This window comes from Hevea brasiliensis, chromosome 10 (assembly GCF_030052815.1).
Source record: "Hevea brasiliensis isolate MT/VB/25A 57/8 chromosome 10, ASM3005281v1, whole genome shotgun sequence".
Lineage (NCBI taxonomy): Eukaryota > Viridiplantae > Streptophyta > Magnoliopsida > Malpighiales > Euphorbiaceae > Hevea > Hevea brasiliensis.
This window is the reverse complement of record NC_079502.1, coordinates 93,544,956-93,830,385: the sequence shown is the minus strand read 5'-3', so window position 1 is coordinate 93,830,385 and position 285,430 is coordinate 93,544,956. Positions and strand designations below refer to the sequence as shown.

Below are 285,430 nucleotides of genomic sequence, written 5' to 3'. Positions count from 1 at the left end.
TAGTAATTTAATATATATTTTTAATTATATTAATAATGAAAAATTATATTTATGTATTTTTTAAATAATACTATTATCTCATTAATTTAATATATTTTTTGTAGTATAGATATATAAATTATGAGATAAAATATAAAAATTTTATAAAATTTAAATTATTTTTGAATAAAGTAATTTTATTACATTTTAATCGAAGTAATCATAGAATCTACTATTAATATATGCATAAAAAGAATTAAATAAGTATTTTAATAAATTACACTTAAATTAATTAAAATTTTATTATTGTAATAGATAATTTTTTTTTCAAAATAAATTAAATAAGGGAGAAATTTTAGTTAATAATTAATTTAATAATAATAATTTATCTATTTAGAATGTAATTAAAATTAAATTAAAAAATAAAAATTATAAATTAAGTATGGGCATTATGCTAAGAATATAATTAAAATGATACTTCTCATGTATTAAAATTAATTATTTTTAGGTACATAATAGCAGTGTATAAATAGATTGGTTTATAATTTAAAAATAATTTAACATGCAAGGAAATGTAATTATTAATATACTATCATTTTTATACATTTATTAATATATACATTTATTAATAAATAGATTAGTTTATAAAATTTAAATATTTATTTTAAAAACTTTTCTTATATTTAAAATTTAAGAATTTTAATAATAATAATTTAAAAAATTGTCATGTGATATATATATATATATTATTAGTATAGGTCAATTAATTTTAAAAAATAATAAAAAATAATCTATTAATCAATTTATTTAAAAATAATATATTAAGTGTTATACATTTTTTTATCAAATATAAAATTGCACTGTTTATTTTAAAAAATTTATATAATAACACTTGATCTAAAATTATAATTAATTAAAAATTTATTATTAATAAAATTTTATATAATGATTATAAAATATAAAATGTAAAAATATATATTAAATTATAATATTAAAATAAATAATAAAAAACCATATAATAATTGTAAATAATCAACCTAGGTTGGGTGTTTGCCAGCTTTTCGATTTGATATTTTAGTACGCTTAGGAATCTCTGATATCTGTGCTCGGTTCTTGAATATATTAAAAGAAAGATGGGGGCAAAATATGACTTCCACACCAATGGGGGAGAGGGGTAAGAGACATTCCCTATGAGAATAATGCAGGTGTTCATCTCTGCACCACATACAAGATGTAGACTGATTTGTGAGAACAAAAATGGTGACTGCAGATCTAAATATGAGATTTCCATATTAAAATCCTCCATTTCTTGCTTGCCATATCTGTAAATACTCTACCCATCAACTGTTATCATTTCAAAAAGGAGGGAAAAAAAAAAAAGAAATAATTCACAGCAATCTCTTACTAACTACAAGTTAAATAATTGATAGATTTCATCATTTCAGTGAAGTTTTCAAGTGCGGAGGCTGTATATTTATAGCTAGTTGACAATATCAGGCATTGAAAATGACATGTAATGTCCATTATGAGGGAGGTTGGGACCAAATGATCCCATCTTTTTAGCAGCAACAGAGAGATTGCAGTATAAGCACTGTTATGAACAGTTGCAGATGGGACCATAGAAGTAAATAAGCTTTGATAAGGTAAATATTTCTATATAAGAACAAACAAAAGCTCAAAATCATCATGAAATATAGGCAAAATCTCTGAGATTCCGATTTGTGGGGTCGTCTAAGAAGGCAATTTGGATTAGCTTGAAGGTTTATCTTCAGCCCAGAATTAATGGTGTTTCTTAGCAGTCCAGGCCAATTGCTTGGTGAAAACACAATATTGATTTTTAATTAATCAGAAAGGAATCTTTAGTACAAAAAATTTATTATAGGACTACAGGACGATTACATCAAGAAATTGTACCATTATGAATCAAATCAAGACAGCACTTGAAAAATTGTGAACTTTGGAGATAAGATCAAAAGTTTCACCACCAAGAACAAGTACAGGTATTGTTCTACGATGAGCGGCTAACTTTTGTTATCACCAAACCATAAGCATTTTTCCACTGTCTTTTCTTCTTGAAAAGCATAGCCTACAGGATTTACAATGGCAAAAATTTTATTAATGTAATTATTAGTTGATTAACCCTTCAGTCCCTGTTGTTTTCCTTGCCTCTGATAGACATCCAAGAATGTGTCAAAAACTTCAAATCAGCTTTTTTTAAGAGTGGTCCATCCACTAAGAGAAGGGAGGAAAAATCAAGAACTTCTACTATGGTGCCAAAATCATGCTTGTCAATGATCTAGCAACTGAAAGTGAAGGTTGGATTAAGATAACGAGTTCGATTCTGGTACCCAATAACCGTGCCACAGTTGCAATCAGCACTACTTCAGCTAGTACAAGTATACTTTTCCTTCTTCACATACCTAACTTTCTTTGTAATTTCAAGATTCACACTTTGGCTACAGCTTTATGGCTAAATATGGTGCAAGACTGGTCTTTCCTATAGATGTGAAGAAGAAGCCATGGGAGCAAAAACTCCCCCTTCACAACCGGTGGCATCCGGACATACCCCCGGTCGCGGAGGTCACGACTGGAGAGCTTTTTAGGATTGAGATGGTGGACTTCAGTGGGGGTAGAATTACACAAGAAAACTCTGCAGAGGACATCAAACATGCTGATCCTTCTATTGTGAGTTATAGCTTTTTTTTATTATTATTTTTAAGTCTGTGTAATTGTGTTCCAGCCTTCTGTTTCTCCTTCTCTGCTGCCCATAAACTATAATTTCTTGCATTTATCAATTTCCTAGTAGTCGTGGGATTTGATTTCTCTCTAGAAATTTGCTGGGAGGGAGTTCTATGAATTGTTTGGATGGCAGGAAAAAACATTTAGAATTTTCAGCTTAATAGTACTTTTTTTTTCCAAAGCATAGGTTAGTCATCCTTATTATTTATAAGACCTTGACTGTTGATATTTTTGTCCTTTAGTGGATGGAAATTTAAGGAATCATAGGAAAATTTCATTTGGTTTACCTAGAAATTTTAGGACAAAAATAACCACTCTCTGCATCTCCACTAGCTACTTCATTCATGCCTCCTTCAACCCCAAGACTGGTAGTACCTATAGACTTGGAAAAGAATCCATGGGAGCAAACACTACCTCTTCACAACCGTTGGCACCCTGAGATTCCCCCTGTTGCAGAGGTTAAAGATGGTGAATTTTTCAGGGTAGAGATGGTAGATTGGACTGGAGGTAGTATTAAAGATGATGATTCTGCAGTGGATGTAAAAACCGCAGACCTCTCAACTGTAAGTATGAGTATTGGTCCATAAACTAGTTCTAAAACTCTAGATGACAGATATAAAGTCAATCCTGCTAATTTTCTAGTCACCACGGGTAGATAGGAAAAATGTTTAACCAGATTAGAAGAATTTGAATATTTAGACTAAGCAATTGCTTTGTCATATAAGATTTGGATGAGTGTTAATTGTGGTTTGGTCTGTTTGGAAATTCCTCCAGGTCCATTATCTCAGTGGACCAATCAAAATTCTGGACAAGGAAGGAACTCCAGCCAAGCCAGGTGATCTCCTTGTGGTTGAAATTTGCAACTTGGGTCCTCTTCCTGGAGATGAATGGGGTTTTACTGCAACATTTGATAGAGAAAATGGAGGAAGTTTTTTGACTGATCATTTCCCTTGTGCAACCAAAGCTATTTGGTATTTTGAAGGAATATATGCCTACTCTCCTCACATACCAGGTAACAGAGATTGAAATACTATATTCACGCCCATGAGATTGAAATTGAACCTTGTAGTATACAATAGGCACTAATCACATGATTCTGCATGCTTATCAGGGGTACGATTTCCAGGTTTGACTCACCCTGGAGTAGTTGGAACTGCACCATCAATGGAACTCCTCAATATATGGAACGAAAGGGAAAGAGATGTTGAAGAGAATGGGCTAAAATCTTTCAAACTATGCGAGGTTTTGCATTCTAGACCACTAGCAAATCTGCCATCGACAAAAGGATGCCATCTTGGGAAGGTATGACATTAAATAGGGATTTTGACGAAAAAATATGCTAATTTTAACAGTTAAATATATTCATGTGCAGATCCAGAAGGGGACTCCTGAATGGGAAAAGATTGCCAAGGAGGCGGCAAGAACAATCCCAGGAAGAGAGAACGGAGGAAACTGTGACATAAAAAATCTCAGTAGAGGTTCAAAAGTATACCTTCCGGTATTTGTAGAAGGAGCAAATCTTAGTACTGGTGACATGCACTTCTCTCAAGGCGATGGTGAAGTCGCATTCTGCGGCGCAATCGAGATGAGTGGTTTTCTAGAGCTCAAGTAGATATTCATTTTCCATATCTTAACATTTTCTACATATATATATAACTGTCGCACTCATAGTTTGGAAAGAACAATGAAGATCATCTAAAGAATAGTAAACTTCCCAAGTTGATTCTTGTTATTGTGGCATCAGGTGTGAAATTATAAGGGGTGGAATGAAGGAGTACCTTACACCAATGGGACCAACTCCTCTTCATGTGAGCCCAATCTTTGAGATAGGCCCAGTGGAGCCAAGATTCTCAGAGTGGTTGGTATTTGAGGGAATCAGTGTTGATGAGGGTGGGAGGCAGCATTACCTTGATGCAAGTGTTGCTTACAAGCGTGCAGTGCTAAATGCCATTGATTACCTCTCTAAATTTGGTTACTCCAAGGAACAGGTTTAATATCTCCCAACCTATATGATATATTTCTCCCAAAATCCATGCAACCTAATGCATCATCCCCACTAATAAGAGCATAAAATGGTGATTTTCAGATGTATCTTCTGCTATCATGCTGCCCATGCGAAGGTAGGATTTCTGGAATAGTTGATGCTCCTAATGCTCTTGCAACCCTGGCAATCCCAACAGCTATCTTTGACCAGGTAGTTTAAGTTCCACTTTATCTTCAGAAATTGAACAATTACACTGCTAACCTTATTGCCTCTTCATTTTGTTATTCCTTCTTCTGGGTTCTGAGATACTTGGATTTTGCAGGACATTCGTCCCAAACCCAGCAAGGTGCCTGTTGGACCCCGGGTGGTGAGGACACCAGATGTCCTAAAATGCACTTATGATGGAAACTTGCCCATCACAAAGAACCCCAGCGCCATGTCATAACTACAACCAAGGTACTTCATGGAAGCAGCTGATGAATCTGGCCAAATCCTCCATGCTACATTTCACTTATCTACAGATTCATCACATGGACGCACAATTGTAATTTTTATGCACTTTTCATCTGTCCATTTAACTTGGGTTATGCTTTTGTTATGTAGACAAAGAGCATGTAAAAAAAAAAAATGCTCAACCAACAATGTTCACTAGCCTAAACATAATTATGCTCAATGAAAATGGACACATTCCTTATGATATAACTCTCTAGTTCATTGCAAAGTTCATGGACCTCACGAGCATTCTTGCACACACAAAATAGCACGAAAATTATTGCCTAGACCCGATTTATTATAGATTTCAGATACAAATATGTGATACCCGTATATTTAATAAGTGAGTCTCATTATGCATGTTATGTTTTAAGTACATGGTGATCAGATTTAGAATAGAAAAATCCTAGCAAGAAATACTATGCAAACATAATTTAAGATAGGACTTAACCTATAATACCTGAAGTCCAGAAGATATGGAAAGGTCATGTTTATTATCTGATTACTGTGGCTTGACTTCTAGCACTCCTTCTGGCACTTACAATAGAAGAAGAGGAATTGTAAACAAAACCAATCCAGCAAATTATATTGCAGTAAGACTAAGACATCATACTGTAGTGCATTGCAAGTGCAATTAACAAGTTCACTGCATGTCTCTGTGTGTGATTGTGTCTTTTAAATTCAATCCTTGAGCCTTCAAAGGCATAGAATGAATTTTTTTGAAAGTGTACATCTAAGCCAATTGCTGGCATATTGAAGATCAATTTAATCAGGGATTTCTTATGATATGTTACTGACAGGCTGAGGTTCAAGCAATCAAAAAAATTCATATTTAGGCTCCGTTTATTTTGTGCAAAAATATATTTTTATATTTTTTAGCATACTTAGAAAAATAAATAAAAAAAAAATATTTTTCTAATTAAAGAGAAAACTAAGTAAATTTTTAAGAAAAATAACTTTAATAATTTTACTAAAATGTGAAAATACTTATACATATATGATATAAATATGTACTATTAATTAATATTGTAATCAATCAATAAAAAATATTTTATTAAAAAATAATTTCTATCGAAAACATTTTTCATATATGTAAGTTATTTTCACTAAAATATACGAAGTCTTAATATTTGAATTTCAACATATATTATGAATCCCATCAGGATTATTCATAAAAACCCATAAAAGTAATTCACATTTGGATTATACATATATGTTAGTTTCGAGAATATATTATTCCTTTTACAGATTTAAATTCGAGTCTCATCTCCCTTAATTTTTTTTAAATAATTTATAAAAAATTAATACCATAAAAAGTTATAAGATAAAAATGAAAAACATTTGAAGAAATTATATATAAGATAAAGCAAAATTTTGGATATTAATTCAGGTATTAAACTATTAGCAAGGTAATTAATTCATTATTATAAGAATATAAATATTAGATAAATAGCTGAGTGATCAGTGTTAATAGAAGAATTTATGAGAACTCCAATTCTTTAAAAAATAAAATAAAATAAAATAAAATAAATTCCCTTGGATTTAAATTTTAAATTCGCAAAATGGTGCCGTGTAAAGGCCAAAATGCGATGAAACGGTAACGTTCTAGTTGCTTTAAAAATTATAAATCAGGAAAAGAAAGATAAAAAAAGAAAATAAAAAAAATGTTAAATTACAAATTGCCTTTTAAGTTTGTCCTCAGATTTTATTTTGTCAATAAAATAATCATTCCGCCCAAATTTATCATAGTTGAAGAATTATCCGTAGCAATAAACACTATTATTAATAATTTTTAATTTTTATATATATTTTTTTTAATTTTAATATATAAAATAATATAAAATTTTAAATTTTTATTAATTATTATATATTTTATTTTTATTATTTGTATCTATAAACTTTTTAATAAAAATTTTATAATAGGAATAATTAATATATATATATAATAAATATAAATATATAAATATATGTAATTAATATACATTAATATATTGTAATTTTATTATAACTTACCTTATAATAATAATTATTTATTATAATATTAAGAAAGTAACTATTAAACAACTTATAACATACATATATAATTGAGAATTAATAATTTAATTATAATTACAGTAATTAATTAATTAAAAATTAATAAATTTAATAAAAAAATCACATAACAATATAATAGATAATATTTTATAATAATATAATAAAATAAAATATCACATATTAATTATTAAAAATATATTTTTATTATATATATATATATATATATTAATTTACTGTTAATTATCAGTAAAATGATCAGACTTTTTCTCTCCCTCAACCTCCCCTTTCCAATTCTCTCTTTCTATTTCTTCCCTCTTTCTATTTCACATAACCTAAATTACAAAAGTTCTTTTTTAATGGATATAATTATTAAATTCTATTTAATTAAATTAAATATATCATATGCATGATTGGAATTAAATTAAAATTATGTTTAAGTTGAATATAATTACTTTTCATTATAATTTATTGAAATAATAAATTTACAATGGAGGGATTTTGTTGATAAAATAAAATCTAAAATTATTTTAATTAAAAATAAGTAGACTGATAAATAAATTTTGATAAACCTAAGGAGCAACTTGTAATTTTACCAAAAGATACAAATGAAGAGAGAAAGCGATCCCGGTTCCGGCTAAAGTTAAAACAAACGCCTTTTTTATTTCGCCTAAATTAAGATTTGATGGCCATTAGGCCTCCGAGTCTGAGTCTGAGTCTGAGACAGCAATTCGCAATCTTCCATCACCATAATAGGACTCTCTTCTCTCTCTTCTTTCCCTCCTCACCTAAGCCTCTCTCCCCATTCCAGCAATCCTCCATCACCTTTCTCCGTCGATTGGCTTCCAGCGCTACTTTCTCTCGCCAAAAGCAACAGCAAGACCGCCAACCGTCGTTAATCCCCCATCGGTTGAAGTCGTTAGCTCCCTTGCCGGACACACTGGCGCAGAAGATCGGGAAATCGATTCGCCGCCCTGGCGCCCCATCCAAGGCTAGGGTTTACACCGACGTCAATGTCATCCGTCCTAAGGAGTATTGGGATTACGAGTCCCTCACCGTCCAATGGGGGTAATTGTCTTCTTTGTTTCGTTGATTTGCTCTTCGTCTTGCCTGTTTGCTTGCTTTCAATTGACCCCCAATTTAGTAGATGGGTTAATTATTGCTGGTAAATGGTGGAGTAATTTTTTAAAATATCGTGGAAATTCATACATATATTATAAAACACTTAAGCATAGGATATTTATGATTAGAATTTATTTTGTTGGTTTTATGCTTTGCATTAATTTCATGTTAACTGGATGAATCTGTGGATTTGGAGAATTTGGTAATGAATTGTACCTACATCATTTTCAAGTGCGCATAAATTTCATGGTTTTGTCTATGTTCTCTGTGGCTTGTTACAGTGTCGTTTCTGTTTATCTTCTTACCATTATATTGTAGTAGTGTATCGCCATTAAGATTTTCATCTCCTAGTCTGTGAGCGTCTCTCTCTCCTTTTGTATTTTGGTTACTTTGTATTATAAGTTGTTTTGATTTTGTTTCCAGGGAGCAGGATGATTATGAGGTGGTGAGGAAGGTTGGGAGGGGGAAATACAGTGAGGTTTTTGAGGGTGTTCACTGCACGGATAATGAGAAATGCGTCATTAAGATTCTTAAACCTGTGAAGAAGAAAAAGGTGAGTCTTAGTCAACGCATAACAAACCCACCCCCGCTTGCATTTTTTTTAAAGCAAAGATTGCACAAGATGGGAAGTGACCTCAGGTCTCTGCCATTGCAGGGTACTATTTACCAGTATACTGCAAGTTCTATGATTTACATAGATAATTATTGTAGTAATAAATATAATATTGTAAATCAAGAACTAAGCGATCGCAATTTTCTTCCTCATATTTTAGTTCTTGTTTGCATCATGTATGCATGAATGCCGGTTAAATTTTTTGAAGAATAAATAGTAGTTTGCGTACAGTGAATCATGATATATCTTATATTAACAAGGGGTTATTCGGCCTTTTATATATATATATATATATATATATATATATATATATATATATATATATATATTTACTAATTTTTTTTTATGCCAATTATATGTTATGTTTGAATGTAAAAATTTCAAATGGGATTTGGTTATAATTTTAGTTAAAAGTTGTTTGAATGAAAGGTTTATATTCATTAATGCGGATGAGAACATATTTGAGGTGAATTTGAAATTACACGTTTTTATCATACTTCAAAATACACACTCAAATGAACTTTGTATCTTATTCATGAACTTTAACTTACATTTTAAGATTCTTCTGTGGAAATTTGAAAGATATATTTATATTTTCTGTGTTGTTTTAAAGTTTATCTGTGCCATCATTATTGAATATTTTGCCCGAACTATGCTATCGGATATGCTAGATGTAGCTTTGAGATTGCTTTGGTTATGATATGAGCATAGCCTTTATGTGTCTTTCATGGTTATTAAAATAAAGGCCCGTCTAAGGCTCCAGGCTCACCAGGCTCCAACCCTAATACCTTATGCGCCTAGAAGTATACCTTTAGTAGTTTATTTTTATTTTATTTTTAAACTTTTAGTAGTTTATTTTTATTTTATTTGAATTGCAAAATTATTATTACTTGAATATTTATTAGTTATTATTATTATTATTTTTATGTTTTTTGAATTTGATGGAATTTTCATATTTATTGGACTTTTATGGATTTATTTTTATTTTTGTGCCTTACCTTGCTTGCCATGTGCCTAGGCTCTGCTCCAAGACCCCTTGGTGCATTACTGTTTAATAGTTTATTTTAATTTTATTTGAATTGCAAAATTATTATTACTTGAATATTTATTAGTTATTATTATTATTATTATTATTTTTATTTTTATTTTTTTTTTTTTTTTTTTTTTTTTATTTTTTTTTTTTTTTTATTTTTATTTTTGTGCATTACCTTGCTTGCCATGTGCCTAGGCTCCAAGACCCCTTGGTGCATTACTGTGCGTTGTGCCTTTAATGATATATGACATTTTTGGTAGAGATGGATTATATCATTGCTGTGTTTTGAAAGGATAGATAGCATTTGTGCTTGTGACTTCAGAAAGTAAACCTCTATTTGTTTTTTTTTTTTATAATTCTTTTTATATAGTGTGGCTCAGTTTGTAGGATGAATTTGTGGAGACTAAGCAACTATTTTTTTTTTATTATACTAAATGCAGATTAAGAGGGAGATTAAAATACTGCAGAATCTTTGTGGAGGGCCAAATATTGTGAAGCTGCTTGATATAGTTAGAGATCAGCAATCAAAGACCCCAAGTCTTATTTTTGAGTATGTGAATAATACTGATTTTAAAGTGCTTTATCCCGCACTTTCGGACTACGACATTCGATTTTACATCTATGAACTTCTGAAGGTAAGCACAAAATTTTCCCCTTCTTTTTTCTTAAATTGACAAAATGAGTGTTTGCAGATTATATTGATATTGGAAAAATGTTGTTTAAAATGATAAAATGAAGTAGATTTGCACTGGCTTGCCTAATGCCTCAACTTTTTTAAATTTCAAAATTTAAGCAATGATATTATATGCTTAAATAATCAAATTTAGATTCTAAAATTTTCCAAATGTTCTCTGGGGTAACTAAAAGAGAAGACTGGAATGATTTTGAAATTTTGCTTTGTCAACTATAATTAAATCTCCATAGATTTGTTGACAAGAGTTTTATGTGTAGATGTAGGGCATATTTGCAAAAAAAAAAAAAAAACTTGGTGGTTATTAAATGGGATTGACTGCAGTATTTTCCAAGACATTGAAGACTTATGTGTTTTTTGCAGGTTGTTTTGTTTTCTTTGAATTTCTTTTAAAATGAATGTCTGAAAGTGAAATACTGCTGCGATAGTAAGTGTAATATCAGGTTGGTTAGTAGTTGTGTTGATGCTCCCTGCAATGTAATAACTATTGGCATATTGTTATTGCTTGTAGCCAAAATGGCCTCATTTGGAGTATATTAGATAAAGGTTCCGCTTCTCCAAAAATTGGTTTTTACTGTTTAGCTGAAAAGTTGGTGCACGTTTAAAGTTGGTCTTAATAAAAAGTAAATTTAGCAGGGTGAACCTGAAGCCAACAGGACACTATACCAACTTTAGCAACTAAACAATAAAAACCAAATTCCATCATCACACAATGCAAAATTAAGATCAACTTCATATTTTTTGCATTTGAGTGATAGTCTGCTAGATGGTGATGTGTTGAAATCAGAGGATTGAAAATTTCTGTGTATATTTCACATTAATCAATTGATTTATAATGATTCTAATTTATACACAAAGGCTAGAACCTAAATAGGAAAATAATAAAAGCTAATAAATACAAATATCCCTAATTTACAATCTAACTTACAGGTGATGCACTAATTAAGGGATTCTAACGCTCCTCCTCAAGTTAGTTCAAGTATGCTGCACATACCCAACTTGCAAACTAGGGTATGAAACACCTTACAACTTAATCCCTTAGTGAACACATCAGCTAACTGGTCTTTTGAACCTACATAAGAGACACTTAACAAACCATCCACAATTTTTTCTTTTAGGAAGTATCGGTCAATCTCTATATACTTGGTCCGATCTTGCTGAACTGGATTGTGAACTTTATTGATGGCAGCTTTGTTATCACAAAACAAGGACAAACCACTAGCTTCCAGCAGTTTTAATTCCTCCATCAACTTCCGTAATCACAATAACTCACAGATGCTTTGAGCCATTGCTTTGAATTCAGCCTCTGCATTGGATCTAGCAGTCACATTTTGCTTCTTGCTTTTCCAAATGACTAAATTACTACCAAAAAACGTACAATAACCTGATGTTGATCTTCTATCATCAAGAGATTCAGCCCAATTGCATATGTAAAAGCCTTAATCTAAAGGTAACCATGCTTTAAGAGAAGAAGTCCCTTCCCAGGTGCAGATTTTAAGTATCGCAAAATGCGAAAAACAGCCTCCAAATGAGATTCACGAGGATCATGCATATACTAACTCACTAAACCCGACTGCATATGCTATGTCTGGTCTAGTATGCGAAAGATAAATCAATTTGTCAACCAACCTCTTATATCTCCTTAAATTCACTGATTTTTCAACTCCAGCTTGCAATTTATGATTTGTCTTAATGGGAGACTCTGTTGGTTTACCGCCTAACATTCCTGCTTCTTTTAACAAATCTAGAATGTATTTTCTTTGAGAAATAAAGATTCCTTTACCTGATATGGCAACCTCTATTTCAAAAAAGTATTTTAGCCTTCCCAGATCTTTGATTTCAAACTCCTGTGCTAGACGCTCTTTTAGATGAGTCATTTCTTCCTTATCATCACCCGTTATCACAATATTATCCATATAGACAATAAGTAGTGTGATTTTGCCCCTATAGTGTCTCATAAACAAGGTATGATCAACATTGTTTTGGCAGTATCCAAAGGAAATCATCGCCTTATTGAACCTGTCAAACCATGCCCTAAGTGACTGTTTTAAGCCATATAAAGCCTTCTTTTTAAACTCTGGAGGAATTTTCATATACACTTCTTCTTCCAAGTTACTATGTAGAAAGGCATTTTTTATATCAAACTGTTGCAAGTCCCACTCAAGATTTGTTGCACATGATAGCGAAATTCTGATGGTGTTTATTTTAGCAACAGGAGCAAAGGTTTCTTGGTAAGCAAAGATTTCTACCCCATATGTCTGTGTGAAGCCTTTTATTACCAGCCTGGCCTTATACCTCTCAATTGAACCATCTATTCTATGCTTTACAATGAACATCCATTTGTATCCAACCGGCTTCTTTTCTAGTGGGAGAGTAATAAATTCTCATTTTTCATTCTTTGTCAAAGTTTTCATCTCCTCCATCATGGCTGCCTTCCATTTTAGATCAAGATATGCTTTCTTTCAATCCTGTGAGATAAAAACAGAGGAAACAGACAATAGAAAGGCTTCGTAGGATGGAGACAGAGAATTATAGGAAATGAAATTGGAGATGGGCTATTTAGTACAGGTTCTAACACCTTTTTTGAGAGCAATAGGAATATCAAGATCATTATCAGAAGGAGAAAGAACAAACTGAGAATCAAAATTAGACTCATCAGGAACCAAAGAAGACTCATCACATATCTCAGGATGTCCAGGAGTTGAATCCAGGGATTCCATTTGATCAACAGTCTCTTGCTTGATGGCTATATCTGTCTTGCTCCGCCGAGTATATATTCTCAAATCTGGCCTATTCAGTCTCCCTCAAGAGTTAGGTGACTCCCCCTGAGTATCATTGTTAGGTATAGGGTCTAAACCCAGATTCTCCCCCTGAAGTTGAAGATTGGGAGAGGACGAAGATGAAAGGAAAGACACCTCTTCCTTCCTATACTCCCCCTGAAGAGGTGAATGGAAATAAGATTTAGATTCTCTGAAGGTAACACTTGTGCTCACAAAATATTTCCATGTAAGAGGGTGATAACACCTATATCTCTTCTGAGTACTGGAATAACCACAAAGATACATTTGAAAGCACGAGGTTCTAATTTCCTAGTATTAAGTTTATGAACAAAGCAAACACATCCAAAGATTTTTGGAGAGACAATATATGAAATTTTTACCCTACAAAACCTCTAAAGGTCTCTTAAACCCAAATGTCCGAAGTGGCATCCTATTTATAAGATATGCAGTAGAAAGAATAGCATCCCCCCAGTAAGGTTTAGGAATATTCATGGTAAACATAAGAGACATGGCAACCTTAAGTAAGTGTCTATTTTTCTTCTCAGATACCCCATTTTGTGAACTAGTGTTAATACAACTAGTTTGATGTAAAATCACATGTGACTTCAAATACTCCTGAAAGACTCCATTCATATATTTTGTATCATTATCAGTTCTCAGTATTTTAACATGAGCATCAAACTGGGTACTAATCATTTTGTGGAACTGCTGAAAACAAGAAAAACCTTCATTTTTCCCTTTCATCATATCTAAGTTAACCTACTGCGACAATTAATAAAGGTCACAAACCATCTATAATCCGATAAAGACACAGTTTGAGTAGGCCTCCACACATCAGAATGGATAGTCATAAAAGGAACTGAAGCCTTATTATTTATTACAGGATAAGATTGTCTAGTATGTTTAGCAAACTCACAGGCATCACATGCTAACAATTTAGTTTTGCATTGCTTAAACATAAAAGGATAAAGTTTCTTTAAATGAAGGATGTTTTAGTCTCCTATGCCACTGGATAATTTCTTCCTCAGCACCCATAGATTGTCCCAACATGGCCTGACCAACATGATCATTCAATAGATATAGCCCATCTTGCAGTCTATCACTATTAATCGTTCTCCCTGTTGTCAATTCCTAAAATACACAGTAAGTAGAGAAAAATTCAATTTTACAGTTAAGAGTTTTTATGATAGAACTAACAGACAGAAGGTTAATAGGAAAGTTAGACACATGTAAAACATCACTGAGATTTATATTAGGAGTGCATTTAACAAAACCTGTTCCAGAAACACTAGATAAGGATCCATCCGCAGTGCAAACTTTTTTTTTGCCTGAACATGGAGAATAGAATATAAATTTATTCAAAGAGTCTGTCATATACTTGTTTATTCCAGAATCTATAACCCAAAAAGAATTATTAAGATTGGCAAGAAAAGCAATACCTGAGTTGACGAAGATAGAAGAGGCAACTATAGTGGATTGCGATTCAAGTTGTGCTAGCAAATGCCTTAAAGTCTTTACCTATTCATTGGAAAATATCCCAGTAGTAGCAGTATCATCAGAAAGATCCATAGCCTTGGATACATTAGCTTGTAGTTTAGCAAAGCCCATCTTTTTTCCTCTACGCCCTTTTGTTGGACGACCATGCAGTTTTCAATAGTATTCCTTAGTATACCGGGTTTTTTCACAATAGTCACAATGTAGCTGATACTTATCTGATGGACCATGCGATTGTTCACGTGAGGAATTAGCAACTAGCCTCGCCTTATCAACAGACATAGATTGAATCATGACACTCTTTCTGCTATCCTCTTGTTGAACATAAGAGTATGTCGGTCTTAAGGTAGGTAAAGGATCCTTATCGAGTGCTTGGACTCAAATATGATCATATTCCGTAATAAACCCAGCAAGAAAATCATAGATCTGCTCTTTCTTAACCAACTTCTAGAACTTAACTGCATCATTTGGACATGAGGCCGAAAAGTCCTAATAGGAATCCAGTTCCTGCCATAGACCACTCAGCTTTGCATAATACTGAGCAATAGTTAGCTCACCCTGTTTCATACCATGAGCCTTGTTTCTAAGCTCATACACTTGTTTATCGTTCCCAACTTGAGAATAAGTCTGAGAAATTACACTCTAAATGGTAGCTGCACTATCCAACAGCAAATACTCACGAGCTAGATGAGGTCGCATGGAATTGATGAGCCATGACATAATAAGAGAGTTCTCTAACTCCTACTGACTGTAGGTAGAACTTGCTGTTTTCGGCTTTTTCTTATTTCTAGTCGTATACCCGTGGAGCCTTCTAGCTTGAATGAACAACAGACATGATCTAGACCACGCCAAAAAATTAGTTCCATCCAACTTTACGGGACTAATCTGTAAAGAAGGATTATCATTGACAAAACCGGCTTTTGTTTATGAGATTTCCTTCTTTCCATTAGCTATTTTAGTTAAAAAAAATAATAATAATAAAAAACAGGTACTGTAAAAACAGATACTGTATTGAAGAGAGACCCAAAAGTGAAAGTGCAAACCAGGTGAGAGGAATAGGTGGGTCAGAAGCACAAAAGCCAGGAGAGAAGGCGGCAAGAAGTAACGGCCAGAAAAAATGGCCAGAAAGATGTTCATGCGCTGGCACGTGGAAGATTCGACGAAGCTTGTGACGATGCGTGAGCTCACGCGCTAGGCTGGATGGTGACGAGACTTTGGCAAAAGACCGCTTTCGGACTGGACTCCCCACGGGTATGGGCGGTGTTAGCCACCTCCCTCCACAACGTTGCCTAAAAGCTTACCTTCAAAAAATCCAAACCTTAGGTTTGTGTTCCTAAGAATGAAATGCCAAAAAGGTTGGCAAGGCTCTGATACCATGTTGAAATCAGAGGATTGAAAATTTCTTTGTATATTTCACATTAATCAATTGATTTATAATGATTCTAATTTATACACAAAGGCTAGAACCTAAATAGGAAAATAATAAAAGTTAATAAATGCAAATATCCCTAATTTACAATCTAATTTACGGCTAATGCGTTAATTAAGGGATTCTAACATACTGTCTACCTTTTGACCTTTTCTTTTTATTCTTGATAATGTCTACTTTCTTTTGATCCTTTCACTTGTGTATTTGCTACCTTTTTATCCAAATTAGTGAGCATTCTTGGACATTAGATCCATAATTGTTTTTGAATTTGGAGGGTTTTTTGTGGGGTGTTGTTCTTGCCAGGTATGAAATTTCTAAACATGCCACCCTTTTGAGGGGACAGAAGTACTTTTCAGATTGTTGTGGGCATGAACACGAACAGATCAGTTTGGAATAATAGCCCCTTCTTTGCAGTTCCTTGATAAATGATAATCAACAGCAGTTAAAAGCGTAATGGTTTTTTTCGTTGCAATTTTCTTTACACACTGTAAGGTAGGATTGTATTACGGGATAAACTTTTGATGCGTCTCCTTCAGTTTGTTAGCCTTTTGGTGCTTTGGGTCAGTGTAAGACCATTTTGAAGTGCTTTTATGTGTTGGTGCTAATGCTTTAGGGCATGTAATTTTGTGCTGCTTATTTTTTTTGGTTTCTCACACTTAAGTAGCATTGGTGTATCGTCTCTCCCTGTTTCAGATTAAATGTGCAATTGTCATCTTCAAGTGTTATTTGTTACTCGCTATGTCCATATCTTGAACCATTATCTTTTCAATACTGGTATAATCTTCAGTTATTAAAGATCCTTTGTGTAGGCATTGGATTACTGCCACTCACAAGGTATTATGCATCGAGATGTGAAGCCCCATAATGTCATGATTGATCATGAGCAGAGGAAGCTTCGTCTTATAGACTGGGGACTAGCGGAGTTTTATCATCCTGGGAAAGAATACAACGTTCGTGTTGCTTCAAGGTTTGTTTCCTTTTAATAGTTTTGTTTATTCCACTTCCTATGTATGTTTATTTGTTTATTTTTCCCCATCTTTGGTCAGTCTCACTAATTCTTCCTTTGGTTCACAAAGTTATCTCCCCTTGAAAAATTTGTGGCTGCAGCATATTACCTGATGTTAATTGTATCACCTTGTGGGACCCAGTAGACATTTTTGTTACTGAATATTGGTTACTTGGTTAGAGGGTTTTTTGATGGCTTTGATTTTGAGTACTTCTTGTTATACATAATGTATAGATATTTCACAATTTTGACCTAAAGAGATCGGAATTGAAGGTTTATGCTGTGCAGGCCATGCATAATTGCAAGTGCTTGTATTTACAACTGGCACTGAAGGATAAGCTTATGCTTTTTTGAAGTGTATTTTTTCATTTTTTTTATTTAATGTGCAGATACTTCAAAGGCCCTGAACTTCTTGTTGATTTGCAAGATTATGATTATTCTTTAGACTTGTGGAGCCTTGGCTGTATGTTTGCTGGAATGGTGAGCTTTTTTCCTTTTAACTTTCTACCTCCTCAGCGTCACCCTACCCCTTTCTTTCTTTTTTTAGCATGGAGATTGTTATCTGCATATTAGGGTTTTATTGTTTAAATTATGTCATTTCATATTAAATTCTTCCAATGCACTTTTATGGTACATATGGAAGCGGACCTTGAATTGTTCTGCCATCAAGTCTTGGCCTCAGTCCAAATGGTATGATTTTTCGCCAATAATGGACTTTGTAGTTGGCTCCCTTGGATGGCTTGCAATAGATTATGCCTTTGTTTCGTTTTCCAGGTCTATGTTCTTGGTGATACCATAGACAAGTGAATCTTGCTCTGCTTGCATACTTACCCATGTCTGGCAGATGGCATGGAGGATTGAAATATGATTTAATGCTGCTGAGCTATGTGATGCTCTCTTGTTGTACAGATATTCCGAAAGGAGCCATTCTTCTATGGGCATGATAATTATGATCAGCTAGTCAAAATTGCCAAGGTATGTGGAATGCTTGGACAAAAGATTCAGCAACAAAGAGACATCTATTTTTCATCCTATATGTGATTATTCCATTTTAAGCGAAGTCTTTCTTGATGGCTGCATGTTATGAGAAAATCTTTTCAACATGCTTTTTTTCATAAGCTATTTGATTGATTTTTTTTTTTTTTTTATGGGAAACGTTATTCTGCTATCCTGCTTGTTGGAGCCTGATGGAACCAACTTATAGCATGATTGCCATTTATCACGTTACTTTGATAAACACGCCTTTGTTAGACATTGGAACTCAATAATTATATGCCAAGAACTATTTTTATGAATATGTTGTATAAAAGATGGGACTATAATTAGTTTTCCTTCTATAACAGGTACTCGGAACAGATGAATTAAATGCATATTTGAATAAGTACCGCATAGAATTGGATCCTCATCTTGCAGCCCTAGTTGGCAGGTATATTATACGTGTAGAATCACATTAAGCAATTTTTATTATCTTCAGCCATTCAGTTCTCGCAATTGAGTAAATAATTTTTTTGATGCAGGCATAACCGGAAACCATGGACGAAGTTTATTAATGTTGAGAATCAGCATTTGGCAGTTCCTGAGGTAGAAAGTCACTTATAAGTAAATTATTATTATTTTTTTAAAAAAATTATTTAGTGTTGAATTTGTTTTAAATGCATGCAATATTTCTTTCTTGAAGGCTGTTGACTTCCTTGACATGTTGCTGCGATATGATCACCAAGATAGGCCAACTGCAAAAGAAGCAATGGTAAATCCCTAGTACATGTACACTTATTAATTAAAAAAAAAAAGAAAGAAGAAAAGAGAAACACTCGACTGCTTGGTCCATCCTTGAAGTTATTATATGTGGTGATTTCATTTCTGTTGTTCTTAGTCATTGCTTAACTTGAAATATAACACGGTGCCTTGGTAATTGTTGACTTCCTGGACATGAAATATCGAGATAAGATCCTGTTTGGCTCTGTGCAAAAACTGCAGGACCAAACAGGACTTGAATAATCTGACCTTTGAAGTGAACTGCATCTGTATATGACTCTGTGGGCCTTCCCCAATGTTTTTTTCCCAGGCTAGCAGATGCTGCCCACAATTTTTAGTTGACTGTCTAATCGTTTCACTTTTCTGTTGTAAGTAAATGATCCTAATGCGATGCAGGCCCATCCATACTTCTATCCAATTAGAAACGCAGAAAGCAGCAGGGTTCGTACGTAGTTTCAAATCTGAGGATGCTGTCAAGTTGCAGCATCTGTCTGTGCTTGTTAAGGACCTTTCCCTTGTATCTGACGTAATTTAAAATTATGGTGGTGAGCATGCATCTGATGAACTCGTTAATGTTTCTTTGTTACGAAGTGATTCGATTTTTCAATGCTTAATTTAGATATTTTCTTATTATTGTGAGTTTACTGCGTGTGCTTTTTTATTGGGAATGGAAAATTAGTCTTGGTTTTTATGTTTTTTTTTTTTTATTTTTTAATCGAAAGATGGAGATATTCAATTATTAGAAAAAAAAATCCACAGCCCAAATTCAAACAAGTATGGAGAAATAGGCAATGTAACGGCAGCACGAGCCCATTATAAAACCCCACCCAATGATCTAAGAAAGAAAATAAAGACCCATATTGCAATAGGATCAGCTCATCAATAACTTTAATTAGGGCCAAATAGGGAGAAAACATCTCTTCTGTGCCGCTGCTGCTAGCGCAACTCCATTAGGCTATCATTGGAAAACTTGAGTAATAAGGGGAGAATAGAGCTCTACAAATTGAAATCGACTGAAGAGATCCAAACAAACATCCATGGTGATAAACAAAGGCAAACTGGAACCCAAAACAACCAATAGAACATAGGGCATAAAGATGGAGAGCAAGAGGTTGCGGAATTCAGGAGAAACAACCTGCATTATTAGTACTTAAGGGGTGATGATATTCCGCTTGATAAGTGTCCCATTCGCGCTATACCCTTATAGTCACTAACGAGCGGAGGAGAAGACACTCACACCTCTGGCTCAACGAAGGCAACCACTGTTTAACAAGAATAACTTCTTTCTGCAACATAACTAGTAAGCCGATTATAGTAGGTATCTCCCTCTTAAGGTGCTCAACTTGCATCGAACACCAAATCAACCCAAACAACAATCCGCCAATGGATCACAAATAGCCCTCTCAAATTTGCACGAATCCACCACAAAAGAACATGGATTTATTTATGCACACAAACCCCGCCTAGAAGTAAGGAGGGTACACTCCTTTCTTGGACAAAGGAGAAGGAAGGTCTTCCTTGCCTAATGAAGCAGAGGAGACTATAGAATAGCAAATGCAAAGGTCGGTTACCTTAACAAAGGACCTAGGTGAGAGAAAAGCCTGCACCCAACTGCACCAAACCCAGAAAACTAGAGAAAACATACCACAAAGTCAGAATTCCTCTAGATCTGCAATACCAAGATCAAAAAATCAAAAGAAATATCCACATCCATCCCAAAGGGTGGAAAGGGAAATAAACTCATGCTCTAGGTAAAAGAAGGATTCCCCTGTCCAGATGGGCACGGGAGCCCACCAAGAACAAAAACTTTAGCTTGACTGAACGAAAAACTGAAACTTGAAAATGAGAGAAAATCTCACTCCAAACAATTAGAGATAGAATGGGTGCCATCTTTTATCAATATGTTCAATTTTCACTGATAAGGATCCACTAGTTGTAGTTCACTTGGTTGGGAAGTTTCTCCCTACAATTTAATTTTGTAATATTAATAGTTTCTTTTCAGAGGAAGCTCTGATATGTCTTGTTATTCTTTAATTTCTTTCTTTTTGCAGCCATTTTCGTTTTTTTTTAAATAAAATCATCGTGTATCTTTTTTTAATTATACAACAAGCGCTTAATTAGAAAAATAATTGAACACAAATTTTTTTTTTTTTGAGGTGGGGGTGGGGGGAATCGGTTACATTGTCAAGTTCATTACATTTTAAGCTAACCAGACATTACAAACAATTTCCCATCTGAAATATATGTTGTAATATGCTTATATTAATTCCTAGAGAAAAAGGATAACCTTATTAATTGTATATTCAAATAAAAAAAGACAATGGAAAATGGAAATTTTTTGGAATTTGCAGCAAGTCAATAGTGTCATCTCATGCATGATGCTGGAAATCATGCAATTCTGTTAATGGGGTATGACATGTGGTTCAAACTTCAAAAGTCTCCAATTCTCCATACCAAGAGTATACGTTTGGAGCTACTATCTCAATGCTTGCTTCACTCCCAATAAATCACCCTGGTCCTTAAAAAAAAGGGGTTAAATAAAGAAGATGTAACTGAAGATTTATGAATGAGAGAGTGCATTTATTAGTTCAAATGATGGGCATAACTGTTATGGACGTCCTTTCCTGAAACAAAGACGATGGATTTCCTTAAATATTATTATTTGGACTTTGTTTGAGGCACACAGGCCGAAGGTATCCTTAAATTTTGGCCTACCACTCCATTGGTTCATCATATACATCACCAACTTACCCAATTCCGTTTCCAACATTCAATGCAATTAGTTTCTTCTTAATGAATTGGGTGTCCTTCCATTTGGAGTATTGCCCTTATCCATTCGGCTCATTTGCCTTGCACATGCCAGATTTTAATGGCTTTGTTTCTTCTTCCTCAAGATATTCCAATGGCCATTTCTTTCTCTGTGCATTACCAAGTCAAGTTTTTTTTAGTAAGAATACATATTATAAATTCATGAACCCACTTTCATCCATAAATTAGAACTTTTAAATTGATATGTAAATATGACAGAATTGCTTACATTGTAACCCTTTCTTTGTTCATTTTTATATAAATTCTATAAACCTTTTTTTAGAATAGAATATTTCTTAACAAATTAGAGACTTTAAGGTAGTCAAATGAGATAGGTAAGAGGTTGAGTCTCACAAGGCAAAGATGAAATATCTTATCTCCATCATGTCATGGAAAGATGATGAAATGATAATCCAAAGAGATTTATAATTTGATCCTTGAGTTTTGCCTATATTATACACTAGTCTTTGAATTTTGAGAATTTAATTATTTAGTTTTAAATTTTACACTATATTATAATTAGTCCATGAATTTTGAGAAATAAATTATTTAATTTTTTTACTTTAAATATATAAAATAATTTAATTTTTATGATTTTATGTTTACAATAATCTTATTCATTAATAAAAGAGTTAGATTATTCGATATAATAAAATTATAATTATTAGAGTGTGATATAATATAAAATTTAGAGACTAAATAATTAATTTTTTAAAAAATTAAAAATTAAAGTATAATAGTGTAAAATTCAGGACTAAATTGCCATACAAAGATGATGAAATGATGATCCAAATTTTAGTTGAGGGACAAGTGCCCTTAGCCTTCTTAGTTTGATGGGGTAGAAAAAAAACACCCACTTTCCCCAAGAATTGTCATCTTTTTTAACTATTTAAGCCAATTACTAGGTTATTAACAAATGTACAAAGGAAAATGCAGAGAGCCTAATACAAAGTTCAATTGTTAATAGAATTCAATCTTCAAAAAAAAAAATAAAAAATACAAAGGAAAATGCAAAGCACCAAAACTATTTAGGGACGCTCATATTAATCCAGAATAGGATATCCCCAGTAAGTGGATCTTTTATTAGTCTTAATCAATCCATATGACCCTCCAACTGGCATAATTCTAGTACTTAAAATTGGAATTTTTGTTAGTAGGAGAGCCCTTAAAAGTGGAGGGTACATAGAAGAAAGAGGAAGATATAAATTGGAGACAAGATTAGGACATAAGAATCCCAACCTCATATTGGTTATGAGACATTTGGCATATAATCAGATACTTGGGACCGCTCCTCCAGGGACCATTCACATCTCATTTGCACACTGTTTATCATCTGTTCTTTTCATTCTGTCTTAGTCTCCTTTCATATGATTGCAATTACACAACTAAAAAGGGTGACACTTAAATATAAGAAATAAAAAGGAATAATTTAATTGATTGTACCAATCAGATAATTTAATTAATTTTTTTTATAGAGAAATTTTGAGACCCAATTTTTTAATTTTTTTTTAATTAATATTATTTTTTATTGTATAATTTATTAATTATAATAAATTTATTGTATTTTTATTAATTAAAAAAATTTGATTGGTTGTTTTTTTGCTTTCTGATAATATAAAAAAAATAATAGTTGAATTCTTAAAAGTGAGTTTAGGGTTGATTTATTATTATTTTATTATAAAATAAGAAAAATTATTGTAAAAAAAAAAAAAGAAAAGTTGAATTTTATTTCAGTCTTTTTCAGAGTTTTTGCTTATTCACCTTTTAAGATCCAACAAAAGACATGTGGGTCCCATCTGTACTGAGCAAAATGTACAGAGCAAATAAAATTGCAAGGAAGTGTGTATTTTCACATAGACAACTCCTTTCATTTCAAAGTTGAGATGCAACTAGCAATCACAATCACAGCCCCCACTCAAACCCATTTGATGATGGTCATCATAATGATCATCATGATGATAGTAATGGATGATGATAAAGTTTATGAGAAGATGGTAAAATACATAAACTCATCTTGAATTTTATTATAAAGATTTTTTTTTATACAATTTAATTTCTATAAAAATTTATAAAAATGAAAAATATCAAAAAATATTTATAAGATTTGAGATGTATCATTACGAGATTTTATTAATAAAATTTAAGTGTAAAATAATATATTTAGTCATAAAAAATTATTTATTTAGAATGAAAAATTAATGTGTAAATCTAATTTATTAGAAATTAAGATATAAATAAATTAGATTTATTATTCAATAAATGAGTTTACTGTACATATTATTTCTTAATATATAATGAATACCAAAAAAAAAATCTGACTCAAAATTTGCTTTTCTGTCTTCGTTTATTAATAATTTATATTTTAAAATTTTAATAATTTTATAAAATATTTAAATTCTATTTTATTTAAAATAAAAAAAATATATGTAATTAAATATTTATATATACGAGTTCGAGTAATGAATACCCAATATGTAAAATTTAAATTCAACTTAAAATATTATTTTTTAAATCTGATCCATCTCAAATTTAATTATGAACTACTCAAATTCATTATATTAGAATTCAATTGGGTTAAATAACCATGAAAACCTGACGTGTTACCATCCTTAATAAAATATGCTCTTTTGAGAGAAAAATTGCAACTAAAACATAAATTTTTACTTATATTTTAGTTATATTTTTAAACTTAAAGAGATAATATTTCTTTCACTTATATTTTAGTTAATAATATTATTAGATTTATTTACTTTAGTTTTATCAATTTTATTGATGTAGAGTTGCATAGTAACAATTAATTAGAACACAATATATAATATACACAAAATATTTTATTCTCTTTAGTGTTCTCAAAAGGATGGTTCAATTTATGTATGCTTTACTATTAGCTATTAGGCGGCTTTTTTGGTAAGCAAACAGAGATTTTATTAAGAAATCATAAAAGCAATTAGGTAGCTTTTTTATTTTTAATTATAATCATGGTATCTTCAAGTCAATTTAAACACATCAAAATTAAGATTTATTATCAATAATTTAAAAAATATATTCTCTCATATAATGAAAATTATTTTTAAATAATTATAAAAATATTATTCAACAATATCGAATCCTAAATGAGTAGTTTTTTTTTTTTTTTATCATTACTAATTAGATAAATTCTATCCTATTGAATAGCTTTTGGATAACTTATTCGCATGCCTTTACCATCACTAGTTTATATATAATTATGCAAGAAAAATCTATTTTATGGATTAAAGCTCAATTATATATTTATATTTATTGAGAAATTTTAATTTAATTTATTTTTAATTTTTTATCTAATTTAACTTAAAAGTTTCAATTTAAGCTCATTTTAGTCAAAAAATTAAGAAAAATAAGAAATTGAGCTTCTTAATTTTTTAATTTAAGAAAACATTTTCCGTTATTTGATTATAATATTAAACTAATGATATATTTTTATGTCATACATATATAAGTATTTTTATATTTTAATAAGACTATTAAAATCTAGAAAAAATAATTTTCTCTTTTAAAGAATAAGAAATCATTATGCTTCAAAAATAGTTTAGCTTTTCATTTGATTATGAATATATTTTTTATTGATCTATTTGTCTGAGTGTCTCAAATGTTAAGAAATTTAAAAAATATATATTTTAAAAAAATATTTTTCACAATATTTTGACAAAATAAATAGAGCCTTAGATTAATTGAATTTATTCAAAATTTGACTGGTATCACTCAAATAATATTTGAATTCATTTAATTTTATATATTTTAATTAATAATTTATATAAAATATACTTTTATTATTAACTTATATTTTACAAAATTTAATAATTTTATAAAATATTTTAAATTCTATTTATTTATAATATATAATATAAAAAATTATAAATATTATAATAAAATATATATTTTATATTTAATTAATTATTTATATAAAAATAAAAAATACTCAATATATAAACTCAATTATAAATATTAATTGAGTTTGATTGAATTGGATACTTGAAATCTCCGAGCTGGGGATTACAATCCATAAGCTAGAAAGGCCAATAGGTTAATTTGCCTTTTCTGCTAATAAAGTGCTTGTGCTTTTTTGAAGATACGTATATGAAATTGGAATCGAATGATGTTGCCCAGTCAACTTTTTTCACTTGGTATATATATATATATATATATATATATACACACACACATCAGATTTCTCTTTTTCAAAAGCAAATCCAATTTAATTTATAATCTCACATTTTTAAAAATGAAACGTTGATCAAGTGCAAATATTCCTCCATTTTAATTTATATATAAAGTTGTTTTCTAAGTAGATATTCATACTTACAGTTTTTATTCTCTTTTTATTTAGAAAATATTTAATAATATTAATTTTTTTAGTAGTTATTACTATTAATTGATTTAGTAAGTACCAATAAGAGAATAATTTGATTGGTCTTCCTCTATTTTTAAGGTATATAAATTAAAAACATTTCAAGTTTGAGTCTATTTAATTATCTATTTTAAGATAATTTATTTTTATGGTGAGATAGAAAATAGCTACCTCTCGTTGTGTAGTTCATCAATTATTATTCGATCAAATGAGCCTCTATTGAATCTAAAAAAAAAAAATAATCTGATAAGTATCAACTGTTTTATTAACTGTTAGTTATTAGATATTAGTTATCAGTAATTAACTGTTTATATAATATTTTTAAAATATAAATATTTAATAAAAATAATTATTAAATTAATTATTAAATATAAAAATAATATAAATAGGTAGATAAGGTTGTTCAATGGTCACATGTATACATCTTGCAATAAATAGATGCCTTTGACATAAGCATATGCTCATTTTACGTAATTCCCACTTAATCAATCTCTTATTTGCCAATTTTGGAAATTAACTTATTTATTTATTTATTTATTTATAATTCTTGAACAAGAAAATGTTGACTAATAATTTTCTTTTCCACTAGGCTAATAAATATTTCATTTCGATGCATATATATATTTAATTTTCAGCCACATGGAAAGTATTAGCATACAAATATTCTTAATATTATAAAAGCAAATATGGAAAATTAGTAAATAATTACATTTAAATTCACAATTTAATTTGAGTGATACTTGCTGACTTTATTTTTAATATCAGAATTTAATGTTTCAATTCTAATTTCATTTTAAAGCTAATTAGTTAATAATTAAATATTCATATTATAAAATAAAAAATAAAATAGAAAACTCAATTTTCTAACCATCTTTTATGTAAAAAATTGCTAATAAGCAATAATGGGATTTTAAAGAAATGTTTGAATAATTTTAAAAAGATAATTATTATTTAATTTTGTATTTTACATAAACTAATTGTCTAATTTATTTATTTTAAAAAATATATTAGTCTCTCTATTTTTAATCCGTGAACAATTTAGTCTCTCCCGTTAAATTTTCTTTTAATCAAATTAATTAAAGAAAAAAAGAATAATTATAAATAGAGAATGAATAATTCATGTATTTAAAATTATTGAGTATTATTCAAACTATAAGTATTGAATAGTTGAGTTGATTAAAGAAATTTATTTTAAAGTAATGTGAGTAATTAAACAGTTTATAGCTAAAAATTATAAGGATTAAATAGGAAAATTAAATAATTTCTCTAAAATACACATGTTAGATAGGTTTTTTTTTTTTCTTTTTAAGAATTGTGAGATTTTAAAATTAAATAAAAATAAATAAATATAAAAAAATCTAAGGATTTTGAGAATAATGAATTAGCAGTTGTTGAAATAGAACCGGAAAGGGGAAAAGGTCAGAATGAATTTTATTGGTTTAAATTGAAACAAAATCGATCAAAATCTTGATTAATTTGAATTGTGATGGAATTGAATAGAAAGTAAACTGAGATTAATGAGTTTAATTTTAAATTAAAATTAGATTAAATCGAGAGAGTGCTTAGTTTAATTTATAACTATATTAATATTTAATTTAATTTATAAAATAAAATTTTATTTAAAATAAATTAATTTATCTTACCTATTGATTATTTATTCATTTTAAAATTACTTTTTAACTTAGTAAAAAATTATATTATTTTAAAATTTTTTTAAAATATTAATATTATTCTTATTTTATTAATTATAATACTCAATTCTATATCATTTTTAATAATTTTAATTAATTAAATTACTTTTAAATATTTATTTAAAAATTATTTTCAAGTAAATTTATTAAATAATTAATTATTTTTTTAATTTGATTTAAAAATTTAAAAATATATTTTAAATAAAAAATTAGAAATAAGTAGGTAAACCAATCCATCTCAAAATTTTAGCGAAATCATATGATCTTGACACTCTATTTGCATATATTATTGAAGAGGAAGGAAATTAAAATAAGAAAATTTTTTCTTATTTTTCATTGCTTTTTTTTTTATATATGTTTGAATAAATAAAAATAAAAGATAAAAAATAAAAAATAGTAAAGGATAATCTAATTTAATTTTTTTTATTAAATTAAAAAATTAATTAAAAAATAAAAATAAATTTTCCTTTCACTTTTAATTTTTTTATCTAAATAAAAAAAAATATCTTTTTAACTTTATTTTCTTCTTATTATCTCCCATTCTCCCCTTTTTCCGTCTATCCAAACAAAGGTGTGAAAGTCGGTTGAGGTTCATACATCCAATGAAGGGAACCCATCGATTTCAAGCCGATTTGAATGAAGATATAATCGAATGTATGTTATCCAGGCGTGATGGCAAGCGTCGATAGTGATGAAAGGTCATTTCAATAACAGTATGTGTGACATTGAAAGAGAGAGAAGGGATGGGTGATGAGACATGGTGCAAAATCTTGGGGATTCGGCCGAGCCAGGGCCGCACCCTGTTGTCGGTCTCTTACCATGCAAAAAATGTTCATTTCATTACCAAAAGACAGCTCTCCTATTTCAAAATACACTTCCATTTCATCCGTATCTCTGCCCTTTGGGGATTATTATATTTTTTTTTATTAGTTTTATTGAAATTTGTAATTAAATTCTCATAATTTTGAAAATTATTTTAATAATATTACCAAGTTTTGACTGTCTTATTGGACCACAGAATATCAGGCTTTGCTGGGTCAAGTGGAAGGTCTCTAAGCCGAGAACAAATAATAAAAATTATTATTTAATATTTTTATTTTAATAAAATTAATATAAATATTAAATAATAATTTTTAAAAAAATATATATATTAGATGTAGGTGTGGAGCCGCTATTTTCTTTTATATTTTCACCATAAATTAAATAATAAATGTGAAAGCAAATTAACTAATCCCACATATATCATTCCTCGAGCCACTCCATCAACTCATATATATCTTTAATCTAGGGTGGTGGGTCAACTTGCTCAAGAAAGCTAGCTAGCTTAATAAACTAGTTTAATTAATTATAATTAAATTTCCAACTGTGATGATTATAATTAATTAATTAATAATGCAGTTCAAAAAATTAATTAATAATACTTTATCAAACCCATTAGCAAAAACCTTGTTATAATGTTATTTCCTCGTTTCCATTGGGCAAGACAAATTGCAAGATGATTGTGAACATGTTGCCTACTTGCTAATTAATCAAGTCTTTGATGTTGTCTACCAACTAGCTGCTAGCCAATTAGTTGCACTTCACCATGTTCCAAATTTATAAATAATATATACAAATTTTGTGGCATGTGATATCAAAAAAGAGATATGGCCTAATGGGAGGACTTGATGTTCCATATTGGCCCTACACCATTGGTTGTGCTTTGCAACTATTAATATTCATTAGTAAATTATGGGATAAAAAGGAGTTCGTACGGATCATAAGCTCGATTACAGAAGAAAAGGAAACAAGATCCTCAGTCATCATCATTTCGAGGCATTTGTCTTGGCATTTGTATCTTACTGTATCGGGTCTTTGGTTAATATATTATCATCCAGGTGAAACATGTTAACATGATACGTGTCGAGGACCCCGGTTCTTCCTTCCTCACTCCGATCTTATTTTTATATTTATTACAAGCTTCATGTCTCATATGTCCTAACCCTATAGTTCTTCTTGATATTAGGGTTTCTGTTCACAGGAGCTACTTTATATATATGTGTGCATGTGTGGTCCTCTCCTAGTTATAGCTAGCTCAGCATCAGCTCTCTCAAACCCTAATAATTAATATTATTTCTTGTTTTTAAGTTGATTGGTGAGTAGAGAACAAATCGTGCAGAAATGAGCATTGTTTTCATTTCTTGATACCATTATCGACATAAACAATGATTATATAGTTGTAAAAGCCTGATCAAGAGAAGCAAATGGAGCAAAAGCCAAGTTGGCAAGAATCATTCGTTTTATAATGATTATCATGCACCTTCTCCTCTTTCGCCATCAAATCAGGCTAGCTTGTTTTGATCCGATCAAGTTTTTGTACAAGTTGATTTATTGACTCTTAAATAAGTAAGATTCCGAACCATATCTTCAACAGGAGACACTATTAGCTCATTCCCAAGAATTATTCTCAGCTTATTAAGCTAGTCAATAAATCAAGAGTCTTGTGCTTTTAACCAGGTATAGAAAATTACAAGTCACCACCAAATATCTCTCTCTGGATTCCAAATCTTGCATATGGACCCTCGACAATCATCTAGACAGGGAATAATATGATCGCTAAAATGTTGATGGATTTCTTAGTATCATGTAAAGCATCTAACAATTCTTTAATCATCTTTAAGAATCTCATCATATCACTTGTTTATTTCATTGTCACTTTATTCTAATCCCAATATTTTCCATTAACTAAGTATATTTTACAAAATATGGTTCTCCAATTTTGACCCACAATCATTTGGAATATATATATATATATATATATATATATATATATATATATTTGTTATTATAGGTCACCAATTTTTCAATGATTGTTCTATTTATTTCTATCTGTCCTTGTCATCCTCATCACCTTGCAATCATCAATATTACTATTCTTGATTTACTGTCATCATCATCGATCAACTTCACATCGCTGTTAATGCACTACTCATCATTGTCATCGTCGTAATCATTTTCGTTAATTTCATTTTTCTTAGTTAAAGGACTTCGTCAATGTAATATACATATATATGGAGATTATATTTTCCCTTGTCTTTGGCGCCTAAGACGAGTTGACAGTATCTAGTTAATTTCTTATATTCGAAGTAACTTGGTCAACGATGGAAACTGCTATATATATATATATATATATATATATATATATATATATATATATATATATATATATATATATATATATATATATATATGTGTGTGTGTGTGTGTCATGAGAATTTTTTTTAAATATATTATATATTAAAAATATAAATATATAAAATTAATATAATTAAATAAATAAATTATACTATATATTTTATATTTTAAATTCATAATAGATTAGTCTAGTAAATAAAATCTTTATATCCAATAGCATACAAAGAATTAGATATTTGTGCTTTCATGGCAAAGAGAAGAAAGGTAATTCTAATTAAGGTCATAACCTAGGTCCTGTTCAGTAATAAAATAGTATTTAATATTTTAATTATGATAAAAATACTATTTCTTTTATTTTTGTTTATATTATTTGGTGTTATAATGTTTATATTAGTATTTAAAAATCGAGAAAGTGATTTATAAAAATTTATCTCTCATAATTTTTAGAGATTGAATGAGCACTTTGATTAAGGTCAATAAAATAATATTACTATTTTTATAACTAATAGATAATCTAATAACTCTTCTTATTTAATACTTTTGTTATAAATTATTATACAAATAGTTTATATATAATAACTAATAACTAATAAAATAAGTGATAAATATTAAAAGAAATAAGATTGTGCAACATGTCCTAATATCTATGGCTTAATTAAGTGTTCTAAATATTTTTCCCATTTTACATGTTAATGGGTTGCCTTTGGTCATTCAACGGCATTTCAGAATCATGGAAAAGCCAAATTTCCCTGAAAAAAGTTTGGTCTGGGCATAAAGTGAAAATTTATAATAGAAAAAAATATATATACATAGAAGTTAGATTAGATCATAAAGTTGGTGAGCTTAAATATTTTAAAGCAATAGCCAACTTGTTCACCCAGATGATATTATTATTTAATTAGTGGCAAAGAATTATATAATTTGTTTTTGTAAAGAGGACTGTAACACCCATAATTTTTAAATTTATTATTTTAAGGATAAATATTAATATATTATTTTATTTTAATTTTTAGAAAATTATTTGAAATTTTTCGAATTTTAGAAATTGAGTTCGATTTTCTAAAAATATAAAACTTTGATGATTTTTAAAAATTTATTTAAAAACCACGTGACAAAACTAAAAATATATTTGGACTTTACGAATTTTTCTGAGTTTTCTAAAATTTTTTTGAAATTTTTGGGTTTCGTTTTCGGTCCCAAGGTAAAATAAAAATTTAAAATTTTATATTTTGAATCGGACCGACCGAATCGAACCGGACCGAATCGGGCCGATCGAATTGAACCGATAATTTCTTTTTTTCTTCTTCCTCCTCTCGCGCGTGCCCAACACTTCCTCTCCCCCTCCCGTTTTCTCTCTCCTCTCACCTCCTCTCGCCACGCCGCCGCCACCTTAGCCCTTCTCACTTGTCGGGGCGCCGCCCCAGCCCCTACCCGCCTCCAGCCGGATCTCCAGGGGTTGGAAACATCGCGCGAAGTCCCCTCTGCACGCGTGCATCTTTTCACATTTCTGGCCAAAATCCGGCTGATCCGGCCACCGATCGGACCGGGTCTTATGTCAAAACTCTTCTACACCTCGAGAGCTTTCCATAGACACCAAGAACACCAAAATCCATCAAGCTGTTTGCTCAAATTTTGTCCGAAAAATTTTAGCCCATTTTGATTTTTGGGCTAGATTTCTCGCAAACCGTGAATCCCACGAGAAAACCTAGAGTACCAGAGCGCTCCACTCGTCAAGACCTTCGTGGCAATATAAATTTCAAAATTTTCCAACACCGTTTTTTTGTGGGTCTCACGAAATTTCGTAGTATTTTTCCAAGCACTAAATGAGTTTATAAAATTCCATAAAAATTATATACTAACCCCCGTATTGTAGGCTTCTTATAGGTACCTTCAATTCAAGGAAATTCAACGGTTTTCCAGGTCTGTAAATTTCGGACCGGACATACAGGCTACTGAAAAAGTCTTGGAACTGAGTCGAGATTTTGATTACCCCACCATTTTCAGACGTCCCGAGCGCTTTCCCAAGGTCGGAATCGGCATAGGTAAACCCGAACCTTATCTTTTCTTAATTATCTAGTGCTTAAATTGGATTAAAAATCCATAAAATATTCGTGGTAGCTTAGAAAATTATAATTCCTTTTGCATTAGCTTAATAATAATGCTAAGGATCGCGAGGCAAAATTTTAGAATTTTTAGAGCTCATTTTGGTAGTTTTTGCAAAAGGGTTAATTATAAGGACTAAACTATAATTTTTCATATTGTGATTGTTGACTGTTTGAATGGGCCCAGGAGGGGCTTTGTGATGTGATTGAGTTGTGGGTGTATGATTTGTGGATATAGAAGTGCGTTTTAAGCCTTTATGCAGATTGGGTAGGTCCTAGGTATAGTGGAGACTCTGTCGGATTTTCGGCACGACTTAGGACATCTTTGGTCTTTTCTTAGTTGTATTGAGTCAAATGTATTAAATAATTGTAATAAATTATCAGGTGAGCCGGGACAGCCTTCCTCCTCCGCTCAGCCGCTACAGTGACTTTCGTTAAGTCTGTGAGTAAAATATTAATTTTAATTATAATTTCGATATTACTATATGTTAAGCATGCCCATGCATCACTTATAAATATGTATCTATGTAGTTAAATACTAGGCACGATTTATGTTGCATTCATAAATGTTGAAGTGCCATGGATGTTGTTTGTGGTAATTTGGAGCAGTGTGTGTGCGTGGCGTGCGTATGGTAAGATATTGGATATAGACAGGACGAGTAGACACGGCTTGAGAGACACTCGCTAGGACCCGTCCTTCGAGGTAGACACTGTTTAAGAGACACTCGCTGGGACCCCGTATTTGATTTATTAAGCGAAAGTCCGGCTTGAGAGACACTCGCTGGCAGAGATTGGATACAGAGGGCTGTATAGGGGATCAGCTCCCATATATGTATTGTTTGACAGTATTGAGTGTGTGAGTGCTTCAAATTACCTTTTTGCTATTATGATATGAAAATGTTGACGATATTGCATTTCACTTCACAGGGTGCATTAGCTTTAGATAGCTATAGAGATTATGGTTAAAATTGATATTTTACTCTCTGAGTCGAATGCTCACTCCTGTTCATTTATTTTTCCAAGCTACAGGAGGATTATCGTTGTGGTTAACCTGTTTTTCTTCTTCTTAGGTCCATTGAAAGTATTTAATGTATTTTGAATAATTGAGTTGAAATTTAGACTCCGCATGTGTTAAAAGTACTCATTTTATTTTGGGTCTGTATTATAAAAGTTATGTTGTACTTGTAAGATTATAAACTATATGCATGATGGGATTTAATGAGGGAGCTGAGCTCCCGTTTGATATATGATATTTTTATTATGTGGAAGGTGAGCTGAGCTCCCCAATTTATCATATATTGTGTTTACAGGTCAGGCGAGTCAAAAACTCTCCTTTAAATGGTTAATTTTATGGCCGGACTTTGTTCAGTTGAATTCTTGAAATTGGGCTCAAATGGGCCTTAGAGTTGGGTTGATGAATAGTTAAGCTTACTATGGGTTTTGGGGGCTTTAGACTGGTCCAGATCCTAGTGCCGGTCCGATCCATAGGTTGGGTCATGACAAGGACTGTTTAGCATGCATGTTTATGTTATTCTTTTACGATAATTTAAAAAATATAATATATAATTTCACATTTTATCACTAAAAAAAACTTTTATTAAATAAAAATATATATTTTTTATAATTTAACATCATTCCTTTGTTCCTTATCCATTAATGAAAATCAACGTGTCAACTACGCGTTAGCTTTCATGAAGTAATAATGCTAAATTATAATAATAATAAAGTATAAAATTGTCACGACCCAACCCATGGGCCGGACCGGCACTAGGACCTGGGCCAGCCTAAAGTCCCCGAGGCCCATAGTAAGCCTAACTATTCACTTAATCCAACTCTAAGGCTCATTTGGGCCCAATTTCAAAAAATCAACCGGACAGAGTCCGGCCATAAAGTGGACCTTTCAACGGGGAGTTTTTGACTCACCCGACCTGTAAACAAAATATAACATCAATTGGGGAGCTCAGCTCACCCTCCACATACTCATCATCATAAAAATAAATGGGAGCTCAGCTCCCTCATCCAATCTATTAATCATGCATAGAATATTTTTACAGGTCCACATAACAATTATATTACAGACCCGAATCATTTAAATATTTCTAATACATGCAAAAAATCTAGGAGTAAATAAAATTACACAAATATTGAATAACAACCTGCGAAGAAGAAAAACAGGTTAACCACAATAAAATCCTCCTGTAGCCTGAAAAAAATATTGAACAGGAGTGAGCGTTTGACTCAGAGAGTAAAATATCAATTTTAACCATAATCTCTATAACTATCTAGAACTAGTGCACCCTGTAGAGTGAAATGCAGCATCAGCAATAAATTCACATCATAACATCAAAAAGGTAATTTGGAGCACTCACACACCTAGTAACATCAATCATAATATATATGGGAGCTGATCCCCTATACAGCTCTCTTAATTCCAACTGTGCCAGCGAAGAACTCAGCTCGGACTTCCACTTAATAACCAAATCGGGGTCCCAGCGAAGAACTCAAGCCGTGTCTACCCCGAAGGACCGGGTCCCAGCGAAGATCTCAAGCTGTGTCTACCCGTCTTATCCATAGTCCACACCACATCACACGCACGCCAACGCACGCACACCGCTCCAAATTACCACAACAACATACATGGCACTTTCACAGTTATGAATGCAATATAAATCATGCCTAAAGTTTATCTACATAGATATATGCATATAAGTGATGCATGGGCATGCTTGAACATATAATAATAGTGAAATTACAATTAAAATTAATATTTTACTTACAGACTTGACAACGGTCACTGTGGCGGCTGGGCGGAGGAAGAAGGCTGTCCCGGCTCACCTGACAATTACATTACAATTATTTAATTCAAATGACTCAATACAATCAAGAAAAGACCAAATACGTCCTAAGTCGTACCGAAAATCCGGCAGAGTCTCCCCTATACCTAGGACCTACCCAACCTGCAAAAGGGCTCAAAACACACTTCTATATTTACAACCCATATATCCACAACTCAATCTCATCACACAGCCCCTCCTGGGTCCATCAAATCAATCATCCATCACAATATGTAAAATTTCAATTTAGTCCTTATAATTGATCATTTTTGCAAAAACTGCCCAAATAAGCTCTAAAAATTCTAAAACTTTGCCCCGCGGTCCTTAGCAATATTACTAGGCTATTACAAAAAGAATCATAATTTTTTGAGCTACCACGAATATTTTATGGATTTTTAATCCTATTTAAGCACTAGAAAATTACGAAAAAGCAAGGTTCGGGCTTACCTTTGCCGATTCCGACTTCGGGAACGCGCTCGGGATGTCTGACAATGGGGGGGTAGCCAAAACCTCGGTCCAATTCGGAGACTTTTCCGGTAACGGGTCTGTCTAGCAAGAAATTCACAGACCCGGACAACTGTCGAATTTCAGTGAATTGAGGATACCTACATGAAGCCCACAACACGGGGATTAGTACATAAATTTTTCAGAATTTTCTAAGCTCATTTAATGCTCGAAAAGACACTGCGAAGTTCCGTGGGACCCACCGAAAAATGATATCGGAAAAATTCGAAATTTATGTCGCCGCGAAGCTCTCGACGAGTGGAGCCCTCTGGTACTCTCGGTTTTCTCTTGGGATTCACGGTTTGCGAGAAATCTAGCCCGAAAGTCAAAATGGGCTAAAACTTCCCGGGCAAAAATTGGACAAACTGCTCGATGGATTTCGGCGTTCTTGGTGTCTATGGAAAGCTCTCGCCGAGTAGATGATTTTAGACACAAGACCTGGTCCAATTGGTGGTCGGATCGGCCGGATTTTGGTCGGGAAGCCGAGAGGTCATGCGCGCGCTGCGCGTTGTTTCTGGGGCCGTTTTCCGGCGTTCCAAGCGGCGGCTGGCCGTGGGGGAGGGCTGAGGCGGCGCGCCGGCGAGGTGGGAAGGCAGGGGAGGTGGCGGCGCGGCAAGGGAAGGAGGGAGGAGAGAGAAAAGAGAGAGAAGGAGAGGAGGTCGGGACGCGCAAAAGAAAAGAAAAGAAGAAAAAGGAGCCGGTCCGATTCGATCGGTCCGATCCGATCGGGTTTGGTTCGGCCGGTTCGATTCGAAATACAAAATTTTGAATTTTTACTTTGCCTCGGGACCGAAAACGAGGTCCAAAAATTTCGAAAAATTTTCAGAAAACTCAGAAAAATATGTAGACTCCAAATATATTTTTAGTTTTACCACGTGGTCTTTAAATTAATTTTTAAAAATCATCAAAGTTTATATTTTCGGAAAATCAAACTCGATTTTTAAAATCTGAAAAATCTAAAAAAAAATTCCTAAAATTTAAATAAAATTAAAATACCAAAAATGCTCATAAAATAATAAAATTTAAAATTTTGGGGTGTTGCAAAAATTACATGATATATTTTTAAATTAGTTATTTTATTTTATGAGACAATTAATATAATTAAATCATTAATTATATAAAATTAAAAAATTCATATAAATTAATAGTAACGTAACTGAACCTACCGTTAATAAGTTGAAATTCATAGTAACAATTACTCCAACTCTGGGATTCTTTCTCCTGTGTAATATGAGAAGTGTAAGTATATGTATTGGTGTTTAGATCTCTACATTAAATAATAAATTTTTATTATTTAAAATTAATTTATTAAATAAATAAATTATATCTATATATATGTCATATATATATATATATATATATATATATATATATATATATATATATATATATATATATATATATATATATATATATATATATCAACCCAATAATAATCATATAACAACTTAGAGTCTAACCCACATAGATTTTTTAATGGGGCCCTTTCAAATGTAGGGACCCATTTGCTCTACTTGTTGTTAGCTTGCCCAAGCTATGTGTGTGTGTATATATATATATATATAAAATATTTGTTGGAGGCTCCCTTCAAATTAGAAGCTAATAAAAAATTAATAGTATGCCAAATTCAGCTGACTTCTTGCTGCTTGTCACTGCCTTCCTTTCATTTTCCTTTCTCTGTTAAATATATCACCAATAATTTTAGATCATTTTCACTAACCCTATTAATTAATTAATTATAATAATAATTCATAACAGTTGCATGCAAAGGATACCAGAATTATTTCTTAATTAACAATAATACCCATTATTGATGACGCATTCACTTCCTTAATTAAAATCTAATCATTAATTCTTTTTTAATAATCTTTTTCGAAAATAAATAAAAGAAAATAAATGCCATAACCATGTACCTACTCTCCATCAGCAACTATGTGGATCTCTGCTCATAAACCGTCCAATCAGGCAGAATTGATTTAAAAGAAAAAAGAAATGAATTGATTTGAGAAAAAAGATGATATAGACAAGGAAGGTTGTAGATTCAGCTACATCACCTATGATAGGGCTGCGTTATACGGTGAAATTTATATTCCCCTCCCCGTAGATAAGGAGGAGGAATGGAAAGATGGGCATAGAGGAAAAAATCTTGGCAGTGGATCGTGACCGTCCCATCTAGAGGGGGGTGGTGATGATGATGATGATGATGGTGAGGTTATTAAGTGGTAGTTGCCATCCTATTCTTTAAACTAAAAGGCCAAAATACGCAAAATTCACTGTTGGATTATAAAGAGAAAAGCATCTTTTGATCCCACTAAAAAATCAACGGCTGAAATTCCTGGGATTTGCCCACTTGGCACTAACCCATTCTCCTGCTCTATCTTTCTCCATTATTTTACTTTCTTACTTTAATCGAAATTAATTTAGCAAATAAAATCATATTATTCATGTAACAGAGTCTTTATTTTGGTCATCTTCTGTTAGCTGACATTCTCTAAAAGGAGAACAAAACGTACCAAAAAATGATAAATCTATGACTACATATATGTAAAATGGTATGAATGGATATGTGTATATATGGAGATGATCATGATGATGTGATGATGATCATGGAGGGGAGAAGAAGGGGGAAGTGAGAAGTGGGAGAGAGAGAAAAGGAGGGGAGTGAAAAGGTAATGATTACAAATGGGGTCATGATGGGAACGCCTCTTTCCATAGAAATAAAATGATTAAAATTAAAAGAGAGTGAGCAAACAGCTGCACCCACAAGACTGCGCAGCCATAGCCGCCATTTGCTCTCCTGCTTCTTTTCGTTTCATGATTATTATTATTTCACTACCCCATTACCCATTACTATATATTCATTTTAGATAAAATCATTTTATTATTGCTAGTACTGGACAATCACCAGAGATATTAGAAGGGACAGGGACTTCAAAAAGCCCTCCATTAATTTAATTTAATGCAAAAAAAAAAAAGCAAATGAGAGAGAACATTTTTATTTATTAAAAAAAAAGGGAGACATGAAGCAGATCAGGTATTTATAAGCACTTGTACCTCTGCAATGATGAACTACTCACTTGCCTAAAGAAAGCGAACTACTGCAGCAAGTGGAGGAAGAAGAAAGAATAAGAGGAAACAGAAGAGAAAAAGAAGCTTATTAACGTTTACAATCCCCTTCTGGGTTTTCCCCCCCTTTTCTCCAGGGTGTCTCCTATGAGTTGTTATGATACGGATAAGCAGTTCAAAAATCAAATTCCTCCATTTTTTTTCTTTCCTATTTTTCCTCTCTTCATGGTTTGACTAATTTCGAAGTCCTAGCTTAGCCCCTGTTCTTTCTATTTCCTTGCTTATTTCACGCGTTGTCGTTGTTCTTCTTCTTATTATTATTATTATAATATAGTTTCAACAAGTCTCTCAGCCCTCCCCCTCCTTGTATCTCTATATATACACAAAAACCCTGATCCTCTGCGTACCAAAGAAACGAAGAAGCTTGGCTATTGGGTTTGTTTTGATTGGTTTAGTTTGGTATTATTAGCATGGCAGAGGAGAGAATGATAGTTGTGAGAGAGTTTGATCCGAGCAGAGATCGAGTGGGTGTTGAAGAAGTGGAGAGAAGATGTGAGGTTGGTCCCAGCGGGAAGCTCTCTCTCTTCACCGACCTCTTGGGTGACCCAATTTGCAGGGTCCGCCACTCCCCTGCTTTCCTCATGCTGGTACATACATACCCACAATACTATACCTTGTCCATTTTCACTCTTTTGTCCTTTCTCATTTGCTATAAACAACCCAATACCCATTTCGTTTTTACGTATATATGTTAATGGTTAATTATAATAATCATGAAGTTTTGATTTTTAAAAATTAAAAAAAAAATGAAAGATAAAATGAAAAGGCACTAACCCATGAATTGGTATTTTTTTTTCTTTTTTATTTTGTTTTTAATAATAAATGCTATCCTCTTCTTCTTCTCTTTTCTGATGTGTCTGGTTTTTGTGTATTGAATATAGGTGGCTGAGTTGGGTGAGGAGATAGTGGGTATGATAAGAGGTTGCATCAAAACCGTTACCTGTGGCAAAAAGCTTTCTAGACACGTCAAAATCGCCGCCACCTCCACCACCGCCACCACCAATAACAATGACCCTCCAAAACCTCTCCCTGTCTACACTAAACTCGCTTACATCTTAGGCCTGCGCGTTTCTCCTTCCCATCGGTAAGTAAGACTACTACCTTTCAAATTCTATGCGACGACGTCGTCTTCTTATTTCAAATTTAATTTAAAAATCTGCGTTTCCAATTTCCCGGAAGCAAAAACGAAACGACAGCTTTATTAAACTATTATCATTAATCACAATTGCATCCAATTATTGGGCCTTAATGACGTTTACTCTTTATTTTAACATTCTACTCAAAACATCTCTTTGGTTTTTTGTGTATTATATTAATTTTTAATTTTTTTTTTAATTAATGCAGGAGAATGGGAATAGGCTTAAAACTGGTGCGCACCATGGAGGACTGGTTTCGTGAAAACGGCGCTGAATATTCCTACTTGGCAACGGAAAACGACAATCACGCTTCCGTTAAGCTGTTCACCGACAAATGCGGTTACTCAAAGTTCCGTACGCCTTCAATTCTCGTTAACCCGGTCTTTGCTCACAGACTTGCCGTTTCCAAAAGAATCACCATCTTCCAACTCGCCCCTCACGATGCGGAATTGCTCTATCGTAGCCGTTTCTCCACCATAGAATTCTTCCCCCGCGACATTGACTCGGTGCTTAATAACAAACTCAGCTTGGGCACCTTCTTGGCCGTGCCACGTGGCAAATATAAATCAGATTCCTGGCCCGGGTTTGATAAGTTTTTGTCCGACCCACCTGACTCTTGGGCCGTGCTAAGCGTGTGGAACTGTAAGGACGTGTTTACACTGGAAGTCCGTGGAGTGTCGATCGTAAAGCGCGCGTTTGCTAAAACGACGAGAATGGTTGACAAGGCGTTGCCGTTTTTAAGGTTGCCATCGGTGCCCGAGGTGTTCAGGCCGTTTGGGTTGCATTTTTTGTATGGTCTTGGAGGTGAAGGCCCACGCGCGGTGAAAATGGTAAAGGCGCTTTGTGCGCACGCGCATAACCTGGCGAAGGAGCGTGGTTGTGGTGTGGTGGCTACGGAGGTGTCGAGTCGCGAACGACTTAAGTTAGGAATTCCACACTGGAAAATGCTATCGTGCGCTGAGGACTTATGGTGCATCAAGAGGCTGGGGGAAGACTACAGTGACGGGTTCATCGGTGACTGGACCAAATCACCCCCTGGCGTGGCCATTTTTGTGGACCCTAGAGAGTTCTAGACTTGTAAAAGTCATATCAAAGAAGAAAATATAAAAAAGCTAAATTAATAGAGGTACAACACAAAGGCAAAATAAAAAAAAGCCTTTTTTTTATATTATTTCTTCTTTATTTTTGTGTTTTTATTAGGGGTTTTAATGTGGAGGATTTTGGCCTTGGGGGATTGAAAAAGAGGGAATTAGAAGCTATGGGTTTTTGTTGTAGGGAGGAATATCCCGACTTTTGTTTACTTGTCAACTTTTTGTAAATGGATTTGGCTTTTTAGATCCTCAAGAAGCCAAACGGAGCCTTAGTTTGATATGTGAATGGTTTATCTACCTTCTTTACTTAATATTCCAAAATAAGTTGAGATAGAGATGGTAAGGTGAAATTGGAATATCCTCCTCACCCCTGAACACAATTGTGTTCCATGCAGTAACTTCTCTTTTTATTTCTTCCATTCAAGAATAAGACTCCTTTTGGTCGTATCAGTTATTCCCTTTCTTTGATTATATAGGCCTTATTGATCCTTTTTTCCTCTGGTTGAATGGGTTCGTAGTACTTTTCTAATTAGGGTCAGTGGATCAAAGCAAGAAAACAAAGTCTACCCATTAAGCATGTTGGACCAGAAATTGTCCTAATGAAAGGGCAAAGGCGTCCTTCAAGTGTGCCCCAAAAATATATTCATAGATTACAAAGACATAGTTATATTGGACAACTTTTTTATGTGGATGAACTTTGGCAGTGTTGTGGGATTCTTTTTAAGGGCTTTGCCTTTATAATATATTGTTGAAATTGACGGGAGATTTCGCTTTTGCTGCTGTGGGTTTGCATTGAGAGAGAAAGATGGTACGAGTGGTTCTAAGGTATTTTTGCTTCCTCGTCTTTTCCTTTCCACAAGGACCCTTTTCCTTTTCCCTCGTTTTGGTGGCTTTAGTTTGGAACCATGGACCATTTTGGAGGTTCTTTGATTGTGACGTTGTTGGAACCAAATAACAAAATGGGTACCCAATTGTCTTCCCTTTCAACTCCCATCATTTAACACAAACAAAAATTCTACTAAAAAAATTAAACCATACCCACTCTCTTTGACACCTTTGTTTTCATCTTTTACCCTCCCCTGTTTTTGCCCTTTTCTCCTCTTTAGATTTGTTAATTTTAATAAATTATAGGGACGTTAACGCCTTTTTCGAGATATTTGAAGGTTAAAAATATATGAAGATTCAAGTAATAAATTTTATTATATTTGTCAAAGGTGGGAGAAAAAAGGAGGGTAGGTTAAGCATGCAATAAACGCCTGTGAGAGGAGAGTAGAGTGAGAAGAAAGAAGGAAGTTGACAAGTGGGGAATGGGTTTGGGACTTCACGGGATTTAGCAGAGTAGAAAGGGAAGGTGAGGGATCATGATTCATGAGATATGAAATTAATGGTTTCTGACAAGTATTACAAAAATGGGTTTGATTTTGATTTCCAGCTGTTGAGTTAAAGATTTTCCATACTAATATTACTGTAAAACTAAAGGTCAAAATCCAAGAAAAAGTAAAGGAAGCACCAATTCAAGAATTGGACGGCTGAACTGAACAACCTCTTTTGGCCTACCTGGATTGTGGTAACTGTTTTATCCATTTCTTTAATTATGAATTGACTCCAATTTTGATCTCTTCCTTGGCTTTTACTTTAACGGTTCATGAATTGGATTGCCCAATGATTTTAGCAGGGAATTCAATTCCTTATCCTAATCTTAAGCTGCCGCGAAATTACCTTCCCTTTTTCCCTCTAATGAGATTCTCTATATATTTCTGTACTTCAAGGCTTAGCTTTATATATATATATATTACTAACATATTAATTGATAGACTAATAAATAATCATCATGTAATTGTTATTTTGTTTTATAATATAACACATTATAAAATTTTTTATACATTCATGCATATCTCTCACCACCCCCCAAGAAAATGAGTTGAACTTAACTCATTTTCAAAAGTTAATTTAAATAAAAAAGATGTCTAAAATTTTATAAATGGCCGATTACTTTTATTCGAAATTAATGAGATATTAACATATCTCTCACGCTCAGAACCAAATACTTAGAGCATAAAACATTTATAAGAAATCTAATATTGGTTAAAAAGGCTCTAATATCATTTTAAAAAAAATAGATTAAATCAAACTCACCTTCAAAAAGTAACTTAAAAGATAAAAAACTGCATAAGACAATATAAAGGCACATTACCCTATCCCAAATCAACGTGGGATATTAACAGACGGTTCAGTTCTTAATCATGGTTGGGTGAAACCTAAATTGAATTGTTTGGTTTGGTAGTTTGGGTTCTTATTTGATCAATATTAGTTTAAAAAAATAGGAATCAGGGTATTTAGAAAGTAATAAATCTATGGCCAATTAATAAATCAAATTATATATAAGGGAGATTGACAGGCCCTTTTGTATTATTTAACCTTAGCAATAATACAAGAAAACAACAAAAAAAATATATAGTTTGAAGTATGGACAAGGTTTGATTACTCTTAATACTATTAAGGGCACCATAAAGCAGGAATTAGGCTAACGAGTAGGTTTGTTAAAGTGTTAGGCAAGTATTGACTGGGCTTGTCTCCATCATTGCTTGTCAAATTAACCTTATTAATATGGTTAAACATCATGTTTAGGTGTGAATTAGTCCAATTATTATGTTTCTTGGGAAAAGATATGTCCCTAAACAGAGGGCTTCCACTTTCATATGAAAATGATTAATGAAAAGCTTAGTTTTTGAATGGGTAATGAGTAATGACCCTTCTTTTTTTCTAACCCAGAAAATTATATGAGTGGTTTAGGTAAAAGGAAATAAGGAATGGTAAAGAGAAATATTATTATTATTATTATTATTATTTATTTAATAGAAGTAGAATAAGTTATATAATAATTGTGGACCACAAAGGAGAATAATTTTAAAATGGGTAGATGAGGAGATTTGAAGACGAGAGCTCTATAGTCTGATTGATGAAATATTAATTATTTGCAAATTATACACAAACATGGTTGGCTCTCTCCTCTCCCTTAGCTTTGCTAGTCTTCTTGGCAAGTCAATGAACAAAGTGGCCCATCATTTTAATGCCCCTTTTAGGACAAGTTCCTATCTTTCACTTGAGGAATTGGCAATTGGGGTTTTAATGAAGAGAAATTGGTGTTAGGTAGTGTTTGATGTCAGGTATAAGAGATTTGATTGTCTCAAGAAGGAAAAAAGAAAGTTGTCAAAAGCATCTTTTGAGGCAACCAACCCACTTGATCATATTCCGTTGCTTTTCTATCTTTGAGAATTGGAATAAAGATGAAGAAGAAGAAGAAGAAGAACAATAACAACAACCCACATTGACTAATGTTTGCTTGGACCAAGCTTCAAGGACTTTTGAGTTTTAAAATATAGTTATATTAATTTGTAGTTGCAACTTGATAGATATGAATTGGGGTTTTGATATTGCTTAATTTTGGGCAAGCACTGAAAAAAGTCAAGGTCAATTTTGCATAGATTAAATGAGTTGGGTTAGGTCTAAGCATCAACGATAAGATGCCATTGGTAAGTTAAACAATACTTAATGTGCCCTTATCCTTCCAAGATTTTAATAATGGTATTACTCTTGCTTTTATATTGTTATTAATTTCATGGTGATGTTGCTTCTTCTTCAAGATTTCTATATAGCATCACAAGAAATAAATCAAAATAGGTAGGAAATGGAATCCAATTAACCAAGAAATAGAGCAACCTGGTGTTGAACTACATTCGAGGATGAAACAAATCTATGGCCCATTAATAAGTAATACAGAACCTAATGGGCCAAATTGGACCTCAATGACAATGTCGGCTCTGAATCCAAAGAAATCGCTTATCGACCATTAGTTTTCCATCCAATCATAGGAAAATATTTGTAGATAAAAGAAAGATTCAAGAAATGTCAACCTCCATGTCCAAGATTAAGAACAAGATATGCATATAAGCTTTCATGGGCACTATGTGATATTACTTCGCTTTCAAAGTAGTTAGAGAAAAGTTTCACTTGCCCTAAAATGCCAGCACTCAGCAGGTTCGAAGACTTGACAAGAAACTCCAGAAAGAAATGTGGGGTACCGTTGCTGAACTTCATGATCTTGTGAAACTTTTATTTTTCAATCATCTTATTGTGGGTTAATTGAGAGTTGATATTATCCTGAACCAATGCAAAAGAGGAACTTGGTAGCTCCTTTCCAGTTATAGCACGTCAAAATCTGGTCATTATCAGAGTTCCATCTCTTAATCAGAAAGAACTGTGAGAATTAGGTAGTCCCATGTCTATGCAGAACCAAAAATTGATAGTAACATCACAGAGAAATCAGTTCCCATTCCCTTCAAATTTGCCTATTTTGCATGAAAAATTCCAGCAAAAAAACAACTGGACGAAGTGGGTTCTTCTAATTTCCTGATGGTCAATTAAGCGATAATTTTACAAGCCAAGAGATCCATAATCTAGTTCAGCTCATGTGCATTTGTGGCTACGATACAGAATGCCTCCTGCTTCTGGAAGGAGTGGATTTTGTTTCTTCTGCAGTAGCAGAACCAGGACTCTCTGATGTATCAGAGCTGCTAATCTCACCATTTCGTTCTTTGCTTGACCAGAGCTTTGTGAAGATCTTCGACATTACTAAACCTCTCATTTTATTGGCTGTAGCTTTTTCAACATCATTTTTAACACCATCATTCAGATTTCTATCACTCCTGCCTAATCGTAGGGTAGCAAGTTCACCTTTCAAAGCCATTATATCTTCGGCTGTCGGCACAGCATCCCATTCCTCTTCTGTGTTGGTTGTATTAGACCTTGAGCTCTCATGAGATCCGCCAGGGAGTAATGCCCTAATGGATCTAGGTAGTTCTGGTGTGCTGTTGCCAGCAGTTGATGTTGCTTGCCTAACCTGCTCAAAGAAGAGGACCTGCACAACCACCCGCAAGGGAAGCCGCTCATTTTGCACAGCATGCATGCAGGCTTCCCCCGACAACTTCCTGCAATCCATCAATCTGCATATTCTCTTTCTCTCACTCTTGCTAATCCCTTGGTGTTCCTGCACCAAATAATAACAGTCAGTTATAGCAATTACTTTGAAACCAGTTCAAGTAAGAACCAGCTGTTCTTACCTAACATGTGAATTCCAATACAAAATTTTCAGAGCTAACATAATTTAGATTAAAAAAAAGGGAGAAGAGAAAGAGAGGGGAATGAATATGTAAAAGCCTTAAATGGCCTTTGTATGCTTTTTGTGAGTTGGGCTTCATTATATACACGATTCACAAAAATTACATATACAATTCAACCTTATATATATATATATATATATATATATATATAGGTAATTTTCAAGTCAAATAGTGATTATTTCTTGATATTTAAGTGGCATATGCATAGAGAATCAAGTCAATCCAAATGATGTCTGTCTTCCTAATGTAAAATGATGCTATTTCAATGGCAAGAATTAGGCAAAAAAGATGCCTACAAATAACTTGAAGCAAACAACACTGCCAGCTTTGTCCTTTAACCCTTAAAAGAACACACTTAACACAGACCTGTTGTTGGCCCGGTTCCATGGTTAAGGGGACCAGAACCAGATAGAAGGGTCCCCCGGTTTCAGTTCCAGTCTAAAAAAAATTCTTTCCAAATTTCTCTTTTAGGGAAAAAATCGGTTTGGACCCAATAACTTCGGCTTGGTCTAACCTAAAACATGATAAAATTATGACAACAGCACATATCTAGGTATAATGACATAGTACTTTGCAAATCATATTTTTTAGAACATCAGGAATTTTAAAAAATGCAGCACAAATCTGCTTGTCAGAATAACTCAAACAAGCAAGAAAAGGAAAAAAAAAAAATTAGACAAAATGATAATTGGTTGCTTGTTATTGTAACTTGCAAGCAAAGCCAAGGATCAAGGGTAAAGATATTTGATGCTCTTCTTCTATACATGCTTGAATGTGCACTTCTTGATGCAAACAAATAGTACAATAAAAATCAATTTATTAAGTGCACTTAAAGGCCAGCATGATATAGAATGTTCAGGAACTTACCTTAAGATACATATCAATGGCACGATAAAGTCCATCATGCAATGGTCTTGGGAAACTCGAGATCATTTCTGCAAGATTGACGAACTTTGAAAGAGGTAGATTGGGATCTCGTGCAATTTCAGCAAGATAGCCATCCACCAACTTTGCTACTTGCATCTTGGAAGCATCTGATCCTAACTTTGGGCTTCTACTCTCCTGGTACTCATTTTCCATGAGAAAATCACTCTGAGCATTCTGCTTATTTGTCACAAACTCCTCTACTAAGCTTTGCACAATATCAACATTATACATTGTTGTTTCCCCTGCTGAGGCATGAATCAAAAGATCAGCCACTGTAGCATCCTCTAGCTGCTGGCCAATCCTTTTCATCAGTTCGTTTTTTTCCATCTCCCCACATTCTAACAGAAACGCTGCTCTTAACAACCTAAGCATAAAAGTGCAGGGAACACTGCCTTTCTCTGTTGGCAGTAGCCACACAATGGCTTCTGCCAGTGATCTATATTTCATGATGTCACTGCTCTGTACTATTCCCTTACTAAAACCTGGCAATCTTCTCAAGGCATATGCATTCAGGGCTTCTCCAATAACATCACCAGAGACTCTTCCTTTTGTTTTGATTGTTGTAATTACCCTTCTATATAAATCAATCTGAAGCTCACAGAGATCTTCTACCCACCAATCTTTAGGAACTGTTTGGGGTTTTCTTACACCATTCCAGATGGGATCCTTCCCATTCTCAGATGGGAGCTTTCTCCTATTATATGTGTATGACCATTCCACCTTGGAAGTATCAATGCAAGCCTTTGAAGCTATTGAATCCAGGCAATGGCTGACCAGCTTTAACTCCTCAGCCCAGGGAAGAAGGGACTTTGTGGTTTGAAGAACAATAATTGAGTCTTTCCAACTGCGGAAGATGCTAGAATTAAGGAAGACTTCAATCTTGTAGATGAGGTTTCCTTTCTCAACAGTTTCATACATTTCAAGGTACTCCGCTGCACATCGAGCTGCAACCACATTGTATGCATTAAGAGTGACTGTCATACCATAACAAAACTTTGCACATATCTCAAAAGCAGCAGGTCCACCAGGAATATCCTGGATGTGAATTTCATCGATATTCTCATCGTTTGTGTTTGCAACCAGCTTCTGCAGATGCGCACTTTTGGACAGCAGCGGAAACTACAGAAATATTTTAGAAATTAGGACAATCAAACAAAAATTCTGATCACCTAAATCCAATACAGGTAACTATATTGATATTATATAAGGCATAGCTGGTATGATTATAAAGCAGGAGCATTTTATGTATTCAAATAAATAAAAATAAACAAAAAGAACAAGTAGGAAGTTATTAAGATGGTTCGAGCTACAACTTATTGTCCATGGAACCAGTAGAGCAAAACAACCAACGTAATTTTTAGCCAAAAAGAATCCTTCATGTATTATATTCTCAACTTTTGGATCATAGTGTTCAAGGAGGAGGGAACATAACACGATATGGAATAGACCCAGTCATTAATACCAAAATGATCTACCATTTTTCATAGCACCATTAATAAGTTTGAAACACTATTGACTCGTGCATATTCCTTGTGTCTTATGCATGGTAACTGGCAAATTATTGTACAAGATAGCACCCAGTTCAAAATCAAATAGAATTCATACCTTGTGCAGATAGAATTTCACATCTCCAACACTAATAACTATATCAGTCGCCAGCTCAGTTGCTACAAGCCTGGACATATAGAAGTTCTTCCAATCAGTTGCCAACAAACTCCATAAAAATTTACTTAATCTAACAGATAACGCCAATCATTGAGTTAGGTTTCAGTGAAACATTGAAAGATACCAGTGTTGGAAATGCAATGAAATAAGATTATTGCTCATATGACAGTATTTTGTTTGAGGATAGAAGAATTGTTAACATAATAAATTGAGCGTCTTCATTGATCTTTGATACAAACCATTTGCTTATTCTGCTTTTCACTTTTTCAAGGACTCCACGCTACCAGTTAGCTGCTAGTGAAATGGGCACATCAGAGATCTCTAAGGGAACATTTTGTTCAAACCATTATGGTTCTTTCCTTACTAGTAAGATGGAATCTAAACCCAAAGAAATATTATACATTTAGTCCTTGAATAATTTATTTTGCTCTGCTAGCAAAATAACACCTAAATTGCCTGCTTAATGTGAATACATGAATGCCATTGCCAATACACTTTTTTAGATAGTTGAACAAGAAAATCATTGGCAATAAAATATCTTTCTATGACAGTGTTCTCCAAGTCATCTTAGAAGAATTTATCATGTTAAATCTCAAATGGGATTAAAATAAACAAGAATTATGAACAAAAAAGCTAGTCCTACAACAGTTTGGTCCCTCAAGAAACCAGCCAAACTATGCACTTGCACATATACACACAAAGGAGGAAGAAAAAAGAGAGCTGGAGAGAGAAGAATTCCTCATTTAAGTCTTAAGTTAGACTATGTTTTTGTACCACTAAATAGGCACAATTGAGCAGCAAGCGTTCATTATGAGCATAGTTATATATCTTTAAGCAATGATGATATACTTAAACCTATTTCCTCTTAACACAATAAGGCTAATTGAACAGCTCAAGTTAACACTCCTGAAATCAATCGAAAAACAGGGGAATACATGTATTATTTTAACTAACAGAGGGGACATCTAAAAGAGCAACAGAGAGTAAGGGGAAAAAACATTTATAGAATGACAAACCAAGCCCAAAAAGGGTATAGCTTGAAATAATTTGTCTAAACAATACAAGATGCCAAGCTTGTATCAAATTAGTTGAAATTGAAAGGACTGATTTTCAGTGAAGAAAAACTACTCTTAAATTAGCAAATTAGACTTTCTTTTTCTTTCCTAATGCAACAAAATTGAACATCCATAGAAGTAAAACAACAGTTAAACATCAACACGCAAGACACATGAAAATAACTTATTTGGAAAAAAAAAAAGGAGACAAGTTAAGGTCAAAAAGAAAATCAGTTATATACGGTAGATAATTAGGGAACAGGGAGTTTCATTGATAGATTTGAACCCTAGTGCCAGTTCCCAGATATCACAATATAAAATTAGAAGATACCAAAAGAGGGATCTACGACTCACCTAATATTGTCCCCATCCGGCTGAAACGAGTCAGGCTTCGATCCAAGTTTCATGAACTTCATTTTGCCAAATAAAGATCAGCACCTCTGTTTCCCCTTCAAGAATCTGATTTCCAACTTCTACCAAACCAACAATTAGAGAAGCAAAACCACACCGAAGACTTCAAGGAAGAAAAGAAAGAAGGGGAAAGGGGAAAAACACCCAGAAATGATATTTAACTCCTAAAATTAACCAGCTGTTTAAGTCAAAGAGAATGGATCAAAGAAAGCCTGATGATGAGTTCTTAATGTGACCGAAATCTTGCCCAAACGCCAAAGTGGGAAAGAGAGAAATGACTAAATGGAGGAGAGTGTGATCGCTGACAAAGTGAAGTGAGCTTGCTTCTTGAATTGTTAACAGAATCCGACGACCCAGGACTAAGAAGATTAACAAAGGATACGTTGCCTAAACTAAAGCATGAAAGACTCCCCCCCTTACTCTAAACTGACACCACTGTCCTTGTATCATTTGTTTATGCACCTCTTTCTTGCTTTTGCTTTTCTTTTAACAGTGGATCTCACACACTACTAAGAGACCTTTTCTTCTGGTCCACAAAGCCTTAATACCCGAACCCCAGAATGCAAATTCCTTTTACAAATCAAAATACCCTTTCGGCTCTGCAATTTAAGCTACAAACACCTGCAACCAGAAAACAGCATATCCTGGTATCAGTTCAGGGAACCACCGAAAGAGAGGACAAGAAGCATCAATTTGGGGGTTTCTAAAAAAAAGACTGTACACGAGAGCATCACTACCAACAAAGTTGTTTCAAAGTGGAGGTGAATAAGCGATATTGCTAGAATCAAAGTCAAGAATATGTAACACAGAAATCAACTTAAAAACATACTATATTCTTTAATCAAAAAAGAGGTGACAAAAAAAATAAAAAGAGCAATTAAAACCTAACCACAATAACTCATGATCAGCTTGAGAAGGCCACCCAAGAACATCACTGCCAGTCATTTTACAACAAATGCAAGAATTTGAAAACATGCCCAATAAAAAAAAATGGTTCGCACCAACAAATTGTTCTCATTGGAGTATTAACAAGTGAGAGCCAGCAGCTCTAATGCACAAAACAGAATTAATTAGAAGAAAATATAAGCACAGATGTTTGTAAAAAATATTTAATAAATAAAACCCACGTCAAATGAAGCAAAACAGTCGCAAATAATAGAAGTCTGATTGGAGAAAATCATCAACTACAGGGATAAAAAGAAATATAATTGCTAAAAGAACAGACGAAAAGGATTAGAATCAAAATTTGGTACTTTACCTTGAAGATGTGTCTCTAGAAACGGCCCAGAAATTTGTCGTAAAGAAAAGGACCTTGTGTTTCTTACCAATTAGCCAAGTATTAAAGAAGAATCAAATAAGCATCAATGGGCACACCACAGCAACACTGCAGAAGAGAAAAGCAGACGACGTTCAGTGCATGAGAGGACCTATTACCTGCAGGACAAAACTCAAAAGGAGCAACCCCACATACCACAAAATCCACCCAACAAAAACCAAAAACTTCCCATCAAAAAGATGAGCTGTTCGTCATGTAATCTTTTGACGGGCACCACAGCCTATACACCCACAAACAGCCAAATCTCAGAATGTTCCCCACCCCTATCTCTCCTATTTTCCTTTGAATCAGCACCACCGCCCCCACCACCACCACCACCAATCTCTCACTGTAGATTTGTCAAAAACCTTTGATTATATAAATCTAGCGATTGGGTTTTAACAAAGTGTCCTTATTCACTTTGGCAACAAGGAAAAAAGAAAAACAATTTTACTTTGTTGGGCTGGAGAAAGAAAAAGAGCAAGGTTTCTTTCAAAGAAGAGAGAAACCAAAAACCACTAGGCCCCCACTTCCCACCTCACCTCACCATTTTTCTTTCTTTATTTCTTTGCAAAGTTAAAGATTTTCTCTCTTTAACTTTCTGGGTCTACAGCCAACCTGACATGCATGACTTTGGTGTTTCCCTTCTCAAATACAAACTGACTTTAGTGAGTTCCCTTTGTATTCTTGGATTTTTGTGAGCCAAAGAAAGAAACTGAGGAACAGCCCCTGTATACCAGAAAACGACCCATCCGTCCCCCTCTCTCGTACTTCGATAATAATGGCATCCATCTCATTTTCTTATTATATTCATATTCATTCCTTAAAGTAAAACTCCAAGAAAGCTTGTCTCTTTTCTTCGCATCCCTTTTTTGCCAATTTCTTCATTTACCATTAACGTCAAAACCAGAGTTGGATTCTCCTTTACCTTTCATCAACTTTAGCTTTTTTTTTTTTTAACACGACAGAAAGTGATAAAGCGTTTGAAATTGCTCCTGAAAAAATTATATTTTTAAATATATTAATTAAGTTTTAACTGAAAATTAAATTTAATATATTTTAATTTTAAAAAATATTAAATAAAATGATGTGTAATAATTATTAAATAAAAATAAAATATAATCATAATTATAAAATTTAATTTATTTCGTTTGTTATCTATTATTATAAATATTTAGGACTTGATTAGCATTACTCTTTAAAATTTTTTTTTTAAATTTTTTTTAAAATATATTAATAAAAAAATATTAAAAATAATTTAAAATTAAATTTAATAAATTTTAATAATAAAAATATTAAAATAATAAAATTATTTTTTAAAATTATTTTTTTAACATGTAAAATAATATTTTTATTCAAAAAAATAATTTAAACTTTATAAATTCATTATCAGATAAGCACTTGGTCGCCAGCACCACTACTATCTACCATTCTCACGTGGAAACCATAACCTAACAACTAACACCTCCACCCCCACCCCCACCCCACCCCACCCCACCCCACCCCAGTTCCACATCCCCCATCTCCCTCCCCCTCCCCCTCCCCCCAAAACCATAATCTAACAACTACCACCTCCACCCCCAGCCCAGCCCACCCCACCCCAACCCATTACCACATCCCCCACCCCCCACTTGACCATTATTACTACCACTGTCAGTACTATCACTGTCACATTTACCTCGCTACCACTACTATCATTTCGCTATCGCAAGCATCACTATCCCATAATCATCGATACAACTCAACTCAACTCAACTAAGCCTTTATCCCAAAAATTTGGAGTCGGCTATATGGATTCGCTTTTTCCACTCTGAACGATTTTGGGTTAAATCCTCAGAAATGTGTAATGCTTCTAAGTCATACTGTACTACTCTCCTCCAAGTCAATTTAGGTCTACCCCTTTTTTTCTTTCTATCCTCTAGCCTAATGTGCTCTACTTGTCTAACTGGAGCCTCCGTATGTCTACGCTTCACATGATCAAACCACCTCAATCTCCCTTCTCTCAACTTATCTTCAATTGGCACCACTCCTACCTTTTCTCTAATACTTTCATTACGGACTTTATCTAGTCTAGTATGACCACTCATCCACCTTAACATTCTCATCTCTGTAACTCTTATCTTAGATGCATACGACTCTTTCAGTGCCCAACACTCACTACCATATAGCATAGCCATTATGGTACATGCAAAATTTTCCTTTTAATTTATTGGGAATCTTACGATCACATAAAACTCCCGTGGCACGTCTCCACTGGAGTTTTATTATTATTATTATTATTATTATTATTATTATTATTATATACATAATAAAATATTAGATTGTGATAGTTATTACATTATTTTATTTCTGCTTTCAAATAATGTATAGTTTAGTAATTTTTTAAAATTTTTTTTCAATAAAATTTTTTTTATAACTCAACTGTTATTTTAAATTTTAAAAAATAAAACAAAGAAAGAAAACAAAGAGGAACAACCTACTTTTCCAATTAAAATGAAGGGTACAAATCTTGCTCTGGTGGACAAGTTGTGGCCACAACCTTTAAATCCCTTATCCAATCCGTAATTTTTTTCCCCTTCACATCACATGCAATGCTCCAATCCAATCCCCAATGCCACTAGGAAATCAAATCCAAAATTATATACAATTGCTCATTATTCTCCTTGCATAAGCTTTTAAACCCATCCCCATGATAATGCTTAGTTTTCTTAATATTACTTTGCATCAAGAATCTCACCCAGTACTATATATATATACTTCTTTTTATTTAGCACACCTGATGCAGATGTGTAACCCCTACAAAAATTATAGAAAAAAAAATGCTGCCAATAGAATCTATGCAAAGATGAGATTGATGCTTGTACAAATTGTCAGGACTCTTAATGAAACAGGCAAAATTCTGGGTCACAATATCTTGGAAAGATCCTATCCATGAGAATTGGTCGGTTTGGGCAATTTTTGAGGATTTATTATAATATATTAATAGATATTTTTTGCAAAAAATTATTTTATTTCCGTGGTCAAAGGATTAATTATCACAAATTACATATGGGAATTCATTTTTGTGCTAATTTGGAGGTACTGTAGAATAGAAGGAAAAAAAATGGAATACCAGCACAAGCTTTATCCTTTGAGATATGGTGCCCACTTGATACTGAGGAATGCCGAGGGAAAAAAACACACTGTGGAAATGTCGCCTTGTGGTGTGGCCTGGCCTCTGTACACAGACTTTGACCCATGCCATGTGATCCTCTACCACTTGAAGGCTCTTTGCTTGCCTAATATTATCATCGCTGCAATTGAAAAAAAAAAAAAAAAAGAAAATGAATGAAAATAACATTTTCGTTAATTAATAATTATATATATTTAAATATTTTAATTTTTTAGACTACATGCTTATTTTGTTTGACATGCCTTTTAAGAAAAAAAATAATTTATAAAAAGTTATTTTATTATTTTAATATTTTTTATAATTAAAATTTATTAAATTTAATTTTAAATTATTTTTTAATATTTTTTAACTATTATATTTAAAAAGATATTTTTCTCATCAGCAGTTTCAACAACAATATCGTTACGTATTATAATATTTAAAATTGGAAGCAATTAATCCAAAAATCATAATTTTAAGTTTTATTCTTTTAATTATAATAAAATGCATTAAATATATATTTTTTTACTTTTTTTTTAATTAATCACTATTATAGGTGGATAAAACTCAAAATCACCAAATTTATTTTGAAGTTTTAGTTATAATTATTCAATCTTAAAGATTGAGTTATGTAATTTAAAATTAAAATATTTTAATATAATTATTAAATAAAAATGTTTAATATTTTCTGTCTAATAAGTTTATTTTCCAACTATAAGGACTTGATAAATGGACCATATCCTTACTATAAATTATATGGTGTTAGGGCAGCTTTAAACACATTTCAGTAAAAATAAACTACTTGTCTACCATTGTTTGATAATTTAATAATTAAATGTTTTTTTAAACAAATTTGATATAAAAAAAAAGGAGATGGGTATGCTTGTATTCACCCAATTTATATTATAATCATATACAAAATATGAGAGGGAGAAAAAGAGAGCTTTATATATGTTGCTCAAATTTAGGTAATTATAGCTGAGCACATGGCCACAGATTCTGATGTTGTGGTTAATTGCAGTGGGAATTTAAGCAAAGCTTAAATATTATGCAAGAACCATGAACCCTAATCATGATTGTCAATATAGTATTGAAATGCTAGCTTAAAAGCTATTTCTCTCTGACATGCTAAGGCAACAAAAAGAATTAAAATTAACCCATAGTTTCAGTGCATGATCTTGGTAATGTCTGGTTCAATGAAATTGTAAGAATTGTTTCCTATTAGTTTCTCATAAAACTATTACCCCTCAGCAACAATTTTCTATGAGAAGTGGGAAAACTAATAATTAAATTAATGAAAACAACTTGATAATTTGTTTTTAGTGATTCCCATTTTCTAGATAATCAATTAAAATATCCAAATGAAACCTAACATTTCCCATTTACTCCATTAATAATTTTGCTAATTTGACTTATCTGTTCTTAGGATAACCTTCTCTGCCTACCTCAACAAAAATTAGAACAGTTAGCCAATATGGGTGAGTGATTAATTAGGTTTATCCAATTAGTTCAATACACAAAACCCATAACTTAAATATGTTAATATATGATAGTTACAAGCATATCCTGATAATTAGGCTTTCTTAGAAGTGGGAAAGTACCAAAAAAATGAATCATGACCAATGGCTTTAGAGTTTTCTAACAAAGTACAATGAGAGTAATGATAGCTTCTCTTCAAGTCACATGAACCATCATCCATCTCTCTGAGGATAGCTAGATACCCTAGCTTATAGACACAGAGATATCACATAACGAATCAAGATAATGCATGATGACAAGAGACAGTGAATTGCTTTTGCTGTTTCTACTGAAATCAACCCTTGAATGAATTGCCAGCCTTTTGCTGCAGAAAAACAAACAAACACAGAGAGATAGATGGCTCTAAGTCCTCCTCACCTCACCAGCACACTCACTTTCTTTTTCCTTTCTTAAAACATCTGCCATTGCAGGTTCCTTTGCAAACTGCTTAATTCTCTACTCTACAGTGAGAGTGAGAGAGTTTCCATGGACCTGGACAATGTTTGGGATGATAAGATTGGACCATGTGATACTTTTAGCTAGGTAGGCCCAAAACAAAGTTAGGTGCTGTAATGGGTTTTACAAAAGGAAACAAATAAGATCCTTAAGAGACGTCGTGGTTAGTTGTGGGCGGGCTGGCTACCAGATGAAGGGCATGCAAACCCCATCAATGAAAAATTAGTGAATCATCTAGTCATATATGCATGATGTACCCATTCATTGACAACCAGCTACTGGCGACGGTGCTTCTTGTCTGTGTCCACCTAACGCATGCCCATTTCAGCACTAGAGAAGACCATAGCCATAAAGGTATGCCAATACACTAAAGTTGATGACAAAATTCCAAATTTCAATTGGAGATTTGGAGGGCATTTTAGTCTTTTGACTTTGATAGGAAGGGCTTTTGTGGGAGAGTACTGTCTTGTGGGAGAGATTAGTTGAGTTTTTTTTTTTTCTTTTTTATCTGCTCTTAGTCTTTTTATTAAATTGTTGTTACTATTTAGTTTCTTGTCTAATAATTTTTTAATTTAAAAAAATTAAAAATTATTCATATCTTTTATAATTAAAAAAAATAAATTATCGTAAAAATATATTTAAAATTTTATTTATTATAAATTTTTTTAATATACATTATTCAATTATTTTATAATATAATTAATTTTTTATTATTATAAATAAATATTTTTTAAATAATTAGTCAATTTTAAAAATTAAAAAAATTTTAACATAATTTTGATTATAAAAAAGTACTAGTTTTGCATTAGAATATAGTTGAAAATAGAATTTTTGTCATAAAAGAAAACAATTCCAAATCTTAGTTAAATTTTGAGAAACTGAAAATTTGATTTTTCATTTGAAAAACTGGCATATATGGGTATGAAATTCCATTTTCAGTTTTTTTAGAACATTACTGCAATTTTTCACAAGTGAATAAAATCGACTGTTTACTTTTTCTTTTTCAGAGAAGAATAGATCTCAAACACCTTCTCTCTCTCTCTCTCTCTATATATATATATTAACATTCTATTATATGTTGAATTATACTTCGAATCAGGTAAAGTGTTGATGTTCTGCACGTCTTTGATATGTTCATGTTTAACTTGCTTTATGTCTTTAATATTATTTAATATAATTAGTGATATGTTTCTAACACCACTGAGCTTAGATGCAACATGAAATTGAGGTGACTGAAGATTTTTTTTTTTTTAATTATTAAAAATGAATTATATTAATTTAAGATAAACAGGCAAATTATAGTTTAATTATTATCACCATGATCAAGCTCTGATCGCATGTAGATTCCATGCATCTTCACTGTCTCAGTAACTGTAAATGGCGGCTGCCGGATCTCAGGACTCTTCCTTCTTTTTTGCTTGCGGCCAACGTCAACCAATGGAAATTCCGATAGGGCAGGAACGTTCAAGTCAAAGTCACGTTGACTAATCAGACTAGAGTTCACACCCGTTGATCCTTTATTGTTACTGTCACTGCTATTGCCGCCGCCACTATTATTGCCACCATCATAGTGGCGCCGTTTGTGTCCGCCCAGAGCTTGTCCGGACGGAAAAGTTCTATGGCAGATGGAACACTCGTGAGCCCCGCCACTTAAACTGAAAGAAGAGGGAGTTTTCGAAGTAGTAGTTACTATAGGGGAAAGAATGGAAGAGTGGTCGTCAACTACTACTCCTACAAGTTTACGATGACTACCCTTGTGCCCACCCAGAGCTTGATAAGTTGGGAAGGCTTTGTTGCAAACTTTGCACCTATAGCAGAGTTTTAACGATGGTGGTGACGGTGGTGGTGGTGGTGGTGGTGGTGGTAGTGGGTTGTCGGTGGTGGTGCCTTTGGCAAGCATGAGAAGGCAGAGAGCTAAGTATTCTTCTTCGGTAGGGGAATTTTCCAAGCGAGAGCACTTGGTTCGTTTTCTCTTAGCCCAAGGATCAAGGAAATGGAGGTCTAAATCATTATACAACAGAGAAGATGGGGAATTCAGAGGCTCAAGAGCCATATCTGCTAGAGAAATTAGAAAGCGTGATTGTGGCTTAAGAAAAAGAGAAGGGATGGTGTTTTTATATGAGGGGGTTGAAGAAAAAGAGACGAAGGTGATTTGCATTTGTGTGACAACTGGGGAGGAAGTTGCTTGATGAGTGGAAAGAAAGGAGGTGGGAGCAAGTCTGATTGAAGTTGTTGGGAAGTAAGGGGTCTGCAAAGTATAATGGGCAATTGGGCATGTAATTAAGACTTAAGGCTCTTTCACATGGACAGGAACTTTCTAAGACCGACAAGCAGCAGAGGCAGAGGACGAGCCCAACGAAGAACAAGAAAAATTTCAGTCCACGCGATTGGACCAACAGTTAGTTATTGACCTCTATAATCATAAGTATGGCTATCAAACGCTGGTATTCTTGTATTGCTAATTAAAACTGTCATCCATACTTTGTTGGCTTTGAATAATAATCCATCCAAACATATGATATTTCCATTCCATATTCTACTCTATAGCTTATTAATTATTATCTTAAAATATTATTCTAAAAAAATTATAATCGATGTTGGTCGACCATTGAATTTGGAAGGGAGGCGGCAGCCCAACATGATGTTTGGCAGGTGGCTAGCCGCATATGGACCAATGGCAGTTGGGTTACTGGGTAGGAAGAACCATGCACACACGACTCCTTCTCAGTTCCCACTATGTTGTTGCCTGGGAAATAATCATTATGATATAATATGAATCTGTTTACACTATTATGATATTAAAGACTTGCTAAATTATATAGATATTAGAATTGCACAAGTTGTCAAATTTCTTGACGATCTGATTTAAAAAAAAAAAAAAATCTTGATAAATTGGAAACAACTGAAACTATAGGAAGGTTCAGTCGTCATATAATTTCTAAAAAGGAAAAATTCCATTAAAATTGGAGAAATTATAGAAAATACAGCAGATAAATATTAAGTATGGTTTAAAATAATAAAATAAAATACAAAAAATATATAAAATTACAACAATTCAAACAAGGTTAGAAATGGATATACTCTAAAAAAATTAAGTGTGAATAATACACAATTCTACACATAAACACATATAAGATAGAGAATACCATAAGGTTTAAATCATTAATATGTTGTGATTCACATCCCTTATTAGAAAAGTTCTCTTATTTTGTAAGCTTTTGATTTTCTTTTTGAAATAAAGACAAAGTTAACCCATAGAAAAGATAAGAGCACTCATTAAAAGTCTCAAGAAAAAGGAAAAAATAAAAAAAAAACTTAGATTTGTGTTAAAAAAAAACCCTTATTTACGTAAATTATAAGAGAAAATAAAGGAGAGGAGATGGCTAATCGCGAAAAATTAGCTCTCAAGTTAAGAAAATGATAAAATGAGAAGAAATTGTAGAGAGAGAGAGAGAGAAGGTAGGAGTTTAATTTCCAAATATTGACCCATTCTGTTTGAATCTTTTGCATCGTGAAAGCAATTGAATTGGACTAGCCAATCAGATTTAGGACCTGCTAGCAACCCAATCTGATTTTAAAAAAATATTATTGATTTTACATAACAAATTAACTTGGCAAATTGACTGAACCAAGTGAGCTTACCATTACTAAATTTTAATAATAAGGTTAATTGTAAAAAAACTCTAAAATTTGTAAATTTTTGTAATTAAACTCTAAAGTTTGTATAATAGTTAATTAAATCCTCATGTTTAATTGATGTCTCAAATTGATCTGATTATCAATAAATCATTAGTATACTTAACGAGAATTCCACGTCCAGTTACCATATTATCACAGAAAAAGTCATATCAGAAACTTCAAATCATGTTGAAGTGCTAAAAAAATCATGAATCTATCAATTTTTACAATTTAACCCTAAGTTTGCATAATTATAAATTAAACCCTCACGTTTGATTAATATTTCAAATTAATCTAATCGTCGATAAACTATTTATATGTGGTGTTTGGCAGGTAATTGTAATAGCTTTTATTTTGATTATTTTGATTGAAAACTATACTTTATAAATATATTGATAACTGATATTAATGAGTAATTCATTTAGGAGAATGATTATTTGTTCTTCCAGTAGTTTGATCCACCTTGCAATGGACGGGAGAATAAGCTACTTACTCATTTACTTCGGCAAAGAAATACTATTAAGCAGAAAGTTACAAAGTTGGATTAAATTTAAAATAAAATCACTGAAAAATGAATGCAGTTTAGTAAAAAGTGTAATCAAAATAATATACTGATTAACGATATGTAAAATAGAGTTGAAATGTTAACAAAGACAAAAAAAATAAAATAAAATAAAAGATGTACTATATTTTTATGCATACGTATAATAATAGCGAACAAACTTTGTTAATGTTGACTTTAATATGTAAGTTGATTATAAGGGAATAATGTAATTGTATCTACAAAATAGAATTTGGCTAGTAATTTCTAGTTTGTTGAAGTATACTAATAATTTATAGAAGGTCGGGTCAATTTGAAATATTAATAAAATACAATAGTTTAATCGGTAATTATACAAACTTCAGAGTTTAACTATAAAAATTAATAAATTTTATGGTTTTTTTTTGACAATTAACATAAATTTAGGATTTTTGATGTAATTTTTCCAATAATGATATAGCAGCTGACATGAAAGTTCGTTAAATATGCTATAGTTTTTTTACTGTCAGAGTTAATTTGAGATATTAATTAAACATGATAGTTTAAGTGATAATTATATAAATTTTAAGATTTAATTATAAAAATTATCAAATTTCAAAATTTTTTTTAATAATTAACCCTTAATAATATTATGTCATTTTGACCGTAACTTAAAAATTAAAAAAAAAAACTGATATAATTATTACAGTTAATAAGAATTATTTCCAATTTTATTAATCAGTTTCAATTTTGTTAAGAAATATTTTAAAATTATATAACTCTAAAATTATAATAAATTTAAAATATAATTTTGAGAACCAACAAGTGTTCGATGGATAATAAAATAACGCTCTTAAGAAAAGAAATTAAATTAGGATACTCTAATCTAAAACATATATATAATTTTGAAATATAATTATCCATTTATTTTCTTATTTTCATTTCATGATGGAAAAAAATGCTCACAAGAATTTAAGGATTGTTAGTTATTAATTTTATTTTTTATTTTTTAATTTTATCGTACAATTTTAAAAATTAATTTTGGAAAATATGTTAATAAAACTAGAAAAATCACTTTTATGGGTTTTCTATGTTATAAGTTTTATTTTAAAATATTAAAAAACAAAGATAAAATTTTATTTATATTAATTTATATAATAACTAATATTTATTTTATGTGTAAACATTTGTTATATGTATTGTGATTTAATTTTTTACATGAATTTTTTCGTTAAGTTATATTTATTAACTAATAAACTTTAAAATTAATAAAATTTTTCCATCAAAACATATTCAAGTAAAATTAACAAGAAAAGTAATACAACATCTTAATTTTACTAATAAAAAAAAATCAAAGACACCTCAAGATATTATCTTAATAAAAAAAATTGTGAAAATTAAAAGCTTTTCTTCTAACATTAAAATTCTTATTTAAACATAAATAATTAAATCGATACTTACATAGTTTACTATTTTTAAACTTAATTTTATAAAAAATGTAAATATTTATATTGTTCATTAAATAGTACATTTGCAATTTTTAATACATGAATACATAAAATATTTAAGTAAATTAGGATACTTTTAATAGGATTTCTATTTTTCTTAACATATTTCGATTAATTTAATTTTTAATTGGATAAAAAAAATCTTGATAAAATTATATTTCTAAAAAAAAGTAGGATTTAAATTTAAGTAGGAAAATTAAAGATTTGTTTAAATAATAATCCATTCTTAAATTATTTTTTAGCCAATCAAAATAAAACAAATTTATAATTTAAGGCATCAGTTTATGATTTTAAGAGTATAAAATAAATAAATATTGAAATTTTAAATTTTTATACAACCATGTTATATTAATTATTGAGTTAATAATACTCTCTTGCGTCAATTTTAATATATAAAAATTATAAACGATTAAATTAATTCTAATCAAGTTTAAATTTATAAGTCTCATTTAAATACTACTAAATCCATTGTTAGGTTTTATCCTAATGCAATAAAAATTTTAAAATTAATAATTTTTTTATTTTTATTTTATTTAAAATATATTAATTTTTAATTAAAATAATGAGTATAATATATTTAGTATCCAAAATAAATTTAGACCTAAAAATAATTTTGTTAAAATTAACTTAGAATAATTTGTATGAAAAAAATTTCAATATTATGTTTTATTTTTTTTTGCATATTTTTAAAATTTTAAAATTAATAATTTTTTTTTATATTTTTCAACCTTATATATTTCAACATAATATGAATTGTGAAAATAAGAATAAATAAATAAAAATAAATCTAAATAAAATTACTATATTATTTAATTTAGGGAGTGACATTAAGTAATTTAAGTTAGATGAAAATCCCATCTCACTTGGATCATATTGCCGATAGAACTCTTCAACATCTATAATAACTATATCAATAACACATAATACTCTTAAAACAAAGTGCATTTCTTAATTTCTTGTAAATTAAAATACATTCATTAAATTTTTTTTCATGGAAGTTTTATAAATAAAATTTTAATTTTACAATTATAAGTAAAACTCAAATCAAAGTATGAATAGGGATGTGGAAGTTAGACTAAACAAGGATATATAAATAAGTAGGCTTATATAAATAATTGTAATTAAGAATTTTATTATATAAGTAATTTAATAAATAATTAAATAGCAATAATATTATAATTATTAAACGTATTATAGAGAAAATAATTATTAATTATTGTAAATAAATTATTTAAAAAAAATATTTATGTTTATAAACTTAAAATAGAATTTTAATAGAAAAATAATTTTTTTAATGATTTAATTAACTTAATTAATTTTTTTAATATCTTTTTTTTCAACTATTTTTATAAATTTTTGTTTTATTTTTTTGATATCATTAAAAATCATACCTATTTTAAAATTACTTTTAGTTTTCAATAGTTAATTAAATTTAATTTTTTTATTAGTATAATTAATTTTAATTAACATAGCTAATTAAATTTAATCATTCATTGTCATAACGCTAAATTACTATAATATTTTGGGTAAATTTGATGTTTTCACTGTAACATTCCTAATTTTTAAATTTATTATTTTGTAGGTAAATATTAATATTTTATTTTATTTAAATTTTAGAAAATTATTTAAAATTTTTCAGATTTTAGAAATCGGGTTCGATTTTCCGAAAATATAAAACTTTGATGATTTTTAAAAATTAATTTAAAAACCACGTGGCAAAACTAAAAGTATATTTGGACTCTACGAATTTTTCTGAGTTTTCTAGAATTTCTTAGAAATTTTTTTGTCTCGTTTTCGGTCCCAAGGCAGAGTAAAAATTTAAAATTTTGTATCCTAAATCAGACATAGAGAATCGAACCGGATCGGACCGGCCAGTTCTTTTTCTTCTTCCTTCCGCCGCGCGCCCGACACTTCTCCTTGCTCTCCCGTTTTCTCTCTCCTCTCACCTCCTCTCGCCGCGCCGTCGCCACCCAGCACCTCCCCACGGCTAGCCGACGCTCCAGGCCGTCGAAAAACGCGTGCAAAACCTCCCCAACGTGCAACCCGTTGCTTTGCCTTCCCGGCCAAAATTCGACTAATCCGGCCACCGATCGAATCAGATATTATGTCAAACTTCATCTACACCTCGAGAGCTTTTTATAGACACCAAGAATACCAAAATTTATCGAGCGGTTTGCCCAATTTTTATCCGAGAAGTTTTAGCCCATTTTGACTTTTGGGCTAGATTGCTCGCAAACCGTGAATCCCATGAGAAAATCGAGAGTATCGGAGCGCTCAACTCGTCGAGAGTTTCGCGAAAATATAAATTTCAAAATTTTCTGACATCATTTTTCGATGGGTCCCGCGAAACTTCATAGTGTTTTTCCGAGCACTAAATGAGCTTAGAAAATTCTGTAAAAATTATATATTAACTCCTATGTTGTGAGCTTCGTATAAGTACCTTCAATTTGGGGAAATTCAATGGTTACTCGGGTCTATAAATTTAGTGCCGGACAGTAGGGGTGGCCACGGTTGAGGAACCGCCGGTTACGGTTCCTGAATCGCCGGTTCAGGTTCAATGAAATTATGAACCTGAACTAAATTTTCATGGGACGGTTTGGAAGACGGTTCTTGAACCGCCGATTCCGGTTCGAGCCCCGGTTTAAAACGGTTTAAAGGATAGTTCGAAAAATGACAATTCAAGACGGTTTGAAAGCGGTTTAGTAGAGGTTTAAGAGCGACTTAAAGGAAAAAATTAGAGGAAAATTTTATTGATTTAGAATTTAAGTTATATTTAAAATATTTTAATTTTTCTTAGAAATCTTTCAATCAAAATAAAATAAGAAAAATAAGAATAAAAATAACTTATTTTTAAGAAAAATTTAATAAGCAAAAACTTGAACTTATAAAAAAATTGTAGGTGAAATTAATTTTAAAAAAATTAGAAAAAGATACATGAATTTAATTTTGCCTATGTATCTCTTTAGGATTTAGAGAAATCAAAATTTTCAGTTATAAGTTGAGAGAAGGGGGATTGAGGTGGTTTGGTCATGTGAAGCATAGACATAGGAAAACTCCAATTAGACAAGTAGAGCATATTGGGTTCAGGATAGAAAGAAAATAATAGATAGACCTAAACTGACTTGGAAGAGAATAATACAACATGACCTAGAAGCATTACACATTTTCGAGAATTTAATTCAAAATCGTTTAGAGTGGAGAAAGAGAATCCATATAGCCGACTCCAATAAACTTTTGGGATAAAAGCTTAGTTAAATTGAGTTGAATTGAGTATTACTTACCCTTTTTAAAAAAATTATATGACAACTGATAATTAAAAAATATAAAAGAAAAAAAAATCAAAATTGGGGGTATTGAAAATTTTATTGAAGATATAAAATAATAACAGAGTAATTGAGATAGCATAAAAATAATAAAGTAGGGGAATTTTGAAAGTACTGAGAATTAAAAGGAATGTAGAAAATAATTATTTAGAAAATTTGAGAGAAATTAAAAGAGTATTAAGAATTAAAGAGAGTGTAGAGAATAATTGTATAGATAATTAATGATATATATATATATATATATATATAAATGAATTAGGAGTAGAGTGAAGTATTTATTGAATTTTTTTGCATTTAAATCGCTGGTGTTTTTCCGGCTCGGAATCGTCGGTTCAATCCGGTTCGGAACCGTCGGTTTGCGGTTTCTAAAAATTATGAACCTGAACCAAACCGTAGAATGACGGTTTTCGGTCCGATTCAAAGCCGGTTCCGGTTTTGACCGATTTCAGTCCGGTTTTGACCGAACTGGTTTCTGTTCGGTTCTGGTTCGAAACCGGACCGTGGCCACCCCTACCGGACAGACAAGCTACCAAAAAAGTCTTGAAATTGGGTCGAGGTTTTGGCTACCCCACCGTTGTCAGATGTCCCGAGCGTGTTTCCAAGGTCAGAATCGGCATAGGTAAACCCGAACCTTACTTTTTCTTAATTATCTAGTGCTTGAATGGGATTAAAAATCCATAAGATATTCGTGGTAGCTTAGAAAATTATAATTCCTTTTGCGTTAGCTTAGTAATAATGCTAAGGACTGCGGGGCAAAGTTTCAGAATTTTTAGAACTCATTTGGGTAGTTTTTGCAAAATGGTTAAATTATAAGGACTAAATTGTATTTTTCTATATTGTGATTGTTGACTGTTTGGATGGGCCCAGGAGGGGCTGTGTGATGTGATTGAGTTGTGAGTGTATGGTTTGTAGATATAGAAGTGCGTTGTAAGCCCTTTTGCATGTTGGGTATGTCCTATGTATAGGAAAAACTCTGCTGGATTTTCGGCACGACTTATGACATCTTTGGTATTTTTCTTAGTTTATATTGAGTCAAATGTATTAAATAATTGTAATAAAATTATCAAGTGAGCCGGAACAGCCTTCCTCCTTCGCCTAGCCGTCGTAGCGACTTCGGTTGAGTCTGTGAGTAAAATATTAATTTTAATTATAATTTCGATATTATCATATATTCAAGCATGTCCATGCATCACTTATAAATATGTATCTATGTAGTTAAACACTAGGCAAATTTTATATTGTATTCATAATTATTGAAGTGCCATGGATGTTGTTGTGGTAATTTAGAGCAGTGTGTGTGCGTGGCGTGCGTGTGATATGGTATTGGATATGGACAGGACGGGTAGACACAGCTTGAGAGACACTCGCTGGGACCTGATCTTGTGTGGTAGACATGGCTTGAGAGACACTCGTTGGAACCCCGTATTTGATTTATTAAGCGAAAGTCCGGCTTGAGAGACACTCACTGGCAGATGTTTGATTAAGAGAGATGTATAGAGGATCAGCTCCCATATATGTATTGTTTAACAGTGTTGGGTATGTAAGTACTCCAAATTACCTTTTTAATGTGTTTTGTATGAAATTTATGAAGATGTTACATTTCACTCCACAGGGTGCATTAGCTTTAGATAGCTATAGAGATTATGGTTAAAATTGATAATTTACTCTCTGAGTCGAACGCTCACTCCTGTTCACCTTATTTTTCCAGGATACAGGAGATTTCTTATTGAGTTCTAACCTGCCTCTCTCCCTCGCAGGTCGTCTATTAATGTCTGTAATGTTTGTATAATTCTGTTAACTCCTAGAATTTCGCATGTGTTAGAAATATTTATTTGATTTGGGTCTGTAATATATTTGCCATGTTGGACCTGTAAACTTATTAAATGCATGTATATTGGGCTGGATGAGGAAGCCGAGCTCCTATTTATTTTTATGGCATCATGATTATGTGGAGGGTGAGCTGAGCTCCCCAGATGATTATATATTGTGTTTACAGATAGGGTGAGTCAAAAACTCCCCGTTGTATGGTTTATTTTATGGCCGGACTTTGTCCTGTTGAATTCTTGAAATTGGGCCCAAATGGGCCTTAGCGTTGGGTTAAGGAATAGTTAGGTTTACTACGGGCCTCGGGGACTTCAGGCTAACCCAGGTCCTAGTGCCGGTCCGGCCAATAGATTGGGTCGTGACACTCACTTTCAATATTGATGTATTATATAAATTATAGATTAATTATATTTTTTTTATTTTTACTTATTAATTTTCTATTTTAATTAATTACTTATTATAAAATTTTATATTTAATTTAAGTTAAGTATAAGTAGGATTAATAATTTTAAATTTATATAAATATTAAAATTTAATTTAAATAATAAAAATATAATTATAATTAATTTAAAGAATAAATAGCATTTTCGGCAAAGCCATGTTCTCCCTTCTCACATATTTATATGTAACATAGATCAACATAAGTAAATCTATTTTTTGGGATAAAGACAATAATTTAAATCCTAAACTTTAATTAACAAATTTATTATATTATTGTGTTTTTTATTTTAATCCATTAAATTCTTTACATTTTATGTATGTGAGAGTTGTACTATTTCAAATTTATGAAAACAAAATTTCCTAAAATTTTCTCAAATGAAGCAAGCAGAAACTATTTTTATTATAGTAAAATAATAATTTTGAAATATTATTAAGCACATGAAAAAGAAAAAAAGATTTTTTTTAATGTCTAGAATAAAATTAATTATGTTTATTGATAAAATTAATTGAAATCATTAAAATTGAAATTTTAATTTAATCTATTGGATAAATCAGTCGAAATCTCCAAAATTAAAATTATTGAAATAATTTTAATATATATATTAGATCTGTTTAATTTAATGTTATTATAATGAAGTCATTAATTTTCTACAAGGAATGTTAAAGTAAAGATAATTTCTTATGACTATAGTTTTCTTTTTTTATTTTTCATTTATAATCAAATATTTTAATTAAAAGTTGTTTAATGAATTTCAGTAATTTTTTTTAAATATTACTATTAATTGGCGTATGCATTGTCGTTAGAATAATTATTGTTATTAAAAATTTATATTGCAATATTAAAAAAAAACTTTATAACATAATTTTTTATATTTGTCAAAGTGATAATTTAATTTTTTTTATTTGAGTTACTCGAAAATTTAAAATTTTATTTTGCTATTAGTTCGATTAATAATATATAAATTTTGACAAAATATAATTAAAAATTTTTAGATATGAATTATTTTTGAACTACTGTTTGCATGTTCTACTTTTTAGTCGAATTAAGTAATTATCTAATAAAAATCATTAAAATTAAAATAAAATTTATGACCTATATAATATTATTTTATTGATCAAAATGTACAATTAAAAAATAAAAAAAATTCATTTATATAAAAATTAATTAGTAACGTGTTAAAACAATTAATTGAGATTTGTTAAATATAAGCTAGGCTTATTTTTTCTCTCTCTAATTTTTGAAAAAAATTCCTTATTGAATTATTTTATCATCAATATTTATATTTTCATAATATAAAGATAGTAAGCAATAATTATGAATTATCAAAATCATAAATTTTATATTATAAATATGTAACTGACTTATCATATATATATATATATATATATATTCATTGTATTGGCTTATATATTAAAGGAAATCTATTAATTTATTAAACAAATTAATTGATAAGATATTGGATAAAATTAATTATTATCTATAATATCTGTAATATATATAAAAATGAGAAGGCAAATAATGGGATTGTCAAAAATATCTTTAATTTTTAAAATTATTTAAAATTATACTTTCATTATTTTAAAAATGTATTTTAAGTACAATAAGAATTAAAAATTATTAGTTATAAAATTTTTATTATATTAAGTTTCTAAATTAATTATCATAATTTTATTAAAAATAATTTTAAAAAAATAAAAAATTAAAGTATAAGGATATTACTTTGAAAGCTACCTAAATTATTTAGATATTTCAAAATTTAATTTTCTTAGTATTTTTTTTTCTTATTTTACTGTCATTTACATATTTATTTTTGTATAATTTTCTAAACTTATATTTTCGCAAATACTGATTTTGATTAGATTTTGTATTCTCTTACCTTGTTTTAGCATTTTATTTATATTATTTTAATTAATTAATTTAATATTTTTTACTAATTTTATTTTCCTATAATTTTTTGAACTAACATTAACTAAAAAAAATATCGTAATGGTAATTTAATATTATTATAAAAAAGATTAAATTTAATTAAATATTAAAAATAATTAAATTATGATGATATAATATTATATAAAAAAATTATTTATGGAAAACCTAATTTACGAGTATGTACAATAAAGATAAATAGCAAGCAAGAAAACAGTTATTTTAAAATTTCAAAATATAAATTAGACTTTATTTTAATATATTAAGTGATAATTTTAAAAAAATTACAAAAAAATAAAATATTAGTAAAAAATACTCAAAATTAATTAATTATTTAAAATTTTTTTGTGAAAAAATGTGTTCATCTTATCATACTTATTTTTGAAATAATTTATATTTAATTTATTATTAATTATAATACTTATAATTATGTCGTATACATTTATGATTTATAAAAGGAGATTAATCTCAAATAATAAAAGTTATGCTCTTTATTTTAAAATTGCATTAAAAATAATTATAAAAAATTATCATAATTTTGGAATAATTTTAAATTTTGCAACTGTTTATGTTATATAATAAAAAAAATCCAATAACAAACACATTTAAAACCAATTAAGCAAATATTTACTAAAAGATTTTATTATCGATATCATTTTCTGCATATATTGATAGTAATATAAATTAAATAACAAAAAGAGAAGAAAAACTCTGAATAAACTTACATTTTTTTTAAATATAAATATGTTAAATTTATTTAATTTTATTATGTAATTACAAAAAATATTAAAAAATTTAATGATATTTAAATTATAGTGTAAAATTTGAAATTTCATTAAAAATGTAAAACAGTTTGAGATAAATATTTTGCATGAGTAACATGTAATTTTTTATTTCAAACCATTTAATTGATGGGCATATTGATAAATTTGTTCATACAAAATGCATTGTTATTATCTTTAATTTGTAATTATTTTTAATTTTTGTAAATTTTTACCTAAAATATAAATATACTCAATTTATTTAATTTTATGATAATTATAAAACTATTATCATTAATTTAATAATATTTAATATATATTAAAAAAAATAAATTATATTAAAATTCATTACAAAAACTTAACTTTTTTTTTTTAAATCTAATGACGAAAATTTTAAAATTTTAAATTCACCTTAAAATTCAAAGTTAATAATTTAGGATAATCAATATGAAATTAATGTGTTTCATTTTTTTTACATATTAAAATAACATCAAAATAAAAATAAATAGGAAAAATAAGATTTTTTTTTTTTTTAGGAATTGAGGATTATTAACTCATTTTATAATTTTGTATAAATAATAAATATCAAAATTTATATATTATTATAATTAAAATAATATATTTTTTATAATATAAAATATAAAATGTTAAATTCAATAATAATTTTTAGTCTTACCCTTTTTAATAAGATTTTTTTTATAGAAGATATGTTAATTAATTTGACTTTTATTAAATTTTTAATTTTATTTAATTTTTCATTGATAATTTAATTATGTTTTATAAATACAAATAACATATTTATAATATTAAGACTTCCTATTTTATTAGTATTTCTAAATTTTATTAAATTAGGATATATATATATATATATATATATATATATATATATATATATATATATATATATATATATATATATATATATATTAGCTGTGTATAGAGAAGTAAACGGCGTCGTCAGGATTGAAAAGGGTTAATTTGGAACCTGTAGATGCACCTTCCCTCAGTCTCGCCCTTCCAAAATTTCTCCAAAATTCTCCGGAGTCCAAATTGAGTAGCGGTTATGGATCCTCGATACACCGGAGAGATATTTAAGTAAGTTGTTTGAATTTCATCTATCTTATTTATAATTCTTGTTTTTTATTTTCCTTTTTCTTTCCCACTCAATTGGACTTTTATTGTGAAAACTAAGGGTTTTTTTTTTTTTTTGGGTGGGTTTCAAGGCATTTGGAGAAGCAGAATGATTTGTTTATGGAGGCCTACAATTCAATGTCTCATGAATTACATAAGCTTCAGGTTGGTTAGTTTCGTGTGTTTTTTTTTTTATGATTTATTGTAATTAATCAAAGTGCACGTAATTATTGTGATTGAAATCATAGGATAAATTTCTGTTAAATTAAAAAAAATAAATAAATAAAAGTTGGATTGGAGCTAAAATGGTCGTGTTCTACAATGAAATCCCAAGAACAGCGCTTTTTGCAGGTGTATTTTTTCATTTTGACTACTTTTTTGTCTTGCAAAACAATTGTAGTCTAGTTCTTTGATTGTAAAGCGCTTGTTCAAATACTGTATTTGTATTTATAAATTCGTAATCAGACACCGTAATATTGGAACATATGTGGTGCATGATATTGCTGTTCATCTGGTTTTTGGTAGTCTAACTGGCTAATGTATCATTATTTGATAGTTTTTCCTAATAAATTACGGGTTGCATCTTAAAAGAAGAACAATAGGAATTGTATAAATCAACTGGGAAATGGGTCTACGAAATAGGAATCCCCATGCTTTGGTTTTTTTATTTTATATATATATATATATATTTATATATATATATATATATATATATCTGAAGTGTCTATTCGGGCACGTGGCTTTAACAAAGTGAATCAGAAGGAAATATGAAGCATGAGCTTTTGTAGAAAATAAAATTATGTATCCACTTGAGGGCATTTTCATTCACAGAACCCTAGCAACCAACCTTGTTTGTTGTTTAGTGCTGTCAATTTAAACTATCCTTGTGTAATCACTTGCAGGTAGAGGAAGAAATGCTGATGCGTAAATTTTATGAACTTATGACTGCTCAGGGTTTAACTAAAAAGGTATAACTTATCTCCCAGGTTCTGTATTGTAGGCTTTACAGCCTATCTAGTGAATTCATTGTTTTTTGTGCATGAATTTCTTAGATGAGGAGCCAGCATGATCTGCTTTTGTTTTTATCTTTGCTATTTTATCATTTGGGTTGGCTAACTGGTGTTTCTGGTTGATAAAATTGATCGCCATGAATAATTGAAGTAATTTATTGTAAAAGCCTGACCATAAGCAGAATGTGGTATCTCCATTATTGGATTGTTGCTGGCAAAAAATGAGCGAATAATTAAGAAGGCTTCATTAATTGAATCAAATTTTGATTTAACTGACAATGATGTTGTTTCTTGGTGTATGTTGTTTTTGCTATTAGCATGGTGCCATGCAAGGCATACTTAACAAGCAAATTGAATCATGTCTTCTGCTCCCTGCCCCTTTGCCATCCCAAACTGTTGCATTTTCTTCCTCTTTTTTTGTTAAACTGCAAATTGACTGTTTGGGCTTCATAAATTTTTATGATACAAGGAGTTAAAAATCATTATCTAATATCAGGGTGTTAGGATTGATTGATGGATTAAATGATTGTTTGTAAACTTTTTAATAGTTGGACGGTAGAATTTTGATATACTTGGTGCTAAAATAATTGTTATGTGCTTGGAAGTTATTTAACTTCAAAATGATTACTGCATGGTGAGAGTAAATGCATAAAATGAGATGGGGTAGATTTGGGAAGACTCAATTCAAGTATTACCTACAGAAGAGGTTACTTTTATGTTTCTTATTGATGGGTTTATTTGTTTATTGGAAGGCTTAGTTGATATTTGGACAGTTTAATTATTTAATCTTTCTTGTTGATTGCTTTGGCTTCTAAAAGTTGGCAATATTTAATTTTCCAACTTGTTCAGAATATCTTTTTATCGTCTTTGCCTTTGGCAGAATGAAGGTAATACCAATGTTTCGAATGGTGGTCAAATCAGAGATGACACTGCCTTACTTACAAATAACGCAGGCAATGATTCTTATGGTGACAAGAGTGGGCAATCAACTATAATAGTCCCTGCTACTAATAATGAACAACAATGAGCGTATCAAGTTTGCTATTCCTTTATCATGAACTTCGAAAATTTTTGTTTTGGGCTTTTTTTTAGAGATCCTCTTGTTCTTTCCAGTACAGCTACAAATTTTGTTAACTGAATGTTTGATGCAATAGTTTCATCAAGTGTAAATCTCATATGTAGCCAACTATTCAAACAATGTAAGATTCTATTCAGATTGAGTTTATGGTAGTTGATTGAATTTTATGATATGAAGTCTTGAAACTGCTAATGAAGAACAGAGTTCTTTGAATAAGATGCGCTGAATGGATTCTTGGTTTTTAACTTGTAAGAATGATTCTCCTATTATTTATTTGTGGCGACCGCCTTGGTATGATCTATGGCTTTGTAGATATGATGATCTCAATCGCATATTCTTTTTCCATTATCTTCTTAAGTGCCAAGGAACTTGTAACTTCTGCTACTCTCAATCAATGAACTTTCCAATGAGAGTAGGAAGTCCCACCAGGTTCTTTTTCAGCTTTCGAGTGTAGAATCAGAATCGTTGCTTACTATTCTTGATCATCAATTTTTCTGGGTCCTATTTTCCAGGCAGAGCTCCAGACCCATAGGGATCACGCCAATATGGTTTCTAGTGATAGGTTTTCCTGTAACTAGCATGGGATCGGAAACTGAAAACAATTTGCATATCCTGGGAATGATTGCCAGCAAGTGCAAAGCAAGCTGCCTGCTGAAAGCTCTTATGAATCGTCTCCAGGCCTATAAAAAGCACTCTATATATACATGCAGAATTGTGCATTGTTCCGCAGAATATAGGCATTGGACACGAACGGATTGTATAATTTTGCAGATATGAACTGGCCATTAATTGCATTCCCATCACACACAAGAAGCAAGCAATTCAAACAAGTGTTAATATCATTTCAAAATAGGACTGTGGTACTGAATTGTAAGCAATTAACCAATTTCCTTGTGCAGTTGGACCGTTTTACTTTTTGGTAACTTAAGCCTTGTTTGGTTCAAATGAACTATTTCCTCCAATAAGTTATCTAGTTTAGGGTAAGTAATTTACTTCTCACTTACCTCCCAATTAAATAAATCAAGTCTTTATATTTTCTGGGAACTTGAAGTTTCCTAACTCACTTACCCTCAACCAAATAAGGCCTTATAGATAGTGAAAGCCAAATAAAATAACATGATAGTCTTCAAAAAGTCTTTACTTCTTAAATCTACATCACGGCCTACATAAAAAGAACCTGACTTGGGTCAATTGGGAATTTTGCTACTTAAATGTTGCTTTATGTACTGATCTTAAAAGGGGGAAAAAAATCCAGTTGCGAAACCGAGGCAAAATTTCAACATGTAGGGCAAAGTATTTTAAAGAAATTCTCCAACCAAGCAAAGAATGAATACACGTGATTATTTTGGCACGGCATTGGTATCATCAGACAGCACCATTGCTTTATTTTTCACTAATAACCTCCTTTTACTTTATTGTTTTGGTTGGATTAGAATATCAAATTGCACCATAGAAAGCAAGCATCCATTTTTTTAACAGCAAGTAGAAAGCATCCCTTAAAGAAACAAATGCTATACTTTTTAATGTTTCTGTAGCAGCTAATCCAGTATTTATGTGTCAATAATTTCAATGCATTAACAACAAATCAGAGTGCCGCAGCAGAAGCATGGCCGCCCCATAACCCATAGGTCCAGGGGTCGAAATCTGGTTTTTCATATATCAGAGTGGCTTCAATCTGAAATCTGCTGGATGCATCACATATAACATATTTTACTAGGACTGATGGTTCAGGTTCACGTGTGACGTCTCCAATATTAGATCCTTCCAAACCATTTGATTTGAAATAAAATTACTATGACCAGCAGCTTCACGGCAAATGGCAGTTCAAAAAGCTTCATAGCAGATGAGTTGCAAGTTGTCAATTCAATAATCAGGTATACTGTGAATGGAAATTGGGCCAACATTGGGGAGATTTTTAAATGAATTAACAGGAATTCACAAACTAGGCAGGAAGCAGCAAGCACTTGCACTAGTTTATCACCATCCACAAGTGACAGGACGTAAAATAGTGGGTTACAAATGTCAAACAATGGGCAGCAAAGGATCAACATAGATAAGCGATGTCCAATAGATTGGAAGTGACAGGATTTTATCTTATCCAGTTCTAGCATACATGTCAAAAGAGCAATTCCATTTCTGTGCACCAAAAGACTCCAATGGTTAGGAAAACAAAATTTCCTCAGGAACCATTTCCTACATGCCATCTGCTAGGTTAATCACAGCATATTAGATAAATTCAGCTTGCAATTATACTCTGCCAATCCTATTCCTACTTGTGCTAAAACAAACCGATCTTCCATTGCTGCGCCTAGCTGAGAAGAAACCGACAGTGAAGAAAACCTGAAACAACCATGTATAGATTTTATCATTATTTCTTAATGGAAATTAAAGCTAATATGGACCCAGTAAAATTGAAAATTGCTAATTTGTTATTAAGAAGAGAAAGAGCTTACTTGGGTCAGAAGTGATGAGCATGGCAGTCCCTCCAAAGTTGCATGTACCTCCATTTCTCTTAGTCTTTTGAAAGTAGCTGTTGAAAGCGTAAGAAGCATGAGCAACAACAGTATCAGGATAGAAACAGCTACCATGAGGCATAATCTCTGTACAATCAGCACCACCATCACCACAAGCGTAGTCCATTGCCTCTTGCAAATACTCTGCAGGAACACTAGGTTTAGCTACACACCACAGCTCCTGCACCACCCCTGCCTCTGGTACTGGTGCTATTGTGTCAGCTGGATTACAGGGAGGTAATGAATAAACATAAGGTGCTGTGGCTGGACCCGTGAGAGGAGGCTGTTCTGGTGCAAAAGGGAAGGCCACTGGCGGCGGAGAGGCAAGAGGGAAGGATAATGGTGGCGGAAAGGCACGAGGGAGAGACAATGGTGGTGAAACAACATGGGGCAGTGGGCGATGAGGGTTTTTGGCTACATTGGAAGGGGCAGAGACAATTGAGGAGTAGATGGGGGTTTGTGACGATTCTGGTAATGGAGTTGGTCTTGCTGGGTATGAGTTCACAATCTTGGATTCAAAGGTTGAGAGTTTCCTGTTCGTGGGTACATGCTGTTTTGGGTCAGTAACCATCACATTGATATTGTCAAGTTCAACGGATCCAAGATTTTTTAGTAATTTTGAGAGAGAAGACACCAAGCTCACAGTTTCATCTGATAAAGGAGAGAAATTCGGTGGCAGGTTTATAGAGCAGGTAGAGTTTATACCATGGAGAAACCATACTAGAGGTTTAGTAACTTTCTCAGCTAAATCATGTGTAAAAAGTTCAGAATTTGGGTCAAGACAGGTAGGAGAAAAGCCAGCAGAAACTTTTATCTCTCTCTCCAAACCCCACCTAGTAAGGGAGTAATAGATTGTCTTAAGAGATGGTAGAACCATACTCCAGTTGGGATTTTGGCCATTTTGGCATTGAAGAGCGTTACCCACAACAATGGTGCTGATATTGATAGCAGAAAAATGAACTAGAACATGGTTCCTAAGCCAACTCTCAGCCACTAAAACACTGCTAGAAACTCCATTGAGATATTCAGCACTCAAAGAAACAGCTAAGGGATGAACTGCCTGAGACATTGCTTGAAGAACCCCTGGAGTTGCATCATAGAGGTTAAAAATTTGAATAGTTTCTTGACCTGCACCTACAATACAAAATGAAAGAAAACAAATTAACGGCTTTGAAGAAGAAGAGGAATAAAACAACAAAGTCATGAAAAGTGAAGATTTTTTTGCATATAAATTTGCTTACCAGTAAGACCCAGAAAACAGAGAAGGAAGAGGTTGAAGACAAGCCAGCCCATCTTCAACATTTCTGCTTTAGAGAATAAAGGATATTAAAACAGAAAGAAACAAAGAAAACCCGCTGTGCAAAAAACTGCTAAACACATCCACTGTCTTTAACAAACAAAACGAGGAGTCATTAACAAAGAAAGCACCTGAAGTAATTTATCAGCTCTTAGCAATGTCCGTAAAAATCGCCACTTTTTATTTCTTGCACCTCTAGACTAACCGGCAGAGCAACAGCTAAATAGCAAAAGAACACCTCGACCTCAAGAAAATGGAAGAGAACAGCTGCAGAGTCATACATACCAGAGGAAATTAAGCTTGAGCCCCAAGATGTGAGAAGGATAAAGGATTGTCCTCTATAACGTGCGTAAATTAATATTGGGAAGCCTGGAACAAGAAGAAGGGATGGTGTTGGAAGTGTGAGCTTTGGAGACCCAACCCAAGACCCATTCAATTACAGTACAGAAACTGTACAATCTCCCCAGGGAGACTTGACCTTCTCTCGTTTGGAATTCGAGCTCGGCCCTTTTCATTTTGTGAAGCCGAAGTCACGAGGAACCACAACCGGGCAATTCAGGGATGCCGTTTCATCTTGCAATTTCGTACGAATGGAACAGTATTGGGCCCAGGAATGTATGTACAAAATGAAAAAGTGATTCTTCACTGTCCTGAACAATGATGTCAGAAGTTAATTGACACGTGGCAATCAATCATAACCTTCAATGGTCTGATCTGGTCAAACGATCGTCTCCGAGTTCTATATACAGCTTAGACTACATATATAAGTTTTTCCACCCTTTTTTTTTTTTTTGGGCTGTGTGAGGCCCTAATAGGATTCCATGAACCACGGCTGAACATTGATCCCTCATCGTTGACTTCAATTTCAATTCATGGGCTGGAGATGGGGACTATAATCAGCCCCATAGGCATTGGTCCTGGTTTGGGCCAGGCCCGATTAAGTTGGTTATGTGGTTTTTTTTTTATATTAAAATTAAATTTTCAATTCAAATACTTTAAAAATATATTTCTTTATATCAGTCTGATCCATTCAAGATTTATGAATAATATTAAAGTATTTTCTAATAAAATTAAAACTAAAATAAAATCCTGATCGATAACTAAACTAATTTTATAGATAATAAATTATATGGATTATGAATTACACAATAATTCTCACTGTATGGGCTTGAAAATGAGACCCATCAAATAAATGTTTGATATTATATCCACATTTTCCTTGTAAAGTGGATTCTGGAAATTGCTTTACAGAATGTAGCTGGCCAGCCTTCCCTGAGCTCCACATAAAGGAAAAGGCTAATATTTGTTTATTTATTTGTATATTTGGATTGTGAAGCAGAAATGCCCTATTGTGGGCTGAGGGAGAAAAGGGTTTCGTGACATGTGTCGAGTACTCGATGAAATCCGACATATTACCAAAACTATAACAAGCTCACTGAGTTTATAATTATTGGCATCTAAATGAGAATGCATAGGCACAAAGCAAAGTTTGATACTTGACGTACGTGCTGTGTAAAATTTGATGCTCAAGCTAAAGACCAGGATCCGATCCCATCCCATTTTAGTTTTTTAGCAAAACATGAGGCATTATCGTAATCTAACTTAACTTAATTCAGTAATTAAAAGCATATCGCTTATTTTTTATGTACTAAGTTCGAATTTTTATCTTCTCAATATTTTATTTAAAAAAAAAAAACAATGGGAGTTAAACCTCATTTTAAGAAACCCATTTAAGACTAGGAAAGAGCATTCGGTCGGTTCGGTTCGAACCGAACCGAATATCAAAAATTAAAAAATTGAATCGCTTAAAAATATAAATCGAACTGATCACCTAAGGAGAACCAAATCAAATCAAATCGAGAAATATCGGTTCAGTTCGATTCTGTTCTATTGCATTAAACCGAAAATATTAGAATTTTTATTCTTTTGGGCTGGGTTATACATTTTGGGCTGAAATTTTATTTGGACCATTTTAATATTCAGTTTAATTGATTTTATCTGTTTCAATCGATAAAAAACCGAATCGAAAATCGAATATGTTCAAATTTTCAAACCAAACCGAATCGATAAAATTAAAAAATCAAACTAATTGAATCAAAATGACTCGATTCGATTCGATTTTTCGATTTATACCGAAAACTGCACAGCGCTATTTGAGACTTGAGAGAACAACTACAACAAAAGTTGGGTCTAGGATCTAAATAAACAAGAAATCGACGTCCTTATGTTAGTATATCATACGACCAATAATTTGGTTTCTTGTGATTATGTCAACAACTACAATAATCATGGTCCATGAAGCACCTTTTAATCATTACATGGGATGATGGGATTGGGAACCACTATCTGCCTATTTCTTTCAGTCCTTCAAAAACAACTACCGTTTTTTTTTCTTTGACTACACACCAAATTATGTTTTTTTTTTTTTTGTTTGTTCTCCCATTTTCTTAGTTAATATAGGGATCAAAGTTGATGTTCAATCATTATAAATATTAAAATTTTCATTTAACATAAATAAATTTAATTAATTATTTTTGAATTTTATGGAGTATAGAGATGGTAATGGTGGGCTTGGAAGAGAAGTATAAACATGGAAAATTGGATTATAATTTATGTAATGGGGAATGAGATAGTTGACAAAACATAAGCATAGATATATGAAATTCTTGGAATAAATGAGCATTTCCTTGTTCGTGTGGCATATGAAAAGGATTTTAAATGTGCCTGTTTGAAGGGATCATATTTTATCTCAATATATATATATATCATGTCAAATGTAAAAATAATTTATTATCCAAATTAAACACATTTTTATTAGTAAAAAAATTAAATAATTAAAATAAGCTTAATTTTAAATTTAAATGGAAGAATTTTTTTTTTTAAAATAAAGTGAAATTTGGGAGATGTAATTAACTTAAGTTGTAACTTTTAACAAATTTTAAGGGAAAATTGTTATTCATTTTATATTATTTTCTTTTTCTTATTATAAGTAATAGAAAATTCAATAACTTTTAGGAGAGGAGTAAAAGGATAATATTGTCTTTGCATAGTGGAGGTGGTCCAATCACAAATGTGGTCGCCTCATAAAGAGAAAAAGGTTGAGTAACAAAAGCCACAAAGCATATGCTAACGTGCGTGTGCATGTCTCCCTTCCACCCTTAAGTCGGTGGCGGGTCCATCCCCACTCCCACAAAGATCAAACCGTTAACTTGCTCCATACGTGGATATCTTTTTTCAAAATTACATTTATAGCCTCACTTTCCTAAACCCATTTCTAGCCAATCTATTTGATTCCTAGCTTAATCTACCATCACTGCACTCATTTTAACGAGCACAATATTTAATGATACATCCTTTTTATCATTTTGATGAGTTAACTTTCTTTTAAATACCTTTTAATCGGACATTTAAATTATTTAAAAATTAATTTAATTTTACTTAATAATTAATTATTTATTTTTAAATTAATTTATAAATTAAAAAAATACATTTTAAAGAAAATCTATTTAGTTTCTAAAGACAATCACTTATGATAAAGAATTCATAATTAATAATTGTAAACTATTATTAATTTAAAAATTAAAAACTATATTTACCAATGAAATAATATTAGTAACTGAAATGTATACTATTACTACTGTCCCAATCAATCAAGCAAAAGAATGTAACAAACGATTGGAGATTACCAGATGTTGACATTATATCTAACATTCACTACTCTGAGAAGCTTCCCTATATAAATTTGTTTATTTTTGTGCTGAAACAAGCAAACATATAACAAAATAGAACAAATTAACAAAATTTTTATTCATGGGTAAACAAAATGAACACCTTATTTTTGGTAATTTGGAGTTTTAAATTGATGGGGTTGGGTGGATTTATAATTATAATTAAAATGATTATGATTGATTTGGATTATGATTTTAATCATTTTTATTGATGGGAAATTGATCGTGATGGTTTTGGATAAATCATGAGAATTGGTTGTGTTGTACCACGAGTGTTGTGTTGAAATAAAATGACAACGGATTGAATTTATTATAATTATTTATTTAATGGAGCGCTTGTTGAGAAGGCAACACGTGTAGATAGATGAACGGGTGTTTATGTAGGATGGTGTGGTCGTGAATGTAGAAGATAGAGGGAACAAAAGTATGCCGTGGAAATAGAACGTAACGGCTCCAGGAGGGAAAAGAGAATTGATTGAATTATGGAATGTGCCTGAGCCTCGCTCCTCGATCCCTACAAAAAGAAGAAACAAATATTAAAGGACAAAAATACCCCACCAACGTGGCTGTTAAGAATTAACATCTTACCTTACTATGCCCATCATTGTCATTTCATTTTCAAAAGAACCAAACCAAAGTGGATTCTCTTTGCCACGTGTAATTCCCACTTCACTGTAAAAAAAAACCCAAATTCGTTTACTTAATTAGTTAAAAAAATTAAAGTTAAAAAAGAAAAAGGGGAAATGCGGCGAGTGATGACATCAGCAGTTGGAGCGAGCAGATCTTGCAGCCAAAAGAAGCTTGCTTCCCTTCCTACACGCATTCCGTGTTCTTCACTTTCTTTGTCTCTCTGTTGAGAGAGAAATTTTTTACGGCCAAAAACAAGAGCGGAGAAAGAGATGAATGTAGGAAAAGAAAAAGAAGAGAAGAAGAGAATAAGATCAACCCAGAAAAATTCACCATGAAAGCTCAGAGTCATCATCATCATCATTTCAGTTTCTTTTTGATTCTATTATTATTGACCATATCAGCATCATCGTCTCCTCCTTCTCTACCCAAAGCTGAAACTGCAACTACTGGCCCCAAAACTCAGAGAAGAATCCTCCACCAGCCTTTATTCCCAGCTAACTCAGCCCCACCACCGGAGACAGACTCATCATCACCACCGCCTCCGCCTGACAACCAGGTTTTCCCCACTCCAGACCAACCCTTCTTCCCTGAGGTCCCAACTGGACCGACCCCGGATCAAAGTCAACCCGCAACAGCGTCACCAGCCAATGGCACCATTCCAATCCCAACAGCAACTCAACCAGCCAAACCGGCTAAGAAAGTGGCGGTTGCGATCTCGGTTGCGATTGTCACTCTGGGAATGCTATCGGGTCTCGCATTCTTTTTATACCGCCACCGGGTTAAGCACCCAAGCGAGACTCAGAAACTCGTCGGAGGCAATTCTCAAAGACTCGCAAATGAATCTGTAGTACCCAACTCAAGTGTTCTTTACATGGGCACTGTGCAGCCAGGCAGGACATCGGGGGAACTAAATGGAACAACAAATGAAGCCAATGTTTCTCCTTATCGGAAGCTAAATTCTATCAAGACATCGGATCGTTATAGGCCTAGCCCTGATTTGCAGCCTCTGCCGCCATTGCCTAGGCCTCCTTCACATCATGACATTGACAACGAGAATTCTCCATCATCTTCAGTTTCATCGTCGGACGAGGAGAGCCACGGGACCGCATTTTACACCCCGCAGGGCTCTTCCATCAGCAACGATGACGGCTTTTACACGCCGGCGGCTGTTTCGGCTTCCCGGCCGGTTGGTAATAGCACCTGGGCGAAGCCTGCTAATGGTCGTTCTGTTCCTCATTCTAAAAGAACCTCTCCCAAGTCGCGACTCTCTTCGATTTCTTCGCCGGAAATGAAGCACGTCATCATACCGTCAATAAAGCAGCCATTACCGTCACAGGTACCACCTAATCCACCACCATGTCCAGCACTAACACAGGAGGATCGTGCTGAGAATATTGAGCCAAGTTCGTATTTACCCAAAAGGCCAAAATTCTCACCACCTCCACCACCACCAAACGTGGCCATTCTTCGATCATTAAACAACCAGCAATCAAGTAAAATTTCACCTCCACCTCCACCTCCACCTCCACCGCCACCACCGCCTCCTCCGCTGTTGACATTATCAACTCCAAGGAAAACAGGATCCTCAGAAAAAGCTAAAACAAGCGTTTCTTCAACGCCTGCCACCGTGTCATTGAAGCGACCGTCCTGGACACCAAGCCCCGGAACCATTTCCAAGACTGGAACTCCGAGATTTATTGAGCAAGTCGATAGAGTGATCAGTTCGTCAGAGAAAACTGATGCAGAGGAGCAGGATGGAGCAAAGCCCAAGTTGAAGCCTCTGCACTGGGACAAAGTGAGGGCAACGTCAGACCGAGCCACAGTGTGGGACCAGCTAAAATCCAGCTCGTTTCAGTACGTGAAATTTGTAGCATTCAGACATTACTAAATATAGAATAACCCATTAGAGAAATTTATCAATTTATTATCATTTGATTCATTTGACATTTATCACTTTTCTTGGCAGATTAAATGAGGACATGATGGAGAGTCTTTTTGGCTGCAATTCAACGAATTCAGTTCCAAAAGAACCCACGAGAAGATCAGTTCTGCCTCCTGTTGTGCAAGAGAACCGAGTGTTGGATCCAAAGAAATCACAGAACATTGCTATCTTGTTAAGAGCACTGAACGTGACCCGAGAAGAAGTCTCTGAAGCTCTTTTAGATGGTGAGTAATGTTTTATTTCCCGTCTTATAAAGCTCTTTTAGATGGTGAGTAATGTTTTATTTCCCGTCTTATATCAGGAATTAAGCTTTGCAGGCTGCTCCTTTTTCTCCAACTTAAATTATTTATTCATTTAAAAATAGTTAGTCTCGTAGCATGTTAAGAAGATTATAAAAATCTTGGTAAAATCTCCTATCATTAAATTTTGCGTTGAAAATATAATAATCCAAGAGAAAAGAAGTATGTAGAGCCTGGCCTAAAACATCCACTGAAAGAAAAGAGGGAGAGACTGGAGTGAAAAGGATTCAAACACTATTCAAGACTAACAGCAGATGATTTTTGCTAAAATATGGCACCACCAATTCACTAACTCATGAATCATTTCAAGCAAAAAATATATGTCTATATGCTTTCTTATATGGCAATAGGCTGTGTCACTATAGATGGGTCTAATTCTATCTCAGCATCTTCCCTTGACTGCTGATTGGCGTCTTAAAGGCAAGATATATTTCCTTAGTTTTCTTATTGATGTGTCAAAAATGTAACCAGATTTCTTGTAGTATAATGTCTATCTCTAAAGTCCAGAAGACGAAAAAGGAAGAATGAGGTTCTAAGACAGGAATTATTGTTGAAGGGCTTAAATTGGAAGTTATCATCATTACCAATTGAAGATGATAGAATAAAGTTTTAAGCAGTATTATACCGCAAGCATTATTGTCTTCCTTGAAGATAATTGCTACTAGATAGAGAGAGTACGTGAATTAAAATAGTTCTAGAAAAGAGACTCCATTCTCCTAAAACTCTTCTTGTCTTCATTTACAAGTTACCTTAATATTTTTTTAATATAATTGGATTGAAAATATCTGGCCATTTTTCTTATAGATAGTATGACAAACTTACAATTCATTCCTGGTGACTCTCAAATATTGTCTTTATAGTGTCTCCTATCATATCAAAATGCTTTATTTCAAACTTTCAACCACTTGCATTCATTTCTTCATGTTTAAGATATGTCATCAATTTCACTAAATAAGAAGTTGATTAAATAATATGTACTTTTGATACATAGCTTTAGTTGGACAATACAAAATTATCCTCTTAGAGATCATTACATTTGTCATAATCCTAGATTGACAATTCTTCTGTCCCTATAATGAATGTGATCACGATTTCTCAGTTTTGATTTCCTTAGATGCTTTTAATCATCTAATTTCATTAGTCTATTTATGAATGTTGAGAGGAAAAAAGATTGTGGACAATGTGAAAATAATAAGTAAGAATTTGTACCTTATGTATGCTTTGAAACTCTTTTCCCTCAAAATCTCACCTATGTTGAGTTTCCTTCGATTTTCTTTTCTCTTTTCTTCTCAATTGAAAATATAAGGGGGAAGTCATTTTAAATTCTTCTTGCCAAACAGAGCAATTTAAGTTCTAAGCCTCTAATATCATATTTCCAGTTGACAACTGAGATTACTTACCAAATCGTCTACATGGGCATTAAAGAAGCACATCTAAGTGGTATTCCAGAAAAACTGCGTCAGGCTTCAGCCAGTTTCATTTCATATTCCTGAAAAGAGAGCAAAATATGTTGACCAAATGTTAGAAGCCAGTCATATTGTTCCTAGATTAATATATTCCAAAAAATAATTGGTTACAGCTCTAGGAAAAAACAACAGATACATGTTTATTAAAATTTGTCAGCACATGCTGCCACTCAAACCGACCTAACATTTTCATTAATATCTTCATTTTTCATATATAACCAAATAAGTAGCATGCTGAAATTAATCATAACGAGAATAAGTATTTCACTTCAGTGATAAATTATATAAAAGTGAACAATCAATATGGTTGCTAAACTAATTCCCTAAAATTCTATAAGGCATAAATACATGTTGTAGGCATTAAATTAAGCATGCATCAGCCACATATAGTAGTAGATAACAAACATCAAGTAGGAGTGCTTCTGAGTAGTCCAACACAAGCCAAATGGTTAAGAATGAAATTAGGACGACACAAATGCAATAATGATCTTTCTTTCATCTACAATTCTTGTTTAATTGTAGTCATGGGGAAATCTTGTCTCTTCACATGATAAGAATCATCTGTTGGATTTTCCCCCTTTTCTGGATTTGGCGTGGCTTTGTGGACATTTTGGGGATATGGGGGCACGGGCCGGGGGGTCTCTCAAATGTCACATACTTTAGGAGAAGAGGGAAGAATAAGGGAGTTAATTAAGGGTGTGGGGTAGAGTGAATTTTGGAGGGAAAGTTGTTGAGAGTTGGTTAGGGAATCAGTGACCTTACTGATTGGGTGAGCAGCAGTTATGCTACTTTGTTAAATAGGAGAGAACTTACCTGTATTCTCTATTCTTTTGATGAATCAATAACAGATCTCTCTTTCTCTTTTCTCTGTTTCTATTTCTTTTCTCATCTAAGTCTAATTCTCTTCTCATCTCCTTTAATTCTCTATTTTTCTCTAAAGATTCTAGCCCAATCTCTGTGTTCAGAGATTGTTCTGAGCTGATACCTAACACTGTGTGTGTGTGTGTGTGTGTGTGTGTGATGCTAACTTCCCAGTTTGCTAATATCTCATGCAATGTGTGTGGTTGCAACAGGCAATCCAGAAAGCTTGGGTGCTGAGCTTTTGGAAACTTTGGTAAAGATGGCTCCCACCAAAGAGGAAGAAATAAAACTTCGAGAATACAGTGGTGACAGCTCCAAACTAGGGTCTGCAGAACGATTTCTCAAGGCAGTACTTGATATTCCATTTGCTTTCAGAAGAGTTGAAGCCATGCTATATAGAGCCAATTTTGATACAGAAGTAATATATTTGAGGAAATCTTTTCAAACCCTAGAGGTAACTTGGCTAAAAGTTTACTGCTGATGAGTTTAACTCCTAATTAAACGTTTATGTTATCAGTATTTTTAATCTTTCAAATTCTGCCATCACTATCTCCTTGAAACTTAATCCCCATATCTCTGTCTCTGTAGGCAGCAAGTGAGGAACTGAAAAATAGCCGGCTATTTCTAAAACTCCTTGAAGCTGTTCTCAGAACAGGGAACCGGATGAATGTTGGCACCAATCGGGGGGATGCTAAAGCATTTAAACTTGATACACTCCTAAAACTTGTAGATATAAAGGGAACTGATGGGAAGACAACATTGCTCCACTTTGTGGTCCAGGAAATCATTAGATCTGAAGGTGCAGGTACTGATTCTACAAATGAGAATCCTCAGGAAAGTACACACTCCAAGTTTAGGGAGGATGATTTCACGAAGCAAGGATTGCAAGTTGTGTCTGGACTTAGTAGAGATCTCAGCAATGTCAAAAAGGCAGCAGGGATGGACTCTGATGTTTTAAGTAGTTATGTTTCAAAGCTTGAAATGGGGCTTGAGAAAGTCAGATCGGTTTTGCAATATGAGAAACTAGATATGCAGGGTAAATTTTTCAACTCAATGAAGCTGTTTCTAAGAGAGGCCGAAGGGGAAATCACTAGAATTAAGGCTGAAGAAAGAAAGGCTTTATCACATGTGAAGGAGGTCACAGAGTACTTTCATGGGGATGCAGCAAAGGAGGAAGCCCACCCTCTCAGGATATTCATGATTGTAAGAGATTTCCTAACCATATTGGATCATGTTTGCAAGGAAGTGGGAAAGATGCAGGATAAAACAATGATAGGCTCCGCCAGATCCTTCCGAATATCTGCGACTGCTTCACTACCAGTTCTCAACAGATACAATATGAGGCAAGATAGAAGTTCAGATGAGGAAAGCTCTTCTCCATAAAACCATGTTTATATGCAACACAGGAACCTTTAGGAGGATAACCAAAATAGCTGATACTTCATAATTAAAATGGTTATAAGATTCATTTTGTATTGAAGCAGCAGCATGGAATATTTGTTTTGTTTTCATTACAGGTAAGTCAAGAGAAGCAGGATGATGAAGAAAAGGAAACTCAGAAATGGTCTTTCATTATCTAGAAGATCCTGGTTCAGACACAGGCGCAGTTATTATTTGTAACAGGAGGAGAAACACATTTTGTATGAGAATTATGTAGATATAAGCCATCCACAGACCAAATATCACTGTATGATAATAACATTATAAATTTGTTGGAAGGCTTTATCCAGTCAAGAAAGAGTCCATTGGTGTGAACCAGACAATAAAGTCTTTGCCTTTTAGGCCAAAAAGGAGAAATGGGCGTGGCAATTTTTTTTCTGAGCAGGAGAAGAAATGAAATACTTGGGTCGTTTAGTTTCTTGATTTAGACCAGATTCTAATAAATTTTCAAGATATGTGGTCTGCATTTTTTTGATATTTACTAATAAATAATAATTCTCATTTTTTGTTGGCGCTATCTGATCTTCTTCTATTGCTCCAGACAGTTACTACTTGCTAGAAGTGGACACTGTTGAGTATAAATTCTTTTGAGCCAATAAGCATGTAGTCATTGATTAGCAAAACCAATAAAGAGACTAAATGTACAAGAAATTTTCAAGTTTTTCCTAGAATATTGGAGAATGCAATCAATCAAATGCCAATGAGCACCAGGCCACCAAATGACTGTTAAAATGCCAGTATCAGTAAACTGCTCTGCTCTGATTTTCTAAGTGCCAGAAGTCAGTAGGCCAATATCAACTATCAAGTAGTCAGTTAAGAGACAAAGCGAAGAAAGATAAAAAGCTTTCATTCCCGTACCTGAAGCTGAAATTTCCGCTATCGCCCAAATGAAGAGAGCAATAGGCTGAACTAAGAGAGAGGTTAGGGTTGCACTCCTACATCAAAATTCCTGTTTCCGGCCTACCCTGAAGGCCTGCCCAGCAAAACCGACGCTACCTATTTGTGAGTCGTCCCAAAAGCAAACCCTTAGCCCCTTCGGCCTTGTGCCTTGTCCCAGCCCATCAAGAAAGCTTTTAAAATAAAATCAAATATGGGTAAATTTTAATAATTATTTCTGAACTTATATGATTATAAATTACAGTCTTTAAACTTTAAAAAGTAATATAAAACTCTCTAAACTTATAAATTTTACATTATAAAATCCTTCTAATTTTCAATTACTGATTTTTCAGTTGAAAATTAATGTAAACAACTAGGGGGTATAGCTCTTAGTCAATATTTTTCTCTTCTTTCATTTTCAAATTGTATAATTATTTTCTCTGCACCTGAAAAATCATTCTGTTTACAGTGAGAAAAATGATTCAATTTACATATAACTTGAAAGAGAAAAAAGAAATATTGATTTAAGCTCTACACTAGAACTGTTTAGGTCAATGTCTAACTGAAAAATCGACAATTAGAAGTTAGAGGGATTTAACTGTAAAATTTAAAAATTGAAGGGGTTTTATATTACATTTTTAAGTTGAGGGACTATAATATTATACAAGATAAGTTCAAGGACGATTGTCAAAATTTATCCAATCAAATATACAATCAATGATATTCACTTATTTTTTATCCTTTAGTTATATACGCAATAATTTTAAAAAAATACTAGTAATTTATTACTGGCTTAAAACTTAATCACATTTGTACTTATTGAAGAAGTTTAATTTAGTATATTTTTAATTTTTTATTTAATTTAGTTTAAAATTTTTAATTTAATCTCAATTTAGTCAAAAAATAAAGAAAATTAAGAAATTAAATTTCTTAATTTTTAGACTTAAATCAAGAAATCAAAAAATTTAGTCTTAAAATTAAGAAATTAAACTTATTAATTTTTTTATTTAAATCAAAAAATTAATAAATTTAGTCCATAAATTTTTTTTTGCTAAATTGAACTTCCCTAATAAATAAAATGATTAAATTGAACATTTTGCATTAATAAACATCACAATACAAATGCAAACATTTTTTTTCCAAATATGATACAGACATGGGAGAGTAATTTTTGGGATACTAACGGGTCTTTTTTCATTTTGGAAAACAGAAGAAACATTTTGCATCATTACCCTCTCGGAAACTTATTATCTCTGTGATTACAAAATAGTTTAAACCACTAAATTTCATGTAACACCTCAAATTTTAAATGTATTATTTTGTGAATAATATTAATATTTTTATTTTATTTAAATTTTAGAAAATTATTTGAAATTTTTCATATTTTCGAAATCGAGTTTGATTTTTCGAAAATATAAAACTTTGATGATTTTTAAAAATTAATTTAAATACCACGTGGCAAAACTAAAAATATATTTAGAGTCTACAAATTTTTTTGAGTTTTCTAGAATTTTTTTAGAATTTTTTGGCCTCGTTTTCGGTCCCAAGATTGAGTAAAAATTTAAAATTTTGTATCATAAATCGAACCGATCGAATCGAACCGGATCGAATCAGACTGATCGAATCGGACCAGCCCTTTTCTTCTTTCTTCTTTCTTCTCCCTCGCGCGCCCGACCTCTCCTCCTTCCCTTCCCATTTTCTCTCTCCTCCCTTACCCTTAGGCCGCGCCGCCGCCACCCAGCCTTTCCCACCTCGCCAGCGCACTGCCCCACCACGTCCCCATGGCTGGCTGACGCTCCAGGCGGCTGGAAAACACGCGTGAAGACCACTAGACGTGCGCGCGTCGTTTTGGCTTCCCGGCCGAAATTCGGCCGATCCGGCCACCAATTGGGGCAGTCTTGTGTTAAACACCATCTACACCTCGAGAGCTTTCCATAGACACCAAGGACACCAAAATCCATAGAGCAGTTTGTCCAATTTTTGTCCGGTAAGTTTTAGCCTATTTTGAATTTTGTGCTAGATTTCTCGCAAACCGTGAACCCCACGAGAAAACTGAGAGTACCAGAGCGCTCCACTCGTCGAGAGCTTCGCGGAAATATAAATTTCAAAATTTTTTGACACCGTTTTTGGATGGGTCCCATGGAACTTCATAATATTTTTTCGAGTATTAAATGAGCTTAGAAAATTCAGTAAAAATTATATACTAACCCCCGTGTTGTGAGCTTCGTGTAGCTACCTTCAATTCGCTGGAATTCGACAGTTGTCCGGGTCTGTGAATTTCTGGCTAGACAGACCAGCTATCAAAAAAGTCTCCAAATTGGATCGAGATTTTGGCTACCCCATATTGTCAGACGCCCCGAGCTCATTAAAGAGATCGGAATCGGCATAGGTAAACCCGAACCTTACTTTTTCGTAATTTTCTAGTGCTTAAATGGGATTAAAAATTCATAAAATATTCGTGGTAGCTCAAAAAATTATGATTCTTTTTGCAATAGCCTGGTAATATTGCTAAGGACAGCGAGACAAAGTTTTAGAATTTTTAGAGTTTATTTGGGTAGTTTTTACAAAAATGGTCAATTATAAGGAATAAACTGTAATTTTACATATTGTTATTGATGACTGTTTGGATGGGCCCAGGAGGGGCTGTGTGATATGATTGAGTTGTGGGTGTATGGTTGATAGATATAGAAGTGTGTTTTAAACCCATTTGCAGGTTGGGTAGGTCCTAGGTATAGAGGAGACTCTTCCGGATTTTCGGCATGACTTAGGACGTCTTTGGTCTTTTTCTTAGTATGTATGGAGTCAAATTTATTAAATGATTGTAATAAAATTGTCAAGTGAGTCGGGACAGCCTTCTTCCTCCGCCTAGCCGCCATAGTGACTGCTATCAATTCTGTGAGTAAAATATTAATTTTAATTGTAATTTCGATATTATATAATGTTCAAGCATGTCCATGCATCACTTATATGTATATATCTATGTAGTTAAACTCTAGGCACGTTTTATGTTGCATTCACAACTGTTAAAGTGCCATGGATGTTGTTGTGGTAATTTGGAGCAGTGTGCGTGTGATGTGGCATTGGTTATAGACAGAACGGATAGACACGGCTTGAGATATTCGTTGAGATCCGGTCCTTTGGGGTAGACACGGCTTGAGTTCTTCGCTGGGACCCCGATTTGATTTATTAAGTGGAAGTCTGAGCTGAGTTCTTCGCTGGCACAGGTTGGAATAAGAGAGCTGTATAGGGGATCAGCTCCCATATATGTATTATTTGACATTATCGGGTGTGTGAGTGCTCAAAATTACCTTTTTGTTGTTATGATGTGAAAATATTGCCGATATTGCATTTCACTCTACAGGGTGCATTAGCTTTAGATAGCTATAGAGATTATGGTTAAAATTGATATTTTACTCTCTGAGTAGAACGCTCACTCCTGTTCATTATTTTTCAGGCTACAGGAGGATTGTTGTTGTGGTTAACCTACTTTTCTCCTTCGTAGGTTGTTTATTAATGTTTGTGTAATTTTGTTAACTCCTAGAATTTCTGCATGTGTTAGAAATATTTATTTGATTTGGGTCTGTAATATAAATTGTCATGTTGGACCTGTAAACTAATTATATACGTGTTTGTTGGACTGGATGAGGGAGCTGAGCTCCCATTTATTTTTATGTTGTTATGAGTATGTGGAGGGTGAGCTGAGCTCCCCAATTGATTATATATTGTGTTTACAGGTCAGGTGAGTCAAAAACTCCCCGTTGAAAGGTCCATTTTATGGCCAGACTCTGTCCGGTTGAATCCTTGAAATTGGGCCCAAATGGGCCTTAGAGTTGGGTTGAGGAATAGTTAGGCTAACTACGGGCCTCGGGGGCTTTAGGTTGGCCCAGGTTCTAGTGCCCGTCCGGCACATAAGTTGGGTCGTAACATTTCAATGGAGGAATAGGTCACACTACTAAACTTCTATTGATAAAAGATCATTACCCGTACTTAAAGATCTGAAATATCCAATTAAAAGAAGTCAATCATCTCCACTGTAATTGTATTGTCAAAAAGACCATCAAATATTATTAAAAAAAAAAAAAATCTCGCTAAGGGGAGATAAGACCCCCAATAATGAAAGAGTTAAACTCAATATTAGAGAAAAAATTTTAAATCCATTCCTAATGGATACAAATCTAAACCTGAGAGACTTGCTTACAATCTTGAAGACCTAACAAAAACAACGATGAATATTTTACAATTTAGCAATAGAGAAAAGGGCAAATGAAGGAATAAGATAAGTAGAAAGAACTTAAAAAAGGCATTTTCCACTACGTTCCAATTTTTAAATAATTTTTTAATATGAAATTTCTAAAATTTAATATATAAATTAGATATAACGATGATAAGTTTATTCTTAAAAACAGGATATACAAAAATTATTATTTTTTTATCTATACTCATTTCATTATAATTTTAAATTAAAAATATATTAAAATTTTTATACAAAACAGGTACAAAACAGGTAAATTTCATTATATTTTTTATATATTGATACATAATAAACTGAATTTAGGAGAAAAAAAATTCCATGAACTCACAAATGCTCTAGCTTAAAATTTAACTAGGCATTTTACCCACGCTCTGTACAAATTATTTATTATTTTATTTAAAAAATATAAATTAATATTTATAATTTTTTTTTACATTTTAAAAATCATATTGCAAGATTTTTTTTAGTGGTAAAATTCTAAATTATATATATATTAAATGTAATTTAAATTTGCATTCGAGTCAATGTTAGGGAAAATTGTACAATAAAACTGATGCATATATAATAATTTCATTGTAACCGTTGATTGTAGTGGGTTCCACTTGATTTTCATTATGATTAATAATTATAATTAAACTATTATACAACGATTATACTAAATAAAAATTCTAATTTTATAGTCCAACAGTTTAAAATTTAATTAGGCATTTTACCCATGCTCTGCATAAATTATTTATTATTTTATTTTAAAAATATAAATTAATATTTATAATTTTATTTTTACATTTTAAAAATCATATTGCAAGAATTTTTTTTTGTGGTAAAATTTTAAATTATATATATATATATATATATATATATATATATATATATATATATATTAAATATAATTTAAATTTGCATGCGAGTCAATGTTAGGGAAAATTGTACAATAAAATTGATGCATATATAATAATTTCATTGTAACTGTTGATTGTAGTGAGTTTCACGTGATTTTTATTATGATTAATAATTATAATTAAACTATTATACGACGATTATATCAAAAAAAAATTCTAATTTTATAGTCCAACAGTTTATTTAGAATGAAAGTTTTTTTTCTCTAAGCTTTTCAGAGGTTTGAAAATCTTTAAAACTCTCACTTTTTCAACTCACGAATTTGACGAGTTAGAAAAGTTTTGGTACTTTGTCTCCCAGTTTCTTCTCTCATCTTATTTTATAAGACCTTTCTCACTCCATCTAAAAACACTTTAAGCTTTTGGATAAGTAGTCTAAGTTATTGAAGTCTTTTGTTTGGCTAGTGAGAAAATGAAGAAAAAGCAATGCATGGGCCATTTCTAGTTCGTTTGGTATTTGATGTAGGTCAATTTCTAACATGATTAGATGAAAGAAGCTGACATTCTTAAATATTTGCTAGCAAAAATATCATTCAGATATATTCATCAGCAAGAGGCAAGAGGTCCTCCACCCATACAATAACGTGATCCTCGATCGGATTCACATGATATGGATCTGCCAACATATTTTCCAAAAGAGGTGTCGGTGGAAGGATTCAGTGCAAAGCACTAATATATGCTAAAAAATAAAAAATTAAATAAACAAATAAAACCAAATTATTTAACAAATTGTATTTTATTATTGTTATTATTAGTGTTGAGATTCATACACTAATATATTAAATTCTTTAACATGTGTTAGACATTATTAGCATGTGGTGCAATTAGATCATTAATGTTAGTGATTAACACCATTCGATCTGTTTGAACAATTTTTCTAATATTTGAATAAATATGGATACTTAATAGATTATAAAATTGACTAAAGAGAATAATTGATTGTCAAGGTTTGAACTCCTTATATAGAAATCGAGTAGACCCAGAAACAAGATTTCATTTTAGAGAAAGTTCAATTAGAGTGGAATTTAAAATTCAGATAAATAGGATGCTTATCTCCGATAGATAATGTTAATATTTTGGAGTACTAATGCATTAATAAAGTAAAGGAATTAAGAGATAAATTAGATGTATATAAATCCTTTAGAGACATTAACATAAAATCGAATTAAAAAGCAATACAAATAAAAATAATATAATTAATTTTTCTTTGAGAAGATGATAATAATAAATAATTAATTGTAAATATTTATACAACATTAGATTATTTTTAAATGTATGATTTCATTTTTAAATAAGTTGAAAATAAATAAAATTTTAAATTTTAAACTAACTATAAAAAGTTAAAAAAGAAAATTTATATAATCATAATTATGATTTATTATGAATAATTTTTTTATAAAAATTTCAAAGAAAAATATACTAAATTGAAGTTTAAGAATTTTTGTAATGTAAATTGAAATTAAGGGATGACTATGATACACTTATCTAAGTTAAGGGACGAAGAGCAAGAATTTTAATGATATTGAAATTGAAATTTGAAGATTTTTATAATACAAATTATAGTTAAAAAGAAGGATGAAAATGATCATTTGGACCACTTTTGTATGATTTCCTTGACAACATAACACTTCATATTTCATAGCTTGGATGAATATACATAGAATCAAGATGTTGACAAGGAAGAGGATTCTCTGATCATTTTCCACCAGGCAGAAACAAGTAACAATTTTCTGGATTGCATTGTCCCTACTTTCTAAAACCAATTTACACCTGGAAGAACAATTTTTTTTTTCTTCCTTATATCAAGAAGAGCATGAAATTGCTGATGAAAAGAATGGTGAACCTCCAATTCTCTTTGTTCTAAGAATCTTTTTCACTAGGATTCGCCACTTAACCTCATCCTTCTTGCTTTGGCTCTTAATCCTCGACTTGAAATTCCTGAAAATCATAAATTTTGCTTCAGCTTTTTAGTTGGGATGTTCTCAATATGCAAGACACTCAGGATCAAATATTGAAAGGAACTTAGAGAGCATACCTGCACAGAGGAACTCTGCATACGTTGAAATCAGCGCAGAGACGAGAGTGTAGCTCTAATAGCTGCCACATTCTCTTGCAATGAATGCAACCTCCAGGTATTCTCAACTTGCAACCTGCGAAATGGCGCACCAGCAATTCCAGTCCCTTGCATGCTGAATAAGGGCAAGGTGCCTGAGTCCCTCTGAAATCTTTATCATGTGGTCCAATTGTCCTGCAACCGTCTCTGCATATATGAACAAGAGCCTCCATTGCCTCGTATAATTGCAAATAGATCTTCCTCTCATTTAGTTTCCTAATTCTCTCCTTTTGCCTCTGCAAATACATTGACGGCACATAGAATTCTAATTAACTACTTCAAACATATGTATATACGTGCTTGTGTTGCTTCAAATGGTGCACCAAGAAATTAGTAAGAAATCTTACATTTTCTACATCAACCATGGAATCAAGAAGTTCCTTTTCGAGCACAGGGTGGCTCTGCTGCATCGCTTTCCACCCTTCTGTGGTGGAAATTTCCTGGAAGTTGCTCACAATCATGCGGTGACAAATGAGGCTAAGCCTAGGAGCATCGCACAGTAACGCAAGCTGAAAGATGTCAACTACGTTTTCGGTTGTAAGAAAACTTTGCTCTAACTTGTGCGCGCATATCTTCTTCAACTCTGGAACCACAAAAACATGCGAGAGCACCAACAAGTGTAACACAAATTCCTCCATTTCTTCTTTCTCGTAACTGCCCGAACAACATAAATATATCAGATTAATAAGAAAGGAATCATCAATAATCTACTCGATAAGGATCCATGAGGAAAATAATTAATTAATACCAAGAAGAGTATAAGAATCGAATAAAAACTCGAACAGCGTCATGAGGAACGCCCCGAATTGAGATTGATCGTTGTCGAGTTCGGCTTTTTGCTTGCTTTAACAGGCCTTTTATGACAGGAGAAGCCATGCCCTGAAGGAAGATTAAATAAAAATTGGCGAACCCCATTTTCAGAGATTTAATTAATTAATTAATTAATTGATTAATTATGATATGCAAAGTGTCTTACAAGAATATTGGCATGCGCATAGATGGAGCCACCCTTGTCGGTATTAATTGTAACATCTGCTCTATAGCCTTCATCAAACAAGCGTTCCCACATGTCCTTGGTTCTGGTAGAGACACTGCTATGTCCTCTTAATGTTTTGCCATCCATCGTTAATTGCCTTCGATGGTAGCTGCTGGTGGTCGCCGGACCAGGTAATGGGGGTGGCACTGGATGCCCTTTCTTGTCACATATCTCATCCATTTTTTCCTTTCAGACTCCAAGCACCTCCTCTGCAGACAAAAAGAAGAATAAATATTGAAAAAAAAAAGGAAAGAAAGAAAACCCATGATTTTGATTCTAAATGACAAATCTGGACGATGAAATTTCAATTCCAATTCAAAACTGAAATGGTTTGCATTAGAGGCACGATGATGATTGAAAGAGAAAACAGAGATGACATGCCTGTGTTTAGAGAGGAAGAGTTGGAAAGATCACTTCCTTCCTTGGGTTCTTTATCCTTTGGAAACAAGAAATTGATAAATATATATGTTTCTCTCTGCTCTTTCAAAATGACAGAGAGAATAGAAACGATAAAGAAAAGAAAAGAAAAGAAAAAGAAAAGAGATTTCTCTCCTCACACCCTCACAAAACAAAGATACGAGGATTGTTTTGTGAGGATTATTGAAGTGAGGCTATGGAGATCTCTTTCTCTTCCTCTTTCTTTTTCTCGCAGACAGGGAAGGAAACCTGAACAGATTTGCCTTAGAAGAAATTAGTTGATATAAATATTGGAATGCATGCATGTCTCTCTCAATCTTACCTGTCAGTCACTAAATCGGAAGGTTACTAATTCATGAACACATAGCCATCGTTCATGTCCTAATCCCATTTCTTGCACGCGCCTTTTTTCTTTTTTATAATAAGGGTTGGTGACAATGAATGCTCACCGTAATATTATTTAATTTAATAGTTATTAATTATTTTATTAATTATTAATTATTAGATATTAATTATTAATAATTAATTATTTATATAATTATTAAAATTAAAATATTTAATAAAAATAATTATTATATTAGTTTTTAAATATAAAAATAGTAATATAATTTTATTGATTTTAATTAAAATATTCTTTTAATCTCTAAAAATTAAGAGGGTAACTTTTTATAAATCATTATTTTAATCTCTAAACAGTGATATAAATAATATAATATTAAATAATATAAATAAAAGAGATAATGTTTTGATCTCGATCAAAATGGTAAACGTTAAATATTACTTTAAAAATTATTACTATAAAATCTTAATAAGATTAGTGATATATTCTAACCTTAAATTAGAGAGTCTCTTATCACCTAAATTTTATATTTACCTGAAAAAATATACACTAAATATTTTTATTTTTGATAGAATTAAAGTTATGAAAATATTTTTTTTTCTAAAGTAAAGTAATAATTAAAGTTGGTATATTTTTGTTTATATTTTAAAGATATTTTTCATAATGTCATATTCTGAATAATCATCATGTAGTTGTAGTGGTAATGTAGGGTCCTAGTTTGCTTGGATATGATAAAGACATGGACATTATGTTATAGCCGTACGTAAAGAGCATGGCTGTGTAAGTGGGAATCCAGCTAAGGAAAAATCTGGCAAAATTTGTCTGGTTGCGAGAGTTGCAGAGGAGGAGGAGAGCCTGTCATTTTCTGATGACTAGTTTTAGGCAGCAGGAGGATTTGGATTTTTCTTGCCCAATTTAATAGTGGTTTCCAATATTTTTAGCTTTCTCTTTTTGTGAAATTGCCTCCGTATAGCATGCTAATAAGTTTCCTGGATTTTCATACTTTACTTGCTTAATGCATGCAGTTGGTTTCCGTAATGCTATGCTTAATACTAGAAATAGCAATCCATCGTCCCATATTTTTAGTACCAAACATATTAGATTTTTTTTATTACAATTGATTTCAGTTAAGAAGAGAGCACCCACCAACACACGATCGAGAACAATTCGTAGCTAGCTAAACCCTCTAGAATAATTAACGGTTAACAAATCATGGAACATAACATTATTTTATTCCGATGACAGCGACAGAAGGAGAAGCCAAATGAAAGAAGGTAAGGCCCATCAGGAGGATGGTAACACCTACAAATGCCAGCTCTTAAAAATCCTCGGGCAACCTCTACCGTACCCCCCCCTTCCCCCACAAGAGAAACACATCGATCCTACTAAAATCAACACCGACGGCGCACTAGAAGCACTAGAGTACAACATGTAGCTGGAGATTCAAGAGGCACTATGCATCAAAATCTCAAAGAGATAACTCAAACTTCTAACCTGAAGTTTGGACCCCCGCATGTAAAGAAAACCAACAACTAGTAGACAACAAGGCAAACTACTAGTAGATCATAAGAAACTCTCAACTATTAATATCCAATTCACCACCTGACTATAAAAATTCTTATTCATACACACAATCCTATTAGAAATAAAGGAGAGAGGAAACCCACTCTAGAACAGATGAGAAAAGTCTCCTTTGCCCCATCGAGGCAAAGAAGACCGCTACACGGCAAATGACGAAGACAATCCCAAAGAACAAATAACAGAGAAGAGTCTTTTACTCTTTTTTTTTTTTTTTCCTTTTTTAAAATTTAAATTTAGTGTGCAAAATCTAATATAAATAAATATCTTACACTGTTACTGTTAAAAATCATTTTTAAAAATAATGTCAACAAGAGTAATTATATTTATTTTCTTTAATTTTAAAAGTATTGAGAGTATTGAAATCTTTAATTTGAGATTTTTTTTTACTTATTAATTTTAATATTTATTATTTCTATAGTGTAAAAAGAACAGAGCTATCTCTCTTTATGTAGAATGTAGTTTCTTAATTATTATCCAAGCACCAAGCCTTCATTGAATAAAAAAATCATTTATATAAATAATTAATAAAAATAAAATATATATCTTTATAATAATGTTATAAATTAAAATTTTGAGAGTATTTTATAAATGAAAAAAAAAGATATAAGTAATTTTTATATAAATAATAAATTTCTGATAACATAATTAGTTATTTTAAAGTAAAAATCATATAAATTATTAGAATAATATCCATGTATTGTTAAATATATTTGAGATGAATATGTATAATAAAAATGAGCATAAATAAAATATCCATCTTAAACCTAATTAAAACAATAAAATTAATAAAACAATAAAATTAATCCTTCTCAAAAATAAAAAAAAATATAATAATAATAATAATAATAATAATAATAATAATAATAATAATAATAATAATAATAATAAAATACTAGACAGTATAGCTTAGATATGAGAGTATGAATTTTTTTTTTTTTTGAAAAAGACCCTAATTGTCGCCACTTCTACACAAGAAAGGCCTATTTGGCAATAAAATTTGTTGTCCCAAAACAGTCCAAGAGGGGGGTAAATTAGACTTTAACAATTTTTCGGCTCTTGTAACCTAATGAAAAATTGTGGTTTTGTTCAACTAGGTGCTTTTCTATATATAATGAAAGTAATATGTGTTTCAACAATGTATTCCTAAGTTGCAATTCAAGCCTTAATCAATGTATATGGCAATATCTAACAAAACATGCATCATTCAATATACAACTACTTTCTCAAGTCACTCAATATGTCCTCAAGTTTATCAATTCAATCTATTCAACCAATATTCAATATCATGTATAAAAAGTAAAATTTAAATTGCACAAAAATAAGGAGGTCAAGGTTAGAGAGATCAAATACAACAATTTTTATAGTGATTCGGCTTAACTAGTCTACATCCACTCTCTCAAAGAACCCTCTTTGAGTCTTCTCTCCACTATTTGCTCTTTTGAAGGCAAGAGACCAAAAGCCCTTTACAACTTTTCAACACCAAGCTTTTACCAAGGTAGCTTGAAACCTTCACAAGTGCTATCACAAGCACTAACTCTCTCAAGCTTCAATAGGTGCTTGTACAACCTCTCTTAAATGCAATTTAATGTTTCAACACTCACTCTTACTCAATACAAATCAAACTATAAAGAAGAGATGAGTTGATTTGCCAATGGTAGCTCAAAGACTTTAAAACTCTTGAATGAAAGCAATAAATGAAAAATCAAAGTTGGAGTTCAAATGTAAGCTTTTATCAAGTGTAAATGAAGTAAAGAAGGTATATTTATAGTCCCAAATCATTTTAGACCGTTTAAAACCCTTTTGGAACGTTATACACACTGCCCAAGACAAAATAGCCGTTATTTTGTCCTTTTGTGCGAAGTTGAGCAGCTCTGATCAATTAGTAAACTAATGAAATATTGGTAGCAGTCAGTAAACTGGTTAGTAAACTAATGTTTTTAGCAAACACATTAGCAAACTAAAAATTTTAGTAAACCAGTTAGCAAACTAAGTCAACAGCTGCATGTCTCAACTTGCAATGTAAAATGATTTAGACCTTAAAAAAAATGTTTCAATAGTAGTGTCTAAGGTCATGATAAGAAAAAGTAATCAGAAAATAAAATTTCTTTTTTGAGCTCCATTCGACTAAATTCTCATCTATTATTTTCACAAAAGACCTAAGACTCAATCTCTAATACTATGTCTTTCATACCTTTTCTTTGAGTCTTGGCTTCCATAATCTTGTTCTTTTCTCATTTTGGATTTGTCTTGAAATGCCTTTGAGTATCCTTTCTCCTTAGATGCAACTTTAAAGATACTTTAGGAATAAGACAAAGAATCTACACATCACTTTAAAGTTGGGTTAGATAGATTCTGTTTGAGTTTTGTTATCATTAAAATCAATGCTCATTTTGAGCTACACGAGGTCAACAATCTCTCCCTTTTTAATGATGACAAAACTCAATTGAATCAACAATAAAAAATAAAAGTGTGTGAAAGTTTATGTGAGTATGTAAATCCAAGTAGTATAGTATACTGAAAATGCTCCCCCTAAATATATGCACATAATTTCCAAGAAATCTATTTTCTGTACATAAGCTCCCCCTGATTTTATGTTATAAAGCATGTTCACAATATTCTCAAAAAGAATTTCCATTTGTCACAAGTATAAACACAGGTAAAAAACACATATCCATATCCATCCTATAAACACATATTCACATATCCATATCCATCAACACAAGTATAAACACTCATCCATATCCATCCTATTCTCCCCCTTTTTGTCATCAATCAAAAAGGAAATAGGAGAAAAGAACCCAAAAAGAATCATGTTAGCCCAAATGTGAACGCAGTAAAGTGAACAGTAGCAAACTAAAAACCAATATTAGCAAACAGACTAGTAAACTAAATATGCAGATAGGAAACTAAAAATCCAGATTAGATGGGAATCATTTAAGTCTTTTGCTCTTGCGAGTGGATTGGAAGACACCAACTTCTTCCTGGTTGGTTTAGCAGCAGGGGGCTGAGATCCTTGGTCAGCCACTTGATCATCCTTCGGTGGCTCATCTTCATCAGATGGTGGTTGAAGAGCAGCAGCTAGGGATTGGTAGGGATTTGACACAGTCGACTTAGTTCTTTTTCTACCTTTCTTGGCTGCAGGGACAACAGCTGCAGAGAGTTGAGATGGAGCACTAGCTTGGTGATCCTTTAGAGAAGCTTCCTTCTGCTGCGTAGGGGCAGCAGCAGTTTCAACAGGTGGTGCACTTGGAGGTTCAACAGGTAGCTCACCTTCAGGTTCTACAACCTTTTCACCATCATGCTCAGTAGGTACACCAATTGCAGGACCAATTTCAGGTTCAATGACCTGGTCACTAGCATGCTCAACAGGGGCTTCTACTGCAGGTTCAAGCTCAGGTTCAGCTACTTGGTCACTTTCATGTGCCACAGCAGCTGGAGACTCACCAACCTTATTACTTTCACCCTTATCAGCAGAGACTTGAGTAGCAGCCTCAACTTTAGTTGGGAAACCAGTTTCCCTGGCCTGCTGAAGATCCATAATTAGCCTCTTTAATTCCTCATTTTGAGTAAGCAGGTGACTCACTTTGTAGTCAACCACATCCACAAATTTTTGCAAAAGTTCAATGGACTGATGGGTTGAACTAAATTGATCATTAACAGCAGCTTTTAGCCCTTGAAGCTCACTCATAAATTCATTTGTAGAATCAAAATCTACCTTAATTGAGGAAGAACCACCCTTTTCAAACCTTTTCTTTCTTCCATCAGTGTCAGAGTGAATTTCTCTAAGCACAATCAAATCAGTCCTAGAGCTTTCCTTAGAGACATTTACATTTGTCTCTTTAAACACAACAGTCAAGAGATGTGCATAAGGCAGTTTTCCAATCCCATAAGCTTTGCACATGTTCTTGAAAATTAAATAAGCCAAATTCATCCTTACTTTGTTAACAATGTGCCACATAATACACATGTCCAGGTGACTCAAATAACCATAGCTAACAGATTTAGGACAGAAGATGTAGTTCACCATACTGTGAATGATTTTGATATGTTGAAAAGCTTTTGTGCTGGTGGTCTTTTCATTTGTGGCAGTGTTAGTAGGGAACACTTCTTTTTCAAACTCAACCAAATTAAAGCCTGCCACCCTAGCAACATCCTTATGTGTGGAAATTTTATTTCCATCATTTGGCAAGTTTAAAGCCGTAGCTCTCATTTCAACAGAGACACCATATACACTGTTATTCAAAACAACCTCAAATTTGTCCTCATCATCAACTGTTCTTAAAGTCCTATAAAACTCTTGAACAAGCCTAGGGTAATACTCATTTGTACATTCACACACATCCATCCATCCTTGAAACTCAAAAAGTTCTTTGAATTGAAAATTTACCTGATTAAAGTACTCCCATTTGATAAATTTTCAATCTAGAAGTGCTTTATCCACTGAGCCCGAAGATTTGACGGCGCCCATTTTGCGTTGGGTATCAATCCCTAGCATTTTTCGCTTCTTTTTCTTTTCTAGCGGTTTGACCTTGGATGGGTCGGAAGAGGCACTGGTTGATTTTGATTCAGGTAAGTTCTTCTTTCCCTTCAATTTCTTTCGTAATGTGGCGACAGGGATATCGCCGGAGGCTGATGAGGATGACGAAGCAGCAGCAGCAACAGAGGGCTTGCGTTTGGCGCGAGCCATAAAAAAATGATATTTAACAATGGCTTTCGGTAAGTGATGAATGAAGAAGAGGAGAGAAAGACATGAGCGGATAGAGGAACAATGGCTTTTGGTAAATGATGGGTTTGATTTGCCGGAAAGAAAATGGGTTTATTTTGGAGGTGTCGTGAACCGAAGCAGAGGAGAGAGAGAGTGACGATTTTGTGTGGCAGAGGTTTTTAAGTTCTCTTGAGTCCCGCGCTTTTCTATTCCAGTGTACTTTCTCTGAACCTGTTTTCTCCTTTTTTTTATTATTATTTCAAACAAGTCTATCTATCTTTATATGCACAAATATATATTTCTACATGTCTGACACAGCACTGAGAATGTGATATCAAATGTGAAAAGATAAATGCATTTTTGGACACGCAGAGAGTTTCAAGCACAATCACCTTTTGGTTTGAGATTTGAACAGTACATGATATAGCAAACTAATTTTAGTCATGCAATATTAGCATACAACTTAGTAAACTAATTTCTCGAGTACACAAACAAGTTAGCTAATGTTCTTTAGAGATTTCTCAGCAAACTTATATCACAGTAAATCACTCACACATTGGACAAAATGAAATTATTATGAATTAAATTTCAAGCAAGTGATTCACACATACCAATTTCCCTTCTAATTTTACAAAAGGTTTCTTCATTAAGTGGTTTTGTAAAAATGTCAGCAAGTTGTTTTTCCGAGGCAACAAACTCTATTTTGATATTTCTATTTTGAACATGATCTCTAATAAAATGATGTCTGATCTCAATATGTTTTGTTCTTGAATGTTGGACTGGATTTTTGATCAAGTTTATGTCACTTGTGTTGTCACACCTAATTGGAACAAGATTATATTTTAAACCAAAATCTTCCAATTGTTGTTTCATCCATAAGATTTGAGCAACACAACTACCAGCAGCTATATATTCCGCCTCAGCTGTAGATAAAGCTACTGAAGTTTGTTTCTTACTGTGCCAAGAAACTAGTGCAAGACCAAGAAATTGACAAGTACCTGAAGTACTTTTTCTATCCAGTCTACTTCCAGCAAAATCAGAATCACTATAACCAACAAAATTAAATAATTCATATTTTGGATACCATAAACCAATTGAGTGTGTGCCAATGAGGTATCTAAAGATCCTTTTAACTGCACTCAGATGGGATTCTTTTGGACATGATTGAAATTTTGCACACAAGCAAATACTAAAGTGTATGTCTGGTCTAGATGCAGTAAGGTACAAAAGAGAGCCAATCATACCTCTATAAAGCTTGGTATCCACTTCTTTACCTTTTTCATCATTGTCCATTTTAATTGTTGAACTCATATGAGTGCCCATGCTCTTTAAATCTTCCATTTTAAATTTCTTTAGCATATCCTTGATGTACTTTGATTGATTTATGAAGATGCCATCTTTCATTTGCTTGATTTGAAGTCCAAGAAAGAATGTGAGCTCACCCATCATGCTCATTTCAAATTCATTCTGCATAATCTTAGAAAATTTCTTGCAAAAAGATTCGTTAGTAGCACCAAAAATTATATCATCAACATAAATTTGCACAATGAGCATATCATTATGATGCTTCTTAACAAAAAGTGTTGTATCCACTTTGCCTCTTTGAAAATCATTTTGTAAAAGGAATTTACTAAGCCTTTCATACCATGCTCTAGGAGCTTATTTTAAACCATATAAGGCTTTAGTAAGTTTATAAACATGATTTGGATGCTCATGATCTTCAAAGCCTGGAGGTTGTGCAACATACACTTCCTCATCAATATAACCATTTAAAAATGCACTCTTGACATCCATTTGATAAAGCATAAAATCCTTGTAACATGCAAAGGCACACAACATTCTAATAGCTTCAATTCTAGCAACTAGAGCAAAGGTTTCATCAAAATTAATCCCTTCCTCTTGGTTGTAGCCTTGAGCCACTAGTCTAGCTTTGTTTCTAACAACATTGCCTTTTCATCCATTTTGTTTCTAAAAACCCATTTAGTACCAATAATTGAATGATCTTTTGGTTTAGGCACTAAATTCCAAACTTTATTTCTCTCAAATTGATTTAGTTCTTTTTGCATGGCAACAATCCAACTTTCATCATTTTGAGCATCTTCAAAACATTTAGGTTCAATTTGTGAAACAAAAGCAACATTACAAAAATATATTCTCAATTGTGCTATAGTCATCATCCTCTGAGATGGATCATCAACAATGTCTTCTTGGGGATGATTTCTATGGAATCTCCATTCTTTAGGTAAATCTTCATGTTGGGGCTCATTTACTTGTAATTCTTCCAAATTTGGCATTTCTTCATTGATTTGATCTTCATTGGCATCATGGACATCTATTGTGGTTTTTCCTTGAGTTTCTTCATCTTTGTCATCAATTTGTTCAAATTCTTGACTTGATATTATATTTTCTTTTCCAAAAACCTGCTCATTATTATCATCACAAATATTTTTCCTTCGGATAGAAGGGTTAGTCTCATCAAACAGAACATGAATAGTTTCCTCAATAACTAAAGTTCTTCTATTGAATACCCTATAGGCTTTACTCTTCGTTGAATACCCAAGAAAGATTCCTTAATCGGATTTATCATCAAATTTCTTTAAGTTATCCTTCTTGTTATTTAAAATATAGCACTTACAACCAAATGCTTTGAAATATAAGATATTTGGTTTTCTTCCTTTCCAAAGCTCATAGGGGGTCTTTTTCAAAATTGGTCTAATCAAAACTCTATTCAACACATAGCAAGATGTATTAACAGCTTCAGCCCAAAAGTATTTTGGCAAATTATTTTTACTCAACATAGTTCTAGTCATTTCTTGCAAAGTCCTATTTTTCCTTTCTACTACCCCATTTTGTTGTGGTGTTCTAGGAGCTGAAAAATTATGGTTGATTCCATATTTATCACAATATTTCTCAAATAAATGATTTTCAAATTCAGTTCCATGGTCACTTCTTATAGATGAGATGCAAAAGCCTTTTTCATTTTGAACCATTTTACTAAAAGAGGTGAATTTTTCAAAAGTTTCATCTTTGTGAGCAAGGAAAAATGTCCATGTATATCTTGAATAGTCATCAACAATAACTAAAGCATATGACTTCACACCAAGACTAGTAGGAGTTACGGGTCCAAATAAATCAAGATGAAGCAATTCTAGTGGCCTAGTGGTAGACACAATATTTTTAGATTTAAAAGATGCTCTAGTATGCTTTCCTAGTGCACATGCTCTACATTGAAATTCATTTTCATAATTAATCTTAGGAAGACCATTAACAAGTTCTTTCTTAGATAATTTTGAGAGTGTATGCATGCTTGCATGACCCAGTCTTCTATGCCACAAATAACTAGAGTTATCAAGAGATACTAGACATGTACCATGATTAGTTTCAAAATTATTCATGTCAAGCAAGTAAACATTATTAGATCTATTGGCAATGAACAATGTATCATTATCTAAGTTATTGATTGTACATAGAGAAGAAGTAAACTTTACCTCAAAAACTTTATCACAGAGTTGGCTTACACTTAGCAAGTTGTATTTCAAACCTTCAACAAGCGACACATCTTCAATACAAGGTTTGGTTCCAATTGTGCCATTTCCAATTATTTTTTCTTTCCCTTTATCTCCAAATTTTACATATCCTCCATCTTTCATTGTGATTTTTGAAAACTTGTCCTTTTCACCAGTCATGTGCTTTGAATAACCACTATCTATATACCATTTTTCACTTTCCTTCATCCCTTTGAAACAAACCTGAAATTTAATCATTGAACTTTAGGTACCCAAGCAACTTTGGGTCCTTGGGGGTTAGTGACCTTAGGTAAGGTTTCCTGTGGCACCCATACCTTCTTTACCTTAAGAAGACCTTTCCTAAGTGCACAAGAACTAATCATATGACCTCTTTTATTGCAATAATAACATGTAACATTAGGCAAGGAAGAAGTAGATGCTTTAATGAAATGATTCTTATATTTGTCATAGTTCATGAAATCATCAAAACCAATTCCATATTTTTCATTTGAAATTCTTTGGTTTCTAAGAAGTACATCTAGAGTTTCTTTTCCTTTTGTAAATTTAGCCAAATAATTTGTCAAAGATTCTACTTTAGCCTCAAGAACTTTATTTTTCTCAATAAGCATTTCACAAGTTTCTTTTGAGGTTTTCAACTCTAAGTCTAGTTCTTTAAACAAAGCTATTTGTCCTTTGTAAATTTCATTCTCTTTATGCACATTGGACATGGCAATATTTTGTGATCTCAATGATTCAATCTCTAAATTCATTTTAGAGCACTTTCTCTTGTAATTTCTATACTCATCATATACTTTAACAAATGCAAGCTCAAGTTCTTCTACATTAGGAGATTCATAAGAATTTACCTCATTGTCATTTTCTTCTTCCTTCTGTGAACTCTCGACTTTCTCTTCAAGTGCCATCATATAAAGAAGAGCAGTTTCTTTGTCACTTGATTCATCATTTGAAGATTCTTCATTGTTGCTCCATACTACTTTCATAGCTTTCTTGCTCCTATCTTCTTTTCCTTTCTTCTTTTTGAGTAATGGACATTTGGGCTTGATATGTCCAGGTTTGTGACACTCATAACATACAATTTCTTCTTTTGAATCCCTGAAGTGTTTATCCTTGGGAGTATACTTTTTCAAGAATTTCTTGTATTTGCTTCCTCCCTTCTTGAAAGCTCTTTTAAATTTTCTTGCAAGCATAACCATTTCATCATCATCATCACTAGAAGCACTTGAGTTGTCACTTGAGTCAACTTTGAATGCAACTCCTTTCTTCTTATCTTCATCCTTATTTGACTTTAGAGCAATGCTTTTCTTCTTCTTTTGCTCATTTTCAACTTCATCTTTCTTATATACCATCTCATGTGCAATGAGAGATCCAATGAGTTCATCATAAGTGAATGTTTTAAAATCCTTGGTTTCTTGGATAACTGTAGTCTTTGCTTCCCAAGATTTTGGAAGTGATCTAAGAATTTTCTTCACAAGTTCAGCTTCCTCAAATCTTTTACCAAGCGCTTTGAGAAGATTTACAAGATCAGTAAACCTTGTACTCATATCCGTAATTGATTCTCCTGGCCTCATTTCAAACAGCTCATAATCTCGAATAAGAAGGTTTGCTTTGGACTCTTTGACAACATCAGTTCCTTCATAAGTGACTTCAAGCTTATCCCAAATTTCCTTAGCAGATTGACACCCTGAAACACGATTGTATTCATTAAGGTCAAGTGAGCAATGCAAAATATTAATAGCTTTAGCATTTATAGAAATTTTCTTCCAATCATTGTCATCATATTCATCTTCATGTTTTGGAACTTTTGTGGTTCCTGGACCATTCTTTTGAGGAACATATGGACCATTTTTAATAATTCTCCATGCATCAATATTTACAGATTGTATGAAATTTCTCATTCTTACTTTCCAAAATGAATAATTAGTGCCATTGAAGAGTGGTGGTCTAGTGATTGAGTAGCCTTCAGCTAATGGTGCAGGTATACCGGCAGTATTGCTAGATGAACCAGCCATTATGGATCACTCTAAGGTTGTAACACCCTAAGCAAGAGAGACAAGCTCTGATACCAATTTGTTGTCCCAAAACAGTCCAAGAGGGGGGTGAATTGGACTTTAACAAATTTTCGGCTCTTACTTGTAGCCTAATGAAAAATTGTGGCTTTGTTCAACTAGGTGCTTTTCTATATATAATGCAAGTAATATGTGTTTCAACAATGTGTTCCTAAGTTGTAATTCAAGCCTCAATCAATGTATATGACAATATCTAACAAAACATGCATCATTCAATATATAACTAATTTCTCAAATCACTCAATATGTCCTCAAGTTTATCAATTTAATCTATTCAACCAACATTCAATATCATGTATAAAAAGTAAAATTTAAATTGCACAAAAATAAGGAGGTCAAGGTTAGAGAGATCAAACACAATGATTTTTATAGTGGTTCGGCTTAACTAGCCTACATCCACTCTCTCAAAGAACCCTCTTTGAGTCTTCTCTCCACTATTTGCTCTTTTGAAGGCAAGAGACCAAAAGCCCTTTACAACTTTTCAAGACCAAGCTTTTACCAAGGTAGCTTGAAACCTTCACAAGTGCTATCACAAGCACTAACTCTCTCAAGCTTCAATAGGTGCTTGTACAACCTCTCTTAAATGCAATTTAATGTTTCAACACTCACTCTTACTCAATACAAATCAAACTATAAATAAGAGATGAGTTGATTTGCCAATGGTAGCTCAAAGACTTTAAAACTCTTGAATGAAAGCAATAAATGAAAAATCAAAGTTGGAGTTCAAATGTAAGCTTTCATCAAGTGTAAATGAAGTAAAGAAGGTGTATTTATAGTCCCAAATCATTTTAGACCGTTTAAAACCCTTTTGGAACGTTATGCACACTGCCCAAGACAAAATGGCCGTTATTTTGTCCTTTTGTGTGAAGTTGAGCAGCTCTGATCAATTAGTAAACTAATGAAATATTGGTAGCATTCAGTAAACTGGTTAGTAAACTAATATTTTTAGCAAACACGTTAGCAAACTAAAAATTTTAGCAAACCAGTTAGCAAACTAAGTCAACAGCTGCATGTCTCAACTTGCAATGTAAAATGATTTAGACCTTAAAAAAAATGTTTCAATAGTAGTGTCTAAGGTCATGATGAGAAAAAGTAATCAGAAAATAAAATTTCATTTTTGAGTTCCATTCGACTAAATTCTCATCTATTATTTTCACAAAAGACCTAAGACTCAATCTCTAATACTATGCATTTCATACCTTTTCTTTGAGTCTTGGCTTCCATAGTCTTGTTCTTTTCTCATTTTGGATTTGTCTTGAAATGCTTTTGAGTATCCTTTCTCCTTAGATGCAACTTCAAAGATACTTTATGAATAAGACAAAGAATCTATACATCACTTTAAAGTTGGGTTAGATAGATTCTGTTTGAGTTTTATTATTATTAAAATCAATACTCATTTTGAGCTACACGGGGTCAACAAAATTGAATCGCCTTTTGATTTAAAAAAGAAGTAATAATAAGAAAACCTTTTAAAATAATAAGAAAAATTCTTGAGGTATTTTTCAAAATTTATAATCAAACATTTTTAATGTATTTAGAAATATAATTTTTAATTTATTTTAATGAAAGCATTTAGGATGATGCATGTTGTATATCTGAGTAAGGGGAAAATTTTTAATTATAAATTTAATATATAAATATATCAATTATACCTATTTTATATATGAATTTTATTATATATAATATATCTTTTCATTCATGATCACAATAATAATGTGAGAACATATTCATAATAAAAATTTCACTTCAATAATTATTACACAAATAATGCCAAAACATATCAATGGAATGATAAATCACATCGATCATTCCTTAACTTATGTAGTTATTTTATTTCAGTCACTCAACTTTAATTTATTAAAATAAAATTTCTCAATTTTAAATTTATTTCAAAAAAATTCATTTTTTAAAATCAACATTAAGTAATATATAATTAAAATAAACTTATAAATTATTATTTATTATTTTTATGTAAAAATTAAAATATTGATAAAATATCATATACTAATAATATATTATTTTAAAATTTAAAATTTATTATTATTTTATATATAATAATTTATAATTAATAACATATATATAATTAATAATTTATATATAAATTTAGTTAAAATAAAATAAATTTTTTAATAATTATTAATTAATTTAATCATAAAAAAAAATGAAAAAGAGAGCAAAATGGTAATTTTATTATTGTTAACCTATAATTCCCCTATTGCAGATAAGAAGACTTTTTATCAAAATAAAATTAAAATTAAATAATTTTATTTTAATAAATTAAAATTAATTAATTAAAATAAAATAACCTCCTAAATTGAACAACGTTTAATGCCACATGCCCTCGCCGAGCCAAACATAAGATAAGGTCTTAGCTCGGCTGAAAAATCTCTAATTCTTTTAGGCCCAGATCGTAGAGTGTCTGGGCCGGGCCGATTCCATCCACAGCAAAACCTTGACTTGAAAATGGGCTTTAATGTCCTTGCAGTGCAAGGCTTGCACTTCGCCCCTTCTCTTCTGATAAAAAGACAGTATACAGAAGTTGACATATAATTTCGTATATTAAAAAATAATTTATATAAAAAAATATTTTTAATATTTATAAATTATTTTTTTTTATGAAATAAGTGAATTAAATTTCATGAAAAATCCCATGGCTAAACTAGAAAAAGAGAGTTACTAATAGTACTAGAAAAGTGAAAAAAAAAAAGGGGAGTTAATTTTTACAAGAAAGAAGGAAGACAAAGAAGTCCTAATCTCTTGGAACAAAAGAAGCCAATAAGGTTATAGATTTGGAAGCATATGATTGTGGGCAACAAGCCATTGTCTTTAGAATCTTTTTATAATGCAAAATAGATTAAAGAAAAGAGGATCAAACACAAAGACACAGTCAAAGCATTTGACCATCTTGGTTTTAGCAGATTTCAGAGTCAAAGGTTCCTAACTTCTATTACCCCAAAACCTAAGCAAATTCAATACCAACTTGTAATAATCTCATTCTAAACATTAAAAAAAATTAATTAAATAAAATTATATATATAAAAAAAAAAACTCACATCACATTATTTTTCTTTTTTTCTTTAAATAATGGAGGACCCTCCTCCTTTGTCATTCCTTTTCTTTTTCTTTTCTCTTCTCCATATAATAAATAAAATTAATAATAATAAAGCAGACTGGCAAGGGAAGAATGGTCCAGAGTTTCTCACGTGAAGACGCTCCTGCCTGCAACTATAATCACGTGTCATATCACCCCCATCATCATTTTAATTTCGCATGAAAAAGCTCAATTTCAATTCTCACATTCAACACCTTTTCATTGTTTAGTACTTTCCATGGACATTTTCTGTTATATGCATACATATACATTCATCCTTGTGAGATTTATTTTTTATTTTTTTTTTGGTTTTCAATTGAAGGTAAGGAATTCGTTAATTCAAGGCCAAAAGCTTAATACATGATAAGGTTAAGGCCTAATATGACATAATGAGGTAATCCAGAATAAACTACTTCTATTTAGTTAATTTAAAGCTCATAAAATGCGAGTCTTCTCTCATAATCGAGCCATTGCATTGTTGAGCAACAACAAGCAACGAGGCAAGGATGATCACTAAGAAGAGCAGAGTAGGAGAGGTTGAGTTAAAAACCCAGACTTGGCTTGATGAGACCCAACCAAGAGTCGAGCTATTGCTTCTCCCCCTCAATCCATCATTGGCAACTTCATAAAGTTCAACTTGAATCTCCCCATAGTGATTCTAGCGAGAGAGGAAGGTAAAACTCATGAATTCTTAATCTCCTATAGCCATAAGAAAGCTAGCCAACAAGAACTAAGATCATCGGCGTCAATGCCCTTGAGATGCCCCTCCCTACTGCAAGTCTAAGAGGCACACCACATAGAGCCGAATAACAAGCTCGCAAGACCTAGATCCTCAACAAGATCCCTCAAATGCAACAGTGGATCTACAAAATAAAAGCTCAAGACAAGCTATTTACATCTCAATATAAAAGATAGGGAAGGATAAATCCACTCTCCAAGTCAGGGAGGAAGAGGGCCCTCCCCTGCTTGGAAGGGGCAGAGGAGGCCTCAAAACAAGGCAGAAGAGATGGTGACTTGAAACCCCAAGTATGACCAATAAAAAAGGAAAAAGTTTACTTAATTATGTATGATCCCTTAATTCTATTAAGGTTCTGTTCAGTAATATTAACTATTTTAGTAGCTCTAAAATAAAAGAAGAAAGAAAATTTGAGAGGAAAATAACTTTATTTTCCATCATTTTGTGTTTGGATTGGTTGAAAATAAGAGAGAAGGAAAATTTGAGAGGAAAATAAAACTTTTTTGTCCATTTCTACTCTTGCTCCAAAATGGAGAAAAGTGAGAGGAAAATATAAAAAATTACAAATATATTTTTATATTTTATAAATTTTTATTTATTAATTTATGAGTAAAATTACAATTTTATTATTCATAAAATAATTTTCCCTTCATTATTTTTCTCCATTTAAACATGAGAAGGATAGAAAATGTATTTTCATCTCATCATTAATATCTTTTTTATTTTCTTTTCTCCAATACAAATACAATTTAAAAGTTAGGAAAGATAACATTTCGTGAATCATTCCCTCAACCTTAAACACTAGCATTGAATCAAGCATTCAGTATCAACAACTAATATAAATATTAAACCACCGAATAATACAATGAGAGATGATCAAAATACTAAACGTTAACTTAAAAGTTGTTGCTGAATAGAGTCTAAAAATCATGATATTAATTAAGAACTTAGATAAGGAACAATGAATTAACAAGTTAGAATACGAAATCTTTTATATGAGAACCTCAATTACTGACCAATGAGATCAGAGATCTCCAACTGTGAGTGAGCAAATTGTTACTGTCAATATGAATGATAAAATATCAAAACAGGCATGATGATAGAAGTTGACACAGAAAAAGGAAAATTAAAAGGACTCTGAGAAGTAAGAACCTAATCTGTGCGTATAATCCATAAATAAAACCAGTGGGGCAGGAATAACTCACTATTTTTATTTTGTTCAGATCAGAAATATTCTTATCTGACCATTAAGGTTAAGGGGTTGAATAAGATGCCATTCCACCCATTATATATAATTCACTGCAAAGGTTTTGGATCTTGAGTCCTATTTTTATTTTCATTCATAATTGTTCTTACTTATTGCTTTCCCCTGCCATAGCCTATTGTTAAATGGATTGAATTCAATTAAAATCAAGATTGATTATTATTTAAAGGTTTAAGGAGACTGGAATTAAAATTACAGAGAATTTTTTTAATTTTATTTTTAATTATGGCTTAATTGAATTTAATCGTCAATCCTTTAATAGCGTGCCTGGATGGAGTGAGGGAATATTGAGTAAGACTCAAACTATCAACTTAAGAAAGGCGTTGATTGAGTGAGACAGTTAGTAAGACTCAAACACTCAACTTAATAAAGGTGTTGATTGAGTTTTGTCAATTGAATCAATTCTTAATGGTTAATTAATTTATTTTTAAGAAGGAGTTGATCTCTTATTGGTATATGGTTAATATATAATCTAGCCATCTATTGTCTAATGAGTTAAAAAATATTAAAGTGGAGACTCAATGGCACGTAATTACAAAGAAGCATTCATTCACAAAATCCTAGGTGAGCCAGAGGGCCTGAATGGCAACAAATGAAGGCAATTTAAAGCATTCTTACCAAAATTATAAAAAGGCAAAAGAGAAAGTGGGTAGCATTTTACCAATGTTTGAATCATCAATTTCTTTTTGTTTGTTTATCATTCATCTTGCCCATACAATCTACTAATAAGAATTTTACTGAAATTCTATTGAATTCTAATTTAAGTGACTGTTAATGACAGATTTTGTTGAAATAAATAAAAATATAATAGATAGATGAAACTATTAACAAAGTTGACGACTTACTGTGGATAAATTTAACCCAAAAATTCATATTCTAATGCAACCTTATTATGGTACAGTTGTCCAAGATAGAGGAATACCCAAAAATTTAAGTATATACGATGATGTATTAAAGAAAGAAATAAAGAAAAAAAAAATCACTAAATTCTCGAATCAGATGGAGGAATGGGTTTTGGGGGTACGTACAAGACTATTATGGGGGGTACGTACAAGACTAATATGGGCTTAGAAAGCGTACGAAACCGCTGAATTATCGTCTCTATATCTCATCCGCTAATTATGGCGGCACTGAAACCACTACCCTCCACTCCTTCCCTCCCTCGCTCACCATATTCCACCCTCTCTTACCCACTCTCATTCCCTAGATTTCCTGCAACTACAAATACCCATGTTCCTCTATAATATTTTGTAGAAACATGGCTGACTTGGAGACCTCTCTATCTCTGTCTGGTCTCTTGTGTCAAGAAGATGAAACTTCTTGTTTCAATCAAAGTGAAGCCGACTATAATTGTTGTTATGACATGAACATTGATTCTTGTTTTGTTTTGGAGAATGATGAGATTGATTACATTGAGAAAATGTTTGAAAGGGAGATGAGTTTAGGATATACAACTTATATACTCTCCTCCCAGCATTGCCCAACCACCAGTTTTAACTGGTTAAAATGTGCACGCTTGGATGCTGTTGAATGGATTTTCAATGTCTGTAATTGTTTTCATTTTTTTGTGTTATTTCTTTCTCCTTTATGTGTTTTCTGGGTTGAGTTCTTGAAAATTTTTTTCTTTGTGTTCTGATTTAGACCAGAGCTATCTTTGGATTTCGGTTCCACACAGCTTATCTTTCAGTGACTTACTTTGATCGGTTTCTTTCAAAAAGATCCATTGATGTAAGCAGCTAAAACTTCTCTCCATTTTTTTGGCTAATTATCCATTTGTGATTAATGGATGATATAATGTTGTTTAAAGGATGGGAAATTGTGGGCTATTCGATTATTGTCCGTGGCTTGTTTGTCATTAGCAGCAAAGATGGAGGAATGCAGAGTTCCACCCTTATCACAGTATCCAGTGGAAGATTATTTCTTTGAAAATAAAGCGATTCAAAGAATGGAGTTGCTGGTATTGAATACCTTGGAGTGGAAAATGGGTTCAATCACTCCTTTTTCTTATCTACATTACTTCATCAGTAAAATCTGTGGCGAATCTAGACCCAAGGAAACAATCTCTAGAGTTGTGGAACTTATTTTGGCACTCATAAAAGGTAGGTATTATAAATTTCGAAGGCCAATTTAGTTTCTTGATTTGTCAAGTTACTGAATCTGGGTTTTGCTAAGTTTAATTTTATTTTCGCAGAGACTAATTTGCTGGATCATCGACCATCTATTGTAGCAGCGGCTGCAGTATTAGCTGCATCTGATAATCAATTAACAAGACAAGAATTGGAGCTCAAGATGAAAGCAATTTCATCATGGGGTTCTTTAGAAAATGTGAGAATTCTTACTTTTAAAGTTGATTTATTATTATTTTATTAGTCTAGAATAAAAATAAATATCATATTTTGTGAAATAAAGAAGATAAACAGATAATTAATTTATTTTCATCTCATATTTCACTGCAACAGGAGCATATATTTTCCTGTTATATTGTAATGCAGGAAATAGAAATGGGAAATCTTAAGACACCAAAGCAATTGCTTTCACCTAAAACATCATCAATCCATTCTAGTTCTTCAATTGCTGTTGTTGAGAATTCTTGCTTCACTACCCCCGGAGCTGGCACTAAAAGAAGACTTACATACAATGACTCTGATCTAAATTGTCCGGTAAAGAATATCTGTCATCGCTTATAATCAGTGAATTTGATACTACTTAAGGGGAACTGAATTGGGTTCATTGGTTGGAATATAGGATTATCATTATTGCTGTTTTCTTTCTATGAAAACTGATCATTACTACTTAAGTTGGATTATAGGTCTAATGAATGTTGTTATGTGGCATTTATGGAATGATTTTGGAGTTGATGATTGGGGTTCCATTTTCCAATACCCAACAAAAAGTTCCAGCCAAATGACAACCCAAGAAGAGGATAGAGAAAAAAGGGAAAGTAAATAAATAAGAAAGGGATAGCTTTAACCAACAGTAAGAAGAAGTAAAGAAGCTGAGCCAAGAGAGAATGCCAGAAGGCCACTGAAGACTCTGTCTATAGCATTCTTTGTATTGTTTCCTTTGATGAATATCCCACTGTTGCTTGCCACTTTTTCCCCCCTTCAAGAACTTGTATTTCTTTATCATCTTTCTTTTTCCTTTTATTTTATTTTCAAAATTTTGTAACAAAGATATATGTGTTGATCTATACATCCATTGCCACCCTAGCTTTTGAGGAGGGGGGTCTTGGGATGCTTCTTATGTCTTTCAAAAAGGCTGAAGACCATGAGGAATGAAGAATTGATTTTATTTGATTTGATACATCTATGCTGCATTTGGGCCATTGAAAAAGTATATAAAGGTGAATGTGATTAGATTAGTTTGGAATGTTGGGGTTTCTCCTTTTATGAGTGGGGAGTTTCTTTTTCACTGTTACATAGCACTGTGTTTGGGGATCAAGATAACACAGCAACTATCTTTCAGGAGTTTCAGGGAAATGATATTAACATACTTTGATCAGATGGTATCAATACAAGTTTCTCCTGAAGAAAAACCATATATTTCCAGAAATTTCAGAGTTGCTAGTTGATGCCTAATGCACCCTAATGGCCATATTTTTCACTGGTACGAGTGAATGCTGATATTTGCTTCCTTTGTTGGTAGTTGTAGGACCCAAAATATCATGATGAAGGTAGACGCCTCTTTGTTTTGGGGTGGATTGGGGGGGAAAGGGGGGCAATGAATGAGATTCATAGCCAAAAAAAAAAAAAAAAAACTAGTGTCAGAGGCTCCCCACCCCTCCACATGCCTCCATTTGGATCCTAGGATATCCAGTGTGGCATGTGTACAACAAATGTATATATTCGAGTCTGCAGTATTTCTTGCAATAGTGCTCTGCTACGGGAGACGCACAAATTGTTTGTGGGTGTATGGCTTTGTTCACTGTTCATAAGGTGTGTGTATCCCTTTGTTCACTGGTCCATCTTAGGAGGCCAAGTTTCTCCATCAAAATCAACATTTTAATTCTTCCCACATGTTCTGTTTCTATGTTTTCTTACCAAAAAGCAAGTAATTAAGCAGCAGTAAGGTCTTAATTGATCATTATGGTGTTAATCAAGCTATTGCTCAAAGGATTTTGCATCTTCTTTCTTGGTGTGATAAGCTTGTTTAGATATAATGATAAAATAAATTATATGCTTTATCTTAATCACATTTCACATATAAAGAGGTAATTATTTTTTACCAATAGAAGATCAAAACCAGACTTATCTTGAACTGCAATAATTTGGAAAAAGGAAGAATGCACCGTGAAGCATCATGAAATGAATTGAAAAAAAGCCATGCTTGATTGCATGAAAAAAGGAAAAGTGGAAACAATAATCCAGGCATAAGTGCTTAAGTTGTTTAGGATAGAAGGATGTATCGTCCAACCTGCCAAATAATTTAGATTGAGCTCACACCTGAACTTGACCCTTGTGTCATGACTCAAGATGGTGACCAAAAGTACTAGAAATTCCACTCAATGAGTAAGCTGAAAATGTGGGTTTCATATTGTATTGCATTTTAAACTCTGTGATGCTCAAATCAGTGAATGGACCACGTCAACATCTACATCAAATGGTGAGTACTACTGAGTAGAGTTGTCTTGTGATGTTGGGAAGAAGAATCATTCCTCTTGCTTGAAGAGAAGAGAAATGGCATTTGGACGATTGCCACCTTGGAAGAACGGAAGGGAGGGTCCAAATGTAACTTTACCAATGGATAACATGACAATTTCTTATTGAAAGTAAGATCATCTTTGAGTAGTTCATCTTGATGAATTCCTTTTCTTTTCTTTATGGGTCTTGTAGAGCTTTCTTATACATTAGTTGCTCTGGTTTGCAGGTGCCTTTTTGTCCTTTTGAAACCCATGAATGCCGTCCCTTCAAAATCAAGAAAATATTATCAAGGCTGTTGATATCATTGGCTACACAGTGGGTCAAAATATTTGAGTGACAAAAACATCTAATAATATCCCCACAAATAATTCTAACATTCAATTGTAGCAATGCATACATTGCCGAGTTTTTTTTTTTTTTTTTTTAAATTTTATTAAAATAAATTCTAAATTTAATATATTCCATGAAAATTTTTAGATGAATTTGTTATGAAAAGTCTCCAGTAATATAACTGATCCATGTCGAGGCCCAAATCCACTAACTTGGGTTTATTTATGGGCCTCCATGGGCTTTGGAGAATGAAACCAAAGCCCAAGATTAGGCGCTCGGAAATTCATTTGAAATTCAATCACGTTAAAGCTACATGGCTCAGTTACATTGGAAAAGACCGCCAATCTTGGACGTACAAAAATTGACTTCCTATCGTATTCGACTCATCTAACTTTGCCCGTCATTTGGAACCCATCACAGTTTCTAATTTTAGTATTTCTTTATTTTTCGAAATTAGAAAAATGTAAGCGTCAACTCACTTTCCCTCTCTACCTATATTTTGAAAAAAATAACACGCTTTCAGAGAAACCAAGATTTCCCTCTGAAATGGAGAAGAGACTTCGCTCGTCTCTTCGATCCTCAGCCGAAGAATTTCTTTCCTCCGCCGGAAAAATCAATTTGAAATCTTCAAAATCAACTCTCAAAACCTTAATCCACGCCATCCCAGCTTCTTCTCCCCTCTCCTCCTCTCTCCCTCTTTCCCTCCACCGCTCCATTTCCGACTCCATTCTCTCTTTCCGGAACCTTCTAGAGCATCGCCCACCTCCCTCCCCAGACCTCGCCAAGTCCCCTCCCTCCAAGCGCCTCCGCAGGTCCTCCCGGAAAAATCAACCTAATTCCCAAAAAATTGAGTCCAATTTCACCTGCGATAAGCAAGAGACTCTCGAGAAACTCCAAATTCTCGCTCACATCGTGTTTCTATGTGTTTCGCATCCCAAAAATGCGTTTTTACCCTCGGATTTGTTACCTGCAGTTCAGTCATTGCACGATAATTTGGTTCTGTTTGAATCGGATTCCAACTTGTTATTGGAAACAGCGAGCTTGTGTGAAGTGTATTGGAAGGAGAATCTACCAGGTCGAGAAATGCTCATTTCTCAGTCTCTTCCGTTCTTGGTTTCTAAGTCACTGACTTCGAAAAGGAAAGTGGATGTTCATAGGGTGTATGCCCTGCGCGAGGCTTTCGCCTTGTTGGATTTCGAAGATGAGAGCATAGATGACTTGAAGCTGTTGTTGATGCGATGTGTCATTGCCCCTCTGTATTTGAAAACAGAGGATGGAAGGCGGTTTCTAGCGTTTATGGTCGGGTTGAGTATGCAATTACTGAAGGAGGCATTAGCGATGATGAGGTCGCAGATTCCGTTCGGGAGAAAGTCCATTTTGGAGGCGTATGGGGAGGTTTTATTCAGGGCGTGGAAATCAGCCGAAGGGGAATTGAAGGATGAGATTGAGAATGGATTCTTGCAGGGTTTGATTGATGGCGCAATTCACGCGAGTTCCGGTGTGTTTGGAGCTTCTATTAGGAGGATTTTGGGAGGGTTTGTTAGCCAAAGAATTACTGATGGGGTGGAGAAATTGCTTTTTCGTCTTGCTGAGCCTGTTATATTCCGCTCGTTGCAGGTAAGTCATGTATAGTGGGCTGTATTTTGAAAATAATAAATGCTAAATTATGTTATTCTGGTCAGAACGATGAGTATGTAATTGCTGATATTTGGATGACATTATAATTATCTTTGTTTTACTGTATTCCAATTGCTTATTGGATGAAAAACTTGTTTGAATTGGTCAAAATTTCACTCTTCTGATGTTGTTTCTAGTTTTGTGTGAGTGGTCGCATAATTTTATTGAATTTTAATTTAATAACATGCAAGAAATGTAGGGCTATTGATTACCTTGTATCTTCCTATAGCTCGAAAATGGGGTTGCAATTTAATGACATTGCACAAGAGATTCTTAGACAGTCCAGTCAAGTCTGAATTCAGCTTGATTTGTAACTTTTAAAGCGAATCATATGCATGCCAATGTACTTTCGTTGGATTGAACACTTAATTGGCAGTGCTTCATTGATGCTTTTGGAATTTCTTGAGATTTTTCTGAAAAACTTGATTTTAAAGCCAGCAAATTGTTGGGTGCGAATCATAGTTGCATCTGAGTTTGAATTGTGTCCTGAAATATATCTAGTTTACATTGATTGTTGTGTAATTTTATTTGGAGAACTATGAAGCAATGCTGTCTGCTTTTCTGATCAGGTTGCAAATTCAAATGTTCGTCTTAATACGGTGCATTTACTTTTAGATTTGTTCCCCCTTGAAGATCCTGATGCAACAAAAGAAGTTAAAGATACACTGCTTGATAAACAGTTCTTTTTACTAGAGAGATTGCTCATGGATGATTGTCCAAATGTTAGAGTTGTTGCAGTAGAAGGTTGTTGCCGTGTTCTTAGTTTGTTTTGGGAAATCATACCTCCATCAACCATTACAAAGATACTCACAAAAATTTGTGATGAAATGTCACATGATATATGCAATGAGGTTAGGCTCTCCACATTGAGTGGAATTGTCTACTTGCTTGGAAATCCACAATCTCATGAAGTTATGAAAGTGCTTCTACCAAGATTGGGGCATTTGATCTTGGATAATGGTCTTTCTACTCGTGTTGCTATTATGGATCTCCTCCTTTTTATAAGAGATATTAAAACATTCCAGTTTAACAAGGTATTGAAGTTCCTACTTTGTGTTAGCTATGATAATATTTTCGATGCGCTTCTCTATATTTATTGCCCTATTATTATTATTATGTTGATTTTGTTCTGCTTATACATGTTCAGGTTGTGGGTTTAGATGTGTTATTGTCAACGCTCGCAAATGATCAGCCTCAAGTTGCTCAGAAGATAACAAGATTGCTTATACCATCATACTTTCCCTCAAAAGTAAGCATTGGAGAGGCATGCAATCGTTGTGTTACTCTTATCAAAAGGTCTCCCAAGGCAGGGGCAAAGTTTTGTGAATTTGCTGTGTCAGAAGGGGCATCTCTTAAGTCTCTCATGGAGCTTGTCAAAGCATTGATAAATTTGGTTTTATCACTTGAAAAGCTGGATGCAGATCAAATTGAGGGTTTACTTGCTGCTGCTTCCTCCCTTTGCAATAGTCTAGTGGGTGAGCCATGTTACAATGATGCCCTTAAAGAGTTGTTTTCTGGTGGAAAAGTAAAGTGCTTGTTTGCTGCTGCATCAACTGGGTGTGCTCAATCATCTGTATTCAACATTTTTTCTGCTGTCTGTCCAGAGGATATGGCTAGTCTTGTTGAAGAATGTATGCACGTCATCACCAACTGTAGTGGAATATCTGAGAATGTTGAATTGCAAGCTGAAGTGAGGTCTGCCCGCAAATTGTTGCTGTCATGTGATGGTTTTGATGATATGTTTGAGGCTCAAACAAAGCTTTTGCAAAAAACTGCCTATCGATGCCATGTTAAATTTGGGATTGAATTGCCAAAGCAGAGAATTTCTTCTGGAAAAAGGAAGAAATGCAATTCAGTCAAAATTTCAGCCAAGTGGAAACATGTTAGTGGGAAAAATGCATCTGATTTTGAGGAGGATTATTCAATTGCTGTAGGAATAGGCTGGCAAATAAAAGACTTTCTTGTTTCTGAGGATACTCGGAAAGCTGTACTAGGGTCTCAAGCTCTAGAACTTCCATTTCTTGCTTTAAAGGTCATCTCCGAGGTCAGCATTTTGCAATGTGTCTGCTGTGAATATATGGAAACTTCTCCTCTTTTGGCATATACTGCTCTTGCCTTGCATATGACTCTTCAAAACATAAACATTAGAACAAGTGAATGTAGTGCAAAGAAGAAAGATAGAACCGACTCTTCATCAATTCTGGAGGCAAGTGGTTCTTTTTTTTTTTTTTTTTTGCTTTTGTTATAATTTGCCCTCTATAATACACTGAATTTAGGGTAAATTTACTCTACTCTCACATTTTTTTTGTCCTCGCACAAAAAATTGTAGGAGTTTTTTAGTGAAAAAGTGTTTCTGTTGCTGAACTACACTTCCAAACTTTTGTTTTTGGCTTTTGATCCTGTTGTCTTTAGCATTTTTTATAGAAAAAAAGAACAGAACTCTCTTGCTTGCTTGTGAATTAACAATATGAAAAGCACAGTGCCCTTTCTGTCATTTTAGAATTGGCTTCTTCTTTCTGCCATAATCTTTTTCTCCGCAACATTAGGGAAGGGTGTTGAGAATTCATTTAATCATATTTTGGAAACACAATAAAAAGCCAAACTTCGTATAGATGTACGACAAAGTCTGTTCCCTGCACTAGTAATAGTCCAATGCTGAAGTTGGTAAAGAAAACATCCAGGAAGTAACCAGTAAATACTGATTTCAGGTTATTCTTGCATTAAGCTAGAACAAGATGGTTGATCTCTTAAACAATTAGTTCTCAATCATCGTCACCCGCTATATTATACTACCAGGGTCTTCTCCATTCCTCATTTGAATTTTTCAATGCTCACTTGTCATTACTGGCATTATGATTTTGTGGCTGGCCATCTGATCCTTAGTTAATTATCACAAATTTAACAGATCAATTTTCTAAACGGGAAATGCTTTATCCTTGTATAAACACACATCTTATAATTACAATAATTGTTTAACCTTCGAGAACTTATGAAAGAAGCACATCTTTGTTGCTTCACCTATTTATTTCTCACGATTAATTGCTCAAAATCTGCTTCTACTTTTGATAAATATGGAAATTTTGTTCCATTCAATAAAAGGAAAAAAAAAAAAAGAAAAAAATTTGTTGCTGATGTATTTCAATTTTTTTTTTCCTTAAAATTTACTTTTCAGCGGACATTGTTGGATGAGACAGTAGATCACCTGCTTAACTGTACTGAGAAGCTGCTTGCAGCAGATGATGCTGGAACGTCTGGCAATTTACCTGCAAACTCAAAACAAGATAACAAGAAGGTCAATCAGGCAGAAAAGCAAAAGAAGCCTCAAAGAGATGCATCTGGCTCAAATACTGATGGTGAGTAATTAACGAGATGTGATAAATGCATTGCTTTTTGGACTGCTGTTTAATTTTAGAACGGTAATGGTTGCAAACTGAGAACTTGATCATGATTTTCAACCTCTAGGTTTTTAAATGAGATCCATCATGCTGTACATATACTTGAATATTCGTCTTTCTTCTTATACAAGGAAAAAAAATTATCATTCCTGTGACTCAGTAATTGTTTTTGTAACTTTCATGTAGGATCTCCTCATGATAAACAAAAGATGACGTCAAAAAAGGTGAAGATGCTTACTGCAGTTCTCAAGTTCATTGTTGATTCCACTGCAATGGGCTTTCTTTCTCACCTTAACAGAAGGTGCTTAAGTTTTACATCATCATATGTAAAACACGTCATCTTTGTCTTGGGACAACAATATTTTGAAGGACAGCAATTTAAGGAGGATAATTTGAAAGACAGTATTATCTGTCTGAAGAGCTCTTTCAGCTACGCAGCCAAGTTACTCAATCTTATACTTAAAGACGCTACTGAAGCTTCACCACCTCCACAAGAAGCTTTTGACCTGGCCAATGATATGCTTGACCTAATTACCTCATTTGAAATCTATTTGGGCTCTAGTTTTGCTGCACACCTTGCTGCAGTTGCAAAGTCTTGGCTGCCTGATTTGATTCTTGCATTGGGCTTAGGGAGCATACTTAGACATACTCCAGTAGAAAGCACATATTTGACGGCATTATCACATGTTAAGCTCCATTATCCATCTTGGCCTTTAATTTTGGCGAAGGCTGAGCTCTTTGAAATGAAAGAAGTTAATCCAGATGAGGATGATCATGAAGTTTCAGATCCAGAGGAATTTCCCATGTTTAAGAAATTTATAGAAATGATAATTCCACTGTTGAAAAGAAATCCTAACATACTGGATGCTGTTGGAGTGATTTTCTTGACCCATTCAGTTGTTGGCCTGGAAAGGAAGGACTTTGCGTTGGTGCTGGGGCTCCTGCACTTTGTCTGTGTAAAGTTAGTTGGCCAAGAGGACAAAACTTGGAATGAACTTGATATGATGCTGAGTTCTCTGCCAGACATTTACCCTCAGATTGAAAGAGAAATTGAGGAACAAAGCAATGAAGATGCAAGGCAGAAATTACTTAGTGCCAGAGTATTGCTTGAACCTGTTTGGTTGTACCATAGTTATGAAACTGGGAGGTTTACTGTGATGGAAGAATAGATAGAATTATTTATGTTCCACCTGGCCAAGAGACTAGAATAATTGTATATGGTTCTGAAGATGTGGAAAGAATTTAAAAATCATTACTTGTTTTCCTCGCGATGCTGCCATTGGGTGATCACAGGCTTTGTTCTTTTTTGATATTGCAGGCTGATTACTTGGAGCATCTTCTAACACCAGGTTAAAATGAGTGTCGTATGTTCAAACAGGAAAACAAGAAAAAAGAAATAGCTCACTTGTCCCAACATAAGCCTAAAAATGATAAGTTGAAATTCAGGGTTTGTTGCATCACTTGTAGCTACAGGGGTTCTCTTAATGGTTACACTGAATTCTTTAATGTTCGCTTCTGATCCAAAAACTACTAGTATTTGCCCAGGATCTTATCATTTGGTCAAAACTCAAAAGTATGCCTGAATTCTATAATTCAATCCATTTTAGGTGCAGCTTTACATTATTCAATAATGATAAAAATCCCCTTGAATAAAATTCATAAACATGCCAGTGGTAAGAGAGAGTGAGAGAGAACAGAAGAAAAATTAAATGAAAGGGAAAAAAAACCATAATTCTAATTAGGACGTTTCTCACTTTTCTCTTTTTCTATTTTTCACATAAACCAAATATGTATTGTGAATTGTAGTTCAAGTGGTTTGCATAAAAGATAACTATGCCAGGAGGAGCTCCCTCTCTCCTATTTATTGCAGTAAGTGTCTGTTCACCTATTCCAAGTGTTCTCATATAGGCTGCTAATTTCAAGAAGCAATGGAGAGACTAATATACAAAGCAGCACACAGGTTGCTTTTGTTTTCTTGTAAAAGATTTTAAGCTTGCAGTAAGCAGTTAGAAATACAAACTATCCTTTCAAAGTTGCAATTACAGCACTAAACTCAACATTTTAAAAAGTAGACACCTCATCTCCAGAAAACAAAAATAGTCAAGACCACCTAGACATTGTAATTTGTAGACAACAATATGCAAATGATGAACTTCAGAATGTGATATCAGACTAGAATTTTTACTCATTTACATGGCTCACACAGGTATCATCTTCACACCAGCAGCAACTGGCACACCTAACAGTCCAATGAATGAACTCAAGAACCACTGTGACAAAGTGAGAGGCGACGTATTAGCAAATATACCCAGGAACTCAATGATACTGATCTCAAACAGAACAATGCAACAGAGGACAGTCACAAAAACGTAGTTATCGAGTATGCCTTTGAAGACATTTATTTCCTCAATCTTCCGTGAACTTATCAAATTAGAAACCTACAGGAAAAATCAAGACGTTAGTGATAAGTTCCATTCAATTAAGACAAGATTAATAAGATTAATTTTCTTTGCTTTAGAGGCAAAGAATTCAAACAAATTTTGAAATGACCATTTTGTTTGGAGCAAATCAACATAGAATTTATTTGATTTGCAAATGAATAAAAAAAAATCTAAATGAATTATCATGTTTGGTGTTTTATTTATTAAAATAATAATTCATTTTAAATTTCCAGCCTTTCTATGGTAGAATTTATTTGCCAATTCTATCATAAATTGGCTCAGTATAACAAATTCTACAGAATTAAAGATACATAATTTAAATGAGATTTGTGCACACTTAGAATGTTAAGTGTGAATTTATAAATGAATACGTTTGGATAGAAGAGGATTTGAAATGAATAGATATTTGAATTTGACATTATGTGAGTTAATATGATTTTTCACTTGAAACTCACGTCTAAATCCACATTCATTTCAAACACAAGGTTATCCAGATGGACCCTTAGATATGGAATTCATTTACACCAAACAACACCATCACATATCTCATGTTAACCACTCATAATTACTTTCGTAGTTGCATGTGATATTCACCAATGAGCTTTAGCTCAGTGGTACTGTAGTCGTCTCCAGGCTGTGAGGTCTCACTTGCTGTTACTAAGTATTACAGATTGTTCATTTATGTGCAAGCCTTTTCATTGTTCACAATGTGCCTGTCAGTAGTCCTTTGAAACAAGAGCTATGTTAAATTTCTTTGCAATAAATAAATCTGCTGTCCTCATCTATAATTCAAAATTTGTCAAACTAGTGCTGCTTGAATCACACCATACAGAAGTGCAAAGAGGTGTTTCAGAGATAGTTACCTGAAGGAAGATAAATGAGTTGAATATGAATGTATCCATGATTATATTAGAATCTGGGCCATCAAGACGTAATATTGCCTTTCCTTTTGTTTGAAGATACCATATTGCTGTAATCTGATAAAAAGATTGCCCAATGATATTCCTCCACATGACATTAGTGATAAAACTTCCTTTCCTTCCAACTGGTGAATGCATCATTAGTTCATTATTAGGCTCGTTTGCAAAGGCAAAAGCTACCAATGTATCTGTGATCAAGCCAACCCACAAGAGCTCAACATCTGAAAATGGAGCATTCCCTGGACGATTGTTTCAAGAAAAAGCATAAGCTCCTTGCTTTTGGGTACCAGGGGAAGGGGATTTGCAACAGAAAAACATAACCAAAATTTAAAAACCAAGGAATGTCCATCATCTGACCTGTAAAGAAAGCAGTAGAGACGTTAAGAATTAATGCAACCATAGAAACTGTCAGCTGGAACTGTACAAATTTTTTTACATTCATAACAATTGAACGTCCCCATTTGGCCATTGTCACAACTGTGGAGAACCCGTCGTCTAGAATTGTGATATCAGCATTTTCCTTGGCCACCTGGAATTTGGGAATAAGAGTAATAGGATTTTGGCACCGTGCTTAAAGTAATTAAGAAATTACATCTGATGAGATGATGAACACCATATGCAGAAATAAAAATGATGCAGGATTAACCTTTTAGAGAATTGTTAAATGATGAAGCTTGGTTCTATCATCAGCCTCTTCACACAGAATTAAACTAATTCCGCCTTGTTTTGAAGAATGTAGATACATCAGGGTTCCTAGTATGATTAGGTAGGGGAAAGAGCTTGTGTTACTTAGGATATTGCACAGTAGGGATGAGATAGTAAGAGGAGTAGGAGGAAGGATGAGCACTCCTGCGAACTTGGTGCATGTGATAGGTTAGTGGTAGCAGGTAAAGTAACAATGAGGAGAATGTTTAGGGGAAATTCTAGGAAATAGTGAGTTAAAGAGAAAAGTTCCAGATGGTAAATAGGAGTGGTGAAATTTCAAGAATCCCCTCAAGATGTCATAATTGAAGTTATTTATAGTGTAGGTGTAGTAGCTTTAGGACCTTTAATTGTGTACCATGTGATGTGATCGTAAGAGGAGAGTTTGGAATTTGTCTGTTGTCACATTTGGCCTTTGAGTACTAAGATATCTTGTCACTTTAGAGACAATCATTTCTGAGAGATGCTATTTTTTTCTACCTGCCCATAAATTACCATCACAAGTAATTATGGCTTTCAAAATTTCCATAGCTACCGGAGATTTTCCAGCAGAAGATTCATTATTTTCCCTGTCGCAAGGTATTTTGCGGTCGCCTGGACGAACATTCACCGAAGTGGAAAGAGTGAGGAGTCGTCACTTCGATTTTAAGGGAAATCAAAGGAAACCATTTTGTGAAATGCAAATTAAAGTGAAACCACTTCCAATACAGAGATTCTAGGTTCGGGGTCCGTAAACGGGTGGGGAAGGTGTTAGGCACCCCACCTCGTTCCTCAATGTGGGTAAGCAGATTTAACCTTACGCTCTTTATAAATTAAAATCGATAGTTAAGGGGGTTCGAATGGAATGTTAGTCCCTTTGATAAAAGGAGTGTTTGATTTTTCACTATTTTGGAATACCCAGATACACAAGTAAATGAGACAACTTTAGTGAATTGATGTCGTGTAGCGTTTTTATTTTTGGGATTATTTTGCGCATGTGTTGAAGTTTGATTTGAGAATCGGATAAGAACTCTCCTCCGATCCTCTTTTAAACATTCATTAAAATTCTGGTTGGAGATCGGATAAGAACTCTCCTCCGATCTCTTTTTTTAAATATTTGTTAAAATTTTGGGTGGAGAATCGGATAAGAACTCTCCTCCGATCTCTTTTAAATATTTATTAAAATTTTGGATTGAGAATCGGATAAGAACTCTACTCCGATCTCTATTAAATATTTATTAAAATTTTGAGTTGAGAATCGGATAAGAACTCTCCTCCGATCTCTATTAAATATTTATTAAAATTTTGAGTTGAGAATCGGATAAGAACTCTCCTCCGATTTCTTTTACTTGAATGGGAGTCAGATAAGGATTTTTCCGATCTCTTGAAATCTTACATATCGTGGGAGCCTAAGACTAAGGGTTCTGACATTCAAAGATGCCGGGGACCAGAAAGAAGGGTCTTTTAACTCTTTGGCACCTCATGATTAAACAGGGGATACCAGACCGAACTTTACCGACCCCCTATGTGGTCGCCTTACCAGTACCTCTTGACAGGCGATACCCGATTTGTTCCGTTTATTTATCTAAGATTCGGTTTTATTCCGCCTTATGGCGTCTTACCCAATTGCCTTCTGTGTTAGTCTAGTGATTCAACTTTACTATTTTCCTGACTTATTATTCAGACCTCTTATTATTTTAAAGAAACACTTACGACACGGTGACCTACACTTTATCTAACTACTTATACGCTACTCGTGGCTAGAACTCTTGCATTTAAAGGTAACAAAGAATAACAAAAAGAATGGACCGATTAACAAAGAAATGAACTCGGGAATAACCTTCTTCGCATTTTTTTAGCACAATATAGACTTGGTGAAAATCACGAACATACAAACAAAGGAAATACGTAAAATAAAACGAGCACCTGATAAAAGCAGCGATATAAGCACTTACCTGTAGGAAGCCGAATCTATTGAACCAACCACAAAACGAACAGACGTAATAGGACTGCTGGCTGATAGCCTGAGGACTAAGGTTCGCCTTGAAATGAAGGATACTTTGCTAAAATGCAGTCAGGTTAAAATAATAACCGAGTTTGAATGAAGTTGAGCTTGAACAACGGGAGTAGAAATAAAGATAACAGAGACAGAGAGTGAGAGTGTCACAGGATAATGAACGGCCTGAAAATAGAGAGTTTCAGTATTCAAAAATCCCTTTGCAAGAAAATACTTCAGAAAACTGGTTTCAAAAGTTTTTCTTCTGAAAGCTCAAAAATAGCAGAGTAACGAACTGAATTAAGTTTCAGAGTTCTTCCACTATAGTTACCACCTCTCTTGTATTTTTTTCCCGTCCTTCAACAGTTTTTCATGCAGGTATTTATAGGAACCGGGAGCTTCCCATGAAGGGTCAGGATTTCCCTTGAGGGATATGGAGGGTCTGGATTTTAAAGGACATGATCGGATGCTCGAGAATTAAAGAGAATCAAAATGAACGGCTGAGATCATCTTCAGAATACTTGTCCTTTTTCTCTTCTAATCTGACGGTCCCAAATTTTCTTGTCCAGGGCGATCCAAGGGCTGGGAGTAAAAGACGCCGGTCTTGTCGTCTTCTTCTTTGATCCAAGGGCTCCGGGCTCGTCCTTACGAATGGGATCAACGGTGGAGATTAGGATGTACAGGACTGTCATGACATACTCTGGCGCCTGTCAGCATGGTGGGCGATTCTCAGGCGTGCGGTGGAGATCTCGTCTGCAACGCTTTAACTACCTCGGCTTTGATTATGACGACAGTTATTGGAAGTTGTCTTATTCTCCTAGCTTTCCGATCTCTCCTCTTTTCCGATCTTTCCAACACTATCCCTTTTCCGATCTCATGCTGGCCTTCCTTGTTCCGATCTCTATCGCTCCAGTTTTCTCCTGTATCTGGTCCGGCTCAGTCAAAGCATTTATTCCCTTCGATTTACGAGATGTCCGCTTCGTTTTCTGCTTAGCAATAAATGCTCGGACCATCCCCTATATATACCTTCAACAGGAAACCTTTCCTCATTTGATTTTCTCCTCTTTTCTTTTCACTTTCCTTGTTCTAGCTGCTCCGGCAACAATTCCGGCCATGATGGCCACTTTTGATCTTTTTCCGATTGCCTTCTTTATTTCCCGGCTGAAAATTTACGATCCTGGTGATCGGAGAATTATGATAGCCTCATTTGATGATAGTGAGAGAAACGGACTAATTTACCGATCTGGATCGAGGACCTCGATCGTGTCGATCTCGAGTCGTTCGACCGATATCATCGGCGAACTGATTTCGGGTGAGAAGACTGCTAATATTCCTCTTAACATCGGTGACTGCCCCTTGAAATTCATTTGGCTCCTCACCACATTGGGCGTCCCTACTACAGCTCGATTCTGGTCGATGACTCATGAGAGTCATAATCACCCCGTCTGAGCTGTACATCTATCCGTTGTCTATGGCTGAACAAGTATCTTGATTCAGCCACGAGACTAGGCTTTGACATAGGCCTTTATTAGATAGGATGTTCCACCGATCTCTAGAGATCGCCCAAATGATGTAATCTGACCTTTAATGTAATCCGATCTCTAGAGATCGCCCAAATGATGTAATCCGATCTTTTGGAAATAAAATTTTATTCTGCCAATTATTATTTCATTATTGATGCATTGGTTATTTTCTGATCTCTGAAGTATTTTCCCGATCCGATTCTTAATTAAACAACCTTTAATCGATCTGCCTTAATTTCACCGATCTGTAACTAGCCGATCTCTTTTATTATGGAATTTTTGGAATATTCGTGAGACGTGTCAGAAAAGCTGGCGAGTCCCGCTAACCGATGCGCCGCTTGGGGCTCCGTGAGCATTAAATGCTCGGACGGGTATAAATAGGGGAAGGGTTAGCCAATTGCTCCCTTATGTCATTTTCAACCTTCTCGAGAGCAATTCCAAAATTCTCTCGTTTTCTCAAGTTCTTCTGACACCGATCAAGCTCCGGTAAGGGTTTTGATCATTTTTTAGTTTAAATTCTCTATTTTCTTTTGAAAATGAGCGGCGCCGAGGGTCAGAGAGCGGCAAGCCCCCCTTCCGTTCAGATCTCGTGGTCGTCTGATGAAGTGGAGGTGGTCGGACCAAGCGTGCGACCTGAACCTCCTAGGGTCTCTGTTCCAGCTCGGGGGCAAAGAGCTCCCTCAAGGCATGTACATTCTTCAGGGAGAGAAAATCTTCCCATGGACGAGCTGCCATCAATCCTGTAAGAAACCGACCAGCAGTCGTTCAGCCAGGAGTACAACATCAGGCCTGATTCATACGAGCTGATTAAGTGTCACGGCGATCTTCGTACCGATCATTTCTTCGAGGAGAACGATATGATCATGGTATAAGAAGAACAATTAAAGGCCGGGCTGCGGTTCCCCCTTGATGACTTCTTCAAGGAAGTTTTAAAATTTCACCAAGTGTACATCGCCCAAGTTCACCCGAACTCGTGGCGGATCCTAGTAGCCTTCAGAGGCCTCTGCCGAGCTAAGGGACTCCGTCCTACAGCTAAGGTATTCGCTGAACTGCATGGATTAACTCGTCGAAAGGACGACGAGTATTGGTTCTTCCAGGCGAAGCCACATTGCGGGCTTTTTACCGATCTGCCCTCCTCCCTGAAGAATTGGAAGAATCGCTTCTTCATCCTGAGAAGCAAGGTTCCAAACGGCTTTAAGGGTTTCCCCCGTAGCTGGCTGCACCAAGGTCCCCTACTTCCGAAGCGAATCATTTTGAATAGGGAAGAAGGCCTAATGGTAATGGAGCTGAAAGGTCAGGCGGCCCATCAGAAGTACTCTTGTTTGGATGCGGTAACTGCCGAACTGCATCACTGGACGATGGAGTTGATCACTGGCGAAGATCGCGGGCTTGAGCTCTCTGACCTCGGCATCGGTATTTTCTATATCTCAGATCTTTGGACCTTAGCGATCTCACTGACCTCTTCTTTGTGCAGGTATGGCAAGCGGCGAAGCTTCCAAGGAGAGCCGAAAGCGGAAGAGAGAGATTTCCCGGAAGGTACGGGAGATGAAGCGGGCTGAGGAAATGCAGACACCCAGGCATGAGCCCGGGGAAATGCAAGGAGGCTCGTCTCAACCCTCGGGACCACCGGTCATAGAAGTGGCCCGATCTCCTCCTCGCCAAGAAGAGCCGCCTCCACCTCCTCCAGTCGCTTCGAGTGCGGAAGGGGGTCCTTCCCAACCTCCTGTAAGGACCCTTTCCCGCGGTGCTCAAATCTTGATCCATTCGCTGGAGAAGAACCGCACGGTTCGAGAGAACCTGGGTTTTGCTAAGGTCTTGGGGTCCTCCATCTGCCTCCGGGAGGATCGGGATAGGCTGTCTCCGGACAATCTTGATGACATCCTGACCCGATCCATGAGCCTGAACGTGGAGTGCTTGGTGAACCAGCATATTGTTCGGGAGAAGGCTCACCACCTGGGTAAGGAGGTCGAGAAAATGGGTCATGAAGTAGCTTCCCTCCGATCTCAACTCTCATCCGCTCAGAACTACATATCTGAAATTGAGGGGCGGATGAAGTTATACGAGGATAAGCTGGCCAAGCAAGCTCATATTCTGGCCGAGCGAACCCATGTTCTTGAAGAAGTTCAGGCACTCCGGGCCGGTGAAGTTGCTCACCTCACTGAATAGCTCAAAGCGAAAGAAGAAGAGGCGGTGACCAGGGAGGCCGGCGCTTATGTGACCGCTCATAGGGATCTCTTGGCCGAGCTCAGGAAGCGATATCCCGAGGAGGACTTCACTTGGATGGTAGATCTGGCTCCCCAGGACGAAGGCGAGGATAGCGAGGAGGAGGCTGAGGGTGAGAGAGGGAGCGAACAAAATGTAGATCAGGCTGGGGGTGATCCTCCAGCCGAATGACTTGTACAAATTTTAATATGAAATGAAATTCCCTTTTGTTCAATGAATGATTGTGATCGGAAAGTCTCTAAATTGCATAAGCATTTGATTGCCTGAGCATATTAGAACAACAACTAAAAATGATTATTAATCTAAGTGTAAGAGGTCGGAAAACACAATAAGCATGAGATCGGCTGGGAACTAACGCTAAATGGGACTTGATTAAAATTAGAAATTTGACTTGAACACTTAAGATCGGGATCATCATTAAACCGGATCGAAACCTTAACTTTATTATTCCCAAACTTTTAAAAGGGAGATCGGCAATAAAACTAGTGACAAAGATTTTGTGTTGGTTCAATTTCGTTTGACAAGAAAGATCGGGAATGTAATTGTCTTGGCCAAAGAACTCGATAATTGATTTGAGAGACCGGTGAGGCTTTAACTGATATGGGGACTTAGTATGGATTCGATTCTTTTTGAAGGGAGATCGGAAATGTGCTTGTCTGGCAAGGAGAGATCGGTTTCAAAGTTTATTGGCTTCGGGGACCGGCCAAAATATGGTGTCGACATTCCCTACAAAGTATGTTGAGTTTCAATGGTAAATTTTATAATTTATTAAACTTCTAACAATTTGTATCAGGAATTATTTTGCAATCAAAAGCTAGGTATTTAATTAGATAAATGAACTTTTATTGCACTACTACTAGATACTGTTCAAATTATTATCATGTGTTCTCTGTTCTGTTCATGGCACTGTACTAGCCTAGAAGGCATTTGGATCCCTGTTATAAGTATTTTAATCCGTAATCATATCAGAATTTTATAAATTTAAGAGTTAGGACCTGTCATTATTAGAACATTAATCAATAAGCGGGGTTATATCCTCTTCAACTCCTGTTAATGAAATATTATATGATTTAAGTCACAGTTTTGATGCATTGTTTAAATTCCTTTCCATCTCTTACGCTTCCTAATATTATTCTTTACTTTCTGTCCTTATACAGAAACATGATTTGCTCGTTGTTTTTCATCTTATTCTATCTTTACCAGCATACTACTCCAGTAAGACCTGAAATCAATACAATAATTTGATATCTCTTGCCTTTCTGCTAGCAACTCGTGAGTGGCGACTCAGATTATAAGATGAATATTACTGCAGAAATGCACTATGATATGCTCACCTCAGTTCCGGATATGTCCATTGCTAGACCAATATCTGCTTCATGAAGTAAAGAGGCATCATTTGCTCCACCACCTGTCACTGCAACAACTTCATTGAATGTAGTTTGCAAATGCTTCACCAATGTAAGCTTGTCTTGAGGCGTAGCTTGAGCCATCACCTGCTCTTAAAAAAGTAAAACTTCAGGACATAAATTACACAAACATACATCTGATTGAGTACCTAATTGGTGTCAACATTTTGTCTACTTAGGAAGGTAGGAAGCACCTGAATTCTTGGTATCAGTTGAAGTAGCTCCTCATGAGTTTTCTCTCGAAAATCAGGTCCTTCAATGGTTTCGCCATCTTCATCAAGAATTCCACATTCCCTAGCTGTAGCCTTTGCAGCAGCCATATTATCACCAGTAACCATTCGTACAGTGATACCAGCTGAGCGACATACTGCAACAGACTCTTTGACACCGGGACGAATTGGATCTTTGATGGCTACAATTGCTATACAAGTAAAGCCAGAAGCTGGAATTGGATTCTCAGCAGAGAAGCCATCTTCCAGTTCCATGTAGGCTAGGCAGAGAGTTCGTAGAGACTCATCAGCAAACTGACTAACTGTAACTTTTAGCTGGTTGATGGATGCTTCATTGAGATCAACAATTTTACCATCTGAATTGATCACCTTGTCACAGGCAGCCAAAACTATTTCTGAAGCACCTTTACAATGAGCTCGCAAACCTTTTCCTTGGAACTCTAGCACTGTTCCCATTTGCTTCTTTGTGGAGTTGAAAGGCTCAACTTTAACAAGTTTAGCTGCTTGTCGCTCTGCCTGGAAATCTCCACCAAGAGACAGGCCAAAATCTAATAAGGCAATTTCAGTGGGTGTTCCAAGTACCTCAAGTTTTCCATCTTTGTTAACAACAACTTCCCCACTAGTGTTATTAAATATTGACTGCAGTAGAAGTTTCAGAGCAGAATCTGGGATCTCAGAGTGCAAGCCAGAAGCATTATTGTTTTTTGTTACCTCCCTGACATTCATGCAAATGTATGATTTCACAACAGTCATGTTGTTAGTAGTTAGGGTCCCAGTCATGTCAATACAAATATTTGAGGCCAACCCCATTGTCTCACAAGCTGCTAGATGCCGGATAAATATTCTATCATTCATCAGCTTCTTCATAGCAAATGCTAAGTTTAATGTCATTGCCAATGGCAGCCCCTCTGGGAGTGCAATGACAAAAATTGAGAAAGCAATAGTGAAATATTTGAACATTTCCCTGACCAACTCCAGAGGGTTGCCTTTCAAGTTGCGGACATATAATCCTTGCATCAAAACGGCAAAGGTCACTATAGCAAAGAATTGACCTATCTTTCCAATAATGGCTGCCACTCCATTTAGTTTCACCTGCAGTGGGGTCTCATCATCTCCACCTTGGCTGAGAGTTGCAATCAATTTACCCCACTGGGTTCTCATCCCAACTGTTGTAACCATCACCTTGCATGATCCATCAAGCACCTTAGATCCAGAAAGAAGGAAAGGATTTTCACTGTTCACCATAATTGGTTCACTTTCCCCTGTTAAATTTGATTCATCAAGTAGCACACAAAAACCTGAAACAAAAAGGCCATCTGCAGGGACTAGGTCTCCACAAGCAAGGTATACAATGTCTCCAGGAAGCAAATCAACTGATGATAACCTTTGCCTAAATCCATCTCTTGCAACCTGAACCATGAATTTCCTTTTCTCTTTCTCCCAATTCCTGAGTTGTGAATATTGCCAAAAATCATTTGTTGCCGTGACAAAGACAGCCAAGGAAATACTTGCAACAATTACAATGGCATCATGGGCCCTCTCTTGCCACCCTTCCATTGTTATGCCAAGTAGCAAAGACACAAAAGCACATATTGAATCAATGATAAAGATCTTGTCCTGAAGGGCTTCCCAAACAAATGTCCAAAAACTCCGAGCCTCACTCCCAGCAAATATATTGATTCCATAAACCTTTTGTCTGTGATTCAGTAGATCATTATCCGTAGAAAGCCCACTAGTGAATGAAGTGGAGAGCTTTTCAGCAATACCATTTACCCCACCATGAAACTTTAGCTTCTTGACATCATGGCCTTCGACAATGGATCCTAACTCATCAGCACAAATCTCAAAACCCGCAGCTTTGACCTCTGCAGGTACAAAATAGTCACTTGGAGACACATCTGCAAAAATTGCATTATCAGCGATCGATTAAGAAAAAAAAAACCGCAAAAGGAATAAGCTTTAAGCTTATGACAATCTAAAGAAGCTCACCCTGGATGTATTGAAATGCAGCTTTGGAGACCAGAATTGCAATCCTTAACTTCTCCTACAATATTATATTCAGCACAAAAGAAAGTGTTAGATATCTGGGGAACCCAAAGCATCTGGAGAATCCTTCTTGACGTGCCTTACTTGATACCACATTCAACCACATACAACCCAAAACCTTAAGTCGCTTCCCCCTAATATCCCACTTATGGAATTCCACACTTGCATATTCCCAACAGAAAGATAAGCTTCACTTTGAAACAATAACCAGAAATGTAATAAATCGTAACCGTTGAACAAATTGGTACTGCATGTGATGCATAAGCAATGCTGGCATATCAAAATAAAACGCCAAGGTTGATTTGAGAAACATATTATCATATCAGGAACCAACTAGCAACAATAAAAATTGCATCAAGTGCTTCGAAACAACTTCTATTGCCGAAAAACAAAGTAAATTTTCCATTATCTACCTGATTGCTCCGTCGTAAAGCTTCAGCCTCGTGACGCTTTGATAAATGGGCAGTGAAGCGAAACCTTCGCCTTGAATTCCTTACGATCCCACATAGCTCCCTCCATTGCTTCAACTTCTGCTCAGGGGAGTACTTGGACTTCACTTGCCCAAAGTTTTCATTCAAGTACCTCTCCATCACGATCTTTTCTCTTCTTTCCTTTTATTCTTTAACCAATATCTTCTGCGAAAAACTAATTTGGATTTTTGTTAGGCCTTTGCCATTTTCTTACAGCGAAAGGCGTGAGATCACGCGGCAAGCAACAACTAGGAGGAAACCTTGTACATCCTGAAGAAAGCGAAGCATACAGCATTGACCAAGTCATCAAAGTAAACGTCATTTCAATTTTTGGAACGTAGAGCAGAACAGTTTTAATTATTGGGTTTAACAGTAATTAAATTTCTTAGAGAATAAAACTATTAATTTGAAATTTAATTATATAAGTGCATTAACCCTTTTCTGGATATGATTACAGTTTTTCTTTTTTTCTAAATTGTTCACTAAAATGGTAATTTTAAATTATAAAATGGTGATTTTATAAATTATTTTATCACATATTTTTAAATCACTAAATCATTGATTTAATATTTTTATTTTATATGATAATTATTTATATATTTAAAATAATAATAAAAATATTTTAATAATTTTTATATTTAAAACTTTAACGTTATTTAGTATATTAAAAATTAAAAAATTTTATAATATAATAAATTGTATATTTATTCTCTTATAATAATTTATAAAATAAGAAATTTATTATTTGTAATACTACAAATAAATAAATATAATTTAAAGAGAAAAATAAAATAAATTAAACTTTTTAATAAATGAAACTAAAATAATAATAGTACTTATAGTATTATGATTATTAAATAAATTAAACCCCTTAACTTCTTTCAATATTATGAACTATAAAAACTAATATAAATCAATAAAAATGAATTTAATTTAAAAAATTAGTTAAAAGTACAACTTAAACAAGAATTTTATTTGATTTTGATAAAAAAAATAATAAAAAACCATTTATAACAACAAAATCAAATTTAATTAATATATTTTCCTAAATATCTATTTTAATAATTATTTTATAATTATAATTTCATAAATTTTTTATTGCATATAAAATTTATATTATATCATCAATCAAGTGTTATCTCTTACATTAATAAGAGAAAAATATTAAAATATTGATTAATTAGATAAATATTTCTATTAATATAATTATTAATATTTTTCTTATTTTTATTTTATTTATTATTGAATATAGAGATATGTGCATAGTTCTAAACCTTTCAAATTAAATTAAAAAAATTAAATCGATAAAAATCTAAATAAAAAATTTTGATTCTGTAAAAATCAAAATACATCAGTCCGAACTTATTTTATGGTTTTAATATAATTCTATTTTTTGTAATAATTAAAGAAATACTATATCACATTGTACTAAATTTAAAAAAAAAGCAAAAATAAATGTGTATTTTTGTACTTTTTAAATACACTATATAATTTTAATATAATTGAATATTTATATAAAATTAGATATATAATATAGATAATATATTTATAATAATCAACTATATATATATATATATATATATATTTTTTTTTTTTAAATTTAATTCAAATGCATTGCAAGTGCTTTAAAAACTATTATATATAAGACCCATTTATTTTATTTTGTGAAAAATAATTTATATATTAAAAATATTTTTTTATAAAACTAATTTTTCAAAAAATATTTTTTATAAAAATATTTTTCATTATTTAGCTGCAACATTAAACTAATTATATGTATTTATATCATACATATATAAGTGTCTTCACATCTAATAAAATTATCCTCCAAATAATGACTATTTTCTTAAAAATGGATTAGTTTTTATTTACTCAAAAAAGTATTTTACGTTAATCCATTTTCAAGAGCATTAAATATTTTTCATAAAACAAATTGAAATTAAGACTCTGTTTACTTTCCAGAAAATAGTTTATATAGAAAAATATTAAAAAATATTTTCTATAAAAAATATTTTTTATTATTTAATTGTAATATTAAATTAATGATATATATTTATTTTATGTATGTATAAATGTGTTTACATTTTAATAAAATTATTAAAATTTAAAAAATAAAAAATGACTTCCTCTTTTAAAAAATCAAAACTATTTTCTTTAAAAATACTTTATTTTTTTTATTAAGAAAATAGTTTCTACTGAATAATTTTTTTAAGTGTCCAAAAATTAAAAAATGTAAAAAATATTTAAAAAAATATATATTTTTCATGAAATAAATGAAGTCTAAAAGTAAAATAACATTACATAATAATTTCATACAAGCGTTTGTTCATATTTTTAAAATGAAATATTATGTGCAAAAAGAAATAAATAAAAGTCCTGTTTATTTAACAATTGCGATCAATTTAACTGTCAATTATTGTTAATTAACGATCAAATATTAGAGATTAATATTCAGTGATTGAAGGACTAAAAATTTAATATTTAAAAATTCTCACCTTCATACTTGCAGTTACAATTTTGAAATATTAGACGCTCACTTATTGATAAAAAAAAATGTAATAGTTGAAACCTAACAATTGAAAATTATCATGTTTATTTTATTATAACTATATTTTATACATTTTTTTTAAAAACTATATTTTATACAACAAGAGACCAAATTATATATGCAGCATATTTTCATAAGGGTGCAACTATTAAAAATTATATGTTAAAACGAGTTTAATAACTATTAAATTAAATATTTATACTTGAATTTGTATATATATTTTAATTAATTTTACATAAATTTCATAAAATTTTATCTACTATTGAAATCGATTTTAGAGAAATTGTTATTACTATCTATTCTGTTGAGGAAGATTTTTCTAAATTTGGTTAAGTTGTATATGACTATAGGAATTTACTCTTACAAGCGTCTAGTTGGATCTTGGTTTGAATTTGATGACAAACTAATTTAACAGTACATTCATAAGCAAAGGCAGCTATTTTACATGCTAATCTCACCCTTTAGTCTGAGCCTCTAAACTTTTTATGTAATATTTTGAATCTATATTTGAGTATATTGAAAAAACTTACTGGTCTGAGTTTAATTTAGATTAATTTATTAAATTTTTCCTTGAATTTTGTTAATAATAATAATAATAAAAAACCTTCACATCCACAACTAATGATTTATCTAACCATGAATTTCTTTTGATTCCATGGAGGATACTAAAGCAGGAATCTTTGATTTAAGGTGAGAATTATTTTGTTTCAGAACTTGCAAATTAAAAAATATTGCAAAAATGAAGATTTTAAACTACATGAAAATAAATGACTGAATGAACAAGTTCCTTTACATGACCTGACTTGTATTTCATCTACAAGATGCATGAAAAATTACTAGCATCTTATAGATTGCCAAGAAATAGGTGACAATAAAGAAGAAAAATTGAATCTAACAAAACCCTAGGTTTTTGATAACTGTCTCCTGATGATACAAATTTCTCCTTTTTTTCTGGTCTTGAACACAAGCCAAGAGAACTTTCCTGAGCCATAATTTTCATTATTTCATCAATCTTCTGCCAAGAGGGAACCTCAAAAGCCAGTTACCAAACATAGGATTTTAGATGCAATTCAAAAGATTGCATCTCCTAACCAATTATACTGGGATCATCTTTAAAACAGCAGCAATTGGCATGCCTATAAATCCAATGAATACACTAAGGAACCATTGTGACAAGGTAAGAGGAGTTGTATTTGCAAATGTACCCAGGAATTCAACAATTATGATTTGGAAGATGACAGTAGAACCAAGAACAGCAACAAATACGTAGTTGTTCAGTATGCCTTTGAAAACGTTGATTGCTTCCATCTCCCGCGAGCTTATCTCATTGAAAGCCTGCAGAATGAAATCAAGTGCCTATTTAGTGAGAATTTCCCATCATGGAACTTAAGATGAATAACACCAGGGAGCAACAGAAAATAGACTTAAATTTAAATCCTGGCTGAAAGTAGAAACAAACTGAGGAATGCAGAGATGTTTGTGGTACTATCAGCAAAGGAAAAGTCCAAAGCCTCTGGTTATTCTAAATTATCAAGTTAAAAGGAGATGTCAACTAAACCAGAGAACAGGGTTTGTGGCAGAAACATTTAGTAACAGTGTGAGTGAGGATTAGCCATCCATGAAGAATATTTCTGAAAATTTCAAGGCAACTTTGGACACTGACAGCATTTTACCTTAAATAGTTTTGGATTGTACATTTACCAATTCATCATGAAACATGTAAATAATCTATAAATCCACCCATTGTAATGTATAATACAAAAGACGAATGCATTTAATAAAGAGTGCATGAAGTTTTTTAGAAAACATTACCTGACAAAAAACAAATGCATTGAATATAAGAGTATTCAGGACAAGATCAGAATCCAGGCCCTTGAGATTAAGCATATCTTTCCCTTTTGCCTGAAGATACCATATTACCATAAATTGATACAAAGACTGGCCTAGGATATTTCTCCACATGACATTACTGATGAAATTCCCTTTCCTTCCAACTGGTGAGCGCTTCATTAGTTCATCTTTTGGAGGCTCTGTTGCAAGTGCAAGAGCTCCCAGTGTATCCATGATCATATTTACCCACAAAAGCTGAACAGCAGTGAGGGGGGCGCTCCCTAAAAAATGGTTTCATACTCGAGCATTAACATAATATAAACTAGTTTCTGTATACAAAAGAAGAAAAAGCAACTATTGAAAGATGCAGAAAGTATAGGGACTTTCTTACCTGTCAAACAAGCTGAAGAGAAGTTAACAATTAATGCAACAACATTAACTGTAAGCTGGAACTGCACAAATTTTTGAATATTTACGTAAACTGAACGTCCCCATTTGGCCACTGTCACGATAGTAGAGAAATTATCATCCAGAATTATGACATCAGCACTCTCCTTGGCCACCTGAAATTTGGGGAGTCAATTAGTCAAACTAAGCAAATTACTTTTACTTCTATTTAGAAACTCCAGTCGCCGAGAATTGCCTATTAAATAAAACAAAAGAATTACACACAAAGAAAAACACATAGCCCCTGTCTCTACTTCTTAGTCAGGTCATGATCCTTATTGTTCATGACTTAACACCATGCCAGCCAAATTTCCCTTAGTTGATGTGCTACCATCAAATTTTTCAAAGATGCATCAAGCTCTGGTTCTATCTCATCATGTCATAATCATATTAGTCATTCCTTGTGTATTCTTATCTGCACTTCATAACACCAGTACTTAAACACAAAATATCAACAGGAAAGCTCTAGTGGTGGGAAAGAAATTAAGGAACTTTTCCATGACTATGCAAGTTAGGACACATTTAAAATATGAAATGTATAATATATATAATACTGAACAAACGTTGGTGTGTACTAGTAGAGGCTCAGTGAAATGATTGCCCGATGTCCTCAGAAGTTAAGAAATAAAAAAGACAATAAATAGCTGATGACTTCTATGTAGTTAGAAGTCTACTATTGCCTAACTTAGCAGATGCAGTTAGATGAACTTTACACTTGGATAGGATAAACTCACCTCAGTTCCAGCAATGCCCATTGCTAGGCCAATGTCTGCTTCATGAAGAGCTGGGGCATCATTTGTTCCATCACCAGTCACAGCAACAACTTCACCAAATGTAGTTCGCAAATGTTTAACTAGCGTATGCTTGTCTAGAGGTGAAGATCGTGCCATTACCTGCAAATGAATTCAAGTGTTGAATTTCAGATTTAAGAAACTCTTCTAATTGCTGAGAAAATTAGTAGTTGTGAAATATTCCACAAAACAAGAAATAAATAGTACCTGAATTTTGGGAATTAGTTCAAGTAATTCATCCTGTTTCTTCTCTCTAAAATCTGGACCTTCAATTGCAATACCGTCATCAGTAAGAATCCCACATTCCCTAGCTATAGCCTTAGCAGTATTTATGTTGTCTCCAGTAACCATTCGTACAGTGATGCCAGCTGAACGACAAACGGCAACCGACTCCTTGACACCAGGACGAACAGGATCCTTAATTCCCACAATTCCTATACAAGTATACCCTGAAACTGGAATAGGATTCTCAGGGGAAAATCCATTTTCCAGATTCATATAGGCAAGACATAGAGTTCTAAGAGCCTCACCAGCAAACTGATCAATTGTAACCTTAAGATGGTTAAGTGATGCTTCATCAAGAGCAACAACTTCACCTTTTGAATTGATCACCTTGTCACATGCAGCCAAAACAATTTCTGAAGCACCTTTAGTATGGGCTCGCAAGCCTCCTTGAGGAAGCTCCACCACTACACCCATTCGCTTTTTTGTGGAGTTGAAAGGCTCAACTTTAATAAGTTTGACTGCCTGTCGCTCTGCTTGAAAATCTCCACCTAGAGACAAGGCAAACTCCAACAAAGCACTCTCAGTAGGCGTTCCCAATATCTCGAGTTTGCCATCTTTACTAATAACAACTTCACCTCCAGTGTTATTAAATATTGATTGTAGCAAAAGTTTCACAGAAGAATCAGGTATTTCACAGCAGAAGCTTGAAGCCTTGTCAGGTTGGCCGACTTCCTTGATATTCATGCAAATGCATGATTTCACAACAGTCATATGATTGGTAGTCAGTGTCCCAGTTTTGTCGCTGCAGATAGTTGTTGCTGATCCCATAGTCTCACAAGCTGCCAGATGTCGAACAAGGGCTTTATCATTCATCATCTTTTTCATGGCAAAGGCAAGGCTCAGTGTCACAGCCAGTGGCAGCCCCTCTGGAACTGCAACAACAACAATTGTAACTGCAACTGCAAAGTATTCTAGCAGCTCCAATGCATCATCTCCAGTCCAACTCCAATGGGACCCGTCATGCCATTTGCGGCTAAATAGGCCTTGCACCAAAACTGCGAAAGTCACTACAGCAAAAGCAAGGCCTATCTTGCCAATGATGGTCGCCACTCCATTCAATTTCACTTGCAATGGGGTTTCATCATCTCCTCCTTCACTGAGAGTTGCCATTAATTTACCCCATTGGGTTCTCATGCCAACAGTGGTAACCACCATTTTGCATGATCCGTCTTGTATCTTTGTACCAGAGAGCATATAAGGATTTTCTGAGTTTATCATTACGGGCTCACTTTCCCCAGTTAAACTCGATTCATCAATCAATACCGAAAATCCTGAAATAAAAAGCCCATCAGCAGGAACTTGGTCTCCAATTGCAAGATGAACAATGTCACCTGGAAGCAAATCATATATTGATAATTTCTGCCTAAATCCATTTCTTGTGACCTGAATGGTGATCTTCTTTTTCTCCTTGTCCAGATCCCTGAATTGTAATGATTGACGATAATCACTTGTTGCTGTTACAAACACAACCAACAAGATGCTTGCAACAATTCCAAGGCCATCATGAGCCCCTTTTGGCCATCCTTCTGTTGCTATGCCAACTACTAAAGACACAAAAGCACACACCCCAAGTATCATAAGAGTCATGTCCTGAAGGGCTTCCCAAACAAATACCCAGAAACTCCGAAGTTCACTTTCAGCAAATTTATTGATTCCATAAATCTCTTGCCTACGATTCAGCAGATCATTATCTGTAGAAAGCCCACTAGTAGTTGAAGTGGAGAGCTTTTCTGCAATCCCATTCACCCCACCATGAAACTTTAGTTTCTTCACATCATGGCCTTCAACAATGGATCCTAACTCATCAGCACAAATCTCAAAACCCGCAGCCTTGACTTCTGCAGGTACAGTATAGTCACTTGGGGACACACCTGCAAACATTCCATTAATAGTGATCAGGCAAAAACTCCTTACTTACTAGCTTTAAGCTTACAACAATATAAAGCAGCTCACCTTGGATAAATTGAAATGCAGCTTTGGAAACCAGAACTGCAATCCTTAACTTCTCCTGCATATTCAACAACAAAGACAAGTAAGATGAGTAAGAACACCAAGTTTTTCCTTCCTTTTTTTCTGGTCAACATTGACACCAAGTTGAAGTGCCATAATTGTTGCAACAATTTGGTGCTGAGATAATGAAGCAACCAGGAAGCAACAAAAAAAGAATGTGGAAGTAGATTCCAGTATTTTTAAATTTTGTACAGAAAAATTTATCTGACTTTCAATTATTAATTTTTCAATTAGAAATTGATGTGAATAGCTCCGCATGATGCTTAGTCAATATTTATCTCTTCTCTCTTATGCAAAGTGTTAAATTATTCTCTTTAAACATTAAAAATCTGCCTATAGAGAGAAAAATGATTTAATTTACGCATGACTTTAGAGAAAAAAGAGAACATGCTGGGACTATCCAGATCAACTTCTAACTGAAAAACTGATAATTAGAGTTCATATGAATTTTAGTGTGTAAAATTTGAGAGTTGATGGGGTTTTATGTTGTTTAATGTTACAACTAGATAAGTTTAGAGACAGTTGTCAAAATTTATTCTATTTTGTAGAGATAAAGAATAAAATTGAAAAAAAATTATTAATTCTTTTTTATCTTTTAAATGTGATAGATAATTTTGTACAAAATAAAACATTAAATGTAACTATATTATTTATAGATTGACGGAGTAATAATCTTAGAATGTTGGGATTTGCATGAGCTCATTAACGCAGACAATAATTGGAACTTTAAGAGAGGGATTTTTTTGTTTTTTGGGGAAAATGACTATATACTGCCGGTTAATATACAAGTATTATTGTTGAATATTAAAAAAAAAAAAAAACTTCTTTTGTTTTGATTTTTCTGCAAGGAGTTCCCGCCAAATTAATCAGCTGTCTGTGAAACGAAGCAAATAGAACTTCAAATGGTTACCACCATAGTAGATCGCAGATATGCCAAGCATGTCTCAAGTTTTCAAGAAAATCAGTGGCACACTGGCTGCCTTCTCAAAACCCAGGAGAGATTGGACAACCGAATTTCTATTCATTAATGTTTTCAAGTAAATACCCAAATTGACCTCCCCCTCCTTCCCTTGACCCAAAAACAAAATTTGAAAGGGTTGGGGGGGGGGCCGGGGGGGGTGTGTGGGGAGGGGGGCGGCGAGAGAAGAAATAAAATGAATATGTATACGTATTTTTGAATGGAAGAGAAATAAAACTACTCTAATAAAATTACTTAATTGCCATAAGGTAAAGTTTTTAATTATATAATATTTAGTAATTTTAATAAGAATGGTAGATTTTCTTTTCAAATTGGTGAGAAATATTTTGGGAATTATAAATAATGGATTGGATTTGATTTTGATATATACCTGATTGGTCTGTCGCATGGCAGCAGCCTCGGTTCTCTTGGAGAGATTGGCAGTGAAGCGAAACCTTCGCTTCGGATTCTTCACAACTCCACACACCTTCCTCCATTTCTGCAAAGTCTCCTCCGACGAGTGCTTCGCCTTCACATCAAAATTTTCACTCAAATAACTTTCCATTTCCCTCAATAACAATGAATTTGTTTTACTTCTACGACGTATAATATAACCCCTTAAAGTGATCCAGGCGACAAGGTAGAAATTTCCTTGTTATATATTAAAGAAAAGAGAGCTTCACTTCGACGAAGTTTCTATCGTCATTTCTTGGAAAACAAGTTGAGGCAGCTCGCACACCAGACAAAAGAAGAGAGCAAGCATTTGTTTAATTGCTTTAAGCTTGGGTTTCTCTGGGATTCGAGTGATAAGCCAAAAAAATGGCGATTAAGAGGAAGGAGAAATGGCAAGAGCGCGAGCATTGCTGAGAACTTGTAACCGTTTCTTCTCCTAGTTTCTTGGATTTGCATTGACAGAGTCAAAAGTCCAAAGCGCTTAAATGCCGATTAATTTGAAAATTTTATAAGACCACCCCTCATATAAGTTAGAATTTATAGAAAAAAAATATAAATATTTATATTAAAATTAATTTATAATTTATTAAATTATGTTTGTTATTAAAAAAATAAATATATAAATAAAAATTATTAGATTTCTTTTTATATAAAATATAATTATTAAATTCAGACTAAATTAATTGACATATCGATAAAACTAATTAATCAAATTAAATCTATTTCAATTTATAATTAAATTAGATAAAAAAAAACAACTCAAATATGATTCAATTAGCCTAATTAGTTGGACCAATAAACCCACATGACTCAGTTAAGTCAGCCAATTCAACCATTCAATATGAGTATTATATTTTTTTAGAGTTGACAAGGAAAATTTAACTCAATATTTTATACAAAATTTTTAAAATTAAAATCAATTATAATATATATATATATATATATATATATTTCACAATAATATAATAAATTTTATATAATAATATATTTATTTATGTTTAATATATATTTAATATTTTACAAATATTAAAAGATAAATATATATATATATATTATATTACTTAAATATTTTTATATAAAATATAAAAATACCATTAAAATTTATATAAATATAATTTAATAAATATTGAAATTTTAAGTTTAAATAAATAAGATTTAATTATTTATATTTATTTATATTAATAAATATTATATTTAACTTTTAATAATTTATTAATTAGATTATTAAACTAGTGGTCAAATTAGTATTGTGAGATTAATTTCTAGGTTAAGGATTTAAATTTTAGGGTCACATTATTAAGAGCGCTGTCAGAAAATGAAAAAATCACTTATTTAAAATAAAAAAGAAAAAAAAATCAAACGATGGCTTGGGTCAGGGTCAATAAGAGTCGTTACTTAATCAATAAAAGTAGTAGTCGTTACGCGTTATGTACTGCGTATGCAGACGCGGACGGTTGAAAAGACCATAAAAGTGTCCAAATTCGAACAAAAGAAAAAGACCGTAACGTCAGTATCTGCTGCGAAAAAGAAAATGAATGTTTTTTAATTTGTGGGTGGGGTCCCTCTCTAGAAATATTATTTTCAATATAATAATTAAAAATATTAAAAAATAATTTAAAATTAAATTTAATATATTTTAATTATATAATAAAATATTTTTAATAATATTTAAATTATAAATATAATAAAAAGTTTTTTTTTTTAACTTTGATTTCATTGACTAGAATTCCATTAAATGATCCACGACTCAATTGGGCTAGGTGTACAAGTTTGGGTGTTTCGGTTGGATTGATTGTATGGGACTAGTGATGGGCCTTTGGCCTTTGACCATGCTGTTGTATGGGAAGAAGAAGGCAGAGCCCATACGATTTGACCATGCTGTTGTATGGGAAGAAGAAGGCAGAGCCCATACGATATGACTTTGTAATCTAAAATAGTCAAAGGGAGCAGCCACACTAAGCCGATTGACGCTTATGACCCTAGGGATATCCTCCTCCTCCTTCCACAGCAGCTGTAGCATTTTTCATTGGAGTCAAAACTCATGCCCACACAAATGACATGCAGCCGAACAACAAAGCTAGTCTATAGAACATTCCTCTCTAAGAAAACACCGAACCTGCTTTCACAAAACTGACACAAGTATAAAACTCAACCCAGGGCAGGGGAGGGAAATCTCACACTCCAAGCGAGGAAGAACTCATCCCTGCCTAGAAAGGATAGAGGACAGCCGTAGAATAGCAGGCCAAGGAAAACTGAAGCCCTGACAAACCACGAACCAAAGAGAAAAATTCTCTCTCTAGCTTCTAGGTAACTCTCTCTAAAATTGACACCGCTTTGAGCTACAATATTAAATAATAGCATTAAATGAAATATTATATTTTTTTTTATCAAATATAGAGTGCACAATCAATATCTAAAGATAAAATTTAATATTTTAATAAAATTATTATAATTTTATTAAGATTTTTTATTTTATATAAGTGTTATGTATATATATTTTATAATTAATGGGAGATCTAAAGACCCACTCGATTTATTCATAAATCTCAATTAGAGTCACATCAAAACTTACTCGCTCGTTATCTCAAAAAATATATATTTTTTTAGTCAAAAATAAAAATACACACACCCAGCACTCAAAGACAGAACTCGACATCTTCATAAAATTATTATAATTTTATGAAAACTTTTCATATTATATAAGCGTTATACATACACTCATTACAATGAATATATAATTTTAAAAGATCAAATGAAATATATATACACTCTTTATTTTTTATTTTATTTTTACCATATGCTTTACTACTTGTAAAGGATAGAACCCACCACCAACTGCTTTTCTTTGCATGACGTTCAATTCAAGTTAGAACATTTTTTCTAGTTACAAAATTTGCCTTCATTTGGTTGGGTAACTTAATTTGGAAATTTCAAATTTTCATAAAATTTAATTTATCTAGTTACCATTAATTTTTAATTTCTCAATTAGTTGAGGAGCCAACTTCTTTTCACCACACAACGTAGTTTATTGAGCCTAATCCAAAGAAATCGAAGTTACTGGATATAAATTGTTTTTTTCAATTTTACCTTTTTCTTACTTTTCTCTATTGCAATGTGTTTAGGCAAAAATTAATAAGAATTAAAGAGTTGTCACCTCCGTTAATATCAGCCGATCCATTCAAAAAATAAAAATATTATTTTTTTATATATTTTTTTTTATAAAAAAGATTTTATTATATTTTGTTATTATTATGTGAGTTGCAGGTTTGAGCGGTATGAAATATGCTCTTTTAAATTGAATATTTTAAATATTATATTTATATTTGAGGTAGGGATATTTATATAATTTCTATTATCACTTTTCACTAATACATTTTTACTTATTGAAAATTTAATATATTAACTAAATACATTCAAATTATATTTTTTAAAAAATAACTTTTTTAAACATATATTCCCTGCTAAGTAAATTTTTCAAAAATTAATTAGAAAATTGATATTCTATTTTTCTTTTAGGAGGATAAATGGGAATGTAAAGTTTGCACGACTACTTAAGATATTAAAAAAAAAAGTTAGTTTATTGACATGAAATTAATGAAAACTTTTTTAATATTTTTTATTTGATGGTATTGAAATTTATTTTATGTGTATTATAATTAAGTCACTTATCAAAATGAGTTTTAAAAACTAAATTAATATATGAATTCAATTTTTGGTCTTATTCGGTTGTCATTCTTGTAACATAATTGATTTTTTTTTTAATTTAATACAAGTTTTTAATATTTCAGTTTTGATTTAATTTAATTTTTCATTTCAATTCAAATCTTGATTCGTCAAATATTTTATATATATAATTAAATAATTATACAATATAAATAATTATATAATTAAAATATATAATTAGTTAAATATAAAATATTAAAATAATTAATTAAAAAAATAACATGCTTATCAAAATATTAAGTAAATTACTTATATGCCAATGGGATCTATAGCAATTGAATTATAATACTAACATTTACTTTAGAAATAATCTCATCTTTACCATTAAAATAAGAAAAATAATTATAATTAAACTATATTTTTATTCATTTAAATTTATTAATGTGCAATTATTAATATACAAATAAAGGGAATGACAGATTTTCAGATATAACTTATAACTAGAGAATTGCCTATGTTAATGTATATAATTATTTATAATTTTAATTTATATATATTTTTTAATTTTAACATATAATAATATAATATTTTAAAATTTTTATTAATTATTTTAAATTTTATTTTTATTACTTTTTTTTTCTTAAACTTTTTAATAAAAATTTCATAATAGCAATAATATATATATAAAGTCACCTTATAATAACTGCTATTTATTATAGTATTAATAGGATAATTATTAAATAATTTATAACTTACATATAGTAGAGAATATCACGTGGTAATACTATAGAGGAAAATATCATATATAATCACATGATAATATTATGTAAGAGAATGTCACATATCATACTATTGTTAATATCTTTCTACTTAATTGTTAATATATATATATATATATATATATATATATATATATATATATATAATTAATTAATTAATTATAATAAAATCAATTGTATACGTAGAGATATTAACTATAAATATATTATATAATATACTTTATAATTATTTAAATTATATAATATATCTAAAAAATATATAAAATTATAGTATTGATTTCAGCTCTTCGACTTATTTCTATTTTAATTTTTAATATAAAAATCAAAATAAAATCAGTTCCTAATTAAGGGTCAGTCAGGTTCTTGTCAATGTTTTTGTTTAGACCTTTACTCAAAAAAAAAATCATTTCATTATTGTGAAAGTAATTATTTATTTTTAAATATAAAATCTGAAAATAATTATGATTAAATAATATATAATTAAACAATTTTACAATATAACTAATTATATAATCAAAATAAATATTTATTTAAGTATAAAATACTAAAAATAGTTAATTAAAAAAATAATAGCTTTCTAACTTTTAAAAAATTGAAATTTTCAGGTGGCCTAATGCCCCCCTTGCGCTGCGTTGAGTCTCAAGGGGAAGGTTTCGGTTTCGTCTACCTGGGGAGGATTCTGGAAATTTTTGTCCCATGGGCCGGTTTCATGAGCTGGTCTTTGAGCTTCAGTTTGTGTTTCGATTTTGGGCTTGGGCTTGCTCTTCGGCTTGGACCCCTTAGCCCACCTCCTATACTTCTTAAATTAATGATATTTAATTAAAATTAAAAAAAAACCACTTCCACTGTCTATAGAATATTTTTCATAATTTAGTAACACCCAATAATCCTTCCATCCTTTTAAAAAAATAAAATATAAAAATTCAACTTTCTAATGGTTTTGTAATCAAATTGGAAAATCCACCATCCTCCATGGCAAACCAATCACGACAATCCACCCAATGGTCAGCAGTCGCGACAAGATATTGCGTGTCGATAGTTGAAGGCTTAAGCACCAACTAATGAATGGTCAGGTCAGCGCACAGCGCAAGATTCTCTTCATCAAAAAGATCTACGGTCCTACTATCACTTGTTCCCACAGGGATGGAACACCAGACCATCAAAAAGTTCTGATTTCCAATTGTGCTACAATAGCGGGCAGCGGCGACCACCAAAATTAATCCAAAAAAAAAAAAAAGAACAAGCAAAAACTATCTCCTTCCATTTCCATTAACTACTCCTCTCTCTCTCTCTCTCTCTCTTGTGATCTCGCTAGCGCTGCCACCATGAGCAAGGGACCGGGACTCTTCTCCGATATCGGCAAGAAAGCTAAAGGTATCTCTCTCTCTCTCTCTCTCTCTCTTGCTACTATTTTATACATCTGTGGAAGATTTGAATCCGTATCTGCCTCTACATGTGTTGTGTGTTTGTGTAGATCTATTGACAAAGGACTACAGCTCCGATCAGAAGTTCAGCGTCTGCACTTATAGCGATGCCGGAGTGGTACGTCCAATGTCATTTGCTAGCGATTTAGAAGTTGTGATTATATGTATAGTGTATTGATTTTAATTGGTAAGAAGTTGAGATTTCAGGTTGTTAATTAGGCTTTTGATAGGTTGTGATTAGATGCGAACAGGATGTTATGGTCATCTTTGAGAAACATTTTAAAATACAACGTTTTATGTACTGAATAAATTATCTTTGCGACATTTTTCTTGTGGATGGTGGCCTGATTTGCAATGTTAGATAATCTCTTCGTTCTGTTTGATTGAGTCATACTCTTTCCGCAGCTTTGTGTGGCCTGCTTTTTGTGCCTAAACGCAACTTAAGGAATTTTTGCTATTTTTCTCACAACCATTGAACCAAAAATGACTAAAGTCGTAGATTCAAGGGTGACCTTGATCGGATTGTTCTTACTCCTTATGGCATTGGTGAAATTATTATTATTATTATTATTATTATTATTATTATTATCATTTGGGAGGGGGAGAAGATTTGAGTGTGGGAGAAAAGTTCTTTAAGGGCCAATCTAATCAAGTGAAATCTGCATGGGAAAGGGATAAGATATGGTACACTGAAGAGAAGATGATGCAGGTTGCAGGATGTAGTCCATTAATGATTGGTCGGACAAAACTCAATGCTGATAGGGCTCCCAAAGGAAATCCTGATGTTCTTGGGGAGGTAGTGTATCAAGGGACAAATGCATTAACTGTTTGAGAGGTTTTGTGAATAGTATTGGCTCTTCTACTTCCATTGTGGCTGAGGTTTGGGCTTTGATGCAAGTCCTTGAGTTGTACTAGAATAAATGTATTCTAAGCTTGTTTGGGAAGTGAATTTGGGAATGTATCAGAGATGTTGTAGAAACCCTAGAAGAAAGGTGATGGGATGACTAATGACATAGCCTTCAAATGCCATATTCTTTTATATAGATAATGAAGAATATAGCTTGTGTATGTATGCCCAGAGAAAAATAGGGAAACAGATTAACCTTCTTAGTATCTCTCTCATATCATTGGGTTTCTTTCCTCGGTGTTGTTCTGAGTGACTTTTAGATATCTGGATGGCAGACATAATAGGAATCTCTTGGCCCCAAGCAATCTCAATGTTTGGGCTATCAATTCCTCCATTGCACTAAAAGGAGAGGGGCAAAAAGGAGCAATGTTATAGAAGAGGAGGACATAGTCATTATGATGATATTACACATGGGTGTTGGTAAGAAAGGTATTTCACTAATACTAAAATTTAGTGGCTTAATTATTTGATGCTGTTTGCCTTATGACACACACATACGCATATTATGGGGTAAAGGGAGGAAATTTTATTGGCTCCCTTTCAATCTGTATGAAACATTCAATTATGCATGTATTTTGTTGTGATTTTGCGGCTGCTCAGTGTGTCATCTACTCAACTCAACTCAACTCAACTAAGCCTTTATCCCAAAAATTTGGGGTCGGCTATATGGATTCGCTTTTTCCACTCTGAACGATTTTGGGTTAAATCCTCAGAAATGTGTAATGCTTCTAAGTCATGTTGTACTACTCTTCTCCAAGTCAATTTAGGTCTATCCCTTTTTTTCTTTCTATCCTCTAACCTAATGTGCTCTACTTGTCTAACTGGAGCCTCCGTATGTCTACGCTTCACATGACCAAACCACCTTAATCTCCCTTCTCTCAACTTATCTTCAATTGGCACCACTCCTACCTTTTCTCTAATACTTTCATTACGGACTTTATCTAGTCTAGTATGGCCACTCATCCACCTTAACATTATCATCTCTGCAACTCTTATCTTAGATGCATACGACTCTTTCAGTGCCCAACACTCACTACCATATAACATAGCCGGTCGTATGGCTGTACGGTAAAATTTTCCTTTTAATTTATTGGGAATCTTACGATCACATAAAACTCCCGTGGCACGTCTCCACTTCAACCATCCGGCTTTAATCCTATGACTAACATCCTCCTCACATCCCCCATCTACTTGAAGGACTGAGCCTAGATATTTAAAGTGATTACTTTGGAACAGTACCACTCCATTCAAACTAACTCCTTCCCTATCACCAGTTTGACCGTCACTGAACTTGCAATGCATGTATTCTGTCTTCGTTCTACTTAACTTAAAACCCTTTGACTCTAGAGTACTTCTCCAAAGTTCTAGCTTCCTATTGACTCATTCTCGTGTCTCATCTATCAAAACAATATCATCCGCAAACATCATGCACCAAGGAATACTCTCTTGTATATGTTTCGTCAGTTCATCTAAAACTAATGTAAAAAGGTAAGGGCTTATGGCTGATCCTTGGTGTAATCCAATTGAGATCGGAAAATCTCTTGTGTCCCCTCCCACTGTGCGCACAATAGTAGCTGCTCCTTTATACATATCTTTCAATACTTGTATGTACCTAGTAGATACCCTCTTTTGTTCTAACACATTCCATAAGACCTCTCTTGGAACACTATCATAAGCCTTCTCCAAATCAATAAAAACCATGTGTAGATCTTTCTTCATATCTCTATATTTCTCCATCAAGCTTCTAATGAGAAAGATCGCTTCCATAGTTGAACGACCGGGCATGAAACCAAATTGATTGAGAGAGATAGAAGTATCATGACGTAGTCGATGCTCCACAACTCTCTCCCACAACTTCATAGTATGGCTCATGAGTTTAATTCCCCTATAGTTTGAGCAACTCTGTATGTCTCCCTTATTTTTAAAAATAGGTACTAAAATACTCTTCCTCCATTCATCAGGCATTTTCTTTGAGTTTAGAATCTTATTAAATAATTTAGTTAACCATGCCACTCTCATATATCCCAAATACTTTCACACTTCAATTGGTATTTCATCGGGTCCACAGGCTTTACCCACTTTCATTCTCTTAAGTGCTTCCTTTACTTCTAAAGATCTAATCCTTCTAGTATAATTTACATTCTTTTCTATTGTTCTATAATCTATATTCACACTGTTTCCATTTTGACTATTATTAAGGAGATCATTAAAATAATTTCTCCATCTTTCTTTAATGTCCTCATCTTTCACCAACACTTTTCCTTCTTTATCCTTAATGCACCTAACTTGATTGAGATCTCGACATTTCCTTTCTCTACTCCTTGCTAATCTATAAATATCTTTCTCCCCTTCTTTAGTTCCAAGTTTCTCATATAACTTTTCAAAGGCCTGTGCTCTTGCTTGACTAACTGCCTTTTTTGCCTCTTTCTTTGCTATCTTGTACTGTTCATATGCCTCATTATTATCACATTTAGGTAATTTCTTATACCATTCTCTTTTTCTCTTCACTGCTTTTTGTACTTCCTCATTCCACCACCATCTCTCTTTTGAGGGTGGTCCATGTCCTTTAGACTCTCCAAGTACTTTTCTAGCTACTTCTCTAATCTTTGATGCCATCTGTATCCACATATCATTGGCCTCCATATCTAGCTTCCATACTTCGGACTCGAGAAGCTCATTTTTGAACTTCACTTGCTTTACTCCTTTGAATTCCCACCACTTTGTTCGAGCTACACTATTTCTTCTGACCTTACTTGAATTGTTCTTAAACTTGACATCCAAGACCACCAACCTATGTTGACTTGTTAAAGCCTCTCTTGGAATGACCTTGCAATCCTTGCATAGAGCTCTATTTGTCTTCCTGGTTAAAAGGAAGTCGATTTGGCTTCTATGTTGCCCACTTTTGAAAGTCACTAAATGTGACTCTCTTTTTATAAAGTAGGTATTTGTTAGTATTAGGTCGTATACTCAACTCAACTCAACTCAACTAAGCCTTTATCCCAAAAATTTGGGGTCGGCTATATGGATTCGCTTTTTCCACTCTGAACGATTTTGGGTTAAATCCTCAGAAATATGTAATGCTTCTAAGTCATGTTGTACTACTCTCCTCCAAGTTAATTTAGGTCTACCCCTTTTTTTCTTTCTATCCTCTAACCTAATGTGCTCTACTTGTCTAACTGGAGCCTCCGTATGTCTACGCTTCACATGACCAAACCACCTCAATCTCCCTTCTCTCAACTTATCTTCAATTGGCACCACTCCTACCTTTTCTCTGATACTCTCATTACGGACTTTATCTAGTCTAGTATGGCCACTCATCCACCTTAACATTCTCATCTCTGCAACTCTTATCTTAGATGCATACGACTCTTTCTGTGCCCAACACTCACTACCATATAACATAGCCTATCGTATGGTCATGCGGTAAAATTTTCCTTTTAATTTATTGGGAATCTTACGATCACATAAAACTCCGTGGCACGTTTCCACTTCAACCATCCACTTTAATCCTATGACTAACATCCTCCTCACATCCCCATCTACTTGAAGGATCGAGCCTAGATATTTAAAGTGATTACTTTGGGACAAGACCACCCCATTCAAACTAACTCCTTCCATATCACCGCTTTGGCCTTCACCGAACTTGCAATGCATGTATTCTCTTCGTTCTACTTAACTTAAAACCCTTTGACTCTAGAGTACTTCTCCAAAGTTCTAGCTTCCTATTGACTCCTTCTCGTGTCTCATCTATCGTAACAATATCATCCGCAAACATCATGCACCAAGGAATACTCTCTTGTATATGTTTCATCATTCATCTAAAACTAATGTAACATGTAAGGGCTTATGGTGATCCTTGGTGTAATCCAATTGAGATCGGAAAATCACTTGTGTCCCCTCCTTTGGCGCACAATAGTAGTTGCTCCTTCATACATATCTTTCAATACTTGTATGTACCTAATAGATACCCTCTTTTGTTCTAACACATTCCATAAGATCTCTCTTGGAACACTATCATAAGCCTTCTCCAAATCAATAAAACCATGTGTAGATCTTTCTTCACATCTCTATATTTCTCCATCAAGTTTCTAATGAGAAAGATCGCTTCCATAGTTGAACGATCGCATGAAACCAAATTGATTGAGAGAGATAGAAGTATCATGACGTGTCGATGCTCCACAACTCTCTCCCACAACTTCATAGTATGGCTCATGAGTTTAATTCCCTATAGTTTGAGCAACTCAGTATGTCTCCCTTATTTTTAAAAATAGGTACTAAAATACTCTTCCTCCATTCATTAGGCATTTTCTTTGAGTTTAGAATCTTATTAAATAATTTAGTTAACCATGCCACTCCCATATCTCCCAAATACTTCCACGCTTCAATTGGTATTTCATCGGGTCCACAGGCTTTACCCACTTTCATTCTCTTAAGTGCTTCCTTTACTTCTAAAGATCGAATCCTTCTAGTATAATTTACATTCTTTTCTATTGTTCTATAATCTATATTCACGCTATTACCATTTTGACTATTATTAAAGAGATCATTAAAATAATTTCTCCATCTTTCTTTAATGTCCTCATCTTTCACCAACACTTTTCCTTCCTTATCCTTAATGCACCTAACTTGATTGAGATCTTGACATTTCCTTTCTCTACTCCTTGCTAATCTATAAATATCTTTCTCCCCTTCTTTAGTTCCAAGTTTCTCATATAACTTTTCAAAAGCCTGTGCTCTTGCTTGACTAACTGCCTTTTTTGCCTTTTTCTTTGCTATCTTGTACTGTTCATATGCCTCATTATTATCACATTTAGGTAATTTCTTATACCATTCCCTTTTTCTCTTCACTGCCTTTTGTACTTCCTCATTCCACCACCATCTCTCTTTTGAGGGTGGTCCATGTCCTTTAGACTCTCCAAGTACTTTTCTAGCTACTTCTCTAATCTTTGATGCCATCTGTATCCACATATCATTGGCCTCCACATCTAGCTTCCATACTTCGGACTCGAGAAGCTCATTTTTAAACTTCACTTGCTTTACTCCTTTGAACTCCCACCACTTTGTTCGAGCTACACTATTTCTTCTAACCTTACTTGAATTGTTCCTAAACTTGACATCCAAGACCACCAACCTGTGTTGACTTGTTAAAGCCTCTCCTGGAATGACCTTGCAATCCTTGCATAGAGCTCTATTTGTCTTCCTGGTTAAGAGAAAGTCGATTTGGCTTCTATGTTGTCCACTTTTGAAAGTCACTAAATGTGACTCTCTTTTTATAAAGTAGGTATTTGCCAGTATTAGGTCGTATGCCATAGCAAAATCCAAGATGCTTTTTCCCTCCTCATTTCGACTGCCAAAACCAAAACCTCCATGAACATTCTCATAACCTTGCCTATCACTTCCTACATGTCCATTCAAATCTCCACCAATGAAAACATTCTCTTCATTCGGTATGCTTTGCATTAAATCATCCATATTTTCCCAAAACCTTTGTTTACTCTCACTGTCTAGTCCTATTTGTGGGGTATAAGCACTAACTATATTTATTGTTTCTCCTTCTAGTACTACCTTTACTAGTATAATTCTATCTCCTACTCTTTTCACAGCTACTACTGCGTCTTTCAATGTTCTGTCTATGATTATACCCACTCCGTTCTTGTTTCTTTCCTTTCCGGTAAACCACAGTTTGTACCCTGAATTACCTACTTCCTTACTTTTCTCTCCTACCCATTTAGTCTCCTGAATGCAAGCAATATTCACCATTCTCCTTTCCAAGGTATCCACAAGCTCCATTAATTTTCCTGTAAGTGATCCAACATTCCAAGTACCAACCCTGATCCTCCTCCTATCCTGCTCCTTCCTAATTGGTCTCCTTCTATGATATCTTCTATTATTTTCTATGTCTATCTTGTGTTCTGTTCCACTATTTGTTCTACTATCTGTCCTATGGACTAACTTCTTTACCCACACCCGTCCATGATGTGGGAACCCTTGCTCACTTAACACCACACCCGGGCGCCGGCATGGCGCGTCGCTTTCGGTGAACGCCCTACACCCTTGCATATTTATCACTACACCCGGGCTCCGATTTAGCGCGTCGTTAGTAGAGGACGCTCCAACGTTTATATCTTTTGAATCCATATCATAGGGTGTGATGAAATTTTTACGCTGGTTGTCTCCTATGAAAGTAAATTATTTATAACTTTACTTTTTTACTTTAAACTTTGTAATATGTTACTTGTTCATACTTAGAACAAGCCTTTTGTAAATTGTGCCATACATGGCTAATGCTATTTTGGATTTTGTTCAGGTTGTTATTTCATTTAGATGCACTTGGCAAGAATCACCATTATCTGTCTCTTTTTTCAGGTCCTGACATCAACAGCTGCAAAAAAAGGAGGGCTCTCAACTGGTGATGTTGCCGCACTGTACAAATACAAGAACACTTTATTTGATGTTAAAATTGATACAGAATCCAACGTAGGTTGCCTCTTTACCATGTTTAAAATGGTCAACTACCATGTGCAGCTTAGCTTCTTACATTCTCGCTTTGGATTTTCAGATCTCAACAACCCTCACAATCACTGAGATTCTTCCGTCCACTAAGACTATTGCCTCATTCAAATTTCCTGACTATAATACTGGCAAGGTAATTGGCTTATCTTAAGTTAGAATGATAAGGCCTATGGATAGTTACTTTGAGAATCTATATCCCATTTCAGAGTTTACATTGAATCCTGGCGGGTAAAGCAGATTTTGGAATATGTGATAAAATGTTTTATTAGAGGAGAATTAGTCTGCTGATTGGAATGTTAAAGTTGAAATGTTTGCTGTTTTATTTAACTTGCCTTTTTTTAAATGAGAGGTATACAAACCTTGTTTTCTGATTTAGCTGGTTGGTGGATTTGATTCTTTATAATGGTAGTTTGTAGTTGTACAATTTGTTTCTTCTATTCCTTTTGTAGCTGGAAGTTCAATATTTCCATGATCATGCAACCTTCAGCACAGCCCTTGCTTTGAACAAATCTCCTGCAGTTGATGTTTCAGCCACCATTGGTACCCCAACAATTGCTTTTGGTGCAGAAGCAGGCTATGATACTACTTCTGGTAATTTTATGAAGTACACTGCTGGCATTAGTGTGACCAAACCAGATTCCTATGCGTCAATAATTTTGTAAGCGTCACACCCATTAGCGTTCCCTTAAACAAGTTATTGTTGTTTAGTGTTGCCATATGTAAGATTTCTGTTATGTATTTGTTGTAGTACTTAGTTACTCTTATTTCTCTTAGGGGTGACAAGGGAGACAGTATCAAAGCATCATATGTTCATCACCTGGATCAGTCAAAGAAGAGTGCTGCTGTGGCAGAGATTTCTAGAAGGTTTTCCACAAATGAGAACACTTTCACAGTTGGAGGCTTATATTCTGTCGATCACCTGACAGTGGTGAAAGCAAAGCTCAACAACTATGGGAAACTTGGGGCATTGCTGCAGCATGAGGTCATTCCAAAGTCGTTGCTGACAATTTCTGGTGAGTTTGATACCAAGGCCTTGGACAAAAATGCGAAGTTTGGGTTGGCCATTGCTGTCAAGCCTTGATGGACGTCTGCCACATATTAAACCATTGTTTGAATTAACACTCAAATGATTTTTTTCCCCCTGGCTGACACTTGAAAGGGAGTGTCAATAAGTAGTTCCGCAGAAGCATGTTTGTAGGATTGCGATGACTGTGGATGGATTTCTTTAATGCTAGGCTTTACCGTGGTCTTCTTTTTCTTCCTTTTTTCCCCCTTGGTTTCCTTCATTGGGTTCATGTTCCTGTTTGCATATTTAAATCTTCCAATTTGAGATTAAAGCTCAAGGCCTAGTTATTGTTATTATAAACACAAGTGTAAACCTTTAGTCTATTCATTTTAAGGTTTTATTTGAAATAAATCATTTGGAGAAAAAAAATTAAATAAATATTTATATAATTATATTTATTTCTATTTCTTTTCTTTTGATAATTATTATTTTTTAAATTAAAAAGAATTGAATTTTTTTATTTTAAATATAAAAATTAATAAAAAAAATTATTAAATTAAATTCTCGCAAAATTTTCAACTGCAAACAAAGTTTAAAAAAATAAATCTTTAGAACTGAAATAAAAAAGTCGAGTTTCGGAATGTGAAGAATGCGTGTGACTCATCAGTTAATGAACATGGGTTTTTCATCGCAAATTTGACCTTGGTGGTCATGAGTACGGTCATCCACTTGCCGTGGCAAAATCCAGTCATTTACTTTGATTTTATATTATAATTTGCCTTAGCATCTAATGGCAATATTTATAATTTAGAACCAGAAACCTTTTAATTTGTTTCGATATACTGAACTTTTATTTTACATAATCAATGGTAATGTTGGAATTAACGAAAATAATCAGGCCTTGGTTGATTGAGTATAACTAATAAAGAAAGTAAAACTTATTGATAAGTGTACAAAAAATCTCGTTTAATTTGTATTATCAAATTAATTTCTCAGAAATTAGAATATTTTATTTTATTTTATATAAAAAAAATAACGTATTTAAATAAGAGTTGAGAAATGGTTACTTAAATGCAACATAATTTACTAATTCGATATTTAATTTCTTACATTTTAAATTATTTTATTAGTATTATTATTTTTTATAATTTAAAAATAAATTATTCTTATAAAATTAATTTATACATAAATATATACTTCTCATAAAATAATTCTCAAAGTCTACTTCCTTGAAATTATACTTCCAATGAAGTAGAAACAAGCGTCAATTATTCGAGAATTGGATGTAGCATTGAATTTTCCTCATTGCTTGAATGGCTGGGTCTCTAACAACGCAGTATTAAGTCCGAAAGGAAAATTATCACGAGCCCATCAACAATTTGATTAAACACAGAATTTCTTAGGTCTTGATAATTCCTCTTACATACTTGGATGTGTAAACCATAAAAATTGTAAGTTATTCAATTTAAATTTAAATTTAAATTTCACACTCTCTACAGCATTTTACGAGAGAATGCTAAGGAATAAATCGCTCATGCATGTAACATTCTCTGCGCTAACTTGTAAACAGTGTTTCTGTAGAACTTTTTCAGTCGTGGAGGAACAATCAAGCCCCCTACAAAAGACGCACAAGACCAAACCGAGACCTTCATCCAAGTTTCCAAATAATAGAGGGTTTAATTTCAATCCATCGAATTGTCAAACGAACCGAAAAAACCAATTTCAGAATTCAAAAAGGAAAAAAGAGTGCAAACCAAACAGCGCCTTGTAGAATCAAAGCCACAGTTGCGACTAAAATGATCAGATAGAAACGCATGTGATTTTCATCTTATCCATCACCCATCAAGGACTTGAACCGTTCAACCAGGTAATCTAGTTCTAGAATGCAAGTAATCAATCAAAATAATGGGTGAAATGAATTACCAATTCAAATTAACACAATTAAGCCATTAAAATTTACAACATAGTTGCTACGAGACGTGCAGGATACCAGGAACATATAAGTTCGAAATTGCAAGTGTTTTCAATTTTGAGTTCTGTTTTCACCTCAGGCTATGCTTAACCCGCTTCAGCGTTGTCTTCCACGAATAAAGCTCCAAATGCAAGGTGTTTTTCTAGTGTGTGCCCAAAATCACTTGCTTTACGGATTGCAAAATAACCCAAAACATCATATCATAGCAAAACAGATCACAAGCAGGCTTATATTAATTTACAATCCACAACATTGCAAAATCAAACAATAGAATTGCTAAGGAAAATTAGACAATGAAGAGTTTAAAATACATCCAACATCTCATGAAATTCACATTTTTATCCAAATAAAAAATGCACTGCCACACCAATATATTGGTTGATGCATATGAAATACTTCCAACATGAAGTAGAGAAGTCTCTTTCCTACTAAAAAAGATAACTCTTCCATCCATTGATAAGCCATAAGTCTTAAGCATCTCGTGGAATCACATATGGCGTGTGGTATAAAGAACGTGACCAAAAGAAAAATTTTAAGTGTTAACAGTTCAAACCATCTCAACCAAGACATCAGTCAAATAAAAAAATAGGCAATGCCTATGAAACTACTTTTGCAGACTGCTTGAGAAACACATTAATATCTGCAAATTCAAGCTGCAAAGTCAATTAAGAAGATCTTTCTAGTTAAGCAAACTAGTACCTCACAAAAGGCAGAAGCAACTTTGTGTTGCCAGAAGACCATGGCAATAAAGCTCATAACAGAAATTTACAACAGAAAATAACATTTATAAAGCTCACTATCAAACAAAATTTAATATTTTACAAATCAATCAACATATAAAACCCATTCTCTAACAAGCTCCAAACAAGCATAATGACCTACAGGACGCATTCAATTACTATTTTCAATAACCAAAAAAATAGTTATGAAAGAAAACAATCACAAAATAGACATGGACAAGGACAAGCACCACAAAAAATTAATGAAAGCATCTTTATACAGAAGAATATGCAATGCAGAATCTAGCAGTCGCATATACAGAAGAATATGCAATGCAGAATCTAGCATTGTGACTGATAATGTCAAACAAGATAACATAAAAATAGAAGTCCCAATAATATTAGATACCACAAACTAATGATCCATAAATGATGCAAATTTCAGAGTCCATTTATTCATATCAATTAAGTCCAGAATCAAGTAACTAGTTGACTTACCAAATCAACAATGATCAATTGCTAAAGAAACCAATTTTAACAAAATTGTTAAAGAAAGAAAACCAGTAATAGGATCAGCTCAGAACAAAATTAGACCATATCTCCTAACCGTAAAACCATAAATCAACATAGATGCATCAATCAAAGGCCGAAATTAACCTTGCAGCACAAATAGCAAGCAAAATCAGACATTATTATCAGAAACTGAGAAATATAAGATTAAACATAGCCAAAATCCAGGTTCACATGAAGTAAAACCGCTAACAATAATAACAGTAATATCAAAAAACCTCTTAGAACAGAAAGCATCCTATCATTGAATATTTAGAAACGACAAACTTCACCACTTAAAAGTTTCAAAATTAATCAACACTCTGCATAATATCCTCAGCTGTGAACTTGGTGCCCTTGTCCTTGTCAGCGGCGGCACGACCCTTGGCCTTGCGGTCAAGCAGAGACTTGCGGTCCTTGTCAAGGCGGAGCTTGGTGATGACAACCTTTGAAGGGTTGATTCCGACGTTGACAGTGGAGCCATTCACCTTCTCCCTGGTGATGCGCTCAATGTGGATGACCCACTTGCGACGGTAGACCTGGACAACCTTTCCCTCGCGACCCTTGAATGTGCCACGCACAATCTGCACCTCGTCGTCTTTGCGTACCGGCATAGATCGGACGTTGTACTTCTGACGGAGGTCAGTGGAGAGAGGTGCGCTCATGAGGATCCGGCGAACGGAGGAGGGGGCCGTGAAATGGGCCTTCCGATTCTTGCGCCGGGAAGATGAAACCCTAGGATTGTACTTCATGGTGCTTGTGTGCGGCGGTGGTAGAGTGTGCTAGGGTTTTGGGAGAGAAACACAGCGTAAATAAGCAAGTGGAATTGAAGAAGAACTTTTGCGGCAAATATATAAGGATGGTAAGATTTAGGGTTAGTATGGTTACGTGGGTTTAATGGGCCTCACCCTTCTGAGCTGACCCAATGGGCTTTATATAGTCAGGGGATGGCTTCTATATCAACAGTTCCTGGATTCATTTTAAGGAGTGGCCCAATAAGGGCCCATCAGAGGTTATCTCAACTCGTTAGTAATCACAATATTATTCCTTTAAGAGAAAATTACTTTTTCATTCCTAAAATATGTGATAATCAATTCTTATATCCTTCTATTTTTAAAATCAAACAATTTTATCCTTGGATTTTGATTCTGTACAATATGTGTTTCTCTCTTTCTCGCTCTCCCTACCCTTGCGATCGAGAGCTCATTGCCTCATACATTCCTCTCACTAGACGCCCTCCCTCCCTTAACAATCTTGAGCCCATCCCCTCCTATCAATAGCGCTTCGCCCTCTCCCTTATAGTTGCTATTGACAAAGCCACCGCCATCTGAAACTTCCCTTCTCCATTTTTCACTTTCAACAACTAAAACGCTCCATTTAAATCCACACACGTGCCAATCAGCTCCCGGATTTGTTCTTATCTCAGAGAAAAAACTTCCATTTATATATATATATATATATATATAGAGAGAGAGAGAGAGAGAGAGAGAGAGAGAGAGAGAGAGAGAGAAGAAAAAACAAAGGTTATAAATCTATATAGTAATTAAGGGAAGGAGGTAGGGTTAGATAAAAAAGTGAAGAAGATGTAATTTTATTAATGTGAAACCTCAATGATCCAATTGACAGTATACATTCAGCTTAAATAAAAAGAATAATAACAGATGTTGCTGAAAAGGAGGAGAAAAATAATGAAGACTATCACTTGGAAGGGAACGAATTACCCAAAGAATCTCAACCACAAAGACTCATTCAAATATACAATATTTACAGAATTCACCTTATCACTCCTTTACTCAAGCCTAAAAACACGGCATCCTTATTTCTCCTGAGAGGCGGACTCGTCCTTATTACTCCTTGAGCTAATATCCCCCCTCAAACTATGTCCAGGGTGGAGACATAGTTTGCGTCGAAATTGTGCTAGGCGAGCCTTTGTCATGGACTTCGTAAATATATCAGCGATTTGATATGCTGAGGGAATGTATCTTGTGATCAAAACCCCTTGAGCAACACGCTCTCTAACATAGTGATAGTCAAGAGCAACATGCTTACTGCGTGAATGTAATACTGGATTGACTGTTAAATGTAGTGGCCCGACCCACCAGTGATATTGTCCGCTCTGGGCCGAAGCCCTCACGGTTTTAAAACGCGTCAATAGGGGTTAGGAACCTCCATCTTATGAACCCAGCATCTCTCCAGTGTTTTGTCGATGTGGGATTTGCCTAGGGTGTTACAATCCACCCCCTTATGGGACTCAGCGTCCTCGCTGAGGTTTGCCCCACCATCGTTCAAGGTTGCACGTGGAGCGGCTCTGATACCAAGATAAAAAAGTGAAGAAGATGTAATTTTATTAATGTGAAACCTCAATGATCCAATTGACAGTATACATTCAGCTTAAATAAAAAGAATAATAACAGATGTTGCTGAAAAGGAGGAGAAAAATAATGAAGACTATCACTTGGAAGGGAACGAATTACCCAAAGAATCTCAACCACAAAGACTCATTCAAATATACAATATTTACAGAATTCACCTTATCACTCCTTTACTCAAGCCTAAAAACACGGCATCCTTATTTCTCCTGAGAGGCGGACTCGTCCTTATTACTCCTTGAGCTAATAGGGTTCCACTCTACCCCATGAAGGAGAAGCTGATTTTCAGGCTTGAATCGATTGTAGCACGATTGAAGGTGTTGTCCATGTTGGTGTTCAGGGATGCAACCTTGCGAACTTTTTGTTGAAGTTGGTGAGGTTTAGCAGGGTTTTGACTTTTGACTAAACTAGTGTTTTTGTGGTTGTTTTTTCCCCCTTTTATTTTTAGTCTTTGTTTGGAGCTTTTGTAATAATCCTAATTTTTCCAAATTTTACAAGAAAATTAAGTTTGGAATTTTTCATACAAATTTCATAATTTTATTAGACCTAAAAATTTTCAGCATATATATATATATATATATATATATATATATATATATATATATATATATATATATATATATGAAAAATTAGTGGTGCACTAGATTAACGCTAGAATAGTCTACATAGGATAGTAAATCAATTGTCATCAAATATGTATATATAGAGGATTCTAAAAAATTATAATTATCAAGTAGTTTTTTTTTTAATTTCATTAATTGCATTTGCATATTTGTCTATTTTTATTGCTTTGTCATCAATATGCTGACATAGTATCACCGTATCATTTCATTGTATAATTTCTCAATATTTAGAGTGAAATGTACGTAGCGTAATGCACCTAGCATGTGTATGACGAGCTGCATCCTCCTTAGCACAAAATGATGTGTCATTTTATGTCATCTTCTTCTATTCGTAGTGAATAAATTATTGTGATCTGAATCATTATTGTCCCTTATTATCATATATTTTCTAGACCTTAGAACTAAAATTTTTTTGCATTATCTAACTTGCTCTTCATTTTGGCCTTTAACAACCTTTTGGAGGTTATAAAAACACCTTAATTGATCCTTCTGAATTAAGCACACCAAAGAGGAAGAGATAGATAGTAGAAAGAGAAAACAAACTAAGACAACTTCAGCATTTTGACTAATATTGTGAGTTCACCTCACCACCAACCTCACTTTCCCACATGCTTTCCAATGCGACCCTCAAATCGAGCTGAAGTGACTGGAGTAATGAGATCAAAAAATCCCCTTTACTCACTGATCACTGCCACTATTGCTTTAATGCCTTCCACGGTGAAAGGTGTCTAGTATGGTTGACCACCATGATCAATGCATCAAGATGAGTCGAGTGGTTCTCACCTTGCCTCAAAACTCTACCACTGGATGGAGGCACAAACTAAGAAAGCATAAAGATGAAACTTTTATATGAAGCTTTTATGAAACTTTTCCTCATTTTTTTTCGCGATTATCTTTGAGAAATCATAACATAAGGAGCAAAGTTCATCAATAATCTAATAGATAAGGTATAATTCTAATTTTAGCTTTAATTATTTTTACTATTGTACACTCTCAATCACAAATTATTTTTAATATATTTAGCTTTTCATCTTAATGTATTTGATGCTTGCATTTTTTTTTTTTTTGGTATTATTACTCTAATATTTGAAATAGAGAAGGATTTGATTGAGTGCATTTGTGATTTTGCTTGTAAATTGGTGATTTTTAACTTGTAATTACGAATTATTTAAGCTTTTAATTTTATTTTTACATTTTATTTCAAATTATTGATTAAGAATTTTAATGTTTAAAGTTGCCATTATTATTATTATTATTATTATTATTATTATTATTATTATTAGTGATGATGGAAATTCTTATCTAGACATGATTTATTATGAATTTAATATAAAAATATATGAGATCTGTGTATTTAATAAATGAGTTTTATCATATATTATGTATTTTAGATTCATGATGGATGGCAAGAAAAATCCCAATTATGATATGGTGAAAATGATAAACGTTAAATCCTCCGCTATAAATTGTTTGTATTTTGCAATAAGAGAAAGAAACGGCTTCCATTTCGTGCAGTAATATTACAAAGATTACAATAATAAATTTTTGGAGTTAGTTTTATTCCTAAAATAAAATTTTTTTCATATTTAAATTAAAGTATTAAATTAATGAAAATTTATTTTTTGTAATTTATATGGTAATTGAGATTTGGTTAAATCTGATTTAAAATTGAACTATTTTATTGAGTGAATTAAATTGAGAGAGGAAAAAAATAAAATAACTCTTAAAATTGAGGGATGATTTTACTTGAGAAAGAGCTTTCAATTTTTCCCTTTGAAAGTGTCACGACCCAACCTATAGGCTGGACCGGCACTAGGAACTGGGCCAGGCTAAAGCCCCCGAGGCCCGTAATAAGCCTAACTATTCCTCAACCCAACTCTAAGGCCCATTTGGGCCCAATTTCAAGAATTCAATCGGACAGAGTCCGGCCATAAAATGGACCTTTCAACGGGGAGTTTTTGACTCACTCGACCTGTGAACAATCAATTGGGGAGCTCAGCTCATCCTCCACATACTCATATGTTATAGAAATAAATGGGGTCAATTGGGGAGCTCAGCTCATCCTCCACATACTCATATGTCATAGAAATAAATGGGAGCTCAGCTCCCTCGTCCAGTCCAACATACATGTATATAATAACAAGTTTACAGGTCCAACATGGTAATTATATTACAGACCCATATCAAATAAATATTTCTAACACATGCGGAACTCTAGAAGTTAACAGAATTACACAAACATTAATAAACAACCTGCGAAGGAGAAAAGCAGGTTAACCACAACAATAATCCTCCTATAGCCTGAAAAATAATGAACAGGAGTGAGCGTTCGACTAAGAGAGTAAAATATCAATTTTAACCATAATCTCTATAACTATCTAAAGCTAATGCACCATGTAGAGTGAAATGCAACATCGGCAATGTTTTCATATTATAATAGCAAAAAGGTAATTTGGAGCACTCACACACTCTATAATGTCAAACAATACATATATGGGAGCTGATCCCCTATACAGCCCTCCTAATCCAAACTATGCCAGCGAAGAACTCAAGCTCGGACTTTCGCTTAATAAACCAAATCAAGGCCCCAACGAAGAACTCAAGCTGTGTCTACCCCGAAGGACTGGGTCCCAGCGAAGATCTCAAGCCGTGTCTACCCGTCCTGTCCATAGCCAACACCACACCACACGCACGCTAACTCACGCACACTACTCCAAATTACCACAACAACATCCATGGCACTTTAACAGTTGTGAATGCAACATAAAACGTGCCTAGAGTTTAACTACATAGATACATACATATAAGTGATGCATGGACATGCTTGAACATATAATAATATCGAAATTACAATTAAAATTAATATTTTACTCACAGACTCAATCGAAGTCACTGTGGCGGCTGGGCGGAGGAGGAAGGCTGTCCCGGCTCACCTGACAATTTTTATTATAATCATTTAATAAATTTGACTCAATACAAACTAAGAAAAAGACCAAAGAAGTCCTAAGTCGTGCCGAAAATCCGGCAGAGTCTCCCCTATACCTAGGACGTACCAAACATGCAAAAGGGCTTAAAACACACTTCTATATCCACAAACCATACACCCACAACTCAATCACATCACACAGCCCTTCCTGGGCCATCCAAACAGGCATCAATCAAAATATGTAAAATTACAGTTTAGTCCTTATAATTGACCCTTTTTGCAAAAACTACCCAAATAAATTCTAAAAATTCTAAAACTTTACCCCGCGATCTTTAGCAACATTACTAAGCTAATGCAAAAAGAATCATAATTTTCTGAGCTACCACGAATATTTTATGGATTTTTAATCTCATTCAAGCACTAGAAAATTAAGAAAAAGTAAGGTTCAGGTTTACCTATGCCGATTTCGATCTCTGGAACGCGCTCAGGACATCTGACAATGGTGGGGTAGCCAAAATCTCGACCCAATTCTGAGACTTTTTCGGTAGCCTGTCTGTCTGGTCGGAAATTCATAGACCTGGGCAACCGTCGAATTTTTGCGAATTGAAGGTGCCTACACAAAGCCCACAACACGGGAGTTAGTATATAATTTTTATGAAATTTTCTAAACTCATTTAATGCTCGGAAAAATACTACGAAGTTTCGTGGGACCCACCAAAAAACGGTATCGAAAAATTTTGAAATTTATATTGCCGCGAAGCTCTCGACGAGTGGATTGCTCTGGTACTCTCGATTTTCTCATGGGGTTCATAGTTTGCGAGAAATCTAGCCCAAAAATCGAAATGGGCTAAAACTTCCCGAACAAAAATTGGACAAACCGCTCGATGGATTTTGGTGTTCTTGATGTCTATGGAAAGTTCTCGAGGTGTAGATGATGTTTGACACAAGACCCGACCCAATCGGTGGCCGGATTGACCGAATTTCGGCCGGGAAGGTGAGGCATCGCGCGCGTGCAGGGGAGGAGTTCGCGCCTGTTTTCCAGCCACCTGGGACGTCGGCCGGCCGTGGGGAGGCACTGGGGCGAGATAGGGGGGCTGGGTGGTGGCAGCGCGGCCTGGGGAGGAGGGAGGAGAGAGAAAATGGGAGAGAGAGGGAGAGAGGTCGGGACGCGCGGGGAAGGGAAGAAGAAGAAAAGAAAGGCCGGTCCGATCCGGTCCTGTTCAATTTGGTCGATCCGATTCAGGATACAAAATTTTGAATTTTTACTCTACCTTGGGTCTGAAAACGAGGCCCAAAAATTTCGAAAAAATTCTAAAAAACTCAAAAAAATTCGTAGACTCCAAATATATTTTTAGTTTTGCCACGTGATCTTTAAATTAATTTTTAAAATCATCAAAGTTTTATATTTTTAGGAAATCAAACCTGATTCGAAAATCCTAAAAGTTTCAAACAATTTCCTAAAATTTAAATAAAATAAAAATATTAATATTACTCACAAAATAATAAATTTAAAAATTTAGAGTGTTACAGAAAGCTTCAGATATTTTTATTTAGGAAAATCTATAATTTAGTCCTTGAATTTTATCTTATATTATACTTTAGTGCCCATTTTTGAGAAATTAATTATTAATACTTAGGTTTTATACTATATTACACTTTAATCCTCAGATTTTGAGAAATAAATTATTTAGTCCCTCTAATTTTTATATATAAAATAATTTAATCAGTGTAATTTTAATATTTACAATAATTTCATCTATCGACAGAAAGACTAAATTGTTATATATATTAAAGTTACAAAGATTAAAGTGTGATATAGTGCACAATTCAAGAACTAAAGTATAATAAATATAAAATTCAAAGATTAAATAATTAATTTTTTAAAATCTAAGAATAAAGAGCAATATAAGTAAAACTTAGGGATCAAATTATAAAATTTCCTTTTATTTATTTAATTTTCTCTCAACATCATCAATAAATTTATAATTTCTAAAAGTAGTTATTAATTTATAGATCCATAATCCAATTATAAACCAACAAAAATAATTATCGCAATTCAATATTTTGCTATCATATTATTCACAATATTTTAAATATAAATTTATTATTTAATAATCATATATGCTTATCATTAATAAAAAAAAAGCACGGGTTAAAATTTTAAAAAAGCACATGCTATGAATGGCAGGACAACATTTGAATAAATAAATATTTACTATTTACAATAAAAAATATTATTTTACAAGAAAAATTAAAAAAAAATTTAAAATATATCTCCTAGTCAACTAGGTTAGGCTTAGTCCTATTAGCGCTTAGAGGTTTATTACAGGGCAAAGCGTTCCAGTGGGGTTGTAAATTATTATTTGATATTTATATATAATTATAAATAAATAGTGAAAAATTAAAATATCTATCAGATGATGTAAAAATTAATTTTTAGTAAATAAATGTAACAAGGGGCTACAAGTCAATTACAAATAGAGAACCTCTCATAGAATTAGAATGTGTCACTCTCCTATTAATGGGAATATATTCAAGTTAATTGGAATGATAATTTTATTAGTAGCCGGCTGGACCAAGTCCATAGAGTTTAGAGGCATTTCTTTGTTCTAGCATGTTTGGTTTGGCTTAAAATATTGCAAGCCTAATGATTATTTGAAATTTTTTCCATCAATTCTTTCATATTTTTTCCATCAATTTGAAATTTTTGTGACTTTATTCTTATAATATTATTGTTATTATTGTAATTTAATCATATTCATAATAAAAAAAGTTTTTTTTATAAGTTAAAATCATATTATTTATTTTATTTAATCTATAATTTTGATTAAAAATTTTTCACGATGATTTAAAAATAATAGATTTGAAGTAAGTTAAGTAAATTTTTTAATTTTAAACCATTAATATATTCAAAATTCATAATACTACTAAACATTCATTATATCTTTATTTTAATAGTAATTCTATTTAATTTTTAGCAAGTTAATTTTATTTAAAAAATTTCTCTTATCTAATTTTATTTATTTCATGTATATTATTTTTATAAATTATATATTTTTAATCTCTTTAAATTGAATTTCTGCATCCATCAATAGTATTAAGGGGTTATCTATCTTGCAGTAAAAAAAATTTATGAAGTTCTCTTGTCAACATTTGATTCTTTAAACAAATGAATGATATGCAATTCTAAGGTACCTACCCCATGTACTCTTAAAACTCGAAACTACTATTGAATTCAAATACGTATGGATGAAAATAATTTTAAGAATAATTTAAAACCAGAGCACTTGATCTCCCTATATATATTTTTACATAACGAAGGCTAGTAATCAAGCAGCTTGTGTGCAAAATTTAGCCTTTAATTCCTTAATAGTCATAGATGGCTTGAGCTCCCATAAGTTCCTTGAACCATAAAGAGTTTGATGAGCTTCCTAAAGAAAATTTTTGGGATGTCGCTGATATTTTCAAATGGGAAGGATTTTGGTATGGTTTTCATCAAATAGAAAGCATAAAAGCCTTCCAATCCCACTTCCAAGCATGTGATGATGATGTCATTTTGGCTTCCTTCCTGAAAACTGGCACAACTTGGCTTAAGGCCCTTTGTGTCTCCATTATGGGACGCCAATCCTCCCACCACCAGCAGCTAGGTGGTGATGAGGAAGAGGAGGAGAAGGACCTTCTTGTTAGAAATATTTCTCATTTTTATGTACCAACCTTGGAGGTCCAGGTTTACGAAGATGCTTCACATCCTGATCTGTCTGGTAGAGGCCTAGGCACGCCATCACCTAGACTCTTTCATACTCATCTTCCTTATAATACCCTTCCTGATTCCATTAAAAATTCCAAGTGCAAGATTGGTTATATAACTAGGAACCCCAAGGACACTCCAGTGTCTTTTTGGCACTTCTTCAATAAAATACTGAGACCTGGGCAGGACCCATTTCCCTTCGAGAAGGCATTTGAAAGTTTCTGCAATGGGGTTCACGTCTATGGACCTTTCTTTGACCATATTTTGTCTTACTGGACAGAGAACTTGAAAATGCCTCATAAGATACTCTTCATCAAGTATGAAGATCTCAAGAGTAATCCTATGCAGCAGGTGAAGAAGCTAGCTTCATTTCTTGGAAAACCATTTGAGGAAGGCGATGAGGAGGAGATTGAGAAAGTGATATGGAGATGCAGTTTCGAGAGGCTCAAGAACTTGGATGTCAACCAAAACGGTGCCATTTGCAAGGTGCCAAATAGTTTCCTTTTCAGGATGGGAACTGTTGGAGATTGGAAGAACCATTTCACCCCCGAGATGAGCCAGAGACTTGATCAAATTGCACTCATGAAACTACAAAATGCAGGCCTTGATCTTGAGATGAATGTTTAGTACTATATGTCATGCATATTTTCTTATTTTCTTCTCTTCATGCAATTACAATTTCTTCCATGTAGTATTTTAGGATAAATGCTTAGTTTAGTTGAGTTGAGCAGTTATGTAGAATAATGCTACGGTACCCTGACCATAATTAAATTTTTTTACGTGCAATTTGTTTGATCATTTCTAAATTTCAAGTAATAACACTTAATTTTTTATTAAAAGTTGTCTACGATAAATATAAAATTTTCTGATTATCGGAATCTTATCCCTATCAATAAGAAAGAAAATTACCACGATTACAATTTTTCTATCATAACTACTTCAATTGTTTTGGTCTATTGATTCATTTTGATTTCAAGGTATACTTGCCTATAAATTTGTACTTGGCACTCACTTCACTTTTCTAACTCTTTTGCTTCTTTTCTTCCTCTGATAATGCTGTTCTTCCTTGCTCATGGCTGAATGACAATTCTTAGCTCATGAAATGGTATTTTAGAACGATTATAGCTTATTATCTGAAGGTAACAATGCTTTTTTTTTTTTTTTAATCTTTGCATTGTTCTTACGGATTTTTCTTTGTTTCTGACTTCATAGGCTTTGGTTGAAGCTTTATGGTCACTGTTGTAGGAAAATTCTTATATGCGTCTAGGTGTATACATCTAATCAATAAAAAGTTAATAAATTATAAATTTAAGTAGGTCTTATCATAATTTTAATAAGTCAATCATAATTTTATATAATGTGGCATGTGTGAATTAGTTGAATATATATATTTAAGTGTAGATAAGACTCATTCACATATTGTAATTCGAGTAAAAGGAGTATTTTTTTATTTTATATGTTTTTATATAAATAAAAATGTAAATGAATCTAAATAAAAATATAAGGTGTAATAAAATTTTCAAACACATTGAAGAAAAAAGTTATCCGACTTGATTAAAATTTCCCTCTCTTTATATCTACAATTTAAATTAGACTTTTTAAAAATTAAATCTCTATTTATTTTGTAGAAAATAATTTATACGTAGAAAATATTTTATATGAAAATTATTTTTTTTAAAAATAAAAATATTTTTTGTTATTTAATTATAATATTAAATTAATAATAATTTATATATATCATCCATGTATAAATATTTTTACATTTTAATAAGATTATCAAAATTTTGAAAATAATTTTTTCTCTTGAAAATAATAAATTATTTTTCTAAAAATTAACTTAATTTTTCTTTTAATTAGAAAAATATTTTTTATTGATAAATTTTCAAAATGTTTCAAACACTAAAAATTATAATATATATATATATATATATATATATTTAAAACATAAGGACATTAAAATTACCTCTCATGGGCTTCTGTTCAACCAACCCAAATATTCATTGCACTCACAAACAATTATGGATTGTTGTGGCAACTAGGGGTCCGAAAATCGAAAATCAAAAATTTTAAAAATCGAACCGAACTGATTGATAAGAGAAAATCAAACCGAATCGAATCGATAAATATCGGTTCGGTTCGATTTTAAACCGATCAAACCGAAATTTATAAAATTTTATATTTTTAACATTAAATCTAAATAATAAAAACATAAAAACAAAAAAAATTAGAAATCAAAACTCAAAAATCTTAAGGTTCGGTTCGATTTTCTTTGATTTCGGTTCGGTTCGATTCAATTGATTCAATTCGGTTAGATTTTTTTTGATTTCCTATATATTAATAATTTCGGTTCGGTTTGATTTTTTTAATTTTTTTATGAAAATAACCGAACCGAATCGATTAACTAAAATTATTAAAATTATAAACCGAACTGAATCGATTGAACCGAATTCAATTGATTCAGTTCGATTTTTCGATTTAAACCAAAAACTGCTCTCCCCAGTGGCAACTGACAAGCACTTGTTGGCTTTATTTGATTTACAGAATGGTATAAATTATTTTTTAAAATTAAAAATGATGAATTTACATATTACGACATATTTTATAAATTATTTTTAATTTTTGTAAATTTATAACAATTAATAATATAAAATTAATAATAATAATTTTTAATATGAGAATGACAAAAAACTGTTATATGATTTCGCATATTTTTCAAGTAAAATATTAAAATAATTTTTTGACAAAATGTATGCAAAACTTAAGGGAAATTATTTAAAGTTTTTGAAATTTAGTAAAATTTACATATCAGTCTCTTAATTTTTAAAACTTTTCTATTTAATTGTTGATATTTTATTAAACCTAAATTTGTCTCTACTTGAATGTATATAAACGTGAAAATGCTAAAATTAATTTCCATTTTTTCTTAATTATAAAATAATATAATAATAAATTTTCCAATTAAATTCTTTTAGTTTAAATATATAATATAATATAGAATATTGATAAAATAAAATAATAATATTATAATTAAAATAATAAACATTATAAAAGGGACTATTTTTATATAAAATTTATATTATAAATTTATTGAGATTTTTGGTATAATTAACGATGATTTAAACAAAAAAAATTAAATAAATGGATTAATTTATAAGTTTAACTAAATTTCAGATACTAAATTGTAATTATCATAGATAATTTCCCCTCTTTACTAATAGATCTAAAACTCATAATACCTTTTTGTCATAAATTTAATCTTAATTTCTTCTTTCAATATACTGTATAAAATAATTTGTAAAATATGTTATAATTTTTAAATTAATTTTTAATTATTTCTAAATAAAAAACAATAAATTCATCATTTGTAAATGAAGAAGCAAATCCAATGATGTAATCATCCCTTCTAGAAGAGATCCACACAAGATATTGTTCCCAAAAATAAGGTTAAAAATGGCAAGTGGGTGCTTCACATGGCAATCAATCAGTCGAGACCTTATGCAAAAAATTTGACTTTAATATTTTAATGGTGGAGCAGATAATCTACAAGATTACACTTGAAATGCAGATTATTTTTATGCTATGCGATATGCAATAAGCTTGGGAAGTGGGGAGTCCTTATCAGATTTCTCAAAATTTTTTATCAGAATACCAAAATAATTTTTGATTTAAGCATAAAGGGTATTTAAGAACAGCATTTATGAGTCATCACATGCACCCATTAATACGAATTTATAACCATCTAGCAGGCAGAGAATTTCAAAAACCCTAAGGCCATTTACACCACCAAGCATTCAAACCACCTTGAAATTGAAAACCAAAACTGCTATCTCCTTATTGAAGAGGCACCAGAAGATGAGGGGCTGGAAAGATTTGGGGCTTGTAGACACCATCTATGAGGAAGATTCTGAATGTTCTTCTGCCTCTCCATCCATTTCTTCTCCTCCCATACCTCTCCATTCTAGAGTTGAGTCCTGGTATCTGATTTTTCTTTTTTTTCTTTTTTTTTTCATTTATTTTATTAATTTCTATTGAATTCTTTTAATCCTCCATCTCTTTTGTGGTTAATTATTATAAAAAGGTCCCAGGCAACAGGGAAGCAAACAGATGTCTTGATATATGTCCAGGGAACCTGCTTTCATCTACATAAGGTCAGTCCTTTCTCTACTGCTCCCATTGTTTAATTTCTCCCATTTCTCCCAGAACTCAAATTACAGACGTCTTTTATACTGCCAAATTGCAGTCAATGAGATTAATAATGTAATTAATCAGATGCTGTGCTGAGTTAAGATGAGAAAAAGAAAGGGTGGTTCTCTTGCAGCCTATAATTCTTCATTTCTTTAACAGTAACAAGTACTACATTATTGGAAGTAATTTCAAATGGGAAATTGTACATTAGCGTTTGTTGCCAGGGTTTGTAATACTAGATACATGCCTTCCCCAATTCCCATCATTTATTTTGGGAGTTGAGTCCGATACAACCATGATTGGAATGGCCGCAACTGGATGAAATGAAGATCAGTACTATACCCAAATATGATTTTATTCAAAATTTGAACATCCAGTGTTGTTTTTGTGTTACAATGGCAATGGGCCAATGTTTTTCTCCACACTGGCAATTGATGGTGAATTCTCCAACTGCCCTAAGGCTTTGATTGATTTTGATCCCTTGTATTTTAAGGTTGGTTGTTTAGCATAAATAGTAGCAGTAAATAGGAGGCAACTGGGAGGTTGGTATCTCAAAATTGAAGCAGTTTTCAAGGTAATGATCCCAAGAAAATGTTAAGCACAGCTATGGCTGATGTGACTATACAATTTAGGTGGTTTCTACTATATAATGCCCATCTAGTTAGTGACATTTGCACTTGGCCCTTGGTATTCAATGGCCTTTCTGCTTTTCATTTCTTGGCAAAACTGCTCATTGGGTAGAGATGATTATCGATACAATTAAATGATCCTTTCTACCAGCCAATTCTTGCTATTTCTAACTTTGCAACCTATTATGGAAAAAGCCCGGTTCGTTCATGAAGTAGGCCTCAGACATATCGGGCCCAAACCAAATTCTATGCTCAAGTAAATTTTCTTTTGATGGAAGGGAACGAACGGTACCATTCAGCAATTAATGTAAAGTTGTGGGTCACTTATGATATTTCACCTTTTCATTTCCGCAGGAACCGCTAGCATCGAGGAGCACGTATTTGAAACGTCAACTAACGGAACTCTCCGAAATAACGCTCCCGCTAAACATAACGGCTGAAACGTTCGCCCTTGTTGCAGACTTCTGCTACGGTACCCACGTAGTGTTAACGCCGTTCAACGTGGCGGCGCTGAGAACCGCAGCCGAGGTGCTGGGGATGACAGACAATAAACGCGACGAGAACTTGAGGCAGATAACGGAAAAGTACTTCCGTCGAGTGATTGTTGTTAACCGGGAGCTGGCGCAGATTGTTTTTGGTTCGTGTTTGCGGTTGCTTCCAGAGGCTGAAACGACAGCGTTTCTCTTGAGTAGATGCGTGGAAGCTTTGAGCGATGATGGAAGCGAGATGGACAGAGTTGTCGACGATATTATAGATTTGGCCGCTGACGAGTTTGAAATCGTAGCAGAGACGATGCATTTCAGGTTTACTTGCCACGACGTGCTGTACAGGATTGTCGATCTTTACATCCAGGTAACTTGCTATTTGCAAGTATTGATCTGTAGATTTCTATCTATTCTCTTGCTTCATTTTGATGGGTTTGATTTTGAGCACAGGAACATAGTGGGAAGATAACAGAAGAGCAGAAGATGGAGATATGCAATTTCATTGACTGTGAAAAGCTCTCTCCTCAGCTTCTCATTCATGCAGTGCAGAATCCTAGACTCCCATTACGATTCATTGTCCGAGCCATGTTGATTGAACAGCTAAATACCCGCCGTGCAATCTTCACCTCCACTGCAGCTGCCACCAACCACTGTGCACCCCAACATCACGAGGAGAATGAGGTCATCACCCTTGGCTCAATCCTTCAACGGGATGCAGCTGTACGAGAAGCAGCTCAACTCAAAGAGGAAATGGACGCCACGAACTCACGTATTGAAAGCTTGGAGAAAGAGTTGGCTGGGATGAAGAAGCTTTTGCAGAAATCTGAGAAGGAAACAAGTCTGATGGAGAAGAAGCTTTTGGTTGGGTCAGAGAAGGAAAGAAGCATTATGGGGTTGAGGAGACGGAAGCTAGAAAGGGAAGAAAGGAGTGTGATGGGTTCATCTAGGTCTGCGAGTTTTCATTATGGTTCGACGGATGCTAAGATAGAAAGAGGCGAAAGAGGATCAACTTCCTTTGCTGGTTTCAGACTAGGTGTTAGAGGTGCAAAAACAGGAGGGTCTTCACACGAGGACAGTCCCAGAAGTAAGAAAAATATCGGTATTGGAATGGGACTGATTCGTAGATTAAAAAGTACATTATGGGTATCAAAATCTGCTTCAAAAAGCCACACTAAGAACAAAATTTTGAGCAAAGAAGATGGAACTGCGGTAAAAGCTGAAAATGAAGATGTTTCTGAGACCACACAGCAAAATGAGGAGGCTTCTCATAAAAGGAGACTTACTGTCTAGGATGGCCACATTTTTTTTTTCGGGGGGTTGGATTTATTTGCTCACTGAATATTGATTTGCTCATTGAGGTTTTTAACTTATATTTGTTAATTTAATTTACAAAAATGCTTGTTGAATCAAAATGATTCGGATCAAATGCCCTTAAATTGTTTTTGTTCTTTCTTTTAAGGGTAAGTAATTATAAGTTTTGGATTTTTTTTTTTTATACATAATGGTATCTTCCATGTTGATTTTATAGTTCACATAAAATTAATCTCTTTGAAATTCATTTTTAATAATGCCTTCTCTAATGATTAAATTCGAATCTCCCTTTAGGAGTGCAGTAGGTTTCACCATTGTGTCCACTGTTTGATTAATATAGTATGTCCTAAAATCTGAGATAACCTTAAGGGAACTTCATATCGGATTCGAATTTTCATAGCCGAATATAAGAATGTTCGGATAAGATAAGAATGTTCAATAAGACAAAGATGGTAGGATAAAAAGTGTCCTAATAGAATGCAGAATGTTCATGTAAGATGAACAATGTTTAGAAGGTACATAGAATGCTGGGTAAAGTCAGAATGCTTGGATAAAACGAATCACTTTGAAATAATGGTACACGCTATTAGGATATGTTATATTTTCGTCGAAAATATAGCTATGTGATAGATGTCATTTCCATTATGAACTGGCAAAACTCTAATTGTGATGGAAAAGGTGTCATCTCCATGCAATTTCATTCTCTTATTATTTTTCAATATTTATTTTTTCCTTTAGCATTTATGGACTTGGCGTCGAAATAGTCTTGTTTGGACTATCAACCTAAACTCTTTTGTAATGCCCTGAAAAATTATAAAATTTAAATAAATTATAAAATGATTGTGAATAAATTAAAAATTTGTTAGTGAAAGCTATATTCTAGAATATATCAGATTATAAGGGACACAAAACAAATGATTATAATATGAAAGATGAATAGAGTATAAGCAAAGATAGTAAATTACAAACATGATATGTCAGGTGGAACAATAATATAACAAAGGTCAGGTGGGACAATAATACGACAAATGGTAGGTGCAGCTGATCAGGTGGGACAATAATACGACAAATGGTAGGTGCAGCTAATATCTTATAGAAGAGCACAATAAATGCAAAAAGGTGATGAAATTTAAAGAGGAGTATTAAGAAATATGGGTAAATTTGACATTGAAGTTTGGAAAGTTGTAAGTAGTAGATGTAGCTGTATCAAGGAGAATGAACTCTTAAAGTATCCAGTTAGGGATTGTGGCAGAATACGTGTTTACCACAACCCCGTTAGTTCAGGTGGAACTGATAGGTTCAAGGACATCTATCTAACCATGATGAGCAATGTTCTGATGGTCAAATTAGTGCAGGAGGTATGAGAAGAACCTTCCCTGGTGAATTACATGTGTTGCAGAATGTAAATAGCAGGATGGTACTGTAGTGTTATACAATATGAAGGATGTACTAGTAAGAGCCAATCATAGAGTTATAATTCCAAAAGTAATGGAGTTAACAATCAAGCAAGGAATAAGAAATTTGAAGAAGGTTAAAGTTTATAACGATGAGATGGTTTGTACATGCTGTGTATTAGGGTTGAGTCAGACTTCCTTAGTAAGGGGTTTTTTTTATAGAAATCGGATTGAATTGGCCCAAGTAAATTTATAGTGTTTTATTTTATTTTCGGTTATATATTGGACTATGATTTTGGCCCTGATTATGGATTCGAGAACAGTTAAGCTTACTACGTGCTTCAGGAGTTTTATATTGGCAAAAATCCTAGTGCCGGTCTGACATAAAATTCAAGTCGTGGTATCTTTCATTATTACAGACAGGGCCATCCAATGACCAAAAAATCCTAGTCAATATCAATTAAGTTGAACATAGATGGTATTTAGCATATTGAATTGATGGATTTTTATTTGATAAAAAGAAGAATTTTCTTTGTTAAAGCTATTTATTAATTGTGGATTTTTTAGATTGAATACATGTAAATGACATGTATTATTTTAAGATATTGTTTAATTATTTAAAATGCCACATGAATTTTTTTTCTAACGCTTTATTATATGTCTGACACGTTATTGATTAGAAAAATGTGTCTAACAATAATAATATGAAAATTAAAAATTATATATATAATAAAAAAAAATCATGGATGGATCAAACTATAATTCAAATAAAAAAAAAAAAATAATACTGTTTTAAAATTAAATTATTGAGCTTGTTTTCACAAAGTTTAAAATTGACAGACGCATGGTAGATGAAATTAATCCGAGTTGATACTCGTCTGGAACATTTTTCAGGAATTCGTTGTGCTTAATGCTCGGTGATCACCGCTGGCCACTGACGGCAAAAAGCTAATTAATACGACAAGAAATACCTAACCTTCATCAAATGGGCATAACTATTTGTATGAGGTGAATGGTGATATCACGCATCTCTGATCTGTTGGCAGCTAGTGGAGTGCGCGATGGAAAGCTTTGCATGCGGAGAATACAAATCAAGAACGGCAAGTCTTCCAAATCACGTCTGATTGGTAGCATGCAATGCAAGCCGATGGGCATACCCATCTTTCTCTTCTTGTTTTCACATGACATACGTTACATGATTTATTTGCCTAGTACAACCTTTAATTTTCAAAAAAAGTTAGGCGTGAAAAAAATATATCAAGCCTAACTTATTTTTGAAAGTATTTTTAATCCTAAACTTTAGTTGAAAAGTCACTTTACACAATTGTATCCTATTTTATACTTAAATTTCATAAAAGTATAACTATTTGAATGCGCAAACATGATTTACACATATTTTAAATTTTCATTAAATTTTTATAAAATTTAAGTGTTAAATAAGATATAATTAAAAGTGATGGCGCGAAATGACTTTTAATATAATATGACAAAATATGATATTTATTTTTATTTATACATCTCACAATAATGAAATAATTTTATTATTATTAAACTAACAAATATAGTTATTAAATTTGAACCGATCGTCTAGTTAAATTAGTGAATATGCAAACTGGTTTTTAAATCAATTTGGTTTTATTGAATCATATAAAAAATTTATATGACGTGATTCAGTCGATCTAGTAGTTGAATCACTGTACCAATATAATTTAATTGATTTGATCGATTCAATTATTCAATATAATTTCTCTTTATTATTATTATTTTTATTTTTAAAATAAAAAATTAAACTCAAAACTTCATAAAAAAATATTGAAAATCAAAATTAATTGAACTACCTTCAATATATTTATTGTTTTAATATATACTTAATATTTTATAAATATTAAAAAAATTATATATTTAAACATTATATTATTTGAATATTTTTTTATATAAAATTTTAAAAAATTATTAAAATTTAATTAATTATAATTATTTATATTAATAAATATTATATTTAATTAATTTTAATTAATTTATATATTTAATTAATTTTTAATAGCTGACTAATTAAATCATTGATTCGCTCACGACTTAAACTACAAACTCGTTCATTGCATCCCTTGCACAAAAGTCAACCTCCAAATCGGATTTTATAACACTGCTATTAAGTAACAACATGATTTTTTTGTTACACTGCTAAAATTTTCAGCTAGATGTCTAGTGTGATATTTCGAATTTTTAATTTTTAATTTTTAATTTTCAATTTTCAATATATGATAAGATTCAGGAGGTGATAGAGTAGAGATACTGACTGTGACTGGATCATAATTTTCCCACGTATATATCAGGAACAAAAAGTGATGTTGACACTCCATCAACTGACACCATTTCAGCGCGTGACAGCCACTCATTTCGGCACCACCACTCTCTTGTCTCCACCTCCGCTACACAATCCGCACGCAAATTATAAAACTTCTACGCTTCCACTCCGACGGCTCTGCATCCACGTCCACACCGCCGTGTCCATCGCCCATTCAAACTCAACCACCCAATCATCACTCAAAAATCTGTCCCGTCCAAACTACCTGTCGTTTTTCGTATCTAACCAAAACCATTTGGGTGATTCGCATTCATTGACGAATTTCCTTTTTTCTTTGCCGCCAAACTCGCAGATGTGTTGGTTTTTCGTTTTTTGAAATGGTTGCGGTGCAGGGAGTGAGGCCTTTCGTATCTGGTTACTTGCCGGAATTTGAATCTCGACCGTTGCCGCCGTCGAAGCTAGGGTTTGGGAGGTTCTCATTAGGCAATAATGCGGTTATCAATTTGGGGTTCTGTCGCGGCGGTAATGTGAGGTTGAGATCGTGGATAATTAAGGCAATGGAAGAGTCTGCCGCGTTTTTGACCAAGGATTGCTCGGCTATTTCAGGTACGAAATACGAATGTGTTTCTTGGATGCTAGATTTCCATATACTAGGTTCAATGCAAGTTGAGATCGATTTTGACTTGACTTTATCTTCATTCTCGGTTTTGCTTCAACCTTTTTCAAGTAACTTTTGATAAGAAGAAAATGGGATCCTAGTCAGACTGTAGTTGAAAAATTCTGCATCATCATTGAAATTTTAATAATTTTGCTAAAAGCTAATTGGATGTAATCTGATTGGTATATTCACAAGCATGATTGGACTGTAATGCTTAATGCACATGATGATCTATTTGACCTTTTTCTTTAAATAATATTTAGTTGAAGTAAGAAATAAGTTTAAAAAATTAAATTTTTTGAGGTAGGAAACAAAAGATTAAAGGTGGTGGTAATAAAAGCAAATGCAAGAGTAGATTAGGGATTAAAACTATCAATTGACCGAAGCAAAAGAGAGAAATTAAAGGGAATAGAGAACTGAAATTATCGAAGTAGTCTTCTAAGAAAGAGTCAAGCTCAATCGCCCCAAGGTAATCTTTTCTTGTTTCCGTTTTGCTTGTGGAGATTGAACTGCATACAGAAAACTGTAAAGAGAAGGAAACACAACTTGTGAAATATGTCTCCAGGTGTGAATTTGCATCATGTGAACGAATTGATTTTTTTTTCCGGGTTTTTTTTTTCTTGTTTTGTGGCGATTCTTGTTTTGCTTTGCTTTTCTGTTAGAATTGGGTTTAGTGTTTTTTTATTTTTTATTTTTTATTGTTATATATGTATATTTAACCTCCAAACACCAACTTTGTAGTTGTACTTTGAATTTTGGATTGCAATTTTTTCTAGATCATTTTTTCTGTGTTCATGTCGTATCTCTCTGTTTTATTATCATTGGCAAATCTAGATCATTTCAATTCAATTGCATTTGTGCTGGTGGAGCTAATTGCTAAATTTCTTGCTTGAGATTAGAATTTTCTAAGCATTGATTCAAAGAATTTCTTCCATGGCTTTTTGCTTTTATGGTTTTTAACGAGAAGGAATTGGGTTTTGGGGATTTTAAAGATTGTTTGCCAAAAACTAATTCAAAGATTGCATGCAGAGAAATGGATCAAATTTCTTTCCAAAAGGCTTCAGTTATTTTTGGATTCTCTGCTTTTTATTTTATTTTTACAAGTATCATTACAAGATGATTTTATGTTTTCTAAATCTTTTTCAATACTTCCTTAGCCAGATGATTGTGTGTACCGTACATGTGTTCAGCATAAATCAAATGTGTTCAATATAATCAAGTTCTAGGGTTAATAGAGATGAGTGTCAATTAAGACTCAGCGGCAAAAGCTCCCAAGGTTTGGGGGGCTAAATAATGGGTTTCACTTTAAAATGTTGGTACGCATAGTATACCCACAATCTTCACGTTTGGCCCACCAACATGAAAAGTAATTTGTTGTGTACTTCAAAATGTATTTTTAAAGTAAATTTGGCTCCATTTATGCTTCTAATCTCAACCATGTAACTAGGAAAGGATCGTCAAATCATGTCTTGCAATGGGAAGTCAACAAACGTCATGTGGCATAAAAGTTCAGTTGATAAATTTGATAGGCAAGAGTTACTTCAGCAGAAAGGTTGTGTCATTTGGATTACTGGTCTCAGTGGTTCAGGTTTGTTAAGTGTTTTTGTTTTTTGAAATGATTATTAGTTTCTGTTGTAGTGCTTTTTGCGATAAAATAATAGCTAATTTGCTTCATTGGCCTCAAGTAAGAACACGGGGCATGTTATTTGTGTATGATTTCTGCTTGCAATAAAGTTATCGCAACCCATGTTGTACAATTAGTGATTCAACTCCAAATTTCGCCTACCCCTTTCTCCCATTGAACAATGGAGTGAAATTTGCATAAATAGTGATCAAAGTAGTGCTTTTTGATGTTTTATAATTTCTGTGTCATAAATAAATTTGCTAAAATTCATGCTATCTTTTGACTGATGAGGCTTGATGCCATCCAGAAAATCTGTTGACTAGGATAGGAAGGCATGATCCATGCTATGAGATTGCTACGTGTTAAGACATTGGTACAATGAGACCAATGCAAAATATGAATTCCAAATGGGTAGTCGAAAGCACCATACAGAAACTTAAGGCAGTTTGTTTATAATTATGTGACTTATGATAATTCTCTAGGGCAAACTAAATATAGTATTTATTCTAAAATCAAGTGCAACTTTATGAACAACTGGTATACCAGTGCAAAATATGAATTCCAAATGGGTAGTCGAAAGCACCATAAAGAAACTTAAGGCACTTTGTTTATAATTAGGTGACTTATGATAATTCTCTAGGGCAAACTAAATATAGTATATGTTCTAAAATCAAGTGCAACTTTATGAACAACTGGTTCATAATTCTCAGGTTATCCAGTTGTGTCTATTGACAGTGTAATGACTGATCTGATCTTTGAGGAATCTATTGTTTAACCGTGAAAAGTGAAAACTAAGAATTTTACATACTTCATATGGAGTACTGAACTTCTAATGCAACTGTAAGCATGTTCAAAATTTAGGCATTTGTCAGGGCCAAAGAATTTCTAGCATACCTTGCGCACTCTGATGTTTTGGAGTCTTACCTTTTGCTATTCCTAATCCTAAATCATTGTTCATTCTCTCTGTTAAACTGTTACCTCAGGAAAAAGCACTTTGGCATGTGCTTTGAGCCGAGGATTGCACTCGAGAGGAAAGTTGACCTACATACTTGATGGTGACAATGTCCGACATGGCCTGAACAATGACCTAGGTTTTAAAGCAGAAGACCGGGCAGAAAACATTCGGAGGATCGGTAAATCTTTAATATTGCTTATATTTATGATTTATTGCTTTTCATTTTAATGCTTGTGTTAGCTAAATCTTCTTCTTCTTGATTGATGATTTTGCATTGTTATCATTTGCAGGGGAGGTGGCAAAGCTTTTTGCAGATGCTGGTGTGATTTGCATTGCTAGTTTAATATCTCCCTACCGAAAGGACCGAGATGCTTGTCGTGCATTATTAGCAGATGGAGATTTTATTGAGGTATGTAATGTGATAGTCATTGTGGCAATATAAAATATGATGGATGGGGATTCAATTTCTAAGCAAATGAATAGCATTGTTACTGATGAAAAATGATTGAAATTTGTTCTGACAGGTGTTCATGGATGTGCCACTCCAAGTGTGCGAGGAAAGGGACCCAAAGGGACTGTACAAACTTGCTCGAGCTGGAAAGATCAAAGGCATATTCAAGCACTCTTATTATTATTTTTTTTAATCTTAAAACTTCTGTCTTCCAATGTTGATAGATTCATGTAGTATTTTTAATCCTCTTCTTTATACCATGCCAGAGATTGTTAGTTCTCAATTTGAATTGCATGTCTTAAGTGTGTTAACTTGCTTTTTTGCAGGTTTTACCGGGATTGATGATCCATATGAACCACCACTAGATTGTGAGGTGCGTATCCTATAAAGGAAATTCATGCATGATATCTGGGTTTGAACCTGCTAGTGAACATGAACTTGCAACTTGAAGAATTAGACATGCTTTAACATTAATAAACACCAAAAAGCATTAATGCATGTTTGGTGGAATTCCTCTGTACATGTTTGGTATATTTATTTTAACAACCATTAATTGGTGAGTTTTGCAGATAGTACTGAAACAGATGGGAGACGACTGTTCTTCTCCATGCGATATGGCTGAAACTGTAATAAGTTACTTGAAAGAAAAAGGGTATCTGCAGGCTTAATAAGCAAAAAATAGAAGTAAAAATAAAATAGCTTCCTGGTGAAAGCTTTCAGCCCCCTGTAGCTGAAGCCTATATTCACCACAACATAAAATGCTGAATTATTGGAAATGAATTTATTTCCATTTGGCAAGGAAGCTTCTGCACTGCTGCATCAAGGAAATTTCTCGTTTCCTGAACGTAGCAATCATATCATTTCTGGAATGGTAAGGGGTTTAGTGTATAGGTTTTATCATCTAGCAATTTGATATTCATGTTGGAAAATAAAATATCGGGGGCTTGCACTGAATTCTTGTATTGAAACAGGCGCTCAGAGCTTTTAGATTTGTGTATTTACTGCAAATAATACCTAGAATCGCTTCATTTACTTAGAGGATATATATATATATTCCTTTTTTTGGGCAGAGAAATGTTGTTGAGAACAATTGTTGATTTATTAGTAATTCTTTAAATTCTTGTACAACTGCTCCCCAATAAAATCGGACATTTTCTTTTTCTCCTTTTCTGTGAGATTTTTAGTGGGTGTTTTTATCTTCCCTGTAGATTTACTGTCTTTCCTTTGAGTAGTAAATAAGCTGAAATTCTTGAAGTTCTTTATTTGGAGTACGAGTGTGACTCGAATCTTGAATGAGCCGAAGTGGGGGTGCAGGTACTATTTCCTTCTTGGAATATACTTGTTTTTCACTTTGTTTTAGGAATGAAAAAAAAAATGCCTTGAATGTAATAATAGAAATTTTGTTTTTAATAAAATAAAATTTTACTTTAGAAATCGAATTGGCTGATGGTCAGAACTCAAAAAGGCTGTGATTCTGGTTCTTAAAAAAAAAAAATCCAAAGGAAATGATGATAAAGGGTGGCTACATTGCAACAGAATTCAACAGATTATTCACATACAAACACGATAACATACAATTACTTCCAATCTGAATTCTGAAATCATGCATTCATGAAAGAAGAAGAAGAAGAAGAAACATGGCAATTAATCCAGGGTGCAAAGCACAATGGGAAAATACTATTCAAAGGAGATATCTTCATGACAAAGAAGAGAGAGGTTGTTAATAATCATCGGTTGGTTTTTCTTCTTTGAAGTTATAACCTTCATTTCTTCTGTCTGGGTTGTTTACAGGTTTGGTTTTGGTTGGTTTATCTCGCAAATCTAAGAGTTTTGAATGGTGAGGGTTTTTCAAGTACAAATCTGATTAGGGCTAGCTATGGCAGAACCTTAGAAGCGGTGGCCTTTTTCTGTCGAGGATGGCATCTGGTGGGTTAAAAAGGCTGTCGGTGTTTGCCTTATGTTGTCCAGTGCCCAGAAGACCAACTATGTTGTCCTCGCTGGATGGCTCAGCACGAGAAGTTCAAGCTGTTGGATGGGCTTGTTTGTTTCTCAGGCGACAGAGGAGCGGATGATTTAGTTGAAAAGCGCTCTTCTTTATTCTTGGGTCTCCTTGTGTTGATCTTCTTGATTTGGCTATGGTGTGGTTTTGTATTAGTTTTTTATTCTACTGTTTAGAGTGGTCGGTAGTTGGGTTGCCTGTGGAGTGCCCTTTCTGTTCTCTGATGGTTCTCTGTAGTGCAGTTCCAGCAAGAGGTTCTGATCTCTTCCTCAGCGTGTTTTCGAATATTCTGCTCTGGATCCCTCTGCTCTTTAGTGGCTGGGTTCATTTTTATGCTTTAGGGTTTGATTGTATCGTTTGGTTTGGGCTTCGGTCGAAACCTCCCCTGTAATACCTTATATTTTAATGAAATTCTAAATTTCATATTAAAAAAAATATATGATAAATGGGAAATCAAATCAAAACAAGACCAATTTCTGCTCGTGTGGTCATTCAAGGACAAGAAGCAGAAAACCAGAGCCATGATCATGAACATCACAGCATATCTCGCGGATTCCAAGGTGGCTGTAAACCTTTGCTCCGCATATAGCACTAACAAAGACACCCAAGCCGTCCACCACGGTAGCCAGCAACATTGCTGTCTTCTTCCAATAAAAGAGAAAAAAACCTTGTAGTCTTTACTTGCACTTAACTATATCTTTCAGATTTTGTACAGGCAACTGGAGGACTATGGCTCTCTTTTGCTTGCTTCATATTGAAACGCATGCAATGCAACTGGTTGATAAAGGGAAAAATCATATCCGTTATTTCCACGTTGCTTCCCATTTTTAACTTCTGCAGGTGCCAGCTCACTATTTCCATTCCCTTTCTCTTCCAGATGTTTCCAGAAGGTTCTCGTTAGCTAGCTCCCCATTCTTCTTGCTTCCTCTGGTGTAGACTCTAAGCATTCCTGGACCATTCTGGGCATTCTGCTGTTTTTGGCCTGTATCCATATCAAACTGACTTGCAATTATGAATGGAAAAGTATTCAACACTCGATAGATTTCGTAATACATATTAGTACACAAACAATAAGCACAAAGTTTGATATTCCATAGTTGCTCGTCTTGCTGGAAGAATCCTCTCCATAGAAGTCCTTCTGAGGTGTGATTGCCATATTAAGCTACAAACACACCTGTGGCTTAGCCCAGTTTTGAGGCAAAAAACATCAACCCAAAATGGCCTAGACTTTTTGCCTGGTATTTCTATTTATCTATGCAGAAAAAAGAAGCAGCCAACATATGATTAAATGACTGAAATAAAATTCTTGGATAGAAACAATTTGAGAACTCAAGGAATTACATGAATCCTAAGAATACATGCAATCTGAAAGGTGAAGTGAACTAATTGGAAAAGCAAATGGAGTTTGCACAAGAAATATTAATCCAAGAACACAAGTTGTTAGTGATAACTGTATTTCATCCTTGAAAGTACCTGAATTTCCTTCACAATAGAAGGTAACCAGCTCTCCCCCCTGATTATTTTCAATTCTGGAACTCCTTCCTCCTCTTTGGCTTTGGCTTTTGCTGCTGCTACTTTGGCTTCCAATCTAGCTAATGCTTTTTGGCCTGCCTCTCTTGCTGCAGCAATTATGTCTACCCCATCCACAGCAACAAACCAATATTGAGACTGGAGTTGGCTCTGATATCATGTTTGATAAAATGGACCAACTCTAACTACACCCCAACAAATTCGACGTCTAAACTGCAAGATACCATAAATTCTCAGTACCATTTTGTAATCTTAACATATCAATGGTAAGAATGAAGAGTCCACAAAGAAGCAAACCTTCTTTGATTTCTCATCAATGTCATATCCAGGAAGGATTCTCGGTCTCGTTCTGGGCCCTTGAACTTCATCTGGCAGTAATAAACAGAGTCTTCAGTCCTTGTGTTGACAAGACTGTATGCAGATGCATTATAGAGTTAAGCCCAGAGAATGGTAACTCTCCAGTCATGCAAACTCCTTTAATGGCAAAATGAAGTTCTATAATTTAATCTTTCATATCTTAGCAGAATATTTACTAACAAAAGTTGGCCTTAAATCTGTTCTATAAACAAGCAACATCCCACACAACAATTTGTTCTCCAAGTGAGATGTTTTTTTGGCTGGTTATCTAAACTAAATGATTAATGATCTACAGATCTACACCAAAATTTTAATCTATGGTTGCTCATGGTTATGACAGTTACGCAAGAGAACTGCCATTATTTTCAGTCCAACTTGACGTAAAGAAATCAGGAAACAGGTCATTTGCCTTGAATTGCATGATCAGCATTAGCAAAGCAGTAGGTTGAATGGTGCAAAATTACATTTCTCCATCAAGGAAGCACTGAAAACTTCATATATATACACACCCACACCCCCACCACACCCCACTCCCCCCCACCCCACCCCACAACACACACACAATGTTTAAATAGCCGGACTCTTCCTTCATCTACAATTAATGGGATTATCCAGGCCATGAATGGGCTCGCACCATCAATAAGGTATTTTCTAAGATATCCAAAAGCTTTTATGCCTGCCATTATAAGCTGCTACATTACAGAGGGGGCTGAGAGGTATAGGCATTTGCATGATAACATTGATCACATTTGGTTCACTCTGGAAAAGTAAACAAAGTATAATTCTTGAAATAGGATGCCATTTTCTTGTTTGCTATATAAGGAATCTAAATATTTTATTGTACTTTTATGTTTGAACAAATTACATACAGCCAAGTGAATTGATGAATCAGCATATGAATAATCCACCCATAACAAGGTTGAAAAATGCTCTCTCTCTCTCTCTCTCTCTCTCTCTCTATCTTTATACTTACAAGCAAATAAGAATTTTGTGAACTGAATATCAATTTGGCTATGGGAAGCACAAGCAATTCTCTACTCCACGTATCACAAACTTCTTTAAAGACGACTTTTTCCCTTCATAGTACACATAAGAACTCTAGGAAGTAGGAAGACCAATAACCACTTTGCAACGTAAAATGAAATTCCAACTATTAACATAAAAACATAGCAATTTGCATGAGGAGGAGAGCACTGACCTTGAGCTTTTGGGAATTCTGGATTTGCTGCTCTTCAACGTCTCTATTAGAAGTGGAATGGGATGTTGAGCCATTGGAAGTGGTGCCAAACACTTTGCTGCCAAAATTGGTAATGGCAGCTTTCCAATTCACATCCTCCTCGCTGCTGCTGCTGCTACTGGTCGGCCCTGCCATTTTCCTTTACGACGCTGAAATCAAGTTCCCTCCTTCCAAATTGCTCAGGCATGTGACCAAAAAAAGTGGGCTCTTCGGGCTAAACTGGCTCAATTAGTCCAATGGGTAGCCTATATGGGCCGCCTTTGACCTATCCGGAGCTTCCATGCTTCTTCGCCGATTCAACGCCGCAGTTGGCGAGCCTCACCGTCGCAAACCTCTCAAATTTGGAAGCAATAAAATTTCAAAACCACCAATTTTCTCGTCCTTTCTCCCCATGGCAAAGAAGGAGAAGCAGAGAGGAGTCCTAACTTTAGTTATCCAGATACTGCTTTGGAGACCTCCTTAAATATAGATAGCCATAAAATGCTAATTTCTCAAAATCATTATCCATTTCTAAGCTCCCGAGGCAACAGAAACATTGGGAAGAAATAACACAGCAAAGATCGAATGTTCATAACGAAAACTGAATGGGTAGCGACAAATTCAAAGAGGTCAACCGTTTCTAGCGCATTCCCTTCTATTGTAGAGTGTATGCTTCCCTTCCCTTCCTCATAACGCAATTCTTTACCATATTGCATTGAATATTTATATTTTCTTTGTATATTTGTTGCAATTTTCTTGCATTCTATTGCATTCTTGCATTCGATATAATATTCGTATCTCTGTTACTTCTTCTTATTGAATCTTATTGTTTCAAACTATTTTTGTCGCTAAATTTGATGGTAATGTTTTTTGGTTTTGAAATATATGTGGAGGAACATTACTCCGTTCATAAGGAAGTATGGGAAGCATCCGGTTATTGGAGCTTCGCTCAAACAGGGAATGCAGGATCTTATCCCACCCACTTTCCACAAGAATTCTGATTTTTTTTTTGAGTTTTGGTTTTGTTAAGTTCTTGATTCTTATATTCAGTTTAACTCTTTGCAAGTATGCAGGAAGCTCAATTTATGAATGTTTAGAGTAGGGAATACTGTTTTTAAGCATATAAAGCATAGTTTGAATTATGTTTTGAAATACAATCATGCAATTTATATGCATCATCAGCCTGACGTTATTCTGTTTGAGTGAGCGGAGGAGGAAATGTGATTGAGTACTTAATGTAATCAAGTTAGAGAATGATGTAATTTGTGGGGAGAATTCAATCCTCTTTAGTTAAAATTTTGAGAATGGGCAATAGATTAATTTCATGAAAAATCCTGTTTATTATTATTTCAAATTTGTTATTGTTGCTTCATTATTATGTTTTTTTTTAAAAAGTAAGCTACTGGGTCATAAAAGTAAAGTTTTTTTCCCTGCCCTTACAGGACTAGAATACCATTGCATCTGTTAGAGTTTGGACCTGGAAAACCACATCATGTAGGTTGGCCCTTGGTGACTGCTTTGCTTTGACTGACGCTTTTTGTATTGATACGACCACTAGTTATAATGCCTGCTTCTGCTTATGAATTTTCATTTTTCAACTCAAAGGAAAATTGCTGGGGAGAATTTAATGGACGATAGTTATGGGTTCCCTAAATAACTTCAAAGCTATTTAGGGAAAAGAAAATATTGAAGCATCAAATGTACAATACCCCAAGATTGTCATTTTATGGATCAGGTGCGTACTAGGTTAATCTTGGCTGCATGCTAGTGTTTGTCGAAAGCCCCAGCTACGAGTTGTTTTTTTTGGGTTTAGCTTGCAAATCTGTCTAGCACATTAGATTTTAGGTCTTGTTGAATTATTCTGTTACTTAAAATTAGTCATTGAAGCAGAAGATGGAATCATTGTTCTTCAAATGAGCTCAATTGCAACTGCATAGTTGAAAGAGAGTACTGATAGCACTATCCTCGTAGGTCATATATAGCAGAAGGTAATGTATAACTACTCTTAATCCTATTATTAATGGTAATATTATACTCATTCATTGTTTTTGGAAAAAACTTTCCTCATAAGAATCGCTTTTCTAAAACATTTCCAGTTCACTCATGGCAGAATGTGGGTGCTTGATGCAGTATTCATTGCTGTTTCATGTTGCCAATTCTTTCTTTTCTGGATTGTTATTCATCTTTAGCATACATTCATGTCTTAACCATATTAATGTCTGCTGCATTTTGTCTTCAGGAGAGTATCATTGCCCCAAGCCAAACAAAGTTTTGTTATGATCTCTCACCCAATATCTAGTCACGGGCCTATTAATAGTGAAATCTGATTCAAAAACTAAAGTTTTTACTTTACCTTGATTCTTTCCTTGACCTATTATCGTTGAAAACGTGAGCTCGTTAAAAGGGAGCTCTAACCTTAGACTCTTTGGAGATGAGAGAGTCCAGATCTCAATTTTATTGAAAATAATTCTATTTGATATTTTATTCATAATCTAATATCCTTATATAGAGATTATTACATGATGTCATATGAAATTTTCTATAATTGAAAACCGACAGTTAAGGCCATAATGTAAGATAATGACGATCAGAGTAACATCTTAATTGGGATATTTATTTCTGCTAATAATTAGTTGTTATTGCTGTTGAATCCGCCTTTGATATTAATTTATTTGTTGCCATTGTTGTTGCCATCGACTAGAATCTCTTGTGATCACGTCTTGCAGAAGTCTTGCCCACAAATGCATGTATAACATCACTCCCCTTCCTGGAGAAAGAGCTTATCCTCAAGCTCAACTGTAGTATAAGACTATGAGCCACCCATAGTTCCTTTGCCCCGTTGCTTCCTTTGAATCATCCATCTCCAACCAAAACAACTTCTTACATTGATACCCGGAGGAATATGGTTCATCACAATTACAGCAAATCCCTTTGCTCTTTGCTTAGCCATCTTTGGATGGCTCAATCTTTTAATAAAGGAAGATGAAACACTTTCTAAACTAGAATTTTGTAATGTACTAATGGCCTAGTTGGCAGTAACCTTGGTTACAGGCAGAATTGATGAAGTAAGTGCTGTTCTTGTATTGGATCATGAATTTGACCAATTTTCTTTTAGCTGTTGTTTTCTTTCAAAGGCTCTTGCTAGGTTCATAGTTGCCACCAAGCTCGGGAGATTTTGCATCTCTACATCAATCCGGATTAAATCTGTCAATCTTGCAGTAAACAAAGTAACTTGTTGATCTACTCTAACTGTTGTTGCATGAGCTAGAAGGCTCGGGAATTGACGTTGGTACTCTTCCACCTTCCCTGTCTGCTTCAGATTAGCCAATTCGCCTAAAAGATTGCTATTGAGTGGAGGCCCGAATCTCAAATTGCAATATTCTTTGAATGCGTTCCACGATAGTTGGGGTTCTTCTTGTTCTAATCTGTAGAATTAGAGTTGTACCTCTGCAGTCATATGGAATGGTGCGAGGTTCACCTTATTTGTTTCTATGAAAAAAATTGTTCACATTGGTGTAACCAAATCAACTAATCTTCGTATCCATCAAACGTCGGAAAATCCAACTTCGTATACCTTGGCACTACCTTTGCTGGGTCTCGCTTCTGTTTTTCCATTAATTCTATTATTGCTGCCTTCATTGTTATTACTTTGTTTCCTTGCTTCGGCTCTTGTAAGTTCCCTGAATGAACTCTTGTAATTGATGGGACAAGTTTTGCAATTGAGATTCTAGTTTTAACTCTGATTGCTTGATCCGATCTTTCATCCTAAATTTAGCCTGTGCTACTCTTACTTCAGTCAATGCTTGTGCTTCTTGGAATAATGCCCTCAATTCTTCTCTCAGATTTGTATCATCCATGGCAGCCGGCTCTGATACAAGTTGTTATGATCTCTCACTTAGGATCTAGTCATGGGCCTATTGATAGTGAAATCTGATTCAAAGGTAAAACTTTTGCTTTACCTCAATTCTTTTCTTGACCTATTGTTACTGAAAATATGAGCTCATTAAAAAGGAGCTCTAACCTTAGACTCATTGGAAATGAGAGAGTCCAAATCTCAATTTAGTTGAAAATAATTCTGCTTGATATTTTATTCATAATTTGATCACTTTATATAGAGATTATTATATGATTTCATATGGAATTTTCTATTATTGGAAATCAACATTTAAGGTAATAATTTAAGATAATGATGATCAGAGTAATATCTTAATTGAAATATTTGTTTCTGTTAATAATTAATTGTTGCTGCTCCTGAATCCACCTTTAATGTTAATTTATTTGTTGTCATTCTTATCACCATTTGACTAGAATCTCTTGTGGATCACGTCTTGCATAAGTCTTGCCCATAAATGCATCCATAACAAGTTTTTACTGAATATAAGCATATAGTTGCTGTGAAGACTACAGGGAATGTTTTCTTTTATGGGGTTTGTTGCATGTTGATTATTAGTGGCAGTAGTTTTCTGTTAATTTTTAATACGATTCTTTATTTTTTAGCTTTTTATCTTGTAGGCAATTAAAGAATTAAATATCAAGACCAAAAGACCAAAAACTGGAAGGAGCTTCTCACTGATGGGCCATTCACTAGGAAGACTTGATGACAATTCAGGTATTAATAACTTTGAGATTTATTCTCGGACTATGTTGAAGTATGCTCACAGTTTTTCCTAGCTTGAATATTATGAAGTGTAAACCCATCCTTGTCTCTGTATTTATGCTTTGCAGAATCCTAAAGCACTTGACAGTAAGGTCACTTTGGATTTTGACCTTTTTAAGAATGGTCTGAAAGTTGATGATGAAGGTAAGCTATATTCATCATCACAGATAGATTTTTCTTTGTTAAGAAAAAATAGAAAATTATTAGCACACTAATAACATAAATTATTAGCGTCATTGGTTACTCAAGTGACAAGTTAGTGAAATGGAGAAATTTTCATTTTTACTAAGTAATTATTTTATATTAATGTTTAATACAATGTAATTTAAGTTAATAGAAAGAATGATTTTGATATATTTTATTATAGTAATTTACTAGATCTGATTAAATATACAGATAGGAAGAACAATTGCAAGCTTTTGGTGTAGTTGAAGTGGTGGCCATCTTTAGGATTCATCAGTTGGCCAGGGATCGAATCTTTATGCTAATACCCATTCAATTTTTCGCCAGTTATCAAGCAGGTTCATACTGATTCACTTTGGGTTTACAAGTAAACCAAACTGGACCGGACCAGGTTCCAATTCCATATTAAACCGGTCTTCTCCGGATTTAACAACCATGGTATTCTCTATGTCATTATGACTTTGTAAACGTTGGGGGAGTTGGGTATCGCATTTTCTGGGTCACATAGATTATCACATAGCGTGTGAGAAGTAGTGGGTGAAAATGTTTGTGGTATATCATAAGAAACAGCAAAATTTGTTTCTTGCATATGTTGTGGTCAAAATGCTTCTAGAATTTGTTTATTGGATATTTCCCTCCCAATAACTAAAAGTGGATAAGAAAATTAACATAATCTATAACTTGATAGCTCACAAGAGTCATTGAGAAATTGAAGATTAATCTATTCCTTATGTAGGAGATAAAGATTATTTCTGTAATAGTATTTGTTAATCCCTACACGGAGCTTGACGAAGAAGATGAGCAAGAAAGTCCAAAGAAGAGAAGGCCACTGAGGATGAAGAAAATGCTAGTTTTTGAAGTGTGGAATGCTAGCTTTTGATATTCTGTTTTGATTTTGGTTTTTCTTAGAGATTGCAATGAATTTTGGTCCTTAACATTTTAGGACAAGGTTGGGTCATGGTACAGCAATCCAGGCACAGGAACTGCAGGATCTGGAGCTGTGGGTGGTGATGCCATGGGAAAGTACTTGAATGCAAAAGAATATTCAACCTGAATCAATTGCTATGGATGGTGGTTTATCAACAATTGCAGTGGCAAAGAATAGTAAAGTGGGATTTCCAACAGGAGAGTTAAAACACTTCTCCGGTTGGTGAGAATTCCCAAATCTAGTGCAATTCTTGAGACTCTGAAGAAGATGGAGCTGGTGTAGGTCAGCAGTATTAACATATTCTTTTGAGGTGTGGTGAAATTCAAACAGATACTGTTGAGAAGGCATTTCATTCCATTGCATTGATTTGTTTTGGCTGGTTATATGTACAATAAAGATGTATTAGTCAGAAATTATTTAGTCCTGATAAAACGCGGTCTTTGTCCAGTCCAAAGAGTGCCTTCTCACTCTTTTTGTACAGTAACATGTGTAAAGGTGAAATCACGGTTCCAATCTGCCTTTATACTGCAGCCTTTTACATGTTGGTATCATTAATTTGAAGGTGAATTGTCTTAATCTCATGATGGTCTTCTAGGACCATCTTCATGGTTTTTGAGCAGTTTCCCTCTGAACTAACTCAAAAAGGTCCCATTCCCAGCTGTTCCTTATCAATTGTAACTTTTTACAACTAATATTTAGCCCTATTTTTGGTACATTACTAAAGGAAGTTGACACTTTCCCCCACAGAGAGTTCTTTTCTCTTTGAATGTGGCTCCATTCCCACATAGTAGTTTTGAACGTATTAGCCTCAAGTTATCTTCTTGCAAAATGGCTTTAAAAGCTGGAACTCATAAAACTTTAAATGCTCCAAGACGAGATAAATGGGCTTCTAAAATGACATCCCCAGTATATGGAAGCTGTCGGCCGTCCGTGGGCCAATGGAGACATTTCCCCTATTATTTCAGAGATTTTATCTTTGCAAGAGTATCATCGCTCGTTTATTTCAAATGAATCACTTTTTAAAAATTCTAATTTCAGAAATTAAGGGCCTAACTTTTTTAAATATAACACTTAAAAAGTGTTAAAAAATAATTAAAAATTAAATTTGATTAATTATAGTTATAAAAATATTAAAATAATAAAATAATTTTTTCTAAATTACTTTTCCATCTAAAATAGCACTTTTATTCAGAAAAACAATTTTAGACTCTGTAATTTAATACTAAACAGGGCTTAAATTATCTAGTTTGAAATTCTAATTTCAGAAATTAAGTTATCTAGTTTAGAGGAAGCAAGTTACTTAACTTACTCCCTGAAAAGTGAAGAAAAAAATGGTATTTCACTTTACTTATTCTCAATCAAATAAATCAATCTTTTGTGCTTTGTGAAACTTAAAGTTCCCTAACTCACTTACTCTAAACTAAATAAGGCCTTAGAATTGAATCAAATAAGGCCTTAAAGTTAAAGAACTCACTCAAATGAGGGTATACTCATCGCAAGATTAAATTTATAGGTACAAAAAGTTACTTTTATGTTATAATTAATATATAAGTATCTGTATTTTGAAAAATACAAAAAAAATTCTTCAATTTTGGTTTTACCGTATACTTTCGTCTTTTTATTCATTTTTATCAATTTAATAATTGATTAAGAGATTAAAAAGTGACCAATAAAGAATAAAGTGTTAATAATAGTAAAAATTTATGGAGAAAAGTATCCATAATAGTAAAATTTGAAATAAAATAATAATCAAAATTTAGAGAGGATTTCATTTATTTTTAAAAATATATGAATTAAAAAAATACCCATAATTTAAAGCTTCTTTAGCTATGTGGAGTGACTGCAATGCATAAAAGCTGAGGTGATCAAACTGCAGATTCTAAAAGAACTAAGAAATAAAATTTCTTTGAAAAGCACCATTTAAGACCTTGACTTTTGTGTAAATCTCCCACCCCATATCACTAAATTGGACCTATTTGCATATATGTTGAATCTGAGAGATCCTGATTAACTTCCCCTTTCTATGATAGACATGGAAAGGGAAGAACAAGATTATCAACTACTCGACCATTGAGCTATAGAGCATTTTTTGTTCTTTCTTTATTTTTCTAGTTTTAATTGCATCATGAATCGTCATCTCTACCTAAAACAACAAGACAAGAAACCATGATAATATGGTAGGTAGGTGCATCATCAACAAATTTTGTTAGTCAAATGATTGATTTTGCCTATCATCATGGAGAAGAAAGTGGGAACTTTTTTCCCTGCCAAGGCTGGCAGAGGGCTAATAAAAGAAAAAGCACCTTCAACGAAGATTGGCTTCTTAAATCCCAGGTGAACTACGCCATCCAGGGCGAGAGGCCGCAAGGAGGACTCAGACTTCAATTCCTATAGTGGGGATTTGGTAGTTTCAGAATTGTCACTCCAAGTCCAAGATGCCTAATCACTAAACAGCAACCAAAAAAAAAAAAAAAACCTAAACTCCTGATCGAACAGCATTGTTATTGATGCATATCCATTAATTTCATCAGAAATGAAATCAACAATGTTAATTCATGGGAATCGATAAATTGCTTTTAAAAAGGAAGAAAAATGCACCTACTCACCAAGCAAAGTCTATTGGTGAGTCGATATATTGGTCCGCAGTAGACTATATCAAAGGACAATAATAAGTCCTTGCCTGCCATGCCAAATCATGTGTTTATTTTTCTCTCTTTTTTTGTAAGTCAACATTGCTGGATGGCAAACGTAACAGTGTCATAATCATGCCACAGACTCAGGTCACTGTTGAAAAAAAGAAAAAAAAAGAAGTGGGGTTGGAGGGAGGAGACCCTTGATCAAATCGGTCCCTGAGCAAGATTGTTGCAATTTTCATATATATTGCTTCAGCTTCAAGCTTCACACGCGGCCTTCAATTCAATAATATAATTAATGTAATTAAGGCTCTTTATAACTCCAATCACAGAGCACTAATTCACCTATAAGCATTAATATAACAGTTTTGGTTAATAGCTCCTAATTAACCCCACTTGTCGAGCCCTTCCATCATCGACAGACCAATTGACCTTATTAAACAGAATTAGTTGCAAGGAAAAAGGTTTGTGAAAGGGAGAGATGGGACCAACTAGCTAGGACCTGTGGCTTTGTGACTAATAAATTTTAATGGCCTAATGGCATCATGCCACAGCGGAAAAGCTAATTCAGAGTTATTCTCAATCCAATGAAATTTAATAAACCAAATCTTTTAATAAAAATTTAAACTTTTATCTTTAAATTAAATTAATTTCTGTCTGTTTTAAGACCATATAAACCAATTAGTCTATTTTGTGGAAACTCTCATATAATTTTTATTATTTCCACACGAATTAAATGTTTTAAGGGTCTTGAAAATGTAAAAATTTATTGATAATAATATTAAAAAAAATTTAATATGCATTATCTGACTAAAATTCGATTATTAAATCTCTCCAATATACTCAATTTGGTTATTTGATTAAAAAGTATGTTTGTACTACTTACAATTATTCTGGGATTAGAATTCTTTAATTGATGTGAGAGTTATATCTCAACAACTTGCAATTCATGAGAAATTATTAAGAGCATATATACTCTTTCTCATATTCATATGTAGGGTCCATTGCCTCTATTTTAAGAACAACCCCACATACTTATGAATATATTATTAACTAAAGTCATCCCACGAAATATAAAAAATATCAACCCCACTTTGAAACTAAATTTGTATTATTTGTTGAAATACAATGACATTTCATCTGTGATTATTCTTTTTATTAATTAAGTCAATTACAATTAAACTAATTTTGGAAGCGACTATATATATATATATAATAATAATAATTTGGGTCCCGTAATAAATCCCAAAAATTAAGGCTTGATAGGCTTTTGTCTCATTTGTTAATTAGATATAATTATATAATTAAGATAAAAAGGTTACTAAATGATTTTAATTATACGTATATAAAACAAAGCATAAATTATTTGCCAATGGATTCGCAAAACTTCTCAGCAAATGATTCTTGGCAATTGATGGAGTGTGTGACCAAAGTGCCTTTCCCTAAGGCATCCATGGGTAATGCCCTAGCTAGTTGCTTCTGCCAGCAATGATTGTTTCCGAGAAAAACTTCCATAAACCCAATCCTCTGCAAGAGACAAAGAATCCACACACATGGAATTTTACTAATGATTGATGGAGGAAATCAAGGATGATAAAGAAGCAAGAAAAATTTCCAAGGACAAAATAAATGCATACCCACCTTGACACAAGAAATGATGGAATATATAGCATGCATATAATAGCAAGCTAGGGCTATTTTTGCTGCTGAGCATAAAACATACACCAAAAGCTTCCAAACCCAAAACATATTCTAATAATCTGAACCATCAAATCCTCTAAAAAAAAAAAAAGATTGATCTTCCCTTGAGTTTAACTAAGCTGACAATGAAACAAATAAAATGCTAAGTGACTTATATGTGTAGGCCAACCGAATATATAGATATTGTTTCTAGAGAGAATTAAGGTTCGAGAAGAGGACAACAAAGTCGAGACAATAAAAGACCAAGTGGCGCAATTTGTGCTTGGAGTTGCAATCATAATGAACCCAAGCATGACTATTTCACTTAAAATCACCTAAGATTTTGGGTATATACCTAGCTCTATGTAGTGATAATACTGACATGGAGAAGAGCTACAGTAGCTAGAGTCATCTTGAGAAATGGCCTAAATAGGTTGCTGGTGAAAGGAGTTCAACGTGATTAATGTATAGTAGTGGTGTAGTATATATATATATATATCATGAAAAAAGGTGAAAGAGCATGCCCTAGAATTTGGAGAAGGGTACATTTGGGTATTAGAATAGACATTATAATATCAAGTGTTGATGTATGGGTTGATATTATAGTATATAAAAGGAAAAAGTGGTGGAGGAATTTTGGCAGCGTTTGGAGAGGGATTAGGAGGCAAAGAATGTGAATAGGATGTGTTGTAGTGATGATGGGTTTGATGATGATGATGCACGCCGGCAGCTTTACTCATCTCTCTCTCTTCAAAACCCAATTGGCACGCCTGCTCCCACTAAAACCTATAACATTCTCTCTCTTTCATGAACCAAAAGCTAATCCACTAACCTTGCGCTGATCTTGATCTTGTTCTCTTTTTTTTTTGTCAGATACGTACTTCTATTTCTAATTAAATTACACTAGCCATTTTATATATCTATTTTCTTTTCTATTAACGAAGAAAAGAAAAGAAAAGAAAAGAAACTCATTTGCCCCACTCCAATTTCATCGATTGCTACGAAAGGAAAGCACATTTTAACTTGCTTAGATTCCCCTCTTCTCTCTCTAATTATATATCGATCTTAAGTAAAATTAGAGTAAGTAAAACCCATTAAGCTAAAATTCAAGCTATTGTTCACTGTTAAAAACACAAACTCACCCATCCCTCTCCTTCATTCACTCTCCAAGAAACCCAACAAACTCAATCCAAAATCTATTGATGTGGGTCTCTGGTTGGTTATTAGATGGATACCTTGTTTAGGCTTGTCAGTCTCCAACAATCTGATCAATCTTTCAATAACTCTACCAGCAGAACCTCTAGCAGCTCTAGATCCTCGAGACAAAACCATCACTACCAACAAGAAGACGAAGAATGCTTCAATTTTTTCATGGATGAAGAAGACTTCTCTTCGTCTTCTTCTAAGCATTACTATCCTTATCATCATCAACAACACACCACCGTTACTACCCCTACCACTACCACCACTAATACTAGCACCCCTACTACTCACCATGCCCTTGAATCCACTGACTTCTCTTTCTCACCTGCTCGTGACCTAAACTTTGAATTTTCCGCCAAGTGGTCCTCTGATATCCTCCTCGAAACTGCTCGTGCCATCGCCGATAAAAACAGCGTCCGCGTCCAGCAACTCATGTGGATGCTCAATGAACTCGCCTCCCCTTATGGCGACACCGAACAAAAGCTTGCCTCCTACTTTCTCCAAGCTTTGTTTAGCCGGATGACGGACTCCGGCGAGCGATGCTACCGTACTTTAGCTTCTGCATCGGATAAAACTTGCTCTTTCGAATCTACAAGAAAAATGGTATTGAAGTTTCAAGAGGTGAGTCCTTGGACTACTTTTGGGCACGTATCTTGTAATGGTGCAATCATGGAAGCATTTGAAGGTGAAGCCAAATTGCATATTATTGATATTAGCAACACATATTGCACCCAGTGGCCTACTTTGCTAGAAGCCCTAGCAACCCGCACTGATGAGACACCTCACCTCAGGCTAACCACCGTAGTTACTACCAAAATTAGTGGCGGTGGTGGTGATGGCAACGGAGGTTTAGCTGCAGTCCAGAAGGTAATGAAAGAAATTGGAAGCAGAATGGAAAAATTTGCTAGGCTAATGGGCGTTCCATTTAAATTCAATGTCATACACCATGCAGGTGACTTATGTGATCTAAACTTATCTGAATTGAACATTAAAGACGATGAAGCTCTAGCCATAAACTGTGTAGGATCTCTACACTCAGTTACTTCAGTTGCTGATCGTAGAGATTATATTATATCAAGTTTTAGAAGATTGCAACCAAGAATCATCACTATTGTTGAAGAAGAAGCTGATCTTGATGTGGGTGTCGATGGGTTAGACTTCGTAAGGGGTTTTCAAGAATGCTTGAGATGGTTTAGGGTTTATTTTGAGTCATTGGAAGAGAGCTTTTCAAAAACAAGTAACGAAAGGTTGATGCTTGAGAGGGCTGCAGGACGTGCCGTAGTTGACTTGGTGGCATGTCCGCCATCCGATTCTATCGAACGGCGGGAAACGGCCACGCGCTGGTCTGCAAGGTTGCATGCATGTGGTTTTAACCCTGTTTTGTTCAGTGACGAGGTGTGTGATGATGTACGCGCCCTGTTGAGGAGGTATATGGAAGGTTGGTCAATGACACAGTGCAGCGACGCCGGAATATTCCTGTGCTGGAAGGACCAGCCGGTGGTGTGGGCTAGCGCATGGAGGCCTTGATTGATTGCTGATGGTTTTATTATTATTATTTTTTTTTTTGTTTTCAATCAAAGTTTGGACTTTTGGTGGAGTGATTGGCACGTGTGATGTGCTTTTTTGGCACGTGCAGGGGATGGTTTGTGGGGGTGATAGATTGATTTGAATAGGACTGAAGACTGAGGTAAATTAATTTTTAATTTTATTATTAATCTTCGTTTATCATTATGTGATTTTTTTTTATTTTATGAAAAGAACTAGCTCATGGGCTTTTTATTACTATAAAAGTGTATCATATTTTCTCATGTTTCTTACATCCATTTTGATTTTAGACTTTGAAAATAATAGTAAAACGGTTTGATTGAATTAGTTGGTCAAATTAGAAATGAATGACATTTAATTTATACATTTGAATAATAAGATTTGAAGAGTGAATGAAAAATCAAATTTCATTTTAAATGCTATTTTAAAAATCAAATTAAATTAATCTGAGAGTGGATGACACGAAAATGAGATAACAAATTTCATTTATCATCATTTTTTTAATTTTAATATCTCTAACTAAATCATTCTAAACTTTATTTTGTAATATGAAATTTAATAAGCATCATTTTAATGAATAATAAAGTACTCATTACTTGATATGGCCAATTTTCAAGTTATTATGTTGTTCTAATATTACTTTACAATAAAAATAAAAATAACCTAAATACTCTTAAATTATCTAAAATCTTTCTACTTTACCCACCGTTCCTTATCTCTCTCACCCTGCGTTTTTTTTCACTATCTTGTTTCCCTACCCTCCTCTCCTTCTCTCTCTCTCTCTCTCTCTCTCTCTCTCTCTCTCTCTCTCTCTCTCTCTGCGTGTGCGCGCGCGCGTGCGCGTGCGTGTGTGTGTATAATAACCTAAATTTGGGTCGTTATCGACATTAGAAAGTGGGTAGGTGTAAAGCTACCATAACTCGTAGTAAGATTAAAAATATTTTCCTAAACTTTCATAGAGTCCATGTAAATTATAAAATACTTTAAATAATAAAAAATTATAAAAAAATATATTTCAATACTATAAAAATATAGTGCAATAAGCACAATAACAAAATACCAAAATTGCATGTCCCAAATTGGAGGTCTCTTTAAAAGACATATACTCTAGAAGCAAAATGAGATAACAAACCCTAGAAACTCATAGCCAAAATATGTTGATTGCATCTTCAACTCTTGTCACTAAAGGGGGAGAGAGAAGAAATGGATGAGCTAGGAGCTTAATGAGTAAAAACCTTTTAGGGAAGAAAACATATTTAAATAAAATAATTCATACACATATATGCAACACAGTACAAACAATCCAAACAAGGTAGTCATGTCACTAAAGGTTCTCCTATCATTTTATCTCTTTAATCCAATGTATCCTGCCCTCTATGGGAGCGTCTCAAGACTTCCTCTTATTATCACATATCATAATGGATGTTAGAAATACAAAATTGCCTTACTCAAACATTCCATAACATTAAATATATTGAGATCATATTATATGCATGCCATAATCATTCTCTCCTTTCAATCTCTCTATGTAAACCAATAAGTCATTCATGAACTACCAGTACAATACAAATAATAAATGTAACACCTTTATGAAGTTATATATATAAAAGATAGCTCAGTAGGCTAGCATCCTACGCAAATCCCTTTGGCTTATGGCACTTGAGCTACTACTCTATAAGATATTGAAGTTGCACATCTGCTAACAACTTAAACTTTTGTTACGGTGGTAAGCGCTCGATCCTACAAATTGGTGTTAGAGCCAAGGTCATAGGTTTGAATTCTTGGCATGTGTTGGGGGAGGGGGAAAGGGATTGTTGGCACTGAGTGTGAATGGCTCAGTGGGCTAGCATCCTGCCTAGATCCTTTTGACCCATGGCGCTTGGACTGCCACACTATAAAATTTGACTAAGTGCCACTGAACTTGCAATTTTCTAAAATTTGATTCATAGTCCAAAATAAACCTTTAAATTCCAGCCATTAGATACCTAGCTTCTCATTCTAAGTCCTTTTTACTATTTTAACTTTAAATGATTGAAATTACTTTCAAATAACCTGAATTTCTATATTAAACCTAAAATTCATTTGTCATTTATTTGAATATAACCCTAAAACAATTGTAACCTAAAATCAACTCTATAATCATTAATTAAACAAATTAAAAGGAGAAAGAATGAGGCTTACCTCACTTAGCTAAGGTCTCTAAGGGGAGGAATTCTTACATTTATTCTCCATACCACTTGAGAAGGGAGTGCAAAGGGTGTCTTTACACTTTTAAGAGGCTTGAGAGTGTTTTCCCTTCACTTGGGTGCTATGGTAAGGAGATTTAGGGAGAGGGAGGTGAGAAGACGGAGGGAGAGTGGAGAAAATAGGGAGAAGGATCAGGGAGAATGGGAGAAGGTTAGTGAAAGTTCATAGTACACCTAAGTTTGAGGAAATTCAAAGGTCAAACTTATAAATTTCGAGAGTTGAAGTTCTCTTTTCAAGAATTTTAATTTGAATCCCTTTTTTTAAACATTCTCTTTCATAAACTCAACTCTCCAAGACTTTCAGTCATTCAAAATTTCGAAGGATATTCCATTTCTAAGCACAGATTTTAGCTAACTGAATGGAAGGCATTACACTTTTAGTCGTTATACTCGTTTATCGATCTTCTTCTATTTTCTTTCACCTTATACCCTAATCTCTCCCCTTTGTTTTTTTTTTCAAAGTAATGTCAAGTTAATCTACAAATTGACTGTATTAAAAAATAAAGATTTTATTATTAATTGAAATAATTTTTAAAAAGTTATATTATAAATTGATATTAAGAATTATAAAGTTAAAATTGAAAGATGGCGGATGGAATTTACCCATAATTAATTCTTGATGACCTGCTCTACTATGTCTAACCTAAACTTAATGGTACAATTAAGACAAAAAGCAGGTAGTAGAAGCCATGACATATATAGTATTTTCTTAGATGGTTGGTGTTATTTTAGGCCATAAAATTTTAATTTAATCTCTTCAAATACATAAGTCCAAATCTAAATGGGTTTGGTATTAATTTGGTGAAATAACTAATAAGGTGATATCAGCATAAATTGAAGGTGCAATTAAAGGATTCATAAATATATAATTATATACCAAAAACGAAAAGGACAAAATAATAATAATAATAATAATAATAATAATAATAATAATAATAATAATAATAATGGAAAGGTCGTTCTCTACATTGGGTCCTTAGAATCTTAGGACGGCCGAAGGGTCAGGGTGTGTTTGGGGAATCTCATAAAAGGTGTTTGGTCAATAGTGGCATCAAGGGTCTCTCAGACTCTTGGTGGCCAGCATTGATCTAGTCTTTCGTTTTCTGCAAAATTTTGCTTTTTTAAATTTCGTAATAATGCATTGTTTTTAAAATATTAATTCAACTAATAATCATAATCTGTTAAATTTTAAAACCAATTATTAATAAGTAAAAGAATAAACCAATTAGGGTAAATTATAAATCACATTCATTATATTAATATAAAAACAATTGCAATGTATAATTAAAAAAAGTGGAATCCACTACTTTATAAGTAAATATGCATAGGGGTGAGTATTATTCAGTTCAAATAGAAAAATTAAATCGAACTATCTTAATTTGATAATTTAGTTCGGTTCGATTTTATATTATAAAAATTTCGATTATTTCAGTTCGGTTCGGTTTTGAAGAGGAAAAAATCGGTTAAACCAAATCAAACCAAATAGGTTTATTGATTTTTGAATTGATATATTTTTATAAGGAATTTATGAATTATATGTAATTTTATATATACAAATTATTTAATTTCATTGATTAATAGTTATTAGGTTCAAACTAAGATCAAAATCAGATCAAATAACTTGAAAATTAAATTTAAATTAAAAAATCAATTAAAAATAAAATCGATCGATTTGAACAAAATTAAAATAGAGTGATTCGATTCGATTCAAATTTTCATTTATTTCAGTTCAGTTCGATTTCTAAAATATATAATTTGATTTTCATGATTTGATTCGATTCAATTCGATTCGATTTGAATTGAATGCTGACTTCTAACGATGCATATATCCTAATTATATTTAATAATTTATTATTAAATAATATTTTTATTAATTTTTTTATATAAATAATTTATAAATTTTATTGTAATAAAATTAATAATATGCCTGAATTCTGAACTCAACATGCACGAGGAGATAAACTAGGCTAAATGTGATTGATGGTGAAAGAACCATTTTAGAACATATGATGGTCCCACCACCAACCCCATGGGCGACCAGAGAAACCTCTTCCATGGAGATATATATATATATATATATAATGGGAACTTCTTTTTAGGGTTGTTGCCATCTTAATCTTTTGATGAGACTGCCTCCTCCACGTTAACACGTACGCACACAACCTCTTTTCCACTGCCACCTTTTCTTTTCATTTTTTTTTTTAGTAATATTATTATCAATCTTCTTTACGTGCGTTAGCAGGCTGGTTGGTGTAAATATTTTATTTGCTTTTAAAGTGGATTGGCCCATACCTTCTTCCGTTTATTTTTATCTTAAAGCTTTGGCTTCTTTGGTACGATTGAGTATGACCAGCTAGCGGTCTCTGGTTTCAGTCTTTTTTTTTTTTTTTTTTTTTTTCTTATGGGACCAACTTCATAGGAGGCCAAATCCAATGCCCCCCTGGCAAGGTGATTAACAACTGATCAAAATGTTATTAAACCCTAATTAATGAGGTTGTTACAGTGGCTTTTGTTATTATATTAAGATACAATTTTTATAAAATTAATGAAATTCTAATATTATATTAAAATTTAATTTTTATATATTTTTTTAAGATTAATTATAGAATAATCCTGAAATATAATAAAAACATGTTAGTTGTCATTACTTAAAAAATAAAATTTTTATATTTTTTATTATTTAAAGTATTTTAAAAATATTTCATTGTTAAAACATCCCACATTTGAGCTGCTAATGAAACCCAGTAGATAAATACCAAAAGAGGTCAAATATAACAGAGGAGTTCGATTTAATCGAGAAACCAAGTTCAAATATTTGCAATCTTCCATAGTTAAAACAATCAACAAGAATTTTTAATTAATCGTTACAGCTAAAACTGCGATATGCAGATAGAGAAATCCAAGTAGTGAGATACATTTCACTGAATTATCTCTTCCAATTTTTAATATTTGTTTCTATAGAATTGATGAAATGTCACCGAATTTGGGGAAGAGAGGAAAACTAGGGTTCGCAGTGAGGAAGAGAACAATAAAGGGGACAAGCAAAGAGATCCAATAGCAAAAAGAAACAGAGTATAAAAATAAAAATAGTCATAACTTTTATTTCCTCTCTTTTACATCCTAATTTCATGTAAGAAATTTGAGATTTGGATGATGAGCTTATCTTTACTCTCTATTGATTCACTATTTTTTAAATAAGGGATATAAGTCAATTACCCTCTTTATCTTTATTTACACCTTTTTCACCCTTATTCAAACAGACCCCAAGGGGTGGAGGGGTGGCACTGGCGAGAGCAGAGCCGGTGAATAAACTATAATCCAAGTGGGTTGAAGTACAGTATAAGAACCAGCCATGGTTGATCAAATGGAATTTGAATGCATCCAGTACTTAGGGTTGAAATCGAGAGACCAGGCCCAGCCCAATCTCGTGAAAATCGAAGTTTTATTTGTCACATCACTAATTTACTAATCACATTAAAATTATATAGTTTAACTGTAAAAAAAAAATTTATAATTAATCAAATAAACAGCGAATTACTCTTTACATACTTCAATAAAGCTTTTTCTTAGACAGCAACTGGGTCACTGTCCCATTGAGTCATCCACTAGCTGTACCAGTCTTCAGCGTATGGGCAGGTGGGTGGAAATGGAATGGGGACCAACCCTTTTGGTAAATTATATTTGCAATTGTAAATGTCCCTGTCAAAATTTGGCCAAAGCAAATGCTCCTGAATTAGCTCTCCTTTTATTTTTGTTTCTGTCGCCTCAAACATTTTTATATGTTGCATGAATGCATCTCAAGGAGTTGAAATTTCTCCAGTACTGTTGTTATCAGCTCAGTTAATACACACAGTTTACCTGTTGCATTTGCCACAGGTACAACGATAAAGTAACAATCATGACAATCATTATTTTCAAACATTGGTTAAGAAGACACGCAGGAGCAATTGGAACCCTTTTTTCTCTCCCTTTCCTCTTCCCAATCCCCCCTTTTTTGAGTCAGAGGCTAATTCTTACATATTGTAAGATACAGCAATTTGGGATTTCAGTCCTCCATGTTGGACTGAAAAAGATCACATTGTCTCAGACTACTACTTTCAGGTATGTAACATAACCTACCAAACATTAAAAAAAAAAAAAAATAGAGAGAGAGAGAAGCCACCACAGCTAGAGAGTCACCCTGGGATGGGAGATTTGATAGTGTCAACATTTTTTTCGTGGGGGAAGAGAGAGAGAGAGAGAGAGAGATTCTCACCAGTAAAGAGACCACAAGTTTGGTCATAATCTCTTCATGGGTAAGGATTCTCCTTTAGCTTCAAAAGCCTTCTAATCCTGATACAAATCCAACCATTAGATTGTCAGAAACAGAAACGTGAGACATTGAGGAAAAACATCAGTCATCATCTTACTTCCACATTTAATTCCCAATAGTAGCAAGAGTGATTGTCATGTGGCCCTGAAAACAACAAACCTTAACTCTTCAAGTGCTACCATTGCCTTGCCACAAACAGAGATTTGCAAGTACGAAAGGCAGGCAGCAATTGGTGCAACTGTAAGTAGGTCATTAGAAAAATTTCCTGTCCATGAATAACCATTTTTGTACAAACATCCTACCCTCCTCAATGTTAATATAAACATCACCTAAGCACAGAAGTTTGCGAATAAAAGTAAAAGCTTTTTGAATTATGGAGGCAATTACAATGAATTGGTGAAAGAATATTGAAAGAGCAATCGCATATGATACACTAACATAAGATATAAACCTATCGTTTCTACCCTTTAAAATTGTTAGAAGAAATAATATAAGTAATGAAGAAAAGGATTGTGTATTTGTCTGTATCTAATTTACAGAGATATTACATCTATTTATACATGAGAATATGAGCTAATTTAGACAAGAATAATAATTGCTGTAATTATGCTACACAAATCTCTTATAATCATACTAATTGCTGTAATTATGCTACACAAATCTCCTATAATCATCCTCAAACTCAAGGTGGTAGCACAAGTGCCAACAAGATGCTTTTGGTGAATATAAGATAGGAATCAAACATATGAGCAGAGAAATGAGTTGATGAATAGCATATGAAAAGATAAACAAGACGAAGATCAAACCAACGTGATCCTTTCTAACTAGTGACTTTAATTGTAGAGAGAGAAGAGAGACCCTAGAAACTAGAAATAAAAGCTTTACGGCTCTGATACCATGTTAGAAGAAAGAATACAAGTAATGAAGGAAAGGATTGTGTATTTGTCTGTATCTGATTTACAAAGAATACAAGTAATAAAGGAAAGGATTGTGTATTTGTCTGTATCTGATTTACAGAGATATTACATCTATTTATACATGAGAATATGAGCTAATTTAGACAAGAATAATAATTGCTGTAATTATGCTACACAAATCTCCTATAATCATGCTAATTGCTGTAATTATGCTACAAAAATCTCCTATAATCATGCTAATTACTGTAATTATGCTAACAAAAATCTCCACACAGAAGGAAGCCTCCACTTTCTATGCCAATAAATTGATACTCTTGACCACACTGGGTATCCAAAATTAAACTCAAGTGGTCGATCAGCAGGTCCCCCAACCACCAAAGGTGGCCATACATATCTTGAGTCCCTCAGGTCAGCAGGATTCCACCGATCTGCCATGAAAATAAATGAACCTGGAAATCCTGTCAAAGGAACAACAAATGTGCTTTGCGCAAAAAATGTTGTAAGCCGAAACATCTTGTTGCCTCCAATGCATGGATTTCCCATAGTTTCCCATGGACCCATGATCGAATCAGCTGCATGGGCCAGAGCCTCATTTGGGGCCCAGCCAGTGCACCCTGATGTGATCATGTAGTAAGTTCCCTGATGCTTAAATAATGCAGGTGCTTCCCGGTGTTGTCCAACAATAACCCTTCTCACAACATGTGTGACATCAAGATAATCTTCTGTAAGCGGTCCAACATGAAGCTCACTGTTGTCCTCGGAGGAGTATATGAGATATGCCACACCATCATCGTCTTTGAAGATTGTCATGTCTCTGCTTTCAAATCCATGGGGCCTTTTCCGATAGAGGTAATCAAAAGGACCACTTGGGGAATCACTAATTGCAACACCAACAGCAGCTTTGGTGTAGTTGGCATCATCAATATGCATCCACATTACATAGTTCCCTGTCTTGTCATTGCAAATCACTTTTGGCCTCTCGAGAACATTAGATTTGTGGAGGTCATGGGTTTCATTTGTCTCTTCCGCTGCCAATACAATCCCCTCATTTTTCCATGTCCAGAGGTCTTTGGAGGAATAGCAATCGACTCCAATGATGTCAACCTGAAAGAAAGAGCGTAAAAAGACCCTAATGAGTTATCTCTGCAAGTTGAAAAGTCTTATGTGCGCTGTTATTACAAGGCTAATGATAGATGAGATAAATTATACATAATGAAATATGTTTGTAAAGTCTAACAAAATGAGGCAAGTTATAAACCCGAATTCCAGTGTTCATGCAAAAAATGTGTCATATACATGCGTTTGGATACACCCACGAGAGCTTAAATCCATTATAAAAAGTCATAGTCTTAAAATTTGCATGAATTTGTCATAGCAGCTTATTTATTCTTCTCACACTTTTTAGATTAATATCTACAATCACGTAATGCATTTGCAAAAGATACAATGGATTCACATATATGTTAACTGTGATATTTTAAAATTAAAAATGCATCACATAATAACAATTTTTTTTTTTAAATCAAGAGAACTCGACAATATGCCAAAGACCATATTTGAAACTTGAAAATATATTTTCTCTTTTTACATATAAGTGATATTTATTTATTTATTTTTTTTTAAAAGAATCAATCTACATTTATGGACATCTAATGATTTTCTTTTGAAGCATATTTTATTGTAAATAAAAATACAAATAATAACCTTTCTATAAAATCCAAAATTATTTCACCAATCCATTTTAATATCAAGTCTTAAAATTAGAAATGAATTTGTTAAAAGCAAGCTAAGCTTATCTTCCTCTTCTTCAAGATAATCACACAGTATAATTGGAAGTGCTAGCAGCCCAGTATTACAGCAGTTCTGACAGAGCTTAGGGAAACAAAATAACAGGATGTTACAAGCAACATTTCAAACTTGAAAAAACAATTTTTTTATACAAATAGACCCTTCTACAGTTACAAATTTCACGATGATGCTTAAAAATGCTAGTTCTTTTTATAGGAATTCAAGAGAATTTCCCTGCATCATGGTAGGAAAAAAAATATTGCAAATTCGAAAAAGCCTATTTGACATGTAATAGGAAAATGTATATATTTTTATACAGATTCAGAACGCCAAATGATGATATTTAAAAGTTATTGTACAGTAGTACTTTCCAAAGAATATACAAAAAACTCAATCCAACATGTTAACAAGTCATAACATGGAGTTTCCTCTATATAGTTAAACAAAAAGAGCATTTTACAAAACAAATAACTCTAACAATAATTAAAAAGAACATATTAAATACACAATAAATAACATCATCTTGAAGTTTACACCCATCTCAATAAAATATGTCACACATGATCTAATTGCTTATTGCATCTAATTTACATGACATATAAGCATATGCCTTGGAAGAAAAAAAGTAAATACATATATTCAAAAAACTAGTGACCTAAAAGATCAATCTTTAGTTGAGGATCTGAGAAGCCAACTAGACTTGAATGTGTGAGCAAGCATGGTATCGATCGCTTCTACCTTGTTTGGAAATTCAATTCAGAAGATAGGTGTGCCCCAAGATTCAAACCTTAAACTACTTGGTCAAAAAGGTTTTAATGCCATATGGAAAAACATGCAAAATATACACTCAAACTTATAGAAACCACTTAACCTAAAAGCTCAAGTATATAACCAAGGCAAAGAATAAATTTATAATGTGAAAGCCTATTGGGCTTTGGTGAGTAAACAAGCCTAGGCCACCTCTATCTTGTGCTAAAAATTTAGCAACTAACGTGAGGCACCCAAAATTCTTAATTTGGACCAATCGGTCAAATTAGCTATGATATTATATCAAAGAATCACTCAACCTAAGAGGCTAAACTTGTATATAAAAGCACAAACACAAGTTTTATATCTCCAATAGTTTACAACTTATGTATGAAAAATAAGAAGATAAAAGTATATATTCTAAGGCATCTTGTGCAATGAGGGAGATAATTGCAGTCTTATGATTAGTACATTAAAAAAAAAAGCATAGTTACAAGATGACAGGACCAAGTAATACCCTCTTTCATGGTCTTTGACTAGCCTATGCAAAAGGTTCCAGTATTAGAAAATGAAAATTATGGACATGATATGTAACACCCCGTTTGCATAGCCTGGTAGATTTCACTATTCCGGTGACCGGTGTCGGACCGGACAATTAAGGAGATTAGAGCCACACTTAAGACAACTTGAGAAGCCATAAACACAAATAATTAGTAATGTTTAATTAGTTAACTATAAATAAGAAAAATAGAACATAAGAAGTTAAACGAGCCGAGAGTCACAGCGATGAGTGACCTCCTGAACGAGCAAGTCGTTTTAAACTCAAATTTCGAACCGTAAAAAGTGACGCTGCGGTCCTTAAGACCCTTGTGAACACAGTGGAAAAGAGAAAATCACGAAAAAGAACTGTTAAGCCAGTCAAATAATTATGTCAGGGAGCCGGAAGAAATATGAAATTATTTACAAACCGGAATGAACCAGCGATGGGCAATTTGGTCAATTGACCCCGAAAGGTGACTCCTGACCTAACTGTCAAATAAAATCGGAGAAAAGAAAATTTCAGAATCGAGAATTAAATTAAAGAACTAATAAAAAAAATAAATAGAAAAAAAAAAGAAAAGAAGTTAGAAAAGTCAAAGGTGATGACATCATGAATGATGTCATAAAAGATTAATTAACTTATTTTATTAAATTGGGATTTTTGGTCTTTAAAAGGGGATAAAATTAAAGAAAATAAAAAAAAAACTCTTCTTCTTCTCCCTTGTTGCCGCCCCATCTCCTCCATAAGCTCCCATGAAAAATCTTTCCTTAAGCTTATATTAAGCTTGATTTTCTTTACCCAATCAATATAACTCCCACCTAAAAACTTCATTCTTGCATCTTGAAAAGTATAGAAAGGAAGAATAGAGGAAAGAAAAAGTGTGAAGTTGGAACAAAAAGTGAAGATCAAAGGCTTCACCTAAGGTTGGTATTCTAACCTTCAATTTCTATTTTAAGTGCATGCTTATTACTTAAAATGAGCTTAGAATTCATTAAATGAAGTGAAAATATGGGGGAAGGACTATTAGTGAATTTTCAGCCAGCCTAAGGGAGTATGAATTGCATGAATTCAAAGGGTTTGAATGAGTAGAAAAACCTTAATTAGTTGAATGATAATAGTTTAGAACTTTGAAATTGTTAATGGTAACAAAGTTGTGAGTTTAGGGTTTGAATGTTAGGGTTTGTGAACTAAATTTTGGAAAAATGCATAAATGATAACTTTGACCAATTGTGGACTGAAAAATGGTCAAAAATGACCAAAGGAAATGTATGGGAATTTTTAGAATGGAAGACAAATTCGTAGGTCAATTGGTCATGCTGCTGGCAACATGACCAAACCCACTTTGAAGGACCAAAACTCAAATTTTACAAGTCCAATTGATATGCCACCAATTGAGGATGAAAATAGACATAAAATAGCACAATTTTCATTAAGGAACCATGGCCAAAAACTGACCAAAACTTAGTGAAACAATTGACCAAAGTGAAATGAGAGCAGTCCAAATCGACCAAATGAGCGATGGCTCATTTGGTCATAACTCGAGTTAGGAAGGTCATTAAACTTTCATGAAGAACACCAACCCAAATTATGTCATTAACCCATTCAAATCATTGAACAAAGTTGAGTTATTGTACCTGCGATTCTGCAGAATTCCATTTGAGCAGTAATGTTTGAAGGGCTATAACTCTCTCTAGGAAACTCAGATTTAGGTGATTCTTGAACCGATGGAAACTTAAGACATAGTAGAACATTTAATATGAAGAAAGTTAGACCAAATTGTGAACTTAACTTGATCAAATTATTGAACAAATTTGGACCAAAAATCTGCCAGAACCAAAATCTCAGCATGAACAGTGCACATGAACAGTAATTGTATTTTGGCTATAACTTGAGCTACAAAACTCTGATTGGGGTGATCCAAAAATGAGAATACACTTAAGACAATAAGGAACATTTTCTATGAAGGAAGTTTTGCCAAATTCCAACAGTAGATTGACCAATGGAACAATGCAACTTCGGAGCACCAAAATCGAAAATTGGCAATTTTGCCAAAATGACTTAAGCTTTGAGAAAATGACCAAAACGAACAAGTTTAATGGCCAAAATGTGGTATGTGGGTGAAGTTGGAGTTCCCATACCTATTAAGCCTTAAAAAGTCAACAATTTGACTTGAATAGTGTAGTGAATAGTAACCCGAAACACAAAAATTTCGAGAACGTCGAATTTAACACGTTAGAACTAGGTAAATGTGAAGCTAAATTTATTTTGGATTTGTGTTAAGTTCTAGTACTGAAACATTGTAAAATTGTGTGTTTCAGTTGAAAAGAATATCGGGAAGAAACCCGAGGAACCGAGTCGAGGCTAAGGGACGACTCGCTTGAGGTTTGTGCACAACATCACTATGCTTTAAAAATTCATTGATTAAATGAATGAAATATGCATTTTACTGTTGCTTTGAATTGTTGAAAGTATTGTGACTTTATTTATGATGTTTTGATTTAAATTGTGAAAGTTATTGTGTATATTTGAAATGACAATGTTTAGCAAATTGTTAAGATAAGTTTTGAAACCACAGTATCATGACCATATATTTGAACACCTCACTAGCATGACTAGTGGGGGTAATTAGTTTCGAATTTTGATTCCTTCTCTGGAGAAGTGTTGAGGTGTGCCAGTAGAAGAGGATGTGAATGGATATCCATATATTTGAGCTAGCTAGCCTTTTGATGTGATTTCTCTTAGCCTCTGGCTATTGAGATTCTATTTGTTTCGAATGGCATGATCTAACTGTGGGTTTTATGAAATGTGTTTTGATACTTCGAAATGAACGTGGTTTGCATTAAAATCTCATAATTCATGTTTTGTGTTTAATGCTCATATTTAGTCAAATTTTTGAATAAATGTGATTTTATTTTTGCATAAAGATTATTTTAGTATGTTGTGCACCGAGTCCTAGTACTCGATAGCTTTATTCTTGTCGCAGTCTGAGACTAGAGGAGTGAGACGATTTGCTAAAGATTGAGGATCATTCAGCCTAAAGTCTTGGGTATAATTTATACCCTAATTGTAAATATTTCTTTTGATGTATATATTGCACATAAATGTATGGACATGTAAAAATGGGTCTTGAGCAGTTGTATAAAATTTGTATAAAGTTGTAATATATATTGTAGTTTGAAATTCTCTTAATGTAAATTTTGTAATGATCTATTTAAATTGTTTTGTTTCTAATGAAATATGAATGGAACTATTTTATTTATCTTGAATGAAATGGATTGTTAGTATTTTGATGATCATGGGATACTGGATTTGAAATTGAAAGTTGATAAATGTGTTGAGAAATTATTTGAGATTGAGTTTGAAATTGAAGCAGTTGTTGAGAAAATTTTTAGAAGTGCTTTTTACAGGTATTTGAAGAACTGTTTTCTCAAAATACAGAGGGAACTCTGTCAAAATTTTTATAAAATTTGCGAAAAAATAAAATGGGCTAAAGTTTCCAACTAGCTTTCAACTTAATTACATGTTTAAAATACTTATTAGAAATGCTCACCACTTATCAAAAATAAGAAAATTGTTTTAAAATCCCTTGTAGGGTACTTAATGAGTTATCGGTAGGTGAAGTTCGGTAGTTCATTAGGTATTATACGGGATCATGATATGCCTTACAGTGGGGTAAGGTGTGACATGATAACTTTATTTCATTTTCAGGAAGAATCAATGTGGATCTGTCACTGACAACTTTACTAGCTTCACATAGAATATGCATTCTAAACATACTCATCAACAGCATTGCGGCTTGAATAGTCAAGCATCACTCTTATTGTCATAGTTTCTTTAACTACAATGATTCTTGTAACATCCCTAATTTTTAAATAATTATTTTATATATAAATATTTTATTCTAATCTCGGTATTGTGAACTTCGCGTAGATACTTTTGTTTCGTGAAAATTTGATCGTCGCTCGGATCTGTAATTTCGGGCCGAGCAGATAAGCCGTTAGAACCATTTCGGAACCAGGTCAAAATTATAGCTTACCCCACCATTTGCGGATGCCCCGAACGCATTTCAAGTGTTAGAATTGACATAGGTAAATCCAAACCCAAAGTTTCTTCAGTTATTTAGTGTTGGGTTTAGAATAAAAATTCATAAAATATTCGGGAGTTATTAGAAAATTATAATTCTTTTTACAATAACTTTACAATATTGTTAAGGATCGCGGGGTAAAATTTTAGAATTTTTAGAGCTTATTTAAGTGATTTTTGCAGAATATTCGTTTTAAGGGCTAAAACGTACTTCTTCAAGTTTGTGACTATTGCCTGGTTTGGAGGGCCCAAGAGGGGCCATATGATATTGATGAGATATAGGTTGAGATGTATGATTCTAGAAGTATTATTTGAACCATTGTGCAGGTTGGATAGGTCCTAGGTGCATGAAAAATTCTGTCGAAATTTCGGTAAGATCTTAGAAACTATTTTGATTTTATGGTTTAAATTAATTATTTAGTATTATCGGTCTTTTGATAAAAGTCAGTGTGTATGTTTAGGTGATCGGTACCGGCCATCTTCTCCTTTCAACTGGACTAGCTACAGTCCAGTCGACTAATCCGTGAGTAGATATTTATTTTATTTACAATTTCAATATTATTATATTTCTAGCATACTCATGCATCACTATTACTTATATTTATGTAGTTAAATATTAGGCATACCTTGCTTTGCATTTATACTTGATGATATTACTTTGGTTGCTGTGTTTTAATAATCTGGAGTTGTGTGTGTGAGTTGGTGTGTATGTAGAGTATATGGATATGGGTAGGACGGGTAGACGCGGCTGGAGCTTGACTCGCTGGGACCCGATCTTTATTATGAATAAGTCGGGGTAGGCACAGCTTTGAGTTGATCTCGCTGGTCCCCGCATATGGATTATTAAGCGAAAGTCTAGCTCGAGTTGATCTCGCTGGCAGGCCTTGGATTAAGAGAGCTAGGTAGGGGGATCAGCTCCCCATATATGTATGCGTGAGTATGAATATAATTTGGGTGCGTGAGTATCCAAATTATCTTTAATGTGACCTAACTTGTTTGCATGACTTGTATAAAGAGGATGCATTTCATTTCTAAGGATGCATTAGAATTAGATAGTTATAGAAATTGTAGGTAAATTAAATATTTATTCTCTGAGTCGAACGCTCACTCGTGTTCACTATTTTTCCAGAATACAGGAGAGCCTTGTTGTAAATGACCTGTTCTCTTCCTCACAAGTCCACTTATGTTCATTTTGTATAATTTATGTAATCAAGGAAAGTTTTAGAACCTCGCATGTGTAGGAGTTATTTAATTTGATTTGGGCTGTAAAAGATTATGTCTCTTTTTTTTTGAAAATTTGTAAACTTCTTATGATGCATGTGATGTTGAATGGACTGGGTATATGGCTTGGTTTGAGGGAGCTGAGCTCCCATTTGATCTTATTGTGTCACACCTTACTCCTCCGTAAGGCATAACATAATCTCGTAGTATACCTAATGAATTACCGAACTTCGTCTACCGATAACCCATTAAATATACTACAAGGGATTTTAAACAAATCCAATTCATTTTAAATTGTAAAGTAATGTTAAAGCACTATTTAAAAACCTTTAATTTAAGTTTAAATTATGAGTTAAAATTTTGGTCAATTTTATTTTCCGTAATTTTTATAGAAATTTCGGCAGAGTGCCGGCTGTAATTTAAGAAAACAGTTCTTCCAAAACCTGAAAAGAAAACACTTCCAATACAAAATTCTCAATCTCAACTTCAATAGGCCTCAATTCAACACAATCTCAATACATTTTCCATATCCATCAATTTCATTTAATATATTCGATATAAATACAAAAGTCTAAATTTTTCAGGAAAGAAAGCAAAAGTAATGTCATTACAAATTTTACTGTACAACTGCTCAATTAGTACAAAAGATACATATGAACAAAAGTATTTACATCAACTAATTAATAAGGGTATAAATAATATACCCGTACAAAAAGATTCTCAAACGGTACTCCCCTGTCACTGTAGCAGCCCACTCTGCTGCTTTGTCCTTTCCTTTATCTGCGATAGCAAATAAAAGCTATCGCTGAGTAATTATACTCAGTGGTACACAACTAAGAAAAATTCAGCTAATTATAAAGCATAATAAATCAAAACATAACAAATCAAAAGTTTTCATAACCAAAGAAGTGTTTTCCAAAATCTCAAGTTAACATGAATTATTTATTTCAAACCATATTTCACAAATCACAAAGTAAAAGTGTTGCCAAGAACACACAGTTTAGACCATGACACAAAATTTCACGATCAATGCTGTGTTGTACACCACGACAAAGCAAATCACCTCACTAACCGTTATTAATGAGGGAAGGGCTAGCTAGCTAATGAGTACTCATATAGTCTTACCCCACTAACCGTTATTAATGGGAGATATAAGCAATTTTTAATTGTCAAACCCTAAATAGCGGTTACTACTGGGGATTTTCGAACAGGACTGTCATGCTAACTGTGGTTTAAAAACTAATTCATAAAATTTTCATTATAATTGCATTTCAATTCACTTTACATAAATCATTCAAGAATTTACCCTTATAGGGTTGGCAACACACAATTCATAAAGTTCAAAGAGAAAATCACAATTGTCACCAACACATTCAAACTCACAATTCATTCAAAACAATTTAAAGTATTAAAATCAATTGAATAAAATTAGTTGTGTACAAACCTCTAGTGAGTCACCTCCTTGCCTTGACTCACTCTTTTCTTGTCCTTTTCGGTCTCTTTTTCTACTAAAACACAAAATCACAGTGTTTCAATATCTATCCAAATTATTTCTAATAGAAATTTCAATAATTGAATTTTTCACTTTACGTTATTTTACTTCTAAGGTCCCATAAATTGAATTCTTTGTGTTTTTTATTATGATGGTTACTATTTATTTGACCAATTGATCAAAATGTTGACTTTTTCATACTAAATAGGTTTGTTAATTCTAATTACTCCCACATACCACATTTTGGATCACATTTTTGTTGGTATTGATTGCCAAACTCAATTCAAGGTTTTCCTAGGAGAATTGGCAAATTTTCAGTTTTGGGTCACTTACTTCTACTGTTCCATTGGACCCTCTATATCAAAGTTGTTCCTTAATGTCTTAGCTTTAATTCCCTTTTTGAATCACTCCATTTAGAGTTTTGTAGCTCAAGTTATGCTATTTCTAAGGTGGCTGGCCGGATTGGTTCAAACCTAGAATTCTGGGTACCATTTTGGTTCTGGCAGTTTTGAGCAACCAAATTTGGTTGACAATTTGACTTGGTTATGGGCAGAATTTGGGTTTATATTCTTCATGAAAGTTGTATTACTATGTCATAGCTTTCCAATGGTCTAAAAATCAGGTCATTTGGACCTTTCTACACCAAGTTATGACCATTTGAACAAGTACTATTCATATGGTCAATTCTGTACAGGGGCAAGGTGTGTGATCCGAATTCAACCTAATTTTTCACCAACTTAATGTCAATTTTAAGGCAAGGTTTCTGCATAAAAATTATAACTTTAGGTCTTAATTTTCATCTTCAATTGACCTCACACCAATTGGAGCAGTAGAATTTTAGTTATAACCATTTAAAGGGACAAGGGTCAAGCTGCCAGCATTGACCATTTCACATACACCGTTCCATTCCAATTTTAATCATTCAAACACACTCCATTTCACACCAATTGACCATTTTAAACCTCAATTAGGTCAATTAGCATCAATTCCCCAAATTTCCAAATTTTCCCCAAATTTTCAATGGCTAAGAACCCTAATTCACCAATTAACTCAATTCACTCAAATTAAAGCTTACTAATCACCTTTACTTACTTAATCAAACTTGTATACAAGGTTAATTAAATCAAAACACCTCATTACCCCCAACATCCCATGGCTACCGAATTTCATGGGGTTTTAGATAGGCATGATTTCTCATGTTTTCATGCAATTCTAACTTGTTCAACCTCAATTCTATACTTATAAATCAACTAAAGTTAAGAAGGAGAGCTTACCTCTTATGAAGTTTTCCTATCTTCTCAATTCTTCAAATTCCCCTCTTACTTTCTCCTTCAATCTTCTTCTTGAGGTTCAATTTGAGGTTTTCTACTATTTTTCACAAAGGATTTATGGTTTAATTTGGGGTTTAGAAAGCTTGATGATGAGCTTTCATGGAGAAAGAATGAAGAAATGAGAGAGAGATGAGGGAGATGGGGCGACAAAGAAGAAGATAAAATGAGGATTTTTTTTTTAATTTGTCTTATAATTGTTAAACAATTATCCCAAAATTTTAAATTTAAAAATTAATATTTATTGTGTCACGCTTATGTCAAGGATGATGTCATAATCTTTTTATTTTTTTGAATTTCTTTCTTTTCTTTTTCATTTTCTTTCACTCACCTCTTCAATTTGAATTTAATTTTCAATATGTTAATTTCCTACATTTTATTGGACATTTAGGCTAAAAGTCACCTCTAAGGGTGAATTGACCGAATTTCTCCTTACCGATCTGATCGGTTTCTCCAATAGCATTTAATTGCTTTCGGAACTCTGGTTCAATTTTTCAAATTAGTTTTTGATTCTTCTCTGGGGTTTTCATAATACTCTTAGCTTCGCAATAATTCTTAGGCCTGTAGTGTCACAATGTCTCATACGAAATTAGTGTAGACCCTTAATTTGTGATGAGTATGTGCATTATGATGAAAAATTATAAAGATATAATTGAAGGCATGGATCTTAATTATTAATTACGTGGAATGATATTGAGAAAAAAAAAATAATAAAGTTTTGTTGAAATTAATTTAATTAAATTTAAATAAAATTTTATTTTGTTTAAATTTAATATGGGTAGTTCTTAAATGGATCTAATTAAGTTTAATTGGGCTCTATGGGCCTAAGAAAGCCTAGTTAGGAATTTTAAATGGGACCCATTTAATTATTTTTTTAAAAAATTTAAAATAATAAAATATCTCTCTCCTCCTTGGCCCCACTCTCTTCCTCACTCCCTATTGGTGCCTTCCATTTTTTTTCTTATTGGTTGAAACACCTCATCCATATCCTTATTCGAATTCTACAATCGTAGTTGTTTAAGTCATCTAAACTTTATCACCCTAAGACTCCAAATCCTACCACACCTCTTCCTCATTCCCTATTGGTGCCTTCCATTTTTTCTGTCTTCCTATTGGTTGAAACACCTCACCCATATCCTTATTCGAACTAATTGTAGTTGTTTAAGTCATCTAAACTTTATCATCCTAAGACTCCAAACCCTATCACACCTCTCTCCCAAAACCCTATAAATACCCTACTAGAGAAGAGAAGAAGGGAGGATGGGGAGAGAGATAGAGAAAATTAGAGATATAAGAAATTTAGAGATATTTAAGACTCTTTGAGTTCTTCCTTATTTTTTTTTCTTCAAGAAGATTTTCATACAAGATTTCTGGAAGGTCAGTTTTTATTGTTTTCTTTTCAAGATCTATGCCACGCAATATTTTAATTCTATGCTATTTGTCTTCAATTTATTTTATATGTTCATATAGATCATGTAATCATGTTTAATTTGAGGATACACAACTCTGCACATGTTTAGTTTCTGTCTCTCGTATTTTTATTATTTTTCTTTATTTTCTAAATCTGTAAAAAATTTGTAAAAATTATATTCATATTCTACACGAAATTCCATTAATTTTAGGCTCAAGAATCACTAAAAAAGCTTTAATATTTTGTAAGTTATGGCTGTTTGAAGTTAGGGTTCCTGTAAAATCTGATTTGCAGGATATCCGACTTGTGGAGCCCATATCTCCCTTGTTCCTTAATATTTTTGTGCAAATCTAGTGTCTAAAATTAACTTCAGAATCTTATGAATCTTTTCCAATTAGTTTTGCATTCATATCTTTTGTGGTTAATGAGTTATGAATTTTACAAAAAAGTAGTACGATTCTGTCACTTAGAAGAGTTACGATTTATGTAGATCATTCGGCTAGGGTTTTGTTTGATTTATAAATTTTATGTTATTGTATGATATGTAGGCTATCTACTGTAATTTTATATATTATTTTTAGGCATGTTTAAATAATTATAAAAATCGAATTTCTTGCTACTGTTAATCTGCCAGAATTTAAAAATTGTATATTTATGCATGTTCTTGTATTTTCTTAGGTTTTAATTGATATTTGATCTATTTTCTGTATTCTTTTAATTCAAGAAGTGTTATAAAGTGTTTGGATCATGTTAGAAGACTTAGACCATTAGGTAGTTGTAACTAATTAGGAATCTTAACCCTTTAGGAGACTAGAGTTAGAATCCAATGTAAATTGTTATTAATATTTTCTTTATTTCTTTTATTTTCTTTAGTTTATTTATTTTTTATTACAAACAAAATTGGTAAGTAGCCCTAAGGTAAGTGCCAAAGAGGGCATTTGCGTGGAGCTTATATGGAGCTAATATCATTGCCATACTAGAAGAGAAGACCCTTTTGTAAGTAGCTCTAAATTTCTTGAATAACCATTGGCATGAAATTGTAGTAATAATAGAACTTTTATTTGGTAAATTAAAATTAACAATATTTTTAATTTAACTGACTTTTGCATGTAATTAATGTAAATAAATACTTTGTAAATTAAAATTAATCTTGTTTGTAAATTAAACTAACATTGGCATGTAAATAAATTTAATTTAATACTTGATAATTGTAAAATAAATTTGCATGTTAGAAATCTTTATTAGGTTGTGATTGTTTGGGCCTTATGTGATATTAGAATAAATTACACATGTACATAATTAACTTAGTTCAATTATCCTTAGGGTAACTTGGTGAAAATTAATTAATTAGGTTAAATAGAAACATAGGGTTATTTGAAATTGAATTTGTTTGTAAATTAAATTCCCAATAATAAATTAATTTTAGTCATCTGGTAAATATCATTTAAATAATTAGCAACCCCATAGATAGGAATTACTTGTGCATGAAAATTGTGTGTAAACAACAACCCTTTTTGTGAATTACTTGCGTGTGTAGGATTAGAATTGCATTTTTTAGGATAAATTTTAATAAAGGAATAATAAACAAGACTTCTAGAAACATTAGTAGAGTGCACACGAATTAACGAGGTTAGACAGCGTAAAGGGTGCCTAACACCTTCCACTATCCGAACCTAGACATTGGGCTATGGTAATAGTAAGTTGCCATCCATGACCAAGAAACGAATATGTCCATACCCGGTGGCGACTATCTATGCCTTCGTGGCATAAATCCTTGTGGTAGTGTTATGGGAAGACAGCCGCTGGTTTGATTCTATTAGGATTGTATGAAGTGCATGTCTAGGAAAAAGGAGGTGGTACTTAAGTGAGACCATTGTGACTCCACCATCTTTCTGCATTTTATATAATTCTAATGGATGATATTTCGCCTCACGCCCCACCTCCGGGACTAAATGGATAGTTACTCCAACATGTTTTTATTAGTCTAATATTATTCCTTTATTAAACTTTTGCATTGCACTACACTATCACACGGATCACCCTTACCCTTTTAGCCTCGTTAGTACTAGCCAAGGAGACCATGGTTCTACTCGAGCTATGCGAATTGGTGAATGCTAACACCCCATGCATTACTTCGAGTATATAAAGAGCCACTCCTGCCGTTGTGCTTAATGGACAAGCTGCATGGGTGACCCTTTCCTACCCAATAAAGCCCATGAGCCATAGATTTCAACCTAGGTACCCCATAGATTTTTGTTGTGGATTCATGTCCAAACCATAAGTTCTAGTGGTAGTTGAAATGAACCTAGGCCTATGCATAGGCCCAATGTGTGTATAGGCCCAAGTCCATTTCAAAACCTATGTTAAGCAAGAGGATGCTTACTTATGGTTAAACTTTAAGGATATAAATCGTTTGTTTGTGAGGAAGGATCGTCTGGACCATCCCATGCTGGTGTGTCTAGGATAGAATTTTTCTTACGTGAGAGTTGAAGGTATAAGGAGTTCTTGAGATTTTTTTGTCTTTGGTTTTGATTCAGTCTTTGGTCTAATTTTAGTTCAGTTTATATGGTCTGGTTTTGGTTCAGTTTTGGTTCTATTGGTATGGTTCGGTTTTGGTTTTGTAAAAGTAAAGGCAAAAAAAAAAAAAGAAAAAAAAAAGAAAAAAAAGAAAAAAATGGTTCATTCATGCATTGCATTCATGTACATAGTATGCTTAGGTTAACCCTTAAATCCTATTTTTTTTTAGCAAACATAGCCTCAAAACACACCAAAGAGACTTCCAATTAGGTCACTTGGGTTAGGGAATGGAAGAAACTAGTAAGGATTTCTCTTGCACTACTTAAGATGGAAAAAACTATGGCCGTGCTTGATGAAATATTGAACGCCAAGATGTTTGAGCTAGAAGAGACAATTGTGGTCAACTTTAGAAAGAGGCCCCGAGGTAGGCCAATTAAGTGGCATTAAAGTTATTGAGGTTCAAATTGTGTCTCACACCCCAAGGAGATTTTTTCCAAATCACCAACCCTTATCCTAAGTTTTGCTCAAAGTTCAAGACCTCCTCTGACTCTGCTTTAGCACCACTACCAAATCCACTCCCACCTAGCTATGATATCAACCAATGAAGCCCACAATCATGACAGATGCTTTCAACTTAAGCATGATATCTAAGACCTAATTGATGCCAAAATGATAATTGACAAAATCAACCCAAAAGCCCCATGCCTAGCTAAAATTTCCACCTACACGGTCTCTACATGATCTCCATCACCCCAAAAATTAACTTTATCCAACCCATCCAAAAGCCCAATGAACTTATCCAACCCATCCAAAAGCCCAATGAACTTATCCAACCCATTAAATGAACCTATCCAACCCATCTAAAAGCTCAATGAACCTATAATGGTTGTTGACATTTGTGATAATTCTAGCTATGACGAGGGTCCTTTAGATGTTTGGACCAATTTTGATGAGGAGGTAGTTGCATTATAACTAGATGGTTTAGTTCCACTAGTGTCTGATTTTCAAGTTAGGATTTATAAAAACTAGATGGATCTAAAAGTGACTACTATGAAAAAAGGGATGGAGTTTTCTTAGAAGAAAGTATAGATGGGTGACTTTTCTTAAGATGATGGATCACGAGTCATGGTTTAGGCTATGAGCTAGAAGAGGAAGAAGAGCTAAAGCCTCCTAAGTTCTTGAAAGAGGGGCAATTACCTTGACATATGATTAGGGGTTACCACATGTGAAATAGCTAAAGGAAAATCAGCCCGATCCGAGGATTGCATGAAAAGCCAAACACCTAAAGCTACACCCCTATGTTTGAGTCTATCTTTTGTAATGCTCACAGAGTGATATTGATGTTTCCAATTGATGTACTTGATAAAGATTTGAGGCCAAGATCAATAACATTCCTACCTTTCGCTTACTTGTTTGATGTTTATTCTAATGGGCATATGCATGGCATTCATAATCATTTAGAATCTATTTTTGTTAATGCATCAAAATCGATCTCTATTAATTTGGGTACACCAAATAATCCTAAAGACATTAAGTTAGTGAAGATTTAACCCAAGAAGAAAGAGATAAATTTATAGCCTTGTTAACAAAGTACCAAGAAGCACATGCCTCGAGCTTAAAATCGATTCCCAAGCCACGGTGTCTTTATAGGAAAAGAGTGATCAAAAGTTGACTTTTATCCTAATGAGGAGTAAAATTTTATGCTATGAAGGATTAGTAGTAGCACATGTGGACCTAGAGGGAGAAGGAAAATGATATGAAGACATAAGGAGGTCTAAGTGAGAGAATACTGCAATAAGCCTACAAAAGAGATAGAGTAACAATTCATGGATTAGCCACTCAACTTACTTTAGTGGGGGCAATTCTACAAACTCTTATGTGTGATAGAAAACAGTGAGCAAATAATAAAAGAAATACTTAGGGAAATGTGTGGTCCCCATATGAATGGAAATGTTCTAGTTGGGAAAAAATGTTGAAACATATAAGGATTGGGAAAAACTCCCTTATGTTCTTTAAGAGTATCGTAGTATTACAAGGACATCCACGAGGGCAACCCCATTCTCTTTAGTGTATGGGATTAAAGTAGTGCTATCCATTAAGCAAGAGGTCAAATCCTTAAGAGTGATGCTAGAAGCTAAGATCCTAGAAAATGAGTGGGCCTATAAGAGATATGAAGAACTAGCTTTGATTGATGAAAAGAGGATGCGAGCCTTGTATCATATGCTTATCAAAGGAAGATAACTAGAGCCTTTAATAAGAAGGTGAAGCCAAGAAAGATCAAAGAGGGAGATATGGTTGTGAAACAAACTCGACCCATCCCTTTGATCCAAGAGGAAAGTTTAGGGATGGTCTACACATAGTCAAAAAGATCTTGTCTTTGTAAGAATATCGGACTGGATGGGATGAATTTCAAGAACAGTCAATTTAGACAGCTTAAATGGTACTTTGTGTGACCGCAAAAGCGGTCTAGGCAAAAGTAAGTCAAAGAAAAAGAACGAAAGAAAAAAAAAAAGAAAAAGAAAAGAAAAGAAAAGAAAAAAAATGCTAGATTGAAAACCTAAAAAAGCAAAAGGAGAGATGAGAGAAGATCCGGATGGAAAACTGAAAAGGCCATTGTTATAAAGCTTATTTCTAACTTTGGAAGGTTAGAAATTTAGCAAAACTAAATGTAAGAGGAGTAATGGTGTACCTGAATAAATAAAGAAGTTTTTATTGCATTAATTAGGAATAGGTTTTATTTAATTATGATTGTGAATGTTTGTGTCTTGAGGGATACATCAAAAGATTAAGTAATTAAACTACATTGTTTTGATTTAACCTATTGTCTTGTGAAAATGATAGAATAGGTGCTTGATATGAATATCCTAGTGATTGTCTAATTTCAAAAAAAAAAAGAGAAAAAGAACAAGAAAATGAAAAGAAAAAAAGAGAGCTCACTAAGTGGAAAACCTGAAAGGGCTTAGGCAAAAGTTAGAGCAAGTCACGAGATGAAAAAAAGGCATTTGCAAAAGTTAGGCACAGAGAATGGAGTTCATGGAAGAGAAATGAGTTAAGGAAGAAACCATAGGGGAGAGAAGAAAAAGAAAAAAATTGTATTGTGACCTTAAGGAAGTCTTTTTAGTGAATGGTTTTCTCAAAAATTTTGAGGCTAAAAGAAAGTTTTTGCAAAGAGATCCTCAGAGGACTATGTTTTTATAGAATCTCCAATAAAATTTGCATTCTCATGATAGGAAATAGCATACAGAAGCACAAAAATCGAGAGAATTTTGAGATCAAGTTATCCCAATTTTTTTCAAATCACGAATTAGATATTTTTGGTAAGTCCTTAGGCGTTGTTTAGGCACGACATAGTTGTGTAAGGCGTAGAAGAACACGCATCAACATGTCACTGTAGGTGTGTAAGGCGTAGAAGAACATGCATCACCACAAGTGTCGAACTACGAGTGGATCGATTCTTCCTCGGGATAGCGAGGGGATAGGTAGTTTAGGATCATGGTCTAAATACGAACCCACAATATTTCATGAGATGTTTTTGGTAAGTCCTTAGGCGTTGTTTAGGCACATGGCATAGTTGTGTAAGGCGTGAAGAACACGCATCAACATGTCACTGTAGGTGTGTAAGGCGTAGAATAACATGCATCACCACGTTTCAAGTGTCGAACTACGAGTGGTCGTCCGATTCTTCCTCAGATAATGAGGGGATACGTAGGTAGTTTGAATCCACAATATTTCAAATCACCGAGTTGCCATTGTCAAGAGACCATAGCTAGTCTCATGACAGCAAGATGCACTCAATTTTCACATGACACGATTATCAGCTAGTCTCATGACGCAAAGTGTATCGACGAGCAAGATACACTCATTTTTACACGATTATGAGACCGTAGCTAGTCTCATAACATAGAGTATATCGAGCAAGATATACTTGATCCTCATAGCCAATGTTTCATAGTTATTAGATTTTTGAGTTTGAAACTTGAGCAATGCTTTCGCATTGATTTCAACTTCGCCAAAGTGTTAATTTGTGATGAGTATGTGCATTGGGAGGGGAACCCGATGATGAAAAATTATATGTAAGATATAATTGAAGGCATGGAGCTGAATTATTAATTCCGTGGCATGATCTTGAAAAATAAAAATAATAATAAAGTTTTGGGAAATTAATTTATTTAAATTTAAATAAAATTTTGTTTTGTTTAAATTTAATATGGGTAGTTCTTAAATGGATCTAATTAAGTTTAATTGGGCCCTATGGGGCTAAAAAGGCCTAGTTAGAAATTTTAAATAGGATTCTTTTAATTTATTTTCTAAAAATTAAAATAAAAAAATATCTCTCTCCTCCTTGGCCCCACTCTCTTCCTCACTCCCTATTGGTGCCTTCCATTTTTTCTGTCTTCTGTTTTCTTATTGGTTGAAACACCTCATCCATATCTCTTATTCGAATTCTACAATCGTAGTTGTTTAAGTCATCTAAACTTTATCACCCTAAGACTCCAAATCCTACCACACCTCTTCCTCATTCCCTATTGGTGCCTTCCATTTTTTCTGTCTTCCTATTGGTTGAAACACCTCACCCATATCTTATTCGAACTAATTGTAGTTGTTTAAGTCATCTAAACTTTATCATCCTAAGACTCCAAACCCTATCACACCTCTCTCCCAAAACCCTATAAATACCCTACTAGAGAAGAGAAGAAGGGAGGATGGGAGGAGAGAGATAGAGAAAATTGAGTTATAAGAAATTTAGAGATATTTAAGACTCTTTGAGTTCTTCCTTATTATTTTTTTCTTCAAGAAGATTTTCATACAAGATTTCTGGAAGGTCAGTTTTATTGTTTTCTTTTCAAGATCTATGCCATAATATTTTAATTCTATGCTATTTGTCTTCAATTTATTTTATATGATCATATAGATAATTTAATCTTGTTTAATTTGAGGCTATAAACAACTCTGCACATGTTTAGTTTCTGTCTCTCGTATTTTTATTATTTTTCTTTATTTTCTAAATCTGTAAAAAATTTGTAAAAATTATATTCATATTCTACACGAAATTCCATTAATTTTAGGCTCAAGAATCACTAAAAAAGCTTTAATATTTTGTAAGTTATGGCTGTTTGAAGTTAGGGTTCCTGTAAAATCTGATTTGCAGGATATCCGACTTGTGGAGCCCATATCTCCCTTGTTCCTTAATATTTTTGTGCAAATCTAGTGTCTAAAATTAACTTCAGAATCTTATGAATCTTTTCCAATTGGTTTTGCATTCATATCTTTTGTGGTTAATGAGTTATGAATTTTACAAAAAAGTAGTACGATTCTGTCACTTAGAAGAGTTACGATTTATGTAGATCATTCGGCTAGGGTTTTGTTTGATTTATAAATTTTATGTTATTGTATGATATGTAGGCTATCTACTGTAATTATTATGATTTTTAGGCATGTTTAACTATTTTTAAAAAATCGAATTTCTTGCTACTGTTAATCTGCCAGAATTTAAAAATTGTATATTTATGCATGTTCTTGTATTTTCTTAGGTTTTAATTGATATTTGATCTATTTTCTATATTCTTTTAATTCAAGAAGTGTTATAAAGTGTTTGGATCATGTTAGAAGACTTAGACCATTAGGTAGTTGTAACTAATTAGGAATCTTAACCCTTTAGGAGACTAGAGTTAGAATCCAATGTAAATTGTTATTAATATTTTCTTTATTTCTTTTATTTTCTTTAGTTTATTTATTTTTTATTACAAACAAAATTGGTAAGTAGCCCTAAGGTAAGTACCAAAGAGGGCATTTGCGTGGAGCTTATATGGAGCTAAACGGGAGTAAGCAGGATATCATTGCTATACTAGAAGAAGACCCTTTTTTAAGGGTAGCGCATTTACCAACAGGTAAGTAGCTCTAAATTTCTTGAATAACCATTGGCATGAAATTATAGTAATAATAGAACTTTTATTTGGTAAATTAAAATTAACAATATTTTTAATTTAACTGACTTTTGCATGTAATTAATGTAAATAAATACTTTGTAAATTAAAATTAATCTTGTTTGTAAATTAAACTAACATTGGCATGTAAATAAATTTAATTTAATACTTGATAATTGTAAAATAAATTTGCATGTTAGAAATCTTTATTAGGTTGTGATTGTTTGGGCCTTATGTGATATTAGAATAAATTACACATGTACATAATTAACTTAGTTCAATTATCCTTAGGGTAACTTGGTGAAAATTAATTAATTAGGTTAAATAGAAACATAGGGTTATTTGAAATTGAATTTGTTTGTAAATTAAATTCCCAATAATAAATTAATTTTAGTCATTAAATATCATTTAAATAATTAGCAACCCCATAGATAGGAATTACTTGTGCATGAAAATTGTGTAAACAACAACCCTTTTTGTGAATTACTTGCGTGTAGGATTAGAATTGCATTTTTAGGATAAATTTTAATAAAGAAATAATAAACAAGACTTCTAGAAACATTAGTAGAGCGAGGTTAGACCAGCGTAAGGGTGCCTAACACCTTCCTTACGTACCCACTATCCCGAACCTAGACATTGGGCTATGGTAATGACGGTTGTGGAAACTCGCAAGGAGTAAGTTGCCATCCATGACCCTCGGAAGAAACGAATATGTCGGTTATTACCGGGTGGCGACTCTGTCTATCTATGCCTTCGTGGCATAAATCCTTAGTACAGTGGTAGTGTTATGGGAAAGCGGTACTTACGGTGGTTTGATTCTATTAGGATTGTATGAAGTGCATGTCTAGGAAATGCTGTCTAAGGAGGTGGTACTTAAGTGAGACCATTGTGACTCCACCATCTTTCCTGGGCATTACCTGGTGCATTCTATATAATTCTAATGGATGATATTTCGCCTCACGCCCCACCTCCCACAATTAGGGTTTTGACTGACCTCGTAGTCACTTTTCGGTATGGTCACCCATCACTGTGGCCTTGGCTCATTTAACCTTTCATGTATTATTTTTCTTATTTGTATTTTACCTTCAGGTAATTACTATTAATTTTTATTCCGGACTTTTCTAGGTGGTACAGACATAGTTCTAGACATTCTAACTGTCCGGACAGACACTGGTCACCGGAACAGTAGAATGTATAGGACTATGCATGTAGGGGTATTACATATTGTGATTTGTGGATGATTGTGAGGGTGAGCTGAGCTACCCAATGGATTTGATTTTTGTATTTACAGGTTCGATGAGCTAAAAACTCCCTGTTTGATGGTCCATATTATGGCTAGATTATATTCGATTGTTTCCTTGAAATTAGGCCAAATATGGGTTTATGTTTGGGTTGAAAGATAATTGGGCTTACTATGGCTTCGAGAGCCTTATGCTGACCTAAGTCCTAGTGCCAGTCCGGCCCACGAGTTTGGGTTGTGACAATTCTCCTCCAATATAAACTCACCATTGCACTCTGTTCTTGGCACATATAAATTGCTTGAAGCTATCTAATGAGAATCATACTTGGATAAGTAGAAGCCATCCAAAACCGAGAGAATAAATAGAAGATTACCTGCTTAACTACCTAACAGTAATCCCTTTTCATCAATGTAAACCTTGCCTTGCCTAGCTACTGGCACAGGATTGCTAAAATATACCAAAAGAGCACAAAACTTCATCCAAAAAGCCAAGTTGATACCACATGGCATATTCAAGTGGTAGATCAATTTATGATCACATGGTTCTCCCAAAAGCTCCATCACCTCCAATTGGACCTTGGTCTCTAAGAGTGATCATCAATAGATCCAGCTTTGGAATTAGGATAGATAATGATGGGTTCACATTGCTCATCCTAAAAATTGACATAATGCATGAACCATATGTCTCAGAAGCAAAATACAAATGTATACATCTTACTTATGGAAATAAGAAGGTGAAAGCATGTAACCTGAGGTATGTTGTGTGTATTTAGGAAAAAACTACAAAATCATTTGGTTAACTGGGTTCTACAACATTTAGTCTTAAGTAAATGCTCTTGCAAAGGCTTAAACTAGTTTGTGTAAAAAGTTTGACAATTAAATCAATAAAGCATTAGATGATAAGCATATCATTTGTAGGCTATTTCATTGTTGGCTATTACCTGCTTCATATTATATCTGAATTCTAAAACATACTCATCTACATCACAGTAAATTATGTAGCCAAGCACCACAGTTACAATAATTTCCTTTCTGATAAATCATTATTACACTCTGATTGATAAGAAATTAGGAATTTTTATGTCCCATATAATTGCTTGAAGCTAACCAATCTGAAATGAACTTGGATAATGGGAGGCAACCAGCTTATAAGAGAGAGAAAAGAACATTGCTTGCTTAAATGTATGCTATACCTACCCTAATTCCAGTCACATGATTAATAAAGCCCACCAATAGAGTAGAAACCCTCATTCAAAAGGCTAAAATAAAAGGTTGTAACACCCTCACTTTAGTTAGTCCATGCATTTGACTGTTCCGGTGACCAATGTTTATCCGGACAGCTAGAATGACTGGAACTATATATAAACTAGAGTGAGGAGTCATAAATAATTCAAATAATGATAAGAAAAATTAAGGAAAAAATTTAGAAATAAAATACAATGAAGTTAAATGAGCTGGTGCCCTAGCGATGGGTGACGCTAACGGGAAGTTGCTGTCTTCACAGCTAGTAGCCCTAAACTCGGAGGAAACCCAGTGAAATAATTTTTGGGATGCCAGAGAAGAGTTATGGCACCTTAGGTAACATTAGAATGTCAAGAAAAGGTTATGAGAATTTTTAAGATCGGTACAGACAATTTTGGCTCCTTAAGCCAAACGGAGGGCATTTTGGTTATTTCGTCTTCAGAGATGATTTTTGGCCAACTTGTCCAATTAAGTAAATAATTTATATGACATTAAATATGAATAAATATTGCTAAAAATTTAATTGAAAATGAGTAAAAAAGAAAAGAAGAGAAAATGAAGAAAATTAGAATTTTGACATCACTATGATGTCATTAACATGCCTCCACCAATCACAACACAACAGGCATACTTAAAGTCATTAAAAAGAGATAAAATGAGAAAAAATTGAAAACAAAATATGCCTTCTTCCTTGAGTGACCAGCCGAAACCCATAGAGAGAGAGAGAGAGAGAGAGAGAGAGAGAACTCCATTAAAGCTCTTCCTTCTCACTAAAATTCCCTTACAAACACCTCTTAAAATCACTTGCTTCTTTCACTAAAGCTTATCCTTGTCCCTTGAACAACCTTTAGGCAGCAAAAAGGAGAAGAAAATAAGAAGTTGTCAAGCTTGGGGTTAACTCCCAAAGAGGTTAGTGCATATATTCACTTCCCTCTCTCTTTAATTTTTGTTAGTAAGGTAAAATGAATGAGAAATTGATGAAAAAAAATTGAACAAAACATATATGTGGGAGTGTGCATAAATTTCGGTAGCTTTGATGTATGAGGGTATGATGAGTTTAATTGATATTAAACATGCCTAGAAATGGTTTGAGATATGTATATATGTGATGGATAGGTTGATGGAGTATAGGTTACATGGAATTTGAGTATAGAAGTTAGGGTTTAAAGCAAACTTAGAGTTTTACTTATGTGTTGGTGAATGGAAGTCCTAATGGTCAATTAGTGACCATTTGGCTATGTTTGATAAGGAATTAAAGTGAATTGTAGCTTTGGATTTGAGGTTGGGTATGCTGCCTCATAGGACTTGCAGGGCTAGATATGAGTCCAGCAAGTTTGGGCAGCTGTAACTTGAGAGGTGTAGGTTCAATTGGTGCAAGACAAATTGGACATGAAACTAGACACATAATGGTACAACTTTGATGAAGAAACTATGCCCAGAAAACCACAATAGAATGGCCTAAAAATTGACCTAATCCGGGTAACATACATACTGCCCTGGAAAATTGACCAAATGAACAGTGTGGCCATAACTCAGTGTAGAAATATCCAAATGACCTGAATCTTATATCAATGGAAAGATTAGACAATTTAAAACAACTTTCATGAAGAGCACAAACTCAAATTCTGAATCTAACCAATTTAAATTGCTAGTCTAATTTAGGACACCAAATCTAGCAGAACCAAATTTGTCCAGAAAATCTGAGTAAGGACCAATCCGGCCAGTTATGGTAAATTGACCATAACTTGAGCTACAAAACTCCAAATGGAGTGATTCAAAAAGGAAATTAAAGAAGACACATAAAGGAACAACTTTGAAGAAGAAAATTTTATCAAATTTCTACTGTAACAATGACCAATAAAATAGTAAACTTAAGGTATGAAATCTGAAAATTTTGAATAACATAAAATAAGCTTTGAAATGGTATTGGTAATAAATGCCAACAAAAATAAAATGTAAAATTTGGTATCTTGGAGAACTTAGACTTAACAAATCTATTATGAATTAAAAAGTCAACTATTGTGTAGGAATGACAAAGTGAATAGTAACAACCAAAATTAATGGAGTGAAAAGTACCTCACTTAAATGATTTAATAAATGTTTTAATTATGTAAATGTGTAGATGAGGTTTGTATTCTTATCACAAATAGAACTTAGGAGACATTGTTAATATATTTTTAAATGTAGTTTAGAAATCAATATAAATGAAAATGTTGAATCTAGGGACATGTAAAATGATGTAATAAATTAGATAAGGAATTAGAAAGGAAAAATAGATGATATAATTGATAAATTGTGAATTATATAAATGATATTCATAAATATATGCATTAGATGAAAATGAGTCTAGATATTGTATTTTCACTAGGAAATAAAGTTTAGAATGTTACAACAAATATATATAATGTAATATATAATGAAATAATTATTATAAATTGTTATCATATGAATGACATAATGAATGAATAAATAAATCATGTTAATGTATGAATGAGACATTAGTTCTCATTATTGTAGAAAAGAAAAGTACTTTGAGTACAATGGTATATGAGAACCATTATTGTGAATTATGATGAAGGTAAAATTTATGTAGAAATATATTTTAAAAATTTATACTTCTGTTAGGAATAGAATTGAAATGTTATAAATTATAATTGGAATTTGTCATTAAATAATGAAGTTATAAAACACAATATATTAACATTTAATGGTACTATGTGTCAATGTATTGCCTAGACACGTATGTCAAATTGGATAGATTGGCATGCCAATAGGGTATTGTTTTAACAGTACTACGTAAGGCTTTATGCCTGTATTCATTGCTTTATGCCCGCACTCATGGCTTTATGCCTGCACTCATGGCTTTTATGTCCGATTATATGTTATCATGGCTTTTTAGCCATACTGACTACATACGTGGTTGACGTTCCGCGTCCCATGGTATGACGGCCCGAGGCACCGCAGTGTCCAGTGTCAACGACCCATTATCCAGTTTAGTCAGCCTGTCATAGGTTACTTGAGCAGTGAAATTTGCTAAGAATAATGTGAATTAAATGAATGAATAAGAAAGAAACTAGAATTTGTTTTAAAATTTTATTTACTATGCAATGATTCAAAATACCTGGAAATAAATTAGTGAAATGATAAGAAGATTTGTAAAAGAAGTAGAACGTGAATAAATATTACAAATGCGTATTTCATAATAAATTAAGACTAAATTTAATATTGTTAAATAAATGAATATTATATATATTATTTTCTTGTTATATTATCGCACCACTAAGCAGCAATGCTTAGCGTGATAGATTTGTTTCCTCGCACAGGTACTGAAGCTAAAACCCAGCAGCTAAAACCCAGTGGACATTTGACCAAAATTTTTGGAGTCCAGATCTGCAGAAGTATCTGAAGTATTCAAGGTTGTCATCTCCTAAGCAATGCATGTAGATAGGGCTCACATTAGTCATATTATGTAATTTGTGCATTATAATTATCTATTATGTTGTAATGAAATTTAAAAAATTGTATGTAATATGCACCTGATGTAAATTATGAATTTATGCAAATTATGTAAACTAATGAAATTGAGAATTTTGATATATGTAATAAGCATAAATGAACTTGTACAAATGAGTATGGATTTGAATTACATAATGATTTTTGAAATGATGATATGAGTATGGATGAATTATTGCAAGGAAAATATTATTGAGATTTTTAAACAGGTGGATAGTGAAATACGCCAAACGGTAATAAAAATAGAAAAAACTCTGCTGGTTTCTCCTTAAAAAAATAATGGATATTAAAATATAACGAAAACAAATTATTAAAAGAATAAAGTAAGATAAGATAAGGTGTTTCGGCATCGAGTGTGACACTATAGCCGAGTAAAGGGTGTCACAAAGGCAAAATCAAAGTTGTATATAAGATTCTCATATCATTGTTCCCAAAAATTCTACCAATAGTCCAATATCAATCAGACCAGGTCTCCTATGAGTCACTACTCACTAACAAAATCGAAACTTATGTAAGGGAATATCAATGAAAGGAATCCAACATTAGGGTGATAAACAGAGTCCATATAAAGATAAGAAGCGGTTTAGGACTAAGGATTTTAATGAGTTGGTACAAACGTCAATATCCTCCCGCGTTTTAGCTTCATAATAGTGAATCGCATAAGCGATATTATTTACTAGCATTAGCTACATCGTCCCAGCATATGCAAAAATGAAGTGCAATTGGAGAAGTAAACTATACAAAATATTCCATGGAGGAATACGGACATAAATGCGTAGCTACAATTGATGGTAAGATAACTTAAATACTAACTTACCCGTGCTGCTCCTTTCTTGTGTGCATGGTAGGTAGGTCCATCTTTATACTCTCCATACCAAAAGTAGGTCTTTGACATTTCATCATATAAAACTCCTCCTCCATGAGCTTGAATGGGATTTCCCTCAGTATCCAACCAAGTTCTTACATGAAAATAATAGAAGCTATTGTTCCCAGCATCATTTGTTGGATCTCTAGCACTTTTCATATCTGGAAAAAAGATCTGCCTAAGTTGAGAATGCTCATCAAGAAAGTCATCAATCAGTGTGGTCATCCTCTTAGGTCTTCGTTTTGCAGCACGTGGAGATCTTTTGCCCCTTGGTGGAGGAATTTGGATATGCTCCTCCTTCACCTCTTCAAGTTCACGTATGAGAGGGTGACGGCTGGAATGGAATTGGATCTCTCTACCATTTCCACCATTGTGGTTAACAACGGTGTACAAGTGAAGGAAAAGTAGAAATCCCACCAAGCTCCACACTACAGCAGACATTGAACATCTGCTACCTACATTGCAATGGAAAGAGGTTGGTTTCCTGTATTTGTTCCTCATCCCCATTTTCTATCTTCTTTTTATCTCTAAGACAGTCCTGCAATTAACAAAATGCAATATATGGAGATCCAATGAACCAACCACAAAAATGTCACAAAAATTTTCAAAATATATGAACAGTTGAAAATAAGCTAAAAAACGAGATTATGACTTAAAAGTACTTGAGAAAATTGATAGTGATTATGTCCTTTACATACTCCAAAGCACTCATTTTAAAATTGAACTGCCAATCTATTTATCACAAAACAAAAACCCCCAAATTTCTGAAAATCATGTTCATTATCTTGGAATAGAATGATAGATTACAAAACTAGTATAACCAGCCATTTTAAAGAATATCAAAAAAAGTTGAATCCCATATGACAGATAAATTTAAAACCCTCAGTGCAATGGCCTAAACCCAAAACGATCTCATGTTCCCACCAGAAACGTTAAAACAATTGAAAAAAGTGTATGCAAAAAGAACACGCAGCTAACCAAGAACTAAAGACCAAAGTCAAAAACAACTTACCAGACCATTTTCGAACCATGAGTGCAGCCAAACTCCTAGACTCGAGTGTTTTACTGCTAAGTTAAAGAAAAAAAAGACTAACTTAACAAACTAAGAAATTCACCACCCACTTCACAGTATTAATAAAAACTAATAATTCTCTCATCTAAAAACAATCAAACGAGTTTAATGAGGTCAAAAGAAGAGAAAGAGTAGAGAAAAAGAGAAGTTGGGTTGTTAATTTCTGGTTCAAATTGGATCTGTGGAGGTTAATAATTGATAACGACTCGAGACCGAAGATGCAATATATTTCTATCGCTATATTTGAAGCGTTTGTTGGGTGATTGTTTTGCTGGGACTTGAAGGAGCACTTAAATGTCAGAGCGGGCATTATTTGGTTTGAATCAAATAAATAAAATTGAATCATTTTAATTCGATAATTTGATTTAATTTTTAATATAATATAATTTGATTCAGTTCGGTTTTATATTTTAAGAATTTTAATTATTTCGATTCGATTTAATTTTAGAGAGAAAAAATCGACTGAATCAAACCGAATTGAATTATATTATTTATTTTTAAATTAATTTATCTCTATAAGAAATTTATAAATTATATGTAATTATATATATATAAATTATTTAATTTCATTTATTAATGGTTATTAGATTAAAACTAAGGTCAAAATTAAACTAAATAACTTGAAAATAAGTCTAAATTAAAAAATTCTTTTAAATTTAAAAATCAATTAGTTCAAACCGAACCGAACCAAAATAAAATGATTTAGGTCAATTTAATTTTTTTTTATTCATTTCAATTTCTAAAATATAGTAATTCGGTTAATTCGGTTCAGTTCAATTCAGTTTGAACTGAATACCCATGTTTACTAAATGCAGTTTGTGTAGAAAGATATGGTTGGTGTCCTCTAATCAATTTTAATTATGGCTTTGCGTAATGTGATTTTTCTACAGTACGTATCTTTAGAAAGTTTACCACCTTCTAGACAAATCTATTATGGCAAATTAACATGGTTAATCTTATTAATAAGTATATAAATTTAAATTGACCTTAAACTTTATAACATAAAAAATATAATTCAAAACATAAACTAATTTAATAATAGATTGATTATGATATAGGGTTAACATGTATAATATCTGCCTCGTGTGGCCCTACGAAGGTTGCTATTATTGGCTTTGTGGAATGAGGTTTCTTACGGTCGCCGTCATTGGAGGGCTAGCAATTAGTATTTGGGGAGGTTCTATAGCTGCTCAAAACAGGAAATCAGCTGCAGGAGCCTTCATATTTCTCTTCTAGACGATGCTACCATCTTGCTGCTATTAGAGAAGACCGACGGCGTGCGGCCTTGTCTGCCATGACTTCCTAGTTTAAGGGTTTCTATGCTTTTTGGGGCCTAAGGGCCTTTCTGTTTGGCTGGCTAGGCCTTAAGTTGCCCCTTGTTTGTAACTGTAGCCTTAAGGCGATTCTTGGGTCTCACTGTGCTAATATTCGGTCAGTGGTTCCTTGAGCCTGTCAGGCGAACATTCGATCTAACTATTGTGTTGATTGCTCTACCTAAAGATATGTTTGGCTTAGACATTTTCTTGACATCTTAACTATGTTGACTTTTTTTACAGAGCATTTGACTCTTAAAAGATTTAATGTTGACTTTAAATAGATGAGGTCTACCACAATTAAAAGAAAAATCGTTAATTTCTTATTCAAATTTAAGAATTCTTGAAATATTGAAATAGAATTAATCAATTTTATTTTTTTTCAAAAATAAATATATATAAACATATATAGTTAAAAATTTGATATTCTGTTTATTTTTAATATTAAAATCATTTGAATAAATATAAAATATCATATTTCGGTCATTAAAAATAATTGCCAATAAATTTAAAAAATTAACTTTTACAAAAATTATTCCAATAATAGGTTAATTGGTATAATAATATGGAGTGTGAAACATAATACTATTAGAATCCCACGCAGAAAAAATATGAAGTAAAAAGATAATGTATAAATTGTTGGGTTGTATTATTAAATTAACTAGTCATTTTAATATATAAAATAATTAAATCACTTATATAAACTCAAAATAAAATGAATTAATATTTAATTTTTTTGACATTCTCTTTAAATTTAATGTGGTGTCAAGACTGAATTATGGATTTAGTTGCTCATAAAATTGTATAACGGAGCATATATTAGATTAAAATATTAAGAGGGAATGTTGAAAATCCCATATTGAAAGAATATAAAGTAAATGGGTAATATATAAAATAACTCAATCACTTATATAATCTCAAGTTAAAATGAATTAATACTTAATTTACCTAGCACTCTATCTGAATTTAACAAATATCTGTATTTTCGCATTTTTTTATGGTACAAATGCTAGAATTTTGCATAAATAATTAGTATTTTATATTATATATTTCAATTTTAATTGATACGAAAATATGAGATATGCAACACAAAATTTAAATTTCACACATTTTTTATGATATAAATTATGGAATTTCGTATATATAAATAATTAATGTTTTATATTTTATGTCTTAATTTTCTTTGTAAAAACACAAGATCTTCATGTGATATAATTATTTTATAGTCAAATTATAAATAAGAATATGGTATAAATTAAATTTTTACATTATTTCATACATTAAAAATAATAAAAAATAAATAAATTTTTAAAAACATTTGTCACAACCCAATTCCTTGGACCGGACCGGCACTAGGACTTGATCCAACATAAAGCCCCTGAAGCTTGTAATAAGCTTTACTGCTTTCAAATCCATGACCAGACCCAAAAATTAAAGGCTCAATGTGCAAAACAAAATAAAGTAAATATTAAAAATTAATTTGGACTAACTCAAACCGATAAATTGCCAGAAATCCACTACTAAGAGGGGTCTAGCTCAACAACCCTAGTACACAGCATATACAAACCACTTAACTCCATTAAGTGTTTCATTAATTAATACAATATATATATATATATATATATATATATATATATATATATATATATATATATATATATATTCATAAACTAGTGTCACAGTGGAGTTCTAGTAATTTAACAAATAAATAAACAAATAAATAGATACAATAAAGACTACTAAACTAAGAAACACCATAACCTACAGAGGAAATTGCAGATTAAACTCGAAGAACAAACTCGTTCCTCCTATAACCTAGGGAAAAAAATATTTGAACAAAAATAAGCATTCGACTCAGAGAGTTTAGATATTGATTATAGATGCAATTTCTCTAACTATCTAAAACTAATGCAATCCTACCATAAAATGCACATCCATCACATTTAATAAATAATTCATCAAATATTCACACAAGAAGATAATTTGGAGCTATTTACGCACTCAGTATATCACATCAACACATAAATATGGGAGCTGATCTCCTATACAGCTCTCTCAATCTAAATCCTACCAATGAGCTCAACTCAAGCCAGACTTTTGAAGAAACGGAAGCATGAAAAATACAAGTTTATACCATTGAATTCAAAAATTTTCACCTATGGTCACATGCATCATGCAAGATTTATTTTTATCTATTTGATTTCAATGATAAACAATATATTAAAACTCTTTTAATATGTTTTTGGATCTGTATTTGCCATTTGTTATTTAATTTTAAAATTAATCGATTAATTTTAAAACCCTAGATTAAATCAAGAAACAAACACACTAACCTCTTAATGCATTTTTGCGCTTTTGGTCTTGAGGACACGACACCAAATGTTGTCCCTCTAGCTTGTTCACATCAAAAACACCTATGGCAGCTCTTGAATAGCTACTAAAACTTTTTATATTAATTAGAAAATCAAGTTCTGCCTTTTAAGAGATTAAAGATGTAAACAGAACACTATAAACGATTTCTAGTATTTTTAATTCAAGAGATTGATGGCTAATCTCTTTGAATTTATGAGAGATGAAGAAGAAGAGATGGAGAGCCTCAAAATGGCGTGACAAAGGAAGAGTAGCTACTGGTTATTTTATTTTCTCTTCATAACATCACTTATATAGCTAGGTTAACACATTAAACCCTTACCACATGTCACCCTCTGATTGGTTCTAGGTTTAATTGACCCAATCACATTGTGCCAAGTGTCAAACCTATATTTAATCTTAATTTTAATCATCTTACATGATTAAAAGACATTTGGCAAGTTTATGTGTAATGCCATGTGTCACCATCTCATGGTACCACATTTCATCCTGTGAAATGATCAAAATGCTCCTGTATCTTAATTTTGAGTTCTTAACCCAAAATAATTATTTCTCTTCTTTTAATCAATTTATATCAAATATAAATTAATTAATTAATTAATCTATATTAATTAATTTCTCATTAATTAAATTCATATTTAAACACTTTAAATAGAAATTTAACTTATACTATACATCTAATAATCTAGATTTGGTTTCAAGTCATGCTAGGGATTTTGCAATCTAATTGCAAACCAAACCTATTTAATTAATCAATTAAACTCTTTAATTAATTAATTAAATCATATTTAATTAGGTGATAACTTGTGTATGTGTGTGACTTACTAGGCTCATCACTAATTAGCAATGAGATATGATATCAACTCTTAATATCATCAGAACTCTTTCTTACCATAAATGATTTCTCTAAATCATTTTATGCACCTCATAGACCATGTTTAACACCTAGCATAGCATGCCATGGACACCCAATTAGTAATAAGGTTTACTTTAAATGAACCTATAATCATATGTTACCATGCACTGGAATCTCTGTGTTATAAAATCCCAACTAAAGCTGGAGTCATAATTAATGTCAAACTCCATTTGCTATGAATATTATATTCTCTTTTAATTTCAGTTCTTGATTAAAAAGATTTTCTCATCAGAAACTCTTTTCTGAATAAATCTATCTGTCCTGGCCAAGAACTTGAAACATCAAGAACAATTAAATGAATATAGGATTTTATCTCTATTTACTTAGAGGAACAGATTCCATCTTGATCAACACCTACCTCCATATATAACTAGTAGGAGCCAACACATGCCCATATACCTATACACAGTACAAGTATGAAAGCAGCATCAAACTCAAACTACCTATATACAAGATAACTGTGCTATCTCAGGTCTAAAGATTATATGCACTGATATGATTTATGACAAAACATTGACAAGAGTAAACTCCATATATTCATGTCAAGTCACTACTTATCTACTTATCATTTATAAGTGTCTATCATGTTTGCTATATGGCATGAGACTCACCATTCCATCTTATTTATATCTCATATAAATAACTTGGTAAAAAACATGAATACAATCTTTCTGGATAAGTCATGTCCTTATTATGAAGTATCCTCGATTGTGAACCTATTTATGATACTTTGTACCATAAATACTGTCACTCGTATTCTTAACAACTTAAGAATAGAATTTCTAACAAAATATCAATGAACCTTTTATATTACACATAAATATATTATGTAAACGGAAATGTGGAAATGCCTTTTATTAGTAAAAATATGTACAAGATATATACTAAATGATATGCTCTATGGCATACTATTAACAACTTTCACTTAAATCCAAGTGCAGTAGCTGAAAAAATAAACTCAAAGTCGTACCTCACCCCTACTTTCCATAACCATAAGGACTAGGTTCCAGCAAGATTAGCTCAAGCTGCGACCACCCATCCAATCCATATCTATATATACTATATACAAATAACACACCCAGCTCCAAATTATCCTCAAGGTGGTAATCACAAATAAATAACAATAATTAACTATGCAGCAACTAAAATGCCCATAATACATTAACTATTTATGTACATAATTGAATATTTATGAAATGCATGAGTATGCTAAATATATAATTAATATTAAAATTATAAAAATAATCAATATTCAACTCACAGATGGTTAACTCGATTACAGCTTGTTCGGCTAGAGAGAAGAAAGGTTAGCCGGCACTGATCATCTATATAAACATAATAACCTCCATCAATTTACTAACAGAATTAACTAATTACTTTAATTAAAGAAGCAAGAATAATTCCTAAAGCCTTGTCGAAATTTCGGTAGAGTTTTTCCTATAACTGGACCTAACCTCCCTACAAGAAACGCAACAACAGTAACACACAGGGCCTCAAGTCCACAATAACAATTATAATGCCTATCCAGGGCCTACGAGAAATCTAATCTAATTCCAATAATTCAAACTCCAGCTAAGGTCCCTAACTCCTCTATAGTCCAAATAATTATTTTTAACACTTCAAAAATTATAAAAGTATTTCTGGAGGCCCTCTACATTATTCTTGTATTAATTAAATTTATTTTACTTAATTTTACTAAGACAAGAATATTTTACAGATTAATCAACTAGTTTAGTCAAGGCAAAAACTACACAATTTGAGTTCATAACTACTTTTGCAAATTCTGCTATCTGGAACGCGTCCGAAATGTCTAAAAACCTTAAGATTGACTGTAAGTATGATCTCTTTTCAGGATAGCCCGCTGGGTGCTCAAACTAGCCCGAAAACTTAATTTTGAGTGTCGATGAGCTTTTGTCGATCCAATCACACCTAAACGAAGTCCATAAATTATTAATAATTATCATATAATTATTTATAATTTATGAAAATCGAAAAGGTGCGAAAACTCACGGATCAATCCGAACCGTCCGATGATTGCCTTTTTCAAATGGTACCCAATCAGGGTGAGATTGGTCCCATCTCGAAAGTTCATGCACTAAGTTCATCGGTACCATCGGATCACCGATTTGACGGTCAGGTTTGCTCGAATCTCGTCGGGAAGTGGTGAAATCCATGAGTTTCTCTCTCCTCAGATCTCTCTCTCTGGGCGTCGGTTTGGGGCATGGCTGGTCAAGGAATGAAGCCCACGGGTTGCTGAAGCAGTTGCAACATTCCCTTGGTCGGAACATCGCTAGAGACGGCGGAAATCACAACTTGAAACTCGCGCGCATCGCTCACATTCTCCTCCTTTCCCATGCAGTTTCACAGCCAGTTGCCGCCATTCTTGTTGCTTGGGATGTTTGTCGCCACTGCCTAAGGTCAGGAAAAGGGTTGGCTGACGCAGTTGGCCCTAAGTGGAAGAAGAGAGGGAATTGGGGAAGAAGAAAAAGAGAGGGGGAGTGGCTGCATTCAAATTTGACCTTTTTTTTAACTTTTACTTACATAATAAATCCTTAATCTTTTCTAAATTTTTCAAACAAGTCCAAAATTCCTTTTAATTGGGTCCCAAAATAATTTAATATACAAATATATATATAATTAAATAATAAAATATACAATAAATAATAATAATAATAATAATAATCAAATTAATAACAACTAAATCAAATCTTAGAACCAAGGTTCACAATAATGAAATAATATATTTTATTAATTGATTTAATATTAACCATTAAAACTAATCATTTAAATTAAAATTAAATTATTAAATAATTCATAAAATATGTTTAAGAATAACATTAAAAATAATATATATATATATATATATATATATATATATATATATATATATATAAGTGAAAATATAACAAGATTATAAATTAGTTAGATAATATTAAAATAATATTTAAATACTATTAAAATTTAATAAACTTTATATTAAAAAAATTCAGATTATTACAAAATATAGTGTCTCAAATTTAATCAGCATGAAATATAAGATGTGGAATACAATATTTTTTATTTTATATACCTTTTGTGGTATAAATTATTGTAATATTATTATTTTAATATTACGCTTTTATTTTATGTAACTCAAATTGTCTAATATTTTTATTTTATTATTATTATTTGAATATAAAATCATTTATAATATTAAGAAATTTGATTACATTTTTTGAAAATATTTTATTACCAATCAATAATAAAATATTAGATTTTCATTTGGTACTTATTATTTTAAAGTGAAAAGTAAAAAATAATTTATAATTTATATATATATTTTTTTTGGGCATTTCCCGTCCACTTCTTTCAAGTCCTGTCACTGTCCGTGGAATCGTCTCATGCTAACATACAGACTAGCGAAACTTCGCCACTTGTCTTTTTTCTCCTAATGCGGTTATACATCTGCTTTGTCGATTTCGTTGGATGAGAAAATATTAATAATGATAATCAGACAAAAAAAAAAAGAGAAAATATTAATGATAAAAGTTCTAGAAATTACTAAGCATCCTTTATATATTCTAATATTCATGTTCTCTAACGCTATATCATTTCGCACTGAGTATGAAAATAAATGGAAATTTTTTATTATTTATTTATGCTTGTTTAAAAAACAATAATAAAAATACGATAATATTGCTGTGTTAAATTATTAAGCATGACGTATATCGATAGTTATTATCGAGAGATTATTTGGTGTTTTAAAAATCATGATGTATTTTTTTATAATATATAAATTTATTTTTTTAATATGTAAAGTAAAATAATAATTATTATTAAATAATACTAACATTGTAATCAATAGACTGATATGACTATACATGTGCAATATATTAAGGCCACCTAAGCAATACAAAAGCACTACACTTACCATGTATCGTTACTACTAATAATAAATAAATAGTTTGAATTATAATTGTTAAAAAAAAATATAAAATAGAGATAAAGAATAAATTAAATCACATTCATAGTGTGTATAAAGATAAATTATATAATAAAAATTAACATATATATATATATAATAATTTTATTATAATCAATTCAATAATTAATTATAGTGATTAAATTTATAATAAAAATTATATGTATTTTATAATTAAAAATAAAAATAATATATTGGTAGATGCAATAGTAGCACGAGAATAAAATGCATATAAAGCCAACTGTATGTTTTAATTTATAGGTTGATCTTATGGATTTGGTATGGTAGTTGTTGAAGGAAGTTAGGAGGGGAAGAAGAGCATTCTTCACACAGACAGACACAGCTCAAATTCAAGGGCAGAGAGCGAGAGAGAGAGAGAGAGAGAGAGAAACCTCTGTCTGTTTCCTTTTTTTTTTTGTGCAAAATAAAGATTTTGATAGATCTCTCTTCTGCTTTCTCTGATCAACCATGGGTTTGTGGGAAGCTTTTCTCAATTGGCTTCGCAGGTTAGCTCAGCTTTCGCTTTCCTTATCCATTTCTATGTAAAATTTGCAGATTTTGATGGAAATTATATAAAATTTGCGTTTCGGATCGTAGTGAGATTTTTGCGTTTTACTTGGAATTTGAATTTGTTATTTGTTGCATCCTCTACTTCAAATGTCAATACTACGGGCGTATCTTGTTTGGCTTCTTTTCCTGTGCATTTTCCTTTCCATTCCCTTCAATTCTTGTCCAGGTCCCAACTATAAAACCTCAGGATTAGAAGACTCACATTTTCCATTTTAAACCACTGTCTGGTCTCCACAATGTGTTTAATTTATTTTTCTCTATAAAACTATGCTTGGTTGTGTTGACGGATTGATACTCCTTGCCTGAAGATTCTAAAGTTTTTTTAAAAAATATGAAAGTTGAATGTTGAAATTAAGATGAGAAAGCAGAGCAGAGATTACTAATTCTTTGGTTTGCAGGAAAGAAGAGCTTATCTGGATTCATTATTCATGGTTGTCAGAAACTTACAGAATCTTCTAGGCTTTTGCTTGACTGCTAGTTGCTCTTTCTTGCCTCATCCATTTGTTTTAATTTGTTTCTTCTAGTTTTTGTAGCTTGCTGAGAGTTTAGAACTGTTGTTTGTTTCATTTCAGTTGGTTGGTTAGCTTGTTTTCATTGTTGTTTCTTTGTGCTAGTCTGGTGTTTTTTTTTTTTTTTGAATGAAAAATCTTTATTTTATCCAAAAAAATATTCTTAGTCCGGAAATGTTCATAATCAGCATTGAGGAATGACAAATAAAGATTTGCATATTGAACAATTCTGTAAATGATGCAAAGTTCTAGAATCGATGATTTTATGCCTTTGATCATGACATATTGACATGTATGTTCGCACAAATGTGAATGAGTTGAAATGTGACATAACCAGTATGTTCACAGCCACTAGGCCCACTAGCTGGTGGGGTTCAATTAATGTATGCAGTTTTAGGGAAAAATAATGCTGACCTGAATTTTTGTGCTACAATATAGAATACCTGGATCACTGGTGCTAAACATGTGCCTCTATAGGGTAAACTCATAAAACTGTTTCATTCATTGTTTTGCCCATAGGAAAATGGACTTGCATGCTCAATCAGGTTTTGAGCTATTTTGGGTGAACTGAATGGTGTGGATTGTGACGTGTAGAAATTTGATTGAAGTTCATGTGTTTTAATATGTCAGTAGAACACATGGAAGCTTCAGCTTGTACATATTAGATTTATATATAATTAATATAAATAAATTAAAATTATAATAAGATATATAATTATAATAATAATACTATATAATAAAAAATAAATATAAAATTAAAATATAAATAATATATAGAAAATGAATAAAAAACATAAATAAGAAAACTAAATAAGAAATCTAGAAATAAACCAAGAATCACAAATAATTCGTTGAAAATCTTTAATCACTCAATACAATGAAATATCAAAGCTCCTCAAATTATGCAAATTGCAAATAATTTATCTTACATCTTGATTTTGATATTCAATCCTCAGATGTTGATTTTCTTTTTGCTGATTGACTTAATCTGAATCTCTTGACACACTGAGATTTGTGAAATCATGAATCAATCACATTATCACACACAAACAAATCTCATATCAATAATCCATTTATCACAATAGACACTCGAAATCATTCTACAAAAGCACATTGCCATCCACCAAACAAAACTACCGATTGTGCCATTCACTCTTTAGCACATTCAAAGACCTTATTTCCATTCACAATTAACCACAATCAAAGTGCCAACACTCAAATTCTCTCAAAAAACATCAACATCTAAAAACCCTCAATTCACAAATGCAACAACATCCCATAAAACATCAAAATTTGAGCATAACATTGCCCATTCAACCACATCCCAACACTGGAATCTCAAATATCACCAAAAGCAAACATAAGTTCAGACAGCTTCCCAATCAACAGTCAGCTTGAGAATCAATGAGGAAGAACCAAAATGAGCAACTCACCCATCTCTGGTCATAAGTCAGAAGATGTTCCATTACCATAATCACACTTTCTCTCATTTCTTCTCAAATCTTCTCTATCTCTCTCTACAATACTATTTTCTTTTTCTTCTAATTTTCAATACTCAATAACATTTTCACAACAATCCAAATAGACCTAATTAATTTTTCTTTGAAACAAGGATATTCAAAATACTTTAAATCTTACAAAAAATACAATAAATACTTTAAATTTTTTAAATATGAAAAAAAAAAAAATTGAAGAAGAGAAGAGGACCTTGAGAAATATGAATAGAAAATTTGATCTAAAAAATAATTAATTCCACAGAGAGTTGTCAATTGTGCTCATAATCATTACTTCACTTCCTGATTCTGAAAGATCTTTTCTTTTCTTTTCAACATCAAACTTTTTCTTACTTATCCCAAATTCCCCAAGACACTTCTCTTCCTTCCTTTTCTCCACCTCCCGAGCCTCAAGGAACACCAAACTCTCCTCCTCCAACAACACCACCTGGTTGCTTCATGATACTCCCTCCAGCATCCCCATAAGGAAGGGCCATTCTTGATATCCAGAAAAAAAAGAAAAGCAATCATATGTAGAAAAAAAGAAGATAGAAGCTGTATAAAGAAAAGAACAGTATATAGAAAAAAATAAATGAAGTAGATAAATCACTGCGAGAATATATCCTTTTATATTCTTACCAAACTTTTATTTGCAATGCATTTGCAACCAATAGCTTTTTTAATCTAAGCACCCATACCACCTTTTTTAAAAACTTATTTAAGGCAAAAAAAAGCTTGCACCATCACCATTAGCAAAGCCTCTTTCATACTCCATTTCATAGACACAAAAGACACCAAAGGAAGAAGATGCAAGAAATAAAGAGGATAAGAAGAGAAAAAAGAAGACAACAAAAGAGAGAACAAGAAGACAAGAAAGAATAAAAAAAAAAAGAAAAGAGAACAGAAGTAGATGATAACAAAGTAGAACTAGTAGAGTGTATAAGTCTAATGGTAAATAGTGAGATGAATGGTAAGTGTAATCTGAAGGGATCTGGAAAGGGAGTCGATGGAGGGAGGAATAAGAATGAAGAGGAGGAGAAATAACGAAGGAATTAAGAGATCATCTGAGGAAGAGAAAAGGAGAATATAGAATATTGGAGAGAGAGAGAGGACAAGAGATAACATCTAATAGAATCTAGAAAAAAGACAGAAACACAAAGATAAAATAAAAATGATTGAGAAAAAAATAACGAAAGAAGAAAAAGAAGAAGAAAAAAGAGAAGACTTAAAGATAAAGATCTTTTTGGAATCGAGAAAGAAACACCAGTGACAATTTATTAGAGACAATGATCCATTTAAAAGACAATAAACGAAAAAACCACAATAAAACAAGAACAACAAAAAATCACAAAACAAACAAAAAACAAAAAATTAAGGAAAGAAAAGAAAACAAAAAAGAAGAAAAGGAATAAAAAAGAAAACAAATGAGAAAAAAAAAGCATAAGGAAGAATCAAAAAAGAAAAAGTGTTTAAAGAAAGAAGATTGTTAAAAATTTTTTTAGAAAAGAAGTTTTTTTCAATTTTTTTTTTTTTTAAGAAGTTTTCTTTTGAATTTAGATTTTTTTTGAATGGGCCAGATCATTGAAGAATGCCATATGTGATAATTTTTGATTGAAAAATATAAAAAATATATTCTTTATTATTGTCACTAATTTGAATTATATTTTTGAATAAATTGAGTTTTTAGAAAATAACAAAAAAAAAAAAGATTAATAAAAAATTAAATTTAAAATAAAAATATTCATAACAAACAACAACAAGTAAAAAATAAGTAACAAAATAAAAATAACAAAATGAAAAAAAAAAATAACAGGACCCCAAACAAAGATGAGAAAAAATCGATGTGGATGAATGACTTGACTGAACGGATAAAGATCGGAAACGATGATGTTTGATACTTACGACACGATGATAAAATCGGAACGATCAACATGCGATCTTCATGGTTCTTCAAGGAAGAAGACAAAAAGAACATACAATTCACAATGAGTTGAAAGAGAGAGAGCAAGGAAAACCAAAAGGTACATGATTTTCCGTAGCTGAGAGTAAAGATGATCAAACAAACACAGTACACAATAAACAAGTAAATACAAACAACATAAGATCAAGAAAAAAAAACAAAAAGAGAAGAAAAAAAAAACAAACAAACAAAAAAATTAAAAAAAGTAAATTAAGAAATAAAAAAGAAGAAAAAAGAACACAGACAAAAAGATGAGAACATAAAATAAAAAGAAAGAATGAACAAAGAGAATGAAGTAAGTAAAAGTAGATGAAGAGAAAGTAGATAGTGGAGAAAGATAGATTAGGAGAGTAGAATTAATGATAATCAGAATAGAGTTGCACATTAATCAATAACCATTTGGGATGAGGAAGACACAGGGATCAGAGTGATTGTGGATTTGGAAAGATGATCGGCGTGCAAAGGAAACGAAAGGCTTTAGAGATGAAAGAAAAAATCTCTTGGGAAAAAATCAAAAATCTCGGATAAGAGATAAGAAAGAGGAGGATTCTTTCTCTCTGATCTGCCATATATTTTCTATTTTTTTGAGATTTTTTTTTGTGGATTTTTTATTTTGTAATTTTGTATTGCTGATAACAAATGACACAAATACTGACTCCTCCTCATTACGAACGATTATTTCCTCTCCTCTTATTCCTTACTCCATTACCATTCCATCCTCTCTCTCTATATTCTTTCTTCCATTGTCCATTTGGATTGAAGATAATATTCATTGGCTGTCTAGAAATTGTATTATGTACTCTTGCAAGAGGGATGAGATGAATGTTTCATGCAAAGAAGAAAATCGAAAGAAGAAAAGAGAGAAGAGGAAGATTACTCAAGAAAACAAAGGAAAAGAAAAAAAATGCTAAAAACTCAACTTCACATTCCTCGTGCAACTAACTATTTCAAAACAAAAACTAAAAATTTAAAAACATTAAAATAAATCATAAAAATCCATAAAATAAAATAAAAAGAGAGACTTATCTTTACTTCATTCATAAAAGGAACTGATAAACATCATAATAAATATCATAAATAATAAATATATAAAAAAAAAAAAAAAAATAAATCATTAACAAATTAATGAATTATTTAATTAATTTAATTTAATCAAAAAAAAAACCTCGATCAGTTCAAAAAAAACAAAGCATCCTTCCATCAGCCAAGTTTGTTGTTCATGTGTAGATATGGATCTTTATCAATGATGTGCATGATCATCCTTATCAAAACTTATCAATGCACCTTACTTTTACTTACTAATTTGACCCATTAAGTTTGTGTTCCGTGATCTAGTCATCATATCAATCACATCATAAATATCATTTGTATTGACCATTTGTTGAGACAAAAAAAAAAAAAAAAAAAAAGAAAAAAAACAAAAAACCACAAAAATAAAAAAAAAAAAAAAAAAAAAACAAAAAAAAAAAAAAAAAAGAAAAAAATTAAAATTAATGGTAATCTTATAACAATTCATGGACAACATGGATCAATGTGGTGGGGTGGAATGAGGATGGGGCCGGGCGGGCGGTGAATGAGATCGTCGCGCCGTCGGGTCAAGGTCTCTCGGGGTGGGTGTGGTGGTGAGAGCAAATAATCACCCTAGATAGATGACTGCCTCGATACCACATGAGAGAGATGACTCTCATATATTTCAATTAATCTACACATGGTATATATATACAATGAATTGATTAATTGTATTATACTAATTAGAAGAAAAAAATAAAAAAGAAAAAATAAAAAGGAATACAGAATACAGAATATACACAGAAATAATATAATGATTGACTTTCCATAACAAAAATGACACATGTTTCCAAGGTTTTGATGGTTAGATGTGGAACTGTTTGGAAGGTTTGCGATGCGGCAGTTCATAAGAAAATTGATGTCAGTTTAAATTTAATGAGTGGAAAATCAGTCTTGACACCCAAGACCCAGCAGCCTTGTGAAGGATGCTTGATACTAATTGATGTGCAGCAGGACTTATCTTATTTGCTGACTGTGGTGGGATGGCATATCTGGAATGACTGTATCTCTTTAATTTTTTCTAACGTATACCTACTCTACCACACATGCACAGAGAAATTACACTAGCACCAATTGTTGGTTTTCTAATTGTCAAGACTTTGAATGGGAAAATTCAGTAAAGAGAGAGAATGCATTGCAAAATGTTCTGACCTTGCATTGGTCAATTCTCATTTCTGAATTCTGTAAAACATTATTGTGTTGCATTTTTCTGTGGGGTGGCCACAAAACTGTTGCTTCTCTAATTGTAATTTCTCTTATTATTTGGTTTAGTTTAATTGCTTTTCGGGAAATTGTTGTTCACTAACTTGATAGTTCAAAGATCTGGTGACCCTTAGATAAGTGCCATGTGGAGTATTATCTACTACTATGGTTATATGACCACTTATATGACCTATTTGGATGGTTGGACAACCTCTAGAGTGCTCGAATGACCACTCTTGGTTGCTGAAGGGGTCTTTATAACTTGGTTAAATTATCTGCAAGACTAGGAAAGGGTCAAAGGGCCAAGAGGGTCTTCCTTAGCTCTCCAACAGCCAAGTTAGTAAGGGTAGTAATGAGGCTAAAAGAGAGTAAATGAATTTAAGCAGAGTGAAAGCAATAGTAAATGACTCTTAAAATGTTCTATACCTGGTACCTACAGGAGTTATATAAAATCGTCCAACCAATAGGAGAAGGCCGTGTGTCCTGTCATAGCAAGTTGAGCATTAATAGAATAGTGCAAGTTCTAAAGGAAGGTCTTGTCTATCATAATTATACATGATAGTAGTCACTGTCATGTTGAAGTGTTAGTGGTAATTATCTTGGGATTTTGCCTTTTAGGGCAGTTATGCTAGGGTTATAGAGGTTTCTAGAGTTCCAGGACATTAAATGTGTTTAGTCGGCTATTTAATACCCCCAGTTGGCCTAAGGTGACTTGGGATGTAAGGTGCTTATTCTATGGGCCCTAGAGCACTCATTAAGTTGATATAGGTTACTCAGGGGTATTACTTAGGTTCAAAATGAGTGGTCATGGTCGTGGAGGGTGAGTTGTTAGTGCTTGCACCCGCCTGGTGAGCCCCAAGTTTAAGCACATCTTCCTAGTAGCATATGACCTATGTTTTATGACCTACATACTACGACCAGTAGGTCATAGTTGTGGATACAAATGGCATAATCATAAGAGGTTTGAATCTTCCTTTTGTATCACAACCTTTATCATATTGTGCTCTCTAGAAAGTTACAATTAGATATCAAATTTAGGCATGAATTTATGCTATGCTAAGTATTGATTATATTGGCATCTCAATTGCATTAATTTTATAAGTGGCCAATTTGGCTACTGAACACCAACCTTGCTTATTTTTGCTTTTGTTTTTTTTCATAACTATTGCTTAATAGCCTTTTTCTGAGATATATTTATGGAAAATGAGAAATTGACATTTTTAATCCTTGATAGACTTAATGATGTAGAACAAACAGAACAAAGGAGAAGAAAAACAAATTCTCAAATTTATTATTTCTCAAATCAATTGTCAATCACAGAAAAAGGTCTCTCCAAAGTACTTAGAAGACAAGTATTTATAGAGCATTTGTAATCCTTCTAATATTAGGATTTGGAATCCTGAACAAGAAAATATTAAACAAATTCTAATTAGAAATCCTAAACCAATTTAACTTCCTAAATAAAATAAAATACTACTTCCTAAATAATAATAGACAAAACAAATAACAATAATAACAACTAAACCTTAATCCCAAATTAGTTGGAGTCAGCTATATGAATCCTTTTTCACCATTCAACTCTATTAAATATTAGGTTTGTATCAATATCCAAAACTTGTAAATCTTTTGATTTTACTTCCCTCCATATTATCTTAGGCCTCCCTCTTCCCTTTCTCACTCCTTTTCCTACACACACTTCCATACTGAGACATTTGATTCTCTGCGTTGTATACGAGGAAATCATCTTAAACGACCTTCTCTTATTTTATCTCCAATATGTGTTGCATATATTCTCTAGCGGATGTGGTCATTCCTAATATTGTCCTTTATCCAACATTCTTCTTAAATAATAGAAATATTACTAGGTAGTAAATTTCCTAAATATAAAAGTCTAAACTTCCTTATTTTACAATAAAAAAAATTAAATCAATATAATTCCTAAACTTAATCTTCATCAGCTATATCATTCTCCCTTATTTGGAGAAAACTCAACCTCTTTTTTTGTAGTGTTAAAGAATCAAAACTGATTTTGGAGAACACACAACCTTATCTTATTGGATGGTAGCAATAATATTGAACTTCATACTTTTCTTCACATCCCTGAAAACATCTACACATAAAATTAGTTACAACTACAGTTTAATGACTCTTCAATCGACCAGGAGCAAAAGAATTAGCCAAATCTTCAATTTTCATTGTAGTCTTCATGGCTTGATTTTCTTCTTTCCCTAGTATAGATTCCTCAAGCTTTTTTTCCTCATTCTCATCATCTTTTTTCTCTCGAACATGTTCCTCAAAATTTTCCAACCTAATCTTTTCATCCTGGATTTCAACATTTGAAGGCTCAACAATTAAGGCTTCAAATTATCCAGTTTGCTATTCTTATTTCTTCATTATGAATTTCTTGCCTTGCATTCTTTTGGGTTATAATTATATCTTCAAGAACTCTTGATATCATGTCCAGCTCTGCTTTTAGCCTAGCCAAAGTTTCAAGGTACTTCTCATCTTTTTCTTGTGATTTTTCTTCAAACTGAACATTTGAGCAAGCATCATAAGCCCAATAATTAGAACCTATTTGTGACTGAATAAAAGAAGTTCCCCTATACTTGAACCAAATTGATGTACAGCCAATAGAACAAAGGGGAAGAAACAAATTCTCAAATCAATTGTCAATCATAGAAAAAGGTCTCTCCAAAATACCTAGAAGACAAATACTTATTGAACATTTGTAATCCTGCTAGTATTAGGATATGGAATCCTAAACAAGAAAATACTAAGCAAATTCTAATTAGGAATCACAAGCCAACTTAACTTCCTAAATAAAATAAAATATTACTTCCTAAATGATAATAGAATTCTTGAATAGTGGAAATACTACCACTAATAAGATTTCCTAAATAATCAAAATCTAAACTACCTAATTCTATAATGAAAAATTAAATCAACATATTTCCTAAATTGAATGTTCCTTGACTGCAGCTCTTGTGTAACTAGAAAGATGCATGCTTTGACTGAGCATTTGATGCAGAGCAGCAGAGGTTATTTCTTTGTATCTGGAATCCAGGCACATGCTAGGAGAAAGCTTTTCTAATTTTATTTTCTTTATTAGTTGCATTTATTATTGACCTTTATGGATGTCATTCACATGCCCAGCTCACTTTCTTGTATATGGGACTGCAGCCTCTTTTTCAAGCAGGAGATGGAGCTGTCTTTGATAGGACTTCAGAATGCTGGAAAGACTTCTCTTGTAAATGTTGTCGCGGTAAGTATATTATTGCATGTATCAGATATGTCTTTCCTTTTCTTAACTCCTTGGGTGATCTACTGGAAACTGACTTCTTGGCCTTGTTCCTAGTCTGGTGGATACAGTGAAGACATGATTCCCACGGTAAGTTATCTTTCAGAAAAGTTTTTCATTTGATTGAACTATATTTTCAGAAGGTTTTTTGTTGCCTTTTGTAAATAGGGATGTTCTCTCAGTCATTGGTTTAATTTTTCCCTCTTCCATCTAATTTCTGTATCTGTTAATATTTCTTGGCTTGTGTAAATATTATATTTACTTAATAGTGTCATTTAATCTTCAGGTAGGTTTCAACATGAAAAAAGTAACAAAGGGGAAAGTGACAATAAAGTTGTGGGATCTTGGAGGTCAACCTAGATTCCGCAGTATGTGGGAGCGATATTGTCGCGCGGTTTCTGCCATTGTGTATGGAATTACTTCACCCAAATTGGCTCATTGATGGTTATGATTCACATGTTTCCTTAGTGTCATAATTTATGTTTGTTATCTTCTATTGGTACAAATTTACTTTCCAGTGATTTCCAGTTTTCTTGTTAAAGAGACCAGCTTTTCAATTTTGCCAGGTCTAGGAGTTTGAGATATTTATGCTAAAATACAGTTCTAATACTTCATGAATGGAAGATAATGCATTATGTTTCTCTCAATGTGAAAAGCTGCTAGATATATTAGAAATTAAGATTACATGTATTTCCAGGTTGGAACCTTTGTTTATGAACTGGAGGAAAAGATTCAACACCAGAGGTCTGTTGAATTGCCTGGAAAGAGTTCTTCCTATTCCAAATATTGAACCTTCCATAAACTATAAATTTTGATTAAAGCTGGAGCATTTATTGAGCAAAACTTTTGTTAAAGAATCGTGTCTTATCAAGGTATAACCTATATACTGGTTATGTAGTTTTAGGATGTCAGGATGGAGTGAATGCCTTGACTAGGAAATGGCTATCCAGTCTCAGATGTTCGGTTGTGTCTTGAAGAAATTTCAGCCTCCAGCTTACTTTGTAGTTGTTGAAGATCATTTGACACATTCACATGAATTATAATGGTTCTCCTGCTTCTTTTTGGCTTGGTTTAGATCACATAAAATTGGACAAATTGTTGTCACAGATGAAATTCTCATTTCTAATTTAAATATTTAGTCTTTAATCAGATGTCCTGTGTATTGGACCTTGTTTCTTACTTTCTCGTCCATCTGAAGTTATAGTTATGAACGCTCTAACATTTTGATGGTCAAATTTGGCTATTGTTTGCTCAAGCCATTTCTTAATTGGATGATGAGTAACGAAGTTTAAGTTTGTTTATTGCTGCAGTTATGTGGTTGATGCAGCTGATCCTGATAATCTGAGCATCTCAAGAAGTGAACTTCATGATTTGTTGAGCAAACCATCATTGAATGGTATCCCTTTGTTAGTGCTGGGGAACAAGATTGACAAGCCAGGAGCTCTGTCAAAGCAGGCTTTGACTGATGAAATGTATGATATATTCAACTTCAATCTTAATAAAAAAAAAAATAAAAAAATACACCTATTGAGTGAATGTCGATACATTTGAAATTTGCTGATTTCAGAGATGTTCATTGTTCTGATACTGAAAATGGCCTTGTGTTTTGCAGGGATTTGAAGTCAATTACTGACAGAGAAGTTTGCTGCTTCATGATCTCTTGCAAGAACTCAACCAACATAGATTCTGTTATTGATTGGCTTGTAAAGCACTCAAAGTCGAAGAGCTAATTTGTTTTGTGTGTGTTATAATTTAAGGGTCCATGTAAGCGCCATTGATTCTGAGTTTTCGCTCATCTAACTTTCTTTCTTTATGTTTAGTAGTCTTCTTTTGTTCCAAGCTGTTTGTACTGTATATTAGATGATACCCTTTCTAATTAAGCATCCCAAGTTATTCACTGCTCCCTTTCTCTCTTTGAATCAAGTTTCATTCTTTCTCTATTGTATTTCTTGTTTTTGTACACTTGTGCATGTAAGTGAATTCTCCAGTTCCCAAGGCATGACACAGTTTTTGCCTACATTATTATTTGATTTACGGCAACTCTTGATTTTGAGTCATATGAAACTGAATAAAGTTTATTCTGATAATAATCCATTTTAATGTTAAACTGTTGATTAAATCAACGAATGATGTTCATCTTCAATTAATAACATGTCGTTTTAATGCTGAATGAAGTACCTTTTGTTTTTAATCACTAAAACTAAGAATCGTTGATCTTTAATATGCTTTGGTGTCGATCATTAACATGTGGCTCATTTCATCGTAAACAACTAGAGGTTGCTTACGCACAAGGCGGCAATCACCAAATAGGCCATTCTTATAAACGACCTCTTCTTGTTTTTTATGCTAGTGCACTGCATTTCACTCTCATAAATATGAGATTCAGCAGTAAAAAGCCTGACAATAAGAAACACACTATTTTAATTACTTATCCTTTACTGGGATGAGATGAACGGCAAGTCGTTTCAAGCATTCCTACCAGTAGCTTACAAGTATCTGCCTCACAATGGGCTATCTCTTTTGTAGTTTTTCTATCTTAAACTTTTAGTGGGCTTAGCCTTGGCTGGAACTTTCTCACGACCTGTCCACCAGATTCAAATCCTCCGTTTGGAGGATTAATTATTTAATTAATGTGATTTTAAAATCATTTTATCAAAATAATGTAAAATTCAAATTATTTACTAAAATAGTGTAGTGTTATAGAAACCGCTAATTAACTAAGTGATTTCATATTTAAGCACCTAAACAATAAATCACTAATTCAAATATAATTTTCTGTGTCTTTGTGTTAGTGCAGTAAAACAATAATGCTCTCAAAATTGTCAGTTAAATTAGTAATTTTATGTATTATCACGTCAATTGAAACTCTCAATTTTGGCACTAAAACTACTATTTCGTTTGGCAATTTTAATAGCAAATTGAAAAGTTACAGCAATGCATTAGGAAAGAAATCACAGCAAGATGAGTAAATTTTTAATAAGATGGACAAATCTTTTTAGCAAGTCAGAATTCTCATTAATTTAAAACCGAGCAAAAATTCCACGCTAAGAGCAAAAATTCCACGCTAAGGTAAAATTATCATATTTTATGAAATTAGAGTTATAATAAATTAATTTAAATAACAAAAAAAAAGTAATTACACTCATAATAAGAATGTAAATAAAAAATAATTTATTTATTTTAAACTATTCATTAATTTTCATTTTAAAGAATAATTTCAAAATAAATAATTATATGTTTATTTATTATAACAAGTTCTATAAAAAAAAGAAACCTATATGCATTAATCAAACTAAATATATAAAAAAAACTAAAGAAATATTGTATATGAAAGAAAAGATAATGAAATAAAAACTTGATATGAATGCAATAAAAAACCTGCTATTAAAGCAATAGGAAAACTCTTAAATTTTCTCAATATTCTCTCTCTACTTTTAAAATTTGCATTATGGGGAAAGAATAAGGTATTTAAATTTGCATTGAAGGCTCAGTGTATCGTTTGTGTCAAGACTCAAAATTTTGTGTCACAACCGGCGCATATTTAAGTATTTTTAAATCATGCAAATCTTATCAGAGTATCTTGAATAAATATATTATCACTTATTAATCTCAAAAAAATAAATAAAATCTAAATAAATAAAATACTAAATAAACATCATAAATATTTCATAAGTAAATTGTAGAGTCTCTACAGATTTCAAATGAAAACTTAAACTGTTTAATAAACTAAACTAATTATTAGCATGAGGAAACATGAATTTGAGCATACCATGAGAACAAATCAAAGATTATCCTTCTCCAGAAAATTGACTGAATATTTGAATCAGCTACAGAATTCTACTGATGTGAAACAGATAACAGAGAAACGTGGTTTGAGCTAATGCTCAGTGAATGATAATTATAGCACACAACGGAACAGGAACAGGAACAGGCGGAGGCTTGATTAATTTCGCAATAAATTTTATATTCAAATGCTCATGCTATCAAAATCATTAATAAAATAATTTCATAAAAAAAATATAAAAGAAATTCATTCAATAAAATTTTATGGTACAGTACACCAGGGTGATGATACCCCACATCACCAAAGGTCAGATGGTAAGAGCGCTACCAGATATTAGATACCTTCATCCTCCTTCACAGATATCAATGCATATGATACTCATGCAAACCATAAATTGCAATGATGCATGACTCAACAATGCAACCTAATATCGTGATAGTCCACACGGTGGGGCTAGATAACAGATACAGATACTGAGCATAGGTACCATTTCAAAACAGAAAATCAATTTATACAAATCGATCAAAATCAATAAAAAAAAATTTTAGATAGCAAATAATAATTGATAGTGCAATTTCAATAGTTTATTTCAATAATTTTCGAGAGTCAATAAGGTCAAATTAATCTCGAATAAATTCAGTGTAACACATCGATAAATTTTATAGTCAGATATCAATCAATATAAAAATATCAAATGCCTGTTCCCGCAATTCTAATGGCTCTAATGCAGAGATAATTGACAAAATTAATTATTTAATCAAATCGGAATAAAATTCAATAATAAAGTAAAACTATAGAAAATTATATATAAAATAATTGTTAAAATATTGATTTAAAATTTCATTTAATAACAAATTTAATGCTAAAAAATTTTAAAAGGGACTAAAACGGTGCCATGTACTATAATTACCACTCACCTGGAACCTCCAAGACAATAGTTATTTTTAATGGAGGAGAGACAATTTCAACTGACAGATTGAATATTCAAATCTCCTACACACCCAAAATATTAAAGAAAATATCAAATAATAATAATAAATAAATAAATATATATATATATATATATATTCAATCTATCAGTTGAAATTGTCTCCTTTCCATTAAAAATAACTATTGTCTTGGAGGTTCCAGGTATATAGGGACGAACAGGGATGTGGGGTTGGTTTCGGTGCATTCGATGCAACAGGGACGTGGAGCCAACTCTTATGTGTGTGTATATATATATATATTACAAGTATCGGTAAAGAGGAAATGTTTTATATATTCTTATTTTTTTTTTAATAAAAATCAGCTATTGTTCAACAGTAATTATGATCAACCCAATTCAATACCAATGATTAAAGAAAAAAAATGAATTTCTATAGTAGTTGTAACAGATCAAGGAAAGAAAATAAAATCAAATTCACCCATTATTGAACAAAGAAAGAGAATTTTTACCTTGAAAATAGAATCCAAGATGATGAATAGAAAAGTAAGAATTTATGAATTCTCTAAATCGTAAATTATATATATATATATCAATAAATAAATGATGATGAAAATACCTGTTGAGAGTATTTGGTAGAAAAAGAAAGTGATAAATAAGCTTGAGAGTAAAGTTTAGCAGAAAGAGATGATTAGGGTATATATATTTGAAGAAATCTATTAGGTATAGAATGAGATAAAAGTTATTATTGAACTGGGTTATTCAGATTGTAGATATATATTTAATTTCAAAAATAATATATATATATATATATATATATATATATATATATATATATATATATATATATATATATATATATATATATAAATAAGCAGTTCATCAAATAAAATTTTTTTTTGATAAATATATTAAATTATTGTTAGCTAATTAAAATAAAATAATAATAAATAATAAATATATATGGGTTTCCACATACTTCCCCCCTTAAAAAAAATTCAGTCCCCGAATTTAAATAGATAAAATTCTAACCTGAAGAATTAAATAATTGAGGATATTTGGCTCACATTTCAGATTCTGTCTCCCATGTGGCCTCACTACTTAAGTGATTATGCCACAAGACTTTGACCAAAGCCACTTCTTTAGACTAGAGTTTCCTAATTTGTCGATCTAAAATCTTTACTGGTTGCTCCTCATATGACATATCATCCCTAAATTGTATGGTTTGAGGTTGCAAAACAGGAGATGGATATGGTACATACTTCCTAAGCATAGAAATATGGAAAACTGGATGTATATGTGCTAAACCAGGTGGAAGGGCTAAATGGTAAGCAACTGCTCCAATTCTCTCCAAAATTTCAAATGGACCTATAAAATGAGGACGGAGCTTCCCTTTGTTCCCAAACCTCATGATTCCTTTCATTGGTGAAACTCTCAGAAATACATGATTACCAACCATAAACTCTACATCTTTATGCTTAGGGTCAACATAACTTCTCTGTCGACTTTAAGCAATCAAAAGTCTATCACGAATTAGCCGAACCTTCTCTGAAGTTAATTGTATCAACTCTGGTCTAGTAAGCCTTCTTTCTCCAACTTCATCCTAACAAATTGGTGACCTACACTTTCGACCATATAATGGCTCATATGGAGTCATCTCTATACTTGCCTGATAACTGTTATTATAAGCAAACTCCACTAAAGGCAAATGATGATCCCAACAGCCACCAAAATCCATAACACATGCATGAAGCATGTCCTCTAATGTCTGTATGGTCCTTTCTGACTGTCCATCTGTCTGAGGGTGAAAAACAATACTAAAGTCTACTCATGTTCCTAAAGCTTCTTGGAATTCCTTTCAAAATTGAGAAGTAAACTGAGTACCATGATCAAAGACAATGGAAACTAGAACACCATGAAGACTAACAATCTTATTTATATACTACTGTGCAAGTTTAGCAAAATCATATGTAGTCTTCACAAAAAGGAAATGAGCAGATTTTGTCAATCTGTCCACTATCACCCAGATTGCATTATAACCACCTCGTGTACTAGGTAAACCCACAACAAAGTCCATAGCAATGTGCCCCCACTTTCACTCGGGAATAGGCAATGGCTGAAGTAACCCAGATGGTCTCTGATGTTCTGCCTTAACCTGTTGACAAGTCAAACATTTAGCAACAAAGTCTGCAACATCCCTCTTCATGCCACCCCACCAATAATACTCCCTTAAATCACGATACATCTTAGTTGAACCTGAGTGTACTGTGTAAGCAGAATGGTGTGCCTCCTCCATGATTTCTCTTCTCAACTCATCAACATTGGGGACACAAAGTCTAGTGCCATAATGAAGAACTCCATCATCATTTAACATGAACCCTTGAGCTTGGCCTTGATGAATACTATCTATAATCTCACATAACTGAGAATCCCTCTTCTGAGCAGCCTTAATTTGATCAATCAAGATAGGCCTAACTCGAAAATGTGCTAAGAATGATCCAGCTATGATTTCAAACTCTACTCCCTGATCTAGCAACTCATGTAATTCACCAATTAGAGGCCTCCTCTTGGTAGATATATGGGCTAAACTATTAGAAGACTTCCTGCATAGAGCATCAGCCACCACATTAGCTTTTCCAGGGTGATACTGTATAGTGCAATCATAATCCTTCAACAATTATACCCATCTCCTTTGCCTAAAATTAAGATCACGTTGGTCAAAGATGTATTTGAGACTTTTGTGGTCAATAAAGATTTCACAAGTCTCACCATACAGATAGTGCCTCCAGATTTTCAAAGCAAAAATTACTGCAGCCATTTTCAAATCATGAGTTAGATAATTCTGCTCGTGCCTTTTCAACTGACGAGAAGCATATGCAATAACCCGTCTATGCTGCATCAAAACACATCCTAAACCAATCCTAGAAGCATCACAATACACTGTATAACCCCCTAATCTAGACAAAAGAGCTAACACTGGTACTGTAGTCAAACGAGTCTTAAGCTCTTGAAAACTTTTTTCACAAGCCTTAGAGCATTGAAATTTCACATTCTTCTGTGTCAACTTAGTTAAAGGTGCTGCAATACGAGAGAAGTCTTGAACAAGCCGTCTATGATACCATGTTAAACCCAAGAAACTATGAATATCTGACACAGTTATTGGTCTAGGTCAATGAAGCACTGCCTCAACTTTCTTCTTATCAACACACACCCCATCCTTAGACACTACATGGCCTAGGAAAGCCACACTATCTAACTAGAACTTAAATTTTGAAAACTTGGAATATAGCCTATGTTCCCGTAAGGTCTGAAGGACAATTCTCAAATACTGCTCATGCTTCTCTTTACTCTTTGAGTACACTAGAATGTCATCGATGAATACTATAACAAATTGATCTAAGAAAGGCTTGAAAACTCTATTCATGAGATCCATAAAAGTGGCTGGAGCATTGGTAAGACCAAAAGACATTACAAGAAATTCATAGTGTCCATACCTAGTGTCAACACCATATTTTGGCCGATCCCTGAAATCAATAAACTTTGAAGCCGATCCCCAACACAGTCTCCCTTTGCCAGCCAATCACATTTCCAATCTCTCCTCAGAAGGAATCGAATCAATACTAAGTCCCCATATCATTTAAAGCCTCACTGATCTCTCAAACCAATTGTCAAGTCCCCTAATCAGTCAATTATATTTCCGATCTTTCTTGTCAAATGAGATTGAACCAATATTAGGCATTTATGTCACCAGTTTTATTGTCGATCTCCCTTTTAAAAGTTTGGGAATAATAAAGTTAAGGTTTCGATCCGGTTTAATGATGATCCCGATCTTATGTGTTCAAGTCAAATTTCCAATTTTAATCAAGTCCTGTTTAGCGTTGGTTCCCTGCCGATCTCATGCTTATTGTGTTTTCCGACCTCTTACACTTAGATCCATAATCACTTTTAGTTGTTGTTTTAATATGCTCAGACAATCAAGTGCTTATGCAATTTAGAGATTTTCCGATCACATCCATTCATTAAACAAAAGGGAAACTTTCATTTCATTTAAAATTTGTACAAGTCATTCGGCTGGAGGATCACCCCCAGCCTGATCTACATTTTGCTCGCTTCCTCTCTCACCCTCAGCCTCCTCCTCACTATCCTCACCTTTGTCCTGGGGAGCCAGATCTACCATCTAAGAGAAGTCCTCCTCGGGATATCGCTTCCTGAGCTCGGCTAAGAGATCCTTATGAGCGTTCACATAAGCACCGGCCTCCCTTGTCACCGCCTCTTCTTCTTTTGCTCTGAGCTCCTCAGTGAGGTGAGCAACTTCACCGGCTCGGAGCGCCTGAACTTCTTTAAGAACATGATCTCGCTCGGCAAGAACTTGAGCTTGCTCGGTCAGCTTATCCTCGTAGAACTTCATCCGCCCTCAATTTCAGATATGTAGTTCTGAGCGGATGAGAGTTGGGATCGGAGGGAAGCCACTTCATGACCCATCTTCTCGACCTCCTTACCCAGGCAGTGAGCCTTCTCCCGAACAATGTGCTGGTTCACCAAGCACTCCACGTTCAGGCTCATAGATCGGGTCAGGATGTCATCAAGATTGTCCGGGGACAGCCTATCCCGATCCTCTCGAAGGCAGATGGAGGACCCCAAGACCTTAACAAAACCTGGGTTCTCTCGAACCGTGCAGTTCTTCTCCAGCGAGTGGATCAAAATTTGGGCACCGCGGGAAAGGGTTCTCACAGGTGGTTGGGAAGGACCCCCTTCCGCACTCGAAGTGACTGGAGGAGGTGGAGGCGGCTCTTCTTGGCGAGGAGGATATCGGACCACTTCTATGACTGGCGGTCCCGAGGGTTGAGACGAGCCTCCTTGCATCTCCCCGGGATCATGACTGGGCGTTTGAAGCAGCTCGGAACGCTTCATCTCCCGCACTTTCCGGGAGACCTCCCTCTTCCGCTTTCGGCTCTCCTTAGAAGCTTCGCCGCTTGCCATACCTGCACAAAGAAGAGGTCAGTGAGATCGCTAAGGTCCAAAGATCTGAAATATAGAAAATACCGATGCCGAGGTTAGAGAGCTGAAGCCCGCGATCTTCGCCAGTGATCAACTCCATTGTCTAGTGATGCAGTTCGGCAGTCACTACATCCAAACAAGAGAACTTCTCTCTGGCCGCCTGATCTTTCAGCTCCATCACCATCAGGCCTTCTTCCCTATTTAGGGTGATGCGCTTCGGAAGTAAGGGGCCCTGGTGCAGCCAGCTGCGAGGGAAGCCCTCAAAGCCGTTCGGAATTTTGCTCCTCATAATGAAGAAGCGATTCTTCCAATTCTTCAGGGAGGAGGGCAGATCGGTAAAAAGCCCGCAATGTGGCTTCGCCTGGAAGAACCAATACTCGTCATCCTTTCGATGAGTTAATCTATTTAGTTCAGCGAATACCTTAGCTGTAGGACGGAGTCCCTTAGCTCGGTAGAGGCCTCTGAAGGCTACTAGGATCCGCCAAGAGTTCAGGTGAACTTGGGCGATGCACACTTGGTGAAATTTTAAAACTTCCTTGAAGAAGTAATCAAGGGGGAACTGCAGCCCGGCCTTTAATTATTCTTCGTATACCATGATCATTTCATTCTCCTCGAAGAAATGATCGGCACGAAGATCGCCGTGACACTTAATCAGTTTGTATGAATCAGGCCGGATGTTGTACTCCTGGCTGAACGACTGCAGGTCGGTTTCTTGCAGGATTGATGGCAGCTCGTCCATGGGAAGATTTTCTCTCCCTAAAGAATGTACATGCCTTGATGGTGCTACTTGCCCCCGAGCTGGAACAGAGGCCCTAGGAGGTTCAGGTCGCACGCTTGGTCTGACCACCTCCACCTCATCAGACGACCACGAGATCTGGACGGAAGGGGGGCTTGCCGCTCTCTGACCCTCGGCGCCGCTCATTTTCAAAGGAAATAAAGAATTTAAACTAAAAGGAGGATCAAAACCCTTACCGGAGCTTGATCGGTGTCGGAAGAACTTGAAAAATTGAGAGAATTTTAGAATCACTCGCGGGACGCTGAAAATGACATAAGAGAGCAACTGGTTGACCCATCCCCTATTTATACCCGTCTGAGCATTTAATGTTCACAGTGTTCCAAGCGGTGCATCGGTTAGCAGGACTCGCCAGCTTTTCTGACACGTCTCACGAATATTCCAGAAATTCCATAATAAAAGAGATCGGCTAGTTATAGATCGGTGAATTAAAGCGGATCGGTTAAGGGTTGTTCAGTTAGGAACCGGATCGGATAAACACATCAGAGATTGGAAAATAATCAATGCAATAATAATAAAAATGACAATTGACAAAATAAATTTTATTTACAAAAGGTCAAATTACATCATTTGGGCGATCTCTAGAGATCGGATTACATTGAAAGTAAAATTACATCATTTGGGCGATCTCTAGAGATCGGCAGTACATCCCATCTAATAAAGACCTATGTCAAAGCCTAGTCTCGTAGCTGAGTCAAAAGATGTGTTAGGCCAGCCATCGACATCGGATAGATGTACAGCTCAGATGGGGGGATTATAACTCTCATGAAGATGAGAGAGGTCGTCATCAATGTTATCGCTCGGAACCGAGCCGCTGTCGGGACACCCAATGTGGTGAGGAGCCAAATGAACTTCAAGAGGCAGTCACCGATGTTAAGGGGAATATTAGCAGTCTTCTCACCCGAAATCGGTTCGCCAATTATATCGGTCGAACGACTCGAGATCGACACGATCGAGGTCCTCGATCCAGATCGGTTAATTAGTCCAGTTCTCTCACTGTCATCAGATAGGGTTATCATGATTCTCCGATCACCGGGATCGTAAACTTTCAGACGAGGGACAAAGAGGACAGTTGGGAAAAGATTAAAAGCCACTATCATGGCCGAAACTTTTGCCGGAGCAGTTAGAACAGGAAATGTGAGAAGGAAGAGGAGAAAATCAAATACGGAGGGCTTTCCCGTTGAAGGTATATATAGGGAAAATTTAAGCATTTATTGCAAGCAGAAAACGAAGCGGATGCCTCGGAAATCGAAGGAATAAATGCTTTGACTGAACCGAACCAAAAAGAGGAAAAGACCGGAGCAGGAGAGATCGGAAGAGAGGAGCCCAGCATGTGAGATCGAAAAAGGATCATGTTGGAAAGACCAGAAGGGAGGGAAGGTCGGAAAACAAAGGGAATAAGACAACTCCCACTAACTGTCGTCATAATCAAAGCCGAGGTAGTTAAAGCGTTGCAAATAAAATCTCCACCACACGCCCCAGAATCGCCCGCATTACTGACATGTGCTAGAGTATGTCATGACAGTGCTATACATCCTAATCTCCACCGTTGATCTTACTTGTAAGGATGAGCCCGGAGCCCTTGGATCAAAGAAGAAGACGACAAGACCAGCGCCTTTCACTCCTGGCCCTCGGATCGCCCTTGACAAGAAAATTTTGGGCTGTCAGATTAGAAGAGAGAAAGGACAAATATTCTGAAAGGGATCTCAGCTGTTCATTCTGATTCTCTTTAATTCCCGAGCCTCAGATCATGTCCTTTAAAATCCTAACCTTCCATCTCCCTCAAAATAAATCCTGAGCCTTCATGGGGAGCACCCGGTTCCTATAAATACCTACATGAAAACTGTTCAAGGGAGAAAAAAAGGGGTAGTGAATATAACGGAAGGACTCTGAAACTTAATTCAGTTCGTTACTCTGCTATTTTTGAGCTTTCATAAGAAAAACTTTTGAAACCAGTTTTCTGAAGTATTTTATTGCAAAGGGATTTTTGAATACTGAAACTCTTCATTTTCAGGTCGTTCATTATCCTGTGACACTCTCACTTTCTGTCTTTGTTATCTTTATTTCCACTCCCATTGTCCAAGCTCAACTTCATTTAAACTCAGTTATTATTTTGATCGGACTGCATTTTAGCAAAGTATCCTTCATTTCGAGGCAAACCTTAGTCCTCAGGCTATCAGCCCGCAGTCCCATTATGTTTTGTGATCCAGTAGTTAGTTCAATAGATTCGGCTCCCTACAGGTGAGTGCTTATATCGCTGCTTTATCAAGTGTTCGTTTCTATTTTACGTATTTCCTTTATCTTTATGTTTGTAATTTTCACCAAGTTTATATTGCGTTAAAAAACGCGAAGAAGGTCATTCTCGAGTTTACTTCTTTGTTAACCAGTCCATTCTTTTTGTCAATCTTTGTTACTTCTAAATGCAAGAGTTCTAGTCCCGAGTAGCGTATGAGTAGTTGGATAAAATGTAGGTAACTGTATCTTAAGCGTTTCTTTAAAAATAGAAGGTCTGAATAATAAGTCAGGAAAATAGTAAAGTTGAATCACTAGGCTAACACAGAAGACGATCGGGTAAGATGCCATAAGGCGGAATAAAATCAAATCTCAAATAAATAAATGTAACAGATCGGGTATCAAAAGGTACTGGCTAGGCGACCACATAGGAGGTCAATAAAATTCAGTCTGGTATCCCCTGTCTAGTCACAAGGTACCAAGGAGTTAAAAGAAGCCTTATTCCGATCCCCGGCATCATTGAATGCCAGAACCATTAGTCTAAGACTCTTATGATGTGAAGCTGTAATCAAATTTCGAGAGGTCGGAAAAGTCCTTATCCGACTCCCATAAATATTTTAAAAGAGATCGGAGGAGAGTTCTTATTCTATTCTCAAGCCTAAAATTTTAATAAATATTTAAAAGAGGTCGGAGGAGAGTTCTTATTCGATTCTCAACCAAAATTTTAACAAATATTTAAAAAAGATTGGAGGAGAGTTCTTATCCTATTCTCAATCCCAAATTTTAACAAATATTTAAAAGAGATTGGAGGAGAGTTCTTATCCGATTATTAATCCAAAATTTTAACAAATATTTAAAAGAGATCAGAGGAGAGTTCTTATCCGATTCTCAATCCAAAAATTCTAATTTTAATCTAAAAGAAATCGGAGGAGAGTTCTTATCCGATGTCCAATTGAAATTTTAATAAAAAAGAGATCGGAGGAGAGTTCTTATCCGATTCACAAATTGAATTCTAACAAATATGCAAAATGACCCCTTAAATAAAACTGATACGCAACAGTAACTCACTAAGAGTCGACTCATTTATTTATGTATCTGGGTAACCCGAATTGGTGAAAAATCAAATATTCCCTTTTACCAAGAGGATTAACATCTCCGTTCGAACCTCCTAACTATCAATTCTAGTTTATAAAGAGCTTGAAGTTAAATCTGTTTACCCTCATTGAGGGACGAGGTGGGGTGCCTAACACCTTCCCCACCCGTTTACGGACCCCGAACCTAGAATCTCTGTTTTTGAAGTGGTTTCATTTTAATTTATTTTCGCAAATGGTTTTCTTTAATTTCCCTCAAAATTAAAGTGGCGACTCCTCACTCTTTTCCACTTCGGTGAGTGTTCGTCCAGGCGACCGCAAAACCCCTTGCGACAGCTTGGCGACTCCACTGGGGACATGGGACTTTTCTTCAACCCCGGCCCAGAGGTCCAAAAGCAGATTTAATTTTATGTTCCTATAAACTAGAATTTTATTTAAATAGGTACAATTTATGAAATTCAAAAACCTTAGTCTATTAATGTTTGTTATTTCATCTAACCGCTTTGTTTATTGTTGTTTTATATCCTACAGCATTCTCCGTCTAAAAAGGAAAAATAAAAATCCCCCTGTATTGGGAAGAGGTAAAGGTATCCCTTCACACACTAAACACTCACATAATATCCTCACACACTTCAGCCCTATACCCGGACTTTCTTACCCTTTTAGGAAAATAGGAGGGGGTCATGTAGCGGTACCCGTGGGTTTTACCCCGTTAGTATCCGTGAAGGCTTCTGCTCAGATTGGAACTCGTTCTATCTACTGTGATACCCGTGGAACTTTCCCGACAGTATCATGGGGGATAGAATGGGGCTCTACTGTTTACAGTAGGGGCGATTTGGGAACCTGTGGCTTTTAGAAAATTAGACCTTGAGCTAAACTGTCATGATAGTTGGAAGCCGTAGCAAGCTACCTTATAAGATAGAACTATCCAATTAGGTAGCACCTAGCCGGTACTAGGACTCTCCTTATTTTAGGACAAAAGGGGCATACTCACTCTTACCCTATTCCGTTTGTGTTTATTTTATTCTTATTTTTAAGGGTAATCTTGAATTATACTGTTAAGAAAACCTACACACTTTCCTACTTTGATAAATGTGTAGGTGTCACTCAGCCAAAAGTATAATTCAAGACTACCTGAATTTATCCTGCTAACAAGTCTTTCCTGCAGGCATCACCAAAATAAGGTCTGTAAAAGGATAAGCATCATTTTTAATATGGCATCCTCGAGTCAGTCGGCAGAAGAAGTTCTTAAATCAGAACAGAATGCTAAACCATGGCCCGAACCGCCTCATAGTCCGGTGCCTCCACAAAGTGACACTAGCTCATTACCTCCATTGGACCTGAGCAAAATCGAGGTCAGAATGAACAGTCTCGAGGGTCTGGCCAATGGTTGGAAGTCATTTCCCGATCAGGTCAAAGCACAATTTGAAAAGAGATATGGGAAGATCGCAACCTTGATACGAGTTAAAGTTCATGTCCCGGCATTAAAGGCCATGTTGTCAGTGTGGAATCCTAAGTATGGGGTGTTCTCTTTCAACGATATCAATACTGCTCCCACTATGAAAGAATATCAAGCATTGCTAGAAATTCCTTATGCGGAGCAGAATCGGATTTACCTACACCTCGAGCATAGGCAGACCTGGAAACGGTTCGTACATATGCTGGGGATTCCACCGGAAGAAGCAAAGGCGAGGGAAACTGTTAAAGGGAACACGCATGGATGGTGTTGGACTTATCTCAAGAAGTGGTTGGATCAATGCATCCAAGATGAACAGTGGGATCAAGCTTCATTGATGCTCGCTTTAGCAATCTATGGCCTGATCTTGTTCCCTAGATCTTCCGGAATCATAACCTGCTGCGTTGTGGAAATGTTCTGGGCAGTAGAGAAACAAAAGGTCAATCCAGTACCGGCAATTCTTGCCGAGACTTTCTTAACCCTTACTTATTGCAGACAACAAGGCAAGGGATCCATTAAATATTGTTCTCAATTGTTGCACCTCTGGATCATCAGTCATATGTGTCCTGTGGAGACGAAGGGATTAACTTGGTACCTTGACCAGCCTCTCATTGAGAAAATGACCAGATTAGTAATTAGCCCGAAGGATGAGCCGCAGTGGCAAAAACGGATTTTGAGCTTCAACAGCCATGACTACTGCTGGAGAAAATTATGGACGTCGGGTCAATCCATTTTGGTCGGCACGGGGGGTAATCAATCAGTATCCCTAATCGGAGTGATTGGATACACAAGTTATACTCTGGCATTAGTAATGAGACAATTCAGCTCAACACAGTTCAGAATCAACATTGAAGAATACCACCAAGGTCATTTCTACCATGAGCTCAAGGAAGAGGAAGGGTTGAAAATAGCTCGCAGATCTTGGGAAAACATCACTCTGATGGAGAGGTCGCCTAAAGGCCCGAGTGCCATGGGCGATTATCTTAAATGGAGGGCTGATAGGGATCAAGAACACTTGATTGCAGATCCATCGAAATTCGAAGACAGTAACCCTCGCCGAAACGCCCTTTCAGAAGAAGATGGTGATCGTTTAGCCGACTCCCTATAAAAGGCAAATACCGAAAACTCGCAACTGCAAGAACAAATAAAACAGTTGGCGAACCAACAGCAGATCCTCAAAAGAAAAGTAAGAAGGCTCAGGGAAGAGGCAAGGACCGAAAAAATGGGGTTCGAAGAGCAAGAGATACGGTGGGAAAAGGAAAAAAGCTCTCTCCAAGCTATAATAAAAGAAACAGAAGTACAGAATAGCAAGCTTCAAGAGAAAATGAAATATCAGAAGATACTCATGGAAGAATATAAACAAGAAAGCAAAAAGAAAAAGCTAGAACTGAAGGAACAAGCACTGCTTATCAACGATATTCTGAAGGAATGTGCTAAAGAAAGGAAGGAAAAAGAAAGACAAGCTGCTCTCTATCAGGAGTTGAAAGAGAATATTGACCAGCTGGAGAGAATGATAGCACAGGGAAAACAAGAACTCCTACCTAAATCCGAGTATGCTCTGAAAGTGTTCAACCCTGCCAGACAAGAAGAAAGGTTATATGAGTATCTCAGAAAATGTCATTACATTATAAAGAACCTCCCTGAGCCTAGGCCGATGTAAAGAATGCTGTGTATGAATTATTCAGTTAATAGAATAATTTTTGGGCCATTGTTTAGCAAAATTGTGAATGAATAGTATAACTCCCGTAGAAACCCCCTCGCTAGGGTTATGTGAAAAATTGGATGTGCCATATGGACAGGTATCATAGATGCGCATTCAATCCAGTCATTCACAGTCAGACGATCGAACGATGCCATGATAAGATTGATGCAATCATTCTTCTGCAGATTTCATTTTGGCTCCCAAATGCCACTGTATCCTTTGTCCGAACTAGGACCTTTAGTTTTTTTACGAAATTCAAAATTCATTAAAAACTTTTTTTACTCTATAGAAAATCAATATTGCTTCGAACAGAGCAAGCCTGACCAGACACGCAGTTCAACCCAGACGAGTGTACTTAACAAGATCACGAACAAGAAGGCTAATGGAAGACCAGGAACAAGTTCAAAACCTACAAGGGCAAGTGTCCGAGCTGAAAGACCAGGTCTCAGAACTTATGAGACTAATGAGGGAGATGTCTCAAAATAAACCTGCTTCAGAACCTAACTTACCACTACCTCCCCCACCACTTACAACAATTGATCCTCATCAGGCTTCAACCTCTTTCACCTTTTAGTCACCTATCCTGGATCCGACAATCACTGTCAATCCGGCTACCATAAATAATGACCTACCTTTCTCCCATTACCCAGCCGTCTCAAATGCCGAACCATACCCTTCAGTCCTAATCCCTCCAGTTCACTCCACCCCTCATCTCCCAACCGGGGGAGTATTTCATGCAATAGGAGAAAATAAGACCAGAGAAAATGAGAAGCTATCCGCTCTAGAAGAGAGACTAAGAGCAATAGAGGGGTTGAACATGTATGGTTCAGTCGACGTGGCGTCACTGAGACTGGTGCCAGACGTGGTGGTGCCGCCCAAGTTCAAAATCCCGGACTTTGACAAGTACACCGGGAACTCAGACCCCCGCATTCACCTGGCAACCTACATTGCCAAAATGTCTGCCTTGACAGAAGATGACAGACTTCTCGTCCACTTCTTTCACGAGAGCCTCTCCGGAGCAGCCCTGAGATGGTGCATTCAGTTGGACAGGAGCAAACTGCGCTCCTGGAAGGATTTAGCTGATGCCTTCTTGAAGCAGTATAAATTTAACTGTGATGTGGCCCCTACAAGGAGGGACCTCCAAAACCTGGTGCAGAGAGACAGGGAAAGCTTTAAGGAATATGCCCAAAGATGGAGGGAGAAGGCTGCAGAAGTATATCCTCCAGTGACTGACAATGAACTATGCTCCCTGTTCATCGAGACATTGAAGGCTCCTTACTTCAATTTGATGATTGGAAACACTTCCAACAGCTTCTCGGATATTATCCAAGCTGGCGAGAGGATAGAAGCTAATTTAAGAATGGTACGACTGCAGGAGTTGACTGAGAACCCTGCAAAGAAAAATGCCAATTTTGATAAAAAGAAGGAGGGTGATGTGCATTCCATCACCCGGCAGAACAATCACTCCCCACTTCCTCAAAATAACTACCGGCCATATCCTCTCCCTTATGGTCAAACCATTGCAAACATTCCACGCCCTTTCCCAAATTATCCTCACCCATGCCCACAGTATCCGCCACCTACAAATTACCAGCCCAGACATCCTCCACAACCCGCTCAACCCAGACCACCCCAAAATAAACCCCAAAGAAATCCTGATCCACCTCTGCCCCTGCCACTCAGCGAAATATACCGATATCTCGTCGGTTTAAACCAGATAGTACCCATTCCCCTTGACCCAATTCAGCCGCCATACCCCAGGTGGTATGATGCCACTGCCTGGTGTGAGTATCATGGAGGGGCACAAGGGCACTCTACTGATAATTGTGGGGCACTCAGAGGGAGAGTGCACGCCCTAATCAGGAATGGGTGGTTGAAGATTGAGGGAAATGGTTCCCTCCCCAATGTTACCTCAAACCCGTTGCCCAATCATAATGCGGCAATGGTGTAAATATGATAGAGTCAAACGGAGAGGGGTCGGCACCAGAGGTAGACAAGCTGATTCCTCACTTTGAGGAAATTTTTAGAATGACAGTAAGGGAAGGTTACCTCCACCCTCAAGCCCCAGAACCTGAGGTTGTGCCCCTATCATGGAGGAGCAGCTGGCCATAAGCTGCAAAATTGTGAAGAGTTTAAGCAAGAGGTTCAGAACTTACTGTCCCTCAAGGTCTTGAGATGCCAGACAAGGTCGAAGATGGAGGGGGGGGTAAATACAGCCTGACTCGGCCAAAACGCCTCCACCCATAATCACAGAATTACTTTCTCACCCCTAGTATCATCACCACCAGTGACAATCATCCAAACCCCGCCTCAGCTTCCTGTCACAAATACCCATGCCGTACCTTGGAATTATAACTTCCAAGTTTTCACCCAAGGAGCGTCAAGCAGTACGTCGGCTCCTAATCTTGCTTCACCTTCGGCACCTCCAAAATCGTGCTTCACTCCTCATGAGCATTTTAGAATGACTTACACCAGACCTACCAACAGTACTACTCCCCAACCTAATCTTCAGTCCGTCACTGCCACAAAATCCTCCCCACCTAAGCAAGAAGTCGAGTTTATAACTCGAAGTGGGAGATGTTACGGGTATGAAGACAAAGAAGAGAAGAGAGGGAAAGTAAAAATGGGAGAGTCACAGAAGAGTACAGAAGAGGAGGTTGAGAAAACGGAGGAAGTAGAACCTACCGGACCAAGAGAGGAAGAGGAGCTGCTGCTTCAAATAATGAAGCAAAGTGAGTATGATGTGGTGGAACAGTTGAGAAAGACACCTGCCCGAATTTCACTGTTATTGCTGATTCTGAGCTCTGAGGTGCACCGTCAAGCCTTGTAGAAAATCCTGGATCAGGCCTTTGTGAACCCCGACATCACACCGGGGCAGTTCGAGAAGATAGTGGGACAAATCCGGGCATCCAGTTTTATCACTTTCTCAGAAGAAGAGATAGACCCTACAGGCTTAACGCACACTAAAGCTCTGCATGTGACGGTGAAATGTAAAGGTTGTATAGTGGCCAAGGTCCTTATTGATAATGGATCCACGCTCAATGTACTGCCTAATGCCACCTTGGCTAGGCTGCCGATTGACCTGTCCAATATACGTCAAAGTGCTATAGTGGTAAGAGCTTTTGACGGCACAAGGAGAGAGGCGCTGGGAGACATAGACTTGCCTCTCCAAATTGGTGCATGCACTTTCAACGTCACGTTCCAAGTGATGAACATTGAGCCGGCGTACACTATGCTGCTGGGGAGGCCTTGGATCCATTCAGCGAATGCCGTTCCTTCGACTTTGCACCAGAAGATAAAGTACATTATGGATGGCAAAATCATCACTGTAAGAGGGGAAGAAGCCATATTGGTCACCAAGCCACAATCACTTCCTTATGTGGAAGCTGCTGAGGAGTCGTTGGAAAGCTCCTTCCAGGCCCTCGAATTACAAGAAACCATCTCAAGGAATGAAGGGGCTACGGCTATGGTAGCCAAGGTGATGTCAAGGAATGGGTATGAAGCGGGCAAAGGGTTAGGCGCCGCATTGCAAGGGATTGTTGAACCTATATCGGCTATCTAGAAGGTAGGCCATTGCGGTTTGGGTTATGAGGAGGACGCCCTCATGGATGGGCGATTCTGGATGAGAAATCAACTTCAGGATCAAAGAATTGACCAGAAACTCGGGAGAATGAAAGTAGTCCCGAGAATCACGGAAGTCTTCACTAAACCGGTCATTGAAAATCCAGCAGAGGTTGAAGAATCACCCGATGAACCATCCATCGATGTCATCCATCTTGATTCCTTGTATGAGGCTCTGGTCTCACCAATAGCTGAGGGGCAAGAACTGGACAACTGGACAGCAGAGGACATCCCTGTACTTAATTTTGAGTAAAGTACTTTTGGTTATCTATACTTGATCATTTTGTCCATGGTGGCAAGTGTAATATTGTAAATGGACCCTTTTCTTATGTCATAAATGTTAATGAATTAATAGCGCATTTTATATTCAATTCTCTTTTTCTTTCCTTTTGAAAATCATTCTTATAATATATTCCATTTTCGTTCATTCAGGACTATTCATCAATTAGCACCTAATAATTCAATAGACTCAGAGATTCCTCTGGTTAATTTTGAAATCCCCATAACTGCCATTACTTCAAATGATTCTGAGATGGAACTCACAGAGGAAATGGATGAAAGAGATGAACCTGCCCTAGTGCCTTGTGGAGACAAAACGCACACCATAAACTTAGGCATGGAAGAAGTAAAAAGGGAACTTAAGGTTGTGGAGAGTGAAGAATTGTTAGATATGATCAGTTTGCTCAAAGAATTCCTAGACTTGTTTTCCTGGAGCTATGATGATATGATTGGTTTGGACCCTCATATAGTGACGCACAAAATTCTCCTAATTTCGGGGACAATCCCGGTAAAGCAGAAATTAAGAAGAATGAATCCTGACACACTGCTCAAAGTTAGGGATGAGGTCAAGAAACAGTATGATGCTGGGTTTCAGGAAGTAGTCAAATATCCCCAATGGATAGCTAACGTTGTCCCGGTAATGAAGAAGGATGGGAGAGTTAGGGTGTGCGTTGATTATAGGGATCTTAATAAAGCGAGCTTGAAAGATGATTTCTCTCTCCCTCACATTTATGTGTTAGTAGACAATGCAGCGGGATTGGGCAGGTGTTCGTGTATCGATGGGGCATCGGGGTACAATCAAATCCCAATGGATGGGGAAGACAAGGAGAAAACTGCTTTTATCACTCAATGGGGGGTATTTTGTTATCGAGTCATGCCTTTCGGGTTAAAGAATGTGGGGCCACCTACCAACGTGCTATGGTCACATTATTCCACTATATGATGCATAAAGAAGTAGAGGTGTACATGGATGATATGATCATCAAATCCAGGGGAGAAGGGAGCCATGTGCAGGTAATGAGGAAAGTATTTGAGAGACTCAGGAAATAT

General features: G+C 33.5%; 21 protein-coding genes and 3 long non-coding RNA genes across 47 annotated transcripts; 14 read left to right on the top strand and 10 right to left on the bottom strand.

Moving 5' to 3' along the window:
* Positions 1-1,826: 1,826 nt before the first annotated feature.
* Positions 1,827-5,396, top strand: LOC110651537 (uncharacterized). Of its 3 annotated transcripts, XM_021806899.2 has the most exons (9): positions 1,827-1,979; positions 2,155-2,375; positions 2,483-2,664; positions 3,493-3,730; positions 3,830-4,020; positions 4,091-4,326; positions 4,463-4,706; positions 4,805-4,912; positions 5,025-5,396. In XM_021806899.2, exons 2-9 carry the CDS (start codon positions 2,261-2,263, stop codon positions 5,145-5,147), a joined length of 1,437 nt encoding a protein of 478 aa, XP_021662591.2. In that variant the 5' UTR covers positions 1,827-1,979; positions 2,155-2,260; the 3' UTR covers positions 5,148-5,396. The 3 variants fall into 3 exon arrangements, with proteins under 3 accessions (XP_021662591.2, XP_058010425.1, XP_021662592.2); XM_021806900.2 differs by lacking the exons at positions 1,827-1,979; positions 2,155-2,375 and adding an exon at positions 3,052-3,281 and having other exon boundaries at positions 2,532-2,664; XM_058154442.1 differs by lacking the exon at positions 1,827-1,979 and having other exon boundaries at positions 2,032-2,664.
* A 2,476-nt stretch (positions 5,397-7,872) lies between these two features.
* LOC110651536 (casein kinase II subunit alpha-2) lies at positions 7,873-19,778 on the top strand. Its single transcript, XM_021806898.2, has 10 exons — positions 7,873-8,293; positions 8,771-8,900; positions 10,434-10,628; positions 17,197-17,354; positions 17,783-17,873; positions 18,303-18,368; positions 18,737-18,819; positions 18,911-18,974; positions 19,072-19,140; positions 19,545-19,778. The coding sequence occupies exons 1-10, from the start codon at positions 7,911-7,913 to the stop codon at positions 19,599-19,601; spliced, it is 1,296 nt and encodes a 431-aa protein (XP_021662590.2). The 5' UTR covers positions 7,873-7,910; the 3' UTR covers positions 19,602-19,778.
* Positions 19,779-39,520: 19,742 nt separating this feature from the next.
* Positions 39,521-42,304, top strand: LOC110650520 (probable N-acetyltransferase HLS1). The gene is made up of 3 exons (XM_021805521.2): positions 39,521-40,358; positions 40,653-40,855; positions 41,116-42,304. The coding sequence occupies exons 1-3, from the start codon at positions 40,182-40,184 to the stop codon at positions 41,978-41,980; spliced, it is 1,245 nt and encodes a 414-aa protein (XP_021661213.2). The 5' UTR covers positions 39,521-40,181; the 3' UTR covers positions 41,981-42,304.
* Positions 42,305-46,298: 3,994 nt separating this feature from the next.
* Positions 46,299-53,341, bottom strand: LOC110650521 (BTB/POZ domain-containing protein NPY5). 2 transcript variants are annotated; one of them, XM_021805522.2, is made up of 6 exons: positions 52,708-53,341; positions 52,495-52,620; positions 51,180-51,857; positions 49,711-49,780; positions 48,046-49,224; positions 46,299-47,045 (listed from the first exon to the last, which is right to left on the bottom strand). In XM_021805522.2, the coding sequence occupies exons 3-6, from the start codon at positions 51,239-51,241 to the stop codon at positions 46,482-46,484; spliced, it is 1,875 nt and encodes a 624-aa protein (XP_021661214.2). In that variant the 5' UTR covers positions 51,242-51,857; positions 52,495-52,620; positions 52,708-53,341; the 3' UTR covers positions 46,299-46,481. The 2 variants fall into 2 exon arrangements, with proteins under 2 accessions (XP_021661214.2, XP_021661215.2); XM_021805523.2 differs by lacking the exons at positions 52,495-52,620; positions 52,708-53,341 and adding an exon at positions 52,126-52,430.
* Positions 53,342-58,899: 5,558 nt separating this feature from the next.
* Positions 58,900-59,880, bottom strand: LOC110650523 (zinc finger protein ZAT10-like). The gene has a single exon (XM_021805525.2). The coding sequence runs from the start codon at positions 59,832-59,834 to the stop codon at positions 58,980-58,982; it is 855 nt and encodes a 284-aa protein (XP_021661217.2). The 5' UTR covers positions 59,835-59,880; the 3' UTR covers positions 58,900-58,979.
* A 12,712-nt stretch (positions 59,881-72,592) lies between these two features.
* On the top strand, positions 72,593-75,044 carry LOC110670501 (uncharacterized). The gene is made up of 4 exons (XM_058154441.1): positions 72,593-72,750; positions 72,879-72,951; positions 73,689-73,754; positions 74,677-75,044. The coding sequence occupies exons 1-4, from the start codon at positions 72,719-72,721 to the stop codon at positions 74,821-74,823; spliced, it is 318 nt and encodes a 105-aa protein (XP_058010424.1). The 5' UTR covers positions 72,593-72,718; the 3' UTR covers positions 74,824-75,044.
* Positions 75,045-76,924: 1,880 nt separating this feature from the next.
* Positions 76,925-79,238, bottom strand: LOC110670538 (glucan endo-1,3-beta-glucosidase 12). 2 transcript variants are annotated; one of them, XM_021832623.2, is made up of 4 exons: positions 78,816-79,238; positions 78,629-78,691; positions 77,328-78,515; positions 76,925-77,214 (listed from the first exon to the last, which is right to left on the bottom strand). In XM_021832623.2, exons 2-4 carry the CDS (start codon positions 78,687-78,689, stop codon positions 77,183-77,185), a joined length of 1,281 nt encoding a protein of 426 aa, XP_021688315.2. In that variant the 5' UTR covers positions 78,690-78,691; positions 78,816-79,238; the 3' UTR covers positions 76,925-77,182. The 2 variants fall into 2 exon arrangements, with proteins under 2 accessions (XP_021688315.2, XP_021688313.2); XM_021832621.2 differs by having other exon boundaries at positions 77,328-78,521; positions 78,816-79,237.
* Positions 79,239-82,469: 3,231 nt separating this feature from the next.
* On the bottom strand, positions 82,470-83,155 carry LOC131183810 (uncharacterized). The gene is made up of 2 exons (XR_009151822.1): positions 83,001-83,155; positions 82,470-82,926 (listed from the first exon to the last, which is right to left on the bottom strand). It is a non-coding gene; the product is annotated as an uncharacterized LOC131183810 (long non-coding RNA).
* A 16-nt stretch (positions 83,156-83,171) lies between these two features.
* On the top strand, positions 83,172-89,567 carry LOC110670519 (formin-like protein 6). The gene is made up of 4 exons (XM_021832589.2): positions 83,172-84,896; positions 85,009-85,208; positions 87,823-88,064; positions 88,199-89,567. The coding sequence occupies exons 1-4, from the start codon at positions 83,374-83,376 to the stop codon at positions 88,991-88,993; spliced, it is 2,760 nt and encodes a 919-aa protein (XP_021688281.2). The 5' UTR covers positions 83,172-83,373; the 3' UTR covers positions 88,994-89,567.
* Positions 89,568-96,579: 7,012 nt separating this feature from the next.
* On the bottom strand, positions 96,580-98,913 carry LOC110670537 (BTB/POZ and TAZ domain-containing protein 4). The gene is made up of 6 exons (XM_021832620.2): positions 98,608-98,913; positions 98,167-98,435; positions 97,939-98,069; positions 97,538-97,844; positions 97,113-97,426; positions 96,580-97,015 (listed from the first exon to the last, which is right to left on the bottom strand). The coding sequence occupies exons 2-6, from the start codon at positions 98,404-98,406 to the stop codon at positions 96,880-96,882; spliced, it is 1,128 nt and encodes a 375-aa protein (XP_021688312.2). The 5' UTR covers positions 98,407-98,435; positions 98,608-98,913; the 3' UTR covers positions 96,580-96,879.
* Positions 98,914-117,032: 18,119 nt separating this feature from the next.
* Positions 117,033-119,256, top strand: LOC110670512 (cyclin-D5-1). 3 transcript variants are annotated; one of them, XM_021832583.2, is made up of 6 exons: positions 117,036-117,496; positions 117,595-117,681; positions 117,761-118,052; positions 118,145-118,278; positions 118,413-118,613; positions 118,763-119,256. In XM_021832583.2, exons 1-6 carry the CDS (start codon positions 117,212-117,214, stop codon positions 118,766-118,768), a joined length of 1,005 nt encoding a protein of 334 aa, XP_021688275.2. In that variant the 5' UTR covers positions 117,036-117,211; the 3' UTR covers positions 118,769-119,256. The 3 variants fall into 3 exon arrangements, with proteins under 3 accessions (XP_021688276.2, XP_021688275.2, XP_021688274.2); XM_021832584.2 differs by having other exon boundaries at positions 117,033-117,496; positions 118,446-119,256; XM_021832582.2 differs by having other exon boundaries at positions 118,413-119,256.
* A 2,148-nt stretch (positions 119,257-121,404) lies between these two features.
* On the top strand, positions 121,405-127,259 carry LOC110670510 (uncharacterized). The gene is made up of 5 exons (XM_021832579.2): positions 121,405-122,540; positions 123,170-123,634; positions 123,748-124,806; positions 125,773-125,953; positions 126,182-127,259. The coding sequence occupies exons 1-5, from the start codon at positions 121,470-121,472 to the stop codon at positions 127,162-127,164; spliced, it is 3,759 nt and encodes a 1,252-aa protein (XP_021688271.2). The 5' UTR covers positions 121,405-121,469; the 3' UTR covers positions 127,165-127,259.
* On the bottom strand, positions 125,517-127,147 carry LOC131183809 (uncharacterized). The gene is made up of 3 exons (XR_009151821.1): positions 127,027-127,147; positions 126,234-126,936; positions 125,517-125,863 (listed from the first exon to the last, which is right to left on the bottom strand). It is a non-coding gene; the product is annotated as an uncharacterized LOC131183809 (long non-coding RNA).
* Positions 127,260-127,936: 677 nt separating the features above from the next.
* On the bottom strand, positions 127,937-140,241 carry LOC110670511 (calcium-transporting ATPase 2, plasma membrane-type). The gene is made up of 7 exons (XM_058154440.1): positions 139,875-140,241; positions 139,405-139,459; positions 137,380-139,313; positions 137,114-137,272; positions 129,714-129,885; positions 129,300-129,595; positions 127,937-128,433 (listed from the first exon to the last, which is right to left on the bottom strand). Exons 1-7 carry the CDS (start codon positions 140,049-140,051, stop codon positions 128,194-128,196), a joined length of 3,033 nt encoding a protein of 1,010 aa, XP_058010423.1. The 5' UTR covers positions 140,052-140,241; the 3' UTR covers positions 127,937-128,193.
* A 2,967-nt stretch (positions 140,242-143,208) lies between these two features.
* On the bottom strand, positions 143,209-149,717 carry LOC110670513 (calcium-transporting ATPase 2, plasma membrane-type). The gene is made up of 7 exons (XM_058154439.1): positions 149,192-149,717; positions 147,786-147,840; positions 145,755-147,703; positions 145,491-145,649; positions 144,701-144,872; positions 144,292-144,590; positions 143,209-143,814 (listed from the first exon to the last, which is right to left on the bottom strand). The coding sequence occupies exons 1-7, from the start codon at positions 149,363-149,365 to the stop codon at positions 143,575-143,577; spliced, it is 3,048 nt and encodes a 1,015-aa protein (XP_058010422.1). The 5' UTR covers positions 149,366-149,717; the 3' UTR covers positions 143,209-143,574.
* Positions 149,718-154,804: 5,087 nt separating this feature from the next.
* Positions 154,805-163,956, top strand: LOC110670514 (mitochondrial outer membrane protein porin 2). The gene is made up of 6 exons (XM_021832586.2): positions 154,805-155,069; positions 155,170-155,237; positions 162,393-162,503; positions 162,586-162,672; positions 162,989-163,197; positions 163,314-163,956. Exons 1-6 carry the CDS (start codon positions 155,021-155,023, stop codon positions 163,618-163,620), a joined length of 831 nt encoding a protein of 276 aa, XP_021688278.1. The 5' UTR covers positions 154,805-155,020; the 3' UTR covers positions 163,621-163,956.
* A 2,969-nt stretch (positions 163,957-166,925) lies between these two features.
* Positions 166,926-167,627, bottom strand: LOC110670533 (60S ribosomal protein L26-1). The gene has a single exon (XM_021832614.2). The coding sequence runs from the start codon at positions 167,535-167,537 to the stop codon at positions 167,097-167,099; it is 441 nt and encodes a 146-aa protein (XP_021688306.1). The 5' UTR covers positions 167,538-167,627; the 3' UTR covers positions 166,926-167,096.
* A 2,768-nt stretch (positions 167,628-170,395) lies between these two features.
* On the top strand, positions 170,396-177,078 carry LOC131169420 (cytosolic sulfotransferase 5-like). Its single transcript, XM_058128646.1, has 2 exons — positions 170,396-170,508; positions 176,103-177,078. The coding sequence occupies exons 1-2, from the start codon at positions 170,396-170,398 to the stop codon at positions 177,076-177,078; spliced, it is 1,089 nt and encodes a 362-aa protein (XP_057984629.1).
* A 2,984-nt stretch (positions 177,079-180,062) lies between these two features.
* On the top strand, positions 180,063-183,201 carry LOC110670503 (BTB/POZ domain-containing protein At3g49900). 2 transcript variants are annotated; one of them, XM_058154438.1, is made up of 4 exons: positions 180,063-180,414; positions 180,530-180,599; positions 181,620-182,117; positions 182,201-183,201. In XM_058154438.1, the coding sequence occupies exons 1-4, from the start codon at positions 180,344-180,346 to the stop codon at positions 183,038-183,040; spliced, it is 1,479 nt and encodes a 492-aa protein (XP_058010421.1). In that variant the 5' UTR covers positions 180,063-180,343; the 3' UTR covers positions 183,041-183,201. The 2 variants fall into 2 exon arrangements, with proteins under 2 accessions (XP_058010421.1, XP_058010420.1); XM_058154437.1 differs by having other exon boundaries at positions 180,063-180,425.
* A 3,589-nt stretch (positions 183,202-186,790) lies between these two features.
* On the top strand, positions 186,791-191,618 carry LOC110670521 (adenylyl-sulfate kinase, chloroplastic). Of its 9 annotated transcripts, none has more exons than XM_021832596.2 (8): positions 187,373-187,887; positions 188,639-188,784; positions 188,866-189,006; positions 190,026-190,175; positions 190,288-190,406; positions 190,522-190,606; positions 190,775-190,821; positions 191,018-191,618. In XM_021832596.2, exons 2-8 carry the CDS (start codon positions 188,778-188,780, stop codon positions 191,114-191,116), a joined length of 648 nt encoding a protein of 215 aa, XP_021688288.2. In that variant the 5' UTR covers positions 187,373-187,887; positions 188,639-188,777; the 3' UTR covers positions 191,117-191,618. The 9 variants fall into 9 exon arrangements, with proteins under 9 accessions (XP_021688285.2, XP_021688284.2, XP_021688291.2 ...); XM_021832595.2 differs by having other exon boundaries at positions 187,373-187,983; XM_021832592.2 differs by lacking the exons at positions 187,373-187,887; positions 188,639-188,784 and adding an exon at positions 186,801-187,366.
* A 3,663-nt stretch (positions 191,619-195,281) lies between these two features.
* On the top strand, positions 195,282-201,841 carry LOC110670489 (uncharacterized). Of its 8 annotated transcripts, none has more exons than XR_009151819.1 (6): positions 196,048-196,217; positions 196,993-197,044; positions 197,156-197,538; positions 200,063-200,159; positions 200,276-200,351; positions 200,604-201,841. It is a non-coding gene; the product is annotated as an uncharacterized LOC110670489 (long non-coding RNA). The 8 variants fall into 8 exon arrangements; XR_009151818.1 differs by having other exon boundaries at positions 196,993-197,285; positions 197,441-197,538; XR_009151820.1 differs by having other exon boundaries at positions 196,993-197,538; positions 200,718-200,828; positions 201,127-201,841.
* Positions 201,842-206,581: 4,740 nt separating this feature from the next.
* On the top strand, positions 206,582-208,706 carry LOC110670502 (protein SHORT-ROOT-like). Its single transcript, XM_021832571.2, has one exon. It carries the CDS (start codon positions 206,859-206,861, stop codon positions 208,359-208,361), a length of 1,503 nt encoding a protein of 500 aa, XP_021688263.1. The 5' UTR covers positions 206,582-206,858; the 3' UTR covers positions 208,362-208,706.
* A 6,208-nt stretch (positions 208,707-214,914) lies between these two features.
* LOC110654620 (uncharacterized) lies at positions 214,915-244,273 on the bottom strand. The gene is made up of 4 exons (XM_058128645.1): positions 243,777-244,273; positions 216,128-216,983; positions 215,097-215,266; positions 214,915-214,957 (listed from the first exon to the last, which is right to left on the bottom strand). Exons 1-4 carry the CDS (start codon positions 244,271-244,273, stop codon positions 214,915-214,917), a joined length of 1,566 nt encoding a protein of 521 aa, XP_057984628.1.
* Positions 244,274-253,672: 9,399 nt separating this feature from the next.
* LOC110654629 (ADP-ribosylation factor-like protein 8a) lies at positions 253,673-265,403 on the top strand. Of its 2 annotated transcripts, XM_058154435.1 has the most exons (7): positions 253,673-253,904; positions 263,181-263,239; positions 263,382-263,463; positions 263,557-263,589; positions 263,786-263,907; positions 264,810-264,971; positions 265,112-265,403. In XM_058154435.1, exons 3-7 carry the CDS (start codon positions 263,401-263,403, stop codon positions 265,227-265,229), a joined length of 498 nt encoding a protein of 165 aa, XP_058010418.1. In that variant the 5' UTR covers positions 253,673-253,904; positions 263,181-263,239; positions 263,382-263,400; the 3' UTR covers positions 265,230-265,403. The 2 variants fall into 2 exon arrangements, with proteins under 2 accessions (XP_058010418.1, XP_058010417.1); XM_058154434.1 differs by lacking the exon at positions 263,181-263,239.
* Positions 265,404-285,430: the final 20,027 nt, after the last annotated feature.

Coding starts and splice junctions, on each gene's coding strand:
- LOC110651537 (XM_021806899.2), top strand. CDS start 2,261: ATGCTTGTCAATGATCTAGCAACTGAAAGTGAAGGTTGGATTAAGATA. Junction 4,021..4,090: donor AAGGATGCCATCTTGGGAAG/GTATGACATTAA, acceptor ATTCATGTGCAG/ATCCAGAAGGGGACTCCTGA. Junction 4,913..5,024: donor CAACAGCTATCTTTGACCAG/GTAGTTTAAGTT, acceptor TGGATTTTGCAG/GACATTCGTCCCAAACCCAG.
- LOC110651536 (XM_021806898.2), top strand. CDS start 7,911: ATGGCCATTAGGCCTCCGAGTCTGAGTCTGAGTCTGAGACAGCAATTC. Junction 10,629..17,196: donor ACATCTATGAACTTCTGAAG/GTAAGCACAAAA, acceptor TCCTTTGTGTAG/GCATTGGATTACTGCCACTC. Junction 19,141..19,544: donor CAACTGCAAAAGAAGCAATG/GTAAATCCCTAG, acceptor AATGCGATGCAG/GCCCATCCATACTTCTATCC.
- LOC110650520 (XM_021805521.2), top strand. CDS start 40,182: ATGGCAGAGGAGAGAATGATAGTTGTGAGAGAGTTTGATCCGAGCAGA. Junction 40,359..40,652: donor CCCCTGCTTTCCTCATGCTG/GTACATACATAC, acceptor TATTGAATATAG/GTGGCTGAGTTGGGTGAGGA. Junction 40,856..41,115: donor CGCGTTTCTCCTTCCCATCG/GTAAGTAAGACT, acceptor TAATTAATGCAG/GAGAATGGGAATAGGCTTAA.
- LOC110650521 (XM_021805522.2), bottom strand. CDS start 51,241: ATGAAGTTCATGAAACTTGGATCGAAGCCTGACTCGTTTCAGCCGGAT. Junction 49,225..49,710: donor TGAAATTCTATCTGCACAAG/GTATGAATTCTA, acceptor ATATTTCTGTAG/TTTCCGCTGCTGTCCAAAAG. Junction 47,046..48,045: donor CCATTGATATGTATCTTAAG/GTAAGTTCCTGA, acceptor TATTTGGTGCAG/GAACACCAAGGGATTAGCAA.
- LOC110650523 (XM_021805525.2), bottom strand. CDS start 59,834: ATGCAAATCACCTTCGTCTCTTTTTCTTCAACCCCCTCATATAAAAAC.
- LOC110670501 (XM_058154441.1), top strand. CDS start 72,719: ATGGATCCTCGATACACCGGAGAGATATTTAA. Junction 72,751..72,878: donor TACACCGGAGAGATATTTAA/GTAAGTTGTTTG, acceptor GTGGGTTTCAAG/GCATTTGGAGAAGCAGAATG. Junction 73,755..74,676: donor CTCAGGGTTTAACTAAAAAG/GTATAACTTATC, acceptor TGCCTTTGGCAG/AATGAAGGTAATACCAATGT.
- LOC110670538 (XM_021832621.2), bottom strand. CDS start 78,689: ATGTTGAAGATGGGCTGGCTTGTCTTCAACCTCTTCCTTCTCTGTTTT. Junction 78,522..78,628: donor CTGTTTTCTGGGTCTTACTG/GTAAGCAAATTT, acceptor TTTGTATTGTAG/GTGCAGGTCAAGAAACTATT. Junction 77,215..77,327: donor GCTCATCACTTCTGACCCAA/GTAAGCTCTTTC, acceptor TGGTTGTTTCAG/GTTTTCTTCACTGTCGGTTT.
- LOC110670519 (XM_021832589.2), top strand. CDS start 83,374: ATGAAAGCTCAGAGTCATCATCATCATCATTTCAGTTTCTTTTTGATT. Junction 85,209..87,822: donor CTCTGAAGCTCTTTTAGATG/GTGAGTAATGTT, acceptor TGGTTGCAACAG/GCAATCCAGAAAGCTTGGGT. Junction 88,065..88,198: donor AATCTTTTCAAACCCTAGAG/GTAACTTGGCTA, acceptor CTGTCTCTGTAG/GCAGCAAGTGAGGAACTGAA.
- LOC110670537 (XM_021832620.2), bottom strand. CDS start 98,406: ATGGATGAGATATGTGACAAGAAAGGGCATCCAGTGCCACCCCCATTA. Junction 97,845..97,938: donor CGATTCTTATACTCTTCTTG/GTATTAATTAAT, acceptor TTGTTCGGGCAG/TTACGAGAAAGAAGAAATGG. Junction 97,427..97,537: donor CCATGGTTGATGTAGAAAAT/GTAAGATTTCTT, acceptor ATGTATTTGCAG/AGGCAAAAGGAGAGAATTAG.
- LOC110670512 (XM_021832582.2), top strand. CDS start 117,212: ATGGCTGACTTGGAGACCTCTCTATCTCTGTCTGGTCTCTTGTGTCAA. Junction 117,497..117,594: donor CTGTTGAATGGATTTTCAAT/GTCTGTAATTGT, acceptor GTTCTGATTTAG/ACCAGAGCTATCTTTGGATT. Junction 117,682..117,760: donor TTTCAAAAAGATCCATTGAT/GTAAGCAGCTAA, acceptor TGTTGTTTAAAG/GATGGGAAATTGTGGGCTAT.
- LOC110670510 (XM_021832579.2), top strand. CDS start 121,470: ATGGAGAAGAGACTTCGCTCGTCTCTTCGATCCTCAGCCGAAGAATTT. Junction 122,541..123,169: donor TTATATTCCGCTCGTTGCAG/GTAAGTCATGTA, acceptor TTTTCTGATCAG/GTTGCAAATTCAAATGTTCG. Junction 123,635..123,747: donor AAACATTCCAGTTTAACAAG/GTATTGAAGTTC, acceptor ATACATGTTCAG/GTTGTGGGTTTAGATGTGTT.
- LOC110670511 (XM_058154440.1), bottom strand. CDS start 140,051: ATGGAGAGGTACTTGAATGAAAACTTTGGGCAAGTGAAGTCCAAGTAC. Junction 129,596..129,713: donor CTCTACTGCTTTCTTTACAG/GTCAGATGATGG, acceptor ACAATCGTCCAG/GGAATGCTCCATTTTCAGAT. Junction 128,434..129,299: donor ACTCATTTATCTTCCTTCAG/GTAACTATCTCT, acceptor TTTTTCCTGTAG/GTTTCTAATTTGATAAGTTC.
- LOC110670513 (XM_058154439.1), bottom strand. CDS start 149,365: ATGGAAAGTTATTTGAGTGAAAATTTTGATGTGAAGGCGAAGCACTCG. Junction 144,873..145,490: donor TGGGCATTGCTGGAACTGAG/GTGAGTTTATCC, acceptor CCCAAATTTCAG/GTGGCCAAGGAGAGTGCTGA. Junction 144,591..144,700: donor CTCTTCAGCTTGTTTGACAG/GTAAGAAAGTCC, acceptor ACCATTTTTTAG/GGAGCGCCCCCCTCACTGCT.
- LOC110670514 (XM_021832586.2), top strand. CDS start 155,021: ATGAGCAAGGGACCGGGACTCTTCTCCGATATCGGCAAGAAAGCTAAA. Junction 155,238..162,392: donor CTTATAGCGATGCCGGAGTG/GTACGTCCAATG, acceptor CTCTTTTTTCAG/GTCCTGACATCAACAGCTGC. Junction 162,673..162,988: donor CTGACTATAATACTGGCAAG/GTAATTGGCTTA, acceptor TTCCTTTTGTAG/CTGGAAGTTCAATATTTCCA.
- LOC110670533 (XM_021832614.2), bottom strand. CDS start 167,537: ATGAAGTACAATCCTAGGGTTTCATCTTCCCGGCGCAAGAATCGGAAG.
- LOC131169420 (XM_058128646.1), top strand. CDS start 170,396: ATGCGACCCTCAAATCGAGCTGAAGTGACTGGAGTAATGAGATCAAAA. Junction 170,509..176,102: donor TCCACGGTGAAAGGTGTCTA/GTATGGTTGACC, acceptor AGCTCCCATAAG/TTCCTTGAACCATAAAGAGT.
- LOC110670503 (XM_058154437.1), top strand. CDS start 180,304: ATGAGGGGCTGGAAAGATTTGGGGCTTGTAGACACCATCTATGAGGAA. Junction 180,426..180,529: donor CATTCTAGAGTTGAGTCCTG/GTATCTGATTTT, acceptor TATTATAAAAAG/GTCCCAGGCAACAGGGAAGC. Junction 180,600..181,619: donor CCTGCTTTCATCTACATAAG/GTCAGTCCTTTC, acceptor TCATTTCCGCAG/GAACCGCTAGCATCGAGGAG.
- LOC110670521 (XM_021832592.2), top strand. CDS start 187,138: ATGGTTGCGGTGCAGGGAGTGAGGCCTTTCGTATCTGGTTACTTGCCG. Junction 189,007..190,025: donor TACTGGTCTCAGTGGTTCAG/GTTTGTTAAGTG, acceptor CTGTTACCTCAG/GAAAAAGCACTTTGGCATGT. Junction 190,176..190,287: donor AGAAAACATTCGGAGGATCG/GTAAATCTTTAA, acceptor TATCATTTGCAG/GGGAGGTGGCAAAGCTTTTT.
- LOC110670502 (XM_021832571.2), top strand. CDS start 206,859: ATGGATACCTTGTTTAGGCTTGTCAGTCTCCAACAATCTGATCAATCT.
- LOC110654620 (XM_058128645.1), bottom strand. CDS start 244,273: ATGGGGATGAGGAACAAATACAGGAAACCAACCTCTTTCCATTGCAAT. Junction 216,984..243,776: donor ATGTCAAAGACCTACTTTTG/GTATGGAGAGTA, acceptor ATAACTCATTAG/GGTCTTTTTACGCTCTTTCT. Junction 214,958..215,096: donor GTAGCACTTGAAGAGTTAAG/GTTTGTTGTTTT, acceptor GATTTGTATCAG/GATTAGAAGGCTTTTGAAGC.
- LOC110654629 (XM_058154434.1), top strand. CDS start 253,867: ATGGGTTTGTGGGAAGCTTTTCTCAATTGGCTTCGCAG. Junction 253,905..263,381: donor TTTCTCAATTGGCTTCGCAG/GTTAGCTCAGCT, acceptor ATGGGACTGCAG/CCTCTTTTTCAAGCAGGAGA. Junction 263,590..263,785: donor GTGAAGACATGATTCCCACG/GTAAGTTATCTT, acceptor TTTAATCTTCAG/GTAGGTTTCAACATGAAAAA.